This window comes from Phyllobates terribilis, unplaced genomic scaffold, assembly GCF_046119375.1.
Source record: "Phyllobates terribilis strain yellow unplaced genomic scaffold, ASM4611937v1 Scaffold_9__5_contigs__length_417890890, whole genome shotgun sequence".
Taxonomy (NCBI): Eukaryota; Metazoa; Chordata; class Amphibia; order Anura; family Dendrobatidae; genus Phyllobates; species Phyllobates terribilis.
Genome location: NW_027362769.1, coordinates 201930952 through 202219309, shown reverse-complemented (window position 1 = coordinate 202219309; position 288358 = coordinate 201930952). Strand labels below are relative to the sequence as shown.

The following is a 288358-nucleotide window of genomic DNA, read 5'->3' as shown; positions in this document are numbered from 1 at the left end:
AGGAGAAGTGGTATTGAAAAGGAAGCGGAGGAACCACAAGCTTGATGACCAGTGGGAGAGAGAACCCTACACTGTGTTGAATTCAAGGTTTAACAACAGGAAGACGTGTTTGATCAGCAAAGATGGAGGGAGAACCACTGCAACAGTATCTCGGGACCACCTGAAGTTGTGTCCGGATCTGCTCAAACCCCAAGAAGAAGTGCCTCTCATCATCCAGGAGGAACCTGAAGAAGCAGTAATTCATACTGACTTAGGCGACTTCCCGGCAGATTGGCCTCAAATAGAAGGAGCGGTAATCGTCCCAGTACTCCACTTCTTCCAACCACCAGAAAACTCCCCACAGCAAGTTGAACCTGCTAATACTGAAGAAGAGCCTGCTCAAGAAGGATCACCGGCGGGAGCAAAGCAGGAAGGCCCAGCAAACGGTACACTGGTCAGTCGGTTAGGGAGGTCAAAACACACCAGCAGTCCATCTATATCTAGTATTGACCACATGGGAAATAGTGCAAACACTAGTGTCTCACGCATCCCGTTCCTGCGCAGATCAACACGCACCACACAAGGTCAAACCCCTGCTAGATATAGAATCTAAAATAGAAGCAATGATTCATGTAGATAGTTACCCCTGAGGTATTATGTATTATACTGCATATTGTATTCATGTCTGTATTTAACTTATATTTCTTCCCTTTAATTGGACAATCTAAGTGAAATGGACACTTTAACCCTAACCTGCTTATTCCTCATATATGAACTCTGAGGCTGAGGACTTTGAGCAGCCCAAAGACTTTGTATTGTAAATATTTGCGCTCCCTGGAGTGCCCCTTTGAGCAACCTCTCCGGAAGAGACTTGGACTTTCTAGTTGCTCATTGCCAATTATTTATTGCATTATATATATGTATTCATTACTAACTTGTTATGCAATGTTCAAGTGTCCTAACCTCCCATAAAGGGAAGCTTGTTATTTTGTTATTCCAAAATGTGCTTCAGCCCGGGAGTGCTGAGTTCAACTAGGGGGGAATGTGACGCCCTGCTGTGCATGGAGTTACAGATCCAAGGGGGGTGCATTTCAGGTTTTCTCAACAAGAGGCCCTCAGAGCATGCACACACCTCCACCCTAACTCAGGAACACCAGAGGGAGCCCTACAGGGATATATAAATAGTGATGGTGGAGCTAGGCAGGAAGTGACTCAGCAGGTTTATGCAGAGAGAGAACAGTCTGGAGTCTGCTGCAGCCAGAGACAGTGAGACAGTGTGTCAGCAGGTTCTGCAAGCAGTCTAGCAGAGCGGAGAAGGAGACAGCTAGGAGCGTTGCCGACACTCTAGAGAGCGGCAGAAGAGGTAGCCAGCTAACTGCCAGTGTGCATAGCCTAGTGAGGGCCCAGAGTAGGCCGAAGGCTAGTGGAACAGTAGTATTGGGGACAGAGGAGCTTCATAAGCTCACCCCAGAAATATACCGGACACCGGCTCCGAGTCTGCAGAGCAGTATACCCTCTGTGAAAAACAGCCGGATCTTTCCTGGAAGACTTCAGGTCTCAGGATAGCCCAGGAGCTGACCTGTAGCAGGACCAGGAGGCATGGAGGCTCCGCCATACCAGGAGCGTGCTCTTCAGCAAAAGGCCCTAACACCAAGTCAGCCGGCGGATCACAAGGACTAAGTTAGGTCTAGTTTCAGATGGGGCGTAAACTACACGAAGCGGCAAGGATACAGGAGGCCCTATACCTGCTCACTGGAGAGAGACCTGCAGCGCACCCCTCACCCTACAGTGCTCCGGGCAGTACCGCAACTCCACCAGTAAAAAGGTACTGAAGCCAAACGTGAGTGTGTCTCCCATTTTTCCTTGGACCCGGCTGGGTCACCGCCATATCGTGCACCTTACCAAACACCGCTGCCCTGAGGCCTAGCTCCACCTGTGGGGAGCTACAGCATCATAGCTGCCGTAACATCGGCCTCAGTGGACTGCCGCAGCGCTGGTGGTCCTCACCAGATACCACAGGTGGCGTCACAAACTTAGACATTTTATTTTTCCTTTTTTTTAAGAGAGATCATAGGGTACGGGCCCGGAAGCCGACCACCGCGACATCCCCCAAGACCAGACATTAAGGCCCGGGCGCCGAGTAGTCCCCATCCCCTGGGCGCCACACTAAAACCGTGTTTATTTTGCATCATGATAATCGCTCCTACGGAATCAAAAATATGAAGGGATTTATCGGCGGGGATTACTTTTGTAAAAGATGCAATTCGTTGTTTCATCACTAATTTAATCATTCTTGTGAATATTTTTGTAAAGCTTGTCAAAGAGAGAATTGTGTGGAGAGCACTGACGCGCAACAACCACCTCGCTGCCCTATCTGCCGGGCGTTTTGTCGCTCGAGCGAGTGCTTAGAGCATCACACACAATTAGCTGCAGATAACGCAACATTCTGCAGAATTAAAATATTTTGTGATAAATGTCATCATTTTGTGCATGGAGATAGTGAGACAGAGCATAAATGTAAAGGGATGTGTTGTCCTGTTTGTTGCATACGCTTCTGACTTTGAATGTATGCAGGAGACAGGTACGCACGTACCAAATTACATTTACGTTACAATGCTGTATGGCAGTCCTTCCTGGGAGTTTGATGGTAAATCATGCACTCATGACTTTGTACAGTTCTTTACAAGCGGAAAATTTTCAGGTCATACATTTATGATGCATACTTTATCGTTAAGGAACTGATTTCTGAAAAACTCTGCATGAAATTGATATCCCGAGGTGGACGCCTCTTGTGTGTGACACTGCCTGATTTGGGGATAAGATTTATAGACTCTCTAAATTTCATACGCATGAAACTTAGTAAGCTACCGCAGGCAATGGGATTTTCAGGTTCAAAAGGTCATCTTCCCCACTTTTTTAACACCAAAGAAAATCAAAACTATGTGGGACCCCTACCCGCTGTAAAATATTATGGGGTGGAGTACATGTCCCCTAGGGAGAAAGGGGAATTCATGGACTGGTATGAGACTCAGGTAAATACTAGTGTTGAGCCACCCCCGTAGTGTTCGAGTTCGGTTCGGTTCATCGAACACCCGTGTGTTCGCCGAACTGTTCGTCGAACTGTTCGTCGAACACCTTCGAACACCGTTAAAACCAATGGCAGGCAAACAAAAACACATAGAAACACATAGAAAACACCTTCAAAGGTGTCCAAAAGCTGACAAACTGCTCAGAAGACATAACTAACACATGGAAAAGTGACAAGTACATATAGTCATGCGAAAATAAAAGAGGTGGAGGAGTAAAAGGAGGGGGAGACACAGATATAGGCATGTCATGCCCTTCTAAAATCCAAAAAGTGAGAAGCCGACACGGCCAGTCCGCTCCTGCCCGTGCCACCTCCGTTTCGCCGGGTTTGTGCCAGAGCCGCGGTGAACCCTGACGGCCAGCCCCCCTCTCCCAATACTGGTGCCTGTCCGCTGGTGGGTCGAGCGAGCCCCCCTGTGGTGGAGGCAGCTCTAAGCTTTTTAATTTAAATTGTCTCTCTAATTTGAATGAATACACTTTAAATCCATTTACAAGGATCTATTGGAGGGCAAGTCTCATGCCAGCAGCCGCGGTAATTCCAGCTCCAGTAGCGTCCACTAAAGCTGCTGCAGTTAAAAAGCTTTTATAAGGATCGAGCTCGGCTGTCCACCGCAAGGCATCCTACTGCCAGTCCCAGCCCCTATGCCTTGGGGTGCCTCCTGATGCTCTTCACTAAGTATCCCATGGTCCCAAAGCATTTCCTTTGAAAAAATTAAGTGTCTAAACTACAGGTGGTGCAGCTTGCTTAACAGCCGGGATAATCCGCTCACTAGCAGACACTGCTACTAGGCACAAAGTATTTCCTGGGCTAGATGCAGTTAAAAATTTGTAATTAGATACTCTCGTTGGATGCTGAGAAAGCATTCCATAGAGTCTCCTGGCACGCCATATATGATTCTCTTAAAAAGCTTGGGGTAGGGGTCTAGGGGACCCTTTTATAGCCAAAATCACGGCCCTGTATCGCAATACGTCACCTAGGCTGAAGATAAATGGAACTGTAGCACCCTGAGGGCTCGGTTGCTACAGACGTATTGCACCTCACCCAGAGGTGTGATATCTCACTCTCAGGTAAGGATGGAGTGTGGATCAGGACCCGACACCTGCATGCATTACACCACATTGCCGTGGGGCAGGGCGACCAATATGCCCCTGAGATGGGCACGACAGTCCCTGTCCCTGGCTGGAGTGGGGGGAGGGAACACTGAGGAAGGGGAACCCTGTAGTGCAGGAGCAGGGAGGAAGCAGTTCCTGGGTGCATTGAGAAGGGAGTATAAAAGGTGGGCACCATCTTAGTTCAGTGCAGAGAAGTCTGAGCAGAAGTGGCAGGGAGCAGGGGCTCTGCATGAGCTCTGCTCCGGAGGCGGGCCTAGTAACAGAGGCCCAGGCCTGGAAGAGGGAGAAGGAAGGAAGAGGAGCGGAGAAGGCTCCAGGAACGAGGAATGAAGGGATCCCAGGGGTGCGGACGGGCGAGTCGCCACCGCACGCCCGAATCCACCTGCGTGGAGGGGTCAGGCCAAAGGGGGAGACCGGTCCCCGAACTAGTGGAGGCAGGAAACGACCCTCAGCTAGAAACCGGAGGCTCTGACATTTTATGTGGCGCAGCCCCTCGCTACACCCGCTAGGAAGGCACCACATAGGGTCAGGGAAACTGGCGCCAAGTTTACCAAGAGGAGGCCCGAGGCAGCCGGACAGAAGTGTTGGTAAGAAAGGCCAGACAAAGGACACACAAAGGGGGTCCTGTGAAGTGCTCCAAAGTTATCTGGGAGTTGTCTGAGCCCCTCACCTGGTGAGCACAGTACGACGTGGGCAGCCGTTACCTGCAGACGTGGTCTGGATAATAAGAACTGTGAGTAAAGGCCCTGAACTGCATCACTGACTCCGTGTCGTTACTGCTGCTGCCCTGCACCATCACCCCCATCGTCCGCATACACTGCCCTGAGGCTATACTCCTCCCATGGGGAGTTATGCTACGCTCTGCTGCACCCACAACACCAGCCTCAGTGGTCTGCCCTGTAGCGGCGGTTCACTCTGACCGCAATCCACGGGTGGCGTAGTCGGACATTTAAACATCAAAACCACATAAATAGTTCCGCCACTGGTTTGACCGCCCTGAGCCACGGAACTGGGTCGCCGCCACGAAGACTACAACCACCAGCATCCACCAAAAAGGGTCCGGCTCCGGGTGTCCCAAGGCCCAGGGGGTGCGTCAGAACATTTTCATCACCTTTCACAATCACCAATGGGACAAGGCAGTGATGTCCTCTGTCCCCTCTCTTATACATCCTAGTGACGGAGCACCTGCTCTCATCAATTCGCCATAACCCCAATATTAGGTGGATTGAGGTGGGAGGCACCGAGTACAAGTGCTCTCTATTTGCTGATGATGTCCTAGTATATATCACTCAATCACATATATCCATCCATGCTGTTATGGCTGAAATAGATCACTTTGTTACATGGTAAAATTTTAAAATCAATGCAGCGAAGTCTGAGGCCCTCGATGTCTCCCTCCCCAAATCCATATAGGATTCCATTCAGTCCAACTTTCCCTTTGCCTGGCCCTCACAGGGTATCAAATACTTAGGAATTCCTATTCATAGAGACCTCTCCCATCTATGTTATCTTAATTTTGGGCCCTTTATTGAACAACTCCATACAGACCACGGTTGGCAAGTTAGAACTGTAAGATTCACTACGTGAACCACTGGTGTTTTGTGGAAAAGCACATGTACACTGCGTTCCAAATTATTATACAAAAAGTGTTTAGGAGTGATAAGGGAAGAATTTGTTTGTTTGTCAGTTAAACTCATTGATGGTGATGTGTGTCAGGGCTCTTTATATCACTGTAAGCAATTGCAGACACCTGTGCTAATTAGTTTGGCAGGTGTGTCCAATGAAAGGCAAGACTACTTAAGAAGGCTCTCTCACATTATTAAGCAGCCTACATTTTCTGCCAAAATGGGAAAGAAAAAGGATGTGTCGGCTGCTGAGAAGCAACAAATTGTGGAGTGTTTAGGTCAAGGCATGACTACAATCAACATTGTGCGATGATCAGGATGAAGTGTCTTGGCAATCAAGAAGTATGTAGCTGATTCACAGTACACACGTGTGCGTGCTGATAAGGGCAAATTGAGGACTCTTTCCTACAGGCAATTACGTCAGGTTGAAAGAGCAGCGGCAAAAAAGCCTTGTCATAGCAGCAGACAAGTTTTTGAAGCTGCTTGTGCCTCCAACGTCCCCCGAACAACAAGATGCAGGGTCCTTCAGAGGTTTGCAGCTGTGCATGCGCCATCCTGTCGACCTCCTCTATCCACTTCACACAAGCAGAAACGGCTCCAGTGGGCCAAACATTACATGAAGACTGATTTCAAAACTGTTTTGTTCACGGATGAGTGCCGTGCAGCGCTCGATGGTCCAGATGGATGGAGTGGAGGATGGCTGGTTGATGGACACCCCACGCAAACACGGCTACAGCGCCAACAAGGAGGAGGTGGAGTAATGTTTTGGGCTGGAATCATGGGGAGAGAGATTGTCGGCCCCTTTAGGATCCCTGAAGGCGCTAAAGATGAACTCCATAATGTATGTGGATTTTCTCAAACAGCACTTCCTGCCATGGTTCAAGAAGAAGAACCGTGTATTTCACAGCAAGATCATTTTTCTGCATGATAATGCACCATCTCATGCTGCACATAAAACATCTGCATCTCTGGCTGATATGGGCATAAAAGGGGACAAACTTATGGTGTGACCCCCATGCTCCCCTGACCTCTACCCCATTCAGAACCTTTGGAGCATCATTAAAAGGAGTGTCTATGATGGCGGCAGGCAGTTCACATCTAAGCAACAGCTCTGGGAGGGTATTCTGTCCTCATGCAAAACAATTGAAGCAGAAACCATCCAAAACCTGACAAATTCAATGGACGAGAGAGTTCAGAAGCTCCTTTCGAACAAGGGGTCCTATGTGAAAATGTAACATCACCTAGAATAAAGTTTTGAGTTGAAAACTGTTTGATTTCAGTTTCTAACAACCTGCTAATGCTTATAATTTCAAAAATGACCATTTTTTTGGTCTTTATTAAAATGAAAAGGTTGATCGAAAAGTTTGGGGGATCTAAGAGTGTGGCAACCCAGCAGTCATGATTACTTCGAATTCTGACAATATGAGGGTCATGCTGCAGGTAGTGCAGCAAGAAGGCACTTATGTGCCTTGCGCATCTCGGAGCCCCAAAATTATTTTCCGGGCTAGATGCAGCTAAAAATTATTTTTAATTTTAAATCTGGTGAAGCTTTAGTATAGATGGCCTAATAGGATCAGTGCTGCACACTGCTACAAAGCCCAAATTATTTTCCAGTCAAGATACAGATAAACATGATTAGTAATTTGAAAGCTTAAAACGGTTGGTAGGGTGATTTTAACCAATCATCAAGCTTTTACTCTCCCCAGGATGACACAGGGGTAGAAAAGTCGTTTCGGATCCATGATTTGTTCATCTTTATGAACGTGAGTCTGTCTACATTATCAGTGGAGAGCCGCGTGCGCTTATCTGTCAGCACACCACCAGCAGCGCTGAACACACGTTCAGACAGAACGCTGGCTGCGGGGCATGACAAGATCTCCAAGGCGTAAGTGGCTAGCTCCGGCCATTTATCCAGATTGGAAGCCCAAAAAGAGCAAGGGTCCAGTGACACAGTCGTGGCTTCAATGTTTACTTGGAGATACTCCTGTACCATCGTCTCTAGGCGTTGACTATGTGTCAGACTTCTTGTCTCCTGTGGCCTTGCAAAGGATGGGCTAAAAAAGTGGTGAAATGATTCCGCAAAATTGATGTTACCAGCAGATACTGTGGTTCTGTTACGGTTTGAGTGCTGAACACTTGACGGTCCCACGGTTGGCAAGTTGGAACTGTGAGATTCACTACGTGCACTACTGGTATTTTGTGGAAAAGCACATGTAAGATTCTGCAACAGTCTCTGCTGATACTCCTGCATGCGTGCATCCCTTTCTATGGCAGGAATAATTTCTGCAAATTTACTTTTGTACCGGGGATCTAACAGTGTGGCAACCCAGTAGTCAGGATTATTTCTAATTCTCACAATTCGAGGGTCATGTTGCAGGTAGTGCAGCAAGAAGGCACTCATGTGTGTTGCGCATCCAGGAGCACCAAGTCCCTGTTGTGTTGGTGGCGAGGTAACAATCATGCTTCCTTCCTCTGTCCTCTCCCCCCAACCTCGCACAACAGAAATGTGATCAAGGTCTCCCTCATCTGATGAGTCTTCCATCAGTTCGTCCTCCACTTCTTCCTGGGCTCCTGCACCTTCCTCACTAGTTTGGCTGCTACCATGCGCCCTGGTAAAACCATCTCCCCCACCCTCACATGCCTGCCGCCTTGGTGCTGCCGACCGTCTGGACCTTGCAGATGTTAGCCCTTCCGCATACAACTCCTCCTCCTCTACTTCCTCCACCTCCTCTTGTGCCACCACCTGACTCCGAATTCTGTTTAACATGTGCTCCAGCATGTAAATCACCGGAATAGTCATGCTGATAATGGCATCGTCAGCACTAAACATCTTCGTCGCCATTTCAAAACTGTGCAGAAGGGTGCATAGGTCCCTGATCTGAGACCACTCCTCCAGCGTGATTTGCCCCACCTCTGAATCTCGTTGGCCCAGGCTATACGTCAGAACGTATTGCACCAGGGCTTGTCGGTGCTGCCACAGTCGCTGCAACATGTGCAGAGTTGAATTCCACCGGGTAGGCACATCGCATTTTAGCCGGTGAAGTGGCAGGCCCAACGACTTCTGTAGAGATGTAAGTCGCTGAGCTGCGGGATGCGAACGGCGGAAGTGAGCACACAGCGACCGTGCCCTCTGCAGAAGGCCATCTAGTCTGGGATAGTGGGCTAAAAATTGCTGGACAACCAGGTTCAACACGTGAGCCATACAAGGCACGTGTGTGACATTGCCCCGGCGAAGGGCCGCACCCAGGTTTGCAGCATTGTCGCACACGGCCTTCCCTGGTTTCAGGTCCAGTGGAGACAACCATTCATGAAATTGGTTCTCCAGAGCTGACCACAACTCCTCAGCTGTGTGACTCACATTTCCCAGACATTTCAATGTAAAAACCGCCTGATGACATTGAGCCCTACTGCCAGCATAGTAAGGAGGTGTGCAGGATCCCTTCTGCGCAGTTAGAAAGTTGTGGCATGACCAGACAGGCTTTGGGTGCAGGTGGAAGACCGAGAGGAGGTTGAGGAGGCAGAAGCAGTGGAGGAACTTTGACATAAAGAGGATTGACGCACAACTCGTGGGGACGGCAAGACTTGGACAGCAGCCCCTTGTCCTGCTGTCACCATAGTTACCCAGTGCCCAGTCAGCGACATGTAACGCCCCTGTCCATGCCTACTCGTCCAAGTGTCTGTGGTGAAATGCACCCTGTCACACACAGAGTTTCTCAAAGAAGCGGTGATGTTGTGTGCGACATGCTGGTGGAGCGCAGGCACACCTTTCTTTGAGAAGTAGTGCCGACTGGGCATCTGGTACTGGGGCACTGCGACCGACATAAGGTCTCGAAAATCCTCTGTGTCCACCAGGCGGAAAGGCAGCATTTCTGTAGCCAAGAGCTTGCAGATGGTGAAATTCAACCTCTTAGCTTTCTCATGGCTAGGAGGAAATGGTCTTTTACTTGTCCACATCTGAGGGACCGAGGGCTGGCTATTGTGCTTAGACGGGGTTGATAAGGGTGTCCCCGGCAAACTGCCGGTCTGTGAGGAAGATGCAGGCGGACATGTTAGGTTGCCTTGATCCAAAGGTGGTGCTATCGATGTCGGACAGCGCTCAACACCAGCTGGTGTTACCACCTCCAAAGAAAATGATGACCTGCCAATCACGCTGGCTGTTGCGGGTAAAGAGGTGGCAGGTCTGCGCCCCAAAACAGGTGTGACTGCTGTCCCCCCAGTCACAGAGGATGAAGAGGCCGCGGATGCACAAGATATGGCAGACGGTGATTGGCCCGGCCGGCTAGGCCGCATTGTAGCACACTGAGCTTCCCACTGCAACTTATGCTTCATGTCCATGTGCCGGTTCATGCATGAAGTACTCAAACTATGTATTTTTTGGCCTCTACTTAGCTTTTGCTGACAAATGTTACAGATAACACGAGTTGGGTCATCTTTATCGATCTGAAAAAATGCCCAGGCTATGCAAGGCTTAGCACCCATGCGACCTGAAGAGCCACCACGACTTGTGGTGAGAGGCAGAGTTGTGTTTGAGGATGCAGTTGTTGACGTGCTTCCAGTACTACGTCTCTGTCCAGGAAGGCGCAACCTGACCTCGTCGTCACTAGCATCTTCCTCCACCTCCTCTGCTGACCTCATCTCTTGGCTGACTGTGGGTTGACAGTAAGTGGGATCTCCGACCTCATCATCATCACCCTGTGCGTTATCACACCCGTCGTCCTCAGAGCCAACCTGTTCCTGCCCTGACAAAAAACTAAAGTTGTCGCTCCAATCAGGTATTTGAGTCTTATCATCGTCTTCCTCATTGTCTCCACCAACAGGAGTTACAGTTTGGGAATGAGGGTCTACATTATGGTCAGAACCTTCTGCGTCTGGTCCTGGATCCGACTCATAAAGATTCTGGGCATCAGTGCAGATCATTTCCTCGTCTGGATTCACAGAAGCGCTGGAGTCGACCTCTGATTCCCAGGCTATAGTATGAGTAAACAGCTCTGCAGACTCAACCATCTGTTCTACCTCATACTCAGACGGGCAGCTGGAGATTTGGGAGCTGTGAGGAAGCAAGTGCGATTTGGGTGACACCTTTGAGGACTGGAGTATTTGTGATGTTGAAGTTGATGTGGAGGAGAGCCCACTTAAAGGAGCACTTGATATCCGTTGAAGCACCTGCTGTTTTTGTGCCTCATCTGGAATTTGTAGCGATTGGCGTGGCCGTAAGAAAGGGATCTTATCACATTGTCCGCTAAAAGAAGTAGACATTTTAGTTTGGCTGGAAGATGGTCTTTCTTCTGCAGATGTTACTGTTGCTTTAACACCTACCCCACGGACACAACCTTTTTTCCCCTTCCCAACACGCCTATTCCCCTTTCCACCAGCAGCAGGCCTTTTTCCACTCATTTTGGTGGTTAACTAATTCACAACTCTGGAGTTGTTTGCACAAAAAAACAATGGATGGTAACCGAGCAGAGCTGAGTGGCCAAACTGTGGTATTAGGCCAAAACTATTGGCTGGGTTAGATGCAGAAAAAAATTATTTTGAATTTGCAACCTGATGGAGGTCAGTATAGATGGACTAATACAAATAGTCCCACACACTGCTAGAAGCCCAAATATTTTTTCAGAGGTACTGTAGATGCAGATAAAAATTATTTTTAATTTGCAACCTGATGGAGGTCAGTATAGATGGACTAATAGACCAAGTCCCACACACTGCTAGAAGCCCAAATATTTTTTCAGAGCTAGATGCAGAAAAAAATTATTTTTAATTTGCAACCTGATGGAGGTCAGTATAGATGGACTAATAGACCAAGTCCCACACACCGCTAGAAGCCCAACTATTTTTTCAGAGCTAGATGCAGAAAAAAATTATATTCAATTTGCAACCTGCTGGAGGTCAGTATAGAAGGACTAATAGAACAAGTCCCACACACTGCTAGAAGCCCAAATATTTTTTCAGAGCTAAATGAAGAAAAAAAATATTTTTAATTTGCAACCTGATGGAGGTCAGTATAGATGGACTAATAGACCAAGTCCCACACACCGCTAGAAGCCCAAATATTTTTTCAGAGCTAGATGCAGAAAAAAATTATTTTTAATTTGCAACCTGATGGAGGTCAGTATAGATGGACTAATAGACCAAGTCCCACACACTGCTAGAAGCCCAAATATTTTTTCAGAGCTAGATGCAGAAAAAAAATATTTTTAATTTGCAACCTGATGGAGGTCAGTATAGATGGACTAATAGACCAAGTCCCACACACCGCTAGAAGCCCAAATATTTTTTCAGAGCTAGATGCAGAAAAAAATTATTTTTAATTTGCAACCTGATGGAGGTCAGTATAGATGGACTAATAGACCAAGTCCCACACACTGCTAGAAGCCCAAATATTTTTTCAGAGCTAGATGCAGAAAAAAATTATTTTTAATTTGCAACCTGATGGAGGTCAGTATAGATGGACTAATAGACCAAGTCCCACACACCGCTAGAAGCCCAACTATTTTTTCAGAGCTAGATGCAGAAAAAAATTATATTCAATTTGCAACCTGCTGGAGGTCAGTATAGAAGGACTAATAGAACAAGTCCCACACACTGCTAGAAGCCCAAATATTTTTTCAGAGCTAAATGAAGAAAAAAATTATTTTTAATTTGCAACCTGATGGAGGTCAGTATAGATGGACTAATAGAATGATGCTATGCCCAAAAGATTTTACTTCACTAGGTGCAGTAAAAAAATTGGTATTCTATACACAGGTGTTATATCTTGCAACACAGATAGGCTACTCCACTGACTAACACACTCTGCAATAGGCCAAAAAGGATTAGCTTTGCTAGATTCAGCCAAATGCTGTGAAAAAAACTTGCACAGCACTGGCACAGACCTGCCTGGCAAAAACTGATAGGAACTCATGTAACCTAGTCCTGAAAAGGACTCCAATTACAATTAGTCTTTACTCCCACAACCTATCTATTTAAGAGCACAGACCTCCCTGATAAAAGTTGTAGGAAATGCTGTAACCTAGTCCTTAAAAGGACTGCAATCACAACTATTCCCTACTCCCAAGCTATCTGTAGATTTGTGCCAAAATTGGCTTGAAATTAACAAGGTATAGCGCACACAGCAACAGCGGTGCCGTCTAACACGCAGCTGCAGCAGTGAGAAGATGGTGGCGACGGGGAAAATGGCTTGGTCTTATAGGGCAAGGACATGTGACATACACTGCCAATGACACATGCCCTTGCTTGTGTGAAAAAAAGCACTTCGCTCCGTGTGTGCGCTGCTGATAGGCTGACAGATTGCACCTCCCCACTGCAAATGCGGGAAAGAGAAAAAAAAATGGAGATCTTCATTGTTCCTGCAGAGATCCATCCCCTGCCCCTCCCCCCACCCCGCTGTACACTCAAACTGCGTATTAACATTAATTTTCATCATTACTGAGAAAAAATCCAGTTATGATTTTGGTGCACGAACAGTTATCGAACATAACCTCGAACAGCCGAATTTTTCTCAAATTGTTCGTGTTCGCCGAACGGCTCGAACACCGCCCAAAACAGCTCGAATTTGAGATTGGCGAACAGTTCGAGTAGAACAACGCTCATCTCTAGTAAATACAACTTTTGACTTTAAGTCTGAACTAAAATCTTATTGCAAACCAGATGTTGAGATTCTGAGACGCTCGTGTGAACTGTATAGGGAGCGTGTCATGGAAATGACGCAGAAAAGTGAAAAAAAAATTTACTGTAGGCAAGAAAAGAAAAAAATTGAAGTGACCAGATGCAATGATCCTTTTCAGCTAGTCACCCTGGCATCTGTATGTATGTCAATGTACAGGTTTAAATTTCTTCCAAAAAATACCATAGCCATTTTACCAGGTGATAATTATCACAAGACAAAAAAGTGCTACTCGTCATCCGCTATACAGTGGCTCATGTATGTAGCCCACATAGAGAACATAGTCATCCAACATGCTTTGAGAGGTGGTGAAAAACAAGTTGGGAAATAATTTTTAGACAGTTATGCCTATGTTAACAACAGACACATTGCCTTTGAATTTCAGGGTTGCTTTTACCACGGGTGACCTGTATGCTATAATGAAAATGACGCAAATAAGATCACAAATACATCCTATGGTCAGTTATATTAACCCTTTTTATCTAAAAAGCGTTACTTGCAGTGTTGCGGCTACACAGTGAGAGTCCTGTGGGAGCATGATTGAAGATTAGTGTCTTTTTCAACCATTTCATTCCAAATGTTGCTTCTCCAATTGGAATTCCCCACACCTTTAGATCCCCGTGATGCACTTTATGGGGGCCGTACTAATGTCATTAAACTTTATCACCAAGTGAAATCTGGGGAGACGCTACTGACGCGCCCCCTGGGCCATATTCTTTAGGGGGAATATCCGGAGCCGGATCAGATGGGAGTTGTAGTCTTCCGAGTGGCTGTGACCCGGTCCGTGCCCAGGGTGTCAAACTCAGTTGTATGTGGCAGTCCTACAGATGTTATTAAGTTCTTAATGTCGACTACGCCACCCGTTGTATTGCGGTCACTATGGCCGCCGCTGCAGCAGGGTCCGCTGAGGCTGATGGTGTTGGTGCAGCTATTGATGGTATAACCCCCAACGGGTGGGGTATAGCCTCAGGGGGTCAGGTGCAGAGGATGGGGGTTGTGGTGGTGCAGCATAGGTGTTAAATGAAGACAGAGTCGGGTTATGCAGTTTAGGGTATTTACTCACTGCTGATGTTCCGGTCACTCCAGCTTCAAGTGACCTCCCGAGCCGTGCTGCATCCACCAGGTCCTGGATCCAGCCAACCCCCAAGCGAGTCCGGAGCGTGACCCTGAGCTCTCCTTCTGTCCTTTCACTGGCCGTCCCCACTATTGATCCACCCAGGTCCAGCTCCCTCGGGCCTTCTGTTGGGAGACCCTTGGCCTTGGGTTCCCTGACCCTCCACGTGGTATGCCTTCGTGGTGGATGTGGTGGGTGGCCGTGGCAGACGCTGCCCACGGCCTCCGGTCTCTGGCTGGGGTGTGTTTTTGCCCCCACCAGCTTGGGTTCCGGTACCCTGATGCCAACTCTTCACCCGCTGATGGACTTTGGGTTCTCAGAGTTCCTTTTCTGTTTCCCCCTCTGGGTCTCTCTTGCTTTCTCCTCTCTCTCTCTGGGGCTGCTCTGCTCCTCTGCTTCTTACTCCTCTGCAAAGGCTGACGGACTGACTGACCGACTTGCCTGCAAAGACTGACTGACCCTGTTCTTAGTTGGTGCCCACCTTATATACACCCTCTATGTGTGAGCTCAGGTGACCAGCACCCAATGAGCTCCTATCTTTACCCAGGCTGCTCCCCCTATCTGCCCCTACACTACATGGGATGTACCACCCCCCTCCCACTCCAGCCAGGAACAGACTCGGTCGTACCTGCACATTTCTAAGTGGGAGTACCGTCGGTCTGCTCCTCGGAAATGGGATGTGTGTAGTGCATGCAGCCTACCAAGCTCAGTCCCACACTCCATCCTTACCCGGGAGTGGAATATCACACCTCTGGGTTGAGGTGCAATACCCCTGTAGCAGCCGAATCCTCAGGGTGCTACACTACATTATTATGATTTCACCAGTCTGTACCCCTTTGTAAACAAAACTAAAATATACCCTGCTGGTCATCCTCATATTATCTATGAGGAATTTGGTTTCATTAAAAATTACTTTGGTATTACCAAAGTCAAGGTCTACCCTCCGAGGGATTTATTTTTTCCTGTGCTTCCGGTAAAACTCAACAAAAAATTAATGTTCCCCTTTTGCTATACATGCGCTGTAAATTCACAAACTGAGGTCTGCACACATAGTGACAAAGAGCGTTCTCTGACAGGTACGTGGTGCACTATAGAACTTGAGATGGCCATAGAAAAAGGGTATAGGTTAGCCCACATGTACCCATACCTTGTATACCTTCGAAAATAACGAAGGCTTGATTTTTCTCGGAAAACCTGGTGATGTACTAAGGGAATATTTCGTAAAAGCTGGATATTATTTAAATATTTCAGAACTCATAAGAGCCATTAATGAACGTATTGACACCTTGAAGGTAGCCTCCGAAGGATTTAAACTTTGTTACGATGAAGTGAAGAGAAGTGTTACTCTATCAGATTCCCCCACGACACAGTTTGCTCCAGGACAAAAATTGTCTCACGTTTTAGGTTTACCACTGTATATTGAGACGTATGATAATATCGTATTGGATAAAAAGAATTCATATTCAGATATAAAAGCTGGATTTAATACATTATTTGTGTACACAGATATAATTCAACACCAACTTGTTGGAGATAGTTACGTTCAGCTTCTGAGAAACTCTCAAGTCACCGGAAAAAGCTCGGAAATTATCACCCTACAGTTCACACGACCAGATTATGTTCCTCTATGCAAACATCGCTTTGATTCTGTAACCATATCTATCTTATCAGATCAGGGGACCCCTGTTAAATTCAAGTACGGAAAAACTATTGTCCGATTACATTTTAGACCGCGGCGTGATTGACAAGATAAAATGGTGTCTCAACGGATTTACGGCGATCCGACCATTTATGCCCGCTAATATATTGCTCAGACGGGCCACGGCTTAGAGGGATTTCGCGGTGATGAGTACATGTATGGGGCTGGCCTTGCAGGAATTTTTAGAGGAATATTTAGAAGAGCGATTCCTCTATTCAGAAAAGGATTAGAAATCGTAAAACCGCACGTGAAAACTGCCATCAGAAATATCGCTAAGGATGCCGTTACATCTCTCTCGACATCGGTCATAAATAGATTAAACACACCTCCATAGGAAGGATCTGGTATTGTTTATGTAGCACCCTGAGGATTCGGCTGCTACAGGGGTATTGCACCTCAACCCAGAGGTGTGATATTCCACTCCCGGGTAAGGATGGAGTGTGGGACTGAGCTCGGTAGGCTGCATGCACTACATACATCCCATTTCCGGAGGGCAGACCAACGGTACTCCCACTTAGAAATGTGCAGGTACGACCGAGTCTGTCCTTGGCTGGAGTGGGAGGGGGTTGGAACATCCCATGTAGTGTAGGGGCAGATAGGGGGTGCAGTCTGGGTAGTGATAGGAGCTCATTGGGTGCTGGTCACCTGAGCTCACACATAGAGGGTGTATATAAGGTGGGCACCATCAAAGAACAGGGTCAGATGCAGAGAACAAGTCAGATGCAGAGAACAGGTCAGCAAGCAGAGGAGAAAAGAAAGACCCAGAGAGAGAGAGGAGAAGAGAAAGAGAGACCCAGAGGGGGAAACAGCAGAAAAGGACTCCAAGATCCCAACTTAAATCCCCGGGTGAAGAGTCGGCACAGGGTACCGGATCCCAAGCTGGTGGGGGCAGAAAACACACCCTAGCCAGAGACCGGAGACCGTGGGCAGCGTTTGCCACGGTCACCCATCACATCCACCCCGAAGGCACACCACATGAAGGGTCAGGGAACCCAAGGCCAAGGGTGTCCCAATAGAAGGCCCGAGGGAGCTGGACCTAGGTGGATCACTGGTGGGGACGGCCAGAGAACGGGACAGAAGGAGAGCTCAGGGCCACGCTCCGGACTTGTTTGGGGGTTGGCTGGATCCAGGACCTGGTGGACGCAGCACGGCTCGGGTGGTCACTCGCAGCTGGAGTGACCAGTACAACATCTGCAGTAAGTAAACACCCTTAACTGCACAACCCGACTCTGTCTTCATTGCCGTCTGCACTGCACCACCACAACCCCCATCCTCTGCACCTGTCCCCCCTGAGGCTATACCCCTCCCGTTGGGGGTTATCCCACCAAGCTGCGCACCCACCATCAGCCTCAGCGGACCCTGCTGCAGCGGCGGCCACAGTGACCGCATCACAACGGGTGGCGTAGTCGACACAAAAGAACTCTTAATAACATCTGTAGGACTGCCACATAACACTGAGCTTGACGCCCTGGGCACGGGCCGGGTCACAGCCGCTCGGAGACTACAACCCCCCATCTGATCCGGTGCCGGGTATTCCCCTCAAAAAGGAATATGTCCCAGGGGGCGCGTCAACTTTGGCGTAGTCGGCAGGATTACGTGCCCGCAACACCCGGGTACTGCGTGCCTGAAGAAAAGTGCAAGTTTACCTTAGAAAGAAGTCTCCTGCCGGTTCCGGAGGGTCCACGCCATCGGACTCCATCACCAGTCGTTTCCCGCCGATTGTCCGCCATTTCCAGCTTGTTCCCGCCATCTGCAGAGTTTCCCGCCACTGGGCGACGCTTCCCGCCAAATCCGCAGATTTCCCGCCTTGGAAGAGCAGCGGACGCCATTATGGGCGTGCCAAAGGAGGGCAAGAGGCCGCCTCCCATCGTGGGCCAGGACAGAAAATGGCGCCAAAAGTGGAAACCGCCCCCACCAATAGAGACTGTGATGCTGGAGGTGTCTGTCAGCGTGAAAGAACTACCCCTGGAGCTGACAGTCACCGAGTTGCCCCGGGACCGCCCTCGAAGTGGGAGGAGACGAAAGAAAAGAGCGAAGATGGGTGCCGCCTGGAGCAGTCTGGAGCGAGCGCACCCGGAGGCAAGAAGTCTAACAAGGAGTAGCGGAGGAGCTTACCCGGATATGGAGAGAAAGCAGAACAGCACCGGCCCGTTGGCCAGGAGTCTGCTAAAGACCGAGGAAGGAGAGCAGAGCAGCACCGGCCCGCTGGCCAGGAGCCTGCTGGACAAAGAGCAGAGCAGCACCGACCCGTTGGTCAGGAGCCTGCTAGACACCACGACCCCACTAGGCCTAGTGGAGGTCCTTGCACAGCTCCCCCGAGACCGGGAGTGTGCACAGACCGCTCTGGAGGGCCTCGCACGGAGGATGGCCCGGGTACAGCGCGAGATATTGGCGGAATGGAGCCGGGAGATGGCCCAGCAAGCTGAGACCAGTCAACGGAGCACGCTACCCTGGAAGAGGAAACAGACCGCCTCTGAGGATGGCGCGGGAGGACCAAAGGCCGGAGACGGCGCCGAGAAGGGAGCCGAACGCATGGAGGCAGGTAAAGGGGACGCCTATACCCCAAGCCGGGAAACCGCCCACCTGCCCCAGCTCCCCGTCGCAGAGCCCGAAAGTCCCCCTGCTGTGCCCGTAGCCGCCATGTCACCGCTATGGACTAGGCCCCGACCGGAAGCCGCCGCAGCGACCCCTGTGACGTCACGCGCCTCGACCCGGAGCGTGACAAAGCAGGAAATACCACCAGCCTGGTCGCAAGGCCTAGTACCCCCGGGCGCCGCATCACCAACAGCGCCCCCTACCTCCGCGGAGCCTCCGGCCTGGCCGCAAGGCCAGGTAGCCCAGGGCGCCGCCGTCCTAACGGTGCCCTTCACCTTCCAGGTGCCCCAGGCCTGGCCGCAAGGCCTGGGCAACCCGGGCGCCACAACCACCGCGCCCGCGCCCGTAAAACCAAGGGTGCCACACCTGGGGGAGGACTTGTTCAGCCAGCTCACATGGCCGGACGGGCGGCCCTTCATCTGGCCCGAAGGATACCATGAGCTGGAACGGCAGCAGAAACTAAGACCCCTGGATGAACCCCTGATTCCGGCTCCGAAGCCCGTGGCACGGATCTCGCCCCCGCTAGCGGAAGCACAGTTTGAGTGGGACCCCACCGGAGAAGATCTAATGGGGTTCACTCAGGAAACTAGGGCAGCTGCAGCAGAGCGCGCTGAGTGTTGCCGACAGCAGCTTGAAGAGTTCGCAAGGGAGCGGAGAGAGAGGCGGGTCCGGGAACAACAGGCCCAAATAAGGAGCGCCGAGCAGAAGAGCCGGACCAGGAGGGACCCCCGTGCAGCGCATTGTCCCCGCACCATCGGGACAGTGATCAAGTTCAACCAGCAGCATGGGTGGGGCTTCATCAGAGACAACAACACCCCCGGCGACGTCTTTGTCACGCGCAGAGACGTGGAGTCCCATCTGCCGGAGGGGCACAGAGGTCGTGACCTCTACATCGGAGATGAGGTCACCTTTACCCGGCACAAGTGTGCCAAAGGACCTTATGCCCTCCACGTACACCGCCTGACGGAGGAGGAGTTGCAGTGCGAGGAGGAGGAGCAAGAGGACCCGGACGGGTCTGAAGCTACAACCAGCTACAAACAAAGAGCAGGAGGAAGACGCCGTTGAGTGCGGCAGAGCAGGAGATGTAAATAGTTACCCGACCGGGTATCAAAGAAACTGTTGCTACATATATAGTCCCCGTTGGGACCAGCTGAGTGAACTGTTCACCCATTTACCCGTTATTCCGTATTCCATACCAGGCTGAGGACTGTGAGCAGCCATTCCCTTCTCTTTACCTGGCCGAGGACTGAGAGCGGCCAACTTCCCCTGTATATAGTTGCGCTTCCTAAAGCGCCCCCTACTGGTTTTATAGGAAAACCATGTTTTCTAGAAAGACTGTCGCACTGTACCCGGTCACACGTTGCACAGTGACCGGAGGAGGAGCCAGAGGCGACGAGAATGTTTTATTTGCTAATATATGTTGTTTTATATGTTTATGAAAAAAAAAAAAATGTATGTTTTTGGTGTTATTTATCTCTTACAGCCCGAGGACGTGCTGTGATTTACCAGGGGGGAATGTAGCACCCTGAGGATTCGGCTGCTACAGGGGTATTGCACCTCAACCCAGAGGTGTGATATTCCACTCCCGGGTAAGGATGGAGTGTGGGACTGAGCTCGGTAGGCTGCATGCACTACATACATCCCATTTCCGGAGGGCAGACCAACGGTACTCCCACTTAGAAATGTGCAGGTACGACCGAGTCTGTCCTTGGCTGGAGTGGGAGGGGGTTGGAACATCCCATGTAGTGTAGGGGCAGATAGGGGGTGCAGTCTGGGTAGTGATAGGAGCTCATTGGGTGCTGGTCACCTGAGCTCACACATAGAGGGTGTATATAAGGTGGGCACCATCAAAGAACAGGGTCAGATGCAGAGAACAAGTCAGATGCAGAGAACAGGTCAGCAAGCAGAGGAGAAAAGAAAGACCCAGAGAGAGAGAGGAGAAGAGAAAGAGAGACCCAGAGGGGGAAACAGCAGAAAAGGACTCCAAGATCCCAACTTAAATCCCCGGGTGAAGAGTCGGCACAGGGTACCGGATCCCAAGCTGGTGGGGGCAGAAAACACACCCTAGCCAGAGACCGGAGACCGTGGGCAGCGTTTGCCACGGTCACCCATCACATCCACCCCGAAGGCACACCACATGAAGGGTCAGGGAACCCAAGGCCAAGGGTGTCCCAATAGAAGGCCCGAGGGAGCTGGACCTAGGTGGATCACTGGTGGGGACGGCCAGAGAACGGGACAGAAGGAGAGCTCAGGGCCACGCTCCGGACTTGTTTGGGGGTTGGCTGGATCCAGGACCTGGTGGACGCAGCACGGCTCGGGTGGTCACTCGCAGCTGGAGTGACCAGTACAACATCTGCAGTAAGTAAACACCCTTAACTGCACAACCCGACTCTGTCTTCATTGCCGTCTGCACTGCACCACCACAACCCCCATCCTCTGCACCTGTCCCCCCTGAGGCTATACCCCTCCCGTTGGGGGTTATCCCACCAAGCTGCGCACCCACCATCAGCCTCAGCGGACCCTGCTGCAGCGGCGGCCACAGTGACCGCATCACAACGGGTGGCGTAGTCGACACAAAAGAACTCTTAATAACATCTGTAGGACTGCCACATAACACTGAGCTTGACGCCCTGGGCACGGGCCGGGTCACAGCCGCTCGGAGACTACAACCCCCCATCTGATCCGGTGCCGGGTATTCCCCTCAAAAAGGAATATGTCCCAGGGGGCGCGTCATTTATGTCACTAAAAAACAGAAAAAAAGAAAAAGGTGTACTCTGCCTTTTCTAATGAATAAAATTACTCCCGCAAGACGCAGTCGTCAGAAAAGAGTAAGAAGCTCTGTTAAGGACATCTTTTAAGCAATTACCATGGCTTTTGTACACAATGCTTCTGTAGAGTTCACAAAATCAGAGCTGGATAGTTTTGACAAGTATAGATAAATCGGTTTTTGCAGAAGTTAAACCTATTGCAGCTCTGGCGGACAATGCCCCACTGGAATTTTTCATATCGGGGAGTGGAGAATATTATTTTGATCTGAATAATACTTTGATCTTCATAAGTTGCTGGGTCGTAAAAACAGATAATTCAGCTATCGCCGATGGCTCTCGTGTAGCCCTCATAAACTATCTTCTAGCGACTCTCTTTAATCAGGTTGATATCACACTGGGAGATCGGCTCATCTCGCAGTCAGATAATCTCTACAGCTATAGAGCCTACATTGAAACGCTATTAAATTACAGTGCACAGACTTTATCTTCTCAATTTACATTGGGATTATTTTATAAAGATACTGCCGGTCATCACAATGTCCGAATCCTGGATGGAACAAATGCTGGATTCAACAAGAGAGCACTCGCAATCGCACACTCCAAACCTGTGGATTTATTGGGTCCAATTTTTGGTGATATATTTAATCAACCGAAGCTTATACTGAATGGACTTGACCTAAAGATCAAGCTGATGCGAAAAAAGGACTCTTTCTGTTTGAAGGAAAACAAAAGTGTGATTGCACTCTGTCGATTGATCGAGAAGAATTTATAGATGGATTCACATTCTTTGCAATTGATTTATCAGCCGATCAAGAACCTGGAGGACACTTCTCGCTCATTAAAACAGGTAACCTGCGGGCTGAAGTACGCTTTGCTCTACCTACGCCACACACCGTAAATATGATAGTGTATGCGCTGAACTCATCTATTCTAGAAATTAATAATCGACGTGAAGTGTTGTATGATTTCTACTGATGATTAGTGATGAGCTAATGCTCGGGTACTCGTTGCTCGGGTCGAGCAAATTAGAATACTCGGGTGCTCGACCCAAGCAATGAGCCAAATGTAAGTCTATGGGAAACTCGAGCATTTTTCAGGTGGCTCCCCCCGGCGGTCTGCAGAGGGCCTAAAAATTGCCCAAATCGATGGGAACAGTGCTCAAATGACATGGGAACAGCATGGGGAAGACCCCTGGAAGCATTTCTGACTCCCAGGTCACTGCTGTCAACAACGTGGTCAGAGTATTATGACACTTTTACGGACTCACAATAAAACATACAAAAACAAAACCAAAATGGATTTTCCTGGGAAATATGTTAAGGAACATCCTTTCCAGGGTAATGACTTGGATATAAGGCAAAATAAATAACCAAAAACTAAAATACTCTTCCACAATTTGGGCTATGTTCACACGTAGCGCTTTTAATGCGTTTTTGCACTTTTGCATTGCTTTCAACCAAGACAAATGCATTCACCAGGAAATGTCATTTTAACATTTTACAACCTTATCTGGCCATGTGGTGTGTGACACATCATCAGACACATGCATACAGTGCTGAAAAGACATGGGAACAGCATGGGGAAGACCTCTGGAAGCATCTCTTACTCCCAGGTCAATGCCTAAAAGTGTGCCCATCATAAGTGATCCTTGGCGCATGCGAAGATGCCTCCCACCATGCACCTGTTGTTGCAGACTTGCAACAATCACCGTCCACGTCCTTGTCCCACTGCAGCGTTCAGTTGTCCCTACCCCATTACTTGGCATGCAAGCGCAAGTATGCAGGCAGCCACCCACCCACCCACAGGCTGCAATACTATACTGCCAAATTTTTGACAGCTGCTTGCACTTGAAATGTGGCTTTTTAGGCTCATGGAGGTGGAAGCTTTTCACAGCTTCATGCTGGTGGCGGCCGGGTGTCCATACTCGGTCCCCAGCCGCCACTATATTTCCCGGTATCGCCTCCGCCTTCCACAAGCGCGGGTCCCACAACATTACCCGTGCCCTCCCCAGTGTACTTACTGGGAAGAACCACCTAACCACAAACACATGGACAGGTGAATGTGGCCAGGGACAGTATGGAGCCAGTCTACAACTTTTTTTGCTGACAGTTGTATTTAGCTCGGTGAAAGGACTGGCATAGAGGAAAACCCTATCTACCCTGCATGTCATTTCTCACAGGAAGTCCTGTAATGCAGCTTGTTGCAGAAGCAATGGCAGCCCGTCCAACATCAACTCACCCTTGTCGGTGGTGCTTTGACACACACACATCTTTCTTTGCACATTTAATTTCTTGAATACAGAGTTGGACAATGGTCTGATCTTTAATGCGCTTTGAGAAATAACATGAATAAGCATGGCTGCTCCACATTAAAAAAGCAGCCATAGAGTGTCCGGGAACCTTCCCCCACACTTTTCTTAGCCAGGGCTGCTTTTCAGCAGGGTTGGACGGGCCCACTAGAGAACCGGAGACTCCTACGGCGGGCCCTGGCTTCTGCTTCAGGAGAGTTCATAGTGCCGAGGTGAGGCCATGATGATGATAGAGGCCACCATCTGCTTAGTTTTCTGTCACTTGGAATGCAAGTGCAAGTATGCAGCCAGCCACCCACCCACCCACAGGCCGCAACACTAAAATGCCAGATTTCTGGGCAGCTCTTTGCACTTAAAATATGGCATTTTAAGCTCGTGGAGGCAGAAGCTTTTCACAACCTCATGCCGGCGGCGGCCGGGTGTCCATACTCGGTCCCCAGCCGCCACTATATTTCCCGGTATCGCCTCCGCCTTCCACAAGCACCGGTCCCACAACATTATCCGTGCCCTCCCCAGTGCACTTACTGGGAAGAACCGCCTAACCACAAACACGTGGACAGTTGAATGTGGCCAGGGACGGTACGGAGCCAGTCCACAACTTTTTTTTGCTGAGAGTTGTATTTAGCTCGGTGAAAGGACTGGCATAGAGGGAAACCGTATCTACCCTGCGTGCAGTGGCGTACCGCCAACGGCGGCAGACCACGCCACTGCTATGGGGCCCGTGGCCGGAGGGGGCCCGTGAGGAGGATAGGTGAGTAGGAGGTTGCGGCGGCAGAGGAGCGGGTTGCGCAGTGAAGGAGCAAACACACTAGGCAGCCGGCTGCTGCAGCCACCACGTGTCCCCGCTACTAAAGGGACGTGAATATTACCTCTTCTCCACTCCCATGGGCGTGGAGAAGACGGAATATTCTTTCTCTCTAGTAGCGGGCACGGAGGAGTGCTGAGCCCCGGCTCCTGCTGTCAGTGCAGAGGAGTGAATGTGCCGGCAGCCGCTCACCTCGGCTTCTGAGAGCGTGCGCTGCTCAGATGCCGACATGAGCTGCAGCAGACAGGACGCAGCGCTGGAGCAGAGGTGAGGAAGGAAGGTGACTATAAGTGTTTATTGTTTTATGTGCAGTGATTGGGGGGTTGAGGAGGCCACACATACCAGGATACTTGGATTGAGGAGGCCACACATACCAGCAATGGGGGATTGAGGAGGCCACACATACCAGGATACTTGGATTGAGGAGGCCACACATACCAGGAATGGGGGATTGAGGAGGCCACACATACCAGGAATGGGGGATTGAGGAGGCCACACATACCAGGAATGGGGGATTGAGGAGGCCACACTTACCAGGATTTGGGGATTGAGGAGGTCACACATACCAGGGATTAGGCGATTGAGGAGGCCACACATACCAGGATACATGGATTGAGGAGTCCACGCATACCAGGAATGGGGTATTGAGGAGGCCACACATACCAGGAATGGGGGATTGAGGAGGCCACACATACCAGGATTGGGGGGTTGAGGAGGCCACACATACCAGGATTGGGGGATTGAGGAGGCCACACATACCAGGATTGGGGGATTGAGGAGGCTACACATACCAGGAATGGGGGATTGAGGAGGCCACACATACCAGGAATGGGGGATTGAGGAGGCCACACATATCAGGATTTGGGAATTGAGGAGGCCACACATACCAGGAATGGGGGATTGAGGAGGCCACACATACCAGGATTTGGGGATTGAGGAGGCCACACATACCAGGAATGGGGGATTGAGGAGGCCACACATACCAGGATTGGGGGATTGAGGAGACCACACATACCAGGAATGGGGGATTGAGGAGGCCACACATACCAGGAATGGGGGATTGAGGAGGCCACACATACAAGGATTTTGGGATTGAGGAGGCCACACATACCAGGATTTGGGGATTGAGGAGGCCACACATACCAGGATTTGAGGATTGAGGAGGCCACACATACCAGGTTTGGGGGATTGAGGAGGCCACACATACCAGGAATGGGGGATTGAGGAGGCCACACATACCAGGAATGGGGGATTGAGGAGGCCACACATACCAGGATTTGGGGATTGAGGAGGCCACACATACCAGGATTTGGGGATTGAGGAGGCTACACATACTAGGGATTGTGGGGGCCACACATACCAGGGATTGTGGGGGCCACACATACCAGGGATTGTGGGGGCCACACATACCAGGAATTGTGGGGGCCACACATACCAGGGATTGTGGGATTGAGGGGGCCACACAAATTTACCAGTAGCTGCTGCATTTCCCACCCTAGGCTTATACTCAAGTCAATAGGTTTTCCCATTTTTATGTGGTAAAATTAGGGGCCTCGGCTTATATTCGGGTCGGCTTATTTAAAATATACGGTATTTTAAAATCAGTGAGTACGTGGTGCCCATAATATTGCAGGACTGTGGTGTGCATTATACTATATGGGGGCTGCATTTAACCTATGGGGTGTGCAATATACTGTATGGAGGACTATGGGCAGTGCATTTTATTCTATGGAGGACCATGGGAAGTTCATTATACTATATGGAGGATTATGGGGGGCGCATTATACTATATGGAGGTTTATGGGGGGCGCATTATACTATATGGAGGCTTATGGGGGGAGCATTATACTATATGGAGGATTATGGGGGCGCATTATACTATATGGAAGACTATTGGTGGTGCATTATACTATATGGAAGGCTATGTGGAGCCATTATAATATTTTGAGGGCTATGTGGGGGGGAATTATACTGTATGAAAGCAATTATACAGTGTGAATGTGTGTGTGGGGTCATTATACTGTTTGGAGGGCTGTGTGGGGGCCATTATACTGTTTGGAGGGCTGTGTGGGGCCATGAGAGTGTATGGAGGGCTCTGTGGGGTTCACAGTTGGGGGATTATACTGTGTTAGGGTCACCATACTTTGCCGTGGGAGTTGAAGTGGGGTACAATAGTGTCATTATACTGTGAATGTGGAGGAATGCACCATAGGGGTATCATACTGTTTGGGGGGCACTTTTGTTGGCATCATACTTTATGGAGGCAATGAAGGAGGAATCTACGACTTCAGAAGGAGGTAAATTACTATGTAAAGGCTGGAAAGTTATGAGATCTGCTCTTCTGTGACACTGACAAATATTTATTTTTTTGTAGGGAGGGGGGGCCCAAATAGAGCTTCTGCTATGGGGCCCCATGACTTCTATGTACGCCCCTGCCTGCGTGTCATTTCTCCCAGGAAGTCCTGTAATTGAGCTTGTTGCAGAAGCAATGGCAGCCTGTCCAGCATCAACTCGCCCTTGTTGGTGGTGCTTTGACACACACACACATCTTTCTTTGCGCATTTAATTTCTTTAATACAGAGTTGGACAATGGCCTGATCTGTAATGCGTTTTGAGAAATAACATGCATAAGCATGGCCGATCCACATTAAAAAAGCAGCCATAGAGTGTCTGGGAACCTTCCCCCACACTTTTCTTAGCCAGGGATGCTTTTCGGCAGGGTTGGACGGGCACAACAGAGAACCGGAGACTCCTCCGGCGGGCCCTGGCTTCTCCTTCAGGAGAGTTCATAGTGCCGAGGTGAGGCCATGATGATGAGAGAGGCCACCATCTGCTTAGTTTTCTGTTACTTGAAATGCAAGTGCAAGTATGCAGCCAGCCACCCACCCACCCACAGGCCGCAACACTAAACTGCCGGATTTCTGGGCAGCTCTTTGCACTTGAAATATGGCCTTTTAAGCTCTTGGAGGCGGAAGCTTTTTACAACCTCATGCCGGTGGCGGCTGGGTTTCCATACTCGGTCCCCAGCCGCCACTGTTTCTTCCGATGTCGCCTCCGCCTTCCACAAGCACGGGTCCCACAACATTACCCGTGCCCTCCCCAGCGCACTTACTAGGAAGGAACGCCTAATCACAAACACGTGGATAGGTGAATGTGGCCAGGGACGTTACGGAGCCAGTCCACAACTTTTTTTGCTGAGAGTTGTATTTAGCTCGGTGAAAGGACTGGCATAGAGGGAAAATGTATCTACACTGTGTGTCATTTCTCCCAGGAAGTCCTCTAAAGCTGCTTGCACTTGAAATGTGGCCTGAACATTACTGCTGGTACTTTTCTGTGGGAATTTGCTTGCCTCCTACCAGCCTGGAATATTTCCAGCGAACTATGGTACGACGCCATGGTAATAGCACTGCCTCCAGTACCAGTAGCAAAGCCATCCCCAATTTACTTCTCAGGAATTGTATTTGGTAGACTGAGTGGCTGCCCAAATACATTTTCTCACAAAGGAGCTGAATATAGAGTGGCAGTAGGTGTAAGTTTCTCCTGCCTGTTAGATATTAGAGGGTGAACGGCAGCACATTGGATCAGTGGTTAGCACTGAAGCCTTGCAGCGCTGGGATCCTGGGTTCAAATCCCAGCAAGGACAACATCTGCAAGGACTTTGTATGTTCTCCCCGTGTTTGAGTGTATTTACACCTCAGTAAAAATAGAGTGTCCGGGAACCTTCCCACACACTTTTCTTAGAAAGGACTGCTTCTCGGCAGGGTTGGACGGTCCCACCAGAGAATCCTCTGGTGTGCCTTGGCTTCTACCTCAGGGTAGTTCATGATAGCGCTAACTTTACAGCTGCTATGGGGCTCTTGAGCGGGTGAGAAAGGTTATCCCTCAGAATCAAATCCTCTGATGGGCACAATGTTTTTCAATCTGAAACAGCTTCTCAGTGGGAGTTGTATTTCACCACAGCCATATTCTTTAGCTCGGTGAAAGGACTGGCATAGAGGGAAATCGTATCTACCCCGGCTGTCATTTCTCCGTCACCAGGTTCCGTCCATTGTCACACACGACCATGCCTGGCTGTATGTTCAGCGGTGAGAGCCATAGGTCAGGCTGCTGTGTTACAGCTTTCAACAACTCTGCAGCGCTGGGCGGTTTGTCAATTAAGCATTAAGCATGTTATCTTCAGCACAGCCTGTTGCCGCTTGGCCAAGGCAGTGCTGCAGTGCTGTCAGCTTGTGACTGATGTAGTCATTTCAGAGATGGAGGAGGAGGTGAATGAGCTGAACAATGTGATTACATTGAGGTTAAATTGGTGATGCTGTTTTTTATACTAAAGAAAGATCCTATTGTTTTGTTGTTTTACGTTATTTTTTAAGATAAATGCATTCACCGAGAAATGTCATTTTAACATTTTACAACCTTATCTGGCAATGTTGTGTGTGACACATCATCAGACACATCCTGTTTTATTTATGATGGAGGGACTCTGAAAGTCATAAAGCCTATTTTTATAGAGCCATCAGACGGCCCTTACTATTCTTAAAAGGCCAGCAGTCAGCCCTGCTATTGTTAGTGAGCCATCAGCCGGCTATGCTTTGTTATTCTTATTATTAACAAGTGGGTCTCCTATACTGTTATTGCGTATCCAGTTACTGCAAGGGCTGCCAAAAATTAGGACGCAACCCCATACCCCTTTGAAGAGACACAGAGGAGGGTCTCAGTAAAAAAAATGTTCCCATTATAAAGGAGCGGGTCTCCTATAGTGGTAATGCACATACTGTGACTGCAAGGGCTGCCAAAATTTGGGAAAAACCCCACTAAGAATTTAAAGACACATAGAGCAGGGCCACAGTAATGACAAATTCCATTTAGAAAGGAGAGAGTCTGCTATACAGTTATAGGGTATGCAGTGAGTCCAACGTCTGACCAATTTTAGGAAAAACCCCACTAAGAATTTAAAGACACACAGAGCAGGGACACAGTAACAAGGTACAACATGTTCCCATTAGAAAGGAGAGGGTCTGCTATACAGTTATAGGGTATGCAGTGAGTTCAAAGTCTGACCAAATTTAGGAAAAACCCCACTAAGAATTTAAAGACACATAGAGCAGGGCCACAGTAACGACAAATTCCTATAAGAAAGGAGAGAGTCTGCTATACAGTTATAGGGTATAGCTTTTGCATTATTTTGATCAAAATTATGTTGACTAAATACCCTTTATTATTTATTATTATTTTTGCACTGTGCGATCTATCCATTTACTTCCAGTTATTTGGCTATTTTTCTTGTCTTTGGTTTTTCTCTGTCTTATGGCCTTGTGTGAACATGCATCTACATTTTGCATACACATCAATTTACGTTTCAGTTCAGACCTCCAGGTTTTTTCTTTGTAGTTCAGTGTGCTTTGGTGCATATAAAAGGGTGTGGCCGCCCTTTGTCTGAGCTGAAACGCTCATTCTGCCTCGGGTCTATGCTTATACTAGGGATACAGTTTCTCTGCCCTTGTCCATATGTATGTCACTTGACAAATGGTAAGGTTTTTAATATGAAAGTTAGGACTGTCCCATAAGGGTTGCCGTGACGTGGCGGGATAGCTTTTGCATTATTTTGATCAAAATTATGTTGACTAAATACCCTTTATTATTTATTATTATTTTTGCACTGTGCGATCTATCCATTTACTTCCAGTTGTTTGGGTATTTTTCTTGTCTTTCGTTTTTCACAGTTATAGGGTATGCAGTGAGTCCAACAGCTGACGAAGAGCAGGGCCACAGTAACAAGGTACGACATGTTCCCATTAGAAAGGAGAGGGTCTGCTATACAGTTATAGGGTATGCAGTGAGTTCAACGGCTGATCAAATTTAGGAAAAACCCCACTAAGAAATTAAAGACACATAGAGCAGGGCCACAGTAATGACAAATTCCCGTTAGAAAGGAGAGAGTCTGCTATACAGTTATAGGGTATGCAGTGAGTCAAACAGCTGACGAATTTTAGGAAAAACCCCACTAAGAATTTAAAGACACCTAGAGCAGGGCCACAGTAACAAGGTACGACATGTTCCCATTAGAAAGGAGCGGGCCTCCTATACTTGTAATGCCCATGCACCAAGTGTATGGGCTGACAAACATTTACCCCTGGGGGGTATACATGAACATACTGTATAAAAAAAACTTTTTATGGGCATCATAAACACCCTTTAAAATAATTATGTGGGTGTTGCATCACGGACCACGGTCAACCTGGTGATATGGTGGTGGAGGATGAGGAGAAGGAGGAGGACAAGAGCAAATAGCCAAAATCAGGAAGATTATACCCATGCTTGGGTGTGAAAAGGTGCATGAAAATACACCTCCCAAGAAAAGACACTGGATTTGAGTTTATGTTAAGCTGCTATCATTCGGTGGTGTTGAGAAGTCTGGTCCAATCCAGCCCTTGTTCATTTTTATAAGAGTCAGCCTGTCAGCATTTTCAGTTGACAGGCGGATGCGCTTATCAGTTATAATTCCACCAGCGGCACTAAAAACCCACTCTGATAAAACCCTGGCAGCAGGGCAGGCCAGGACCTCCAAGGCATAGAGAGCCAGTTCATTCCACGTATCCAGCTTGGATACCCAAAAATTATATGGCACAGCGGAATCATGGAGGACGTTGGTACGGTCGGCAAGGTACTCCCTCAGCATCTTCCCAAACTTTGCACTCCTTGTGAGAGTACCCCGCGCCTCAGGGCCTGTGCGATGGGAGGGGCTGAGAAAACTCTCCCAGAACTTTGACAGTGTTCCCCTGCCTCTGCTGGATTGAAGTTGTGTCTCTCTTGCCTGTACTCCTTGGTTGTTCAACGAAGTGTGCCCTCTGCCGCCATCGTTTTCAGATGGGAATTTTTTTAATAGTTCCGCAACAAGGGCCTTCTGGTACAGCCCCATTTTTGTAGACCTGTCCGCCTCAGGAATAAGAGATATAATGATCTCCTTGTAGCGTGGGTCTAGAAGTGTCACCAACCAGTAATGACTGTTACCCAAAATTTTGAGAATGCGAGTGTCATGGGAAAGGCAGCGTAACATAAACTCAGCCATGCGTCCCAGATTACTAACAGGCAAGACTTCCGTGTCCTCACCAAGAGGATGACTGACCATGCTCTCCTCCTCCTCCTCCTCTCTATCCTCTGGCCATCTACGTTGAAAAGATGTTATGACAGCTGCGCAGGTAGTACCGTCTATAGAGCATGAAACTAGGTCATGTACTTCCTCCTCCTCCTCATTGTCACCCAATCCACGTTGGGATGAGATGAGGCTTGGCTGTGTGTAATCACCCTGTATGGTTCCTTGCTCCATCTCATCGTGCTCCGTCTGCAATGCATCCTCTTTGATTGTGAGCAGAGAGTGTTTCAGAAGACAGAGAAGCGGGATGGTGATGCTAATTATGGCATCATCGCCGCTCACCATCTTGGTGGAGTCTTCAAAGTTTTGGAGGATGGTACATATGTCTGACATCCATGTCCACTCCTGAGGTCTTATGTGTGGAGTCTGAACTGAATACTGATGGCCTTGTTGATGCTGATACTCAACAACTGCCCTCTTCTACTCACAAATCCTTCCCAACATCTGCAGTGTAGAGTTCCAATGCATGGGGACATCACACACCAGTCTGTGAGCCGGAAGCTGCAAATGCTGCTGAAACACTGCAAGGGCGGCGGAAGCTGTAGCTGACTTTCTAAAATGGGCACACAGGCGATGAACTTTAACAAGCAGATCTGGCAGCTCCATTTAGGATTTGAGAAACCACTGAACCATGAGGTTAAGCCTCAAAGCCGCCACCAGGTTCCGGCCATTGTCACACACGACCATGCCTGGCTGGAGGTTCAGCGGGGTGAGCAACAGATCTGCCTGGTCTTTCAGAGCTGTCCACAACTTTTCAGCATTGTGCGGTTTTTCACCTAAGCATATTAGCTTCAGCACAGCCTGTTGCCGCTTGGCCGAGGCAGTGCTGCAGTACTTCCAGCTTGTGATTGATGTGGTCATTTAGGAGATGGAGGCTGAAGAGGAGGAAGAGGCTGAGGAGGATGAGGTGCAGGAGCTGTAGACAGTGGGGGCAACCCTGATTGACCTAGGGCTTGCAATCCTTGGCGTCAGGAGGACGTGTTCCTTCCCAAGGTCCGACTGGGTCCCGTCTTCCACTATGTTAACCCAGTGTGCCGTCAGCGAGATGTACCGTTCCTGCCCACAAGCACTTGTCCACGTGTCTGTGGTTAGGTGGACTTTACCAGTAACTGCGTTGTTGTGAGCATGGCTAATGTTTTGGAACACGTGCTTGTGTAATGCGGGGACGGCACACCGGGAGAAATAGTGGCGGCTGGGGACCGAGTAACGAGGGACGGCCGCCGCCTTCAGGTTGCGGAATGCTTCCATCTCCACCAGCCTAAAAGACAACATTTCGAGCGCAAGCAGTCGTGAAATGTGAGAATTTAGTAGTGTGGCATGTGGGGCATTGGCTGCATATTTGCGCTTTCGTTCCAAGGACTGTGGTATGGACAACTGAACGCTGCGCTGGTACAAGGACATGGATGTGCTTCCTGATGCTGCTACTTGAGAGTGTGCAACGACATGTGCAGGGCAGGAGGCATCTTCGCATGCACCTTGGACAGGGGATTGGCTTGCATGCACAACAGTGGAAGAAGAAATGTTGCCACCCACAGACACTGTTCCTGGACCGTGAGACTTGACCTTGTGGAAGACAGGGTGGTGGTGGTGGTGGCTAAGTGACTGGAAGCATTATCCGCTATCCAACCAACAACCTTTTGATACTGCTCTGGGTTCAAGAGTAGTGTGTAGCGGTCCCCTAGAAATTGGGACAGGAAGGTTAGGCGAGAAGATGTGGGTGTTTGTTGTGTCACAATTTCGACTTGCCCACGGCCTTGTCCTCGGCCTCTGCATGCACCATTACCATCACATCCAGTTCCACATCCCTTGCCACGTGCCTTGCCCATTTTAAATGGAGGACAGTATCTTCCACGCTCACTACAAATGACTGAGTTTGGCGCAAACTTATATGTGAACCGTGTGATGGAGAAAACAGAGTTTTAAATACCTGGCCTGTAGGTAAGTAGTTTGACCAGCAAACTGCTATGAATTGCTTCACTGACATACTGAAAGAAATTTTAAATGGAGGCCAGAAATGGCAGTATTTTCTGACAACGTATATGTGATCCGTTTGACGGAGAAAACACAGTTTTAAATGACTGGATTTCAAGCGCTGTAATATGGAACGGACCTGGCTGTATTCTGCAGTGCCAACAAGCAAATGGCACAGAAAAAATGGTGCACTCTGGATTGCTTTTTAAGCAAATAATGAGGATTAAGATCCAAATAAAAGTTTTCCTGGCCCCTGAGACCTGGGCCTTTGTATAGAAATATCTAACAGCAGCAGAAGGCAGAATTAGAATGGAGCCTCTTATGCTATATGCACTGCAGTCTGCTTTATACCCTGCCTGCCTATACACCTTGCCTGCCTGATATCTCTGCAGATGGATTAGTCCTCAGAAGGTCTGTTTGTTAAGATGGATATGTGTAATGTACGGTTTTTCTCCCTATACTACCTAATACACAATCAAATCGCTCCCTGACACAGCAGTAGCTCTCCCTACACTGTCTGATCTGGAGTGACTGTGACGAGCATGGCGGCGCCAGGTCTGATATAGACCTGATTATGCTGTGCGGCCAGCCAATCACTGTAATGCCCACAACCAACATGGCTACGGCATTACAGTGCATGGCAGGCAATCCCTGCATGTTCATTGGCTCTCTAAAGAACGCCAAACATGCAGGGAGGGGACCCGAGTTCCCGCCCGAGCAACCCCGAAATACTCGGCGAGCGCCAAGCATCTTGAGCAGTAATGATGGATTCCCAACAACTCACAAACCTTTTAAAGAACGCTCTCTATGCAGAACGCATATTTTCTGGGGTGTATCCGTGTGATTTGCTTCTGTCAATCAGAGTAACTCAGAGACCCGCTGCGTACATCGTGAACACAGATAAATCCAGTCAGAACAACAAGCATTGGATATTGATTTTACTATGTGATGATAATGTGGCGCCCTGCTGCGCACTGGTGCCACAGAACCCAGAAGGGTGCATGGATGAACTTCTCCACAAGAGGCCCTCACACATTCACACACCTCCACCTTCCACCTCATACTAGCAAAGGGAGCCCGTTAGGGACATATATATAGGGAAGGTGGAGCCAGGCAGCTCAGTTTAGTTGGTGAGTTCAGACAGAGAGGAAGTCTGAGAGCGTGCCGACGCTCAGAGAGTGGTGAAGAGGCAGCACGCTGGCTGCTGTGCTTAGGCGAGCCAAGGCCTACAACACGTGTGAAAGCCTAGTGAAGGCCCTGAGTGTGGCCGAAGGTGAGAGGAGAAGGAAGAAGCAGTAAGGGGGCAGAGGAGCATACCAGGCTCACCCCGAGATATATACCGGACACCGGGTCCGCGCCTACGGGGTTCCTTTATACCCAGTAGGGACCACCAGAATACCTGGAGGACTACAGGTCCCAGGTTTACCAAAAGCTGACTGCATTACCAGGGCTAGGAGTCACGGAGGCCCCAGCGACCAGGGAGAGTGATTTCAAGGAGAAGGCCCTATCACCAGGTCAGAAGGTGCAAATGAGAGACAGTAACCATGCTAGGCCTAGCTCCAGGCAGGTCAGAAGCTTAGGAACAAAGCCACGTAGTCACAGAGGCCCTATACCCGCTCACTGGGGAGAGTCAAAAAGTGTGCCCTTTGCCCAGAGTACCCTGGACCGTGCCTGCACCACCACCAGTAAAGGTACTGAAGATTAACCCCGTGTGAGTGTCCGTCTTTCCTCCGGGACCGTCCTGCTGTCTCTCGCCAGCATCCATCATATACCTCTACACTGCCCTGGAGCTTGCTCTACCTGTGGAAAGCCACACCATCCCTGCTGCCATAACACCAGCTCCAGAGGACTGCTCCACAGCGGCGGCTCCCTTTAACCGCAATCCACAGGTGGCGTCACGAACTTTCCAAATTCCCTATAAATAATCCCCCTTTTCACTGACCGCCCTGGGTCACAGACCGGGCCAGCCACCGTGAACTCCCCCATACCGGCATCCATAGGCCCAGCTGCCGAGTACCCCACGGCTCAGGGGGCGCGTCAACCTTGGCGTCACAAACAGGATTCCGTGCCCGTTGCCACTGGGTACTGTGCGCCTTAAAAGAACACTCACTGTGGTGAAGGTTTCCCGCCATTCCCGAAGTTTCCCGCCATTATCCGCCATTTTCCTGTCGCCGCGCGGGAAGAAGAGGGGCGTAAACACTGGAAGCGCGCGAAGCCTAGGACACGCCCCGCACCTGATGTCGAACCAGGAAGCGTCAGGTCCTGGACGGAGTCCAAAGGATGCTCTGACGTCAGACGTGAGCGACGCAAGGCCTTGGAAGAAGACCGTCGCCCGCGGAGCTGTGGCCTACCTGACAAGAAGTGAAAAGGGTAGGCTGCGGTTTACAGGGGGGGCGCAACCATGGCCGACGACCAGCAAGCCGTCAGAGCACCGGTTAATGCTCCTGATACCCAACCTGCGCCCGGCGCTGCACAGGCCGAAGCGGTCGCTCCACCAGCAGGGGTCGTGACCCCGTTGATACCCATGGCCCTGCCGTATATCCCTGGAGTGAAATGGCTTCCCCAGTATAATGGCAAACCAGACGCCCTGTCTGGATTCAAGAGAAAAATATGCGGCATACTGGACATGTATTCTATGACTGGCAAGCAGAGAGCCGCTGTTGTGTTAGGGCAATTAACTGGTGCCGCAGAGTGGGAAGTTGAAACCTGGCCAGTCGCAGACCAGAAATCAGTGGCCATCATCTTTAAGAGACTGCAAACTGTGTTTGAAAACCGCACTGAGACAGATCTCCGGATGAGGTTCTACCATTGTGTCCAGAAACCTGAGGACAGTATCCGGGACTACGCCTGGTGCTTACAGGAGGCCCTGCGGCCCCTGAAACAGGTTAGTCCAGCTAGCATACAAGATGAAAATAAAATGCTGATGGAACAGTTCATCCGGGGGTTGAGGACCCAGGAGGAGAGCAGAACTGTACGGTGGTGGGCCTTAGATCATCCAGATGCCACCTTTGATACCCTTAAGGACATGGCTATAAAGGGTCTGCAGCCTCTGGAAACAACAGATACTGCTATCCAACGTTACCAGGGTGGGGCCACCCCAGTGCCCGCAGCATCCGCTGCTCCTTCATTGACGGCTGAAACAAAGATGCAAACAGTGCCCCCTAGTGAGCTGGACAGCCTGCGCTCTGAAGTGCGTCAGCTAAGTAAAAGCCTGGCCACTGTCCTGAGCACCCTGCAGCTACAGGCGGAGCCCGAGCCGGAAGGAAGGATCCTACTCACCGACAGCCCTGAGGATGTCTCCTGGATGAGGAGAAGAAGGAGGACAATGCCACCCCGTAGGAGGACGATGCCACCCCGTGGGAGGACCAACGACCAACGTCGCCCTCCAGGAGACTTTATCTGCTACCGCTGCCACAAGGCAGGCCACACAGCGCAGACTTGCCCTTTAAACGAGAAAAACCTGGGGCCGAGGGCCGACACCCAGGAGTAGACCAACCAGGCCCATCAAACTGGTACCATCGGTTCGTGGGAGGAAGACCTTTTCTGTCCATTGTGCTGGATGGCATCGCGACACCTGCCCTGCTGGACACCGGATCTCAGGTAACCATCATGCCTGATGTCCTCTACAAAAGGTTCTGGTCCATAGACGAACTTCACCCGCCAGATCCAAACCTTTCCGTGTATGCCTCCAATGACCTTCTCCTTAACCTAGTCGGGGTTAAGGATGTGGCAGTAAAGGTGGGAAGAGTAGAACTGAAGGACCAGGGACTAATTGTAGTAGAGACTAATCCTGGTGATACAGACTTGTACATGGTACTTGGTACTAATGTTGTTGGTAACTGTTTGGGAGAAGTGTTATTCTTGCTCCAACAGATGGCTGACACTGCCAAGCCAGGGCAGAGAAGGGTGCTACAGAAGGAGATCCGGGCCCTTATGTACCAGCAACAGGTAAAGCTATCAGGCGGTGAAATTGGTAATGTACAGGTGACAGACCCAATAACCATTATGATCCCCCCGATGAGTGAAATGCTGATTTGGTGTAGAGCAGCAATAGGTCTAAGAGGACATAACTACCAGGCGGTAGAAGAGCCCATTAGCTCAGAGCACAGACCTACACTCTTAACTGCCAGAGGGGTAGTTGATGTATTCAATGGGAGGGTATCCGTCTGTCTCCTAAATTACGGGGAGGAAGAGGTTAAGCTGCCAAGATACGCCACTGTGGCCAGGTTATATACTGTGAATGATGATGCCATGCACACAGTGGAATCCTTGACCACACCAGATAGAGTGGAGGACAATGACTCTGAAACCCAGGTGGAGGATTGGTGTCAACAGCTCCATATTGGGACGGACACCACACCTGTCCATCAAAAACAAGGTGTACATAGGGTGGTCCAGGTATATGAACAGATATTCAGCAAACACCCACTTGATTTTGGGAGGATTAAAGGGGTACAACACCATATACCCACAGGTGACCATCCACCCATCAAAGAACGTTACAGGCCCATACAACCAGCACACTACCAGAAAGCGAAGGAAATGTTGCATGATATGAAGAGAGCAGGGGTAATAAGAGATAGCTGTAGCCCCTGGGCAGCTCCGCTGGTCCTGGTCAGGAAAAAGGATGAAAGCATGAGGATGTGTGTAGATTACAGACAGGTAAATCGCATAACACACAAGGATGCATACCCTTTGCCCCGCATAGAGGAATCCCTGGCTGCACTAAAGTCTGCAAATTACTTCTCTACCCTTGACCTCACTACTGGGTACTGGCAAGTAGAAGCTGCTGAAGAGGATCTGGACAAAACGGCCTTCACTACCCCGATGGGACTCTGCGAGTTCAACAGTATGCTGTTCGGACTCTGCAACGCCCCTGGAACGATCCAGAGATTGATGGAGTGCTGTTTGGGACACCGTAACTTCGAGACCATGCTGCTATACCTGGATGACGTCATAGTGTACTCCAAGACGTATGAGGACCATTTGAAGCACCTGGCGGAGGTATTTGAGTCCTTGTCCCGGTATGGGATGAAATTGAAACCTTCCAAGTGCCACCTGCTCAAACAGAAGGTTCCATACCTGGGACACATCGTCAGTCCAGAAGGAGTAGCACCAGACCCAGAGAAGGTCACTGCCATCCAGAAGTGGCCAGAACCAAAGAATCTGAAGGAGGTACGTCAGTTCCTGGGACTGGTCGGGTACTACCGGAGATTTGTAAAGGACTACACCAAGAAGGCAGCACCTTTGCAAGATCTCTTGGTAGGACAGTCCAACAGAGGCAACCCCCCCCCCGCTTCCAGTGGGGTAAAGAACAGGCTAAGTCCTTTGCAGTGATGAAAGAGATCCTGACTGGCGAAGAGATCCTGGCCTACCCTGACTACAGCCAACCTTTCCTGCTGTACATTGATGCCAGCAACGAGGGACTAGGAGCTGTGTTAAGCCAGAAGCAGTATGGCAAAGAGAAGGTGATCGCCTATGCCAGCAGCAAGCTTCGTCCTACCGAGAGGAATCCAGAAAACTATAGCTCCTTCAAGTTGGAGCTCCTGGCCTTGGTCTGGGCCATCACTGAATGATTCAAGCACTACCTAGCCTCCACTAAGTTCACAGCCTATACTGACAACAACCCCTTGACACATCTAGAGACAGCCAAGTTGGGAGCCATGGAGCAGCGTTGGATGGCCTGGCTGTCAAACTATCAGTTCACCATCAAGTACTGGGCAGGCCACAAGAACGCCAACGCCGATGCCCTATCCCGAATGCCTCACCAGTCAGACACGGAAGAAGAAGTGGATGACCTGGAGGAGATCGAGCTACCTGCCTTCCACAGAAAAGGGATGGTCCACGAGCAGTGCACCTCCAAGGGATATCGCGGTAAGACACTAAACCCGTCACCTCATCACAGTTGGAAGAAGACCCAGGACAGCGACCCGGTTGTCAGCCGTATCAAAGAACTGATAACCCAGGAAGATTCCTCCCTGGAGAAGGACGCTCCTCCACAAGCCAAGCAACTGTGGAATGAGAGAAGCCGGCTGTTCATTTATAGAGAGAAGCTGTGCCGGAGGTATGTCAACCCTAGGACCCATGAGATGGTATGGCAGATCGTAGTGCCCAGGACAGACATCTAGATGGTGTTGGAGGCCTACCACGATCAAGCAGGGCACTTTGGCTGGAAGAAACTGGAAACCCTCCTGAAGAATCGGTTTTACTGGGTTGGAATGCGGAGCTCCATAGAGAGGTGGTGTTGGGATTGTAGGCCCTGTAGCCTCAGAAGAAAAGACTACAGCATCCAGAAAGCACCCTTGCAGTCCATCAAGACAACCCAGCCCCTGGAGATCGTCGCTCTGGATCACCTACCAGGTCAGGCTACTCGTATGCCCTGACCATGATGGATCACTACTCCCGGCCCCATGGGTACCCAGAAAAGGTGCTGACGGATCAAGGCCCTGCCTTTGAAGCCGAGCTGTTCAGAGAGTTTTGCCATCTGTATGGGTGTAAGAAGATCCGGACTACACCGTACCACCCCCAAACCAATGGGTTATGTGAAAAGATGAATAACATAGTCATCGACCTGTTGAAGACCTTACCTCTAGAAGAAAGAAACCAGTGGCCAGACAGACTACCTGACCTGGTAGATCTGTACAATCACATACCTGTGAGTTCCACCAATTGTACTCCAGCGTAACTCATGAGAGCAAGACCCAGAAAGTTGCCCATGGACCTGGAGCTTTGAGTGGTAAAGCCAGAAGCAGATATGTCCACTGAAGACTGGGATATGACCCGACAGGAGCAGTACAAGAGAGTACAAGCCTGTGTCGAAGACAGTCTAAATAGAGTGAGAGAAAAGCAGGAAACGCAGTACAACAAGAGTGGACCAGCCGAACCCTTGACACCTGGAGAAGCTGTGCTGAAATGAAAGAGAAGAAGCCACAAGCTTGACGACCAGTGGGAAAGGAAACCTTACACTGTGTTGAACTCTAGATTCGACAATAGGAAAACCTGTCTAATTAGCAGAGACGGAGGAAGAACAACTGTAACGGTATCAAGAGACCATCTGAAGTTGTGTCCAGGTCCGCTGAAGCCCCAGGAGGAAGTGCCTCTCACCGTACCGGAGGAGCCTAAAGAAGAAATACTCCATACCGACTTAGGAGATTTCCCGGCAGATTGTCCTCAAGTGGATGGAGCGGTAATAATACCTATGCTACAAATCTACCAACAGCCAGAAGACTCTCCACTGCAAGTAAGACCTGTGAGTGCCCCAGAAGAGCCTGCTCAGGAAGAATCCCCGGAAGAAGGATCACCGGTGGAGGCTGAGCCAATAGGACCAGTAACCAGTGGACTTGCCAGTCCCATAGAGAGGTTAAGACAGTTCTACAATTTACCCACATGTAGATCTGACAGGGTAGCAGACAGTGCAAACACGGACATCAGCAACACCCCAGTACTACGTAGGTCAACACGCAGTACAAAAGGCCAGGTCCCTGCCAAGTAAAGGGAATAAATTAGGAATACCTGCAGTGTAAATAGTTACCCAGCTGGGTATTGTTTACTATTGTTTATTATATAAACTGAAATTTATATGTGCATTTAGTTACCCGTAAGGGTATAAAGACTTATAGGCTGAGGACTGTGAGCAGCCCAAAAACTGTCCTGTAAATAGTTGCACTCCCTGGAGTGCCCCTTAAGCGACCACAGAGCAAAAATCCGTTTGGCGTGGCCGAAGACGTGGTCCAGAACCAGGATCACCTATGCCCTGTAGCCACGCCCAGGGCCTATGTTGAGGGTTTTCAGGCGGGTTCCTCATGTTCTTCTACAGGTGAAATGGACACCAGGTTACGGGAATTACTGTAACTCTATTATTGTTGTTGTTGTAATTGTTATTTTTGTTGTTAACCTGTTTTTACAAAATGCTTCAGTCCAGGAGTACTGAGTTTTACTAGGGGGGAATGTGGCGCCCTGCTGCGCACTGGTGCCACAGAACCCAGAAGGGTGCATGGATGGACTTCTTCACAAGAGGCCCTCACACATTCACACACCTCCACCTTTCACCTCATACCAGCAGAGGGAGCCCATTAGGGACATATATATAGGGAAGGTGGAGCCAGGCAGCTCAGTTTAGTTGGTGAGTTCAGACAGAGAGGAAGTCTGAGAGCGTGCCGATGCTCAGAGAGTGGTGAAGAGGCAGCACGCTGTTTGCTGTGCTTAGGCGAGTCAAGGCCTACAGCACGTGTGAAAGCCTAGTGAGGGCCCTGAGTGTGGCCAAAGGCGAGAGGAGAAGGAAGAAGCAGTAAGGGGGCAGAGGAGCATACCAGGCTCACCCCGAGATATATACCGGACACCGGGTCCGCGCCTACGGGGTTCCTTTATACCCAGTAGGGACCACCGGAATACCTGGAGGACTACAGGTCCCAGGTTTACCAAACGCTGACTGCATTACCAGGGCTAGGAGTCACGGAGGCCCCAGCGACCAGGGAGAGTGATTTCAAGGAGAAGGCCCTATCACCAGGTCAGCAGGTGCAAATGAGAGACAATAACCACGCTAGGCCTAGATCCAGGCAGGTCAGAAGCTTAGGAACAAAGCTACGGAGTCACGGAGGCCCTATACCCGCTCACTGGGGAGAGTCCAAAAGTGCGCCCTTCGCCTGGAGTACCCTGGACCGTGCCTGCACCACCACCAGTAAAGGTACTGAAGATTAACCCCGTGTGAGTGTCCGTCTTTCCTCCGGGACCGTCCTGCTGTCTCTCGCCAGCATCCATCATATACCTCTACACTGCCCTGGAGCTTGCTCTACCTGTGGAGAGCCACACCATCCCTGCTGCCATAACACCAGCTCCAGAGGACTGCTCCGCAGCGGCAGCTCCCTTTAGCCACAATCCACAGGTGGCGTCACAAACTTTCCAAATCCCCTTTTTCACCCTTTTTCATTGACCGCCCTGGGTCACGGACCGGGCCAGCCACCGTGAACTCCCCCATACCGGCATCCATAAGCCTGGCTGCCGAGTACCCCATGGCTCAGGGGGCGCGTCAACCTAAAGGCCATATTTTTTGATAGCTAAGGTTTCTCACCAGACAACGTGCTTTTCCCTGATGATTTTGTAAAGTTCTTAAAGAGAAATAGTGAATTATACAGTTATCAAGATAAGCAACTCCAGTAATCATTTAGCAATGTTTGCGGTCAATATTGCTTGTTTATTCTTTGGCATTTAGCAAGAGGCCGACCATACAGTGAAATATTGCAATCTTTTAGTGACGATTTAAAAAAAAAAAATGATAATATAGTTTATAATTTTGTAACAAAAATTATATCTGATTCAAAATGTAAGAATTGCTCGAATCATTTTAATTATATTCAGAGATGCATGAACTTTTCTTCACTTCAACAACATCCATAAATGAATAGCTGCTGGGAAATGTGAATGGGACTCACAGTTCAGTAAAACATACTGTATCTTCCAACAGGTGAATACTCCAAAAATACCCATGACAAACACTGATGTTTTTTCAGTGAAGTGTAATATCTCTCATTGACAACTGACAAACACTGATGTTTTTTCAGCAATTGTTTACAACCCCTAATGTCTCTACAAGCTGTGTTTTCTACAAGATACCTGAAGCCTATGTCTCACTATTTAACAGCTGCTCAGATCAATTGTATTGCTTCACATTTATATGGATGAAACTTGTAATTGAATTGTTCAGTGACATTTGATTTTAATTGCTATGTATTGCGGTGTTTGTAATTGATTTTATTCAATAAATATTATAACTATTGTGTAACATCCCTTGCGGCGTGCTTGCATGGTGCACCACCACCCACCATGCAAGACCGGAATCTTACCTGTCAGTCCATGCTGCACTCTTTGCTCCAGTACCTGCTCTGTCCATGTCTCTTGTCTGATTGCTTAGGGCTTTCTGCTTGTTTCTTATAGCTACTGTGGGCACTCGAACTGTTCGCCAATCTCAAATTCGAGCTGTTTTGGGCGGTGTTCGAACCGTTTGGCGAACACGAACAATTTGAAAAAAATTTGGCTGTTCCAGGTTATGTTCGATAACTGTTCGTGCACCAAAATCATAACTGGATTTTTTCTCAGTAATGCTGAAAATTAATGTTAATACGCAGTTTGAGTATACAGCGTGGCGGGGGGAGGGGCAGGGGATGGATCTCTGCAGAAATAATGATGATCTCCATTTTTTTTTCTCTTTCCCGCATTTACAGTGGGGAGGTGCAATCTGTCAGCCTATCAGCAGCGCACACACGGAGCGAAGTGCTTTTTTTCACACAAGCAAGGGCATGTGTCATTGGCTGTGTATGTCACATATCCTTGCCCTATAAGACCCAGCCATTTTCCCCGTCGCCACCATTTTCTCACTGCTGCAGCTGCGTGTTGGACGTTTCCGCTGTTGCTGTGTACGCCATACTTTGTTAATTTCAAGCCAATTTTAGCACAAATCTACAGATAGCTTGGGAGTAGGGAATAGTTGTGATTGCAGTCCTTTAAAGGACTAGGTTACATCATTTCCTACGACTTTTATCAGGCAGGTCTGTGCTCTTAAATAGATAGGTTGGGAGTAAAGACTAATGGTAATTGCAGTTCTTTTGAGGGCTAGGTTACATCAGTTCCTATCACTTTTTGCCAGGCAGGTCTGTTTTAGTGCTGTGCAAGTTTTTTTCACAGCATTTGGCTAAATCTAGCAAAGCAAATCCTTTTTGGCCTCTTGCAGTGTGTGTTAGTCAGTGGAGAAGCCTATCTGTGTTGCAAGCTACACCACCTGTGTATAGAATACAATTTTTTTTACTGCACCTAGTGAAGTAAAACCTTTTCGGCATAGCATCACTCTATTAGTCCATCTATACTAACCTCCACCAGGTTGCAAATTCAAAATAATTTTTATCTGCATCTAGCTCTGAAAAAATATTTCGGCTTGTAGCAGTGTGTGGGACTTGTTCTATTAGTCCATCTATACTAACCTCCATCAGGTTGCAAATTCAATATAATTTTTTTCTGCATCTACCTCTGAAAAAATATTTCTGCTTGTAGCAGTGTGTGGGACTTGTTCTATTAGTCCATCTATGCTAACCTCCACCAGGTTGCAAATTCAATATAATTTTTTTCTGCATCTAGCTCTGAAAAAATATTTCGGCTTCTAGCAGTGTGTGGGACTTGTTTTATTAGTCCATCTATACTAACTGCCACCAGGTTGCAAAGTCAATATAATTTTTTTCTGTATCTAGCTCTGAAAAAATATTTCAGCTTGTAGCAGTGTGTGGGACTTGTTCTATTAGTCCATCTATACTAACCTCCACCAGGTTGCAAATTTAATATAATTTTTTTCTGCATCTAGCTCTGAAAAAATATTTCGGCTTGTAGCAGTGTGTGGGACTTGTTCTATTAGTCCATCTATACTAACCTCCACCAAGTTGCAAATTCAAAATAATTTTTATCTGCATCTAGCTCTGAAAAAATATTTGGGCTTCGGCTTGTAGAAGTGTGTGGGACTTGTTCTATTAGTCCATCTATACTAACCTCCACCAGGTTGCAAATTAATAATAATTTTTAGCTGCATCTTGCCTGTAAACTAATTTTGGGCATATTAGCAGTGTGTGGTACTCATTCTATTAGGCCATCTATACTAAGCTACACCAGCTTTGAAATTAATAATAATTTTTAGCTGCATCTAGCCCGAAAAATTTTTTTCCTTCCCAATAGTGGTAGCAATAGAAATATGGGGCGCACTCCGGGCTAACAAAAATATACGCTTAATAACAAAAAACACCAGCCTAGCACACTGCATTAATAAGATGGCATCATTGTCTCTCCCGTCTACGCCGGCTAGCATTCCTGTGCCTAAAACACAATGCATGGGTCCGCGCTAGCTATGATGCTGAGGGGTCTAAAGCTGCTGCTAATGCTTTATCACAATTCAATTGGCAGATTTTCACAGAGCTCCTCCCCAACGCCCACCCATCGGGCAACAGTTGCCCACCCTCCCTAAGGGATCTAGTGGCAAATAGTTGATGCCATTAATCAGAGCGTCAGTTGCCCCGTTGACGTGGCAAGCATACGGTAAGGCATTGGAAGAATGGACACGACTAGTAGCAGGCAGACGGGTTGACCAATGTGAACAAGCCAGATTACAAGTCACCATAGAATTTCTCCACCAGCTAATGATGAGGGGCATATCAGGGGCGTCAGCGCAGCGGTGTCTGACCGGAGTAGCATTTCACTTCCAACTACTGAATTGGGGAGATGAGACAAAGAGATTCATCATCAGACAATCCATAAAAGGGTGGAAAAGGGGTCAGCCAAGTCAGGAGTGTAGACGTCCAGTCCTGTGTCACAAAAACTGATTTCTCACATCATATCCCTAACACCATTAACATGACACTCACAATTTGAAGCAACACTACTGTCTACTGCATTTGTGATCGCCTTCTTCGGGGGCTATGCATAAGCGAATTAGTCCCTCAATCCAAAATTACCACCAGTGGAGGCTTATTAAACCAGGACGTAGTCATAACCAATAATGCAACACGTCTATGCATACGCCAATCAAAAACGGTTCCAGCGGGCAGGGGCACTTGGGTACTTCTACAACCCACAAACGGTACACTGAGTCGGGTAACAATAGTAAAAACATATATAACCGTCAGATCACAAAGTAATTTCTTCCTATCACACATTGATGGAACGCCATTATCAAGATACCAGTTCCAAGCTATATTTAATAAATGCATAACATCGGCAGGGAACCACCCCAAAGATTACGGGACACACTCATTCCGCATAGGCACGGCCACGGAAGCAGCAAGAGCAGGACTGTCAGAAACGGAAGTTCAGTGGATAGGGAGATGGCGATCCACGAGTTTGGCGAGATACATAAGACCGGACTTGTTATCCTAACGTGGTTTGTTTCTTTTACAGGTGACGCTAAGCCAACAGTGTGGGTGATAGGCCACTCGTATATATATTGGGCAGAAAAAAGGACGGAAGTCCGCCCAGGTGGGAGGAAATTAGAGTTTCATAACACATATTTCAACTGGAGAAGTATTAGAGGCCTGCTATGGCCACAGGTACTAATGGAGATAATCAAGGTAGCGAGAGACGCAAGAGGTCCGGTCATCTTAGTTATACAGGCCCGGGGAAACAACCTAGGTTATCACAAGAGCGCTTAACTAATGGCAATAATGAAACTAGACACTGAGCGCTTCAGAGAATTTTTCACAAAACTAACTATAGTATGGTCAGAGATTGAGCCGATAGTGGTATGGCAAGGTGCGCGAGACATCATGGCCATCGAACGGACAAGGCGGGTAATAAATATTCGGAAGGCAAAATTTAGAAGAGACAGAGGCAGTGTAGTGATACAACACCGACAACTGGAAGGAGATAAAGCAGGCCTCATACGGCCCGACGGTGTTGACTTAAAGGATATTGGACTGGACATATTCCTGTCAGGACTCCAGGACGGAATTGAACAAGCGTTAAGAGTGATGGATGGGGGTCAGAGTCCTGCATACAAGTAAGCTGGATCCTCCGTGGCCTGGAAATAGAAAGGACATGTTGGAGAGTTACACTTGTTGGCCAACTTGCCGGTGTGGAGACCCAGGGCATGCTGCAACAAGCTGAATTATTTTAGAAATAAAATGCCTTTCTAATGGAATGAGTATAAAGAGATAATAAAGCTGTGACCGATCCTCACCCATCCAGTTGTAAGAGTTACATTATTGTATTGTCAAGGAAAGGGGGGCGGTAGGGGGGCTGAGTGTCTGGGTTTGGTTGGGGGTCCCCACAGTCTGCCTAGGCTAGATGCATTTAAAAATTCTTATTAGATACACAGGCGGTGCAGCTTGCTTCGCAGCTGGGCTACTACGCCCAAAGTATTGCCTAGGCTAGATGCAGTTAAAAATTCTACGCTGACTAGCAGACACTGAAGCTTTGGAGCAGACCTCTGAGTAAACAACTCTTCAGACTCAACCATCTGTGTTACCCCAAGCCATAGTGTATGTAGTTTCTTACAGTTAAAAGGGGGGGAAGCGACCCAACCCACCTGGAATTGACGATGCCAACGTCATGTAAAACACAGCAAGGGGACTTCAAAAAGAGTCTCCATTTTTTCCAAAAATTGTGGCACAGACAGTGGCATCAATTGCCCCAGAGTTGCTTAAAACGGTTGGTGAGGTGATTTTACCAAATCCTCAAGCTTTTAGTCTTCCCAGGATGACACAGGAGTAGAAAAGTCCTTGCGGATCCATGATTTGTTCATCTTTATGAACGTGAGTCTGTCTACATTCTCAGTGGACAGCCGCGTGCGCTTATCTGTCAGCACACCACCAGCAGCGCTGAACACACGTTCAGAGAGAACACTGGCTGCAGGGCATGACAAGATCTCCAAGGCGTGAGTGGCGAGCTCTGGCCATTTTTCCAGATTGGAAGCCCAAAATGAGCAAGGGTCCAGTGACACAGTCATAGCTTCGATGTTCACTTAGAGATACTCCTGTACCATCCTCTCTAGGCGTTGACTATGTGTCAGACTTCTTGTCTGCTGTGGCCTTGCAATGGATGGTCTAAAAAAGTGGTGAAACAATTCCACAAAATTGCTGTTACCAGCAGATACTGTGTTACTGTTACGGTTTGAGTGATGAAGACTCGACAGTCCCACGGTTGGCAAGTTAGAACTGTGAGATTCACTACGTGCACCACTGGTGTTTTGTGGAAAAGCACATGTAAGATTCTGCAACAGCCTCTGCTGATACTCCTGCATGCGTGAATCCCCTTCTATGGCAGGAATTATTTCGGCAAATTTACTTTTGTACCGGGGATCTAAGAGTGTGGCAACCCAGTAGTCGGGATTACTACGAATTCTGACAATCCGAGGGTCACGTTGCAGGTAGTGCAGCAAGAAGGCACTCATGTGTCTTGCGCATCCAGGAGGACCAAGTCCTTGTTGTGTTGGTAGCGAGGTAACAATCATGCTTCCTTCCTCTGCCCTCTCCCCCCAACCTCGCACAACAGAAATGTGATCAAGGTCTCCCTCATCTGATGAGTCTTACAAGCCCATCGCCAGTTCGTCCTCCACTTCTTCCTCAACTCCTGCACCTTCCTCAACAGTTTGGCTGCTACCATGCGCCCTGGTTAATCCCTCTCCCCCACCCTCCCATGCCTGCCGCCTTGGTGCTGCCGACCGTCTGGACCTTGGAGATGTTATCCCTTCCGCATATGACTTCTCCTCTACTTCCTCCACCTCCTCTTGTCCCACCACCTGACTCTGAATTCAGTTTAATGTGTGCTCCAGCATGTAAATCACCAGAATAGTCATGCTGATAATGGCATCGTCGTCAGCACTAAACATATTCGTCGCCATTTCAAAACTGTGCAGAAGGGTGTGTGGCGCCCCTGAGGGTTCAGTCGCCACAGAGGTGCTGCATCTCACCCAGAGGTGTGGTATCTCACCCTCAGGTAAGGAAGGAGTATGGCTCGGGACCCTAACACCTGCATCCAACACATACCCGCAGTGGGGGTAGGGCGAGATTGCTCCTAAGGGAGAGCACAGTCCCAGGTCCCTAGCTGGTGGGAGGGTCTTATGTAGTGGGTGTGGGTGGAGAAAGCAGCTTACGGGAGCACATGACAGGGAGAGTATAAATAGGAAGCCATCTTAGAAAGAGCAAGCCAGTCAGAGGAGAAGTGACAGGAGCAGAGGCTCTGCATGAGCTCTGCTCCGGAGGTGGGCCTAGCCTGGGAGGCCCAGAACCGAAGGAGAGAGGAGAGGAGTGGGAGCAGGAAGGCTCCAGGAACCGAAAGGACCCTAGGGGTACGGCCCGTGCAAAAGGCCACCCGTACGCCCGCTGCTACCCGGAGGTAGAGGGGTCAGGCCAGATAAGGGGAACCGGTCCCTCAACTAGCGGAGAAACAGCAAGGTTCAACTAGAAACCGGAGGCTGCAGAATTTCATGTACTGCAGGACAAAGTCCACACCAGTCTCACTAAGAAGGTAGCCACATAGGACCCAGGGGACGGAACACACGTCGCCCGCCAAGGCCCGAGGATACCGGATAGAGGTGTCACTGGGTGTGAGGTGCAGGGAGAAGGCCAGAGAAAGGACACACAGAAGGGGGTCCTGCTAAGTACTCCGGAGCTATCTGGGGGTGTACTGAGCCCCTCACTGAGTACGCACAGCTCGACGGGGGAGATTGCTCTGGTACCTGTAATCTGGACTGCAACAACTGTGAGTAAAGATCTTGGGACTGCATCACACGGACTCTGTGTTCATTACTGACTCCCTTCACTACAACCACCATCATCCACCCGCACTGCCGTGAAGCTACACTCTTCCTGTGGGGAGTAAAAATACCATTGCTGCAAAACCACCAGCTTCAGAGAACTGTTCCGCAGCGGCGGCCCCTTTGGCCGCACTCCACAGGTGGCGTAGTCGGACATTATAAAACCCATATATACAAATTACCCTTGGATTGACCGCCCTGGGTCACGGACCGGGTCGCCGCCACAGTGACTACAACCCCCAGTGTCTACCGGCCCGGCTCCGGGTACCCCACGGCCCAGGGGGCGCGTCAACTTCATAGGTCCCTGATCTGAGACCACTCCTGCTGCGTGATTTGCCCCACCTCTGGATCTCGTTGGCCCAGGCTATACGTCAGAACGTATTGCACCAGGGCTTGTCGGTGCTGCCACAGTCGCTGCAACATGTGCAGAGTTGAATTCCACCGGGTAGGCACATCGCATTTTAGCCGGTGAAGTGGCAGGCCCAACGACTTCTGTAGAGATGTAAGTCGCTGAGCTGCGGGATGCGAACGGCGGAAGTGAGCACACAGCGACCGTGCCCTCTGCAGAAGGCCATCTAGTCTGGGATAGTGGGCTAAAAATTGCTGGACAACCAGGTTCAACACGTGAGCCATACAAGGCACGTGTGTGACATTGCCCTGGCGAAGGGCCGCACCCAGGTTTGCAGCATTGTTGCACACGGCCTTCCCTGGTTGCAGGTCCATTGGAGACAACCATTCATGAAACTGGGTCTCCAGAGCTGACCACAACTTCTCAGCTGTGTGACTCACATTTCCCAGACATTTCAAAGTAAACACCGCCTGATGCCATTGAGCCCTGCTGCCAGCATAGTAAGGAGGCGTGCAGGATTCCTTCTGCGCAGTTAGAAAGTGGGTGGCATTACCAGACAGGCTTTGGGTGCAGGTGGAGGACCGAGAGGAGGTTGAGGAGGCAGAAGCAGTGGAGGAACTTCTAGATAAAGATGATTGACGTACAACTCGTGGGGACGGCAAGACTTGGACAGCAGCCCCTTGTCCTGCTGTCACCATAGTTACCCAGTGCCCAGTCAGCGACATGTAACTCCCCTGTCCATGCCTACTCGCCCAAGTCTCTGTGGTGAAATGCACCCTGTCACACACAGAGTTTCTCAAAGAAGCGGTGATGTTGTGTGCAACATGCTGGTGGAGCGCAGGCACACCTTTCTTTGAGAAGTAGTGCCGAATGGGCATCTGGTACTGGGGCACTGCGACGGACATAAGGTCTCGAAAATCCTCTGTGTCCACCAGGCAGAAAGGCAGCATTTCTGTAGCCAACAGCTTGCAGATGGTGAAATTCAACCTCTTAGCTTTCTCATGGCTAGGAGGAAATGGTCTTTTACTTGTCCACATCTGAGGGATCGAGGGCTGGCTATTGTGCTTAGACGGGGTTGAGTACGGTGTCCCCGGCAAACTTGCCGGTCTGTGAGGAAGATGCAGGCGGAAAAGTTAGGTTGCCTTGATCCAAAGGTGGTGCTCTCGATGTCGGAGAGCGCTTAACACCAGCTGGTGTTTCCACTTCCAAATGAAATGATGACCTGCCAATCACACTGGCTGTTGCGGGTAAAGAGGTGGCAGGTCTGTGTCCAAAAACATGTGTGACTGCTGTCCCCCCAGTCACAGAGGATGAAGAGGCCGTGGATGCACAAGATGGGGCAGACGATGGTTGGCACGGCCCGCTAGGCCGCATTGTAGTACAGTGAGCTTCCCACTGCAACTTATGCTTCATATCCATGTGACGGTTCATGCATGAAGTACTCAAACTATGTATTTTTTGGCCTCTACTTAGCTTTTGGTGACAAATATTACAGATAACACGAGTTGGGTCATCCTTATCGATCTGAAAAATTACCCAGGCTATGCAAGGCTTAGAGCCCATGCGACCTGAAGAGCCACTATGGCTTGTGGTCAGAGGCAGAGTTGTGGTTGAGGATGCAGTTGTTGTCGTGCTTCCAGTACTCCGGCTCTGTCCAGTAAGACGCAACCTAACCTAGTCGTCAATAGCATCTGTGACACACAGCTGCGCTTGGTATCACAGATCCTAGAAGAGTGCATTGATGGAATCCTCCACAAGAGGCCCCCATAAACATTCACACATCTCCACCTTCCACCTCAGACCAGCAGAGGGAGCCCGTTAGGGATATAAATAGGGAAGGTGGAGCAAGGCAGTTCAGTTCCTCTGAAGAGTTCCTGCAGTAGAGAAGCCTAAGAGAGGTCAGTCTGCAGTGGAGCTCAGTCTAGTCTAGATAACTCAGTTAATAATTCAGCAGTGGAGCACGAGGCTCCTGTTAGCTAGATTCAGGGAGCCCAGTTAGAGCTTAAGGTGTGCCGGCGCCATAAGATCGGTGAAGCGCGGCAAGTTGCCGTTAGTGTGTATAGCCTAGTGAGGGCCCGAGTAGGCTGAAGGAGAGTTAGTACATAGGGGGCAGAGGAGCTTAACCATCTCACCCCGAAGCATTTACCGGACACCGGATCCGAGCTTACCGGGATCTCTATGACCCAGTAAGGCATAACCGGAATCCCTGGAGAACTACAAGTCCCAGGATTGCTAAGGTGCTGATACGTATCAGAGCCAGGAGACACTTAAGCCCCGCATACTGGGAGCGTGAACTCCAAGACAAGGCCCTACCACAAGGTCAGCCAGCGCAGGACAGAGACAAAGTTAGGCCTAGCTCCAGGCAGGTCAGAAACTTACTACGCAGAGGCAAGAAACAGGAGGCCCTACAACCGCTCATTGGGGAGGATCCTGGTATGCACCCTTCACCCTACAGTGCTCCTGGATGTGCCTGAATTTCCACCAGTAAAAGGTACTGAAATGACTACCGTGTCCGTTCCCGTTCTTTCTCTGACCCAGCTGGGTCTCGCCTGTCCTGCATTCCCCCTGCATACGTTGCCCTGAGGCCTAGCTCCACCTGTGGGGAGCTATACGAACTCACAAACTCTTATAAAATTAACAATTATCCACCCTTTTAAAGAGTGACCCCAGGGTACGGGCCCGGGAGCCGACCACAGCGACATCCCAAAGGCCAGGCAAAGGCCCGGGTACCGAGTCATCCCCATCCCCTGGGCTAGTCACATCCTCCTCCACCTCCTCTGCTGACCTCATCGACTGGCTGACTGTGGGTTGACAGTAAGTGGGATCTCCAACCTCGTCATCATCACCCTGTGTGTTCTCACACCCGTCGTTCTCAGAGCCAACCTCTTCCTGCCCTGACCGAAAAGTCAAGTTGTCGCTCCAATCAGGTATTTGAGTCTCATCATCATCTTCATCATTGTCTCCACCAACAGGAGTTACAGTTTGGGAACGAGAGTCTACATTATGCTCAAAACCTTCTTCATCTGGTCCTGGATCCGACTCATAAACATTCTGGGCATCAGTGCAGATCATTTCCTCGTCTGGAGTAACAGAAGCTCTGGAGCAGACCTCCGTTTCCCAGGCTATAGTATGAGTAAACAGCTGTGCAGACTCAACCATCTGTGTTATCCCATACTCAGACGGGCAGCTGGAGACTTGGGAGCTGTGAGGTAGCAAGTGCGATTGGGGTGACACCTCTGAGGACTGGAGTATTTGTGATGTTGAAGTTGAGGTGGAGGAGAGCCCACTTGAAGGAGCACTTGATATACGTTGAAGCACCTGCTGTTTTTGTGCCTCATCTGGAATTTGTAGCGATGGGCGTGTCCGTAAGAAAGGGATTGTATCACATTGTCCACGAAAAGAAGTAGACATCTTAGTTTGGCTGGAAGATGCTATTTCTTCTGTAGATGTGACTCCCCCCCACCGCGGGGGGGCTCAACCCACCAGCGGACAGGCACTAGTATTGAGAGAGGGGGGCTGGCCGTCAGGGTCCACCGCAGCACTGGCACAAACCCGGTGACATGGAGGTCGCACGGGCAGGAACGGACTGGCCGTGTCGGCTTTGCACTTTTTTGGTTTTAGAAGGGCATGACATGCCTATATCTGTGTCTCCCCCTCCTTTTACTCCTCCACCTCTTTTCTTTTCGCATGACTATATGTACTTGTCACTTTTCCATGTGTTAGTTGTGTCTTCTGAGCAGTTTGTCAGCTTTTGGACACCTTTGAAGCTGTTTTCTATGTGTTTCTATGTGTTTTTGTTTGTCTGCCATTGGTTTTAACGGTGTTCGACGGTGTTCGACGAACAGTTCGGAAAACATACGGGTGTTCGACGAACCGAACCGAACTCGAACAATACGGGGGTGGCTCAACACTAGTGCACAGTCCTAATGCGTCCCCAGCCTATTGCTGTGAGTCACTGGATACTTAAACCCTCTCCACCCAGTAGGAGGTGCCTGAGCAACTCCTTCACTCAGTTTGTCTTTACAACTGAATTGCCAGGTCCTGTCCTGTATCTAGTCTGTTTCTGCCACCCTGTGGGGCTGTATACCCAGGCCTGTTACCTGAACTTGTGACTTTAGTCAGTTTCCGCCAACCTTGGGGGCTGAGTTCCCAGGCTCGTTCCTGTATCTTGCTCCTGGTTCAGATCCTGTCTGAACAGTGTCCTAGTCTGTTACCTGTTTGTCTCTATGTCTGTACCTTTCCCTTTTCCTGCAGTGCCTGAACTGGCACCTGACTCCAACTCGTTGTCTCTGTACTTCTGTTTGTGAGTTTTGTGTCCACTCGCTACTTCATTGTAAGTACCTTGTGTGTATCTTGTTCTGCTCGTTCTGTTTCCTTGCCTCCGTATTTACCTCCTGTGTTCTAGCTATCTTCCTGTATCTTCCAGTCTGTTCCATGTGAACAGAGGCCTGTCCTGTCTGCCTTCACCTTCTGCTCTGTTCTGCTCTGCTTGTTTACCACACCTGCGGTTCCGCTCTGCTCTGCTTGTTTACCGCACTTGCGGTTCCGCTCTGCTCTGCTTGTTTACCGCACCCGTGGTTCCGCTCTGCTCTGCTTGTTTACAGCTCCGGCGGTTCCGCTCTGCTCCGCTTGTTTACCGCACCTGCGGTTCCGCTCTGCTCTGCTTATTCACCGCTCCGGCGGGTCCGCTCTGCTCTGCTTGTTTACCGCACCTGTGGTTCTGCTCTGCTCTGCTTGTATACCGCACCTGCGGTTCCGCTCTGCTCCGCTTGTTTACCGCACCTGCGGTTCCACTCTGCTTTGCTTGTTTACTGCACCTGCGGTTCTGCTCTGCTCTGCTTGTTTACCGCTCCGGCGGTTCCGCTCTGCTCCGCTTGTTTACCGCACCTGCGGTTCCGCTGTGCTCTGTTAGTCCACCGCACCTGCGGCTCTGTTTCTGTATCCCAGTCTGTACTGGTTCCTATCCAGCCTGCGTTCATACCTGCCATTTTCTGCCTGTCGGCATTCCAGCCATGCTTGTCTGCACCCACCTGCCTTCATACCAGCCATACCTGCTAGTACCCACCTGCCTTCATACCAGCCATGCCTGCCAGTGCCCGCCTTTCTGCATACCAGCTAAACTGCCTGTTCCTGCATTCCCCGGTGTGGGTCAACAGCTGTGACCGGGGTCTGACCTTGAGTAGCACCTGGTCCCTCTGCTCGGTTCCTCCCTGGTTCACGGAGTCGACTGAGCCACCGTGTGACCTTGGTCGGATCGGGTTGATACTTAGTTACGCCCCTCCAGGCACTCCTCGGTTCATGGTACAGTGGAATCACTAATCACGCTCACGTTAGTCTGCCCGGGCGTGTGCTTAACATATTGAATGAATAAGGTGTCTCATTTACAAAGGATATAAACTTTTATTTCTATCAATTGGTTTCAGCAAGGAAAATAATTATTGGAAGTATAAATAATACATAGATAAATAAGTCTGCTGACAATATCAAAATATGGGAAACGTGGCAGTAATCCATTTGCTATCAATGATACACTTTGCTGAAAGGGGGAAATTATTGGCCGTATAATTAATACTACCTCTGATGACAATATCAAAATACCTATAAAAGAGAATAATTATCGGGCAAATAAATAATAGGAACATGATTAAGGGAAACTTAACAACTAACAAATTAATATCAATTGGATATTCATTTTGATACACATTTGATTTTCATTTGATATACATTTTGATAGCCATTTGATATCAATTTGATTAAGGGGGCTTGTTTGATACACTTTGATAACCATTTGATATCAATTTGATTAAGGGGGTGTGTTTGATACACTTTGATAGGGGCGGGGCACCTGTTCGATTACTTTTGACGAGACATCCATACCCCTTACTACTAATGTTTCTTAAAAATTTTTCCATTTTACCTTGTTTTTTCTTTTGTTTTTTTTCAGTCTGTAAAAGTGGCGTAATATACTCTAACAACATTGTTCACAGATATGCCATTTGTCAGCGACCAACTGTGAATGGGTTTGAAACCACAACTCCAATACTTTAAATGGAGTAATATTTGACATGCTCACAAAAATTGCTGGATTATTACGGCAGTCATATGGGATCACCTCTGATCATTGAAAAGAGTTTCTCTGCTTCCACAATACAGTAATGTGAATAAAATAAAAAACAAATGGATGTATTCTGCAAACAAGCAAATGGAGCAGTAAAATGGTGTACAATGACACACTGATACAAACTGTAAATGGAGGACAATATTTTCCACATTCACTACCAATGGCTGGATTTGTGTAACAGCAGGATCAGACAGAATGTGCAATGGACCCTCTTGTGCTGTACACCCTGCCTACCTGCCTAACTCCTGCTATCACCACTGAATATATGCAGCTGAATTAGTCCTCAGAAGGACTGTTGGTTCAGATGGATATATAGACTAGATATGTTGTGGAACCTATACTATCTAATGAAGAAGCAAATTTCTCCCTTTCACAAAACAGCAGCTCTCCCTACTCTGCCTGATTTCCAGATTAGACTGTGACAAGCATAGCGGCACCGGGTCTTAAATAGACCCGATGATGCTATGCGACCAGCCAATCACTGTAATGCCACAATCAACATGGCTATGGCACTACAGTGGTGTGTGGCAAGCAATCCCTGCATGTTTATTGGCTCTCTAAAGAGCACCAAACATGCAGGGTGGGGACTTGAGCTCCCGCCCGAGCAACCCGGAAATACTCGCCGAGCTTGTCGAACAGGCGAGTACCAAGTAGTGCTAGCATGTTTGCTCATCACTAGACATTACAGAATAGTACAAAAAGTATTACAATCATATACAGCAAACTGCATATAAAAATATACATCATTACAATTCTTACAGGTGTTTTACAAGCTTGGCGAGTATTTCCGGGTTGCTCAGGCGGGTGCTCAGGTTGCCGCCCTGTATGTTTGGCGCTCTTTAAAGACCCAATGAATATGCAGGGATTGCTTTCCACGCACTTTAATGCCGTAGCCATGTTGGTTGTGGGCATTACAGCGATTTGCTGGATGCATAGCGTCATCGGGTCTATATAAGACCTGGTGCCGCTATGCTCATCACAATCTACCCCGGAAACAGGCAGAGTAGGGAGAGCTGCTGCTGATTCAGGGAGAGATTTGCTTGTTTATAGCTAGTATATGTATTCCAAAGCATATATATGACTCGCCCCCTGGGCTGTGGGGCAATAGGGAGACGATGGGGGTAGTAGTGGCGACCCGGTCCCGTGGCTCAGGGTGGTCAGACCAGTGGCAGTCTTTTAGATGTCTTAGATAATGTCCGACTACGCCACCCGTGGATTGCGGTTATTAGGAACCGCCGCTGCAGGGCAGACCGCTGGGGCCGATGATATATGCAGCTGGGATGGTGTGACTCCCCACGGGAAGAGTGCGGCCCCAGGGCAGTGTAGTGGATGGTGGGAGTGATGGTGGTGAGAGTCCCAGTACCAGTAATGCCGGAGGAGCGAAAAAGCACACAGACAACGTACTGCAGTCCAGGGTCTTTACTCACGGTTAATATCCAAGTGACTTCTGCAGGGAATGACTGCCCGAGCCGTGCTGCGTCCACCAGGTGAGGGGCTCGGTCAACTCCCAGGCAGCTCAGGAGTATGGCTCAGGACCCCCTTTAATCCTTCCTCTGGCCTGCCTCACCAGTGACAGCCTTTTGTCCAGCTACCGCGGACTGGTGCGGTTAAACGTGGGCCCTGTCCTCAGCTGTCCTATATGGTGCCTTCCTAGCAGGTTTGATGAGGTGTCGCACCAATAAATGATCACGACGTCCGGTCTTTGGCTGAGGGTAGTTTCTCCTCCACCAACTTGGGATCTGGCACCCTTAATCTGCCTGACCCTGCACCCTGGATTCTCGTGGGTTCTTAAGGTGCCTTCCACCTTCTTGTTCCTGAGCCCTTCTGTTTCTCTGTCTCTTCTTCTCCTTCTCTGTTCCTTTCTGTTCCTGTCTGTTCCTTTCTCGTGGAGCTGGGATGAGACTTAATCACAGCTCCCCTTCACCTCCTCCTCGGCCTCTCACTAGGCCCTTCTGGAGTAGAGCTCCTACAGAGCCTCTACTCCCTGTCTTCTCCTCTCTGGACAGGACTTCTCTCTGAGCTAAGATGGTGCCCACCTTTTATACCTCCCTCTAGCCATGAGCCCAGGTGACCAGCAACCAATGGGCTCCTACGTATGCTCAGGAACCAACTCCTATCTGCCCCTACAGCACTGGGTGTTCCACCCCCCTCCTCACTCCAGACAGGGACATAGTCGGTCGTGCCTGCACTTCTGTCTAGTGGGAGGACCGTTGAGCTGTCCCTCGGAAATGGGGTGTGTGTTCTGTATGCAGCTAACTGAGCCCTGGTCCACACTCCATCCTTACCCGGGAGTGGAATACCACACCTCTGACAGAGGTGCAATACCCCTGTAGCGGCCGAACAGACCAAAAGTTTGTACACACCTTCTCATGTAAAGATTTTTCTGTATTTTCATGACTATGAAAATTGTACATTCACACTGAAGGCATCAAAACTATGAATTAACACATGTGGAATTTTATACTTAACAAAAAAGTGTGAAACAACTGAAAATATGTCTTATATTCTAGGTTCTTCAAAGTAGCCACCTTTTGCTTTGATGACTGCTTTACACATTCTTGGCATTCTCTTGATGAGCTTCAAGAGGTAGTCACCGGAAATGGTATTCCAACAATCTTGAAGGAGTTCCCAGAGATGCTACAAGCCCGCTATTTAAAACTGTGGTTCTCCGTCAGACGTATCACTTATAACAGCAGTTCAAATCCAGCCATTTGTAGTGGCTGGAATTTATAGAGCATGGAAATATTGTCCTCCATTTAAAATGGGCAAGTTGCGTGGCAAGGGACGGAGAAGTCAATGTTGAAAGCAATGCAAAAGTGCAAAAACACATCAAAAACACTACGTGTGAACATAGCCCAAGGTGTGGAGGAGCATTTTTGTTCTTGTATATTTATTTTGCCTTATATACAAGACATTACGTAGTGTTTTTGATGCGTTTTTGTACTTTTGCATTGCTTTCAACCAAGACAAATGCATTCACTGGGAAATGTCATTTTAACATTTTACAACCTTATCTGGCCATGTGGTGTGTGACACATGCATACAGTGCTGAAAAGACATGGGAACAGCATTGGAAAGACCTCTGGGAGCATCTCTGACTCATAGGTCAATGCCTAAAAGTGTGCCCATCATAAGTGATCCTTGGCACATGTGAAAATGCCTCCCGCCATGCATCTGTCATTGCAGACTTGCAAAAATCACTGTCCACGTTCTTGTGCCAGTGCAGCGTTCAGTTGTCCCTACCCCATTCCTTGGAATGCAAGCACAAGTATGCAGCCAGCCACCCACCCAACCGCTGGCTGCAATACTATACTGCCAAATTTTTGACAGCTGCTTGCCCTTGAAATGTGGCCTTATGGCGGCAGCGATCGGGTAGCCATACTCTGTCCCCAGCCGCCACTCTTTGTCCAGGTGTCATCTCCGAATTCCACAAGCACGGGTCCCACAACATTACCCATGCCCTCCCCAGTGCACTCACTGGGAAGGACCGCCTAACCACAAACACCTGGTCAAGTGAATGTGGCCAGGGAAGGTACGGAGCCAATCCACAGCTTGTCGATGAGTTGTATTTCACCACAGCCATATTTTTTAGCTTGGTGAAAGGGCTGACTTTTGGTACACCGTATCTACTCCAGCTGTCATTTCTCCCAGGATGTCCTCAATAGCTGCTTGCACTTGAAATGTGGCCTTTTAGGCTCGTGGAGGCAGAAGCTTTTCACAATCTCAAGCCGGCGGTGGCTGGGTGTCCATACTCAGTCCCCAGCCGCCACTATTTCTCTCGGTATCGTCTCTGCCTTCCACAAGCACAGGTCCCACAACATTACCCGTGCCCTCCCTAATGGACTTACTGGGAAGGACTGCCTATCCAAAAGCATGTAGTCAAGTGAATGTGGCCAGGGATGGTACGGAGCCAGTCCACAGCTTGTCGGTGAGTTGTATTTCACCACAGCCATATTCTTTAGCTTGGTGAAAGGACTTGGGAAACCGTATCTACTCCAGCTGTCATTTCTCCCAGGATGTCTTCAATAGCTGCTTGCACTTGAAATGTGGCCTTTTAGGCTCGTGGAGGCAGAAGCTTTTCACAATCTCAAGCCGGCGGTGGCTGGGTGTCCATACTCAGTCCCCAGCCGCCACTATTTCTCCCGGTATCGTCTCTGCCTTCCACAAGCACAGGTCCCACAAATTTACCCGTGCCCTCCCTAATGGACTTACTGGGAAGGACTGCCTATCCAAAAGCATGTAGTCAAGTGAATGTGGCCAGGGATGGTACGGAGCCAGTCCACAGCTTGTCGGTGAGTTGTATTTCACCACAGCCATATTCTTTAGCTTGGTGAAAGGACTTGGGAAACCGTATCTACTCCAGCTGTCATTTCTCTCAGGAAGTCCTCTAAAGCTGCTTGCACTTAAAATATGGCCTTTTAGGCTCGTGGAAGTGGAAGCTGTCCACAACCTCATGCCGACGGCGGCCAGGTGTCCGTACTCGGTCCCCAGCCGCCACTATTTGTCCCGGTATCGTCTCCGCCTTCCACAAGCAAGGGTCCCTGAACATTACTGCTGGTACGTTTCTGTGGGAATCTGCTTGCCTCCTACTAGTCTGTAATATTTCCAGTGAACTATGGTACGACGCCATGGAATTAGCACTGCCTCGAGTACCAGTAGCAAAGCCATCTCCAATTTCTTTCTCAGGAATTCTATTTGGTAGACTGAGTGGCTGCCCAAATACATTAGTTTCTCACAAAGGAGCTGAAGATAGAGTGGCAGTAGTTTCTCCAGCCTGTTAGATATCACAGGGTGAATGGCAGCACATTGGCTCAGAGGTTAGCACTAAAGCCTTGCAGCGCTGGGATCCTGGGTTCAAATCCCAGCAAGGACAACATCTGCAAGGATTTTGTATGTTCTCCCCGTGTTTGCGTGGGTTTCCACCTCAGTAAAAAAGGAGCCATGGAGTGTCCGGGAACCTTCCTACACACTTTTCTTAGCCAGGACTGCTTCTCGGCAGGGTTGGACAGTCCCACCAGAGAGTCCTCGGGTGAGCCCTGGCTTCTCCATCAGGAGAGTTCATGATAGCGCAAACCTAGCAGCAGTTATGGGGCTCTTGAGCAGGAGAGAAAAGTGAACCTTCAGAATCAAATCTTCTGCTGGGCCCAATGTTTTGCAGTCTGAAACTGCTTCTCAGTGGGAGTTGTATTTCACCACAGCCATATTCTTTAGCTCGGTGAAAGGACTGGCATAGAGGGAAACCGTATGTATTCTGGATGTCATTTCTCCGTCACCAGTTTCCGCCCATTGTCACACACGACCATGTCTGGTTGTATGTTCAGCGGTGAGAGCCATAGATCAGGCTGCTGTGTTACACCTTTCAACAACTCTGGAGCGCTGGACGATTTGTGACCTAAGCATTAAGCATGTTATCTTCAGCACAGCCTGTTGCTGCTTGGCCAAGGTAGTGCTGCAGTGCTTTCAGCTTGTGACTGACTCATTTCAGAGATGGAAGAAGAGGTGCAGGAGCTGAACAATGTGATTACATTGAGGTTACATTGGCAGCTCTGTTTTTTATACTAAAGAAAGATGCTACTGTTTTTTTTTCTTTACATTGTTTTTTTAAGACAAATGCATTCACCGGGAAATGTTATTTTAACATTTTACAACCTTATCTGGCCATGTGGTGTGTGGCACATCATCAGACACATCCTGTTTCATTTATGATGGAGGAACTTTGAAAGTCACAAAGCCTATTTTTAGCCTTACTATTCTTAAAGGGCCAGCAGTCAGCCCTCGCTATTGTTAGAGAGCCATCAGCCGGCTATGCTTTGTTGTTCCCGTTATTAACGAGTGGGTCTCCTATACTGTTATTGCGTATGCAGTTACTGCAAGGGCTGCCAAAAATTCAGACCCAACCTAATACCCCTTTGAAGAGAATAGAGGAGGGTCTCAGTAAAAAAAATGTTCCCATTATTAAGGAGCGGGTCTCCTATAGTGGTAATGCCCATGCTGTGACTGCAAGGGCTGCCAAAATTTGGGAAAAACCCCACTAACAATTTAAAGACACATAGAGCAGGGCCACAGTAATTACGTTTCCATTACAAAGGAGCGGTTATGCTATACAGTTATAGGGTATGCAGTGAGTCCAACGGCTGACAAAATTTAGGAAAAACCCCACTAACAATTTAAAGACACATAGAGCAGGGCCACAGTAATGACAAATTCCCATTAGAAAGGAGAGGATCTCCCATACTGTTTGCCTATGCAGTGAAGCAACGGCTGCCAAAAATTTGGAGGAACTCCAATGCCTCTTGCAAGAGACGTAGAGGTCGGAAAGCCTCCTAAAAACAATGTTTCCATTATTTGGAAGTGGGTCTACCATAGTGTTTGCCTATGCAGTGAATGCATAAGCTGTCAAAAATTTTGAGGCACTCCAATTCCCCTTGGAAGAGATATAGAGGTCGGAGAACCTCCTAAAAACAATGTTCCCATTATTGGGAAGTGGGTCTCCCATAGTGTTGGCCTATACAGTAAATGCAAGAGCTGCCAAAAATTGGCACGCACTCCAATGACCCTTGAAAGAGAAGTGGAAAAGAGCGGGTCTCCGATACATGTAATGCCCATTCAATTAGTGTATGGGCCGACAAACATTTACCCATGGAGGTATACATGAACATAATGTATAAAAAAAAAAATTTCACGGGCATTATAAACACTCTTTAAAAAAATTATGTGGGTGTTGCATCACGGACCACGGTCACCCTGGTGATATGGCAGTGGAGGATGAGGATGAGGAAAAGGAGGAGGACAAAAGCAAATAGCCCAAATCAGGAAGCGTATACCCATGTGTGGGTGTGAAAAGGTGCATGGTAATATACCTCCCAAAAAAAGACACTGGATTTGAGTTTATGTTACGCTGCTGTCATTCGGTGGTGTTGAGAAGTCTGTCCCAATCCAGCCCTTGTTTATTTTTGTAAGAGTCAGCCTGTCAGCATTTTCAATGACATGCGAATGCGCTTAACACTTATAATTCCACCTGCGGTACTAAAAACCCACTCAGATAAAATGCTAGCAGCAAGGCAGGCCAGGACCTGCAAGGCATAGAGAGCCAGTTCATTCCACGTATCCAGCATGGATATCCAATAATTAAAAGGCACAGAGGAATCACGGAGGACGTTGGTACAGTCAGCAAGGTACTCCCTCAGCGTTTTCCCAAACTTTGCACTCCTTGTGAGAGTACCCTGCGCCTGAGGGCCTGTGCGATGGGAGGGGCTGAGAAAATTCTCCCAGAACTTTGACAGTGTTCCCCTGCCTCTGCTGGATTGGAGTTGCGTCTCTCTCGCCTATAGTCCTTGGTTGTCCAACGAACTGTGCCCTCTGCCGCCATCGTTTTCAGCTGGGAATTTTTTTAGTAGTTCCGCAACAAGGGCCTTCTGGTACTACCCCATTTTTGTAGACCTGTCCGCCTCAGGAATAAGAGATATAAAGTTCTCCATGTAGCGTGGGTCTAGAAGTGTCACCAACCAGTAATGACTGTCACCCAAAATTTTGAGAACGCGAGGATCATGGGAAAGGCAGCATAACATAAACTCAGCCATGCGCGCCAGACTACTAACAGGCAAGACTTCCGTGTCCTCACTGAGAGGATGACTGTCCATTCTCTCCTCCTCTCTGTCCTCAGGCCATCCCCACTGAACAGACGGTATGACAGTTGTGCAGGCAGTACTGTCTTTAGCGCATGAAACAAGCTCCTGTTCTTACTCCTCTTCCTCATTGTCACCCAATCCACGTTGAGATGAGATGAGGCTGGGCTGTGTGTAATCACCCTGCATGGTTCCTTGCTCCATCTCATCATTCTCTGCATGCAATGCATCTTCTTTGATTGTGAGCAGAGAGAGTTTCAGAAGACTGAGAAGCGGGATGGTGATGCTAATTATGGCATCATCGCCGCTCACCATCTTGCTGGAGTCCTCAAAGTTTTGGAGGATGATACAGATGTCTGACATCCATGTCCAGTCCTGAGGTCTTATGTGTGGAGTCTGAACTGAATACCGACGGCCTTGTTTATGCTGGTACTCAACTACTGCCCTCTTCTGCTTACAAATCCTTCGCAATATCTGCAGTGTAGAATTCCAATGCGTAGTTTCATCACACACCAGTCTGTGAGCCGGAAGCTGCAAAAGCTGCTGAAACACGGCAAGGGCGGCGGAAGCTGTAGGTGACTTTCTAAAATGGGCACAAAGGGCGACTTACTTTAACAAGCAGATCCAGCAGCTCCGGGTAGGATTTGAGAAACCGCTTAACCACAAGGTTAAGCACATGGGCCACGCATGGTACGTGTGTGATCTCACCTCTCCTTAGAGCAGCCACCAGGTTCCGGCCATTGTCACACGCAACCATGCCTATTGTGTGAGCCACAGATCTGCCTGTTCTTTCAGAGCTGTCCACAACTCTTCAGCATGGTGCGGTTTGTCCCCTAAGCATATTAGCTTCAGCACAGCCTGTTGCCGCTTGGCTGAAGCAGTGCTGCAGTGCTTCCAGCTTTTGACTGATGTGGTCATTTCAGAGATGGAGGCTGCAGAGGAGGAGGAGGCAGAGGAGGATGAGGTGCAGGAGCTGTAGACTGTGGGGGCAACCCTGATTGACCTAGGGCCCGCAATCCTTGGGGTCGGGAGGGCGTGTTCCATCCCAAGGTCCGACTGGGTCCCGGCTTCCACTATGTTAACCCAGTGTGCCATCAGCGAGATCTACCGTCCCAGCCCATAAGCACTTGTCCACGTGTCCGTGATAAGGTGGACTTTCCCGTTAACTGTGTTGTTGCGGGCATGGCTAATGTTTGGGACACGTGTTTATGTAATTCGGGATGGCACACCAGGAGAAATAGTGGCGGCTGGTGTACCGAATACCAAGGGATGGCCTCTCCCATCAGATTGCGGAATGCTTCCGTCTCCACGAGCATAAAACGCAACATTTCTAGTGCAAGCAGTCGCGAAATGTGGGAATTTAGTAGTGTGGCTTGTGGGGCGTTGGCTGTGTATTTGCGCTTGCGTCCTAAGGAATTGGGTATGGACTACTGAACGCTGCGCTGGGACAATGACGTGGACGTGCTTCCTGATGCTGCTACTTGAGAGTGTGCAACGACAGGTTCATGGCTGGAGGCATCTTCGCATGCACCATGGACAGGGGATTGGCCTGCATGCTCAACAGTGGAAGAAGCAGTGGATCCACCTGCAGACACTGTTACTGGGCCCTGGGGTTCAACACACTTAGTCGGGTACTTTGCTGCCATGTGCCTGGTCATGCTGGTGGTGGTCAGGCTGGTAGTTTTGCCAGCCCTGCTGATGCTGGCCTGGCAGGTAACCCTTTTGGGGTTATCGGCAGAGTCTTTAAAAAACAACCAGACTCGGGAAGACCTAACAGTTGTACTGGCAACTTCCTTCATATTGGTGTTACAGAGAATGGATGCCTGCCTTCTATCTGCGGCCACCACACTTGCTCTGCCTCCCTCCCCATGTGTGCTGCTGTCCTCGCTCTGCAAGTCCTACTGCCAGGTTGAGTCAGTTACTATATCATGCACCACCTCGTCTTCCACTTCCACACCCTGGTCCTCCTCCTGACTTTCTGGCAATTGTGTCTCATCATCGACCACCCCTTGTGACACTTTCCCGCCGTCGCCTTCATGTGACCGTGGCTGCTCAAATATTTGGGCATCCCTACATGCTATCTCCTCTTGCCCCGCTTCAAGTGGACCAGACGAGAGGCCCGAATCTATAAATGGAAAAGTGAACGGCTCTTCGGAGTGTCCAAGTGTGGAATCAGTAGTCTCTGGGCACTCGGCATGGTGGGAGGAAGGAGGTTCAGGGTGAGGAATATGCGGTCCAGACTCACGGCTACTGAGACTTGACAGTGTGTAAGACAGGGTGGTGGTGGCTAAGTGACTGTAAGCATTATCTGCTATCCAACCAATAACCTTTTCACACTGCTCTGTGTTCAATAGTGGTGATCTGCAATCCCCTATTAATAGGGACAGGAAGGTCGAGCGAGAAGATGTGGGTGTTTGTTGTGGCACAATTTCAGCTGGCCCACGGTCTCGGCCTTCTCCTCTGCTTGCACCATCATCACCATCATGTCCACTTCCCCGTCCCTTGCCACGCGCCTTGCCCATTTTAAATGGAGGACAATATTTTCTACGTTAACTACAAATGGCTGGATTTGAACAGCAGTGATATGTGATACGTGTGACTGAAAGCCACAGTTTTAAACAGCTGGCCTCTAGGTAACAGCAACCTCATGTCAATAACTTCGCTGACACACTGCAACAAAATTTCAATGGAGGCCAGAAATGGCAGAATTTTCAGCGCAATTACATGTGATCCGTGTGACGGACAAACGACAGTATTAAATAGTTGACCTGTAGGTAACTGTTTTTAACAGCGAACTCGTGTCAATAACTTCGCTGACGCACTGCAACAAAATTTCAATGGAGGCCAGAAATGGCAGAATTTTCAGCTCAATTATATGTGATCCGTATGACGGAGAAACCACAGTTTTAAATAAATGGATTTTTAGTGCTGTAATATGGAAAGGATCTGACTGTATTCTGCAGTGCCAACAAACAAATGGAGCAGAAAAATGGTGTTCTCTGGATTGCTTTTTAAGCAAATAATCAGGATTAAGATAAAAAAAAAAAATTATTCCTGACCGATACCTCGGGCTATTTCTAGAAATATCTGTAAAAGCACCAGCAGCAGACAGAACTGGAGCTCTTGCTATATGCACTGCAGTCTGCCACATACACTGCCTGCCTGCCTAGCACTGATACAGTTATTTTAAAAAGTTTGGGCACCCCCTATTAATCTTAAGCTTAATGTTTTATAAAAATTGGTGTTTTTGCAACAGCTATTTCAGTTTGATATATGTAATAACTGTTGGACACAGTAATGTTTCTGCCTTGAAATGAGGTTTATTGTACTAACAGAAAATGTGCAATCTGCATTCAAACAAAATTTGACAGGTGCATAAGTATGGGCACCTCACCAGAAAAGTGATATTAATATTTAGTAGATCCTCCTTTTGCAAAAATAACAGCCTCTAGTCGCTTCCTGTAGCTTTTAATGATTTCCTGGATCCTGGATGAAGGTATTTTTGACCATTCCTCTTTACAAACAATTCCAGTTCAGTTAAGTTTGATGGTCGCCGAGCATGGACAGCCCTCTTCGAATTATCCCACAGATGTTCAATGATATTCAGGTCTGGGGACTGGGATGGCCATTCCAGAACATTGTAATTGTTCCTCTGCATGAATGCCTGAGTAGATTTGGAGCGGTGTTTTGGATCATTATCTTGCTGAAAGATCCATCCCCTGCGTAACTTCAACTTTATCACTGATTCTTGAACATTATTGTCAAGAATCTGCTGATACTGAGTGGAATCCATGCGTCCCTCAACTTTAACAAGATTCCCGGTGCCGGCATTGGCCACACAGCCCCAAAGCATGATGGAACCTCCACCAAATTTTACTGTGGGTAGCAAGTGTTTTTCTTGGAATGCTGTGTTTTTTTGCCGCCATGCATAACGCCTTTTTGTATGACCAAACAACTCAATCTTGGTTTCATCGGTCCACAGGACCTTCTTCCGAAAAGAAATTGGCTTCTCCAAATGTGCTTTTGCATACCTCAGCCGACTCTGTTTGTGGCGTGCTTGCAGAAACGGCTTCTTTCGCATCACTTTCCCATACAGCTTCTCCTTGTGCAAAGTGCGTTGTATAGTTGACCGATGCACAGTGACACCATCTGCAGCAAGTTGATGCTGCAGCTCTCTGGAGGTTGTCTGAGGATTGTCCTTGACTGATCTCACCATTCTTCTTCTCTGAATTTCTGATGTTTTTCTTGGCCTGCCACTTCTGGCCTTACCAAGAACTGTCCCTGTGTTCTTCCATTTCCTTACTATGACCCTCACAGTGGAAACTGACAGGTTAAATCTCTGAGACAGCTTTTTGTATCCTTCCCCTGAACAACTATGTTGAATAATCTTTGTTTTCAGATCATTTGACAGTTGTTTTGAGGAGCCCATGATGCCACTCTTCAGAGGAGATTCAAACAGGAGAACAACTTGCAAGTGGCCACTTTAAGTAGCTTTTCTCATGATTGCATATACCTGGCTATGAAGTTCAAAGCTCAATGAGATTACAAAACCAAAAAAGGGCTTTAGTAAGTCAGTAAAAAGTAGGTAGGAGTATTTAAAACAAGAAAATGATAAGGGTGCCCATACTTATGCACCTGTCAAATTTTGTTTGAATGCAGATTGCACATTTTCTGTTAGTACAATAAATCTCATTTCAAGGCAGAAACATTACTGTGTCCAACAGTTATTACATATATCAAACTGAAATAGCTGTTGGAAAAACACCAATTTTTATAAAACATTAAGCTTAAGATTAATAGGGGTGCCCAAACTTTTTCATATAACTGTATCTATGCAGCAGGATTAGTCCTCAGAAGGACTGTTAGTTGAGATGGATACGTGTAGAATATGTCGTGGTATACCTACAATAACTAAGAAACAATCGAATCTCTCCCTTGCTCAGCAGCACGTCTCCCTACACTGCCTGATTCCGGAGTAGACTGTGACGAGCATGGCGGCGCCAGGTCTGATATAGACCTGATGATGCTGTGCGGCCAGCCAATCACTGTAATGCCACAACCAACATGGCTGCGACATTACAGTGTGTGGCAGACAATCCCTGTATGTTCATTGGCGCCAAACATGCATGGAGGGGACCCGAGCTCCTGCTTAGCAATCCCGGAAATACTCAGCGAGCGTCGAGCATCTCGAGCAGTGAGATGCTCGGGCGAGCACCGAGCAGTAGCTAGTATGCTCGCTCATCACTAGACATGACGTTGTTGGTTCACTAGTGCTTTCACTAGCATTACCACCTAACCCACGTTTACCTTTAACACCAAGCCTATTCCCTATTCCACCACGACCTCTCTTTTTCCCACTCATGTTGCTCAGATACTGTGGTAGGAGCACACTATTAGCAAAACAAAATTAGATTTTTTCCTCTGCAACAGCTCTGCACACACCTGAATTTCAGCGGCACTAAATGACAAGGTAAGATATGGCTTGCTGTATAACGTTACTAACAGAAGAAAGTATTGTTTTAGTGTGGATGAGGCCTGTATAACATAGGAAATATTCTTCAAACTATTTCAAACTGAGTTGTCCATGCTGTTTAACATTAGGAACTGAACAAAGTATTTTTTTAGCGTGGATGAGGCCTGTATAACATAGGAGATATTTTACAAACTATTTCAAACTCAGATTTAGCCTGCTGTATCACGTTAAGAACACCAAAAAATAGATTTTTTTACTCTACATAAGCTCTGTTTACAGCTGAATTTCACCACTACTAAAGGACTAGGTGGCTTATAGCTGAGTGTATCACGTTTGCGACAGAACAAAAATATTTTTTGGACTCTGCCTAGCAAAAAAAAAAATCTATTTTTTTACTCTGAAAACAGCTGAACTTTAACGCCACTAAAATTGTAGGTGGCTTTTAGTAGAGTGTATTATGTTTGCAATATAAAACAATCTTTGGTGGACTATGGCTAGCAAGAGAAAAAATATATATTTTTTACTGTGCATACAGCTGAATTTCACCAACCAAATAATGACAAAGTGGGCTGCTAAAGCATGTACTATCAAAGTGCTCTGCACTGAGAAGCTCTGCAGAGTCTGCATACAGTTCAATTTCAACCCCACACAATCAAAAGGTGGGCTGCCAGGGCTTGCTTGCTTGGTTTTCACATTAGCACATGAAAAAATAGATTTAAGGCATACTCATGCATAGTGCACAATACAACCGGTGCACAACACACTTCTATGGAACAGGCCCTGCTCGTTCTGTCAGAATCTCAGTAATTTCACAAGAAAAGAAAAAATGTGCTGCAACATCAATTTCACAGGTACACAGCATAGGACTTATCTACACTATCTGACTTCCACACAAGCGTTCATCTATCTAGCTAAAATCTCTCAGTACACAGGGCAGGACTATCTGGCAGCAGAGACATGCATAAAATGGGGCTGAGGGAACATGTGCACTCTTTATATAGAGAGGACATGTGATTTCAGCAGCCAATGGCAGACGCCCTTGTGTTTAGACAGTATGGATGCTTCCTGTGCTCTGATTGGCTAGCTGAGTTTTCCTGACATAAAGTTACAGCACACAGGAAGAAAAAAAAAGGATTACAAGCCCTCTTCTGATCTGACCTGTTCTGAGCTTTCCCCAGCCCCTCCAGGGTTGTGTTAGGGTTAGGATTAGGATTACATTTAGGATTATGTTTGGGGTTAGGGTTGTTGGGCTTGGGATTTTTTCCAAAGTAAAGAAAAAAAAATAATGACGACATGGCGAACTAGTGTTGATCGCAAGTGCTCGCTACTTGAGTTTGCATCAGGTGCTCGGGTATGCATCGAGTATCGTGGGTTCTCGAGTGACATGGCGCTCCTTCCCTTCTGAACCCTGCCATGCACCCAAACATTGGTTTTACCCCACATATGGGGTGTCGGTGTACTCAGGAGAAATTGCACAACAAATTTTGTGGCCCATTTTCTCTTGTTACCCTTGACAAAATTAGAAATTTGGAGTCTGAAGTAAAATTTGTGTGAAAAAAAGTTAAATGTTAATTTTTTCCCCAATGTGATGTGGTCACTAAAAAAATGATTTTGTAAATTTTGTTGGAAAAATGAGAAATTGCTGGTCAACTTTTAACCCTTATAACTTCCTATCAAAATAAGATTTTGGTTCCAAAATTGTGCTGATGTAAAGTAGACATGTGGGAAAATTTATTAACTATTTTGTGTGACATATCTCTCTGATTTAAGAGCATAAAAATTCAAAGTTTGAAAATTGCTAAATTTTCTAAAGTTGTCAAATTTCCATTTTTTTCACAGATAAACGCAAGTCATATCGAAGAAATTTTACCACTAACATGAAGTACAATATGTAATAAAAAAACAGTCTCAGAATCAGTGGGATCTGTTGAACCGTTCCAGAGTTATTACCTCATAAAGTGACATTGGCCAGAATTGTAAAATTTGGCTTGGTCATTAAGAAAGAAAATAAGCACCACCTTGAGGCCACAAATACTGCAAGTGCAGAAAAAATCACATAGAATGCATATGGGCAACTATGCAAACAAGCTACAATTATAAGGTGCAATTACACCTTATAATTGTAGCTTTTTTTGCACAGTTTTTATGCATTTTATGTGATTTTTTTCTTCACTTGCAGTATTTGTGGCTTCAAGGTGGTGCTTATTTTCGTTGCACTATTAATTTGCACTTTATTTAAATGGTAGCTGATTTGCACTATAGCTAATGGCACTCTATGTGATTTGATTTTGATACATTTCTCAATTCTTATAATTCCATATATTTAATCAACATACAGTAAATATAGTTCAGTGATTTTTGTGATTTAGAGCACTTGCTCTATATGGTGGATATATCATGTTATAACTGGCTTGTGTAGTTCTTTTCTGTTCTAGTTTCCTTCCCACTTTTTATGTATTTTATGTTGTATTTTAAATATATGTCAATAAAAACTCCATGTTTTATTATACTGGCGCTAATCTTCCAAGTCATTTATTGGTTACTAAAGAGTTAAAATGCCTTCTTCTCAATACGAGTTCTCTGATGTCTAACAAGTTGAGATTTACAGCCGAAAAAGAGAACTTTGTGCCAGGAACAAATTACAGCAAATATATTGATAAAAAATGCATTTTTATTTAATAGATTAAAGATTGTATAGACAATATATTTCAAACAATTTGCTAATCCAATAGTGCATGTATGCATGTACATGAAACCTTACATTCAAATAGTTTACCAGTGCAAAAAGATAGTAATAATTCCTCTTTTGGTATGTAATATAGATAATGATAAACAGTAGCTGAAAATAAGGGAAATGTTACAAGAATATACACAAAGAAAGTTCAGTCATGCATGGAAATGATGATCAGCTCACCCACCAATAGACTCGACACGTGTTTCACCATCGCTTCATTACCCTGATGTGGTGAACATGAAAATGGATTCTCTCCAGTGTGAATTTTATCATGACTAACAAGAGTTGATTTTAGAGTAAGACATTTCCCACATTCTTAATATGAAAATGGCTTCTCTTCTCTCCTGTGTGAATTCTCTCATGTCTAACAAGTTGTGATTTATATGTAAAACATTTCTCACATTCTGAACATGAAAATGGTTTCTGTCCTGTGTGAATTCTCTCATGTCTAAAAAGATGAGATTTCATAGTAAAACATTTCCCACATTCTGAACATGAAAATGGCTTCTCTCCTGTGTGAATTCTCTCATGTGTGAAAAGATTTGATTTAGTTTTAAAACATTTCCCACATTCTGAACATGAAAATGGCTTCTCTCCTGTGTGAATTCTCTCATGTCTAACAAGAGTTGATTTCTCTGTAAAACATTTTCCACATTCAGAACATGAAAATGGCTTCTCTCCTATGTGAATCCTCTCATGTGTAACAACAGTTGATTTGTCTGTAAAACATTTTCCACATTCTGAGCATGAAAATGGCTTCTCTCCTGTATGAAATCTCTCATGTATAACAAGATGAGATTTCTGAGTAAAACATTTTCCACATTCTGAACAAGAAAATGGCTCTTCTCCTGTGTGATGTTTCTCATGTGTAACAAGATTTGACGTAGATGTAAAACATTTCCCACATTCTGAACATGAAAATGGCTTCTCTCCTGTGTGAATTCTCTCATGTATAACAAGATGTGATTTGTCTGTAAAACATTTTCTACATTCTGAACATGAAAATGGCTTCTCTCCTGTGTGAATTCTCTCATGTATAACAAGATGAGATTTCATAGTAAAACATTTCCCACATTCAGAACATGAAAATGGCTTCTCTCCTGTGTGAATTCTCTCATGTGTAACAAGATTTGATTTAGTTTTAAAACATTTTCCACATTCTAAACATGAAAATGGCTTCTCTCCTGTGTGAATTCTCTCATGTCTAACAAGAGTTGATTTCTCTGTAAAACATTTCCCACATTCTGAACATGAAAATGGCTTCTCTCCTATGTGAATTCTCTCATGATTAACAAGAGTTGATTTCTCTGTAAAACATTTTCCACATTCAGAACATGAAAATGGCTTCTCTCCTGTGTGAATTCTCTCATGTTTAACAAGATGAGATTTCTGAGTAAAACATTTCCCACATTCTGAACAAGAAAATGGCTCCTCTCCTGTGTGATGTCTCTCATGTGCAACAAGATTTGACTTAGCTGTAAAACATTTTCCACATTCTGAACATGAAAATGGCTTCTTTCCTGTGTGATGTCTCTCATGTATAACAAGATGCGATTTGTCTGTAAAACATTTTCCACATTCTGAACATGAAAATGGCTTCTCTCCTGTGTGAATTCTCTCATGTATAACAAGAGATGATTTCTGTGTAAAACATTTCCCACATTCTGAACATGAAAATGGCTTCTCTCCTGTGTGAATTCTCTCATGTTTAACAAGATTTGATTTCTGTGTAAAACATTTCTCACATTCTAAACATGAAAATGTCTTCCTCCTTGTGGAAACTCCTTTATTTTTCACATTTCTTCTGTGACTTTTATTTTTCTTAACAATTTGTGATGAATTAGGACATTGTACTTTAAAAGGATCGATGTCTGAGATGTTGGCATGCTCTTTATATGGATCTTGTTCAATGCTACTACGATCTGCATTAAAATCAGAAAATATGAGATGTCTTTTGGAGCTTGTGGTACAAACACCTGCCAAGAAAAAAACTGATTTGATTTTTTAACAAAATATCCTTAATACTTATATTTGTTTAAATATAAAAAAATGAAGAAAAGCAAAAAGAAAAAAATGACATGCAAATTACAAGGTGTGTAGCAAAGTTCTATTAATAACTGACTAAAGTGTAATTTACATGATGTGATGATTGCACAAAGAATCATTTGTACTAATGTTCATTCCCAATCATTGGCCAGTGCAAACTGGGCTGGGGTCAGCAACCGGCGCAGCCGGGCAAGTGCTGGGGCCCTGAGGAAGCGGGGGGCCCACTCGCCGTTGGTGGACCCCAACACGCTATGGGCCAAATGAGTCAGGTGAGCGTGGTGCCAGCTCCTGCGAGTGGGCCACCCCCACTTTCCCAGGACCCTGGCATTTGCCATATATACCTCTCCTCGATCCTCTGCAGTTCCGGTGTCTTACGCATCTTCTGACACTGTGTGATGTCAGGGCAGAGGACGCGTTGACGTCACTACAGTGTGCCCTGTGCTTTGACAGTGCAGAGAGCCGGAAGACGCTGAGGAGTCCAGACCTGCGGCCAGCGAAGAGAGGTATTTGATTTTATATATATATATATATATATATATATATATACAGTGGTGGCCAAAAGTATTGGCACCCCTGCAATTCTGTCAGATAATACTCAGTTTCTTCCTGAAAATGATTGCAATCACAAATTCTTTGGTATTATTATCTTCATTTAATTTGTCTTCAATGAAAAAACACAAAAAGAATTGTCCTAAAGCCAAATTGGATATAATTCCACACCAAATCTAAAAAAGGGGGTGGACAAAAGTATTGGCACTGTTTGAAAAAATCATGTGATGCTTCTCTAATTCGTGTAATTAACAGCACCTGTAACTTACCTGTGGCACCTAACAGGTGTTGGCAATAACAAAATCACACTTGCAGCCAGTTAACATGGATTAAAGTTGACTCAACCTCTGTCCTGTGTCATTGTGTGTATCACATTGAGCATGGAGAAAAGAAAGAAGACCAAAGAACTGTCTGAGGACTTGAGAAACCAAATTGTGAGGAAGCATGAGCAATCTCAAGGCTACAAGTCTATCTCCAAAGACCTGAATGTTCCTGTGTCTTCCGTGCGCAGTGTCATCAAGAAGTTTAAAGCCCATGGCACTGTGGCTAACCTCCCTAGATGTGGACTGAAAGGAAAAATTGACGAGATATTTCAACGCAAGATTGTGCGGATGGTGGCTAAAGAACCTCGACTAACATCCAAACAAGTTCAATCTGCCCTGCAGTCCGAGGGTACAACAGTGTCAACCCGTACTATCCGTCGGCGTCTGAATGAAAAGGGACTATATGGTAGGATACCCAGGAAGACCCCACTTCTTACCCCGAGACATAAAAAAGCCAGGCTGGAGTTTGCCAAAACTTACCTGAGAAAGCCTAAAACGTTTTGGAAGAATGTTCTCTGGTCAGATGAGACAAAAGTAGAGCTTTTTGGCAAAAAGCATCAACATAGAGTGTACAGGAAAAAAAAAGAGGCATTCAAAGAAAAGAACACGGTCCCTACAGTCAAACATGGCGGAGGTTCCCTGATGTTTTGGGGTTGCTTTGCTGCCTCTGGCACTGGACTGCTTGACCGTGTGCATGGCATTATGAAGTCTGAAGACTACCAACAAATTTTGCACCATAATTTAGGGCCCAGTGTGAGAAAGCTGGGTCTCCCTCAGAGGTCATGGGTCTTCCAGCAGGACAATGACCCAAAACACACTTCCAAAAGCACTATAAAATGGTTTGAGAGAAAGCACTGGAGACTTCTAAGGTGGCCAGAAATGAGTCCAGACCTGAATCCCATAGAACACCTGTGGAGAGATCTCAAAATGGCAGTTTGGAGAAGGCACCCTTCAAATATCAGGGACCTGGAGCAGTTTGCCAAAGAAGAATGGTCTACAATTCCAGCAGAGCATTGTAAGAAACTCATTGACGGTTACCGGAAGCGGTTGTTCGCAGTTATTTTGGCTGAAGGTTGTGCAACCAAGTATTAGGCTGAGGGTGCCAATACTTTTGTCTGGCCCATTTTTGGAGTTTTGTGTGAAATGATCAATGATTTGATTTTTGCTTCATTCTCTTTTGTGTTTTTTCCTTGCAAGCAAATTAAATGAAGATAATAATACCAAAGAATTTGTGATTGCAATCATTTTCAGGAAGAAACTGAGTATTATCTGACAGAATTGCAGGGGTGCTAATACTTTTGGCCACCACTGTATATATATATATATATATATATATATATATATATACATAGAGAGAGAGAGAGCAATATACGCGGCCCATACTGAGTGAAGCAATATATGGAGACTATGCTGAATGGAGCAATATATGGTGACCATACTGAATGGAGCAACATATGGGGCCCATGCTGTATGGAGCAATATATGGGGCCCATACTGACTGGATCAATGTATGGGGCCAGTACTGAATGGAGCAATATATAGGGCCCATACTGAATGGAGCAATATATGCGGTCCATACTGAGTGAACCAATATATGGAGACTATGCTGAATGGAGCAATATATGGTGACCATACTGAATGAAGCAATATATTGGTTCCATGCTGTATGGAGCAATATATGGGGCCCATACTGACTGGATCAATGTATGGGGCCAGTACTGAATGGAGCAATATATAGGGCCCATACTGAATGGAGCAATATATGGGGCCATTCTGTATGGAGCAATATATGGTGTCCATTATTCTGTATGAAGCATTATATGGGGCCCATAATTCTGTATGCAGCATTATATGAGGTCTATTATACTGTATGGAGCAATATGTGGGGTCCATTATTCTGTATGGATCAATAGAAGGGGACCATTATTATGTATGGAGCATTATATGGGGTTCATTATTCTGTATGGATCAATATATGGGGACCATTATTTTGTATGGAGCATTATATGGCATCCATTTTTTGTAGGGAGCATTATATGGGGCTCATTATTCCGTATGTAGCAATATGTGGGGTCTATTATTCTGTATGGAGCATTATATAGGGTCAATTATTACGTATGGAGCATTATAGGGGGCCCATTATTCTGTACAGTGCATTATATGGGGTCCCTTATTGTGTATTGAGCATTATATGGGGCTCATTATAGTGCATATGGAGCAATATATGAGGTCAATTATTCTGTATGGAGCATGATATAGGGTCAATTATTCTGTATGGAGCATTATGTAGGGTCAATTATTCTGTATGGAGCATTATAGGGGGTCCATTATTCTGTATGGAGCATTATATGGGGTCCCTTATTCTGTATTAAGCATTAATCTCATTATAGTGTATATGGAGCAATATATGGGGTCAATTATTCTGTATGGAACAATATATGGGGTCCATTATACTGAATGGAGCAATATATGGAGTCCATTATTCTGTATGGTGCATTATATGGGTCCATTATTCTGTATGGAGCATTATATGGGGTCCATTATACTGTATGGAGCAATATATGGGGTCCATTATTCTGTATGGAGCAATATATGGGTACATTATTCTGTATGGAGCATTATATGGGGTACATTATTCCGTATGGAGCATTATATGGGGTCCATTATTCTGTATGGAGCATTTTATCGGGCCCATTATTCTGTATGGAGCAATATTTGAGGCTCATTATACTGTATGGAGGACTATGTGGTGCCCATAATACTGTATGGAGGACTATGTGGTGACCATAATACTGTATGGAGAACTATACTGTTCGGTCTAAAATGAAAACTTTTGAATCCCCCCAGGTCTGCACTGTGCGCTGCGAGGATTTGCCAGTTTCTGAGCTATTGTAGAATTTACAATACATATCACTCATGTAATGTTAGAAGTAAGTGAAATCTTCATCATGAATCGTAGTATGTGTTAAAGGGTCCCACTGAGACTCTTTCGCCCAGGGCCCACGAAAACCTGGAGTCGGCCCTGATTGCAAACATCAAATGTAAAAAAAAAATGATCATTGACGACAGCGTATCACCCCCATTGTGTAAATAGATGAGGATCTGCAATAATAAAAAAGGCATGAGATAAGGAAATAAATCATCATTACTACATCAAAAAGAAAGCTAATAAACTCCAATAACCTTCCTATATCATCAATCAGTGCTCACTGATGAGATGAAATTATATTCTCCTTGCAGCCGCTCGATTTCAGTCATCAGGGCTGTAGCAGTCACCTCTCTCCGTTAGAGGTCTATGCGCCACCACAATGACTGGAAGCAAGCAGCTGCAGGGAAAATATAACTTCAATTTCTCCCAGTAGCCGCTTTCCCAGTAAAACAGTCTAACATGCTTTAAATATTATTTGCCTGCAGATTACCACTATATCTGCTAGTGAATAGGGTTTTTGTAGCTGACAGGTTAATTTTAAAGGGGTATTCCCTTCATCAAGATCTTATCCCAAAATGTAGTAGTTGTATAAATAATAATATTAGCAAATATCTCCAATTAGAAATATAGTACAGTTCTTCTGACTTGCTATGTCTCTTTCCTAATGTGCAGGGTATTGCAGTAGCTTACATATGCATGGTTATGACTATTAACAACTAGTTAACTAACTGTCACTATATGAGTGGTCATAATGATGTATACTTAGGCTACTTCAATGCCTGTACATGAGAAAAGAGCAAATCCAAAGAACATTTCTAATTGGAGGTATTTGCTATTATTATTATTACACCTACTACATATTGATATGAGATATTGGAGATGGGAATATCCCTTTAAGGGTTCATTTACACAGGCAGATATTAGCCTGTAACAAGCACTGATTCATGATATGGGAGCAGCTTTCTTCTCTCCCCCCATAGAGAGCAGATGAATGATTGACCAAAACTTCATGTCTATTGCGGATTTCGGATAGAGAGCAGACTCAGGTATAAGTAATATCTATACTAACATCTCTAATTTTATGTCTATGTCTGAACTGTTGTTGAATAATAAGGAATAATTGGACTCCATATTGCATCCTCTGGTGTGTGCTGTGGAAATTCTGTCTATTTTTCAGTGAACACCTCAAATCGACCACTGGCACCCCATCTTCCCTGTGACAGAGTGCAGGACTTGCTCATATTGTGTCACTTGTGTGTAGAGCAGGGGTCCTCAAACTACGGCCCGTGGGCCACATGCGGCCCGCAGAGGACTTTCATCCGGCCAGCCGGGCTATGGGCGGAGGAGAGGGTAGCGGTGTCAGCGCCCGCCCTTCTCCGCCGCTTGCTCAGGTTCCCGGCAGGCAGATACTTACCTCTCCCCATGCCTCTGCAGATCCGCTGTCTTCCGTGCTCTGCGCTTCCTGTGATGTCTCAGGTCAGAGGGCGCGGTGACGTCTTTATACCGCGCCCTCCCGAGTGCTGTTGTGTCACCCTGGCCTGGATGCCACAAAATGTATTAAAGCTGTGTCTGAGAGCAAGGGGGAGGTTCTCTAGTCAGGGGAACATTAGCATGCAATGCCTCCTGTCTCAGGCCAGTAGGGGGAGCTGGCTGCCCCTATAAAAGCTGGTACTGGGGGCAGGGTTAGAGAGAACTTGATGGCCTGCCTCAGCACTGAGACTTGTCCCAGAGCAGAGCAGGGACAGACAGTTGCACTGCACCTAAGAGGAAGTGTGGCAGGAGGAGAGCCACAAGCCAGAGACAAGAGGCGAAGCAAGCCTGTCTTGGCAGATAAGAGACTGACTTTACCAGACTTTGGAGTCTGAGGCTGAGAGGATTCTACATCCTCCAGCAGATAACCAGTCCACAAGGGACTGTATATTCCTTGGCCTAAGAAGCCTGGAGGCCCTGCCACAACCGAAGGGACCAGTAAAGCCGTACAAGGCTGGGAGCAGAAAGGAACCCACGTCGCAGGCCATACAGGCGAGAATACACGGAAAGCTCGGAAACGTGGGCAGTTACCCTATAACGAGGAGATAGCCAGAAGGAGAGCAGAAAGCACGGTAGGCCTACACCCTCACCCTGACCAGGGCCAATTTCCCCGTTGCTCTCAGACATCCAGGTCCCCTCCTAGCCGGGACTGTTTATGCATCAGTTTACCTGTTTTAGTAAAGACCCTGGACTGCAACTTGTTGTCTGTGTGCTCCTTGCTCCTCCAGCACTATCGGCACCGGGACTCTCACTACCATCACTCCCACCATCCACCACACTGCCCTGGGGCCGCACTCTTCCCGTGGGGAGTCACACCATCCCAGCTGCATATATCATCAGCCCCAGCGGTCTGCCCTGCAGCGGCGGTTCCTAATGACCGCAAATCCACGGGTGGTGTAGTCGGACATAATCAATAGCACATAACAGACTACCACTGGCCTGACCACCCTGAGCCACGGAACCGGGTTGCCACTGCTACCCCCATCGTTCCCTATTGCCCGGATCCGAGTGCCCCACGGCCCAGGGGGCGAGTCAGCTTTGGCGTAGTCGGCAGGATTTCGTGCCCGCAACCACCGGGTACTGCGTGCCTGAAAAAGACTTTTGTAACTTACCTGTCGCGAAGTTTCCCGCCGTCCAGAGTCGTTTCCCGCCATCCGGAGCTGATTCCCGCCATCAGACGCCATCTTGGACCGTTTCCCGCCGTCTTCTGCCGTCTTCCCGCCATCCGCAGCTCTTTCCCGCCATCAGACGCCATCTTCAGGACGCCGCGCGAGAAGAAGAGGGGCGTGGACGTCAAAACGGCGCGAGACCCGAAGCTCCGCCCCACGCACCGACGCTGCGCAAGGTCCTGGAAGGGAGAGAGAGCGACGCTGACGTCATCAGGACGCCAGGTCCTCGTCCAGAGCAGCAGCAGCGGAGCCGCGGCCTACAGAAGAGGATCGTCGGAAGGTAGGCCACGCTTAACTAGGGGGGAGGAAGATGTCGGACACAGAGGCGCCCACTACCACCAACGCAGCTGCAGCAGCGGTGATGCCCTTTTCCCTGCCCTACATCCCTGGAGAGGCCTGGCTGCCCAAGTACTCAGGGGAGCCCCATGACCTAACTGACTTTAAGGAAAGGCTGTACAGTTTGTTCCAAGTCTACCCCCTGACAGAGGAACAGAAGGTTAGCATACTAACAGGGCAGTTAACTGGCGCAGCCCAAAGGGAGGAAAAATCATGGCCCACTGAGGAGAAAAGGACTGTGAAGGGTATTCTGGCCTGGCTGCGGGGTACCTTTGACACACGTACCTCTGCTGAGATTAAAATGAGGTTCTGTGGATGTAAGCAGCGGGCACAGGACAGCATCAGAGACTATGCCCTAAATTTGCAGGAAGCCTTGAGGGCTATCCAACAAACTGACCCTGGCAGTGTGCAGGAAACGGATAAACTGCTAACAGAACAATTCATAGAAGATCTGCTGTCCAGCGCCCACAGGGCCCAGCTGCGCCTCATGTTCTTTCAGAACCCCGACCTGACCTTTGCCCAATTTAAGGACAGGGCCATAAGGGTGCTCCGTGAATCAGCAACCAGTGGCGCTATAAACCCCCGGCGCCCTGCTCTCACCTACCACCAGGAGGCGGCGTCCTCATCTATGGACCCTGTGGGGGCTGATGCACAGGCCCTGAACCAAGCCCCGTCGAAAGACCTGCACCACCAAGTTCAGGAGCTGACCAGGAGCGTCGCGGCGTTGACCAGGACCGTCCAGGCGTTGCAAGTGGACCCGGCAAGACCCATCGAGCTGGCTTCAAGTCCGGAGAATGTCCCGTGGCGTCGACAGAGGAGGATCCCGTCATTCCGAGGGAGGCCCACAGACCGCTACGCAGAGGATGGACAGCCCATTTGCCGTCGATGCAACCAGCCCGGACACATTTCCAGGTACTGTAATTTAAACGGGTCCAACCTGGGGCAGAGGGCCAACCCCCAGGCATAAGATCACCAGGCCCTTACAATTGGCGTAATAAGTACGTTGAGGGGCGCCCGGTTTTACCCGTGGTGCTGGACGGTATCCTCATGAGCGCCTTGCTGGATACTGGGTCGCAAGTAACCACTATCCCTTATGTACTTTTTAAGCAGTATTGGACTGATGCTGATATCACACGGTATCCAGACAGTAACTTGAGCATCATCGCCAGTAATGGCTTACCCGTGCCGCAGATGGGGTTCAAGGAGATGACCATTAAAATTGGTAAAGTTGAACTGCCGGCACAGGGAGTAATTATTGTGGACATTGACCGTCGTGAAAGTCACCCTAAAATAACTGTGGGTACTAACGTAATTGAAAATTGTCTTTCAGAGGTAATTGTAATATTACAACAGGTGGCGGTGAATGCTAGTTCCAGCCAACAGAGACTCCTCAACAAGGAGATAAAAGCCCTGATGAGACGGCAGCAGGTAGAACTGTCTGGTGGTGAGATCGGTAGCGTAAGACTGAGTGACCCATTCCCCATTTCCATGACTCCCAAAAGTGAAATGATGATCTGGTGTCGGACTGCAATCGGGTTGAGAGGTAGAGACTACCAAGCCATGGTAGAACCCGTGTACTCAGACAGCAGGCCCACCATTTTGACAGCCCGGGGGGTGGTTGATGTCCGTCATGGGAGGGTGCCCGTCCACATCCTCAACATTGGGGAGAGGGAAGTACACTTACCCAGGTACGCTACACTCGCCAAGCTGTTTGTGGTCGAACACAAAGCTATCAGGGCCGTGGAACCCTTGCCCCCATCTCCACAGGCGGAGGGTAATGGCTCCCAGAAACAAAAGGAGGACTGGTGCCAGAAACTCCATGTGGGTGCTGACTCCACTCCCCTGCACCAAAAACAAGGAGTCTACCGGGTGGTACAGGAGTACGAGAGAGTCTTTAGTAAGCACCCGCTAGACTTCGGCAGAGTAAAAGGGATAGAACACCACATCCCCACAGGAAGCCACCCACCAATAAAAGAGAGGCACAGACCTGTACCCCCTGCACATTATCAGAACGCAAAGGGCATGCTAAGAGAGATGAAAGAAGCTGGGGTCATTAGAGATAGCTGTAGCCCCTGGGCAGCCCCCTTGGTTCTGGTGAAAAAGAAGGATGGCACCATGAGAATGTGCGTGGACTATAGACAAATCAACCGTATCACCCACAAAGACGCATATCCGCTGCCTAGAATAGAGGAGTCTTTAGCCGCACTAAAATCAGCTAACTTCTTTTCTACTTTGGACCTTACTAGCGGGTACTGGCAGGTTCCTGTGGCAGAGGCTGACAAGGAGAAGACCGCCTTCACCACCCCGATGGGACTGAGTGAGTTCAACTGTATGCCCTTCGGGCTCTGCAACGCACCAGGGACCTTCCAGAGGCTGATGGAATGCTGTCTAGGGCACCGAAACTTTGAGACGGTCCTCCTTTACCTGGACGACGTGATCGTCTATTCAAAAACCTACGAGGACCATCTAAAGCACCTGGCCAAGGTGTTCGAAGCCCTGGCAGGCTATGGCCTGAAGGTGAAACCATCGAAGTGTCACCTGCTGAAACCAAAGGTCCAGTACCTAGGGCACGTGGTAAGCACGGAAGGAGTAGTCCCCGACCCTGACAAGGTTTCGGCAATCAAGAGCTGGCCAAGCCCCTCGAACATCAAAGAGGTGAGACAGTTTCTCGGGTTGGTAGGCTACTACCGAAGGTTCATCCCCGGGTTCACTAAGATGGCAGCTCCTATGCAGGACCTCCTGATCGGACAATCTAAGTCCAGGAGTCAAAAGCCACCCTTCAAGTGGGATAAACCGGAAGAGGAGTCCTTCCGCCAGTTGAAGATGGCCCTCACGGGGGATGAGATCCTGGCCTACCCTGACTATGGCCAGCCTTTTATTCTCCACACAGACGCCAGTAATGTGGGACTGGGAGCCGTACTGTCCCAAAACCAACAGGGCAGAGAAAGGGTGATCACGTACGCCAGCCGGAAGCTGAGACCCACCGAGAGGAACCCGGAGAATTACAGCTCCTTCAAGCTAGAATTCTTGGCGGTGGTGTGGGCCATGACGGAACGCTTCAAGCATTACCTGGCCTCCGCAAAGTTCACGGTCTACACGGACAACAACCCGTTAACACACCTAGACAATGCAAGACTGGGTGCCCTAGAACAGCGGTGGATGGCCCGTCTCTCCAACTATGACTTCGTGATCAAGTACCGGGCCGGCAAAACCAATGCCAACGCTGACGCCCTATCGAGGATGCCTCACTTACCTGAAGGTGACGAAGACCCAGAAGAGCTGGAGGAGGTAGAACTCCCCGCGTTTCACCGGTATGGAGCCGCTCAATACTCCCACCGCGTGAAGGAGGAGGATCTAACCACCGTGATGATCAATCCTCTACCTCACCACAGCTGGGCCGAGACCCAAGATAGTGACCCTGCAGTCCGCCTGGTGAAAGATCTGCTGACCCGGGAAGACGCCCACTTAGATCCAGATGCCCCAGAGGAAGCCAAGCAGCTATGGAAGGAAAAGAGCAAGCTGTTCCTCTACGAAGGCAAGTTGTGCAGAAGTATTGTTAACCACCGGACGCACGAGCTGACCTGGCAAGTCGTGGTCCCAAGGCGGGATGCAGCTATGGTCCTGGGGGCTTACCATGACCGAGCGGGACACTTCGGTTGGAAAAAACTGGAGTTCCTGCTAAGAGGAAGGTTCTTTTGGGTCGCCATGAGAGGAGCTGTAGAAAAATGGTGCAGAGACTGTGGCCCTTGTCACCTGAGGAGGAAGGACCGTGCCAGCCAGAAGACACCCTTGAGGCCCATCGTCACCACGCAGCCTCTTGAGCTGGTAGCTCTGGACCATGTCAAATTGGCTCCCAGCCGGTCAGGATACATCTATGCCCTGACAATCGTGGACCACTATTCCCGTTTTCTAGTGGTGGTCCCAGTAAAGGACTTGACAGCCCAAACAGCGGCCAGAGCCTTCCAGCAATACTTCTGCCGTCCACACGGGTATCCGGAACAGGTCCTGACAGACCAGGGTCCAGCGTTCGAGGCTGAAATCTTCCAGGAGTTCTGCAACCTCTATGGCTGTAAGAAGATTCGGACAACGCCTTACCATCCACAAACCAACGGGATGTGTGAGAAGATGAACAATATAGTTATCGATCTCCTGAAGACGTTGCCCCTGGAGGAACGCAGCTTGTGGCCAGAAAAACTACCGGACCTGATAGACCTATACAACAATATCCCGGTGAATGCTACAAACTGCACCCGGCTTACCTGATGCGAGCTAGGCCAGGTAAGCTGCCCGTAGACCTGGAGATGGGAGTCCTAATACCTGAGGACACCTCCCCGGATGCGGACTGGGATACGGAAAGGCAACTGCAGTACAAGAAGGTACAGGAGAGTGTGGAGAAGAGCCTGGCCCAGGTGAGAGAGAGGCAAGAAAAACTCTTCAATCAACACGCCCCTGCTGGTCCCCTAGAACCTGGTGAGCAAGTCCTAAAGCGAAAAAGAAGGCTACATAAGTTGGACGACCAGTGGGAAAGGGAACCCTACACCGTACTGCAGTCTGACCACGACAACCCAAAGGTGTGCGTAATCACCAAGGACGGAGGAGAAACCACTAGTGTCGTCTCCAGAGACCACCTCAAAAGGTGCCCCGAGCAACTCCGTAGTGCAGAAGAGGATCAGAGTGACCTTGAACCCGCAGAGGACAAGGAAGAAATGATCAGCACCGTTCTTGGAGAGTTCCCTCAGTCCTGGACTCGCATAAATGATGCCATAGTGGTACCCGTCCTGCATTTCCTGCAACCGGCACAGCAACAACCAACACCAGAGCTGGAAGGTGAAGAGGAGCAAGCGGTCCCAGAGGCAGAAGAGCATGTACCAGCAGCCCAGGAGAGTCAACCCTCTGCTGACAGTGAGCCTGCCATGCCTGCGGTAAGCCAAAGAACCCGCAGACAGCTGCCTGCCCTACCTGTACACCCAGCTGGTAGCTGTACCCCTAACACTAGTGGGGAAAGCCAGGTTAGTCCACCACCAGACAGTGGGTTAAGGAGGTCAACCAGGAGCACAAAGGGACAGATACCCGCTCGCTGGAAAATATAGAGTGTACTAAAATTGTAAATAACCCTGTTACCAACTGTTGAAATGTTTGCCTAGTTACATGCTTGTTTGGTAATTCTGTGTTTCAGTTTCTTGCAGTTACCGTAAGGACTCATAGGTTATGGACTATTTATAACCGGGACCTTTTATGGACTGCGTTCGGAGCTTAACCAAGGAAGGAACTAAGACTGTAAAGGACTTGGGGTAGGACAGACCCCCACCTGGTTAAGGCTCCCCGTTGTGCTGGTGATATGGACACCCGGTCACAGGCCACACTGTGACCTTAAGAACTCAATCTGTGCGTCGTTTGTCTATTAATGTTTTATAGTTATGCATACTGTCTTTGTTTATTGTTTAGTCCCGGAGTACTAAATTTCACTAGAGGGGAATGTGTCACCCTGGCCTGGATGCCACAAAATGTATTAAAGCTGTGTCTGAGAGCAAGGGGGAGGTTCTCTAGTCAGGGGAACATTAGCATGCAATGCCTCCTGTCTCAGGCCAGTAGGGGGAGCTGGCTGCCCCTATAAAAGCTGGTACTGGGGCAGGGTTAGAGAGAACTTGATGGCCTGTCTCAGCACTGAGACTTGTCCCAGAGCAGAGCAGGGACAGACAGTTGCACTGCACCTAAGAGGAAGTGTGGCAGGAGGAGAGCCGCAAGCCAGAGACAAGAGGCGAAGCAAGCCTGTCTTGGCAGATAAGAGACTGACTTTACCAGACTTTGGTGTCTGAGGCTGAGAGGATTCTACATCCTCCAGCAGATAACCAGTCCGCAAGGGACTGTATATTCCTTGGCCTAAGAAGCCTGGAGGCCCTGCCACAACCGAAGGGACCAGTAAAGCCGTACAAGGCTGGGAGCAGAAAGGAACCCACGTCGCAGGCCATACAGGCGAGAATACACGGAAAGCTCGGAAACGTGGGCTGTTACCCTATAATGAGGAGATAGCCAGAAGGAGCGCAGAAAGCACGGTAGGCCTACACCCTCACCCTGACCAGGGCCAATTTCCCCGTTGCTCTCAGACATCCAGGTCCCCTCCTAGCCGGGACTGTTTATGGGTCAGTTTACCTGTTTTAGTAAAGACCCTGGACTGCAACTTGTTGTCTGTGTGCTCCTTGCTCCTCCAGCACTATCGGCACCGGGACTCTCACTACCATCACTCCCACCATCCACCACACTGCCCTGGGGCCGCACTCTTCCCGTGGGGAGTCACACCATCCCAGCTGCATATATCATCAGCCCCAGCCGCCTGCCCTGCAGCGGCGGTTCCTAATGACCGCAAATCCACGGGTGGCGTAGTCGGACATAATCAATAGCACATAACGGACTAACACTGGCCTGACCACCCTGAGCCACGGAACCGGGTTGCCACTACTACCCCCATCGTTCCCTATTGCCCGGATCCGAGTGCCCCACGGCACAGGCAGCGCAGAGCGGGACAATGCCGCCGCGACGCTGGAGTCCAGACCAGAGCAGCGGCAGCGGCAGCAAGTGAGAAGAGAAGTGAGGTGAGTATTGGATTTTTTTTTTTTTATGTATGGAGACATAGGTCATTATATGGGGGGTGACATCCTGCAAGGGGTATAATATGGTGGTGTGACATCCTGCATGGGGTATAATGTGGGGGGGGGTGACATCCTGCATGGGGCATGACATGGGTGGAAAGGGACATCCTGCATGGGGCATAATATGGGGGGGGGTGACATGCTGCATGGGGCATAATATGGGGGGGTGACATGCTGCATGGGGCATTATATGGGAGGGGGTGACATGCTGCATGGGGCATTATATGGGGGTTGACATGCTGCATGGGGCATTATATGGGGGGTGACATGCTGCATGGGGCATTATATGGGGGTTGACATGCTGCATGGGGCATTATATGGGGGGGTGACATCCTGCATGGGGCATTGTATGGGGGGTGACATTGGGGATATTTACCTGCCTATTGGGGACATTTACCTGCCTATTGGGGATATTTACCTGCCTATTGGGGACCTATGCTGCCTATTGGGTACATTTACCTGCCTATTGGGGACCTATGCTGCCTATTGGGGACCTTTGCTGCCTATTGGGGATATTTACCTGCCTATTGGGGACATTTACCTGCCTATTGGGGATATTTACCTGCCTATTGGGGACCTATGCTGCCTATTGGGTACATTTACCTGCCTATTGGGGACCTATGCTGCCTATTGGGTACAGTTACCTACCTATTGAAATACCGGGTGATTTAACTTTACTTGTTCTTCATTTTAAATATTGTATTTGTTCCTGTATTGTTTTTTTACTTCAAAATAAGATATGTGCAGTGTGCATAGGAATTTGTTCATAGTTTTTTTTAAAAACTATATTCCGGCCCTCCAATGGTCTGAGGGACCGTGAACTGGCCCCCTGTTTAAAAAGTTTGAGGATCCCTGGTGTAGAGAAATGCTCAGGCGTCAGTACTACTAGGTGGTGTCCGTCTCACACAATCACTGACCGCTACATGCAAAACAGAGGAGCCGTATGGTCGTGTATTAGGAAGTCATGGCCATGGAGCAAATATAACGATGGATAAGCCCAGGCAATTCTCTGCTTTCTCTTATAATCTACTCCTGGCTGTGACTATGAGACTTGTCGTAAAACAGTTTTTTTCAGCTTCAGCTAGTTAAGTATATGAAATAGATTACTTATCTATATATATAATTGTCTTATCCCGTCTGTCTATCTGTCTGTCTGTCTTTCTGTCTGTCTTTCTGTCTGTCTGTCTGTCTGTCCAGGAAATCCCGCATCGCTCATTGGTCCGGCAGCGGCCAATCAGCGCCGCTGGATTTCTGAAAAAAGATGGCGGCCGTTAGCGGCTCATCTGCCGGACGGAGGTCAGCGGCGATGCAGCTAGGAGATGAGCGGCGCTAGCAGCACAACTACCCCGACCGGCGCCGCTGACCTCCATGCGGCTAACGTCGGAAGATCAGTAGCTTGGCCCGCTGATCTCCCGACAGCAAGTGTGAACGGAGGACCGGGGAGCGGCGCCGCCGGTCGGGATGCTTCTGCTGCGAGTAGCCGCTCATCTCCCGGCTTCTCGCAGCAGAAGGAGCCGCACAGGCAGCGCCGCTCCCCGGTCCTCGCTAATACGGAGCCGTACAAGCAGCGCCGCTCCCTGGCCCACACTAATACGACGCTGATTGGTCGCGGTGGCCGGCCGCGACCAATCAGCGAGATGGGCGGAAAATTTAAACGCCGCTCTGCTGATTGGTCGCGGTGGTCGGCCGCGACCAATCAGCGAGATGGGCGGAAAATTTAAACGCCGCTGTGCTGATTGGTCGCGGTGGCCGACCGCGACCAATCAGCGAGAAGGGCGGCAAATTTAAACGCCACTGTGCTGATTGGTCGCGGTGGCCGGCCGTGACCAATCAGCGAGATGGGCGGCAAATTTAAACGCTGCTCTGCTGATTGGTCGCGGTGGCCGGCCGACCGCGACCAATCAGCGAGATGGGCGGCAAATTTAAATGCCGCTCTGCTGATTAATCGCGGCCGGCCACCGCGAGCAATGAGCGAGATGGGTGGCAAATTTAAACGCCGCTCTGCTGATTGGTCGCGGTGGCCGGCCGACTGCCACCAATCAGCGAGATGGGCAGCAAATTTAAACACCGCTCTGCTGATTGGTCGCGGTGGCCGGCCGCGACCAATCGGCGAGATGGGCGGCAAATTTAAACGCCGCTGTGCTGATTGGTCGCGGTGGCCGGCCGTGACCAATCAGCGAGATGGGCGGCAAATTTAAACGCCGCAGTGCTGATTGGTCGCGGTGGTCGGCCGTGACCAATCAGCGAGATGGGCGGCAAATTTAAACGCCGCTCTGCTGATTAATCGCGGCCGGCCACCGCGACCAATGAGCGAGATGGGTGGCAAATTTAAACGCCGCTCTGCTGATTGGTCGCGGTGGCCGGCCGACTGCCACCAATCAGCGAGATGGGCAGCAAATTTAAACACCGCTCTGCTGATTGGTCGCGGTGGCCGGCCGCGACCAATCGGCGAGATGGGCGGCAAATTTAAACGCCGCTGTGCTGATTGGTCGCGGTGGCCGGCCGTGACCAATCAGCGAGATGGGCGGCAAATTTAAACGCCGCAGTGCTGATTGGTCGCGGTGGTCGGCCGTGACCAATCAGCGAGATGGGCGGCAAATTTAAACGCCGCTCTGCTGATTAATCGCGGCCGGCCACCGCGACTAATCAGCGAGATGGGCGGAAAATTTAAACGCCGCTCTGCTGATTAATCGCGGCCGGCCACCGCGACCAATGAGCGAGATGTGTGGCAAATTTAAACGCCGCTCTGCTGATTGGTCGCGGTGGCCGGCCGACTACCGCAAATCAGCGAGATGGGCGGCAAATTTAAACACCGCTCTGCTGATTGGTCGCGGTGGCCGGCCGCAACCAATCAGCGAGATGGGCGGCAAATTTAAACGCCGCTCTGCTGATTAATCGCGGCCGGCCACTGCGACCAACCAGCGAGATGGGCGGCAAATTTAAACGCCGCTCTGCTGATTAATCGCGGCCGGCCACTGCGACCAACCAGCGAGATGGGCGGCAAATTTAAACGCCGCTCTGCTGATTGGTCGCGGCCGACCACCGCGACCAATCAGCGACATGTCCGGCAAATTTAAACGCCGCTCTGCTGATTAATCGCGGCTGGCCACCGCGACCAATGAGCGAGATGGGCGGCAAATTTAAACGCCGCTCTGCTGATTGGTCGCGGTGGCCGGCCGTGACCAATCAGCGAGATGGGTGGCAAATTTAAACGCCGCAGTGCTGATTGGTCGCGGTGGATGGCCGTGACCAATCAGCGAGATGGGCGGCAAATTTAAACGCCGCTTTGCTGATTAGTCGCGGTGGCCGACCGCGACCAATCAGCGAGATGGGCGGCAAATTTAAACGCCGCAGTGCTGATTTGTCGCGGTGGCCGGCCGTGACCAATCAGCGAGATGGGCGGCAAATTTAAACGCCGCTCTGCTGATTAATCGCGGCCGGCCACCGCGACTAATCAGCGAGATGGGCGGAAAATTTTAACGCCGCTCTGCTGATTAATCGCGGCCGGCCACCGCGACCAATGAGCGAGATGTGTGGCAAATTTAAACGCCGCTCTGCTGATTGGTCGCGGTGGCCGGCCGACTACCGCAAATCAGCGAGATGGGCGGCAAATTTAAACACCGCTCTGCTGATTGGTCGCGGTGGCCGGCCGCAACCAATCAGCGAGATGGGCGGCAAATTTAAACGTCGCTGTGCTGATTGGTCGCGGTGGCCGGCCGTGACCAATCAGCGAGATGGGCGGCAAATTTAAACGCCGCAGTGCTGATTGGTCGCGGTGGTCGGCCGTGACCAATCAGCGAGATGGGCGGCAAATTTAAACGCCGCTCTGTTGATTAATCGCGGCCGGCTACTGCGACCAACCAGCGAGATGGGCGGCAAATTTAAACGCCGCTCTGCTGATTGGTCGCGGTGGCCGGCCGCGACCAGTCAGCGAGATGGGCGGCAAATTTAAACGCCGCTCTGCTGATTGGTCGCGGCCGGCCACCGCGACCAATCAGCGACATGTCCGGCAAATTTAAACGCCGCTCTGCTGATTAATCGCGGCTGGCCACCGCGACCAATGAGCGAGATGGGCGGCAAATTTAAACGCCGCTCTGCTGATTGGTCGCGGTGGCCGGCCGTGACCAATCAGCGAGATAGGCAGCAAATTTAAACGCCGCTCTGCTGATTGGTCGCGGTGGCCAGCCGTGACCAATCAGCGAGATGGGCGGCAAATTTAAACGCCGCAGTGCTGATTGGTCGCGGTGGCCGGCCGTGACCAATCAGCGAGATGGGCGGCAAATTTAAACGCCGCTCTGCTGATTAGTCGCGGTGGCCGACCGCGACCAATCAGCGAGATGGGCGGCAAATTTAAACGCCGCAGTGCTGATTTGTCGCGGTGGCCGGCCGTGACCAATCAGCGAGATGGGCGGCAAATTTAAACGCCGCTCTGCTGATTAATCGCGGCCGGCCACCGCGACTAATCAGCGAGATGGGTGGCAAATTTAAACGCCGCTCTGCTGATCGGTCGCGGTGGCCGGCCGCGACCAATCAGTGAGATGGGCGGCAAATTTAAACGCCGCTCTGCTGATTGGTCGCGGCCGGCCACCGCGACCAATGAGCGAGATGTCCGGCAAATTTAAACGCCGCTCTGCTGATTGGTCGCGGCCGGCCACCGCGACCAATGAGCGAGATGTCCGGCAAATTTAAACGCCGCTCTGCTGATTAATCGTGGCCGGCCACCGTGACCAACCAGCGAGATGGGCGGCAAATTTAAACGCCGCTCTGCTGATTGGTCGCGGCCGACCACCGCGACCAATCAGCGACATGTCCGGCAAATTTAAACGCCGCTCTGCTGATTAATCGCGGCTGGCCACCGCGACCAATGAGCGAGATGGGCGGCAAATTTAAACGCCGCTCTGCTGATTGGTCGCGGTGGCCGGCCGTGACCAATCAGCGAGATGGGTGGCAAATTTAAACGCCGCAGTGCTGATTGGTCGCGGTGGATGGCCGTGACCAATCAGCGAGATGGGCGGCAAATTTAAACGCCGCTTTGCTGATTAGTCGCGGTGGCCGACCGCGACCAATCAGCGAGATGGGCGGCAAATTTAAACGCCGCAGTGCTGATTTGTCGCGGTGGCCGGCCGTGACCAATCAGCGAGATGGGCGGCAAATTTAAACGCCGCTCTGCTGATTAATCGCGGCCGGCCACCGCGACTAATCAGCGAGATGGGCGGAAAATTTTAACGCCGCTCTGCTGATTAATCGCGGCCGGCCACCGCGACCAATGAGCGAGATGTGTGGCAAATTTAAACGCCGCTCTGCTGATTGGTCGCGGTGGCCGGCCGACTACCGCAAATCAGCGAGATGGGCGGCAAATTTAAACACCGCTCTGCTGATTGGTCGCGGTGGCCGGCCGCAACCAATCAGCGAGATGGGCGGCAAATTTAAACGTCGCTGTGCTGATTGGTCGCGGTGGCCGGCCGTGACCAATCAGCGAGATGGGCGGCAAATTTAAACGCCGCAGTGCTGATTGGTCGCGGTGGTCGGCCGTGACCAATCAGCGAGATGGGCGGCAAATTTAAACGCCGCTCTGTTGATTAATCGCGGCCGGCCACTGCGACCAACCAGCGAGATGGGCGGCAAATTTAAACGCCGCTCTGCTGATTGGTCGCGGTGGCCGGCCGCGACCAGTCAGCGAGATGGGCGGCAAATTTAAACGCCGCTCTGCTGATTGGTCGCGGCCGGCCACCGCGACCAATCAGCGACATGTCCGGCAAATTTAAACGCCGCTCTGCTGATTAATCGCGGCTGGCCACCGCGACCAATGAGCGAGATGGGCGGCAAATTTAAACGCCGCTCTGCTGATTGGTCGCGGTGGCCGGCCGTGACCAATCAGCGAGATAGGCGGCAAATTTAAACGCCGCTCTGCTGATTGGTCGCGGTGGCCAGCCGTGACCAATCAGCGAGATGGGCGGCAAATTTAAACGCCGCAGTGCTGATTGGTCGCGGTGGCCGGCCGTGACCAATCAGCGAGATGGGCGGCAAATTTAAACGCCGCTCTGCTGATTAGTCGCGGTGGCCGACCGCGACCAATCAGCGAGATGGGCGGCAAATTTAAACGCCGCAGTGCTGATTTGTCGCGGTGGCCGGCCGTGACCAATCAGCGAGATTGGCGGCAAATTTAAACGCCGCTCTGCTGATTAATCGCGGCCGGCCACCGCGACTAATCAGCGAGATGGGTGGCAAATTTAAACGCCGCTCTGCTGATCGGTCGCGGTGGCCGGCCGCGACCAATCAGTGAGATGGGCGGCAAATTTAAACGCCGCTCTGCTGATTGGTCGCGGCCGGCCACCGCGACCAATGAGCGAGATGTCCGGCAAATTTAAACGCCGCTCTGCTGATTAATCGTGGCCGGCCACTGCGACTAATCAGCGATATCGGCGGAAAATTTAAACGCCGCTCTGCTGATTGGTCGCTGTCGCCGGCCGCGAACAATCAGCAATATAGGCTGCAAATTTAATTGCCGCTCTGCTGATTGGTCGCGGCGGCCGACCGCGACCAATCAGCGAGATGGCCGGCAAATTTAAACACCGCTCTGCTCATTGGTCGCGGTGGCCGGCCGCGACCAATCAGCGAGATTGGCGCTAAATTTAAACACCGCTGTGCTGATTGGTCGCGGCCGTCGGCGACCGCTACCAATCAGCAAGATTGGCGCCAAATTTAAACAACGCTCTGTTGATTGCTCGCGGACGGCAGACGCGACCAATCAGCGAGATTGGCGCCAAATTTAAACAACGCTCTGTTGATTGGTTGCGGTCGCCGGCCGCGACCAATGAGCAGTATTGGCGCCAAATTTAAACCCCGCTCTGCTGATTGGTCGCGATCGCCGGCCGCGACCAATCAGCGATTTTGGTGCCAAATTTAAACAACACTCTGCTGATTGCTCGCGGTCGCCGACTGCGACCAATCAGCAGTATTGGCGTTAAATTTAAACACCGCTCTGCTGATTGGTCGCGGTCGCCGGCCGCGACCAATCAGCAGTATTGGCGTCAAATTTAAACCTCGCTCTGCTGATTAGTCGCAACCACCGGCCGTGACCAATCAGCGATATTGGCGCCAAATTTAAACACCGCTTCGCTGATTGGTCGTGGTGGCCGGCCGCGACCAATTAGAGATATTGGCGCCATATTTAAACACCGCTCTGCTCATTGGTCGCGGTTACCGGTCACGAATAACCAGCATTATTGGCAACAAATTTAAACACCGCTCTGCTGATTAGTCGCGGCCGTGACCAATCACCATTATTGGCGCCAAATTTAAATAACGCTCTGCTGATTGGTCGCGACCGCCGGCCGCAAACCATCAGCATTATTGCCGCCAAATTTAAACCCCGCTCTGCTGATTGGTCGCGTTCGCTGGCCGCGACCAATCAGCATTATTGGCGCCACATTTAAACCCCGCTCTGCTGATTAGTCGCGACCGCCGGCCGTGACCAATCTGCGATATAGGCGCCAAATTTTAACACCGCTTTGCTAATTGGTCGCGGTTGCCGGCCTCGACCAATCAGCGATTTTGGCGCCAAATTTAAATATCGCTCTGCTGATTGCGCCCGGTCGGCCGCATACATATTCTAGAATACCCGATGCGTTAGAATCGGGCCACCATCTAGTGTTATTTATTAATCCTGGAACCCAAGCCTTGTTGGATATGATTTAAAACACTAAATTAGATACTTTGCCCATGAAGTTTGTTACTTGTCTTTGATGATTTATTATCCCAGTCTATTCTTAAATCCATATTACAGATACACAACCGGTCTTATTACATATTACGCTATTACATTGTCAGCGATATAAGATCTGTATTTTAGCTGAATAGGGGAATCTATTGCCAAAAAACCTGAGAAAACACATAACATAAAACTTCAAGCCTAAAATTGTCCGGTGAATGAGGAGAATGTGACTCTTCTCTGCTTTATTTAGTGGTGACTCCTCACTGGGGCAGTTACCTGTAGGAACGTCCTCTTTGCACCCCTCATCATCCCACACATTGCTTTCTTCTTTCTCCATTATGGCTTCAGAATTGATATTCTTCAGGTATTTGCCTGGATGTCAAAGCTGTGAAAGTAATAATGTAAAAGTCACAGACAGAAGGAAAACTCACGTGGAATATACTAGATGGAGGCTTTTCTTACAAGCTCATGTGACTGTTGAGCCACCTAAAGATGCTGACTTGTGATGAGCGAGCACTAAAATGCCTGAGTTCTTGTTGTTCGGGTCGAGCAAATTGGAATGCTCGAGTCCTCGACCCGAGCAACGAGCCAAATGTAAGTCTATGGGAAACTCGAGCATTTTTCCGGTGGCCCCCCAAGAGGTCTGCAGGGGGCCTAAAAATTGGCCAAATTGATGGGACAGTGCTCAAATGACATGGGAACAGCATGGAGAAGACCCCTGGAAGCATTTCAGACTCCCAGGTCACTGCTGTGAGCAATGTTATCAGAGTATTTACGCCACTTTTATGGGCTCACAATAAAACATACAAAAACGAAACCAAAATGGATTTTCCAAGGAAAAATGTTAAGGAACATCCTTTCCAGGGTAATGACTTGTATATAAGGAAAAATAAATAACCCTCCCAAAAAATGCTCCTCCACACCTGGGGCTATGTTCACATGTAGCGTTTTTGATGCGTTTTTGCACTTTTACATTGCTTTCAACGATGAAATATACATTCACCCAAAAATGTCATTTTAACATTTTACTACCTTATCTGGCCATGTAGTGTGTGAGACATGATCAGACACATCCACACAGTGCTGAAAAGACATGGGAGCAGCATGGGAAAGACCACTGAAAGCATTTCTGACTCCCTGGTCACTGCCTAAAACCGTGGTCATCAGACATGATCCTATATTACTGCAGTAATATTACAGACAATTTTGGCAACAAGACAAATTTTAAACTCCATTTAAAATGGGCAAGGCTCGTGGCAAGAGACGGGGAAGCGGACGTAATGGTGATGGTACAAGCAGAGGCAGATCACTGCTCGAGATGCTCGGCGCTCCGCGAGTATTTCCTAGTTGCTCGGGCGGGAGCTCTGGTCCCCTCACTGCTTGTTTGACGCTCTTTAGAGAGCCAATGAACATGCAGGGATTGCCTACCACACACTGTAATGCCGTAGCCATGATGGTTGTGGCATTAGGCTGCGTGCCCACTATGCGTTCTTCAAGAGTTTTGGCCACGGAATTTCCTCAGCGAAAACACTTAAAAAACGCTTGGTAATACGTGCCCCATGGTCCCCAATGATAATCCGCATGTGCTGTCCACATGCGGCGGAAATTTCCGCTGCGAATTATCATTGTGGAAAAATACGCAGCATGTCCATTAATTTTGCGGACACGCAGCGTTATTGCCGCCACTGACTTGCATTGAATCGCTTAATATCCGCATGACTACATTAAGCGATTCAATGTGCGGATGGTACCCGGGTCTGGAGAAGAGGAGACTGTCCTCCAGACCCAGGTACCATAGTACCTGTAGAAAAAAGAATTTAAAATTAAAAAAAACATTATACTCACCTCCTGATGGCCCCCGGTCTCCATAGCGATGCGTCCTGGCACCCCGGCAGCTCGCGATGGTCTAAAGGACCTTCCATGACATCATTTAGTCATGTAGACGTCGGCAGTCGCGTGACCTGTCACATGACTAAATGACATCATGGAAGGTCCTTTTAGATCATCGCGAGCCGCCGGGGTGAGCAGAGAAGGAGACCGAGGGCCATCAGATAGTAAGCATAATGTTTTTTTTTTCTTTTTTAGCATTTTTATTCTTTTTTTTTAACTAACTTGGTCACACTATATAAAATCCATGCCGGTTGCATGGATTTATATAGTGTGACCCAGTTGTCAAGCACTTTTCCAAGTGATGCTAAAATTGCTTGGAAAAGTGCTTGATAACCCACATGCAGAAATGCATGCAAAAACGCTTGACAAATGCTTCAACCTGGCAGGAAAAACGCATGTAAAATCCGCATGCATTTTTCCTGCCAGGGAGATGCGTAAAAAATCTGCAGCATTTCTGCATTGTGGGCACTTAGCCTTAGAGTGATTGGCTGGCCGCACAGCATCATCAGGTGTATGTAAGACCAGGCGCCGCCAGGCTTGTCACATTCTACCACGGAATCAGGCAGACTAAGGAGAGGTGCTGCTGCGTCAGAGAGAGATTTGCTTGTTTAGAGTTAGTATAGGTTTTCCACAACATCTACTATATAATTGTCTTATCCCGTCTGTCTGTCTGTCTGTCTGTCTGTCTATCTGTCTGTCTGTCTGTCTGTCCAGGAAATCCCACGTCGCTCATTGGTCCGGCAGCAGGCAATCAGCGCCGCGGGATTTCAGAAAAAAGATGGCGGCCGTTAGCGGCTCATCTGCGGGACGGAGCTCAGCGGCGTTGCAGCCGGGAGATGAGCGCCGCGAGGCGCTCATCTCCCGGCCGGTACCAGCAGAAGGACCCCGACCGCCGGACCCATCTGCGGGACCGAGATGCAGATGGGAGATGAGCGGCGCGAGGCGCTCATGTCCTGGCCGGTAGCAGCGGAAGGACCGCCGGCATCGCTGACATCCATGCGGAAGGGAGGACCGGGGAGCGGCACTGCGGGTCAGGATACTTCTGCTGCGAGCGCCCGCTCATGTCCCGGGTTCTCGCAGCGGAAGTAGCCGCACAGGCAGCGCCGCTCCCTGGTCCTCACCAAGACGATTCGATGATTGGTCGCGGTCTTTGGACCCGACCAATCACTGATCTTAGCGCAAAAGTTAAATACCGCTGTGCTGATTGGTCGCGGACGCTGCCCGCGACCAATCACCGATTTGGCCGCCAAATTTAAATATCGGCTGCGACCAATCAGCACAGTAGTGGTTAACTTTAGCCGCAAGATCAGTGATTGGTCGCGGGCCAAAACCGCAACCAATCACCGATTTGTGCGGCACATTTAAATAGAGGCCGCGACCAATTGGATGTCAGCGCCGCTCCCCGGTCCTCCCTTCACACCCTTGCCGCATGGATGTCAGAGGCGCTGTCTGTGCGGATACTTCCACTGCGAGAACCCGGGACATGAGCGGGCGCTCGCAGCAGCACAGCGGTGTTTAAACGCTGGGCGCGACCAATCACCGATTTTGGCGCCACATTTAAATAGCGTCCGCGACCAATCAGCACAGCGGTGTTTAAATGTGGAGCCAAGATCGGTGATTGGTCGCAGCCGATATTTAAATTTGGCGCCCAAATCGCTGATTGGTCGCGGCCGATATTTAAATTTGGCGCCCAAATCGGTAATTGGTCGTGGGCAGCGCCAGCGACCAATCAGCGATTTTTAACACAAATGTCCTGACTAGTGTTAAGCCACCCCCGTAGTGTTCGAGTTCGGTTCGTCGAACACCCTTGTGTTCGTCGAACTGTTCGTCGAACACCTTCGAACACCGTTAAAACCAATGGCAGGCAAACAAAAACACATAGAAACACAGAGAAAACACCTTTGGTGTCCAAAAGCTGACAAACTGCTCAGAAGACATAACTAACACATGGAAAAGTGACAAGTACATATGGTCATGCGAAAAGAAAAGAGGTGGAGGAGTAAAAGGAGGGGGAGACACAGATATAGGCATGTCATGCCCTTCTAAAATCCAAAAAGTGAGAAGCCGACACGGCCAGTCCGTTCCTGCCCATGCCACCTCCGTTTGTGCCAGAGCCGCGGTGGACCCTGACGGCCAGCACCCCTCTCCCAATACTGGTGCCTGTCCGCTGGTGGGTCGAGCGAGCCCCCCTGTGGTGGAGGCAGCTCTAAGCTTTTTAATTTAAATTGTCTCTCTAATTTGAATGAATACACTTTAAATCCATTTACAAGGATCTATTGGAGGGCAAGTCTCATGCCAGCAGCCGCGTAATTCCAGCTCCAGTAGCGTCCACTAAAGCTGCTGCAGTTAAAAAGCTTTTATAAGGATCGAGCTCGGCTGTCCACCGCAAGGCGTCCTACCGCCAGTCCCAGCCCCTATGCCTTGGGGTGCCTCCTGATGCTCTTCACTGAGTATCCCGTGGTTCCGAAGCATTTCCTTTGAAAAAATTAAGTGTCCAAACTACAGGTGGTGTAGCTTGCTTAACAGCCGGGATAATCCGCTGACTAGCAGACACTGCTACTAGGCACAAAGTATTTCCTGGGCTAGATGCAGTTAAAAATTTGTAATTAGATACTCTCGTTGGATGCTGAGAAAGCATTCCATAGAGTCTCCTGGCACGCCATATATTATTCTCTTAAAAAGCTTGGGGTAGGGGTCTAGGGGACCCTTTTATAGCCAAAATCACGGCCCTGTATCGCAATGCGTCACCTAGGCTGAAGATAAATGGAACTGTAGCACCCCGAGGGCTCGGTTGCTGCAGAGGTATTGCACCTCACCCAGAGGTGTGATATATCACTCTCAGGTAAGGATGGAGTGTGGATCAGGACCCCGACACCTGCATGCATTACACCACATTGCCGTGGGGCAGGGCGACCAATATGCCCCTGAGATGGGCATTACAGTCCCTGTCCCCGGCTGGAGTGGGGGGAGGGAACACTGAGGAAGGGGAACCCTGTAGTGCAGGAGCAGGGAGGAAGCAGTTCCAGGGTGTATTGAGAAGGGAGTATAAAAGGTGGGCACCATCTTAGTTCAGTGCAGAGAAGTCTGAGCAGAAGTGACAGGGAGCAGGGGCTCTGCATGAGCTCTGCTCAAGAGGCGGGCCTAGTAACAGAGGCCCAGGCCTGGAAGAGGGAGAAGGAAGGAAGAGGAGCGGAGAAGGCTCCAGGAACGAGGAACGAAGGGATCCCAGGGGTGTGGACGGGCGAGTCGCCACCGCACACCCGAATCCACCTGCGTGGAGGGGTCAGGCCAAAGGGGGAGACCGGTCCCCGAAACTAGTGGAGGCGGGAAACGACCCTCAGCTAGAAACCGGAGGCTGTGACATTTTATGTGGCGCAGCCCCTCGCTACACCCGCTAGGAGGGCAGCACATAGGGTCAGGCAAACTGGCACCAAGTTTACCAAGAGGAGGCCCGAGGCAGCCGGACAGAAGGGTTGGTAAGAAAGGCCAGACAAAGGACACACAAAGGGGGTCCTGTGAAGCGCTCCAAAGTTATCTGGGAGTTGTCTGAGCCCCTCACCTGGTGAGCACAGTACGACGTGGGCAGCCGTTACCTGCAGAAGTGGTCTGGATAATAAGAACTGTGAGTAAAGGCCCTGGACTGCATCACTGACTCCGTGTCGTTACTGCTGCTGCCCTGCACCATCACCCCCATCCTCCGCATACACTGCCCTGAGGCTATACTCCTCCCGTGGGGAGTTATGCTACGCTCTGCAGCACCCACAACACCAGCCTCAGCGGTCTGCCCTGCAGCGGCGGTTCACTCTGACCGCAATCCACGGGTGGCGTAGTCAGACATTTAAACATCAAAACCACATAAATAGTTCCTCCACTGCTTTGACCGCCCTGAGCCACGGAACCGGGTCGCCGTCACGGAGACTACAACCACCAGCATCCACCAAAAAGGGTCCGGCTCCGGATGTCCCAAGGCCCAGGGGGCGCGTCAGAACATTTTCATCACCTTTCATAATCACCAATGGGACAAGGCAGGGATGTCCTCTGTCCCCTCTCTTATACATCCTAGTGATGGAGCACCTGCTCTCATCAATTCGCCATAACCCCAATATTAGGTGGATTGAGGTGGGAGGCACCGAGTACAAGTGCTCTGCATTTGCTGATGATGTCAATCACATATATCCATCAGCAGGCTGTTATGGCTGAAATAGATCACTTTGTTACATGGTCAAATTTTAAAATCAATACAGCGAAGTGTGAGGCCCTCGATGTCTCCCTCCCCAAATCCATACAGGATTCCATCCAGTCCAACTTTCCCTTTGCCTGGCCCTCACAGGGTATCAAATTCTTAGGAATTCCTATTCATAGAGACCTCTCCCGTCTATGTTATCTTAATTTTGGGCCCTTTATTGAACAACTCCATACAGACCACGGTTGGCATGTTAGAACTGTAAGATTCACTACGTGAACCACTGGTGTTTTGTGGAAAAGCACATGTACACTGTGTTGCAAATTATTATGCAAAAAGTGTTTAGGAGTGATAAGGGAAGAATTTGTTTGTTTGTCAGTTAAACTCATTGATGGTGATGTGTGTCAGGGCTCTTTATATCACTGTAAGCAATTGCAGACACCTGTGCTAATTAGTTTGGCAGGTGTGTCCAATGAAAGGCAAGACTACTTAAGAAGGCTGTCCCACATTATTAAGCAGCCTACATTTTCTGCCAAAATGGGAAAGAAAAAGGATGTGTCGGCTGCTGAGAAGCAACAAATTGTGGAGTGTTTAGGTCAAGGCATGACTACAATCTGTTAGAACCTTGCTGTTAGGTTTTTTTTCCTTTGCTGGTCACATGACCTTGTTGGCCTATTTAATCCTGCTCCGCCCTTCTGGCTTTGCTGGACTTCATTGTATATCTACTTTCTAGCTAGCCTGTGCTCTGTATCTAGCTCTGTTAGTTTGCTTGGTCTACGGACCTCTATGTTCTATCTATTTTGTTTGTTCGTCTGTCTGCTACTATTTCTGTTAGGAGGTGTCCCATATTCCTCCCAGTCCTTAGTACTTGTAGGGATTCCCTCCCCACATCTATAGGTCTCCGTACAGACTAGATTAGGACTTTAGCAGGTCTGATCGCAGGATCAGGTTCCCTGTTACATTGTAGGGATTCAGCTGAGTCCTATAGTAGGGACAGATCTCCTCTCTTTCCTTAGCTTTGGTAGCAGAGCATAACAGTAAGTCCAGCCTGCAAATTCTCTAAGGAAAGATTTTTTTTTTTTTTTTGTTCCATCATGGTGTCGGTTCAGGATTTGGCTAAACACCTGCAGGGACTCTCTCTGGAAGTGGCCGAGCTCCGTCAGCACGTGAGTAACTGTCCTGGAGCATATTTCTTGGAGCCTAAGGTATGTTTGCCGGATTTATTTTTTGGTGAACATCGAGAATTTTTTTCATTTAAAAATGCTTGCTTATTGTATTTTCGTTTGAGACCCAAGTCCTCTGGGGATGAATCCCAGCGCGTAGGGTTCATAATGTCACTTTTGCGCAAAGAGCCTCAGGAGTGGGCCTTTTCTTTGCAACCTAGTGATACATGCTTCAGATCAGTGGATAGTTTTTTTTCTGCTTTAGGATTATTATATGATGATCCTGACCGTGTGGCATCAGCTGAGACTGAGTTGAGACGTTTAAAACAAGGATCAGGTAATGTGGAAAAATATTGTACTCATTTTCGTCGTTGGTCCACTCAAACAGGGTGGAACGATTCTGCTCTGAAAAGTCTATTTCTTGCTGGGCTCAGTGAAAGGGTTAAAGACCTGCTAATTGCTTATCCTACACCTGAGGATTTGCAACAGGCTATGCAATTAGCTATACGGGTGGATAGAAGACTGCGTACTAGGGTTAATGAGAGCAAATCCTCTGCTATGTCAGTTTCTGGTTATGATAATGTGTGTACTAACAGTGGTGAACCGATGGAGATTGGATCGGTGGCACCTCGCTCTCAAGAAAAAGACCGTCGTTTTTCGGAAGGCTTGTGTTTCTATTGCGGAAAATCTGGTCATTTGATTAAAGGCTGTGAGCTTCGTATGAAGAAAGAAAAAAAAATGGTCAGTCACGCCCGTATTGCCTGTTTAAATTCCAAGGGTATATTTTTAGCTGCTTCCACGATTGCTCAGGAAAAATTAATGGAATTTCGGGTGTTTGTTGATTGCGGGTCTACACTGAATGTAATTGATGGGGGATTCGTGGAAAAACTCAATTTAAAACCTGAACCTTTATCATCCCCCATTGCTGTGGTTTCTGTGGATGGCTCCCCTTTGAAGAATATTACTCTCAAGGTCAGTGAATTTCCTCTCACTATTAATGGTGTTCACCATGAGAAATTGGATTTGGTAGTGTTGAATAACTTGCCTTCTCCAGTAATATTGGGTTTGCCCTGGTTAAAATTTCACAATCCTGTACTGGATTGGTCTACCAGTGAAATTAAATCCTGGAGCCATAAATGTTATGACAAGTGTTGTAACGGGCGTATTGCAGCTTTGGATAGGGGAGAATTGCCTGTTCCTATTCAGGATTTTTGGAGAGTTTTTTCTGAGAAAGAATCGCAGGTTTTGCCTCCCCATAGAGACTATGATTGTTCTATTGAATTTGTCCCTGGAGCGATTCTTCCTAAAAGTCGTTTATTTAACCTTACTATTCCTGAGAGGAAGGCTTTGGAGGAATACATACAGACAAGCTTGGCCGCCGGTCACATTAGGCCCTCTAAGTCTCCTGTGGCGGTTGGATTTTTTTTTGTAAAAAAAAAGGACGGCGGTTTACGTCCTTGTCTGGATTTTCGTGAGATTAACAAAATTACGGTACGCAATCCTTACCCACTGCCATTGATTCCTGAACTGTTTAACCAGTTATTGGGGGCCAAGTGGTTCTCTAAAATTGACCTTAAGGGGGCATACAATCTGTTGCGCATGAAGGAGGGTGATGAATGGAAGACTGCTTTTAACACTCCTGTGGGTCATTTTGAGAATCTGGTTATGCCTTTTGGTCTTACTAATGCTCCTGCATTTTTTCAGAATCTGATTAATGACATCCTTAGACCTTTGATCGGTAAAAATGTGGTTGTGTATTTGGATGACATTTTGATTTATTCGCCAGATCTGGAGTCTCATTGGCGGAGCGTGCGTGAGGTATTACAGTTATTAATGGACAATTCGCTTTTTGCTAAGCTGGAGAAATGTGAGTTCGCTGTACAGAGAATTAGTTTTTTGGGCTACATTATCTCCAGCAAAGGTTTTGAGATGGATCCGGTTAAGGTTCAGGCTGTGCAGGAATGGCCTAGGCCTATTGGTTTGAAATCGATACAGAGGTTTTTGGGTTTCGCCAATTACTATAGAAAATTCATAAAAAAATTTTCTAGTATTGTCAAACCTCTGACTGATCTCACCAGGAAAGGTGCTGATGCGGTTCAGTGGTCTTCTGAGGCCATTGAAGCTTTTGTGTATCTCAAGGAGAGGTTCACCTCTGCTCCCATCCTTATGCAGCCTGATGTTACTAGGCCGTTTTTGGTTGAGGTTGATGCTTCCTCTGTGGGGGTTGGCGCAGTATTGTCTCAGGATAACGGGGATGGATTACATCCCTGTGCCTTTTTTTCAAAAAAATTTTCGGAGACTGAATTGAATTACGATATTGGTAATCGGGAATTATTGGCTATTAAACTCGCATTTGAACACTGGCGCCACTTCTTGGAAGGTGCGGAATTTCCCGTTCAGGTTCTTACGGATCATAAAAATCTGATATATCTTGATGCTGCCAAGCGCCTGAATGCCCGTCAGGCTAGGTGGGCACTGTTTTTCTCGCGGTTTAATTTCTCCGTTACTTACATCCCTGGTACTAAGAATGTTAAGGCGGATGCCTTGTCTCGCAGTTTTTCTCCCATAGTCGGTGCTGAGAAAGAGGAAAACATTTTACAAGAAGGTGTTGTGATAGCTGCTTTAGACTCCGTTTTGGAAGATGAGATTCTTAAAGCTCAGGAGAATGCCCCATCTAACACTCCTCATGGGAGGTTGTTTGTGCCTGGGACCTTTAGGAGAGATTTGTTTGTTGAGTGTCACGAATCTCGGTTGGCAGGTCATCCCGGAATCTCTGAGACCAAGAGACTGGTGGGTCGCAGTTTTTGGTGGCCTGGATGGCAGAATGAAGTCATTAAGTGGGTGCGCCAATGTACTATATGTGCTAGATCTAAGTCCTCACATACTCCTGCTGCGGGGTTACTTTGTCCTTTGGAGGTCCCCAGTGCTCCTTGGACACATTTGGCTATGGACTTTATAACTGACCTTCCCCCCTCTGAGGGTTTTACTGTCATCTGGGTGGTCGTGGACCGTTTTAGCAAGATGTGTCACTTGGTTCCCTTCGTCAAACTGCCCTGCGCTAAAACTCTCGCTAAGGCCTTTGTCAAGGAAATTGTCAGACTTCATGGCGTTCCTACTGACATTGTTTCTGATAGGGGTCCTCAGTTCGTGGCTCGTTTTTGGCGTGCCTTTTGTGACAGGTTGGGAATTCATTTGTCGTTTTCGTCCGGATATCATCCTGAATCTAATGGCCAGACAGAAAGGAAAAACCAGGATGTTGAGCAGTTCTTGCGTTGTTTTGTGGCAGACAATCAAGAGGGGTGGTCTGAGTTTCTGCCACTTGCCGAATTTGCTCTGAACAATCATACATCTTCTTCTGCTGGTTGTTTGCCTTTTTTTTGTTGTTCTGGAAGACATCCGTCGTTTGGGTCGTTCTCCAAGTTGGGATCTGCCGTGCCTGAGGAGGAGAATTTTTCCGGTGATTTGGAAAGAGTTTGGACGGATGTGCGTGGTAATCTTCAGGAGGCCAACAGAAAATCTAAAGACTACTTTGATAGGAAACGACAGGAGGTTTTGTTCGCTGTTGGTGACATGGTTTGGTTGTCCTCTAGGAATCTGCGGTTGAGGATTCCTTCTAAGAAATTGGGTCCCAAGTTTGTAGGGCCCTTTAAGGTGCTTCAGGTTGTCAACCAATCTGCTGTTAGGTTGGAGGTTCCTACCTCCTGGAGAATTAATCCGGTCTTTCATGTCTCTCTGTTAAAAAAAGCTGTTGTGTCGGATGGTGACGCCTCTGCCTCTGTTCCTCCGGTGGTGGAGGACGGGGAATATGAAATTTCTCGCATCCTTGACTCTAGACGGTATAGAGGTAGTTTGCAGTATCTTGTGGCCTGGAAAGGTTTCGGACCCGAGGATAACTCTTGGGTGAGGTCAGATGATGTTTCCGCGTCCAGACTTATCAGAGCGTTTCACAGGAGATTTCCTGATAAGCCTGGTCCTAGGGGATCCGGAGGATCCTCTTAGAAGGGGGGGTACTGTTAGAACCTTGCTGTTAGGTTTTTTTTCCTTTGCTGGTCACATGACCTTGTTGGCCTATTTAATCCTGCTCCGCCCTTCTGGCTTTGCTGGACTTCATTGTATATCTACTTTCTAGCTAGCCTGTGCTCTGTATCTAGCTCTGTTAGTTTGCTTGGTCTACGGACCTCTATGTTCTATCTATTTTGTTTGTTCGTCTGTCTGCTACTATTTCTGTTAGGAGGTGTCCCATATTCCTCCCAGTCCTTAGTACTTGTAGGGATTCCCTCCCCACATCTATAGGTCTCCGTACAGACTAGATTAGGACTTTAGCAGGTCTGATCGCAGGATCAGGTTCCCTGTTACATCGTAGGGATTCAGCTGAGTCCTATAGTAGGGACAGATCTCCTCTCTTTCCTTAGCTTTGGTAGCAGAGCATAACACAATCAACATTGTGCGATGATCAGGATGAAGTGTCTTGGCAATCAAGAAGTATGTAGCTGATTTACAGTACACACGTGTGCGTGCTGATAAGGGCAAATTGAGGACTCTTTCCTACAGGCAATTACGTCAGGTTAAAAGAGCAGCGGCAAAAAAGCCTTGTCATAGCAGCAGACAAGTTTTTGAAGCTGCTGGTGCCTCCAACGTCCCCCGAACAACAAGATGCAGGGTCCTTCAGAGGTTTGCAGCTGTGCGAACGCCATCCTGTCGACCTCCTCTATCCACTGCACACAAGCAGAAACGGCTCCAGTGGGCCAAACATTACATGAAGACTGATTTCAAAACTGTTTTGTTCACGAATGAGTCCCGTGCAACGCTCGATGGTCCAGATGGATGGAGTGGAGGATGGCTGGTTGATGGACACCCCACGCAAACACGGCTACAGCGCCAACAAGGAGGAGGTGGAGTAATGTTTTGGGCTGGAATCATGGGGAGAGAGATTGTCAGCCCCTTTAGGATCCCTGAAGGGGTAAAGATTAGAGATGAGTAGTGTTCGACTAGAACTGTTCGCCAATCTCAAATTCGAGCTGTTTTGGGCGGTGTTCGAGTTGTTCGACGAACCCGAACGATTTGCAAAAAATTCGGCTGTTCGAGGTTATGTTCGATAACTGTTCGTGCACCAAAAGCGTGTCCTGCATGTCTGGCGCTATTTAGAGCACCAATCATGCAGGGATTGTCTGCCACTCACTGTAATGCCACAGCCATGGTGGTTGTGGCATTAGAGTGATTGCCCAAATCGATGGGAACTGTGCTCACAGTGAAACATGAAAAGCCGTCAATTCAGCAGCGGCATACACCGGTACCCGACAATTTAGAACCGAAAGAATAGAGCTTCACACATACATTAGATAGATAGAAACATGTCAGTCACATATATAAGAAGTACAGTGACAGTGTTGATTACTGTACTTGTCATTTAGTGTAAAGGATTTATTAAAAAAAAATATGAGTGTTTTCATGCACCGTCTTTTTAAAAAAGCCGGCCGGCAATTCAGCAGCGGTACCCGACAATTTAGAATAGAAGGAATAGAGAATCACACATAGATTAGATAGATAGAAACATGTCAGTCACATGTATAAGAAGTACAGTGACAGTGTTGATTACTGTACTTGCCATTTAGTGTAAAGGATTTATTAAAAAAAATATTAGTGTTTTCATGCACCGTCTCTTTAAAAAAGCTGGCCGGCAAATCAGCAGCGGTACCCGACAATTTAGAATGGAAGGAATAGAGCATCACACATAGATTAGATAGATAGAAACATGTCAGTCACATATATATGAAGTACAGTGACAGTGTTGATTACTGTACTTGTCATTTAGTGTTAAAATAAAGGATTTATTTAAAAAAAAATTGGCATGGGGTTCCCCATAATTTTAGGCTCTAGCGGAGGTTAAGCAGACAGCTGGGGCAGATGTTTGAAGCCTGGGAAGGGGTAATACCCACGGAGCTTCCCAGGCTACTAATATCAGCCCCCAGCTGAATGCCTAGCCTTTACTAGCTATTAAAATGGGGGACCCCCCAAAAAATTGACGTGGGGTCCCCCCTATTTTATTAGCTAGCAAAGGCTAGGCAGACAGCTGGGGGCTGATATTAATAGCCCAGGAAGGGTGCCATGAATATTGGCCCCCTCCCAGGCTAGAAACACCAGCCATCAGCCGCCCCAGAAATGGCGCATCCGTAGGATGCGCCAATTCTGGCACTTAGCCTCGCTCTTCCCACTGCCCTGTAGCGGTGGCAGTGGGGTAATAGGGCTGGGGTTGATGTCAGCTTATAATGCCAGCTGACATCAAGCCCAGGTTAGTAATGGAGAGGCGTCTATAAGACACCCCCAATACTAACCCCATAGTCAAAGTTAAAAAAAAACACAAACACCCAGAATAAAGTCCTTTAATTGAAATAAAGACACAATTCTTTATTGTTCTAAATTAAACCATACTTACAATCACGCCCATTCCAGCTGAAGCCAACGATCCCCTGCAATAAAAGAATAAATAATAAAGCAACATAATCCTTACCTTTCCATGGTTCCCACGACAGCTTCAGCTCTGCTACATCGAGATGACAGGCTGGACCGCAGCAGAAAGCTGCCATCCAGCCTGTCATCCCGCAGACACTGAGAAGCGCAGGCTTGCTTGCGCTCCTCAGCGTCTCTCTGTGACGGCATCCAGATGAGCCGAGTTCATGTCCAATGAACTCGGCTCACCTCATGCACAATGAACTCGGCTCACCTCATGCACGTCACTGACAGCGTGGGAAAATTCTCCTGCACTCAGCGCTTCAGCGTGAGAATTCTCCCACGCTGTAAGAGACGTGCATGAGGTGAGCTGAGATCATTGGACATGAACTCACCTCATGCAAGTCACTACAGCGTGGGAAAATTCTCACGCTGAAGCGCTGAGTGCAGGAGAATTTTCCCACGCTGTCAGTGACGTGCATGAGGTGAGCTGAGTTCATTGGACATGAGCTCACCTCATGCATGTCACTGACAGCGTGGGAGAATTCTCCTGCACTCAGCGCTTCAGAGTGAGAATTTTCCCACGCTGTCAGTGATGTGCATGAGGTGAGTTCATGTCCAATGATCTCATCTCACCTCATGCACGTCACCTCATGCACGTCATTCTCCCACGCTGAAGCGCTGAGTGCAGGAGAATTTTCCCACGCTGTCAGTGACGTGCATGAGGTGAGCCGAGTTCATTGGACATGAACTCGGCTCATCTGGATGCCGTCACAGCGAGACACTGAGGAGCGCAAGCAAGCCTGCTCTTCTCAGTGTCTGCGGGTTGACAGGCTGGATGGCAGCGTTCTGCTGCGGTCCAGCCTGTCATCTCGATGTAGCAGAGCTGGAGCTGTCCTGGGAACCATCGAAAGGTAAGGATGATGTTGGTTTATTATTTAAATTTTATTGCAGGAGATCGTTGGCTTCAGCTGGAATGGGCGTGACGGTAAGTATGGTTTAATTTAGAACAATAAAGAATTGTGTGTTTATTTCAATTAAAGGACTTTATTCTGGGTGTTTGTGTTTTTTTTAACTTTCACTATGGGGTTAGTAATGGGGGTGTCTTATAGACGCCTCTCCATTACTAACCTGGGCTTGATGTCAGCTGGAATTATAAGCTGACATCAACCCCAGCCCTATTACCCCACTGCCACCGCTACAGGGCAGTGGGAAGAGCGAGGCTAAGTGCCAGAATTGGCGCATCCTATGGATGCGCCATTTCTGGGGCGGCTGACGGCTGGTGCTTCTAGCCTGGGAGGGGGCCAATATTCATGGCACCCTTCCTGAGCTATTAATATCAGCCCCCAGCTGTCTGCCTAGCCTTTGCTAGCTATTAAAATAGGGGGACCCCACGTCATTTTTTTGGGGGGGTCCCCCATTTTAATAGCTAGTAAAGGCTAGGTATTCAGCTGGGGGCTGATATTAGTAGCCTGGGAAGCTCCATGGGTATTACCCCCTTCCCAGGCTTCAAATATCTGCCCCAGCCGTCTGCTTAACCTCCGCTAGAGACTAAAATTACGGGGAACCCCACGCTAATTTTTTTTTTAATAAATCCTTTATTTTAACACTAAATGACAAGTACAGTAACCAACACTATTACTGTACTTATTATATATCTGACTGACATGTTTCTATCTATCTAATCTATGTGTGATGCTCTATCTTTCTGTTCTAAATTGTCGGGTACAGATTAGTGTTGAGCCACCCCCGTAGTGTTCGAGTTCGGTTCGGTTCGTCGAACACCCGTGTGTTCGCCGAACTGTTCGTCGAACTGTTCGTCGAACACCTTCGAACACCGTTAAAACCAATGGCAGGCAAACAAAAACACATAGAAACACATAGAAAACACCTTCAAAGGTGTCCAAAAGCTGACAAACTGCTCAGAAGACATAACTAACACATGGAAAAGTGACAAGTAGTGTTGAGCCACCCCCGTAGTGTTCGAGTTCGGTTCGGTTCGTCGAACACCCGTGTGTTCGCCGAACTGTTCGTCGAACTGTTCGTCGAACACCTTCGAACACCGTTAAAACCAATGGCAGGCAAACAAAAACACATAGAAACACATAGAAAACACCTTCAAAGGTGTCCAAAAGCTGACAAACTGCTCAGAAGACATAACTAACACATGGAAAAGTGACAAGTACATATAGTCATGCGAAAATAAAAGAGGTGGAGGAGTAAAAGGAGGGGGAGACACAGATATAGGCATGTCATGCCCTTCTAAAATCCAAAAAGTGAGAAGCCGACACGGCCAGTCCACTCCTGCCCGTGCCACCTCCGTGTCGCCGGGTTTGTGCCAGAGCCGCGGTGAACCCTGACGGCCAGCCCCCCTCTCCCAATACTGGTGCCTGTCCGCTGGTGGGTCGAGCGAGCCCCCCTGTGGTGGAAGGAGCTCTAAGCTTTTTAATTTAAATTGTCTCTCTAATTTGAATGAATACACTTTAAATCCATTTACAAGGATCTATTGGAGGGCAAGTCTCATGCCAGCAGCCGCGGTAATTCCAGCTCCAGTAGCGTCCACTAAAGCTGCTGCAGTTAAAAAGCTTTTATAAGGATCGAGCTCGGCTGTCCACCGCAAGGCATCCTACTGCCAGTCCCAGCCCCTATGCCTTGGGGTGCCCCCTGATGCTCTTCACTAAGTATCCCATGGTCCCGAAGCATTTCCTTTGAAAAAATTAAGTGTCTAAACTACAGGTGGTGTAGCTTGCTTAACAGCCGGGATAATCCGCTGACTAGCAGACACTGCTACTAGGCACAAAGTATTTCCTGGGCTAGATGCAGTTAAAAATTTGTAATTAGATACTCTCGTTGGATGCTGAGAAAGCATTCCATAGAGTCTCCTGGCACGCCATATATGATTCTCTTAAAAAGCTTGGGGTAGGGGTCTAGGGGACCCTTTTATAGCCAAAATCACGGCCCTGTATCGCAATACGTCACCTAGGCTGAAGATAAATGGAACTGTAGCACCCTGAGGGCTTGGTTGCTACAGACGTATTGCACCTCACCCAGAGGTGTGATATCTCACTCTCAGGTAAGGATGGAGTGTGGATCAGGACCCGACACCTGCATGCATTACACCACATTGCCGTGGGGCAGGGCGACCAATATGCCCCTGAGATGGGCACGACAGTCCCTGTCCCTGGCTGGAGTGGGGGGAGGGAACACTGAGGAAGGGGAGCCCTGTAGTGCAGGAGCAGGGAGGAAGCAGTTCCTGGGTGCATTGAGAAGGGAGTATAAAAGGTGGGCACCATCTTAGATCAGTGCAGAGAAATCTGAGCAGAAGTGGCAGGGAGCAGGGGCTCTGCATGAGCTCTGCTCCGGAGGCGGGCCTAGTAACAGAGGCCCAGGCCTGGAAGAGGTAGAAGGAAGGAAGAGGAGCGGAGAAGGCTCCAGGAACGAGGAATGAAGGGATCCCAGGGGTGCGGACGGGCGAGTCGCCACCGCACGCCCGAATCCACCTGCGTGGAGGGGTCAGGCCAAAGGGGGAGACCGGTCCCCGAACTAGTGGAGGCAGGAAACGACCCTCAGCTAGAAACCGGAGGCTCTGACATTTTATGTGGCGCAGCCCCTCGCTACACCCGCTAGGAAGGCACCACATAGGGTCAGGGAAACTGGCGCCAAGTTTACCAAGAGGAGGCCCGAGGCAGCCGGACAGAAGTGTTGGTAAGAAAGGCCAGACAAAGGACACACAAAGGGGGTCCTGTGAAGTGCTCCAAAGTTATCTGGGAGTTGTCTGAGCCCCTCACCTGGTGAGCACAGTACGACGTGGGCAGCCGTTACCTGCAGATGTGGTCTGGATAATAAGAACTGTGAGTAAAGGCCCTGGACTGCATCACTGACTCCGTGTCGTTACTGCTGCTGCCCTGCACCATCACCCCCATCCTCCGCATACACTGCCCTGAGGCTATACTCCTCCCGTGGGGAGTTATGCTACGCTCTGCTGCACCCACAACACCAGCCTCAGCGGTCTGCCCTGTAGCGGCGGTTCACTCTGACCGCAATCCACGGGTGGCGTAGTCGGACATTTAAACATCAAAACCACATAAATAGTTCCGCCACTGGTTTGACCGCCCTGAGCCACGGAACCGGGTCGCCGCCACGAAGACTACAACCACCAGCATCCACCAAAAAGGGTCCGGCTCCGGGAGTCCCAAGGCCCAGGGGGTGCGTCAGAACATTTTCATCACCTTTCACAATCACCAATGGGACAAGGCAGGGATGTCCTCTGTCCCCTCTCTTATACATCCTAGTGACGGAGCACCTGCTCTCATCAATTCGCCATAACCCCAATATTAGGTGGATTGAGGTGGGAGGCACCGAGTACAAGTGCTCTCTATTTGCTGATGATGTCCTAGTATATATCACTCAATCACATATATCCATCCCTGCTGTTATGGCTGAAATAGATCACTTTGTTACATGGTCAAATTTTAAAATCAATGCAGCGAAGTCTGAGGCCCTCAATGTCTCCCTCCCCAAATCCATACAGGATTCCATCCAGTCCAACTTTCCCTTTGCCTGGCCCTCACAGGGTATCAAATACTTAGGAATTCCTATTCATAGAGACCTCTCCCATCTATGTTATCTTAATTTTGGGCCCTTTATTGAACAATTCCATACAGACCACGGTTGGCAAGTTAGAACTGTAAGATTCACTACGTGAACCACTGGTGTTTTGTGGAAAAGCACATGTACACTGCGTTCCAAATTATTATGCAAAAAGTGTTTAGGAGTGATAAGGGAAGAATTTGTTTGTTTGTCAGTTAAACTCATTGATGGTGATGAGTGTCAGGGCTCTTTATATCACTGTAAGCAATTGCAGACACCTGTGCTAATTAGTTTGGCAGGTGTGTCCAATGAAAGGCAAGACTACTTAAGAAGGCTCTCTCACATTATTAAGCAGCCTACATTTTCTGCCAAAATGGGAAAGAAAAAGGATGTGTCGGCTGCTGAGAAGCAACAAATTGTGGAGTGTTCAGGTCAAGGCATGACTTCAATCAACATTGTGCGATGATCAGGATGAAGTGTCTTGGCAATCAAGAAGTATGTAGCTGATTCACAGTACACACGTGTGCGTGCTGATAAGGGCAAATTGAGGACTCTTTCCTACAGGCAATTACGTCAGGTTAAAAGAGCAGCGGCAAGAAAGCCTTGTCATAGCAGCAGACAAGTTTTTGAAGCTGCTGGTGCCTCCAACGTCCCCCGAACAACAAGATGCAGGGTCCTTCAGAGGTTTGCAGCTGTGCATACGCCATCCTGTCGACCTCCTCTATCCACTTCACACAAGCAGAAACGGCTCCAGTGGGCCAAACATTACATGAAGACTGATTTCAAAACTGTTTTGTTCACGGATGAGTGCCGTGCAGCGCTCGATGGTCCAGATGGATGGAGTGGAGGATGGCTGGTTGATGGACACCCCACGCAAACACGGCTACAGCGCCAACAAGGAGGAGGTGGAGTAATGTTTTGGGCTGGAATCATGGGGAGAGAGATTGTCGGCCCCTTTAGGATCCCTGAAGGCGCTAAAGATGAACTCCATAATGTATGTGGATTTTCTCAAACAGCACTTCCTGCCATGGTTCAAGAAGAAGAACCGTGTATTTCACAGCAAGATCATTTTTCTGCATGATAATGCACCATCTCATGCTGCACATAAAACATCTGCATCTCTGGCTGATATGGGCATAAAAGGGGACAAACTTATGGTGTGACCCCCATGCTCCCCTGACCTCTACCCCATTCAGAACCTTTGGAGCATCATTAAAAGGAGTGTCTATGATGGCGGGAGGCAGTTCACATCTAAGCAACAGCTCTGGGAGGGTATTCTGTCCTCATGCAAAACAATTGAAGCAGAAACCATCCAAAACCTGACAAATTCAATGGACGAGAGAGTTCAGAAGCTCCTTTCGAACAAGGGGTCCTATGTGAAAATGTAACATCACCTACAATAAAGTTTTGAGTTGAAAACTGTTTGATTTCAGTTTCTAACAACCTGCTAATGCTTATAATTTCAAAAATGACCATTTTTTTGGTCTTTATTAAAATGAAAAGGTTGATCGAAAAGTTTGGGGGACCTAAGATTGTGGCAACCCAGTAGTCATGATTACTTCGAATTCTGACAATATGAGGGTCATGCTGCAGGTAGTGCAGCAAGAAGGCACTTATGTGTCTTGCGCATCTCGGAGCCTCAAAATTATTTTCCGGGCTAGATGCAGCTAAAAATTATTTTTAATTTTAAATCTGGTGGAGCTTATTATAGATGGCCTAATAGGATCAGTGCTGCACACTGCTACAAAGGCCAAATTATTTTCCAGTCAAGATACAGATAAAAATGATTAGTAATTTGAAAGCTTAAAACGGTTGGTAGGGTGATTTTAACCAATCATCAAGCTTTTACTCTCCCCAGGATGACACAGGGGTAGAAAAGTCGTTTCGGATCCATGATTTGTTCATCTTTATGAACGTGAGTCTGTCTACATTATCAGTGGAGAGCCGCGTGCGCTTATCTGTCAGCACACCACCAGCAGCGCTGAACACACGTTCAGACAGAACGCTGGCTGCGGGGCATGACAAGATCTCCAAGGCGTAAGTGGCTAGCTCCGGCCATTTATCCAGATTGGAAGCCCAAAAAGAGCAAGGGTCCAGTGACACAGTCGTGGCTTCAATGTTTACTTGGAGATACTCCTGTACCATCGTCTCTAGGCGTTGACTATGTGTCAGACTTCTTGTCTCCTGTGGCCTTGCAAAGGATGGGCTAAAAAAGTGGTGAAATGATTCCGCAAAATTGATGTTACCAGCAGATACTGTGGTTCTGTTACGGTTTGAGTGCTGAACACTTGACGGTCCCACGGTTGGCAAGTTGGAACTGCGAGATTCACTACGTGCACCACTGGTATTTTGTGGAAAAGCACATGTAAGATTCTGCAACAGTCTCTGCTGATACTCCTGCATGCGTGCATCCCTTTCTATGGCAGGAATAATTTCTGCAAATTTACTTTTGTACCGGGGATCTAACAGTGTGGCAACCCAGTAGTCAGGATTATTTCTAATTCTCACAATTCGAGGGTCATGTTGCAGGTAGTGCAGCAAGAAGGCACTCATGTGTGTTGCGCATCCAGGAGCACCAAGTCCCTGTTGTGTTGGTGGCGAGGTAACAATCATGCTTCCTTCCTCTGTCCTCTCCCCCCAACCTCGCACAACAGAAATGTGATCAAGGTCTCCCTCATCTGATGAGTCTTCCATCAGTTCGTCCTCCACTTCTTCCTGGGCTCCTGCACCTTCCTCACTAGTTTGGCTGCTACCATGCGCCCTGGTAAAATCATCTTCCCCACCCTCACATGCCTGCCGCCTTGGTGCTGCCGACCGTCTGGACCTTGCAGATGTTAGCCCTTCCGCATACAACTCCTCCTCCTCTACTTCCTCCACCTCCTCTTGTGCCACTACCTGACTCCGAATTCTGTTTAACATGTGCTCCAGCATGTAAATCACCGGAATAGTCATGCTGATAATGGCATCGTCAGCACTAAACATCTTCGTCGCCATTTCAAAACTGTGCAGAAGGGTGCATAGGTCCCTGATCTGAGACCACTCCTCCAGCGTGATTTGCCCCACCTCTGAATCTCGTTGGCCCAGGCTATACGTCAGAACGTATTGCACCAGGGCTTGTCGGTGCTGCCACAGTCGCTGCAACATGTGCAGAGTTGAATTCCACCGGGTAGGCACATCGCATTTTAGCCGGTGAAGTGGCAGGCCCAACGACTTCTGTAGAGATGTAAGTCGCTGAGCTGCGGGATGCGAACGGCGGAAGTGAGCACACAGCGACCGTGCCCTCTGCAGAAGGCCATCTAGTCTGGGATAGTGGGCTTAAAATTGCTGGACAACCAGGTTCAACACGTGAGCCATACAAGGCACGTGTGTGACATTGCCCCGGCGAAGGGCCCAACCCAGGTTTGCAGCATTGTCGCACACGGCCTTCCCTGGTTTCAGGTCCAGTGGAGACAACCATTCATGAAATTGGTTCTCCAGAGCTGACCACAACTCCTCAGCTGTGTGACTCACATTTCCCAGACATTTCAAAGTAAAAACCGCCTGATGACGTTGAGCCCTACTGCCAGCATAGTAAGGAGGTGTGCAGGATCCCTTCTGCGCAGTTAGAAAGCTTGTGGCATGACCAGACAGGCTTTGGGTGCAGGTGGAAGACCGAGAGGAGGTTGAGGAGGCAGAAGCAGTGGAGGAACTTTGACATAAAGAGGATTGACGCACAACTCGTGGGGACGGCAAGACTTGGACAGCAGCCCCTTGTCCTGCTGTCACCATAGTTACCCAGTGCCCAGTCAGCGACATGTAACGCCCCTGTCCATGCCTACTCGTCCAAGTGTCTGTGGTGAAATGCACCCTGTCACACACAGAGTTTCTCAAAGAAGCGGTGATGTTGTGTGCGACATGCTGGTGGAGCGCAGGCACACCTTTCTTTGAGAAGTAGTGCCGACTGGGCATCTGGTACTGGGGCACTGCGACGGACATAAGGTCTCGAAAATCCTCTGTGTCCACCAGGCGGAAAGGCAGCATTTCTGTAGCCAAGAGCTTGCAGATGGTGAAATTCAACCTCTTAGCTTTCTCATGGCTAGGAGGAAATGGTCTTTTACTTGTCCACATCTGAGGGACCGAGGGCTGGCTATTGTGCTTAGACGGGGTTGATAAGGGTGTCCCCGGCAAACTGCCGGTCTGTGAGGAAGATGCAGGCGGACATGTTAGGTTGCCTTGATCCAAAGGTGGTGCTATCGATGTCGGACAGCGCTCAACACCAGCTGGTGTTACCACCTCCAAAGAAAATGATGACCTGCCAATCACGCTGGCTGTTGCGGGTAAAGAGGTGGCAGGTCTGCGCCCCAAAACAGGTGTGACTGCTGTCCCCCCAGTCACAGAGGATGAAGAGGCCGCGAATGCACAAGATATGGCAGACGGTGGTTGGCCCGGCCGGCTAGGCCGCATTGTAGCACACTGAGCTTCCCACTGCAACTTATGCTTCATGTCCATGTGCCGGTTCAGGCATGAAGTACTCAAACTATGTATTTTTTGGCCTCTACTTAGCTTTTGCTGACAAATGTTACAGATAACACGAGTTGGGTCATCTTTATCGATCTGAAAAAATGCCCAGGCTATGCAAGGCTTAGCACCCATGCGACCTGAAGAGCCACCACGACTTGTGGTGAGAGGCAGAGTTGTGTTTGAGGATGCAGTTGTTGACGTGCTTCCAGTACTACGTCTCTGTCCAGGAAGGCGCAACCTGACCTCGTCGTCACTAGCATCTTCCTCCACCTCCTCTGCTGACCTCATCTCTTGGCTGACTGTGGGCTGACAGTAAGTGGGATCTCCAACCTCATCATCATCACCCTGTGTGTTATCACACCCGTCGTCCTCAGAGCCAACCTGTTCCTGCCCTGACAAAAAACTAAAGTTGTCGCTCCAATCAGGTATTTGAGTCTTATCATCGTCTTCTTCATTGTCTCCACCAACAGGAGTTACAGTTTGGGAATGAGGGTCTACATTATGGTCAGAACCTTCTGCGTCTGGTCCTGGATCCGACTCATAAAGATTCTGGGCATCAGTGCAGATCATTTCCTCGTCTGGATTCACAGAAGCGCTGGAGTCGACCTCTGATTCCCAGGCTATAGTATGAGTAAACAGCTCTGCAGACTCAACCATCTGTTCTACCTCATACTCAGACGGGCAGCTGGAGATTTGGGAGCTGTGAGGAAGCAAGTGCGATTTGGGTGACACCTTTGAGGACTGGAGTATTTGTGATGTTGAAGTTGATGTGAAGGAGAGCCCACTTAAAGGAGCACTTGATATCCGTTGAAGCACCTGCTGTTTTTGTGCCTCATCTGGAATTTGTAGCGATTGGCGTGGCCGTAAGAAAGGGATCTTATCACATTGTCCGCTAAAAGAAGTAGACATTTTAGTTTGGCTGGAAGATGGTCTTTCTTCTGCAGATGTTACTGTTGCTTTAACACCTACCCCACGGACACAACCTTTTTTCCCCTTCCCAACACGCCTATTCCCCTTTCCACCAGCAGCAGGCCTTTTTCCACTCATTTTGGTGGTTAACTAATTCACAACTCTGGAGTTGTTTGCACAAAAAAACAATGGATGGTAACCGAGCAGAGCTGAGTGGCCAAACTGTGGTATTAGGCCAAAACTATTGGCTGGGTTAGATGCAGAAAAAAATGATATTCAATTTGCAACCTGATGGAGGTCAGTATAGATGGACTAATACAACAAGTCCCACACACAGCTAGAAGCCAAATATTTTTTCAGAGGTAGATGCAGAAAAAAATATATTCAGTTTGCAATCTGATGGAGGTCAGTATAGATGGACTAATACAACAAGTCCCACACACAGCTAGAAGCCCAATATTTTTTCAGAGGTAGATGCAGAAAAAAATATATTCAGTTTGCAACCTGATGGAGGTCAGTATAGATGGACTAATACAACAAGTCCCACACACAGCTAGAAGCCCAATATTTTTTCAGAGGTAGATGCAGAAAAAAATATATTCAGTTTGCAACCTGATGGAGGTCAGTATAGATGGACTAATACAACAAGTCCCACACACAGCTAGAAGCCCAATATTTTTTCAGAGGTAGATGCAGAAAAAAATATATTCAGTTTGCAACCTGATGGAGGTCAGTATAGATGGACTAATACAACAAGTCCCACACACAGCTAGAAGCCCAATATTTTTTCAGAGGTAGATGCAGAAAAAAATATATTCAGTTTGCAACCTGATGGAGGTCAGTATAGATGGACTAATACAACAAGTCCCACACACAGCTAGAAGCCCAATATTTTTTCAGAGGTAGATGCAGAAAAAAATATATTCAGTTTGAAACCTGATGGAGGTCAGTATAGATGGACTAATACAACAAGTCCCACACACAGCTAGAAGCCCAATATTTTTTCAGAGGTAGATGCAGAAAAAAATATATTCAGTTTGCAACCTGATGGAGGTCAGTATAGATGGACTAATACAACAAGTCCCACACACAGCTAGAAGCCCAAATATTTTTTCAGAGGTACTGTAGATGCAGATAAAAATTATTTTGAATTTGCAACCTGATGGAGGTCAGTATAGATGGACTAATAGAGAAAGTCCGACACACTGCTAGAAGGCCAAATATTTTTTCAGAGCTAGATGCAGAAAAAAATTAGATTTAATTTGCAACCTGATGGAGGTCAGTATAGATGGACTAATAGAATGATGCTATGCCCTAAAGATTTTACTTCACTAGGTGCAGTAAAAAAATTGGTATTCTATACACAGGTGGTATATCTTGCAACACAGATAGGCTACTCCACTGACTAACACACTCTGCAATAGGCCAAAAAGGATTAGCTTTGCTAGATTCAGCCAAATGCTGTGAAAAAAACTTGCACAGCACTGGCACAGACCTGCCTGGCAAAAACTGATAGGAACTGATGTAACCTAGTCCTGAAAAGGACTCCAATTACAATTAGTCTTTACTCCCACAACCTATCTATTTAAGAGCACAGACCTGCCTGATAAAAGTCGTAGGAAATGCTGTAACCTAGTCCTTAAAAGGACTGCAATCACAACTATTCCCTACTCCCAAGCTATCTGTAGATTTGTGCGAAAATTGGCTTGAAATTAACAAGGTATAGCGCACACAGCAACAGCGGTGCCGTCTAACACGCAGCTGCAGCAGTGAGAAAATGGTGGCGACGGGGAAAATGGCTTGGTCTTATAGGGCAAGGACATGTGACATACACTGCCAATGACACATGCCCTTGCTTGTGTGAAAAAAAGCACTTCGCTCCGTGTGTGCGCTGCTGATAGGCTGACAGATTGCACCTCCCCACTGTAAATGCGGGAAAGAGAAAAAAAAATGGAGATCTTCATTGTTCCTGCAGAGATCCATCCCCTGCCCCTCCCCCCACCCCGCTGTACACTCAAACTGCGTATTAACATTAATTTTCATCATTACTGAGAAAAAATCCAGTTATGATTTTGGTGCACGAACAGTTATCGAACATAACCTCGAACAGCCGAATTTTTCTCAAATTGTTCGTGTTCGCCGAACGGCTCGAACACCGCCCAAAACAGCTCGAATTTGAGATTGGCGAACAGTTCGAGTAGAACAACGCTCATCTCTAGTACAGATGCTGAATTGCCGGCCGGCTTTTTTAAAGAGACGGTGCATGAAAACACTTATTTTTTTAAATAAATCCTTTACACTAAATGACAAGTACAGTAAGCAACACTGTCACTGTAGTTCTTATATATGTGACTGACATGTTTCTATCTATCTAATCTATGTGTGAAGCTCTATTCTTTCTGTTCTAAATTGTCGGGTACCGCTGCTGAATTGCCGGCCGGCTTTTTTAATGAGACGGTGCATGAAAACACTAATATTTTTTTTAACAAATCCTTTACACTAAATGACAAGTGCAGTAACCAACACTGTCACTGTGCTTCTTATATGTGTGACTGACATGTTTCTATCTATCTAATCTATGTGTGATGCTCTATTCCTTCTTGTCTAAATTGTCGGGTACCGGTGTATGCCGCTGCTGAATTTGCCGGCCGGCTTTTTTAAAGAGAGTGTCTTCTGAGCAGTTTGTCAGCTTTTGGACACCTTTGAAGGTGTTTTCTATGTGTTTCTATGTGTTTTTGTTTGCCTGCCATTGGTTTTAACGGTGTTCGACGGTGTTCTAAGGTGTTCGACGAACTGTTCGACGAACCGTACCGAACCCGAACACTACGGGGGTGGCTCAGCACTAGTAAAGATGAACTCCATAATGTATGTGGAGTTTCTCAAACAGCATTTCCTGCCATCGTTCAAGAAGAAGAACCGTGTATTCAACAGCAAGATCATTTTCATGCATGATAATGCACCGTCTCATGCTGCACATAACACATCTGCATCTCTGGCTGATATGGGCATAAAAGGGGACAAACTTATGGTGTGACCCCCATGCTCCCCTGACCTCTACCCCATTCAGAACCTCTGGAGCATCATCAAAAGGAGTGTCTATGTTGGCGGGAGGCAGTTCACATCTAAGCAACAGCTCTGGGAGGGTATTCTGTCCTCATGCAAAACAATTGAACAGAAACCATCCAAAACCTGACAAATTCAATGGACGAGAGAGTTCAGAAGCTCCTTTCGAACAAGGGGTCCTATGTGCAAATGTAACATCACCTAGAATAAAGTTTTGAGTTGAAAACTGTTTGATTTCAGTTTCTAACAACCTGCTAATGCTTATAATTTCAAAAATGACCATTTTATTGGTCTTTATTAAAATGAAACGGTTGATCGAAGAGTGTGGGGGATCTAAGAGTGTGGCAACCCAGTAGTCAGGATTACTTCGAATTCTGACAATCTGAGGGTCATGTTGCAGGTAGTGCAGCAAGAAGGCACTTATGTGTCTTGCGCATCTCGGAGCCCCAAAATTATTTTCCGGGCTAGATGCAGCTAAAAATTATTATTGATTTTAAATCTGGTGGAGCTTAGTATAGATGGCCTAATAGAATCAGTACTGCACACTGGTACAAAGCCCAAATTATTTTCCAGCCAAGATACAGATAAACATGATTGGTAATTTTAAATCTGATGGAGCTTAGTATAGATGGCCTAATAGAATCATTACTGCACACTGCTACAAAGGCCAAATAATTTTCCAGCCAAGATACAGATAAACATGATTAGTAATTTTAAATCTGGTGGAGCTTAGTATAGATGGCCTAATAGAATCATTACTGCACACTGCTACAAAGCCCAAATAATTTTCCAGCCAAGATACAGATAAACATGATTAGTAATTTGAAAGCTTAAAACGGTTGGTGAGGTGATTTTAACCAATCATCAAGCTTTTACTCTCCCCAGGATGACACAGGGGTAGAAAAGTCGTTTTGGATCCATGATTTGATCATCTTTATGAACGTGAGTCTGTCTACATTATCAGTGGAGAGCACCGTGCGCTTAGCTGTCAGCACACCACCAGCAGCGCTGAACACACGTTCAGACCGAACGCTGGCTGCGGGGCATGACAAGATCTCCAAGGTGTAAGTGGCGAGCTCCGGCCATTTATCCAGATTGGAAGCCCAAAAAGAGCAAGGGTCCAGTGACACAGTCATGGCTTCAATGTTTACTTGGAGATACTCCTGTACCATCGTCTCTAGGCGTTGACTATGTGTCAGACTTCTTGTCTCCTGTGGCCTTGCAAAGGATGAGCTAAAAAAGTGGTGAAATGATTCCGCAAAATTGATGTTACCAGCAGATACTGTGTTTCTGTTACGGTTTGAGTGTTGAACACTCGACGCTCCCACGGTTGGCAAGTTGGAACTGTGAGATTCACTACGTGCACCACTGGTGTTTTGTGGAAAAGCACATGAAAGATTCTGCAACAGTCTCTGCTGATACTCCTGCATGCATGCATCCCTTTCTATGGCAGGAATTATTTCTGCAAATTTACTTTTGTACCGGGGATCTAACAGTGTGGCAACCCAGTAGTCAGGATTATTTCTAATTCTCCCAATTCGAGGGTCATGTTGCAGGTAGTGCAGCAAGAAGGCACTCATGTGTCTTGCGAATCCAGGAGCACCAAGTCCCTGTTGTGTTGGTGGCGAGGTAACAATCATGCTTTCTTCCTCTGTCCTCTCCCCCCAACCTCGCACAACAGAAATGTGATCAAGGTCTCCCTCATCTGATGAGTCTTCCATCAGTTCGTCCTCCACTTTTTCCTGGGCTCCTGCACCTTCCTCACTAGTTTGGCTGCTACCATGCGCCCTGGTAAAACCATCTCCCCCACCCTCACATGCCTGCTGCCTTGGTGCTGCCGACCGTCTGGACCTTGCAGATGTTAGCCCTTCCGCATACAACTCCTCCTCCTCTACTTCCTCCACCTCCTCTTGTGCCACCACCTGACTCCGAATTCTGTTTAACATGTGCTCCAGCATGTAAATCACCGGAATAGTCATGCTGATAATGGCATCGTCAGCACTAAACATCTTCGTCGCCATTTCAAAACTGTGCAGAAGGGTGCATAGGTCCTTGATCTGAGACCACTCTTCCAGCGTGATTTGCCCCACCTCTGAATCTCGTTGGCCCAGGCTATACGTCAGAACGTATTGCACCAGGGCTTGTCGATGCTGCCACAGTCGCTGCAACATGTGCAGAGTTGAATTCCACCGGGTAGGCACATCGCATTTTAGCCGGTGAAGTGGCAGGCCCAACGACTTCTGTAGAGATGTAAGTCGCTGAGCTGCGGGATGCGAATGGCGGAAGTGAGCACACAGCGACCGTGCCCTCTGCAGAAGGCCATCTAGTCCGGGATAGTGGGCTAAAAATTGCTGGACAACCAGGTTCAACACGTGAACCATACAAGCCACGTGTGTGACATTGCCCCGGCGAAGGGCCGCACCCAGGTTTGCAGCATTGACGCACACGGCCTTCCCTGGTTTCAGGTCCAGTGGAGACAACCATTCATGAAATTGGTTCTCCAGAGCTGACCACAACTCCTCAGCTGTGTGACTCACATTTCCCAGACATTTCAAAGTAAAAACCGCCTGACGACGTTGAGCCCTACTGCCAGCATAGTAAGGAGGTGTGCAGGATCCCTTCTGCGCAGTTAGAAAGCTTGTGGCATGACCAGACAGGCTTTGGGTGCAGGTGGAGAACCGAGAGGAGGTTGAGGAGGCAGAAGCAGTGGAGGAACTTTGACATAAAGAGGATTGACGCACAACTCGTGGGGAAGGCAAGTCTTGGACAGTAGCCCCTTGTCCTGCTGTCACCATAGTTACCCAGTGACCAGTCACTAATAGAACAAGTCCCACACACAGCTAGAAGGCCAAATATTTATTCAGAGCTAGATTCAGAAAAAAATTATATTCAATTTGCAACCTGATGGAGTTCAGTATAGATGGACTAATAGAACAAGTCCCACACACTGCTAGAAGGCCAAATATTTTTTCAGAGCTAGATGCAGAAAAAAATTATATTCAATTTGCAACCTGATGGAGGTCAGTATAGATGGACTAATAGAACAAGTCCCACACACTGCTAGAAGCCCAAATATTTTTTCAGAGCTAGATGCAGAAAAATATTATATTCAGTTTGCAATCTGATGGAGGTCAGTATAGATGGACTAATAGAACAAGTCCCACACACTGCTAGAAGGCCAAATATTTTTTCAGAGCTAGATGCAGAAAAATATTATATTCAATTTGCAACCTGATGGAGGTCAGTATAGATGGACTAATAGAACAAATCCCACACACTGCTAGAAGGCCAATATTTTTTCAGAGCTAGATGCAGAAAAAAATTATATTCAATTTGCAACCTGATGGAGGTCAGTATAAATGGACTAATAGAACAAGTCCCACACACTGCTAGAAGCCCAAATATTTTTTCAGAGGTAGATGCAGAAATAAATTATATTCAGTTTGCAACCTGATGGAGGTCAGTATAGATGGACTAATAGAACAAGTCCCACACACTGCTAGAAGGCCAAATATTTTTTCAGAGCTAGATGCAGAAAAATATTATATTCAATTTGGAACCTGATGGAGGTCAGTATAGATGGACTAATAGAACAAGTCCCACACACTGCTAGAAGCCAAATATTTTTTCAGAGCTAGATGCAAAAAAAAATTATATTCAATTTGCAACCTGATGGAGGTCAGTATAGATGGACTAATAGAACAAGTCCCACACACTGCTAGAAGCCAAATATTTTTTCAGAGGTAGATGCAGAAAAAAATTATATTCAGTTTGCAACCTGATGGAGGTCAGTATAGATGGACTAATAGAACAAGTCCCACACACTGCTAGAAGCCAAATATTTTTTCAGAGGTAGATGCAGAAAAAAATTATATTCAGTTTGCAACCTGATGGAGGTCAGTATAGATGGACTAATAGAACAAGTCCCACACACTGCTAGAAGGCCAAATATTTTTTCAGAGCTAAATGCAGAAAAATATTATATTCAATTTGCAACCTGATGGAGGTCAGTATAACTGGACCAATAGAACAAGTCCCACACACAGCTAGAAGACCAAATATTTTTTCAGAGGTAGATGCGGAAAAAAATTATTTTCAGTTTGCAACCTGATGGAGGTCAGTATAGATGGACTAATAGAACAAGTCCCACACACTGCTAGAAGGCCAAAAATTTTTTCAGAGCTAGATGCAGAAAAATATTATATTCAATTTGCAACCTGATGGAAGTCAGTATAGAAGGACTAATAGAACAAGTCTCACACACAGCTAGAAGCCCAAATATTTTTTCAGAGGTAGATGCAGAAAAATATTATATTCAGTTTGCAACCTGTGGAGGTCAGTATAGATGGACTAATAGAACAAGTCCCACACACTGCAAGAAGGCCAAATATTTTTTCATAGCTAGATGCAGAAAAAAATTATATTAAATTTGCAACCTGATGGAGGTCAGTATAGATGGACTAATAGAACAAGTCCCACACACTGCTAGAAGGCCAAATATTTTTTCAGAGCTAGATGCAGAAATAAATTATATTCAGTTTGCAACCTGATGGAGGTCAGTTTAGATGGACTAATAGAACAAGTCCCACACACTGCTAGAAGGCTAAATATTTTTTCAGAGCTAGATGCAGAAAAATATTATATTCAATTTGCATCCTGATGGAGGTCAGTATAGATGGACTAATAGAACAAGTCCCACACACTGCTAGAAGGCCAAATATTTTTTCAGAGCTATATGCAAAAAAATATTATATTCAATTTGCAACCTGATGGAGGTCAGTATAGATGCACTAATAGAACAAGTCCCACACACAGCTAGAAGCCCAAATATTTTTTCAGAGGTAGATGCAGAAAAAAATTATATTCAGTTTGCAACCTGATGGAGGTCAGTATAGATGGACTAATAGAACAAGTCCCACACACTGCTACAAGGCCAAATATTTTTTCAGAGCTAGATGCAGAAAAATTTTATATTCAATTTGCAACCTGATGGAGGTCATTATAGATGGACTAATAGAACAAGTCCCAAACACAGCTAGAAGCCCAAATATTTTTTCAGAGGTAGATGCAGAAAAAAATTATATTCAGTTTGCAACCTGATGGAGGTCAGTATAGATGGACTAATAGAACAAGTCCCACACACTGCTAGAAGGCAAATATTTTTTCAGAGCTAGATGCAGAAAAAATTATATTCAATTTGCAACCTGATGGAGGTCAGTATAGATGGACTAATAGAACAAGTCCCACACACTGCTAGAAGGCCAAATATTTTTTCAGAGCTAGATGCAGATAAAAATTATATTCAATTTGCAACCTGATGGAGGTCAGTATAGATGGACTAATAGAACAAGTCCCACACACTGCTAGAAGGCCAAATATTTTTTCAGAGCTAGATGCAGAAAAAAATTATATTCAATTTGCAACGCGATGGAGGTCAGTATAGATGGACTAATAGAACAAGTCCCACACACAGCTAGAAGGCCAAATATTTTTTCAGAGCTAGATGCAGAAAAAAATTATATTCAATTTGCAACCTTATGGAGGTCAGTATAGATGGACTAGTAGAATGATGCTATGCCCAAAAGGTTTCACTTCACTAGGTGCAGTAAAAAAATTGGTATTCTATACACAGGTGGTGTAGCTTGCAACACAGATAGGCTACTCCACTCACTAACACACTCTGCAATAGGCCAAAAAGGATTAGCTTTGCTAGATTTAGCCAAATGCTGTGAAAAAAACTTGCACAGCACTGGCACAGACCTGCCTGGCAAAAACTGATAGGAACTGATGTAACTTAGTCCTGAAAAGGACTGCAATTACAATTAGTCTTTACTCCCACAACCTATCTATTTAAGAGCACAGACCTGCCTGATAAAAGTCGTAGGAAATGCTGTAACCTAGTCCTTAAAAGGACTGCAATCACAACTATTCCCTACTCCCAAGCTATCTGTAGATTTGTGCGCAAATTGGCTTGAAATTAACAAGGTATCGCTCACACAGCAACAGCGGTGCCGTCTAACACGCAGCTGCAGCAGTGAGAAAATGGTGGCGACGGGGAAAATGGCTGGGTCTTATAGGGCAAGGACATGTGACATACACTGCCAATGACACATGCCCTTGCTTGTGTGAAAAAAAGCACTTCGCTCCGTGTGTGCGCTGCTGATAGGCTGACAGATTGCACCTCCCCACTGTAAATGCGGGAAAGAGAAAAAAAAATGGAGATCTTCATTATTCCTGCAGAGATCCATCCCCTGCCCCTCCCCCCGCCCCGCTGTACACTCAAACTGCGTATTAACATTAATTTTCATCATTACTGAGAAAAAATCCAGTTATGATTTTGGTGCATGAACAGTTATCGAACATAACCTCGAACAGCCGAATTTTTTTCAAATCGTTCGTGTTCGCCGAACGGCTCGAACACCGCCCAAAACAGCTCGAATTTGAGATTGGCGAACAGTTCGAGTCGAACAACGCTCATCTCTTGTCCTGACCTTTGTTACACCATGCGGATACTGTGGGGAGATCAGCGGCTAGGGTGTGAAGGGAAGACCGGGGAGCGGCGCTGCGGGTCGGGATACTTCTGCTGCGAGCAGTCGCTCATGTCCCGGGTTCTCGCAGCGGAAGTAGCCGCACAGGCAGCGGCGCTCCCCGGTCCTCACTAACACGATTCCGCTCCCCGCTCCTCACCAATACGATACTCTGATTGGTTGCGCTCTCCGCACGCGACCAATCAGTAATCTTGGCGCTAAAGTTAAACACCGCTCTGCTGATTGGTCGCGGCCGCTGCCCGCGTCCAATCACCGATTTGGGCGCCACATTTAAATAGCGGCCGCGACCAATCACCGATCTTGCCGCCACATTTAAACACTGCTGTGCTAATTGGTCGCGGACGCCAGCCGCGACCAATCAGCGAGCTTGGCGCCAAATTTAAACAACGCTCTGCTGATTGGTCGCGGACGCCAGACGCGTCCAATCAGCGAGATTGGCGCCAAATTTAAACAACGCTCTGCTGATTGATCGCAGTCGCTGGCCGAGATCAATCAGCAGTACTGGCGCAAAATTTAAACAACGCTTTGCTGATTGGTCGCGGCCGTCAGCCGCGACTAATCAGCGATTTTGGCGCCAAATTTAAACACCGCTCTGCTGATTGGTCGCGGTCGGCGACCAATCAGCCATTTTGGCGCCAAATTTAAACCCCGGTCTACATCGCTCTGCTGATTGGTCGCGGTCGCCGGCCGCGACCAATCAGCAGTATTGTCGCCAAATTTAAACACCTCTTTGCTAATTGGTCGCGGTCGCGACTAATCAGCAATTTTGGTGCCAAATTTAAACACGCTCTCCATTCCTCACTAACACGGTTCGCTGATTGGTCGCGGCCGCCGCCCGCGACCGATCAGCGATTTTGGCGCCAAATTTAAACGCCGCTCTGCTAATTGCGCCCCGTCGGCCGCATACCTATTCTAGAATACCCGATGCGTTCGAATCGGGCCACCATCTAGTATATCTATAATATCCATCTGACCTAACAGTCCTTCTGAGGACTAATCCAGTTGCATATAATCAGTGGTGATAGGAGGAGTTAGGCAGGCAGGCAGTGTATGTGGCCGACTGCACTGCATATAGCAAGAGGGTCCATTGAATGTCCTGTTAGTCTAGGTATTCCACAAGATATATATATATATATATATATGTATATATATATATATATACACGTATATATATATATATGTATACATACATACATATATACACACACATATATATATATGTACAGTACAGACCAAAAGTTTGGACACACCTTCTCATTTAAAGACTTTCCTGTATTGTCATGACTATGAAAATTGTACATTCACATTGAAGGCATCAATACTATGAATTAACACATGTGGAATTATATACTTAACAAAAAAGTGTGAAACAACTGAAAATATGTCTTATATTCTAGGTTCTTCAAAGTAGCCACCTTTTGCTTAGATGACTGCTTTGCACACTCTTGGCATTCTCTTGATGAGCTTCAAGAGGTAGTCACCGGAAATGGTTTTCACTTCACAGGTGTGCCCTGTCAGGTTTAATAAGTGGGATTTCTTGCCTTATAAATGGGGTTGGGACCATCAGTTGTGTTGTGTTGAAGCCTGGTGGATACAAAGCTGATAGTCCTACTGAATAGACTGTTAGAATTTGTATTATGGCAAGAAAAAAGCAGCTAAATAAGGAAAAACGAGAGGCCATCATTACTTTAAGAAATGAAGGTCAGTCAGTGCGAAAAATTGGGAAAACTTTGAAAGTGTCCCCAAGTGCAGTTGCAAATACCATCAAGCTCTACAAAGAAACTGGCTCACATGAGGACCGCCCCAGGAAAGGAAGACCAAGAGTCACCTCTGCTTCTGAGGATAAGTTTATCCCAGTCACCAGCCTCAGAAATCTCAGGTTAACAGCAGCTCAGATTAGAGACCAGGTCAATGCCACACAGAGTTCTAGCAGCAGACACATCTCTACAATAACTATTAAGAGGAGACTTTGTGCAGCAGGCCTTCATGGTAAAATAGCTGCTAGGAAACCACTGCTAAGGACAGGCAACAAGCAGAAGAGACTTGTTTGGGCAAAAGAACACAAGGAATGGACATTAGACCAGTGGAAATCTGTGCTTTGGTCTGATGAGTCCAAATTTGAGATCTTTGGTTCCAACCACCGTGTCTTTGTGCGACGCAGAAAAGGTGAACGGATGGACTCTACTTGCCTGGTTCCCACCGTGAAGCATGGAGGAGCAGGTGTGATGGTGTTGGAGTGCTTTGCTGGTGACACTGTTGGGGATTTATTCAAAATTGAAGGCATACTGAACCAGCATCGCTACCACAGCATTTAGCAGCGGCATGCTATTCCATCCGGTTTGCGTTTAGTTGGACCATCATTTATTTTTTAACAGGACAATGACCCCAAACACTCCTCCAGGCTGTGTAAGAGCTATTTGACCAAGAAAGAGAGTGATGGGGTGCTACGCCAGATGACCTGGCCTCCACAGTCACCAGACCTGAACCCAAACGAGATGGTTTGGGGTGAGCTGGACCGCAGAGTGAAGGCAAAAGGGCCAACAAGTGCTAAGCATCTCTGGGAACTCCTTCAAGATTGTTGGAAGACCATTTCTGGTGACTACCTCTTGAAGCTCATCAAGAGAATGCCAAGAGTGTGCAAAGCAGTCATCAAAGCAAAAGGTGGCTACTTTGAAGAACCTAGAATATAAGACATATTTTCAGTTGTTTCACACTTTTTTGTTAAGTATATAATTCCACATGTGTTAATTCATAGTTTTGATGCTTTCAATGTGAATGTACAATTTTCATTGTCATGAAAATACAGAAAAATCTTTAAATGAGAAGGTGTGTCCAAACTTTTGGTCTGTACTGTATATGTACAGTACAGACCAAAAGTTTGGACACACCTTCTCATTTAAAGATTTTTCTGTATTTTCATGACTATTAAAATTGTACATTCACACTGAAGGCATCAAAACTATATATTAACATATGTGGAATTATATACTTAACAAAAAAGTGTGAAACAACTGTAAATATGTCTTATATTCTTGGTTCTTCAAAGTAGTCACCTTTTGCTTTGATGACTGCTGTAGCATCGGCGTCTCTGCCTCCTGCCCGGCAGAGACGCCATCCTCCTTACCGCCGCGGTCCTGCTCCGGCGTCCTCTGACCTCCCTGCAGCTGCTGCTGGTGCTTGCAGCTTCTCGGGCCCTGTGCTTAGGGCGCGCGCGCGCTTCCTCCCTCTTAAAGGGGCCGCGCGCGCTGTCCTAAAAAGTCCCCGGCCAATGGCTGGGGGACTTCCCCTATAAAAGGCACCTCCTCCAATATGGAGCTGCCCGTGCAAGGTTGTTGCTCTGTATGCTAAACTCTGCTTCAGCCCACAGGTCCTGCTGCCTGTCTGACTACCAGTCCAGTTCATCTGACTATCAGTCCAGTCTGCCAGCCTGATTACCAGTCCAGCCCGACAGTCTGCTTACAGCCCAGTCCGCTAGTCTGTCTTTGGGCTTGGCCAGTCCGCTTATCCGGAGCCTTCACCTGCTACCTGTCTCCGCCTGCCAAGGACACTCTCCAGCCCGACGGTCTGCCTACGGTCTAACTCTCCAGTCTGCACCATCCGGATAACAACAAACAGTTCTTTCTGGAGGTTGATGCCTCCTCTTCCGGTGCCGGAGCGGTGCTCACCCAGAAATCTTCATCCGGGAGAATGGTAACCTGCGGCTTCTTCACCAAGCTCTTCTCCTTGTCTGAGCGCAACTACTCCATAGGAGACTGAGAACTGCTAGCCATCAAATTGGCGCTGGAGGAGTGGCGTTACCTGCTCGAGTGCACTCTGCACCCGGTGGTCATCTATACTGACCACAAAAACCTGGCATATCTACAGAATGCCCAAAGACTCAATCCGCGTCAGGCCCGGTGGTCTTGTTCGCCCGCTTTAACTTTACCCTACATTACCGCCCGGCGGACAAGAACGTTAAAGCAGATGCCTAGTCCCGATCCTTCCTGTCTTCCGATCAAGAGGAGGAGCCTATGCATATCATCGATCCCTCCAAAGTGATGAATGTGGCCCCCTTGGATCTGTCTCGTCTCCCACCAGGTAAGACATTTGTAGCGGTTCCGGATCGTAAAAAGGTTCTTCTCTGGGGTCATTCATCCAAACTAGCCGGCCATGCTGGCCAGAAGAAGACCTTCCTGCTCATTACGCGGCATTACTGGTGGCCTACCCTGCGCCAGGATGTGGTAGACTTCGTCACGGCCTGTTCGTCCTGTGCCCGCAACAAAGTTCCCAGACATCTTCCTGCCGGTCGCCTCCTGCCTCTTCCCGTACCTGCTGCCCCGTGGCAACACATTGCTATGGATTTTATTAATGATCTCCCTGTTTCTGCCGGTTATACGGTCATTTGAGTGGTCGCTGACCGCTTTTCTAAAATGGCCCACTTCATCCTTTTGCCTGGTCTCCCGTCTGCATCTGTGCTGGCTAAGGACTTCATCCATCACATCTTTCGCCTCCACGGCCTACCCCTCCACATTGTGTCTGATCGAGGGGTCCAGTTCACTTTGCGCTTCTGGAGAGCTACGTGCAAGCTGCTGGATGTCACCCTGGATTTCTCCTCTGCTTACCATCTGCAGTCCAATGGCCAAGTGGAGCGTATCAACCAGATCCTTACTAGCTACCTCCGGCACTTCGTCAATGCTCACCATACCGATTGGGTGGAGCTCCTACCATGGGCCGAGTTCTCCTACAACAACCATGAGAGCGAATCTTCTTCCAAGTCCCCATTCTTTGTGGTCTACGGTAAACATCCCCGGATTCCGTTTCCCATTTCTACTTCAGTGGACAGCCCGGCCGCAGAGTCTCTGGTCAGCTAATTTTCCACTATTTGGGAGGACACGAGATCCGCACATCTTCAATCCTCCAAGCGGATGAAGAAACATGCTGATAAGAGACGTCTGCATCCACCTCTATTCCATCCGGGAGACAAGGTTTGGCTCTCCTCCAAACATGTTCGTCTCAAGATACCCTCCTATAAGTTGGGCCCACGGTTCATCGTTCCATTTGAAGTCCTCAAGCAATTCAATCCAGTGGCCTACAAGTTAAAACTCCCGGTCACCTTACGGATTCTCAACTCCTTCCACGTATCTCTCCTCAAACCTGTTGTGCTTAATTCTTTTTCCGACAATCCAGGTACCTCCCCAGCTCCGGTCTCCGCTGAGGACGTCTATGAGGTAGAGAACATTCTGGCCACCAAGAGGGTAAGAGGAAAAACCTTTTTTCTTGTGGATTGGAAGGGGTTTGGCCCGGAGGAGAGAACTTGGGAACCCAGGGAGAACATCCACGCCCCGCTTCTCCTTAAAAAATTTCTTGGTGGCCTGAAAAAGAGGGGGCATAATGGAGGGGGTAATGTAGCATTGGTGTCTCTGCCTCCTGCTCAGCAGAGATGCCGTCCTCCTTACCGCCGCGGTCCTGCTCCAGCGTCCTCTGGCCTCCCAGCAGCTGCTGCTGGTGCTCGCAGCTTCTCTGGCCTTGTGCTTAGGGCACGCGCTCGCGCTTCCTCCCTCTTAAAGGGGCCGCGCTCGCTGTCCTAAAAAGTCCCCGGCCAATGGCTGGAGGACTTCCCCTATAAAAGGCACCTCCTCCAATATGGAGGTGCCCGTGCAAGGTTGTTGCTCTGTATGCTAAATTCTGCTTCAGCCCACAGGTCCTGCTGCCTGTCTGACTACCAGTCCAGTTCGTCTGACTATCAGTCCAGTCTGCCAGCTTGATTACCAGTCCAGCCCGACAATCTGCTTACAGCCCAGTCCGCTAGTCTGTCTATGGGCTTGGCCAGTCCGCTTATCCGGAGCCTTCACCTGCTACCTGTCTCCGCCTGCCAAGGACACTCTCCAGCCCGACGGTCTGCCTACGGTCTAACCCGCCAGTCTGTCTATGGGCTAGGCTAGCCTGCCTACCTGGAGAACTTGTCTGCTTCCTGGAGGCTCCTGCCTCCACCTGCCGTGTATACCTGACAGCCTACCTAGAGGCTCCCGCCTGTCACTTGTCGTGACCACCTGACAGCCTACCTAGAGGCTCTTGCTTGTCACTTGCCGTGACCACCGGACAGCCTACCTAGAAGCTCCTGCCAGTCACTTGCCGTGACCACCTGACAGCCTACCTAGAGGCTCTTGCCCGTTACCTGCCTTGCCTGCCTGACAGCCTACCTAGAGGCTCCCGCCTGTTACCTGCCGTGTCTACCTGTCAGCCTACCTGGAGGTTCCTGCTTGTTCCTGCCATGTCTGCCAGTCGGTCTGTCCGGAGCACCCGTCAGCCTGCTTGCCGTGCTCATCTGCTGTACCGGTCAGTCCTTGCCATCTGACCCGTGGGAGTCACCTGCTCTCTTACAAAGTCGTCCCCAGAGTAGCACCTGGTCCCTCTGCTCGGTCCCTCCCTGGTCACAGAGTCGATAGCCGCCGTACGACCTTGGTCGGTCCGAGTTGATACTTAGTTACGCCCCTCTGGGTCCCTCCTTGCACCACAGCACAGAGGTTCCACCACCCGGATCCGTAACAACTGCTTTGCACACTCTTGGCATTCTCTTGATGAGCTTCAAGAGGTAGTCACCGAAAATGGTCTTCCAACAATCTTGAAGGAGTTCCCAAAGATGCTTAGCACTTGTTGGCCCTTTTGCCTTCACTCTGCGGTCCAGCTCACCCCAAACCATCTCGATTGGGTTCAGGTCTGGTGACTGCGGAGGCCAGGTCATCTGGCGTAGCACCCCATCACTCTCCCTCTTGGTCAAATAGCCCTTACCCAGCCTGGAGGTGTGTTTGGGGTCATTGTCCTGTTGAAAAATAAATGATGGTCCAACTAAACGCAAACCAGATAGAATAGCATGCCGCTGCAAGATGCTGTGGTAGCCATGCTGGTTCAGTATGCCTTCAATTTTGAATAAATCCCCAACAGTGTCACCAGCAAAGCACCCCCACACCATCACACCTCCTCCTCCATGCTTCACGGTGGGAACCAGGCATGTAGAGTCCATCCTTTCACCTTTTCTGCATCGCTCAAAGACACGGTGGTTGGAACCAAAGATCTCAAATTTGGACTCATCAGACCAGATTTCCACTTGTCTAATGTCCATTCCTTGTGTTCTATAGACCAAACAAGTCTCTTCTGCTTGTTGCCTGTCCTTAGCAGTGGTTTCCTAGCAGCTATTTTACCATGAAGGCCTGCTGCACAAAGTCTCCTCTTAATAGTTGTTGTAGAGATGTGTCTGCTGCTAGTACTCTGTGTGGCATTGACCTGGTCTCTAATCTGAGCTGCTGTTAACCTGTGATTTCTGAGGCTGGTGACTTGGATAAACTTATCCTCAGAAGCAGAGGTGACTCTCGGTCTTCATTTCCTGGGGCAGTCCTCATGTGAGCCAGTTTCTTTGTAGCGCTTGATGGTTTTTGCAACTGCACTTGGGGACACTTTCAAAGTTTGCCCAATTTTTCAGACTGACTGACCTTCATTTCTTAAAGTAATGATGGCAACTCGTTTTTCTTTACTTAGCAGCTTTTTTCTTGCCATAATACAAATTCTAACAGTCTATTCATTAGGACTATAAGCTGTGTATGCACCAGACTTCTGCACAACATAACTGATGGTCCCAACCCCATTTATAAGGTGAGAAATCCCTCTTATTAAACCAGACAGGGCACACATGTGAAGTGAAAACCATTTCCGGTGACTACCTCTTGAAGGTCATCAAGAGAATGCCAAGAGTGTGCAAAGCAGTCATCAAAGCAAAAGGTGGCTACTAGTGTTGAGCGAGCACTAAAATGCTCGTGTGCTTGAAGCTCGGGCCGATCTCACCGTGATACTCGGGTGCTCGACCCGAGCTACGAGCCCAATGTTAGTCTATGGGAGACATGCTCACTTGCTATGAGCGCTGACCACTAGGTGGCGCTCATAGCAATTGAGACATGACAACCACAGGCGTCTGCTGCAGACCCTGGGTTGCATTGCCCACCCATTGGTGACCCACGATCAAGTGACGGGGTCACCGATGGGCGGGGCTTAGGACTCGCTTCCCGGAAGCGCGAGTTAAATGCCGCTGTCAGAGATTGACAGCGGCATTTAACATGTTAATAGCCGCGGGTGGATCGCGATTCCACTCGCGGCTGTTGCGGGCACATATCAGCTGTAATAATCAGCTGACATGTGCTCAGTTCAGTGCGGGCTCACCGCCGGAGCCCCCGCTGAACCGGCCTTGCCGACCTAGTGCGTACTATTACTGACCAGGTCGGAAAGGGATTAAGGAACATCCTTTCAAGGGTAAAGACTTGTGTATAAGGTAAAATAAATAACCAAAAACAAAAATACTCCTCCACACCTTGGGCTATGTTCACAAGTAGCATTTTTTATGCATTTTTGCACTTTTGTATTGCTTTCCACCGTGACAAATGCATTCATCGGAAACGTCATTTTAACATTTTACAACCTTATCTGGCCATGTGCTGTGTGATACACTGCTGAAAAGACATGGGAACAGCATGGGGAAGACGCCTGGAAGCATCTCTGACACCCAGGTCACTGCCTAAAATTGTGCCCATCAGAAGTGATTCTTGCCGCATCAGAAGATGGAGACTTGCAACTATCCCCGCGCAAGTCCTTGTCCCAGGGCATTGTTCAATTGTACCTCCCCCATTCCTTGCAATGTAAGCGCAAATATGCAGCCAACCATCCACCCACCCACAGGCTGCAATACTATACTGCTAGCTTGCACTTGAAATGGGGCCTTTTAGTTTGGAGGAGGCCGAAGCTGGCCACTACCTCATGGCTGCTTCAGTAGCGAGGACTCCATACTCAGTCCCCAGCTGCCACTATTTGTCCTGGGAACCTTCCCCACTCTTTTCTCAGCCTGGCCTGCTTTAGGGCAGCATTGGATGAGCCCACCAGACAACCAGACTCCTCCGGTGGGCCCTGGCTTCTCCATCAGGGGAGTTGAGAGTGCCAAGGTGAGGAGCGTGATGATGATGATAGAAATTAGAATCTGCTTTGTTTTCTTGGAATGCAAGCGTAAGTGTGCAGTCTGCCACCCACCCAACCCCAGGCTGCCATACCATACTGCTAGATTGCTTGCACTTGAAATGAGGCCTTTTAGGCTTGTGGAGGCAGACGCCGGCCACCATCTCATGGCTGCGTCGGCGGCCTGGTATCCATACTCAGTCCCCAGCCGCCGGGTGTCCACACTCGGTCCCCAGCCGTCAGGGGGCAGCCGAGTGTCCACACTCGGTTCCCAGCCGCCCCTATTTGTCCCGGTGCACCTTATACACAATCGCGCATACCAAAACATTACCTGTGCCCTCCCCAGTGCATTTAGTGGGAAGGACAGCCTATTCCACTGTAGTGTGTGCACGCCAACCCCCTGTTCATGGCACATGCGAAGATTCCTCCCGCCTTGCACCTGTCGTTGCAGACTTTCAACTATCCACGTTCAAGTCCTTGTCCCAAGGCAGTGTTCAATTGTACCTCCCCCATTCCTTGCAATGCAAGCGCCAGTATGCAGCCTGCCACCCACCAACCCCCAGGCTGCAATAACATACTGCTTGCTTGCACTTGAAATTAGGCCTTTTAGGCATGTGGAGGTGGAATCTGGCCACCACGTCACGGCTGCGGCGGCGGCCTGGTATCCATACTCAGTCCCCAGCCGCCCGGCGGCCGGGTGTCGACGCTTGGTCCCCGCCGCCTAGGGGCGTCCGGGTGTCCATAAACGGTCCCCAGCTGCCGCTAATTGTCCCGGTGCGCCTTATACACAAGCGCTCATACAAAAACATTACCTGTGCCCTCCCCAGTGCATTTAGTGGGAAGGACAGCCTAACAACAAACACGTGGACAAGTGAATGCGGCCAGGGATGGTCCATCTCACTGACGCCTTCACACTGGGTTAATATTGTGGAAGCCAGGACACAGTTGGGCACTGGGATGCAACACGTCCTCCAGACATAGAGGATTGCGGGTCCTGGGTCAATCAGGCTTCAACACAAAGTTCAGAAGGTAGACAGCAGCAGTGGTCGGCCTCCTACACAACGAGTAAATTATTCATGATCATGAGGCCATCCATCTCCTTAGCTTTCTGTTCCTTGGAAAGCAAGCGCATGTACAGTACAGACCAAAAGTTTGGACACATCTTCTCATTTAAAGATTTTTCTGTATTTTCATGAATATGAAAATTGTACATTCACACTGAAGGCATCAAAACTATGGATTAACACATGTGGAATTATATATTTAACAAAAAAGTGTGAAACAACTGAAAATATGTCTTATATTCTAGGTTCTTCAAAGTAGCCACCTTTTGCTTTGATGACTGCTTTGCACACGCTTGGCATTCTCTTGATGAGCTTCAAGAGGTAGTCACCGGAAATGGTCTTCCAACAATCTTGATGGAGTTCCCAGAGATGCTTTGCACTTGTTGGCCCTTTTGCCTTCACTCTGCGGTCCAGCTCACCCCAAACCATCTCGATTGGGTTCAGGTCTGGTGACTGTGGAGACCAGGTCATCTGGCGTAGCACCCCATCACTCTCCTTCTTGGTCAAATAGCCCTTACACAGCCTGGAGGTGTGTTTGGGGTCATTGTCCTATTAAAAAATAAATGATGGTCCAACTAAACACAAACCGGATGGAATAGCATGCCGCTGCAAGATGCTGTGGTAGCCATGCTGGTTCAGTATGCCTTCAATTTTGAATAAATCCCCAACAGTGTAACCAGCAAAGCACCCCCACACCATCACACCTCCTCCTCCATGCATCACGGTGGGAACCAAGCATGTAGAGTCCATCCGTTCACCTTTTCTGTGTCGCACAAAGACACGGTGGTTGGAACCAAAGATCTCAAATTTGGACTCATCAGACCAAAGCACAGATTTCCACTGCTCGAATGTCCATTCCTTGTGTTCTTTAGCCCAAACAAGTCTCTTCTGCTCGTTGCCTGTCCTTAGTAGTGGTTTCCTTGCAGCTATTTTACCATGAAGGCCTGCTGCACAAAGTCTCCTTTTAACAGTTGTTGTAGAAATGTGTCTGCTGCTAGAATTCTGTGTGGCATTAACCTGGTCTCTAATCTGAGCTGCTATTAACCTGCGATTTCTGAGGCTGGTGATTCGGATAAACTTATCCTCAGAAGCAGAGGTGACTCTTGGTCTTCCTTTCCTGGGGTGGTCCTCATGTGAGCCAGTTTCTTTGTAGCGCTTGATGGTTTTTGCAACTGCATTTGGGGACACTTTCAAAGTTTGCCCAATTTTCGGACTGACTGACCTTCATTTCTTAAAGTAATGATGGCCACTCGTTTTTCTTTACTTAGCTGATTTTTTCTTGTCATAATACAAATTCTAACAGTCTATTCATTAGGACTATCAGCTGTGTATCCACCTGACTTCTGCACAACACAACTGATGTTCCCAACCCTATTTATAAGGCAAGAAATCCCACTTATTAAACCTGACAGGGCACACCTGTGAAGTGAAAACCATTTCCGGTGACTACCTCTTGAAGCTCATCAAGGGAATGCCAAGAGTGTGCAAAGCAGTCATCAAAGCAAAAGGTGGCTACTTTGAAGAACCTAGAATATAAGACATATTTTCAGTTGTTTCACACTTTTTTGTTAATTATATAATTCCTCATGTGTTTAATCATAGTTTTGATGCCTTCAGTGTGAATGTTCAATTTTCATAGTTATGAAAATACCGAAAAATCTTTAAATCAGAAGGTGTGTCCAAACTTTTGGTCTGTACTGTATGTAGTAGTGGCTAGGCCTGAGGTGGTCAGCGTTTTGGCGCATATCCTACCTCCTCCGAGGATTGCTGGAAGTTTTCCTGCTACTATCCCAGTTCTATGATTCCCGTTAAAGCAAAGCTTCAGGTGATGAATGATTGATGAGGTGGTGGCAAAGGAGAAAGAGCAGGAGGAACAGGGCCCATTCACATCAATATCAGGCCAGTCAACCACACATGTCTTGTAGGATATGTTTCTGTACCAAAAGGAGCGGTTCGGCTACACAGTTATAGGGCATACAGTGAGTGCAATGCCTACCAAAAATTTCGAGGCACTCCAATGCCCCTAGGAAGTGACATGGAGGTCAGAGGGCCTTAACTAAACCGTTTTTTCCATTTATAGCAACTGGGTCTCCTGTACACTGTTGGCCTAAGCAGTGAATGGAAGGCTTTCCAAAAATTATGAGGAACTGCAATGCCCCTTGAAACAGACGTGGATTGCAGCGTACTAAATACCTTCTACCCATTATTGGGGAGTGGGTCTCCCTTAGTGTTCACCTATGCATTGAAAAGCAAAAGCTGACTAAAATTATGAGGAAATGCAATGCCCCTTGGATGAGACGTGGAGTTCAGAGTGGTTTAACAAGATGGTTTTAATGCCCCTTGGAAGAGACGTGGAGGTCACAGTAGCTTAACAAGACAGTTTTAATGCCCCTCGGAAGAGACGTGGAGGTCACAGTAGCTTAACAAGACGGTTTTAATGCCCCTTGGAAAAGTGGTGGAGGTCACAGTAGCTTAACAAGATGGTTTTAATGCCCCTCAAAAGAGACGTGGAGGTCACAGTAGCTTAACAAGATGGTTTTAATGCCCCTCGGTAGAGACGTGGAGGTCACAGTAGCTTAACAAGACAGTTTTAATGCCCCTCGGTAGAGACGTGGAAGTCCCAGTAGCTTAACAAGACGGTTTTAATGCCCCTTGGAGAAGTGGTGGAGGACGCAGTAGCTTAACAATACGGTTTTAGTGCCCCTTGGAAAAGTGGTGGAGGTCACAGTAGCTTAACAAGATGGTTTTAATGCCGCTCGAAAATGACGTGGAGGTCACAGTAGCTTAACAAGACAGTTTTAATGCCCCTCGGAAGAGACGTGGAGGTCACAGTAGCTTAACAAGACGTTTCTAATGCCCCTCGGAAGAGACGTGGAGGTCCCAGTAGCTTAACAAGATGGTTTTAATGCCCCTTGGAAAAGTGATGGAGGTCGCAGTAGCTTAACAAGACAGTTTTAATGCCCCTTACACATGCCATACAGTACAGCATGTTAAAAATATTATTCCCATTATTGGGGAGTGGGTCTCCCACAGTCTTTGCTTATGCCTTCCAAGCAAAAGCTGACAAAAATAAGGACGGAGGAACTTTCAATAATGGCAACACGGACCATGGTCACCCTGGTGGCATAGTGGTGGTGGAGGCTGAGGATAAGAACATAAAACAGCCGAAATGAGGAAGCGTATACCCATGTGTGGGTGTGAAGCGATGCATTGGAATACACCTCCCGAAATAACACAGTGGATTTGACTTTATGTTACTCTGCTGTCATTTGGTGGTGATGAGAAGTCTGGCCCAATCCAGCCCTTGTTCATTTTGATAAGGGTCAGCTTGTCAGCATTGTCAGTTGACAGGCGAGTGCGCTTATCAGTTATAATTCCCCCAGCGGCACTAAAAACACGCTCCGATAACACGCTAGCGGCACGGTAGACCAGGACCTCCAAGGCGTACAGAGCGAGTTTATTCCAAGTGTCCAGCTTGGATACCAAATAATTAAAAGGCACTGAGGAATCACGGAGGACACTGGTACGGTCGGCAAGGTACTTCCTCACCATCTTTTGAAACTTTCCACTCCTTGTGAGAGTACCCCGCGCCTCAGGGTCTGTCCGAAGGGAGGGTCTGAGAAAACTGTCCCAGAACGTTGACAGTGTTCCCCTGCCTCTGCTGGATTTGAGTTGCGTCTCTCTCGCATGTACGCCTTGGTTGGGCAACGAACTGTGACCTCTGCCATTAGCGTGTTCAGATGGGAATTTTTTTAACAGTTCGGCAGCAAGGGCCTTCTGGTACTGCCCCATTTTTGTAGACCTCTCCACCTCAGGAATAAGAGAGTGAAAGTTCTCCTTGTAGCGGGGGTTTAAAAGTGTCACCAACCAGTAATGACTGTCACCCAACATTTTGACAACGCGAGGGTCACAGTTAAGGCAGCGTAACATAAAGTCAGCTATGCGTACCAGACTGGTAACGGGCAAGACTTCCGTGTCCTCACCAAGATGACGACTGACCATGCTCTCCTCCTCCTCCTCCCCCCTGTCCTCAGGCCACCCATGCTGAACCGACGGTATGACAGTTGTACAGGTACTACCGTCTACAGCGCATGATACAAGCTCCTGTTCTTCCTCCTCCTCCTCCTCTACCTCATTGTCCCCTAATGAACGTTGGGATGAGATGAGGCTGGGCTCTGTGTAATCGACCGCTACGGCTTCTTGATCCATCTCATCATACTCTGGCTGCAATGCCTCCTCTTTAATTCTCTGCAGAGAGCATTGCAAAAGACAGACAAGTGGAATGCTGGCGCTAATGATGGCATCATCGCCACTCACCATCTTGGTGGACTCCTCAAAGTTTGTCAGGATGGTACATATGTCAGACATCCAGGTCCACTCCTGAGGTCTTATGTGTGGAGTCTGACCTGAATATCGATGGCCTTGTTGCAGCTGGTACTCCACAACTGCTCTCTTCTGCTCACAAATCTTTTGCAACATGTGGAGGGTAGAGTTCCAACGTGTGGGGACATCACACACCAGTCGATGTGATGGAAGCTGCAAACGCTGCTGCAATACAGCAAGGGTGGCGGAAGCTGTAGCCGACTTGCGAAAATGAGCTGACAGGCAGCGTACTTTGACGAGCAGATCTGGCAACTCGGGGTACGATTTAAGAAACCGCTGAACCACGAGGTTAAGCACATGAGCCAGGCATGGTAGGTGTGTGATCTCGCCTCCCCTCAGAGCGGCCACCAAGTTACGGCCATTGTCACACACGACCATGCCTGGATGGAGGTTCAGCGGTCTCAGCCACAGATCTGCCTGCTCTTTCACAGCTGTCCACAACTCACAAGCAGTGTGAGGTTTCTCACCTAAGCTTAGGAGTTTCAGCACAGCCTGTAGCCGCTTGGCGGAGGCAGTACTGCAGTGCTTCCAGCTTGTAACTGATTTGGTGATATCTGAGATGGAGGCTGAACATGAGGAGGAGGAGGAGGATGATGCGCAGGAGCTGTATACTGTGGGGGCAACTCTGACTGACATAGAGCCCGCAATCCTTGGTGTGGGGAGGATGTGCTCCGTCCCAAGGTCTGACTGGGTCCCGGCTTCCACTATGTTTACCCAGTGTGCCGTCAGGGAGATGTACCGTCCATGGCCACAAGCACTTGTCCACGTGTCCGTTGTCAGGTGGACTCTCCCAGTAACTGCATTGTTGAGGGCACGGCAGATGTTTTGGGACACGAGCTTGTGTAGTGCGGGGATGGCACACCGGGCAAAATAGTGTCGGCTGGGGTCCGAGTACCCAGGGACGGCCACCGCCATAAGGTTGCGGAAGGATTCCGTCTCCACCAGCCTAAAAGGCAGCATTTCCAACGCAAGCAGTTGTGAAATGTGCGAATTTAGGATTGTGGCCTGTGGGGCGTTAGCTGCGAATTTCCGCTTTCGTTCAAAGGTCTGGCATATGGACAATTGAACGCTGCGGTGGGACGTGGACGTAGACGTTGATGCTGTTTCTTGAGAAACTGCCATAACAAGTGAAGAATGAGAGGAGGGGGCATCTTTGCTTGCAGTATGGACAGGGGATTGCCTTGCACTCACAAAAGGGGGTTCTATTGCACGCACAACAGCGGAAGAAGCAGTGGTGACACCCGCTGACACTGGTCGTGGACCCTGGGGTTCGCCCCACAAAGTCGGGTGCTTTGCTGCCATATGCCTGATCATGCTGGTGGTGGTCAGGCTGGTAGTTTTGTCACCCCTGCTGATGCTGGCATGGCAGGTGGTACAAGTGGCTTTTTTGGGGTTATCAGCAGAGTCTTTAAAAAATTTCCAGACTCTGGAAGACCTACCGGTTGTACTGGCAACGTCCCTCATGTTGGTGTTACGGGGAACTGTTGCCTGCCTTCTGTGTGCGGCCACCACATTGCTTCTTCCTGCCTGTTGGGGTACTCTGCCTCCCTCACCCTGTGTGCTGCTGGCCTCGCTCTGCATGTCCTCCTGTCATGTTGGGTCAGTTACTAGATCATCCACCACCTCCTCCTCTTCCACTTGCGCACCACAATCGTCCTCCTCACTTCCTGGCAATTGTGTCTCGTCATCGTCCACCTCTTGTGACAAATTGCCAGCGTCGACTTCCTGTGGCCATGGCTGTTGAAATATTTGGGCATCGCTACATGGGATCTCCTCTTCCACCACTTCAAGCGGAGCAGGCGAGGGGCACAAATCTGGAAATGGACCAGTGAACAGCCCTTCTGAGTGTCCAAGTGTGAGATCAGTTGCTGTCTGACGACACTCGGCATGGTGGGAGGAAGGAGCATCAGGGTGAGGAGGAGTATGCGGTCGAGACTCACGGCTACTAAGAGTTGACCGTGTGGAAGACAGACTGGAGGTGGTGATGCCCAGGTGACTGGAAGTATTATCTGCTATCCAATTAATAACCTGTTCACACTGATCAGTTCGCAGTACTGGTGTTGTTCTGTGCTTCCCTAGTAATTCGGTCAAGAAGTGGGAGCGAGAAGATGTGGCTGTTGGTTGTGGCACATTTTCACCTTGGCCACGGCCCCGTCCTCTGCATGCACCATCACCAGAACGTCCAGTTCCACGTCCCTTGCGATGCGCGTTGCCCATTGTAAAGGAAGTAAAATATCTCACACTCGCACTATCAATGGAAAAAGGGTAATAGAAAGTAGATTAGAACCATGGAAGAGGAAAACCACAGTTCTATTTTTCTGGCCTACACCCAACTCTTTTAAGCAATCTGAACAATCATGGAGAAACTATTACTGTTTTTCTTTACGGAAAAAATATCAAAAGCTGAATAATAGAGATTTTTTACCGTGGAATGGCAAAACCACAGATATTGTTTACTGGGGTATACCAGACAATTTTAAATAGATATGTTTGCGGCTGAACAGTGAGCGACACACTCAAACTATTTTTTTTTTTGGTAAAAATGGCTCAAAAGTGGATAATACAGAGGTTTGACCTGTGGAACTGCAAAATCACACTTCTATTTCTCGGGCCTACACCAGACTATTTTCAACAGATATATTTGTGTCTGAACAATCAGGAGACACTACTGTTTTTCTTTATGGCAAAAAATGCCAAAAGCAGGATAATACAGAGATTTGACCCGTGGAACTGCAAAACCACACTTCTATTTCTCGGGCCTACACCAGACTATTTTCAACAGATATATTTTTGTCTGAACAATCAGGAGACACTACTGTTTTTCTTTACGGCAAAAAATGGCAAAAGCAGGATAATACAAAGATTTGACCCGTGGAAATGCAAAACCACACTTCTATTTCTCGGGCCTACACCAGACAATTTTCAACAGATATATTTGTGTCTGAACAATCAGGACACACTACTGGTTTTATTTACGGCAAAAAATGGCAAAAGCAGGATAATACAGAGATTTGACCCGTGGAACTGCAAAACCACACTTTTATTTCTCGGGCCTACACCAGACTATTTTCAACAGATATATTTGTGTCTGAACAATCAGGAGACACTACTGGTTTTCTTCACTGCAAAAAATGCCAGAAGCAGGATAATACAGAGATTTGACCCGTGGAACTGCAAAACCACACTTCTATTTCTCGGGCCTACACCAGACTATTTTCAACAGATATATTTGTGTCTGAACAATCAGGAGACACTACTGGTTTTCTTTACGGCAAAAAATGCCAAAAGCCGGATAATACAGAGATTTGACCCGTGGAACTGCAAAACCACACTTTTATTTCTTGGGCCTACACCAGACTATTTTCAACAGATATATTTGTGTCTGAAAAATCAGGGAGACACTATTAGTTTTTTTTTTACAGCAAAAAATGCCAAAAGCAGGATAATAGAGATTTTTTACCGTGGAACAGCAAAACCACAGTTATAATTTACTGGTGTATACCAGACTTTTTTAAATATATATATTTGCGACTGAACAGTGAGCGACAGACTCAAACTGTTTTTTTTGGATACAAATGGCCCAAAAGTGGATAATACAGAGGTTTGAACCGTGGAACTGCAAAACCACACTTCTGTTTCTCTGGCCTACACCAGACTATTTTCAACAGATATATTTGTGTCTGAACAATCAGGAGAAACTACTGGTTTTCTTTACGGCAAAAAATGGCAAAAGCAGGATAATACAGAGATTTGACCCGTGGAACTGCAAAACCACACTTCTATTTCTCGGGCCTACACCAGACTATTTTCAACAGATATTTTTGTGTCTGAAAAATCAGGGAGACACTATTAGTTTTTTTTTAACGGCAAAAAATGCCAAAAGCAGGATAATAGAGCTTTTTTATCGTGGAACAGCAAAACCACAGTTATAATTTACTGGTGTATACCAGACTTTTTTAAATATATATATTTGCGGCTGAACAGTGAGCGACGCATTCAAGCAGTTTTTTTTAGATACAAATGGCCCAAAAGTGGATAATACAGAGGTTTGAACCATGGAACTGCAAAACCACACTTCTGTTTCTCTGGCCTACACCAGACTATTTTCAACAAACATATTTGTGTCTGAAAAATCAGGGAGACACTATTAGTTTTTTTTTTTACGGCAAAAAATGCCAAAAGCAGAATAATAGAGCTTTTTCATCGTGGAACAGCAAAACCACAGTTATAATTTACTGGTGTATACCAGACTTTTTTAAATATATATATTTGCGGCTGAACAGTGAGCGACACACTCAAACTGTTTTTTTTAGATACAAATGGCCCATAAGTGGATAATACAGAGGTTTGAACCGTGGAACTGCAAAACCACACTTCTGTTTCTCTGGCCTACACCATTTTCAACAGATATATTTGTGTCTGAAAAATCAGAGATACACTTTTTTTTGGGGGGGGGGATACCAAAAGGTTAATAAGACGGGTATTTGTACTTGTGTATTTGTATTTGTGAAGCTCTGTAAGGGGTGCACGCGTGCTGGGGTGTGAACGCGTCTTCTTGTGCAAAGTGGCTTCGGAGATAAGTGGCAGTTATTTCAGAGGCAATGGACTGGCATCCCTCTTCTTCTTCTCTCTTCACAGGTACATGCTCTGCATAATTTCTCTGCTTGCTGTGTCTGCTGTAATCTAATGCTCTGCTTTGCATTATTCACCTCACTGGTACATGCTCTGCATAATTTCTCTGCTTGCTGTGTCTGCAGTAATCTAATGCTCTGCTTTGCTGTTTCACCTCACTGGTACATGCTCTGCATAATTTCTCTGCTTGCTGTGTCTGCTGTAATCTAATGCTCTGCTTTGCTGATTCACCTCACTGGTACATGCTCTGCATAATTTCTCTGCTTGCTGTGTCTGCTGTAATCTAATGTTCTGCTTTGCTGATTCACCTCACTGGTACATGCTCTGCATAATTTCTCTGCTTGCTGTGTCTGCTGTAATCTAATGCTCTGCTTTGCTGATTCACCTCAATGGTACATGCTCTGCATAATTTCTCTGCTTGCTGTGTCTGCTGTAATCTAATGCTCTGCTTTGCTGATTCACCTCACTGGTACATGCTCTGCCTAATTTCTCTGCTTGCTGTGTCTGCTGCAATCTAATCCTCTGCTTTGCTGATTCACCTAACTGGTACATGCTCTGCATAATTTCGCTGCTTGCTGTGTCTGCTGTAATCTAATGCTCTGCTTTGCTGATTCACCTCACTGGTACATGCTCTGCATAATTTCTCTGCTTGCTGTGTCTGCTGTAATCTAATGCTCTGCTTTGCTGATTCACCTCACTGGTACATGCTCTGCATAATTTCTCTGCTTGCTGTGTCTGCTGTAATCTAATGTTCTGCTTTGCTGATTCACCTCACTGGTACATGCTCTGCATAATTTCTCTGCTTGCTGTGTCTGCTGTAATCTAATGTTCTGCTTTGCTGATTCACCTCACTGGTACATGCTCTGCATAATTTCTCTGCTTGCTGTGTCTGCTGTAATCTAATGCTCTGCTTTGCTGATTCACCTCACTTGTACATGCTCTGCATAATTTCTCAGCTTTATCTGTCCCACTCCATTCATTGCCCACATATCTGTCCCTTCCCCACTATAGATCTTATCTGATTTTTAGAGGTGCTAATCTGCAGAGACTAGAGTCCTAGCTCTGTGTTTGATCACCCAGCCATCTCCTGGTGAGATGACCAGCTGCTAATTTAGCCGTATGCTGCTCCCACAATGCCCTTCACCTGATAGTTTAATGTGCCCTATATATTTAGAAGCTCTGTAAGGGGTGCACGCGTGCTGGGGTGTGCACGCGTCTTCTTGTGCAAAGTGGCTTCGGAGATAAGTGGCAGTTATTTCAGAGGCAATGGACAAACATCCCTCTTCTTCTTCTCTCTTCACAGGTACATGCTCTGCATAATTTCTCTGCTTGCTGTGTCTGCTGTAATCTAATGCTCTGCTTCGCTGATTCACCTCACTGGTATATGCTCTGCATAATCTCTCTGCTTGCTGTGTCTGCTGAAATCTAATGCTCTGCTTTGCTGATTCACCTCACTGGTACATGCTCTGCATAAAATCTCTGCTTGCTGTGTCTGCTGTAATCTAATGCTCTGCTTTGCTGATTCACCTCACTGGTACATGCTCTGCATAATTTCTCTGCTTGCTGTGTCTGCTGTAATCTAATGCTCTGCTTTGCTGATTCACCTCACTGGTACATGCTCTGCCTAATTTCTCTGCTTGCTGTGTCGGCTGTAATCTAATGCTCTGCTTTACTGATTCACCTTACTGGTACATGCTCTGCATAATTTCGCTGCTTGCTGTGTCAGCTGTAATCTAATGCTCTGCTTTGCTGATTCACCGCACTGGTACATGCTCTGCATAATTTCTCTGCTTGCTGTGTCTGCTGTAATCTAATGCTCTGCTTTGCTGATTCACCTCACTGGTACATGCTCTGCATAATTTCTCTGCTTGCTGTGTCTGCTGTAATCTAATGCTCTGCTTTGCTGATTCACCTCACTGGTACATGCTCTGCATAATTTCTCTGCTTGCTGTGTCTGCTGTAATCTAATGCTCTGCTTTGCTGATTCACCTCACTGGTACATGCTCTGCATAATTTCTCTGCTTGCTGTGTCTGCTGTAATCTAATGCTCTGCTTTGCTGATTCACCTCACTGGTACATGCTCTGCATAATTTCTTTGCTTGCTGTGTCTGCTGTAATCTAATGCTCTGCTTTGCTGATTCACCTCACTTGTACATGCTCTGCATAATTTCTCTGCTTTATCTGTCCCACTCCATTCATTACCCACATATCTGTCCCTTCCCCACTATAGATCTTATCTGATTTTTAGAGGTGCTAAACTGCAGAGACTAGAGTCCTAGCTCTGTGTTTGATCACCCAGCCATCTCCTGGTGAGACGACCAGCTGCTAATTTAGCCGTATGCAGCTCCCACAATGCCCTTCACCTGATAGTTTAATGTGCCCTATATATTTAGAAGCTCTGTAAGGGGTGCACGCGTGCTAGGGTGTGCACGAGTCTTTTTGTGCAAAGTGGCTTCGGAGATAAGTGGCAGTTATTTCAGAGGCAATGGACTAACATCCCTCTTCTTCTTCTCTCTTCACAGGTACATGCTCTGCATAATTTCTCTGCTTGCTGTGTCTGCTGTAATCTAATGCTCTGCTTTGCTGATTCACCTCACTGGTACATGCTCTGCATAATTTCTCTGCTTGCTGTGTCTGCTGTAATCTAATGCTCTGCTTTGCTGATTCACCTCACTGGTACATGCTCTGCATAATTTCTCTGCTTGCTGTGTCTGCTGTAATCTAATGCTCTGCTTTGCTGATTCACCTCACTGGTACATGCTCTGCATAATTTCTCTGCTTGCTGTGTCTGCTGTAATCTAATGCTCTGTTTTGCTGATTCACCTCACTGGTACATGCTCTGCATAATTTCTCTGCTTGCTGTGTCTGCTGTAATCAAATGCTCTGCTTTGCTGATTCACCTTACTGGTACATGCTCTGCATAATTTCTCTGCTTGCTGTGTCTGCTGTAATCTAATGCTCTGCTTTGCTGATTCACCTCACTGGTACATGCTCTGCATAATTTCTCTGCTTTATCTGTCCCACTCCATTCAATACCCACATATGTCTGTCCCTTCCCCTCTGTAGATCTTATCTGATTTTTAGAGGTGCTAAACTGCAGAGACTAGAGTCCTAGCTCTGTGTTTGATCACCCTGCCATCTCCTGGTGAGACGACCAGCTGCTAATTTAGCCGTATGCAGCTCCCACAATGCCCTTCACCTGATAGTTTAATGTGCCCTATATATTTAGAAGCTCTCTAAGGGGTGCACGCGTGCTGGGGTGTGCACGCGTCTTCTTGTGCAAAGTGGCTTCGGAGATAAGTGGCAGTTATTTCAGAGGCCATTAGTCAGGGCAGGAGTCAGATAACAAACACTTTGACCACTCACTCTCTTTTAACTATGTTTCTGTTAGCTCTCACTTTTTCCTCTATAGTCCTCCACTTTCTAATAACCCCTCAAATCCCTACACCTAGTAAGAAACTCTTCATCTCTCCCTCCATCCTCCCCATTCATCTCACCTCCTCCTCCGAATTATTCCTAAACATTCAATCCTGGATCTCCAAACACAGACAGCCACCTCATGCTCTCTCTTGCTCCCACCTGCTAACACTTTCTCAGCTCCTCCTCACTGCTGGAGAGATCTCTCCAAATCCTGGTCCTCCTCGCCATATCCCCACAGTTACCTCTTCCTCCTATCCACGACCTTCCACAAACTGTCGCAACCCTTCTAACCTCATACCCATCCAACCAATCCCCACTCCCTTAGTTGCTCTAACAGGAGCCCTATGGAACGCTCGCTCTGTCTGCAACAAACTTTCCTTCATCAACAATCTTTTCATTACAAACTTTCCTTCCTCGCCATCACTGAAACTTGGCTCACCCCCTCTGACTCAGCCTCATGAGCTGCACTTTCATATGGCGGATTCCACCTTTCCCACACCCCCCGCCCCAACGGCAAACATGGCGGAGGTGTAGGTTTTCTCCTATCAGAACACTGCGCTTTCACCCAAATCCCAATGCCACCCTCCGTTACACTCCCCTCTTTTGAGGTGCACTGTGTGCGCATCTATTCCCCCTCCAACCTCCAACTGGCCGTCGTTTACCGACCCCCAGGGCAAGCCACCACCTTCTCAGACCACTTCACCACCTGGCTGCTTCACTTCCTCTCCACTGACATCCCCACTATCATAATGGGTGACTTCAACATCCCCATTAACACTTCCCACTCGTCTGTCTCTAAGTTCCTATCTCTCACTTCCTCCTTCGGACTCACTCAATGGTCTTCCACACCCACCCACAAAGATGGCCACACACTGGACCTCATCTTCACCCGCCTCTGTTCCCTATCTAACCTCTCTAACTCACCTCTCCCTCTCTCTGATCACAGCCTACTTACATTCTCTTCTCTTTCCTCCCCGGGGCAACAATCCCCACTCTACAAACTTGCATACCCTCGCAGAAATCTCAAACACCTTGACCTACACTCACTCTCTGAATCCCTCCTCCCTCTTACAGACATAAATTCCTTACACGATGCAGACGTTGCTGCTGCTTCATATAACACCACAATAGCTGCAGCTCTAGACTCGATTGCCCCTCTCACACACACCACATCTCGCACATTCAACAGGCAACCCTGGCACACTAAACTTACTAAAGAACTGCGCCGGGCCTCCAGGGTTGCGGAGCGGAGATGGAAAAGGTCTCACGCCATCGAGCACTTCATGGCATTCAAGCAATCCCTCACTAATTTCAAGTCCGCACTCACTACAGCAAAACAAACCTACTACTCATCTCTCATATCCTCCCTATCTCACAACCCTAAACAGCTATTTAACACTTTCATCTCTCTCCTTCGTCCCCCAGCACCTCCTCCCTCTTCTCTCATCTCAGCCGATGACTTTGCCTCATTCTTCAAACAAGATTGACACCATCAGACAAAACTTTTGCCTAAAGTCCACACAACCCCTCCTCATATCTATTCAACCCTCCTCCTCCAAACCCCACTTCTCCAACATTACAGAAGGTCAAGTCTCCTCTTTACTCTCCAAATCACACCTCACCACCTGCAAACTTGACCAAATCCCATCCCACCTCATCACTAACCTTATCACAGTCTTCATCCCAACCCTAACCCACCTCTTCAATCTGTCACTAACAACCGATGTCTTCCCCTCATGTTTCAAACATGCCGCAATCACACCCATCCTCAAAAAGCCCTCCCTTGACCCTTCCTCTCTGACTAGCTACCGCCCCATATCACTCCTCCCCTTTGCCTCAAAACTACTAGAACAACATGTGCACCTTGAACTGTCCTCCCACCTCTCCTCCTGCTCCCTCTTCGACCGCCTGCAATCTGGCTTCCGACCGCATCACTCGACTGAAACTGCCCTGACCAAAGTCACCAACGACCTACTAAATGCCAAATCCAAGCGACACTACTCCATCCTCCTCCTTCTGGACCTGTCATCTGCCTTTGACACAGTGGACCATTCCCTCTTACTCCAGATTCTCTCATCTCTTGGCATCACGGACTTGGCTCTATCTTGGATCTCCTCATACTTAACAGACAGGACATTCAGCGTCTCACACTCACGCACCACCTCCTCATCTCGCCCCCTATCTGTCGGTGTCCCCCAAGGTTCAGTTCTAGGACCTCTGCTCTTCTCCATCTACACCTTTGGCCTGGGACAGCTCATAGAGTCTCACGGTTTTCAGTATCACCTCTATGCTGACGACACACAAATCTACCTCTCTGGACCCGATATCTCCTCCCTACTAACCAAAATCCCACAATGTCTGTCTGCCATCTCATCCTTCGTCTTTGACAGATTTCTAAAACTCAACATGGATAAAACAGAGTTCATCATCTTTCCACCCTCTCATTCATATCCCCCATCTGACCTAGCCATCAATGTCAATGGCTGTTCAATCTCCCCAGTCCCACAAGCTCGCTGCCTTGGAGTAACCCTGGACTCTGACCTCTCCTTCAAGCCACATATCCAAGCCCTCTCCACTTCTTGCCGACTCCAACTCAAAAACATCTCCCGGATCCGTGCATTCCTCGGCAAAGACTCTGCAAAAACACTAGTGCATGCCCTCATCATATCCCGCCTCGACTACTGCAACCTCCTGCTCCGTGGCCTCCCTTCCAACACTCTTGCGCCTCTCCAATCTATCCTAAACTCTGCTGCTCAACTAATCCACCTGTCCCCCCGCTATTCCCCGGCCTCTCCTCTCTGTCAATCTCTTCACTGGCTCCCCATTGCCCAGAGAATCCAGTTCAAAACTCTAACCATGGCATACAAAGCCATCCACAACCTGTCTCCCCCATACATCTGTGACCTAGTCTCCCGGTACTTACCTGCACGCAACCTCCGATCCTCACAAGATCTCCTTCTCTACTCCCCTCTTATCTCCTCCTCCCACAATCGTATACAATATTTCTCCCGTGCATCCCCCCTACTCTGGAACTCTCTACCCCAACACATCAGACTCTCGCCGACCGTGGAAACCTTCAAAAGAAACCTGAAGACCTACCTCTTCCGACAAGCCTACAACCTGCAGTAACCACCGCTGCACAACCAGCTTTACCCTCACCTAATGTATCCTCACCCATCCCTTCTAGAATGTGAGCACTCATGGGCAGGGTGTCCTCGCTCCTCCTGTACCAGTCGCTGACTCGTTTTGTTAAGATTATGTAAATGCTTTTGTTATGTATATCCCTATCACATGTAAAGCGCCATGGAATAAATGGCGGTATAATAATAAATAATAATAATAATAATAGTGTGAAGGAGAAAAAAAAAAGAGGACTTCGATGAAAAAAAAAGGATTTCTCCTGGCCCCCGAGACCTGGAGCTAAGTCCAGCAATTTCAGCAACAGCAGCACACAGGACTGTAATGCAGCGTTTGCTGGTATAACCACTGCGTCTCCTATAAAGCCTGCCAGCCTGCCTGATATCTGGGATGGATAATAGTTCTGAGAAGTACTGTTTGTTTGATCTGGCAGCCTTTACAGACCCTACACTAACTATTTTGCAGTATATATCTCTCCCTAAATCAGCAGCGCTGTCCCTACACTGTCTGATCCCAGCCATCTGTGTCCAAGATGGCAGCGCCCGGTTTTAAATACTCAAGGTGACGCTGTGCGGCCAGCTAATCAATGTAATGCCCACAACCAACATGGCTGCGGCATTACAGTGACTGGCTGGCAATCCCTGCATGTTCATTGACTCTGTAAAGAGCGCCAAACATGCAGGGCGGAGACCCGAGCTCCCGCCCGAGTAACCCGGAAATGCTCGGTGCTCGCCGAACATCCCGAGTAGCGTGATGCTCGGGCGAGTACCGAGCAGTGTCGAGCATGTTCGCTCAACATTAGTGGCTACTTTAAAGAACCTAGAATATAAGACATATTTTCAGTTGTTTCACACTTTTTTGTTAAGTATATAATTCCATATGTGTTAATTCATAGTTTTGATGCCTTCAGTGTGAATAGTCAGGAAAATACAGAAAAATCTTTAAATGAGAAGGTGTGTCCAAACTTTTAGTCTGTACTGTATATATATATATATATATATATATATATATATATATATATATATCAGAGCTAGGCAGGCAGGCAATGTATGTGGCAGACTGCAGTGTATAATTGTGACGCCCAGCTGCGCTTGGTATCACAGATCCTCGAAGAGTGCATTGATGGATTCCTCCACAAGAGGCCCCAACACTCATTCACACATCTCCACCTTCCACCTCAGACCAGCAGAGGGAGCCCGTTAGGGAGATTAGGGAGATAAATAGGGAAGGTGGAGCCAGCAGTTCCTCTGAAGAGTTCAGCAAGTACAGGTCTGAATGCAGAGTTGAGCTCAGGTCAGTTGTAGCTCAGAATAGTGAGCTTTAGGTGTGCCGGCGCCATAAGATCGGTGAAGCACGGCAAGCTGCCGTTAGTGTGAGCAGCCTAGTGAGGGCCCGAGTAGGCCGAAGGCGAGTGGAGAGTTAGTACATAGAGGGCAGAGGAGCTTAACTAGCTCAACCCGAAGAATTTACCGGACACTGGGTCCGAAGCTTACCGGGATCTCTATGACCCAGTAAGGCATAAAAGGAATCCCTGGAGAACTACAAGTCCCAGGATCGCTAAAGTGCTGATACGTAACAAAGCCAGGAGACACATAGGCCCTCAAGCTGAGGTGCGTGTACTCCAAGAAAAGGCCCTACCACAAGATCAGCCAGCGCAGGACAGAGACAAAGTTAGGCCTAGCTCCAGGCAGGTCAAAAACTTACTACGCAGAGGCAAGAAACAGGAGGCCCTAAACCCGCTCATTGGGGAGGATCCTGACATGCACCCTTCACCCTACAGTGCTCCGGGACGTGCCTGAATTTCCATCACTAAAAGGTACTAAAGTGACTATCGTGTCTGTCTCTGTTCTTGCTCTGACCCGGCTGGGTCTTGCCTGTCCTGCATCCCCCTTTCCGTATGCTGCTCTGAGGCCTAGCTGAGTCATCCCCATCCCCTGGGCTAGTCATCTGCTTCCTGGCGTCACGAACAGGATCGCGTGCCCGCTGCAACAACGGAGTGTTATGCCCGTTGCCACCGGGTACTTGCACCTTTATTCTGAACTGAGTGTTTTGACTGTGGTGCAGGTTGCCGACATTGTTGGGCGCCGAGCGAAAAGAAGGGCGTAACCGCGGGAAAATTAGGGGCATACCTGCAAAAGAGCGCAAAGCCCCGGACACGCCCCACACCTCTATGTCAAACCAAGAAGCGCCAGGTCCTGTAAGGAGCGTCGCTGAACGCTCTGACGTAGGATGCAAGCGACGCAATGTCCTGAAGACGACCGTTACCTGCGGAACTGCGGCCTACCGGAAGAAAAATTAGAAGGTAGGACACGGTTAACTAGGGGGGCGCCAGAATGTCCGACGAACAGCAGAACGCCGACATGCCGGTCAACGTTCCTGAGGTTCAACCCACGCCCGATGATGAGCAGGCCGAGGCCGCCGCTCCACCAGCAGCACCTGTAACACCTGTCATTTCTATGACTTTACCGTACATTCCTGGAGCAAAGTGACTCCCCCAGTACAACAGCAAACGAGATACCCCGTCTGGATTCAAACGGAAGATATGTGGTATCTTGGATATGTACTACATGACAGGTAAACAAAGAGCCGCTGTCGTATTAGGACAACTGACCAGTGCTGCGGAACGGGAAGTGGAAACATGGTCGGCCGCAGACCAGGAGTCAGTGTCCACAATATTCCAAAAACTACAGACTGTCTTTGAGGACCTAACTGAGGCGGACCTCCGGATGAGGTTCTATAACTGTTCCCAACAACTGGAGGACAATGTTCGGGACTACGCCTGGCGTCTACAGGGGGCCCTGGGGCTCTTAACCCCTTAAGCCCCGCGGGTGGTTTGCACGTTAATGACCGGGCCAATTTTTACAATTCTGACCACTGTCACTTTATGAGGTAATTACTCTGGAACGCTTCAAGGGATCCCCCTGATTCTGAGACGGTTTTTTCGTGACATATTGTACTTCATGATTGTGGAAAAATTTCTTCGATATCACTTGCGTTTATTTGTGAAAAAAATGGAAATTTGGCGAAAATTTAGAAAATTTTGCAATTTTCAAAATTTGAATTTTTAAGCCCTGAAATCAGAGTGATATGTCACACAAAAGAGTTAATAAATAACATTTCCCACGTGTCTACTTTACATCAGCACAATTTTGGAACCAAAATTTTTTTTTGTTAGGGAGCTATAAGGGTTAAAAGTTGACCAGCGATTTCTCATTTTTCCAACAAAATTTACAAAACCATTTTTTTAGGGACCACATCACATTTGATGTCACTTTGAGAGGTCTTTATGACAGAAAATACCCAAAAGTGACATCATTCTAAAAACTGCACCCCTCATGGTGCTCAAAACCACATTCAAGAACTTTATTAACCCTTCAGGTGCTTCACAGGAATTTTTTGAATGTGGAAGAAAAAAATGAACATTTAACTTTTTTCACAAAAATGTTACTTTAGACCCAATTTTTTTTATTTTCACAGGGGTAACAAGAAAAAATGGACCCCAAAATTTGTTGTGCAATTTCCCCTGGGCACGCAGATACCCAATATTTGGGGAAAAAATACTGTTTGGGCGCACGGCAGGGCTCGGAAGGGAAGGAGCGCCATTTGACTTTTTGATTGTAAAATTTGCTTGAATAATTAGCGGACGCCATGTTGTGTTTGGAGAGCCCATGTGTGCCCAAACTTTGGAGCTCCCCCACAAGTGACCCCATTTTGGAAACTAGACCCCCCAAGGCACCTTTCTAGATGCATAGTGAGCACTTGGAACCCCCAGGTGCTTCACAAATTGATTCGTAACAATGAAAAAGTGGAAAAAAAAAACACTTTTTCATTTTTATGAATCAATTTGTGAAGCACCTGAGGGTTCCAAGTGCTCACAATGCATCTAGATAGGTGCCTTGGGGGGTCTAGTTTCCAAAATGGGGTCACTTGTGGGGGAGCTCCAATGTTTGGGCACACAGCGGCTCTCCAAACGCAACATGGTGTCGCTAACAATTTGAGCCGATTTTCCGTTAAATTTGTTAGAGGACACCATGTTGCATTTAGAGAGTCCCTGTGTGCCCAAACATTGGAGCTCCCCCACAAGTGACCACATTTTGGAAACTAGACCCCCCAAGGCACCTATCTAGATGCATAGTGAGCACTTGGAACCCCCAGGTGCTTCACAAATTGATTCGTAACAATGAAAAAGTGAAAAAAAAAACACTTTTTCATTTGTATGAATCAATTTGTGAAGCACCTGAGGGTTCCAAGTGCTCACTATGCATCTAGATAGGTGCCTTGGGGGGTCTAGTTTCCAAAATGGGGTCACTTGTGGGGGAGCTCCAATATTTGGGCACACAGCGGCTCTCTAAATGCAACATGGTGTCCGCTAACAAATTTAACGCAAAATTGTCTCAAATTGTTAGCGACACCATGTTGCGTTTGGAGAGCTGCTGTGTGCCCAAACATTAGAGCTCCCCCACAAGTGACCCCATTTTGGAAACTAGACCCCCCAAGGCACCTATCTAGATGCATAGTGAGCACCTGGAACCCCCAGGTGCTTCACAAATTGATTCGTAACAATGAAAAAGTGAAAAAAAAACACTTTTTCATTTTTATGAATCAATTTGTGAAGCACCTGGGGTTCCAAGTGCTCACTATGCATCTAGATAGGTGCCTTGGGGGGTCTAGTTTCCAAAATGGGGTCACTTGTGGGGGAGCTCCAAAGTTTGGGCACACAGGGACTCTCCAAATGCAACATGATATCCGCTAACAATTTGAGCCGACAATTTGTTAGCGGATATCATGTTGCATTTGGAGAGTCCCTGTGTGCCCAAACATTGGAGCTCCCCCACAAGTGACCCCATTTTGGAAACTAGACCCCCCAAGGCACCTATCTAGATTCATAGTGAGCACTTGGAACCCCAGGTGCTTCACAAATTGATTCATAAAAATGAAAAAGTGTTTTTTTTTTCACTTTTTCATTTTTACGAATCAATTTGTGAAGCACCTGGGGGTTCCAAGTGCTCACTATGCATCTAGAAAGGTGCCTTGGGGGGTCTAGTTTCCAAAATGGGGTCACTTGTGGGGGAGCTCCAAAGTTTGGGCACAGAGGGGCTCTCCAAACGCAATGTGGTGTCCGCTAACAATTTGAGCCGATTTTCCATTCAATTTGTTAGCGGATACCATGTTGCATTTAGAGAGTCCCTGTGTGCCCAAACATTGGAGCTCCCCCACAAGTGACCCCATTTTGGAAACTAGACCCCCCAAGGCACCTATCTAGATTCATAGTGAGCACTTGGAACCCCAGGTGCTTCACAAATTGATTCATAAAAATGAAAAAGTGTTTTATTTTCACTTTTTCATTTTTACGAATCAATTTGTGAAGCACCTGGGGGTTCTAAGTGCTCACTATGCATCTAGATAGGTGCCTTGGGGGGTCTAGTTTCCAAAATGGGGTCACTTGTGGGGGAGCTCCAATGTTTGGGCACACAGGGGCTCTCCAAACGCAACATGGCGTCCGCTAACAATTTGAGCCGATTTTCCATTCAATTTGTTAGCGGACACCATGTCGCATTTGGAGAGCCCGTGATGTGCCTAAACAGTGGAGCTCCCCCACAAGTGTCCCCATTTTGGAAACTATACCCCTCAAGGATTTTATTAAGGTGTATAGTGAACATTTTGAACCCAGAGGTACGGCACATTATTTGTTTACATTAGGTCATCATATTGAATAAGTTGTCATTATTCTTGAGCGCAAGTGCTCGCTACTTGAGTTTGCATCGGGTACTCAGGTATGCACCATGTACAGCGTGTGCTCGAGTGACATGCTCGAGTCCCTGCTCCGCATGTTTCACGGTTATTAGACACCCAAAAAAAACCATGCGGGGATCGCTCGTGCATGGCAGGCAATCCCCGTAAAGTTTTTTGGCCGCGAAGCATATGGGGCAGAGACTCGAGCATGTCACTCAAATACCCACGATACTCAATGCATACCAGAGCACCCGATGCAAACTCAAGTAGCGAGCACTTGCTCACAACACTAGTCGCCATATCGTCATCTTTTTTTCTTACTTTTGAAAAAAATCCCAACCCTAGCCCCAGCACAACCCTAGCCCCAGCACAACCCTAGCCCTAGCACAACCCTAGCCCCAAACCCAGCCCTAACCCTAGCCCAATCCTAACCCAAGAGTTTATTTTTGACGCCGTTCCTTGTGCGGTATAAGTGATTAGACAACTTTATTCTTCGGGTCGGTGTGATTACAGCAATGCCAGAATCATATGGGGTTTTTATGACTGACAGCTGTCACACACTAAAAGACGCATTTTTTGTAAAATCTAGTTTTTGCATCGCCATATTTTGAGAGCTATAATTTTTCCAGATTTTGGCAGACAGTCATGTGACGGCTCGTTTTTTGCGGGATGACTTGACGTTGTTATTGGTGCCATTTTCAGGCACGTGACATTTTTTGATCGCTTTCTATTCCGATTTTTGGGAGGCAGAATAAACAAAAACCAACAATTCAGGAATTGTTTTTTTTTTTTTTTTTTATTCTGTTCCGCGTGTGGTAAAATTGATGAGGCAGCTTTACTCTTCGGGTCAGTATGTTTACAGCGGTACCACATTTGTATCATTTTTCTATGTTTTGGCGCTTATAGACAATAAAAGCTATTTTATAGAAAAAAATATTTTTTAGTATCGCTTTATTCTGAGAGCTATAACTTTTTTATTTTTCGGCTGATGGAGCTATATGGCGGCTTGTTTTTTGCGGGACGAGATGACGTTTTCAGCGGTATCATTTTTATTTATATGCGTCTTTTTGATCGCGTGCTATTCCACTTTTTGTTTGGCGGTATGGTGATAAAGCATTGTTTTTTGCTTGTTTTTTTTTTTTTTTTTTTTTTTACCGTGTTCACTGAAGGGGTTAACTAGTGGGACAGTTTTATAGGTCAGGTTGTTCCGGACGCGGCGATACCAAATATGTGTACTTTTATTGGTTTTTTTTTATTTTTTTTATAATAATATTTATTGATGGGTACATTATATTTTTATTTTTGGTGTATTATTTTTTTTATTTTTTTATAATATTTTTGCACATTTTTTTTTTTTTTTTTTCCACTTTCACACAGTTTATCCACTTTATTACTTTGTCCCACTCTGGGACTTTCACTTTTTTTTTCTGATCGCCTGCATGTCACAGGAATGGAGCACCATCCCTATGCCATGAAGGCTGTCAGAAGTGCACAGTGTGAAGATTGCTTGGAGATGCACTGCGCATGTCCAAGCAATCTTCCTGCTCTCTGGTGACCCGGATGTTGTCATGACGACATCGGGTCGTCATGGCAACACCCGGGAAGCCTTTGCAGACTGCGCTGGAAGCCGGAAGAGGAGGTGAGTATCGCCGATCACCTCCCCTTGCCCCCGCAATGCCGCGATCGACTTCGATCGACTTCGATCGCAGCATCGCGGGGGTTAATGTGCTGGGAGCGGTGCGTGACCGCTCCCTGCACATAGTACCGGGTGTCAGCTGTGACAATCAGCTGACACCCGGCGGCGATCCCGCCCGCACAGCCTGTGTGCGCGCGCGATCGCGATGACGTACTAATACGGGTCTGGCTCTTAAGTCCCAGAGCACAGACGCGTATTAGTACGTCAGATGTTATTAAGGGGTTAAACAGGTCAGTCCAACCTGCATTGAAAATGAGAACAAAATGCTAAAGGACCAGTTTGTCCGGGAACTGAGGTCTCCAGAGGAGAGCAGGACTGTGCGTTGGTGGTCCCTGGATCATCCAGATGCCACCTTTGATAATCTGAAGGACATGGCTATAAAAGGACTGCAGCCCCTGGAAACAAATGCCATCCAACGTTACCAGGGTGGGGCTACCCCAGTGCCTGCTACACCTACTTTGTCCCCAGTGGCTGCTGAAGCTAAGGTTCCAGCAACGTCCCCTAGAGATCTGGACAGTCTGCGCTCTGAGGTGCGTCAGTTGAGTAAAACCATGACCACTGTGCTGAGTGCTCTGCAGCTGCGGACGGAGCCCGAGGAAGGAGGGAAAATCCTGTTAGCCGATAGCCCTGAGGATGTCCCCTGGATGCGAAGGAGGAGGAGGCCAACATCACCCTCTTCGAGGACCAGTGACCAGCCCCGTCCACCGAAGGACCCTACCTGCTACCGCTGCCGCAAGACCGGACACATCGCCCAGAATTGTCCTTTAAACGAGAAAACCCTGGGTCTGAGGGCCGACACCCAGGAGTAAACTCACCAGGCCCATCAGACTGGTACAACAGGTTCGTCAGAGGAAGACCTTTCCTGTCCATTGTACTGGACGGGATCCGGACGCACGCCCTGCTGGACACAGGATCTCAGGTAACCATCATGCCTGACGTCCTCTACAAGAGGTTCTGGTCCATGGACGACCTACGACCTCCAGCTCCAAATCTTTCTGTATATGCCTCAAACGGACTCCCCCTTAACCTACTCGGGGTTAAGAATGTGACTGTAAAGGTGGGGAGAGTGGAGCTGAAGGACCAGGGGCTAATTGTAGTAGAGACTAATCCTGATGACACCAATCCGTATATGGTATTAGGCACTAACATTGTTGGTAACTGTTTGGGAGAAGTTGTGTTCTTGCTCCAACAGATAGCCGACACTGCCAGACCAAGACTGAGGAGGGCACTGCAAAGGGAGATCCGAGTCCTGATGTATCAACAGCAAGTAAGGTTAACAGACGGTGAAATCGGTAACGTGCGGGTAACAGACCCCATACCCATTGTCGTCCCTCCGATGAGTGAAATGCTCATCTGGTGTAGAGCTGCTATAGGTCTTAGAGGACAGAGCTACCAGGCGGTAGTAGAACCCCTTTGCTCCGAGCATAGACCCACGCTCTTAACTGCCAGGGGAGTGGTAGATGTACGTAATGGGAGGGTGCCCGTCCGTCTTCTCAATTTAGGGGAAGATGAGGTCAGACTGCCACATTATGCCACTGTTGCCAAATTACATGCCGTAAATAACAACTGCATTCACGAGGCGGAGTCCTTAACCTCACCAGATGAAGTGGAGGATAATGACCCTGCAACCCAGGTGGAGGATCGGTGTCAACAGCTCCATGTTGGGACCGACACCACTCCAGCCCATCAAAAACAGGGTGGTTCAAGAATACTCGCAGATGTTCAGTAAACATCCACTTGACTTTGGGAGGATTAAGGGGGTTCAACATCATATCCCCATAGGCGACCATCCCCCAATCAAAGAACGTTACAGGCCTATACCACCAGCACACTACCAGAAGGCAAAGGAAATGTTGCATGACATGAGGAAGGCGGGAGTAATAAGGGATAGTTGTAGTCCCTGGGCAGCTCCCCTAGTGCTAGTTAGGAAAAAGGACGGGAGCATGAGAATGTGTGTAGATTACCGTCAAGTAAATCGCATTACGCATAAGGATGCATACCCTTTACCATGCAGAGAGGAGTCCCTAGCTGCCTTAAAGTCTGCAAATTACTTTTCCACCCTTGACCTCACTAGTGGGTACTGGCAAGTAGCTGTGGCTGAGGAGGATCGGGAGAAGACGGCCTTCACTACCCCGATGGGACTCTGCGAGTTCAACAGTATGCCGTTTGGACTCTGCAATGCCCCCGGAACGTTCCAGAGATTGATGGAGTGCTGCCTGGGACACCGCAACTTTGAGACTGTGTTACTTTACCTGGACGATGTAATAGTGTATTCCAGAATGTACGAAGACCACTTGAAACACTTGGCAGAGGTATTTGAGTCACTGTCCCGGTACGGGATGAACTTGAAGCCCTCAAAGTGTCACCTGCTCAAGAGAATGGTACAGTACCTGGGGCACATTGTCAGTCCGGAAGGGGTAGCACCAGACCCGGAGAAGGTCACAGCCTTCCAGAAGTGGCCGGAGCTGAAGAACCTCAAGGAGGTGCGTAAGTTCTTGGGACTAGTAGGATACTAACAGAGGTTTGTAAAAGATTACACCAAGAAAGCAGCTCCTCTGCAAGACCTCCTGGTAGGGCAGTCCCCCAAAAGCTAAAACTCCCCATTCCACTGGGGTAAGGAGCAAGCCGAGTCGTTTCAGGAGATGAAGGAGATCCTGACAGGCGATGAGATCCTAGCCTACCCTGACTACAGCCAACCGTTCCTGCTGTATACAGATACCAGCATCGAAGGATTGGGAGCTGTCTTAAGTCAGAAGCAGAATGGCCAAGAGAAGGTAATCACATACGCAAGCAGGAAGCTCCGCCCGACCCAGAGAAACCCAGAGAACTATAGTAGCTTCAAGTTGGAGTTCCTGGCCCTGGTCTGGGCCATCACTGAAAGATTTAAGCACTACCTGGCTTCCAGTAAGTTCACTGCCTTCACTCATAACAACCCCTTGACTCATCTTGAAACAGCCAAGTTAGGGGCACTGGAACAACGATGGATGGCTCGGCTGTCAAATTACCAATTTACAATTAAATACCTGGCGGGCCGCAAGAACGCCAACGCCGATGCCCTGTCCAGGATGCCTCACCAGTCAGACACAGAAGAAGAAGTGGATGACTTGGAAGAGATTGAGCTACCTGCCTTTCACCGGAATGGGATGATCCACAAGCAATGAGCCTCCAGGAAGCAGCGTGGAAAGACGTTAAATCCCCTGCCTCACCATAGCTGGAAAGAGACCCAGGACAGTGACCCGGTTGTCAGCCGCATCAAGGAGCTGATAACCCAAGAAGGTTCCTCCCTGGAAAAAGAAGCATCTCTGCAAGCAAAGCAGCTGTGGAACGAGAGAAGCCAGCTGTTTATCTACCGTGAGAAGCTGTGCCAGAGGTACGTTAATCTGAAAACTCATGAGATGGTATGGCAGATAGTGGTCCCCAAGACAGACATCCAAATGGTGTTGGATGCCTACCACGATCAGGCGGGGCACTTTGGCTGGAAAAAGCTAGAGACCCTGCTGAAGTGTCGATTCTACTGGGTAGGAATGCGCAGCTCCATTGAACGGTGGTGCTGAGACTGTGGCCTTAGAAGAAAAGACTACAGCAGCCAGAAGGCACCCCTGCAACCCATCAAAAATACTCGGCCCCTGGAGATCGTGGCCCTGGACCATGTCAAGCTGTCCCCCAGCAGGTCAGGGTACTCATATGCTCTGACCATGGTGGATCACTACTCACGTTTCCTGGTGGTCGCCCCCGTCAAAGACCTGACGGCAGAGACAGCAGCAAAGACGTTCCAAGCGTATTTATGTAGACCCCATGGTTACCCTGAGCAGGTGCTGACGGACCAAGGCCCGGCCTTTGAGGCTGAGTTTTTTAAGGAGTTCTGCCATCTCTACGGGTGTAAGAAGATAAGAACTACACCGCACCACCCACAAACCAACGGTCTCTGTGAAAAGATGAACAACATCATCATCGACCTGCTAAAGACCATACCACTTGAGGAGAGAAACCAGTGGCCAGACCTACTACCTGACCTAGTGGATCTGTACAATCATATACCAGTAAGTTCCACCAATTGCACTCTGGCATACCTCATGCGGGTAAGGCCAGGAAAGCTGCCCATGGATCTGGAGCTTGGTGTTGTTGAGCCTGAAGCTGATATGACCACTGAGGACTGGGACACGACCAGACAAGAGCAGTACAGAAGAGTACAAGCCTGTGTCGAGGACAGTCTCACTCGGGTGAGAGAAAAGCAGGAGGCTCAATGCAACAAAAACGCACCAGCAGAACCTTTCACACCTGGTGATACAGTATTGAAAAGGAAAAGACGCAACCACAAACTTGATGACCAGTGGGAAAAAGAACCCTATACTGTGTTACCATCAAGATTTGATAACAAGAAGACCTGCATAATCAGTCGAGATGGAGGAAGGACGTCTACAACAGTGTCCAGGGACCACCTAAAGTTGTGTCCAGACTTACTGAAACTCAAAGATGAAGTACCTCTCACAATCCCGGAAGAACCTGAAGAAGCAGTGATACACACTGACCTAGGAGACTTCCTGGCTGATTGGCCTCAAATAGGAGGTGCAATAATCATCCCAGTACTCCAATTCTATGAACAGCCAGAAAACCCTCCACAGCAAGTTGAACCTGTAAGTGCTGCAGAAGAGCCAGCTCAAGAAGTATCCCCGGATGAAGGATCCCCGGTAGGAGCAGAGCAAGAGGGCCCAGCCAATGGTGAACTTGCCAGTCCAAGAGAGAGGTTAAGGCAGTTTTACAACATGGTCACAGGTAGAACTGGTAGGGTAACTGACAATGCAGACTCTGATACCCCACAGACCACCGCACTACGCAGATCAACACGTTGCACGAGAGGCAAACCCCCTGTTAGGTACACTCAGTAAGTAGTCAAATTTTTGGATTGTAGATAGTTACCCCTGGGGTATTAAAATTGTAATGTACTGTATTACTGTGTGTTTTCATGCATATGTATATTAATTTGTGCTTTACCTCATTAATTTCTTTATTATTTACCTAAGAACTTCGTAGCTGAGGACTGTGTGCAGCACAAAAACTGCTTTTGTACATAATTGCGCTCCCTGTAGTGCCCCCTTTAGGTGACCTCAGAAGCAAAACCTGTCGGGAGTGGCTCTATTGGAGGTCCAACTCGGGATCTTCATGCCCTGCAGCCACCCCAGGGCCTACGTTGAGGGTTTGGGACAGGTCCCTCAAAAACTACCAAGTACTCTACCCTGTGAGATGGACATCCTTCTTGGGAACATCACCATAATAGACTTGAGTTCTGAGGACAATTTGTATTTGATATTGTTATGCAACGGTTAAGATTGGTGCCTCCCATAAAGGGAAGATTGTTCTTATTGTTATTGCATTGTTCATGTTTCCTGTTGTTATAAAATGTACTTCAGCCTGGCAGTGCTGAGCTTAACTAGGGGGGAATCTGACGACCAGCTGCGCTTGGTATCACAGATCCTGGAAGAGTGCATTAATGGATTCCTCCACAAGAGGCCCCCACACTCATTCCCACATCTCCACCTTCCACCTCAGACCAGCAGAGGGAGCCCGTTAGGGAGATAAATAGGGAAGGTGGAGCCAGGCAGTTCAGTTCCTGCAGAGTGAGACACAGAAACAGGTCAGTCTGCAGTGGAGCTCAGTGATTCAGCAGTTCCTCTGAAGAGTTCAGCAAGTACAGGTCTGAATGCAGAGTTGAGCTCAGGTCAGTTGTAGCTCAGAATAGTGAGCTTTAGGTGTGCCGGCTCTATAAGATCGGTGAAGCACGGCAAGCTGCCGTTAGTGTGAGTAGCCTAGTGAGGGCCCGAGTAGGCCGAAGGCGAGTGGAGAGTTAGTACATAGGGGGCAGAGGAGCTTAACTAGCTCATCCCGAAGAATTTACCGGACACCGGGTCCGAAGCTTACCGGGATCTCTATGACCCAGTAAGGCATAAAAGGAATCCCTGGAGAACTGCAAGTCCCAGGATCGCTAAAGTGCTGATACGTAACAGAGCCGGGAGACACATAGGCCCCGCAAGCTGAGGTGCTTGTACTCCAAGAAAAGGCCCTACCACAAGGTCAGCCAGCGCAGGACAGAGACAAAGTTAGGCCTAGCTCCAGGCAGGTCAGAAACTTACTACGCAGAGGCAAGAAACAGGAGGCCCTAAACCCGCTCATTGGGGAGGATCCTGACATGCACCCTTCACCCTACAGTGCTCCGGGACGTGCCTGAATTTCCATCACTGAAAGGTACTAAAGTGACTATCGTGTCTGTCCCTGTTCTTGCTCTGACCCGGCTGGGTCTCGCCTGTCCTGCATCCCCCTTTCCGTACGCTGCCCTGAGGCCTAGCTCCACCTGTGGGAAGCTATACCATCCAGCTGCCATATCATCGGCCTCAGTGGACTGCGCAGCGCTGGTGGTTCTCACCAGAAGCCACAGGTGGCGTCATGAACTTTCATAAAACTAAACTTAACAAATCAAACCACCTCTTTTAAAGAGAGACACCAGGGTACAGGCCCGGGAGCCGACCACCGCAACATCCCCAAGGCAAAGGCCCGGGTACCGAGTCATCCCCATCCCCTCGGCTAGTCATAATACATCACAAGAGGCTCCATTCCAGTTCTGTCTGATGCTTCTGTTACAGATATTTCTACAAAAAGCCCCAGGTATCAGGGGCCAGGGATAATTATTTTTTTGATCTTAATCCTGATTATTTGGTTAAAAAGCAATCCAGAGAACACAGCTTTTCTGCTCCATTTGCTTATTGCCACAGCAGAATATAGCCAGATTCTTTCCATATTACAGCGATAAAAATCCAAAAATTTGTAGTGAACGTGGAAAATATTGGCATCCATTTCAGTTTTGTTGCAGTGTGTCAGTGAAGTTATTGACACGAGGTCCCTGTGAAAAATAGTAACCTACAGGCCAGCTATTTAAAACTGTGGTTTTCAGTCACACGTATCACATATAAGTGTGCTCCAAATTCAGGCATTTCAATCCTCCATTTCAGTTTTGTTGCAGTGTGCTAGTGAAGTTTTTGACACAAGGTCACTGTGAAAAATAGTAACCTACAGGCCAGCTATTTAACCCCTTTACCCCCGAGGGTGGTTTGCACATTAATGACCGGGCCAATTTTTACAAATCTGACCACTGTCATTTTATGAGGTAATACCTCTGGAACGCTTCAACAGATCCTGCTGATTCTGAGATTGTTTTTTGTGACATATTGTACCTCATGATAGTGGTAAAATTTCTTTGATATCACTTATTTGTGAAAAAATCGGAAATTTGTCAAAAATTTTGAAAATTTCGCAATTTTCAAAATTTGAATTTTTATGCCCTTAAATCAGAGAGCAATATTACACAAAGTAGTTAATAAATAACATTTCTCACATGTGTACTTTACATTAGCACAATTTTGGAACCAAAATTTTTTTTATTAGGGAGCTATAAGGGTAAAAGTTGACCAGCGATTTCTCATTTTTACAACAAAATTTGCAAAAACATTTTTTTAGGGACCACATCACATTTGAAGTGACTTTGAGGGGCCTTTATGACCGAAAATAACCAAAAGTGACACCATTCTAAAAACTGCACCCCTCAAGATGCTCAAAACCACATTTAAGAAGTTTATTAACCCTTCAGTTGCTTCACAGAAATTTTTGGAACGGGGAAGAAAAAAATGAACATTTAACTTTTTTCACAAAAATGTTACTTTAGACACAATTTTTTTATTTTTGCAGGGGTAACAGGAAAAAATGGACCCCAAAATTTGTTGTGCCATTTCCCCTGAGCACGCAGATACTCTGTTTGGGCACACAGCAGGGCTCAGAAGGGAATGCCATGTTGCGTTTATAGAGCCCCTGATGTGCCTAAACAGTGGAAACCCCCCACAAGTGATACCATTTTGGAAACTAAACACCTCAGGGAACTTAAGTAGATGTGTGGTGAGCAACCCCCAGGTGCTTCACAGAAATTTATAACACTGAGCCTTGAAAATACAATTTTCACATTTTTCCCACAAAAATGTTTTTCAGCCCCCAGTTTTGTATTTTCATAAAGGTAACAGGAGAAATTGCACCATTCATCTTGTTGTGCAATCTCTCCTGAGTAAGCCGATACCCCATATGGGGGGGGGACCACTACTTGGGTGCACGGCAGGGTTCGGAAGGGAAGGAGCGCCATTTGACTTTTTGAATGTAAAATTTGCTTGAATAATTAGCGGATGTGCCCCTGCTGTGCCTAAACAGTGGAAAACCCCCCCACATGTGACACCATTTTGGGAGCTAGGCCCCCCAGGGTGACTGGTCTGCAATCCATGTCCTATGAGGAACGGTTGCAGGATTTGGGAATGTTTAGCTTGCAAAAAAGAAGACTGAGAGGAGACTTAATAGCTGTCTACAAATATGTCAAGGGCTGTCACATTGTAGAAGGATCATCTTTATTCTCATTTGCACAAGGAAAGACTAGAAGCAATGGGATGAAACTAAATGGGAGGAGACACAGATTAGATATTAGAAAAAACTTTTTGACAGTTAGGGTGATTAATGAGTGGAACAGGCTGCCACGAGAGGTGGTGAGTTCCCCTTCAATGGACGTCTTCAAACAGAGGCTGGACAGACATCTGTCTGAGATGATTTAGTGAATCCTGCTTTGAGCAGGGGGTTGGACCAGATGACCCAGGAGGTCCATTCCAACTCTACCATTCTATGATTCTATGATTCTATGAACTTATCTAGATGCGTGGTGAGCACCCTTAACTTCACAGAAGTTTATAACATGGAGCCGAGAAAATAAAAAAATCTAACTTTTTCCACAAAAGTGATCTTTGAGCCCCACATTTTTTTATTTTCACAAGGGTAAGAGGAGAAAATGGAACCTAAAAACTGTTGTGCAATTTCTCCTGAGTACTCCAATACCCCATATGTGGGGAAAATACAATGTTTGGGCGCACGTCAGGGTTCAGAAGCGAAGGATCACTGAGCACTGAGAGATTTATACTGCAAAATAGTTAGTGTAGGGTCTCTAAAGTCTGCCAAATCAAACAAACTGTCCTTCTCAGGACTAATATCCATCCCAGATATCAGGCAGGCTGTACAGGAGACGCAGTGGTTATACCAACAAACACTGCATTACAGTCCTGTGTGCTCCTGCTGGTAAAATTGCTAGACGTATCCCCAGGTCTCAGGGGCCAGAAAAAATCATTTTTTATTCATCTAAATCCTCTTTTTTTTTTTCCTCAGTCAGACTGTAAAAATACCCGTCTTATTAACCTATTAACCTTTTGGTATTTCCCCCCCCCCCAAAAAAAAAAATTGAGTGTCTCGCTGACTGTTCAGACACCAATATATCTGTTTAAAAGAGTCTGGTGTAGGCCAGAGAACTAGAACTGTGCTTTTCCTCTTCCACGGTTCAAATCTGGGTGTTATCAACCTGCTTGCCTTTTTTCCATAAAAAAAAACAGTTTGAGTGTGTCGCTGACTGTTCAGACACAAATATATCTATTTTAACAAGTCTGGTATACACCAGGAAATTATAACTGTGGTTTTGCAGTTCCACGGTTCAAATCTCTGTATTGTCCACTTTCTTGTTTTTTTGCATAAAAAAAAACATTATCAGTGTCTCGCTGACTGTTCAGACACCAATATATCTGTTTAATAGAGTCTGGTGTAGGCCAGATAACTATAACTGTAGTTTTGCAGTTCCACGGTTCAAATCTCTGTATAATCCACTTTTTTGCCTTTTTTCAATAAAAAAAAACATTTTGAGTGTCTCGCTGACTGTTCAGATACAAATATATCTGTTTAAAAGATTCTGATGTAGGCCAGATAACTAGACCTGTGGTTTTCCTCTCCCATGGTTCAAATCTGGGTGTAATCTGCCTTTTTGCATAAAAAAAACATTTTGAGTGTACTCGCTGACTGTTCAGACTCAAATATATCTGTTTAAAAGAGTCTGGTGTAGGCCAGATAGCTAAAACTGTGGTTTTCCTCTTCCACGATTCAAATCGCCTTTTTATTACCCTTTTGCGAGTGTAAGCTATTTTACTTCATTTACAATGGGCAAGGCACGTGGCAAGGGACGTGGAAATGGACAATCTGGTGATAGTGCGTGCAGAGGACGGGGCCATGGCCAAGGTGAAAATGTGCCACAACCAACAGCCACATCTTCTCGCTCCCAGTTCTTGACCAAATTACTAGGGAAGCACACAACAGCACCACTATTGCGAACTCATCAGTGTGAACAGGTTATTAATTGGATAGCAGATAATACTTCCAGTCACCTGGGCACCACCACCTCCGGTCTGTCTTCAACACGGTCAAGTGTTAGTAGCCGTGAGTCTCGACTGCATACTCCTCCTCACCCTGATGCTCCTTCCTCCCACCATGCTGAGTGTTGTTAGACAGCAACTGATCCCACAGTTGGACACTCTGAAGAGCTGTTAGCTGGTCTATTTCCATATTTGGGCCCCTCGCCTGCTCCGCTTGAAGCGGTGGAAGAGGAGATCCCATGTAGCGATGGCCAAATATTTGAACAGCCACGGCCATAGGAACGCGACGCTGGCAATTTGTCACAAGAGGTGGACGATGACGAGACACAATTGCCACGAAGTGAGGAGGAGGACCGTGGTGCGCAAGTGGAAGAGGAGGAGATGGTGGATGATCTAGTAACTAACCCAACGTGGCAGGAGGACACGGAGAGCGAGGCCAGCAGCACACAGGGGGAGGGAGGCAGAGTACCCCAACAGGCAGGAAGAAGAAGTGTGCTGGCCGCAGACAGAAGGCGAGCAACCGTTCCCCGTAACACTAACACGAGGGACGTTGCCAGTACAACCGGTAGGTCTTCCAGAGTCTGGAATTTTTTTAAAGACTCTGCTGATAACCCCAAATAGGCCATTTGTACCACCTGCCAGGCCAGCATCAGCAGGGGTGACAAAACTACCAGCCTGACCACCACCAGCATGATCAGGCACATGTCAGCAAAGCACCCGACTTTGTCGGGCGAATCCCAGGGTTCACGACCAGTGTCAGCGGGTGTCACCACTGCTTCTTCCGCTGTTGTGCATGTAAGTGAAAACCCTGTTGTGCGTGCAAGGCAATCCCCTGTCTATACTGCATGCAAAGATGCCCCCTCCTCTCAGTCTTCACTTGTTATGGCAGTTTCTCTAGAAACAGCATCAACGTCCATGTCCACGTCCCACCGCAGCGTTCAATTGTCCATATCCAAGAGCTTTGAATGAAAGCGCAAATTCGCAGCCAACACCCCACAGGCCACAGTCCTAAATTTGCATATTTCACGACTGCTTGCATTGGAAATGCTGCCTTTTAGGCTGGTGGAGACTGAATCCTTCCGCAACCTTATGGCGGTGGCTGTCCCTCGGTACTCGGTCCACAGCCGACACTATTTTGCCCGGTGTGCCATCCCCGCTCTACACAAGCACGTGTCCCAACACATCTGCCGTGCCCTCAACAACGCAGTTACTGGGAGAGTCCACCTGACAACGGACACGTGGACAAGTGCTTGTGGCCAGGGATGGTACATCTCCCTGATGGCACACTGGGTAAACATACTGGATGCCGGGACCGAGTCGGACCTTGGGACGGAACACATCCTCCCCACATCGAGGATTGCGGGCCATATGTCAGTCAGAGTTGCCCCCACAGTGTACAGCTCCTGCTCATCAACCTCCTCCTCATGTTCAGCCTCCATCTCAGATATCACCACATAGGTTACAAGCTGGAAGCACTGCAGTACTGCCTCCGCCAAGCGGCAACAGGCTGTGCTGAAACACATAAGCTTAGGTGATAAACCTCACACTGTTTGTGAGTTGTGGACAGCTGTGAAAGAGCAGGCAGATCTGTGGATGAGACCGCTGAACCTACATCCAGGCATGGTCGTGTGTGACAATGGCTGTAACCTGGTGGCGGCTCTGAGGCGATGCGAGATCACACACCTACCATGCCTGGCTCATGTGCTTAACCTCGTGGTTCAGCGGTTTCTTAAATCGTACCCCGAGTTGCCAGATCTGCTCGTCAAAGTACGCCGCCTGTCAGCTCATTTTCGCAAGTCGTCTACAGCTTCCGCCACCCTTGCTGTGTTGCAGCAGCGTTTGCAGCTTCCGGCACACCGACTGGTGTGTGATGTCCCCACACATTGGAACTCTACCCTCCACATGTTGCAAAGGATTTGTGAGCAGAAGAGAGCAGTTGTGGAGTACCAGCTGCAACAAGGCCGTCGATATTCAGGTCAGACTCCACACATAAGACCTCAGGAGTGGACCTGAATGTCTGACATATGTACCATTCTGACAAACTTTGAGTCCACCAAGATGGTGAGTGGCGATGACGCAGTCAATAGCGTCAGCATCCCACTTGTCTGTCTTATTCAACGCTCTCTCCAGAGAATTAAAGAGGAGGTATTGCAGCCAGAGTATGATGAGATGGTGTCACGGGTGTGTTGCCACGAAGATCGTCACGAGTACACAGCCTGACTTCTCGCAGCTGACTTGTTGGTGCTTTGTGTTTTCTCGGCAGTGAAGGAGTTAATTCTCTCTCTCTCTGGGCTAGCTGAGGTCCAGCCTCGCCCAGCTGCAATCAATGCTTCGTTAGTGAGACTCCTTTATATTCCTGCAGGTCTGTTTGTGAGGTGTCGGTGAAAGCTTTTCATTCAGACTTACAGAGCGGATCGTGGTGTTTGGAGTTGCTGAGATAAGTGTATTTGAAAGTGTTATTTCCCTTTCCTCGCTTTATCATTTATCTCCTTTCCCGTTGGTGTTCCCTCTGTTGTAGTTTTGTTGAAGTTGTATGCAAGGTGGTTTTGGTTTTTCCCTTGTACTGTCTCGTTCGTCTAAATACTGTGTGTGGGCATATTATTGCTGGTTCCCTATTGTTGTGATCGGGGTCCTTCTCAGGACTAGATTACTGTGGTGCAGGGATCCTCAGGAGGTAGGGGTTACGCTGGCGGCCTGGACCTCTGTACCTTTAACAGTACCTCCAGGATGAGGGATTAGTCAGGGCCCCAGCTTAGGGTCAGCTTAGGCCCCCTACCTCCAGTATTCTGTGACAGTGTGACATTTTCACCGACCATCTTAGTTTTTCTCCAGCTACCATGGATCCAGTAGCCGGTCTAGCTCAGCAGTTGCAGAGTTTGTCCATGGGGCTGGCGGACGTTAGGTCCAAGGTTTTGCATCCTCTGGAGCAAGCCGGACCAGAACCTAAAGTAGCTCTCCCTGACAGGTTCACTGGGGGGCGGGACAAGTTTTTTGTTTTCCGGGAGGCATGCAAATTGTACTTTCGGCTGTGGCCTCGGTCATCGGGCAGTGAAGAACAAAGGGTGGGAATTGTCATCTCGCTCCTACAAGGGGACCCACAATCTTGGGCGTTCTCTCTTCCCCCTAGCTCCCCAGTTCTCCAGTCAGTGGATAGGTTTTTCGCTGCTTTGGGACTCGTGTATGATGACCCAGATCGGATCTCCCTTGCTGAGTCTAAGTTACGTAGGATTCAGCAGGGAGATCGTCCGGCGGAGGAATTCTGTTCGGAGTTCCGTAGGTGGGCCACGGACACCCAGTGGAATGACCCGGCTCTTAGGAGCCAGTTTTGTCATGGTTTATCCGACAAATTACAGGATGTGTTGGCACAGTATGACTCTCCCGCGTCACTGGAAGCCGCTATGGCCCTTGCTATTCGCGTTGACAGACGGCTTCGGGAGAGGTGCGGGATAACTCTACCCCCTGTAATGTCTCCACCTCTTACAAGGTCCCCTCATATGGTGGTTCCCCTGGTCAGTCCGGAGGAGCCTATGCAATTAGGAGGGACATCATTTCGGGGAAGGGGACCGGTGGTGCGCCATAAGACAGGAAGGTGTTTCCTCTGCGGGAAAAAGGGACATTTTATTGGGGGGTGTCCATCCCGCCCCTTGCTGAGTAAAGAGTCGTCGAAAAAACTGTTGATCCCAGGTTGTGTGGTGGACGGCAATCTGGGAGTAGGTATTTCGTCCCTAGGTTCGTCTCAGTTTCTCGTACCGGCGGAGGTGGTGGTGGGTACGAGAACTGAGAGGATATCTGTTCTTCTGGATAGTGGGGCCGGGGCTAATCTGGTTGATGCTCGGTTTGCCCGGGTTCAAGGTATGCGATTGAGTGAGTTGGCTAAACCCATCCCCATATTCTCGATCGATGCCAGGCCTCTCGGTCAGGGAAGTTTTTTGCAAGCTGTGCATGGCGTAAAACTTCAAGTGGGGGCAATACATAAAGAACTGTTGTCTTGCTACGTGTTGGAGGGTCTTCCCACTCCTATAGTGTTGGGCCTTCCTTGGTTAGCTAAGCATAACCCTGTTATTAATTGGCAAACCAGAGAGATAAGCCAATGGAGTAAATTCTGTAATAAAAACTGCATGAACACGGTCATCGGTGCGGTTACTCCTTGGGTCTTACCTCCATTTCTGGCAGACTTTGAGGATGTATTCTCGGAGAATGGGTGTCAGGAACTACCTCCTCATCGCGAGTATGACTGTTCTGTAAAACTGCTCCCTGAGGCCAAGTTACCTAAAGCTAGGTTGTATAACCTTTCTGGTCCTGAGAGGCAGGCCATGAAGGATTATATTTCTGAAAGTCTGGCTAAGGGGCATATTAGACCTTCATCTTCACCGGTGGCCGCGGGGTTCTTCTTTGTTAAGAAGAAAGATGGAGGCCTACGCCCTTGCCTGGATTTCCGTGAACTTAATCGGATTACGGTCCGAGATCCGTATCCGCTCCCACTTATTCCCGATCTCTTTAATCAGATCGTGGGCGCCAAATGGTTCTCTAAGTTGGATCTCAGGGGGGCGTACAATTTGATTAGGATGAAGGAGGGGGATGAGTGGAAGACGGCTTTTAACACTCCGGAGGGGCATTATGAGAACCTTGTCATGCCATTCGGTCTGACTAATGCCCCGGCGGTGTTTCAACACTTTGTTAATGATATTTTTCGCCACCTGGTGGGACAGTTTGTTGTCATATATCTGGATGATATCTTAATTTACTCGCCGGATCTGGTGTCTCATCAGGAGCACGTTAGACAGGTGTTACAGATCTTGCGGGATAATAAACTGTATGCCAAGTGGGAAAAGTGTGTGTTCGCCGTACAGGAACTCCAGTTTTTAGGCTTCCTGGTTTCTGCGTCCGGTTTTCGTATGGACCCTGGGAAAGTGCGGGCAGTTCTTGAGTGGGATCGGCCGGAGAATCTTAAGGCACTACAACGTTTCCTGGGGTTTGCTAACTATTACCGGAAGTTCAATCGTAATTTCTCGTCCGTGGTTAAGCCTCTCACAGACATGACTAAAAAGGGGACGGATTTTTCTAGGTGGTCTGACAAGGCTTGTCAAGCATTCTCCTCCTTGAAAAAATGTTTTGCCTCGGCACCCATACTCATTCAACCTGATGCGTCTCAGCCATTCTTTGTAGAGGTAGACGCTTCCGAGGTAGGGGTGGGAGCAGTATTGTCACAGGGTTCGTCCCCTGGTAAGTGGCATCCGTGCGCCTTTTTCTCTAAAAAATTGTCGTCCGCTGAGAGGAATTACGATGTCGGCAATAGGGAACTCCTGGCCATTAAGTTAGCTTTTGAGGAGTGGCGCCATTTTTTGGAGGGGGCAGTTCATCCGGTCACCGTCATCACCGATCACAAGAACCTGCTATATCTGGAGTCCGCTAAACGTCTGAATCCCAGACAAGCTAGGTGGTCATTGTTTTTTACCAGGTTTAATTTCGTCGTTACATATCGTCCTGGGTCTAAAAATGTAAAGGCGGATGCCTTATCTCGTAGTTTCCCTGGGGCCGGGAATACGGACGACCCGATTCCTGTTCTTCAGGAGGGGGTGGTGGTTTCGGCAGTATGCTCTGAGCTGGAGGAGGAGATATTGGAGGCTCAGGGGGACGCCCCTGTTGGACCTCCGGGGAGACTGTTCGTTCCAGATCAGTTGCGACAAAAGGTGATCGAGGCACACCATAACTCAGTTTTTGCAGGACACCCGGGGAGTAAAGCAACTGTGGATCTCCTCTCGCGTCGGTTTTGGTGGCCTAACTTACATAAAGAGGTGGTAACTTTTGTCGCGTCCTGTGGGGTTTGTGCGCGCTCTAAGACCTCACATACCCGTCCGTCTGGGGCCCTCTTACCTTTGAAGATCCCGGAGCGTCCTTGGACTCATCTGTCTATGGACTTTATTACGGACCTCCCTCCGTCTTCGGGTAAAACGGTCATACTCGTTGTAGTGGACAGGTTCAGCAAGATGGCACATTTTATCGCTCTTCCGGCTCTCCCTAATGCTAAAACTCTTGCGCAGGTGTTCATTGGGGAGATTGTGAGGCTTCACGGGGTACCCTCCGAGGTGGTGTCTGATCGGGGGTCTCAGTTTGTGTCCAAGTTCTGGAAGGCGTTTTGTGCACGGCGGGGGATGCATTTGTCATTCTCGTCGGCTTTTCATCCTCAGACCAATGGTCAGACGGAACGTATGAACCAGAGCTTGGAGACATATCTTCGGTGTTTTGTGTCAGAGAACCAGGAGGACTGGGCTTCTTTCCTACCTCTGGCAGAGTTTGCTCTCAATAATAGGCGAAGCGAGTCCACTGGTAAGTCCCCGTTTTTTGGGGCATATGGTTTTCACCCCCAGTTTTGTACTTTCAGTAGGGGGGGCTCTTCGGGGGTTCCGGAGGAGGAACGATTTTCCTCATCTCTCGCTTCAGTATGGAGAGGGGTGCTGAAGAATCTGAATACTATGGGGAACCGATACAAACGTATGGCTGATAGGAGGAGAGTGTCTGGTCCGGACCTAAGTGTGAACGATCAGGTATGGTTGTCTACCAGGAATATTAAACTTAAGGTTCCCTCCTGGAAACTGGGTCCCAGGTTCATCGGGCCGTACAGAATCAGTTCTGTTATTAATCCGGTGGCATTCCGTCTTGACCTCCCCCCTACGTTTAAAATTCACAACGTGTTTCACAGATCATTGCTTAAGAGGTATGTGGCGCCGGTGGTACCGTCACCTTTACCTCCCCCTCCTGTGGTTGTCAATGGTAACTTGGAGTTCCAGGTATCGAGGGTCATTGATTCACGCTTTAATCGCCGGTCCCTTCAGTACTTGGTTCATTGGAAGGGGTATGGTCCTGAGGAGAGGATGTGGGTTCCTGCGTCGGATATTAACGCAGACCGATTAGTTCGGGCCTTCCACACGACTCACCCGGATAAACCTGGCCCTGAGGGTCCGGAGGCCCCTCGTAGAAGGGGGGGTACTGTCACGGGTGTGTTGCCACGAAGATTGTCACGAGTACACAGCCTGACTTCTCGCAGCTGACTTGTTGGTGCTTTGTGTTTTCTCGGCAGTGAAGGAGTTAATTCTCTCTCTCTCTGGGCTAGCTGAGGTCCAGCCTCGCCCAGCTGCAATCAATGCTTCGTTAGTGAGACTCCTTTATATTCCTGCAGGTCTGTTTGTGAGGTGTCGGTGAAAGCTTTTCATTCAGACTTACAGAGCGGATCGTGGTGTTTGGAGTTGCTGAGATAAGTGTATTTGAAAGTGTTATTTCCCTTTCCTCGCTTTATCATTTATCTCCTTTCCCGTTGGTGTTCCCTCTGTTGTAGTTTTGTTGAAGTTGTATGCAAGGTGGTTTTGGTTTTTCCCTTGTACTGTCTCGTTCGTCTAAATACTGTGTGTGGGCATATTATTGCTGGTTCCCTATTGTTGTGATCGGGGTCCTTCTCAGGACTAGATTACTGTGGTGCAGGGATCCTCAGGAGGTAGGGGTTACGCTGGCGGCCTGGACCTCTGTACCTTTAACAGTACCTCCAGGATGAGGGATTAGTCAGGGCCCCAGCTTAGGGTCAGCTTAGGCCCCCTACCTCCAGTATTCTGTGACAGTGTGACAGATGGATCAAGAAGCCGTAGCGGGCGATTACACACAGCCCAGCCTCATCTCATCCCAATGTGCATTGGGGGACAATGAGGGAGAGGAGGAGGAAGAACAGGAGCTGGTATCATGCGCTGTAGACGGTAGTACCTGTACAACTGTCGTACCGTCGGTTCAGCGTGGGTGGACTGAGGACAGGGGGGAGGAGGAGGAGGAGGAGAGCATGGTCAGTCGTCATCTTGGTGAGGACACGGAAGTCTTGCCTGTTACCAGTCTGGCACGCATGGCTGACTTTATGTTACGCTGCCTTAACCGTTACCTTCGCGTTGTCAAAATGTTGGGTGACAGTCATTACTGGCTGGTGACACTTTTAGACCCCCGCTACAAGGAGAACTTTCACTCTCTTATTACTGAGGTGGAGAGGTCTACAAAAATGGGGCAGTACCAGAAGGCCCTTGCTGCAGAACTATTAAAAAAATTTGCATCTGAACACGCTAGCGGCAGATGTCACAGTTCGTTGACCAACCAAGGCGTACAGGCGAGAGACGCAACTCCAATCCAGCAGATGCAGGGGAACACTGTCAACATTCTGGGACAGTTTTCTGAGACCCGCCCAGCTTACAGGCCCTGAGGCGTGGCGTACTTTCACAAGGAGTGGAAAGTTTCAAAAGATGGTGAGGGAGTGCCTTGCCGACCGTGCCAGCGTCCTCCCTGATTCCTCTGTTCCTTTTAATTATTGGGAATCCAAGCTGGACACTTGGAATGAACTCGCTCTGTACGCCTTGGAGGTCCTGGCCTGCCCTGCCGCTAGCGTGTTACCGGAGCTGTTTTTAGTGCTGCTGGGGGAATTATAACTGATAAGCCGTACTCGCCTGTCAACTGACAATGCTGACAAGCTGACCCTTATCAAAATGAACAAGGGCAGGATTGGGCCAGACTTCTCATCACCACCAAATGACAGCAGAGTAACATAAAGTCAAATCCACTGTGTTGTTTCGGGAGGTGTATTCCCATGCACCACTTCATACCCACACATGGGTATACGCTTCCTCATTTCGACTGTTTTTTGCTGTTCTCCTTATCCTCAGCCTTGACCACCACTATACCACCAGGGTGACCGTGGTCCGTGTTGGCAGCTTTTGCTTGGAAGGCATAGGCAAAGACTATGGTAGACCCACTTCCCAATAATGTAAATAATGTTTTTAATATTCTGTACTGCATGGCTCTTGTAAGGGGCTTTAAAATCGTCCTTGTTAAGCTACTGTGACCTCCACGTCTCTTCCACGGGGCATTGATAATTTCATTTTATTCCACTGCGACCACTGCGACCTCCACCACTCTTCCAAGGTGCATTGATATTCATAGAATCATAGAATCATAGAATGGTAGAGTTGGAAGGGACCTCCTGGGTCATCTGGTCCAACCCCCTGCTCAAAGCAGGATTCACTATATCATCTCAGATCCTTCGCTTCTGAACCCTGACGTGCGCCCAAACATTGTATTTTCCCTACATATGGGGTATTGGAGTACTCAGGAGAAATTGCACAACAGTTTTTAGGTTCCATTTTCTCCTCTTACCCTTGTGAAAATAAAAAAATGTGGGGCTCAAAGATCACTTTTGTGGAAAAAGTTAGATTTTTTTATTTTCTCGGCTCCATGTTATAAACTTCTGTGAAGTTAAGGGTGCTCACCACGCATCTAGATAAGTTCATAGAATCATAGAATCATAGAATGGTAGAGTTGGAATGGACCTCCTGGGTCATCTGGTCCAACCCCCTGCTCAAAGCAGGATTCACTAAATCATCTCAGACAGATGTCTGTCCAGCCTCTGTTTGAAGACGTCCATTGAAGGGGAACTCACCACCTCTCGTGGCAGCCTGTTCCACTCATTAATCACCCTAACTGTCAAAAAGTTTTTTCTAATATCTAATCTGTGTCTCCTCCCATTTAGTTTCATCCCATTGCTTCTAGTCTTTCCTTGTGCAAATGAGAATAAAGATGATCCTTCTACAATGTGACAGCCCTTGACATATTTGTAGACAGCTATTAAGTCTCCTCTCAGTCTTCTTTTTTGCAAGCTAAATATTCCCAAATCCTGCAACCATTCCTCATAGGACATGGTTTGCAGACCAGTCACCATTCTGGTCGCTCTTCTCTGAACTTGCTCCAGTTTGTCTATGTCTTTTTTAAAATGTGGTGCCCAAAACTGTACACAGTATTCCAGATGAGGTCTGACCAAAGAGGAGTAAAGACCGATAATGACTTCACGTGATCTAGACTGTATGCTTCTGTTAATACATCCCAGAATTGTATTTGCCTTTTTTGCTGCTGCATCACACTGTTGACTCATGTTCAGTCTATGATCTATTAGTATACCTAAGTCTTTTTCACATGTACTGTTGCTTAGCTCTATTCCTCCCATTCTGTATATGCTTTTTTCATTTTTATTGCCCAGATGTAGTACTTTGCATTTTTCCCTGTTAAAAACCATTCTGTTGGTTGCTGCCCACTGCTCCAGTTTATTTAGGTCTTTTTGAATCCTCTCTCTCTCTTCTCTAGTATTAGCTATCCCTCCTATCTTTGTGTCATCAGCAAATTTAATCAGTTTACCCTCAATTCCTTCATCTAAATCATTGATAAAGATGTTGAACAATACAGGTCCCAGGACGGAGCCCTGTGGTACCCCACTTGAGACATTCATCCAGCTGGATGTGAAGCCATTTACAACCACCCTTTGAGTTCGATCACTAAGCCAGTTATGAATCCACCTAACAGTTGCCTGGTCCATTGCATACTTGGTCATTTTTTCAATAAGGATGGTGTGAGATACTTTGTCAAATGCTTTGCTGAAGTCAAGATATACTATATCTACAGCATTTCCCTGATCCACCCAGTCAGTGATTCTGTCATAGAAGGAAATTAAGTTAGTCTGACATGACTTGTTAGTTACAAACCCATGCTGACTCTGGTTAATCACTTCATTCTTATCCATGTACTTACATACATGTTGTTTAATAATTTGTTCAAAGATCTTTCCTGGTATAGAAGTCAGACTCACCGGCCTATAGTTCCCTGGGTCCACCTTCTTCCCCTTTTTGAAGATAGGAACAACATTTGCTCTTCTCCAGTCTTCTGGGACTTCTCCTGTTCTCCAAGAATTTTCAAAGATTATGGAGAGTGGTTCTAAAATTTCTTCTACGATCTCCTTCAGTACTCTGGGGTGTAATTCATCTGGACCTGGAGACTTGAACTCATTTATGTTAGCTAAATATTCCCTCACAATCTTTCTGTTTACAGATAACTTGGATTCCTCTATTCCTTTAAAAGGACAGTGAAGATCAGTTGATGTTACATTTTCTTTCTGAGAGAAAACAGATGCAAAATAGGAATTAAAAAGTTCGGCCTTCTCAACATCCTCTCTTACCATTTCTCCATTTTCATCCTGTAAAAATCCTATAGCATCTTTGACTTTTCTTTTACTTTTGACATACCCCCAAAATCCTTTTTTATTGCTTTTGACATCTCTTGCAAGCCTTAATTCATTGTCAGCTTTAGCTAACCTGATACGTGCCCTGCAGGATCTGCAGACTGCATTATAATCTTCTTTAGATATGCCTCCCTCTTTCCATTTAATAAACATTTCTTTCTTTCTTTTTAGCATGTGTTTAAGTTCTGTGTTCGTCCATCCTGGTTTCCTTAAATGCTTCCCATTCTTCCTACTTTTCGGGATTGTTAACGATTGTGCTTTGAGAATTTCATTTTTAAAAATTTCCCATCCTTCCTGGACATTTTTGTCCTTAAGGACATCCAGCCATTGGATCTCTCCTATTCTCTTTCTGAGTCTCTTAAAATCTGCCTTTCTAAAATCTAACCTTGAAGTTTGAGTCTTCACATGTCTTCCTCCTCTAGTTATCCAAAATTCTATAATAGCATGATCGCTGCCTCCTAGGGTCCCAGCCACCTTTACCTCCTCAACCATTTCCTCCCTGTTTATAAGGATTAGATCCAAAGTAGCAGATCCCCTTGTTTTCTCCCCTACCTTTTGGAAGATAAAGTTGTCAGCAAGAGAGGATAAGAATTTGCTTGACCTGTTAGTTTTACTTGAGAGAGATTCCCAACAAATGACTGGATAGTTGAAATCTCCCATGACCACTACATCATATTTTTTGGAGAACTTGGTCATTTGATACATAAAGAGTTCATCCATATCTTCAGCTTGCCCAGGTGGCCTGTAGTAAATGCCTACAATGGTGTCCTTTCCGTTGTTCTCTCCTTGTATTCTTACCCAAACAGTTTCCACAGAACTCCCAGTCTCTGAAGCTTCAATCTCTGTGCAGATATACGCTTTTCTAACATACAATGCAACACCTCCTCCTCGTTTATCAAGTCTGTTTCTTGCAAATAAGTTGTATCCTTTTAGCCTTTTATTCCAATCATGTGTATCGTCCCACCAAGTTTCAGTGATTCCAATGACATCATATTCCTTTTCCTGCATTAGTAGTTCCAATTCTCCTTGTTTGTTGCCCATGCTTTGTGCATTTGTATAAAAACATTTTAGTTTGTGATTGGTTTCTCTTCCTCCCATATTTTTATTATTTAAATTGTTTTGTCTTTGTTCTTCCTTTCCACTTCCAGTAGCAGAGATCTCAATAGTATTTGTCAGCTGTATGGCTTTTTCTGGCCTTTTGCTTCCCTTCCCCATTGTTCTAGTTTAAAGCTCTTCTGATGAGTGTAGCAAGGCGACTTCCAAATACATGTTTTCCAGTCTTCGTAAGGTGCACCCCATCTCTAGCAAGTAGTCCATCGTATAGGTAATTCATTCCGTGATCCAGAAATCCAAATCCTTGTTGACGGCACCATCGACGTAGCCAGTTGTTCACCTGTAGAATCTTATTGTTATTATTGTTCCATGGCCATCCACTGGGAGGATGGATGAGAAGACCACCTGCGCTCCCAATTCTTTCACTTTCTTGCCTAAGTCTTCAAAGTCACTGCAGATGGTTACCAGGTCCTTTCTTGCGGTGTCATTTGTCCCCACATGTATTAGCAGGAATGGGTAGTGATCTGTAGGTCTGAAGAGTCTTGATATCCTGTCAGACACATCTTTAATTTTTGCTCCTGGAAGACAGCACATTTCTCTTGAGGTTATGTCTGGTCTGCAGATAGCGGCCTCTGTTCCTCTTAACAGGGAATCCACCATGACCACCACTCTCCGTTTTTTATTCACAACATTCTTCTTTCTCCATCCAGGAGGATTCTGAGGGCTTACAAGGTTATTCATTGCTGGCAAAGTCTTATTTTGCTGTATTTCTTCATGGTTCTCCTGTGTGAGCGCCTGGTACTGGTTCCTGAGCAGTATGGGTGCTGACTGCCTCTCGATCCTCCAGCTTCTGTGGGTCACATGCTTCCATTCCTCTGTTTCATCAGGTGCAGTTCGAATTTCTTCTCTTTCTGAATCATGAAGAGATAATTCTGCTCTGTCTAAGAACTCTTCACCTTCCTTAATGATTTTCAAGGTAGTTAACCTCTCTTCTAGATTTCGCGATTTGTCTTTTTATTCCACTGCGACCTACACCACTCTTTCAAGGGGCATTGATATTGTCTTTTTATTCCACTGCGACCTCCACCACTCTTCCAAGGGGCAGTAAAATCGTATTGTTAAGCTACTGCGACCACCACCACCCTTCCAAGGGGCATTGATATTGAATTTTTATTCCACTGTGACCTCCACCACTCTTCCAAGGGGCATTGATACTGTCTTTTTATTCCACTGCGACCACCACCACTGTTCCAAGGGGCATTGATATTGTCTTGTTATTCCACTGTAACCTCCAAGACTCTTCCAAGCGGCATTAAAATCATCTTTTTAAGCTACTGTGACCTCCACGTCTCTTCCAAGGGGCATCGAAAAAGTTTTGTTAAGCTACTGCGACCTCCACCACTCTTCCAAGGGGCATTGATATTGTCTTTTTATTCCACTGCGACCTCCACCACTCTTCCAAGGGGCATTGATATTGTCTTTTTATTCCACTGTAACCTCCATGTCTCTTCCAAGGGGCATAAAAAACATCTTGATAAGATACTGTGAGCTCCATGTCTCTTCCACGGTGCATTGATATTGTCTTTTTATTCCACTGCGACCTCCACCACTCTTCCAAGGGGCATTGATATTGTCTTTTTATTCCACTGTAACCTCCACCACTCTTCCAAGGGGCATTAAAACCATCTTGTTAAGCTACTGTGACCTCCACATCTCTTCCAAGGGGCATTAAAACCATCTTGCTAAGCTACTCCAACCTCCACCACTCTTCCAAGGGGCATTGATATTGTCTTTTTATTCCACTGCGACCTCCACCACTCTTCCAATGGGCATTAAAACCGTCTTTTTAAGTTACTGCAAACTCCACCACTCTTCCAAGGGGCATTAATATTGTCTTTTTATTCCAATGCGACCGCCACCACTCTTCCAAGAGGCATTAAAAGTTTCTTGTTAAGCTACTGTGACCTCCACTTCTCTTCCAAGGGGCATTAAAACAGTCTTGTTAAGCTACTGTGACCTCCACGTGTCTACCACGGGGCATTGATATTGTCTTTTTATTCCACTGCGAACTCCACCACTTTTCCAAGGGGCATTAAAACCGTCTTGTTAAGCTACTGTGACCTCCACGTCTCTTCCAAGGGGCATTAAAACCGTGTTTTTAAGCTTCTGCGACCTCCACCACTCTTCCAAGGGGCATTAAAACCGTCATGTTAAGCTACTGCGACCTCCACCACTCTTCCACGGGGCATTGATATTGTCTTTTTATTCCACTGTAACCTCCAATACTCTTCCAAGGGGCATTACAACCGTCTTGTTAAGCTGCTGTGACCTCCACGTCTCTTCCAAGGGGCATTAAACCGTCTTGTTTAGCTACTGTGACCTCCACGTCTCTTCCAAGGGGCATAAAAACCATCTTGTTAAGCTACTGTGACCTCCTCGTCTCTTCCAAGGGGCATTAAAACCGTATTGTTAACTACTGTGACCTCCACGTCACTTCAAAGAGGCATTAAAACCGTCTTGTTAAGCTACTGTGACCTCCACGTCTCTTCCAAGGGGCATTAAAACCGTCTTGTCAAGCTACTGCGACCTCCACCACTCTTCGAAGGGGCATTAAAACCGTCTTGTTAAGCAACTGCGACCTCCACCACTTTTCCAAGGGGCATTGATATTGTCTTTTTATTCCACTGCGACCTCCAATACTCTTCCACGGGGCATTAAAACCGTCTTGTTAAGCTACTGTGACCTCCACGTCTCTTCCAAGGGGCATTAAAACTGTCTTGTTAAGCTACTCTGACCTCCACGTCTCTTCCACGGGGCATTGATATTGTATTTTTATTCCCCTGTGATCTCCACCATTCTTCCAAGGGGCATTGATATTGTCTTTTTATTCAACTGTAACCTCCACCACTCTACCAAGGGGCATTAAAACTGTCTTGTTAAGCTACTGTGACCTCCACGTCTATTCCAAGGGGCATTAAACCGTCTTGTTAAGCTACTGCGACCTCCACCACTCTTCCAAGTGGTATTGATATTGTCTTTTTATTCCACTGTGACCTCCACCACTCTTCCAAGGGGCATTAAAACCGTCTTATTAAGCCACTGCGACCTCCACCACTCTTAAAAGGGGCATTGATATTGTCTTTTTATTCCACTGCGTCCTCCAATACTCTTCCAAGGGGCATTAAAAACGTCTTGTTAAGCTACTGTGACCTCCTCGTCTTTTCCAAGGGGCATTAAAACCGTATTGTTAAGCTACTGTGACCTCCACGTCACTTCCAAGAGGCATTAAAACAGTCTTGTTAAGCTACTGTGACCTCCACGACTCTTCTACAGGGCATTTATATTGTCCTTTTATACCACTGCGACCTCCACTACTCTTCCAAGGGGCATTAAAACCGTCTTAAGCTACTACGACCTACACCACTCTTCCACGGGGCATTGATATTGTCTTTTTATTCCACTGTAACCTCCACCACTCTTCCAAGGGGCATTAAAACCATCTTGTGAAGCTACTGTGACCTCCACGTCTCTACCAAGGGGCATTAAAACCGTCTTGTTAAGCTACTGTGACCTCCACCACTCTTCCAAAGGGCATTAAAACTGTCTTGTTAAGCTACTGCGACCTCCACCACTCTTCCAAGGGGTATTCATATTGTCTTTTTATTCCGCTGCGACCTCCACCACTCTTCCATGGGGCATTGATATTGTCTTTTTATTCCACTGTAACCTCCATGTCTCATCCAAGGGGTAATGATATTGTCTTTTTATTCCACTGTAACCTCCACCACTCTTCCAAGGGGCATTAAAACCGTATTGTTAAGCTACTGTGACCTCCACATCTCTTCCAAGGGGCATTAAAACCAACTTGTTAAGCTACTCCGACCTCCACCATTCTTCCAAGGGGCATTGATATTGTCTTTTTATTCCACTGCGACCTCCACTACTCTTCCAAGGGGCATCAAAACCGTCTTTTTAAGCTATTGCAAGCTCCACCACTCTTCCAAGGGGCATTGATATTGTCTTTTTATTCCAATGCGACAGCCACCACTCTTCCAAGAGGCATTAAAACCAACTTGTTAAGCTACTGTGACCTCCACGTCTCTTCCAAGGGGCATTAAAACCATCTTGTTAAGCTACTGTGACCTCCACCACTCTTCCAAGGGGCATTAAAGCCTTCTTGTCAAGATACTGCGACCTCCACCACTCTTCCACGGGGCATTGATATTGTCTTTTTATTCCACTCTAACCTCCACCACTCATCCAAAGGGCATTAAAACTATCTTGTTAAGCTTCTGTGACCTCCACGTCTCTTCCAAGGGGCATTAAAACCATCTTGTTAAGCTACTGTGACCTCCACGTCTCTTCCACGGGGCATTGATATCGTCTTTTTATTCCACTGTGACCTCCACCACTCTTCCAAAGGGCATTAAACCCGTCTTGTTAAGCTACTGCGACCTTCACCACTCTTCCACGGGGCATTGATATTGTCTTTATATTCCACTGCAACCTCCACCACTCTTCCAAGGGGCATTAAAACCGTCTTGTTAAGCTACTGTGACCTCCACGTCTCTTCCAAGGGGCATTAAACCGTCTTGTTTAGCTACTGTGACCTCCACGTCTCTTCCAAGGGGCATTAAAACCATCTTGTTAAGCTACTGTGACCTCCTCGTCTCTTCCAAGGGGCATTGAAATCGTATTGCTAAGCTACTGTGACCTCCACATCACTTCCAAGAGGCATTAAAACAGTCTTGTTAAGCTACTGTGACCTCCACTTCTCTTCCAAGGGGCATTAAAAAAGTCTTTTTAACCTACTGTGACCTCCACGTCTCGTCCACGGGGCATTGATATTGTCTTTTTATTCCATTGCGACCTCCACCACTCTACCAAGGGTCATTGATATTGGCTTTTTATTCCACTGTAACCTCCACCACTCTTCCAAAAGGCATTAAAACCGTCTTGTTAAGCTACTGTGACCTCCACGTCTCTTCCAAGGGACATTAAAACCGTCTTGTTAAGCTACTGCGACCACCACCACTCTTCCAAGGGGTATTGATATTGTCTTTTTAATCCACTCTGACCTCCACCACTCTTCCAAGGGGCATTAAAACCGTCTTGTTAAGCTTCTGTGACCTCCACCACTTTTCTAAGGGGCATTGATATTGACTTTTTATTCCACTGCGACCTCCAATACTCTTTCAAGGGGTATTAAAACCATCTTGTTAAGCTACTGTGACCTCAACGTCTCTTCCAAGGGGCATTAAAATGGTCTTGTTAAGGTACTGTGACCTCCACGACTCTTCCACGGGGCATTGATATTGTCTTTTTTTTCCACTGTAACCTCCACCACTCTTCCAAGGGGCATTAAAACCAACTTATTAAGCTACTGTGACCTCCACGTCTCTTCCAAGGGGCATTAAAACCGTCTTGTTAAGCTACTGTGACCTCCACCACTCTTCCAAGGGCCACTAAAGCCTTCTTGTCAAGATACTGCGACCTCCACCACTCTTCCACGGGGCATTGATATTGTCTTTTTATTCCACTGTAACCTCCACCACTCATCCAAGGGGCATTAAAACCATCTTGTTAAGCTACTGTGACCTCCACGTCTCTTCCAAGGGGCATTAAAACCATCTTGTTAAGCTACTGTGACCTCCATGTCTCTTCCACGGGGCATTGATATCGTCTTTTTATTCCACTGTGACCTCCACCACTCTTCCAAGGGGCATTAAAACCATCTTAAGCTACTACGACCTCCACCACTCTTCCACGGGGCATTGATATTGTCTTTTTATTCCACTGTAACCTCCACCACTCTTCCAAGGGGCATTAAAACCATCTTGTTAAGCTACTGTGACCTTCACGTCTCTACCAAGGGGCATTAAAACCGTCTTATTAAGCTACTGTGACCTCCACCACTCTTCCAAAGGGCATTAAAACTGTCTTTTTAAGCTACTGCGACCTCCACCACTCTTCCAAGGGGCATTGATATTGTCTTTTTATTCCGCTGCGACCTCCACCACTCTTCCATGGGGCATTGATATTGTCTTTTTATTCCACTGTAACCTCCATGTCTCATCCAAGGGGCAATGATATTGTCTTTTTATTCCACTGTAAGCTCCACCACTCTTCCAAGGGGCATTAAAACCAACGTGTTAAGCTACTCCGACCTCCACAACTCTTCCAAGGTTCATTGATATTGTCTTTTTATTAAACTGCGACCTCCACTACTCTTCCAAGGGGCATCAAAACCGTCTTTTTAAGCTATTGCAACCTCCACCACTCTTCCAAGGGGCATTGATATTGTCTTTTTATTCCAATGCGACCGCCACCACTCTTCCAAGAGGCATTAAAACCAACTTGTTAAGCTACTGTGACCTCCACGTCTCTTCCAAGGGGCATTAAAACCATCTTGTTAAGCTACTGTGACCTCCACCACTCTTCCAAGGGGCATTAAAGCCTTCTTGTCAAGATACTGCGACCTCCACCACTCTTCCACGGGGCATTGATATTGTCTTTTTATTCCACTGTAACCTCCACCTCTCATCCAAGGGGCATTAAAACTATCTTGTTAAGCTACTGTGACCTCCACGTCTCTTCCACGGGGCATTGATATCGTCTTTTTATTCCACTGTGACCTCCAGCCCTCTTCCAAGGGGCATTAAAACCGTGTTGTTAAGCTACTGCGACCTCCACCACTCTTCCAAGGGGCATTGATATTGTCTTTTTATTCCACTGCGACCGTCACCACTCTTCCAAGTGACCTCCTCGTCTCTTCCAAGGAGCATTAAAACCGTCTTGTAAAGCTGCTGTGAACTCCACGTCTCTTCCAAGAGGCATTAAAACTGTCTTGTTAAGCTACTGTGACCTCCACGTCTCTTCCAAGGGGTATTAAAACCGTCTTGTTAATCTACTGTGACCTCCACGTCTCTTCCACGGGGCATTGATATTGTCTTTTTATTCCACTGCGGCCTCCACCACTCTTCCAAGGGGCATTGACATTGTCTTTTTATTCCACTGTAACCTCCACCACTCTTCCAAGGGGCATTAAAACTGTCTTGTTAAGCTACTGTGACCTCCACGTCTCTTCCAAGGGGCATTAAAACCATCTTGTTAAGCTACTGCGACCTCCACGTCTCTTCCAAGGGGTATTGATATTGTCTTTTTATTCCACTGTGACCTCCATCACTCTTCCAAGGGGCATTAAAACCGTCTTGTTAAGATACTGCGACCTCCACGACTCTTCCAAGGGGCATTGATATTGTCTTTTTATTGCACTGCGACCTCCAATACTCTTTCAAGGGGCATTAAAACCATCTTGTTAAGCTACTGTGACCTCCACGTCTCTTCCAAGGGGCATTAAAACCATCTTGTTAAGCTCCTGTGACCTCTACGACTCTTCCACGGGGCATTGATATTGTCTTTTTATTCCACTGCGACCTCCACCACTATACCAAGGGGCATTAAAACCGTCTTGTTAAGCTACTACGACCTCCACCATTCTTCCACGGGGCATTGATATTGTCTTTTTATTCCAGTGTAACCTCCACCACTCTTCCAAGGGGCATTAAAACCAACTTGTTAAGCTACTGTGACCTGCACGTCTCTTCCAAGGGGCATTAAAACCATCTTGTTAAGCTACTGTGACCTCCACCACTCTTCCAAGGGGCATTAAAGCCTTCTTGTTAAGATACTGCGACCTCCACCACTCTTCCACGGGGCATTGATATTGTCTTTTTATTCCACTGCGATCTCCACCACTCTTCCAAGGGGCATTAAACCATCTTGTTTAGCTACTGTGACCTCCAAGTCTCTTCCAAGGGGCATTAAAACCGTCTTGTTAAGCTACTGTGACCTCCACATCTCTTCCAAGGGGCATTGAAACCGTCTTGTTAATCTACTGTGACCTCCACGTCTCTTCCACGGGGCATTGATATTGTCTTTTTATTCCACTGCGACCTCCACCACTCTTCCAAGGGGCATTGATATTGTCTTTTTATTCCGCTGTTACCTCCACCACTCTTCCAAGGGGCATTGAAACCGTCTTGTTAAGCTACTGTGACCTCCACGTCTCTTCCAAGCGGCATTAATACAGTCTTGTTAAGCTACTGCGACCTCCACCACTCTTCCAAGGGGTATTGATATTGTCTTTTTATTGCAGTGCGACCTCCAATACTCTTCCAAATTGCATTTAAACCGTCTTGTTAAGCTACTGCGACCTCCACGTCTCTTCCAGGGGGCATTAAAACCATTTTATTAAGCTACTGTGACCTCCACGACTCTTCCACGGGGCATTGATATTGTCTTTTTATTCCACTGTGACCTCCACCACTCTTCCAAGGGGCATTAAATCCCTCTTGTTAAGCTACTACGACCTCCACCACTCTTCCACGGGGCATTGATATTATCTTTTTATTCCACTGTAACCTCCACCACTCTTCCAAGAGGCATTAAAAATAACTTGTTAAGCTTCTATGACGTCCACGTCTCATCCAAGGGGCATTAAAACCGTCTTGTTAAGCTACTGTGACCTCCACATCTTCTCCAAGCGACATTAAAACCGTCTTGTTAAGCTACTGCGACCTCCACCACTCTTCCACGGGGCATTGATATTGTCTTTTTATTCCACTTTAACCTTCACCAGTTTTCCAAGGGGCATTAAAACCGTCTTGTTAAGCTACTGTGACTTCCATGTCTCTTCCAAGGGGCATTAAAAGTGTCTTATTAAGCTACTGTGACCTCCACGTCTCTTCCAAGGGGCCTTAAAACCGTCTTGTTAAGCTACTGCGACCTCCATGTCTCTTCCAATGGGCATTAAAACCGTCTTGTTAAGCTTCTGTGGCCTCCTCGTCTCTTCAAAGGGGAATTTAAACCGTCTTGTTAAGCTACTGTGACCTCCACGTCTCTTCCAAGGGGCATTAAAACTGTCTTATTAAGCTACTGTGACCTCCACGTCTCTTCCAAGGGGCATTAAATCCGTCTTTTTAAGCTACTGTGACCTCCACGTCTCTTCCACGGGGCATTGATATTGTCTTTTTATTCCACTGTAACCTCCTCCACTCTTCCAAGGGGCATTAAAACCGTCTTGTTAAGCTACTTTGACCTCCACTTCTCTTCCAAGGGGCATTAAAACCATCTTGTTAAACCACTCTGACCTTCACATCTCTTCCAAGGGGCTTTAAAACCGTCTTGTTAAACCACTCTGAACTCCACAGCCCTTCCAAGGGGCATTGAAATGAATGTTGTTTTTAATTAACTCTAACCTCCACGACTCTTCCACCGGGCATTGCATTTCCTCCTAATTTTAGTCAGCTTTTGCTTTTCAGTGCATAGGCAAACACTAAGGAAGACCCACTCCCACTCCCCAATAATGGGTAAAAGGTTTTTAGTACGCTGTAATCCACGTCTGTTTCAAGGGGCATTGCAGTTCCTCATCATTTTTGGAAAGCCTTCCATTCACTGCTTAGGCCAACAGTGTACAGGAGACCCAGTTGCTATAAATGGAAAAAACGGTTTAGTTAAGGCCCTCTGACCTCCATGTCACTTCCAAGGGGCATTGGAGTGCCTCAAAATTTTTGGTAGGCATTGCACTCACTGTATGCCCTATAACTGTGTAGCCGAACCGCTCCTTTTGGTACAGAAACATATCCTACAAGAAATGTGTGGTTGACTGGCCTGATATTGATGTGAATGGTCCCTGTTCCTCCTGCTCTTTCTCCTTTGCCACCACCTCATCCATCATTCATCACCTGAAGCTTTTGTGTCACCCTGGCCTGGATGCCACAAATATAATAAAGCTGTGTCTGAGAGCAAGGGGGAGGTTCTCTGGTCAGGGGAACATTAGCATGCAATACCTCCTGTCTCAGGCCAGTAGGGGGAGCAGGCTGCCCCTATAAAAGCTGGAACTGGGGGCAGGGTTAGGGAGAACTGTACGACCTGTCTCTGGATTGAGAGGTGTCCCAGAGCAGTGAGGGACAGTTGTATTGCACCCTAAGAGGCCGTGTGGCGGTAGAAGAGCCACAAGCCAGGGACAAGAGGTGAAGTGCGCCTGTCCTGGCAGACAAAGAACCCAATTTACCAGACTTTGGCGTCTGAGGCTGTGAGGATTTCACGTCCTACAGCAGATAACCAGTCCGCAGGGGACTGTACGTTCCTTGGCCTAAGAAGCCCGGAGGCTCCGCCACAGCAGAAGGGACCAGCAAAGCCGTACCAGGCCGGGAGTAGAAAGGAACCCACGTTGCAAACCATACGGCCGAGAGTACGCGGTGAGCTCGGGACCGTGGGCTGTTACCCTACCAGGAGGAGATCGTCAGAAGGAGCGCAGAGAGCACGGTAGGCCTACACCCTCACCCTGACCAGGGCCAATTTCCCGTTTGCTCTCAGACGTCCAGGCCCCCTCCTAGCTGAGCCTGTTTGTGGGTCAGTTCACCTGTTCTAGTAAAGACCCTGGACTGCAACCTGGTGTCTGTGTGCTCCTTACTCCTCCAGCACTAACGGTACTGGGACGTCCTGCACCATAACCCCCATCTTCCATTATACTGCCCTGGGGCCGCACTCTTCCCGAAGGGAGTCACACTATCCCAGCAGCATACATCATCAGCCCCAGCGGTCTACCTGGCAGCGGCGGTCCGCACTGACCGCAATCCACGGGTGGCGCAGTCGGACACATAAACAGCGCGTCACAGACTACCAATGGTCTGACCACCCTGAGCCACGGAACCGGGTTGCCACTACAACCCCCATCGTTTCCCGATTGCCCGGATCCGAGTGTCCCACGGCCCAGGGGGCGAGTCAGCTTTGGCGTAGTCGGCAGGATAGTAACCAACCCGCCAAAAACGGGTATTGCGTGCCTGAAAAAGACTATACACGTACCTGAAGAAGAGGTTTTCCGCCATCCAGAGCCGTTTCCCGCCATTTTTAGCCGTCTCCCGCCATCTTCCGTCGGTTCCCGCCATTTTCAGCCTTTTTCCCGCCATCGGACGCCATCTTCAGGACGCCGCGTAGGAAGAAGAGGGGCGTGGACGTCCAAACCGCGCGAGACCCGAAGCTCCGCCCCACGCACTGACGCTGCGCAAGGTCCTGGAAGGGAGAGAGAGCGAGACTCTGACGTCACCAGGACGCGACGCAAGGTCCTCGTCCGGAGCAGCACCAGCGGAGCCACGGCCTACAGAAGAGGATCGTCGGAAGGTAGGCCACGCTTAACTAGGGGGGAGGAAGATGTCGGACACGGAGGCGCCCACTACCATCAGCGCAGCTGCAGCAGCGGTGATGCCATTTTCCCTGCCCTACATCCCTGGAGCGGCCTGGCTGCCTAAGTATTCGGGGGAGCCCCATGCCCTAACTGACTTTAAGGAAAGGCTGTACAGTTTGTTCCAGGTTTACCCCCTGACAGAGGAACAGAAGGTTAGCATACTGACAGGGCAGTTAACTGGCGCAGCCCAGCGGGAGGTAAAGTCATGGCCTGCTGAGGAGAAAAGAACTGTGAAGGGTATTCTGGCCCGGCTGCGGGGTACTTTTGACACACGTACCTCCGCTGAAATTAAAATGAGGTTCTATGGATGTAAGCAGCGGGCACAGGACAGCATCAGAGACTATGCCCTAAATTTGCAGGAAGCCTTGAGGGCCATCAAACAAGCTGACCCTGGCAGCATGCAGGATACAGATAAGCTACTAATAGAACAGTTCAAAGAAGGTCTGCTGTCTACCGCCCACAGGACCCAGCTGCGCCTCATGTTCTTTCAGAACCCTGATCTGACCTTTGCCCAATTTAAAGACAGGGCCATAAGGGTGCTCCGTGAACCCGCAACCAGTGGCGCAATAAACCCCCGGCACCCTGCTCTCACCTACCACCGGGAGGCAGCGCCCTCCTCTATGGACTCCGTGTGGGCTGATGCACAGGCCCTGAACCAAGCCCCGTCGAAAGATCTGCATCACCAAGTCCAGGAGCTGACCAGGAGCGTCGCGGCATTGACCAGGACCGTCCAGGCATTACAAGTGGACCCGGCAAGACCCATCGAGCTGGCTTCAAGTCCGGAGGATGTCCCGTGGCGTCGACAGACGAGGATCCCGTCGTTCCGAGGGAGGCCCACAGACCGCTACGCAGAGGATGGACAGCCCATTTGCCGTCGATGCAACCAGCCCAGACACATTTCCAGGTACTGTAATTTAAACGGGTCCAACCTGGGGCAGAGGGCCAACCCCCAGGCATAAGATCACCAGGCCCTTACAATTGGCATAATAAGTACGTTGGGGGACGCCCGGTTTTACCGGTGATGCTGGACGGTATCCCCATGAGCGCCTTGCTGGATACCGGGTCGCAAGTAACCGCTGTCCCTTATGTACTTTTTAAGCAGTATTGGACTGATGCTGGTATAACACGGTATCCAGAGGGTGACTTGAGCATCATCGCCAGTAATGGCTTGCCTGTGCCACAGATGGGGTTCAAAGAGATGACCATTAAGATTGGTAAAGTTGAACTGTCGGCACAGGGAGTGATTATTGTGGAGATTGACCGTCGTGAAAGTCACCCTAAAATAACTGTGGGTACTAACGTGATTGAAAATTGTCTTTCTGAGGTAATTGTAATTCTACAACAGGTGGCGGTGAATGCTAGTTCCAGCCAACAGAGAGTCCTCAACAAATCGATAAAAGCCCTGATGAGACGGCAGCAGGTAGAACTGTCTGGTGGTGATATTGGTAGCGTAAGAATGAGTGACCCATTCCCCATTTCCATGCCTCCCAAAAGTGAAATGATGATCTGGTGTCGGACTGCAATCGGGTTGAGAGGTAGAGACTACCAAGCCATGGTAGAACCCGTGTACTCAGACAGCAGGCCCACCATTTTGACAGCCTGGGGGGTGGTTGATGTCCGTCATGGGAGGGTGCCCGTTCGCATTCTCAACATTGTGGAAAGGGAGGTACATTTACCCAGGTACGCTACAATTGCCAAACTGTTTGCTGTTGAGCACAAAGCTATCAGGGCCGTGGAACCCTTGCCTCCATCTCCACAGGCGGAGGGTAATGGCTCCCAGAAACAAAAGGAGGACTGGTGCCAGAAACTCCATGTGGGTGCTGACTCCACTCCCCTGCACCAAAAACAAGGAGTCTACCGGGTGGTCCAGGAGTACGAGAGAATTTTTAGTAAGCACCTGCTAGACTTCGGCAGAGTAAAAGGGATAGAACACCACATCCCCACAGGGAGCCACCCACCAATAAAAGAGAGACACAGACCTGTATCCCCTGCACATTATCAGAACGCAAAGGGGATGCTAAGAGAAATGAAAGACGCTGGGGTCATTAGAGATAGCTGTAGCCCCTGGGCAGCCCCCCTGGTTCAGGTAAAAAAGAAAGACGGCACCATGAGAATGTGCGTGGACTATAGACAAATCAACCGTATCACCCACAAAGACGCATATCCGCTGCCTAGAATAGAGGAGTCTTTAGCCGCACTAAAATCAGCTAACTTTTTTTCTACTTTGGACCTTACTAGCGGGTACTGGCAGGTTCCTGTGGCAGAGGCTGACAAGGAGAAGACCGCCTTCACCACCCCGATGGGACTGAGCGAGTTCAGGAGGATCCGGAGGATCCTCTTAGAAGAGGGGGTACTGTTAGAACTCTCCTGTTAGGTTTTTTCTAGTTTGCTGGTCACTTGACCTTTTTTGCCTATTTAATCCTGCTCCGCCCTCCTGGCCTTGCTGGACTTCATTGTAATTTCTACTCTTGAGCTAGCTTGGTGCTCTGTTACCTTTCTCAGTCAGTTTTGCTAGGTCTTCGGACCTCTATGTTCTATGTTGTTTGTTTGTCTTATTTCTGCTACAATTTCTGCTAGGAGGTGTTCATCTTTCTCCCAGTCCCTAGTTCTTGTAGGGATCCCTTCCTCACATCTATAGGTCTTCGTTCAGACTAGCCGAGGACTTTAGCGGGTCTGATCGCAGGATCAGGATCCCCGTTACATCGTAGGGATCCAGCTTAGTTCTATTGTAGGAACAGATCTCCTGTCTTTCCTTAGTGCTTGTAGCAAATCATAACAGTAAGTCCAGCCCAAAAAATTTCTCTAAGGAAAGACCTCCAGTTTCCATCATGGTCTCGGTTCAGGATTTGGCTCAGCGCTTGCAGGGACTCTCTCTGGAGGTGGCCAAGCTCCAACAACACATGAGTAGCTGTTCTGGAGCGCATTTTGTGGAGCCAAAAGTACGTCTGCCTGATCTATTTTTTGGTGAACAACAAGATTTTTTTTCCTTTAAAAATGCTTGTTTGCTGTATTTTCGTTTGAGGCCCAGATCCTCTGGTGATGAATCACAGCGCATAGGGTTCATAATGTCACTTTTGCGCAAAGAACCTCAGGGATGGGCCTTTTCTCTCCAACCTAGTGATCCGTGCTTTAGATCAGTGGATAGTTTCTTTTCTGCTTTGGGGTTGTTGTATGATGATCCTGATCGTGTCTCATCTGCTGAGTCTGAATTAAGACGTTTGAGGCAGGGATCAAGTAATGTGGAAAATTATTGTACTCACTTCCGTCGGTGGTCTGCTCAGGTGGGGTGGAACGATTCAGCTTTGAAAAGTTTGTTTCTTGCGGGGCTAGGTGAAAGGGTTAAGGATCTGCTGATTGCTTATCCTTCACCTGGAAACTTGCAGGAGGCAATGCAATTAGCTATACGGGTGGACATGAGACTGCGTTCAAGGGTTAATGAGAGTAAATCCTCTGCCATGTCAGCTCCGAGTCTTGAGAGGGTCTGTACTGACATTGGGGCGATGTCACCTCGCTCTCAGGAAAAAGACCGCAGATTTTCTGAAGGTTTGTGCTTTTATTGCGGTGGATCTGACCATTTCATTAAGAACTGTGTGCTTCGTATGAACAAAGAATAAAAAAAGGTCAGTTATGCCCGTATAGCCTGTTTAAATACTAAGGGTGTATTTCTTTCTGCTACTACCACTGCTCAGGAAGAATTAATTGAATTTCGGGTATTTGTGGATTGTGGTTCTACTCTGAATGTGATTGATGGGGGATTCTTGGAAAAACTTAAATTAAAACCCAAACCTTTGTCATCCCCTATTGCAGTGGTTTCTGTCGATGGCTCTCCCTTAAAGAGTGTTACTCACAAGGTCTGTGAATTTCCCCTCACTATTAATGGTATTCACCAAGAGAATTCAGATTTGGTAGTATTAAATAATTTGCCATCTCCAGTAGTGTTGGGGTTACCCTGGTTAAAATTGCACAATCCTGTACTGGATTGGTCTACCAATGAAATTAAGTCCTGGAGCGCTAAGTGTTATGACAAGTGTTGTAACGGGCGCATTGCTGCTGTGGATAAAGGGGAATTACCTGTACCTATTCAGGATTTTTGGAATTTTTTTTCTGAGAAGGAATCGCAAATTTTGCCTCCCCATAGAGACTATGATTGTACCATTGAATTTGTCCCTGGAGCGACTCTTCCTAAAAGTCGTTTATTTAATCTTACTATTCCTGAGAGAAAGGCTTTGGAGGAATACATACAGACAAGCTTGGCCGCCGGTCACATTAGGCCTTCCAAGTCTCCTGTGGCTGTTGGATTTTTTTTTGTTAAAAAAAAGGACGGCGGTTTACGTCCTTGTCTGGACTTTCGTGAGATTAATAAAATTACTGTACGCAATCCTTACCCACTGCCATTGATTCCTGATTTGTTTAACCAGTTAGTGGGGGCCAAGTGGTTCTCTAAAATTGATCTCTGGGGGGCATACAATTTGTTGCGCATGAAGGAGGGTGATGAATGGAAGACTGCTTTTAACACTCCTGTGGGTCATTTTGAGAATCTGGTTATGCGTTTTGGTCTTACCAATGCTCCAGCATTTTTTCAGAATCTTATTAATGACATCCTTAGACCTTTGATCGGCAAAAATGTGGTTGTGTATTTGGATGACATTTTGATTTATTCGCCGGATCTGGAGTCTCATTGGCGGAGCGTACGTGAGGTATTGCAGTTATTGACTGACAATTTGCTTTTTGCTAAGCTGGAGAAATGTGAGTTCGCTGTTCAGAGAATTAGTTTTTTGGGCTACATTATCTCCAGCGAGGGCTTTGAGATGGACCCGGTGAAAGTTCAAGCTGTGCAGGAATGGCCTAGGCCTATTGGTTTGAAATCGATACAGAGGTTTTTGGGTTTCGCCAATTATTACAGAAAATTCATAAAAAAAATTTCTATTATTGTCAAACCACTGACCGATCTCACCAGGAAAGGTGCTAATACGGTTCAGTGGACTTCTGAGGCCATTGAAGCTTTTGTGTTTCTAAAGGAGAGGTTCACCTCTGCTCCCATCCTTATGCAGCCTGATGTGACTAAGCCGTTTTTGGTTGAGGTTGATGCTTCTTCTGTGGGGGTCGGTGCAGTGTTGTCTCAGGAAAACAAGGATGGAGTACATCCCTGTGCCTTTTTTAAAAAAAATTTTCTGAGACTGAACTTAATTACGATATTGGTAATCGGGAATTGCTGGCTATTAAACTCGCATTTGAACACTGGCGTCATCTCTTGGAAGGTGCTGAATTTCCCATTCAGGTTTTCACTGATCATAAAAATCTGATCTATCTTGATGCTGCCATCAGGCTAGGTGGGCACTTCTTTTCTCGCGGTTTAATTTTTCCGTTACTTACATCCCGGGTACCAAGAATGTTAAAGCTGATGCTTTGTCTCGCAGCTTTTCTCCCATGGTCAGTGCTGAGGAGGAGGAGAGCATTTTACAAGAAGGTGTTGTGATTGCTGCTTTGGACTCCATTTTGGAGGATGAGATTCTTAAAGCGCAGGAGAATGCCCCATCTAACACTCCCCATGGGAGGTTGTTTGTGCCTAGGACCTTTAGGAGAGATTTGTTTGTTGAGTGTCATGAGTCTCGGTTTGCAGGTCATCCAGGAATTTCTGAGACCAAGAGACTTGTGGCTCACAGTTTTTGGTGGCCTGGATGGCAGAAGGAAGTCATTAAGTGGGTGCGTCAATGTACTGTGTGTGCTAGATCTAAGTCTTTGCATGCTCCTGCTGCGGGGTTGCTTTGCCCTCTGGAGGTTCCCAGTGCACCTTGGACACATCTGGCTATGGACTTTATTACTGACCTTCCCCCCTCTGAGGGTTTCACGGTCATCTGGGTGGTCGTGGACCGTTTTAGCAAGATGTGTCACTTGGTTCCCTTCATCAAACTGCCCTGCGCTAAGACACTCGCTAAGGCCTTTGTCAAGGAAATTGTCAGACTACATGGCGTTCCTACTGACATTGTTTCTGATAGGGGACCTCAGTTCGTGGCTCGTTTTTGGCGTGCTTTTGTGACAGGTTGGGAGTTCATTTGTTGTTTTCATCCGGATATCATCCTGAGTCTAATGGCCAGACAGAAAGAAAGAACCAGGATGTTGAGCAGTTCTTGCATTGTTTTGTGGCAGACAATCAAGAGGGTGGTCTGAGTTTTTGCCACTTGCTGAATTTGCTCTTAACAACCATACATCCTCTTCTGCTGGGTGTTCGCCTTTTTTTTGTTGTTCTGGGAGACATCCGTCTTTTGGGTCATTCTCCAAATTGGTATCGGCTGTGCCTGAGGAGGTGAGTTTTTCCGGTGATTTGGAGAGAGTTTGGACTGATGTGCATGGTAATCTTCAGGAGGCTAACAAAAAATCTAACAGGTACTTTGATAGGAAGCGGCAAGAGGTTTTGTTTGCTATTGGTGACAAGGTTTGGTTGTCCTCTAAGAATCTGCGATTGAGGATTCCTTCTAAAAAATTGGGTCCCAAGGTGCTTCAGATAGTTAACCAATCTGCTGTTAGGTTGGAGGTTCCTACCACCTGGAAGATTAATCCGGTGTTTCATGTTTCTCTGTTGAAAAGAGCTGATGTGTCGGATGGTGACGCCTCTGCCACTGTTCCTCCGGTGGTGGAGGACGGGGAATATGAAATTTCCCGCATCCTAAATTCTAGATGGTATAGAGGGAGTTTGCAGTATCTCGTCGCTTGGAAGGGTTTCGGACCCGAGGATAACTCATGGGTGAGGGCGGATGATGTTTCTGCTTCCAGACTTGTCAGAGCGTTTCACAGGAGGTTTCCTGATAAGCCCGGGCCTAGGGGATCCAGAGGATCCTCTTAGAAGAGGGGGTACTGTTAGAACTCTCCTGTTAGGTTTTTTCTAGTTTGCTGGTCACTTGACCTTTTTTGCCTATTTAATCCTGCTCCGCCCTCCTGGCCTTGCTGGACTTCATTGTAATTTCTACTCTTGAGCTAGCTTGGTGCTCTGTTACCTTTCTCAGTCAGTTTTGCTAGGTCTTCGGACCTCTATGTTCTATGTTGTTTGTTTGTCTTATTTCTGCTACAATTTCTGCTAGGAGGTGTCCATCTTTCTCCCAGTTCCTAGTTCTTGTAGGGATCCCTTCCTCACATCTATAGGTCTTCGTTCAGACTAGCCGAGGACTTTAGCGGGTCTGATCGCAGGATCAGGTTCCCCGTTACATCATAGAGATCCAGCTTAGTTCTATTGTATGGACAGATCTCCTGTCTTTCCTTAGTGCTTGTAGCAGATCATAACACGAAGACCCAGAAGAGCTGGAGGAGGTAGAACTCCCAGCGTTTCACCGGTATGGAGCCGCTCAATACTCCCACCGCGTGGGAGGAGGAAGATTTAACAACCGTTATGATCAATCCCCTTTCTTACAACAGCTGGGCCGAGACCCAAGATACTGACCCTGCCATCCGCCTGGTGAAAGATCTGCTGACCCGGGAAGACTCCCGCTTAGATCCGGATGCCCCAGAGGAAGCCAAGCAGCTATGGAAAGAGAAGAGCAAGCTGTTCCTCTATGAAGGCAAGCTGTGCAGAAGGCTTGTCAACCACCGGACACACGAGCTGACCTGGCAAGGCGGGATGCAGCTATGGTCCTGGGGGCTTACCATGACAGAGCGGGGCACTTTGGCTGGAAGAAACTGGAGTTCCTGCTAAGAGGACGGTTCTTTTGGGTCGGCATGAGAGGGGCTGCAGAGAAGTGGTGCAGGGACTGTGGCCCTTCTAACTTAAGGAGGAAGGATCGTGCCAGCCAGAAGACACCCTTGAGGCCCATCGTCACCACACAGCCTCTTGAGCTGGTAGCTCTGGACCACGTCAAATTGGCTCCAAGCCGGTCAGGATACATCTATGCCCTGACAATCGTGGACCACTATTCCCGTTTTCTAGTGGTGGTCCCGGTAAAAGACTTGACAGCCCAAACAGCGGCCAGAGCCTTCCAGCAATACTTCTGCTGTCCACACGGGTATCCGGAACAGGTCCTGACAGACCAGGGTCCAGCATTCGAGGCTGAAGTCTTCCAAGAGTTCTGCAACCTCTATGGCTGTAAGAAGATTCGGACAACGCCTTACCACCCACAAACCAACGGGATGTGTGAGAAAATGAACAATATAGTCATTGATCTCCTGAAGACGTTGCCCCTGGAGGAACGCAGCCTGTGGCCAGAAAAACTGCCGGATCTAATAGACTTATACAACCATATCCCGGTGAATGCTACAAACTGCACCCGGCTTACCTGATGCGAGTTAGACCAGGTAAGCTGCCCGTAGACCTGGAGATGGGAGTCCTAACACCTGAGGACACCTCCCCGGATGCGGACTGGGATACGGAAAGGCAACTGCAGTACAAGAAGGTACAGGAGAGTGTGGAGAAGAGCCTGGCCCAGGTGAGAGAGAGGCAAGAAAAACTCTTCAACCAACACGCCCCTGCTGGTCCCCTAGAACCTGGTGAGCAGGTCCTGAAGCGAAAGAGAAGGCTTCACAAGTTGGACGACCAGTGGGAAAGGGAACCCTACACCATACTGCAGTCTGACCACGACAACCCGAAGGTGTGCGTGATCACCAAGGACGGAGGAGAAACCACTAGTACCAGAGACCACCTCAAAAGATGCCCCGAGCAACTCCGTAGTGCAGAAGAGGATCAAAATGACCTTGAACCCGCAGAGGACAAGGAAGAAATAATCAGCACCGTTCTCGGAGAGTTCCCTCAGTCCTGGACTCGAATAAAAGATGCCATAGTGGTACCCGTCCTGCATTTCCTGCAACCGGCTCAGCAACACCCTACACCAGAGCTGGAAGGCGAAGAAGAGCAAGCAGTTCCAGAGGCGGAAGAGCCTGAAATAGCAGCCCAGGAGAATCAACCCTCTGCTGACAGTGAGCCTGCCATGCCTGCGGTAAACCAAAGGACCCGCAGACAGCTGCCTGCCCTACCTGTAAGTCCAGCTGGTAGCTGTACCGCTAACGCTAGTGGGGAAAGCCAGGTTGGTCCACAACCAGACAGTGGGTTACGCAGGTCAACCAGGAGCACAAAGGGGCAGATACCCGCTCGCTGGAGAATATAGGGTGCACTAAAATTGTAAATAACCCTGTTGCCAAGTGTTGAAATGTTTGCAAAGTTACATGCATGATTGGTAATTCTGTGTTTCAGTTTCTTTCAGTTACCGTACGGACTCAAAGGTTATGGACTTTTAATAACCGGGACTTTGTATGGACTGCGTTCGAAGCCTCACCAAGGAATGAACTAAGACTGGAAAGGACTTGGGGCTAGGACAGACCCCCACCTGGTTAAGACTCCCCGTTGTGTTGGTGAGATGGACACCCGGTCACAGACCACACTGTGACCTTAAGAACTCAATCTGTGCGTCGTTTGTCTACTAATGTTTTATAGTATATTATGTTTTATGTATATTATCTTTGTTTACTGTTTAGTCCCGGAGTACTAAATTCTACTAGGGGGGAATGCGTCACCCTGGCCTGGATGCCACAAATATAATAAAGCTGTGTCTGAGAGCAAGGGGGAGGTTCTCTGGTCAGGGGAACATTAGCATGCAATACCTCCTGTCTCAGGCCAGTAGGGAGAGCAGGCTGCCCCTATAAAAGCTGGAACTGGGGGCAGGGTTAGGGAGAACTGGACGACCTGTCTCTGGATTGAGAGGTGTCCCAGAGCAGTGAGGGACAGTTGCATTGCACCCTAAGAGGACGTGTGGCGGTAGGAGAGCCACAAGCCAGGGACAAGAGGTGAAGGTCGCCTGTCCTGGCAGACAAAGAACCCAATTTACCAGACTTTGGCGTCTGAGGCTGTGAGGATTCCACGTCCTACAGCAGATAACCAGTCCGCAGGGGACTGTACGTTCCTTGGCCTGAGAAGCCCGGAGGCTCCGCCACAGCAGAAGGGACCAGCAAAGCCGTACCAGGCCGGGAGTAGAAAGGAACCCACGTTGCAAACCATACGGGCGAGAGGACACGGTGAGCTCGGGACCGTGAGCTGTTACCCTACCAGGAGGAGATCGCCAGAAGGAGCGCAGAGAGCACGGTAGGCCTACACCCTCATCCTGACCAGGGCCAATTTCCCGTTTGCTCTCAGACGTCCAGGCCCCCTCCTAGCCGGGCCTGTTTGTGGGTCAGTTCACCTGTTCTAGTAAAGACCCTGGAATGCAACCTGTTGTCTGTGTGCTCCTTGCTCCTCCAGCACTAACGGTACTGGGACGTCCTGCACCAACACCCCCATCTTCCATTATACTGCCCTGGGGCCGCACTCTTCCCGTGGGGAGTCACACTATCCCAGCTGCATACATCATCAGCCCCAGCGGTCTACCTGGCAGCGGCGGTCCGCACTGACCACAATCCACGGGTGGCATAGTCGGACACATCAACAGCGCGTCGCAGACTACCATTGGTCTGACCACCCGGAACCACGGAACCGGGTTGCCACTACTACCCCCATCGTTTCCCGATTGCCCGGCTCCGAGTGCCCCACGGCCCAGGGGGCGAGTCACTTTGTTTTAACGGGAGTCATAGAACTGGGATAGTAGCAGGAAAACATCCAGCAATCCTCGGAGGAGGTAGGATATGCGCCAAAACGCTGACCACCTCAGGCCTAGCCGCTACTACATACATGCGCTTGCATTCCAAGGAACAGAAAGCTAAGGAGATGGATGGCCTCATGATCATGAATAATTTACTCGTTGTGTAGGAGGCCGACCACTGCTGCTGTCTTCCTTCTGAACTTTGTGTTGAAGCCTGATTGACCCAGGACCCGCAATCCTCTATGTCTGGAGGACGTGTTGCATCCCAGTGTCTAACTGTGTCCTGGCTTCCACAATATTAACCCAGTGTGAAGGCGTCAGTGAGATGGACCATCCCTGGCCATATTCACTTTTCCACGTGTTTGTGGTTAGGCTGTCCTTCCCACTAAATGCACTGGGGAGGGCACAGGTAATGTTTTGGTATGCGCACTTGTGTACAAGGCGCACCGAAACAAATAGGGACGGCTGGGGACCGTTTATGGACACCCGGCCGCCCCCAGGCGGCTGGAGACAGCGTGTGGGCACCCGGCCGCGGGGTGGCTTGGGACCGAGTATGGACACTCGGCCACCCACTGGCGGCTAGGGACCAAGTGTGGACACCCGGCCGCGGGGCGGATGGGGACTGAGTATGGATACCAGGCCACCGACGCAGCCATGACGTGGTGGCCTGATTCCGCCTTCACATGCCTAAAAGGCCCAATTTCAAGTGCAAGCAAGCAAGCAGTATGGTATTGCAGCCTGGGGGTGGGTGGGTGGCAGGTTGCATACTTACTCTTGCATTGCAAGGAATGGGGGAGGTACAATTGAACACTGCCCTGGGACTAGGACTTGCACGGGGATAGTTGCAAGTCTGCATCTTCTGATGCAGCAAGGATCACTTCTGATGGACACACTTTTAGGCAGGGACCTGGGTGTCAGAGATGCTTCCTGGGGTCTTTCCCATGCTGTTCCCATGTCTTTTCAGCACTGTATGCATGTGTCACACAGCACATGGCCAAATAAGGTTGTAAAATGTTAAAATGACAGTTCCCGGTGAATGCATTTGTCACTGTTGAAAGCAATACAAAAGTTCAAAAACGCATAAAAAATGCTACTTGTGAACTAAGCCCAAGGTGTGGAGGAGTATTTTTGTTTTTGGGTATTTATTTTACCTTATACACAAGTCTTTACCCTGGAAAGGATGTTCCTTAACATATTTCACAGGAAAACCGTTTCAGTTTCGTTTTTGAACATTTTATTGTGAGCCCGTAAAAGTGGCTTATAACTCTGACCACATTATTGACAGCAGTGACCTGGGGGTCAGAAATGCTTCCTGGGGCGATCCTCATTCTATCCCCATGTCATTTGAGCACTGTCACTATCGTTTTGGACACTTTTTAGGCTTTCTACAGACCGCCGGGGGTGCCACCGCAAAAATGCTCGGGTCTCCCATAGACTAACATTGGGCTCGTTGCTCGGGTCGAGCACCCGAGTATCACGGTGAGCTCGGCCCGAGCATTTTAGTGCTCGCTCAACACTAGTAGTGAGCACTTGTGCTCAACACTGGTCACCATATCGTCATCATTTTTTTCCTTTACTTTTGAAAAAATCCCAACCCTAACCCCAACCCTAATACAACCCCAACCCTAGCCCAACCCTAACCCTAGCCTAACCCTAACCCTAGCCCAAACTTAACCCTAACTCCAACCCTAACTCTAGCCCAACCCTAACCCTAGTCCAACCCTAACCCTAGCGTTTATTTTTTTACACCGTTCCTCGTGTGGTATAAGTGATTACACTGTGTTCCAAATTATTATGCAAATAATATTTTCTCAGATTTTCCCAAATTACCTATGTCAATTACCTATGCTGCACATAACACATCTGCATCTCTGGCTGCTATGGGCATAAAAGGGGACAAACTTATGGTGTGGCACCCATGCTCCCCTGACCTCAACCCCATTGAGAACCTCTGGAGCATCATCAAAAGGAGTGTCTATGATGGCGGGAGGCAGTTCACATCTAAGCAACAGGTCTGGGAGGGTATTCTGTCCTCATGCAAAACAATTAAAGCAGAAATCATCCAAAACCTGACAAATTCAATGGACGAGAGAGTTCAGAAGCTCCTTTCGAACAAGGGGTCCTATGTGCAAATGTAACATCACCTACAATAAAGATTTGAGTTGAATACTGTTTGATTTCAGTTTGTAATAACCTGCTAATGCTTATAATTTCAAAAATGACCATTTTTTTGTTCTTTATTAAAATGAAAAGGTTGAAAACTCTGCTGTGCATAATAATTTGGAACATGCATTTTGAGTGCAGTTTGAGTTTTTTATTTTTTTAAAAATATACTGTTATCATAGGCAGTTTGTACAAAAACCTTTCAATTGTACTCTAATAGTTATTTGACTGGAAAATTACAATGACTACAATTCATATAGGTAATTTGGGAAAATCTGAGAAAATATTATTTGCATAATAATTTGGAACACAGTGTAGATGATTTATTCTTTGGGTCAGTGCGATTACAGCGATGCCAGATTCATATCGGGTTTTTATGATTAACTGCTGTCACACACTAAAAGACACTTTTTTTTGCAAAGACTAGTTTTTGCATCGTCATATTTTGAGAGTTATAATTTTTCCATATTTTGGCCGACAGAGTCATGTCACAGCTTTTTTTTTGTGGGACAAGTTGACGTTTTTATTGGTGCCATTTTCTGGCATGTGACATTTTTTGATTGCTTTCTATTCCGATTTTTGGGAGGCAGAATAAACAAAAAACAGCAATTCCGGAATTGTTTTTATGGTGGGTTTTTTATGCCGCTCCGCGTGTGGTAAAATTGATAAGGCAGATTAATTGTTCAGGTCAGTATGTTTACAGCGGTACCACATTTATATGTTTCTTTTTATGTTTTGGCGCTTTTACACAATAAAAACTTTTCTAGAAAAAATATTTTTTTGTATCGCTTTATTCTGAGAGCTATAACTTTTTTATTTTTCGGATGATGTAGCGCTATAGCAGCTTCTTTTTTGCGGGACAACATGACGTTTTCAGTGGTACCATTTTTATTTACATTCATCTTTTTGATCGCGTGTTATTCAGTTTTTTGTTTGGGGGTATGATGATAAAGCATTGTTTTTAGCTTAGTTTTTTATTTATTTATTTTATTGTGTTCACTAAAGGGGTTAATTAGTTGGACAGTTTTATAGGTCAGGTCGTTCCGGACGCGGCGATACCAAATATGTGTACTTTTATTGTTGATTTTTTTTCATAATAAATAAATATCATGGGTTCAATATATTTTTATTTTTGGGGATTGTATTTTTCATTTTTTTTTAAATATTTTTACAATTTTTATTTTTTTTTCACTTTACTAGGTTTTTTTTTACTTTTACACATTGTCCCACTATGGGACTTTCACTTTTTGCAGCTTGATCGGCTGTATAGCATAGAGAGCAGCAGCTCCCTATGCGATGCAGCCTGTCAGCGGGACCACTCCCTGCACATAGCACCGGGTTTCAGCTGTGACAATCAGCGGACACCCGGCGGCGATCGACCCGCACCGCTTGTGTGCGGGCACGATCGCATTATGCGTAATAGTACGCAGTTGGTCCATAAGTCCCAGGGCACAGCTACGTACTACTACTGACGTAGTTGGAAAGGGGTTAAAACTGTGGCTTTCTGTCACACAGATTACATATCACTGCGGTTCAAATCCAGCCATTTGTAGTGATCATGGAAAATATTGTCCTTCATTTAAAACAGGCAAGGCGCATGGCAAGGTACGGGGAACTGGACGTGATTGTGATGATGGTGCATGCAAAGGACGAGGCCGAGGCCGTGGGCAAGCTGAAATTGTGCCAACAACACACACCCACATCTTCTCGCTCGACCTTCCTGTCCCAATTAATAGGGGACCGCAGAACACCACTATTGAACACATAGCAGTGTGAAAAGGTTATTGGTTGGATAGCAGATAATGCTTTCAGTTACTTAGCCACCTCCACCACCCTGTCTTCCACACGGTCAAGTCTCAGTAGCCGTGAGTCTGGACTGCAAATTCCTCACCCTGATCATCGTTCCTCCCACCATGCCGAGTGCCCAGAGACAACTTATCCCACACTTGGACACTCCAAAGAGCTATTCACTTTTCCATTTATAGATTAGGGCCTCTCACCCGGTCCACTTGAAGTGGGGCAAGAGGAGATCGCACGTAGCGATGCCCAAATATTTGAGCAGCCACGAAGGCGACGGTGGGAAACTGTCACAATAGGTGGATGATGATGAGACACAATTGCCAGAAAGTCAGGAGGAGGACCAGGGTGTAGAAGTGGAAGCTGAGGTGGAGGACGATGAAGTCACTGACCCAACCTGGCAAGGAGACATGTAGAGCGATGACAGCAGTACACAGGGGGAGGGAGGCATAGCAACACAACAGGCAAGAACAAGCAGTGTGGTGGCAACAGACAGAAGGCGGGCAACCGTTCCCCGTAACATCAACACGAAGGAAGTTGCCAGTGCAACTGTTAGGTCTTCCCAAGTCTGGTCGTTTTTTAAAGACTCTGCTGATAGCCCCAAAAAGGCCATTTGTACCCCCTGCCAGGCCAGCATCAGCAGGGGTAGCAAAACTAGCAGCCTGACCACCATCAGCATGATCAGGCACATGGCAGCAAAGCACCCAACTAAGTGGGCCGAACCACAGGGTCCAGCAACAGTGTCTATGGGTGACACCACTTCTTGTTCCGCTGTTGTGCGTGCACGCCAATCCCCTGTCCATGGCGCATGCCGAGATGCCACCCGCCCTGCACCTGTTGTTGAACACTCTCAACTGGCACCATCAGCAAGCACGTCCTTGTCCCATCGCAGCGTTCAGTTTTCCCTACCCCAGTCCTTGGAACGCAAGCGCAAATACGCAGCTAAGGCCCCACAGGCCACACTACTAAATTCACACATTTCGCAAATGCTTGCACTCGAAAAGTTTCCTTTTAGGCTCGTGGGGACGGAAACTTTCCGCAACCTCATGGCGGCGGCCGTCCCTCAGTACTCAGTCCCCAGCCGCCACGATTTCTCCTGGTGTGCAGTCCCTGCATTACACAAGCACATGTCCCACAACATTAGTCGTGCCCTCAACAACGCAGTTACTAGGAAAGTCCACCTAACCACGGAAACGTGGACAAGTGCTTGTGGGAAGAGATGGTACATCGCGCTGACAGCACACTGGGTTAACATAGTGGAAGCTGGGACCCAGTCGGGCCTTGGGACAAAACACGTCATCCCGATGCTGAGGATTGCGGGCCCTGGGTCAATCAGGGTTGCCCCCACAGTCTATAGCTTCTGCACCTCCTCCTCTTCAGCATCCATCTCCGAAATGACCACATCAGTCACAAGCTGGAAGCACTGCAGCACTGCCTCAACCAAGCAGCAACAGGCTGTGCTGAAGCTAATATGCTTAGGTGACAAATCACACAACATTGAAGAGTTGTGGACAGCTCTGAAAGAGCAGGCAGATCTGTGGCTGACACCACTGAACCTACAGCCAGTCATGGTCATGTGTGGCAATGGCCGGAACCTGGTGGCGGCTCTGAGGTGCGGCAAGCTCACACACATACCATACCTGGCCCATGTGCTTAATAATGGGAACATTGTTTTTAGGAGGCTCTCTGACCCCTACGTCTCTTGCAAAGTGCATTGCAGTTCCTCCAAATTTTTGGCAGCCATTGCTTCACTGCATAGGCAAACACTATAGGTGACCCACTTCCTAATAATGGGAACATTGTTTTTAGGAGGCTCTCTGACCTCTACGTGTCTTGTAAGGGGCATTTGAGTGCCTCCAAATTTTTGGCAGCTGTGGTTTCAGTGCATAGTCAAACACTCTGGGAGACCCAATTCCTAATAATGGGAACATTTTAATTAGGAGGCTCTCTGACCTCTACGTTTCTTGCTAAGGGCATAGGAGTTCCTCCAAATTATTGGCAGCCATTGCTTCACTGCATGGGCAAACACTATGGGAGATCCACTTCCTAATAATGGGAACATTGTGTTTAGGAGGCTCTCTGACCTCTACGTCTCTTGCAAGGGGCATTGGAGTGCCTCCAAATTTTTGGCAGCCATTGCTTCACTGCACAGACAAACACAATGGGAGACCCACTTCCTAATAATAGGAACATTGTTTTTAGGAGTCTCTCTGACCTCTATGTCTCTTACAAGGGGCATTAGCGTGCCTCCAAATATTTTGCAGCCCTTGCAGTCACTGCATATGCAATAACAGTAAGTATAGGATACCCATCGTTAATAATGGGAACAGCAAAGCATAGCCGGCTGATGGCTCTCTAACAATAGCGGGGGCCGACTGCTAGCCCTTTTAGAATAGTAAGGGCTGCCTGATGGCCCTTTAAAAATAGGTTTGTGACTTTCAGAGTCCCTCCATCATAAATGAAACAGGATGTGTTTGATGATGTTTCACACAGCACATGGCCACATAAGGTTGTAAAATGTTAAAATGACATTTCCCAGTGAATGCATTTGTCTTAAAAAATAACATAAAAAAAAAACACAGTAGGATCTTTGTTTAGCATAAAAACCAGAGTCGCCATGGTAACCTCAATGTAATCACATTGTTCAGCTCCTGCACCTCCTCCTCCAGTTCGGCATCCATCTCTGAAAGACCACATCAGTCACAAGTAGTGTTGAGCATTCCGATACTGAAATATCGGGTATCGGCCGATATTCGCGGTATCGGAATTCCGATACTTAATTCCGATACTTTTGCAATATCGTATACCGGAATCGGAAGTTCCCATAATGCAATGAGACATTTTCATTTTATTCAGCCAATGAGGATCCTAAGAAGTGTGGGCACATCCTGTTAGGCATGTAGGCATCTTAACTAATGGCATGGCTGTGATTGGCTGCTGAAATGATGTCATGATGCACTATAAAAGCCACCGCCGCCATTTTGAGCTCACTCTGCTGTGAATTCAGTTAGGGATAGGACGCTGTTGTTCTGAGGGACAGTTTTAGCTACCTATTTGCTCTATACTGCTTTACCCAAGCTACTTTCTAAATCACTGTGCCTTGCAGTGCTAGTGCACAGTTCCCTGTGCTGTTCACCGCTGTCTGCAAGGTCTGTGTGTGTGAGTGCAGCTCACCCTGTAGTGTGTGCTTCAGCCAAGTCTGGTTGTAGTGCACTCAGTGTGTGTCACTGCCTCATACATTGTCCTTTTTTGCCAATTCATAATTTTTCCTGATATCTCCTATTAGTGTGGTGGTTCCATCTGTATTCAGCTAAATTGGTTCCAAACACACTATATAGGAGTAGATAGAGACATTTTTTTCCGTCTTGCAGCACTAGTGCACAGTGCTCTGCATCTGTACTGTTCACCGCTGTCTGCAAGGTCTGGTGTGTGAGTGCAGCTCACCCTGTAGTGTGTGCTTCAACCCTGTCTGGTTGTAGTGCACTCAGTGTGTGTCACTGCCTCATACATTGTCCTTTTTTGCCAATTCATAATTTTTCCTGATATCTCCTATTAGTGTGGTGGTTCCATCCATATTCAGCTAAATTGGTTCCAAACACACTATATAGGAGTAGATAGAGAAATTTTTTTGGTCTTGCAGCGCTAGTGCACAGTGCTCTGCATCTGTACTGTTCACCGCTGTCTGCAAGGTCTGGTGTGTGAGTGCAGCTCACCCTGTAGTGTGTGCTTCAACCCCGTCTGGTTGTAGTGCACTCAGTGTGTGTCACTGCCTCATACATTGTCGTTTTTTGCCAATTCATAATTTTTCCTGATATCTCCTATTAGTGTGGTGGTTCCATCTGTATTCAGCTAAATTGGTTCCAAACACACTATATAGGAGTAGATAGAGAAATTTTTTTCCGTCTTGCAGCGCTAGTGCACAGTGCTCTGCATCTGTACTGTTCACCGCTGTCTGCAAGGTCTGGTGTGTGAGTGCAGCTCACCCTGTAGTGTGTGCTTCAACCCCGTCTGGTTGTAGTGCACTCAGTGTGTGTCACTGCCTCATACATTGTCCTTTTTTGCCAATTCATAATTTTTCCTGATATCTCCTATTAGTGTGGTGGTTCCATCCGTATTCCGCTAAATTGGTTCCAAACACACTATATAGGAGTAGATAGAGAAATTTTTTTGGTCTTGCAGCGCTAGTGCACAGTGCTCTGCATCTGTACTGTTCACCGCTGTCTGCAAGGTCTGGTGTGTGAGTGCAGTTCACCCTGTAGTGTGTGCTTCAACCCCGTCTGATTGTAGTGCACTCAGTGTGTGTCACTGCCTCATACATTGTCCTTTATTGCCAATTCATAATTTTTCCTGATATCTCCTATTAGTGTGGTGGTTCCATCCGTATTCAGCTAAATTGATTCCAAACACACTATATAGGAGTAGATAGAGGAGCCTTTCTGCAGCCTTGGGCCCTGCAGCCCCAGCCAGATTAGTATTAGCCTATTTTTTGCAACCTCATCTATTGCATTGTAGGTTACCTTCCTACATTGTAATAGCTACAAAAAGTTTGTGATACTATCGTTATTACATCTTTAGGCACATCCAGTGTCTTTTTGTGACAAAAAAAAACCTAAATAAAGTTCACCAAACACTCCACTTTACAGTTGTGTAGGCCACATTAGCTCATATTAAAGTCTAGTCCACACTTTATAAAATTAGTGTTTCTTATACCTGTTAGCAGCTGTTCAGGAATAAGCACACTAAGCCCTTAGTACTTTTCTGCCTATCTTTATCAGTCTACCAAGATGAAGAAGGCAGGGAGTAAGGCATGTGGTCGTGGGCGTGGGCGTGGGCGTGGAGTTTCTGCAGGGAGAGGACGTGAGGATTCTGTGCCTGCAGGGAGAGGACGTGGGGATTCTGTGCCTGCTGCGGGCAACAGTGACTCAGCATCCCCCAGTTTTACCAGGGAACAGTCCTTTATGCACAGCTTTGTAGGAGCTAGCCGTACCCCACTGCTGCGCGAGGACCAAATTGAAGCCGTTGTCGGATTAATGGCAGCTAACGCATCGACTTCAATTAGTTCCAGATCCTCTCAGGTCCTGAGCACTGAAGAGCACCCATCTGTCTCTTCACCACCTGCCAAATTGCCCAGGCAGTCAGAGAGCCCTGGACAGGAGCCATCTCTACTTCTGTTCTCTGAATCTCTTGGCTTGGAAAGAGGGGGCCAGCCAAGCAGAATTCGAGAATTTGAAGAAGAGGTAGTATGCAGTGATGCGCAACCGTTTTGTCTCTCTGAATCTGAAGAGGCGGGTGGGCCAGTGCCTATGGTCAGCAGCACACCTCAGTACGCATCTGATGATGAGACTCAGGTGCCACTTTCTGGTGCGTACTGTGCTGTCGAGACTACCCAGGAGAAGCAGTTGTTTGAAGAGGGTGGTGTAGATGATGAGATCCTTGACCCATCATGGCGTGAGGGACAGGAAGGTGGTGGGAGCAGCTCTGAGGAAGAGATTCCCCGAACGGCCCAAAAAGGAGGGAGAGGGAGGGGGCAGACTTGGTTGCCTGTAGCCTCCACTTCGGCACCCATTAGGAGCATGGCTCTTCCAAAATCCAAAGCGGGCGCTCCCAAGACTTGCAGTGCCTGGTCCTTTTTTGACACAGTTGCAGATGACATTTGCTTTGTCAAATGCAAGCTGTGTAATCAGAAGGTGAAAAGAGGGAAAAGTGTCAGCAACCTCAATACCACAAATATGTGGAAACATGTGCGGACCAAGCACGTGGTGGAGTTACACAAACACACTGAAGACCTAGGCCAACCTACAGCGCCACCTACCACCTCTTCAGCTCGTGTTGTAGCCTCTTCCTCCAGCTCACACACAGCTGGTTCGGCTTCCTCACAGGATCGCCATGGAAGAATCTCTGGCACTGTTGTACAGAGACACAGTGTAATTCCACCCACAGCACCACTTTCCCAGTCATCCTCACACTCCCAGGCCAGTCTACAGCCATCGTTAGCACAGGCATGGGAGAAAAGGCGCCCATACTCGGCAAACCACCCCCGAGCACAGGCTCTGAATGCTGGCATTGCTAAACTACTGGCCCTTGAAATGCTATCATTCAGGCTGGTGGAGACTGACACATTCCGTAACTTTATGGCATTGGCAGTCCCACAATACAACGTGCCCAGCCGCTTTTATTTCAGCAGGCAAGCCGTCCCTGCCCTGCAACATCATGTGGAGGGAAAAATTAAACATGCGCTACAAAACGCCGTCAGTAGCAAGGTCCACCTGACCACTGATGCGTGGACCAGTAAGCATGGACAGGGACGATACCTTTACCTCACTGCCCATTGGGTAAATGTTGTGGAGCCGGGTACAGATCTTGAGAGTGGCGCTGTACGTGTTCTGCCAACTCCAAGGATTGCAGGAATCCAGTCTGTACACATTGACTCCTCCTCATACTCCAGTTCCTCTGAATCAGCGCTGCAGGAGCCGTCACGGTCTACCTCCACATCGACCCGTGAACGGTTACCTGTTATGATGACCGATATGAGCACAGCCGTGGCCAAACGTCAACAGGCCGTATTAAAATTAATTTCTTTGGGGAATCGAAGCCACACAGCGCAGGAGCTCTGGAATGCCATCAAGCAGCAGAGTGACGTGTGGTTTGTGCCAGCGAATCTCCAGCCAGGCATGGTAGTGTGTGACAATGGCCGAAATCTGGTGGCAGCTCTGGGCCTAGGCAACCTCACTCACATCCCATGTCTGGCACATGTGCTCAACTTGGTCGTGCAGAGTTTTTTGAGGGACTATCCGGATCTTGATGCACTGCTTCACAAGGTCCGCATAGAGTGCGTTCACTTGCGGCGTTCCAGCAATGCAAGATCACGCATTGCAGCTCTGCAGCGCCGATTATGTCTTCCGGAACATCGCATCATATGTGACCTACCCACCAGGTGGAATTCAACGTTACATATGTTGGAGAGGTTGTGTGAGCAGCAGGCAGCAGTAATGGAGTACCAGCTGCAGCAGGCGCAAACAAGTCGCAGTGCGCGCCGTTCACACTTCACCACCACTGAGTGGGCCTCTATGAAGGACATTTGCCACGTTTTGCGTGCCTTCGATTATTCCACGCGGATGGCGAGTGCAGATGATGCACTAGTCAGCATGACTATCCCCCTTATCTGCCTGCTTGAAAAAACACTGCAAGCACTAAGGGACGAGGTTTTGGAAGAGGTGGAGGATAGGAGTCACAAATGCCATCTGCTTCTCTACAGTCTGCGCAACGTGGTTCCTCACAAAGGCCTAGGCAGGGGACACTTTGTGAGGAGGATGAGGAGGAGTCAATGGATGAGGAAGACATCTGTCCAGAGGAGGGTGGTACACAATGCTCTAGTAGTCAGTATCTAGAGCGAGGGTGGGGTGATGCAGAGCAGGCAGAGATCACGCCTCAAGCAGGGGACAGCGTTTCTTGGCCAGTTGGCAGTCTGCAGCACATGGTTGATTTCATGCTGCAGTGCCTGAGAAACGACCGCCGCATCGCCCACATTCTCAACACGGCTGATTATTGGGTGTCCACCCTCCTAGATCCTCGCTACCGGGACAACTTACAAAGCCTCATAACACCGTTGAACCGGGAGCGTAAAATGCGGGAGTACCAAGACGCACTGGTGCATTCCATCATGTTCTCCATTCCAACCGAGAGCAGTGCTGCTAGTGCTTTACAAAGCAGCTCAGTGCGTCGAGGCAGTGGAGGAAGCTCTGCACAAAGAGGGAGCAGAAGCAGCGCCTCAGCACAAGGCAAGACCAGTATGGCCGAAATGTGGCAAAGTTTTGTGTCCCCGCCGCCACAAATGTCTACACCATCACAGACGGCTCCAGTCAGCAGGAGGCAACGTTTCCATCAGATGGTGACAGACTACATGTCTTGCCCTCTTAGTGTACTCCCAGACGGCTCTTCTCCCGTCAAGTTTTGGGTCTGTAAGCTGGATACATGGCCAGAGCTTAGTCAGTATGCACTGGAGGTGCTAGCTTGCCCTGCTGCTAGTGTATTATCGGAACGCGTCTTTAGTGCCGCAGGTGGTGTACTAACAGACCGTCGCATGCGACTATCCTCCGATAACGTTGACCGGCTTACTTTTCTCAAAATGAACAAGGCCTCGATCTCTCATGAATTTGCCAGTCCTCTTCCAGAATAAATAATTGGTTGGCAACAGTATCCAGGTCTCCTGTTCTGTTCATGTTTCTACCACCTGAACTGTAATCCCTGAGCTTCAACACCGCCAGTTGGCGCTCGGAAGTGCCGTCTGCACAGTCAACACTTGCTGCCGTGTTATTGGGGTTCAGTAACGTCAGCTGTTCCCCTGCTGTGCGGACGGCAATTTCTCCTGCTGTGTCCACATCCACTGTACTACTGATTTAAAACCTCCTCCAAATACACCTCTAGCTCCTCTGTTTTCAGTATTATCCCTGAGCTCCAACACCGCCATTTGGCGCTCGGAAGTGCCGTCTGCACAGTCAACACTTGCTACCATGTTATTGGGGTTCAGTAACGTCAGCTGTTCCCCTGCTGTGCGGACGGCAATTTCTCCTGCTCTGTCCACATTCTCACTACTACAGATTTTAAAGTTGCTCCAATTACACCTCTGGCTCCTCTGTTTTCAGTATTATCCCTGAGCTCCAACACCGCCAGTTGGCGCACGGAAGTGCCATCTGCACAGTCAACACTTGCTGCCGTGTTATTGGGGTTCAGTAACGTCAGCTGTTCCCCTGCTGTGCGGACGGCAATTTCTCCTGCTTTGTCCACATCCACTGTACTACACATTTTAAAGTTGCTCCAATTACACCTCTGGCTCCTCTGTTTTCATTCTTATCCCTGGGCTCCAACACCGCCAGTTGGCGCTCGGAAGTGCCGTCTGCACAGTCAACACTTGCTGCGGTGTTATTGGGGTTCGGTAACGTCAGCTGTTCCCCTGCTGTGTTCACGGCAATTTCTCCTGCTCTGTCCATATTCACTGTGCTACTTATTTAAAACTTGCTCCAATTACACCTCTGGCTCCTCTCTATTTTTATTCTTATCCCTGGGCTCCAGCACCGCCAGTTGGCGCTCGGAAGTGCTGTCTGCACAGTCAACACTTGCTGCGGTGTTATTGGGGTTCGGTAACGTCAGCTGTTCCCCTGCTGTGTTCACGGCAATTTCTCCTGCTCTGTCCATATTCACTGTGCTACTTATTTAAAACTTGCTCCAATTACACCTCTGGCTCCTCTCTATTTTTATTCTTATCCCTGGGCTCCAGCACCGCCAGTTGGCGCTCGGAAGTGCTGTCTGCACAGTCAACACTTGCTGCCGTGTTATTGGGGTTCGGTAACGTCAGCTGTTCCCCTGCTGTACGGACGGCAATTTCTCCTGCTTTGTCCACATCCACTGTACTACACATTTTAAAGTTGCTCCAATTACACCTCTGGCTCCTCTGTTTTCATTCTTATCCCTGGGCTCCAGCACCGCCAGTTGGCGCTCGGAAGTGCCGTCTGCACAGTCAACACTTGCTGCGGTGTTATTGGGGTTCGGTAACGTCAGCTGTTCCCCTGCTGTGTTCACGGCAATTTCTCCTGCTCTGTCCATATTCACTGTGCTACTTATTTAAAACTTGCTCCAATTACACCTCTGGCTCCTCCGTTTTTAGTATTTACCCTGGGCTCCAATACCGCTAGTTGCTGCTCAGAAGTGCCGTCTGCACAGTCAACACTTGCTCCAGTGTTATTGGGGTTCAGTAACGTCAGCTGATCCCCAGCTGTGTGTCCGGCAAATTCTCCTGCTTTGTCCACATCCACTGTACTACGGATTTAAAACCTCCTCCAAATACACCTCTGGCTCCTCTGTTTTTAGCATTTACCCTGGGCTCCAGCACCGCCAGCTGGTTCTCGGCAGTTCCATTGGCTCTTGTACCTTCTGCTACCCATCCGGGTTCCAGTACCGTCAGCTGGTCCTCGGTAGTTCCATTTGCTCTTGTATCTTCTGCTACCCATCCGGGTTCCAGTACCGTCAGCTGGTTCTCGGCAGTGTCTTTGGCACGGGTACTCCCTCCTGCCCAGCCTGGTTCCAGCACGCCAGCTGTTTCCGGGTAGTGTCAACGTCACTTTGCCTCCAATGCGTTGTCCTGTCGTGTTGCGGTCGGGTTAGCCGACTCTATGGTGCCTGCAGTTTAGGTGACTCCTATGTGGGCTGCGGGATCTGGCAATGAAGGCTGGTTCCATAGTGCCAATAGAACAAGCACCCCCTGTAGGACTGTGGGTTTTGGTAACTGCGGCCGGCTCGCGGCCTTGAACTTTTTTTTACATGGGTACCTTCTGCTACCCATCCGGGTTCCAGTACCGTCAGCTGGTTCTCAGCAGTGCCTTTGGATTAGGTGCCTCCTTCTCGGTATCCAAGTTCCACCAACGTCTGCTGGTCCTTGGTAGTGCTTTCTGGCACAGGTACCTCCTGCTTAGTAACCGAGTTCCAGTAACATCAGCTGGTCCTCGGTAGTTCCATTGGCTCTTGTACCTTCTGCTACCCATCCGGGTTCCAGTACCGTCAGCTGGTCCTCGGTAGTTCCTCAGCTTTCTTGTACCTTCTGCTACATTTCCAAGTTCAAGCTTTTTGAAATGGTTCTTGGTAATCACTCTGGATCTCCCTGACGAGGACCCTGAAGACGAGGACCCTGAAGACCAACCCTAAGAAGACGAGGACCCCGAAGACAATGACCCTGAAGACGAGGACCCTGAAGACCACCCCGAAGAAGACGAGGACCCTGAAGACCACCCTGAAGAAGACGAGGACCCTGAAGACCACCCCGAAGAAGACGAGGACCCCGAAGACGAGGACCCAGAAGACCAACCCGAAGAAGACGAGGACCCCGAAGACGAGGACCCCCGACGACGACGACCCTGAAGACCACCCCGAAAAAGACCAAGAAGATGACCCTGAAGAAGTTGACCAAGAAGACAAAGAAGAGAAGACAAGCACCAAGATACAGAAGAACAAGAGACAGAAAACCAAGAAGCAGAAATACAAGAAGCTGCAGAACAAAAAGCGGAAGAACATTAAGCATAAGACTAAAAATCAGAGCAAAAGATAATATCTAAATTATAAGCAGAAGATGACTAAGCAGTGTATGGGGGTGAGTCCGTTCCTCCTCGTGGTGCCCCTGGAAAAGACCTGCTGCTGCAGGCCAAACTGAACGCGGACAAATCCTGTTGTAAATCTTTTGTGACGGGCAGAACGAAAGGTGTAATGTCCAACCTTTTATAGATAACAACTACAGGAATGCCTGTCACAAATAAGAATATGATGAAGAAGAAGAATATGAAGAAGATGAAGAAGTAGAATATGAAGAATGTAAAAAAAAGAATAATACGAAGAAGGTGAAGAAGAAGAAGGTGAAGAAGAAGTGGATGAAAAAGATGCTGAGGATGATGAAGGAGAAAGTGTGGGAGAAGTAAAAAAGAAGGTGAAGAGCATGGAAGTAGTGAAACATAAATATCTGACAAAATAAAAAAATACTTAACATAGTTAATATTTCCGTAACTCAGAACATAATAAAAAAATAGTAATTCCTGCTATTCCATTTGACTGGGCTAAACCTCTATGCCTTTATTGTCTCCCCCACCTCCCCCAATACATTCTACATTATTCTTAGTTGTTTTCCTTCATGTAGAAATAACCTACAAGGAAAGAAAGGGTTTATTTTAATTCCGATATTTATGTCCCATTGACTTGCATTGGTTTCCGGTATCGGAATCGGCGATATCCGATACTTTTTCGGTATCGGTCCGATCCAATCCGATCCGATATTTCCCGATATCGGAAGGTATCGCTCAACACTAGTCACAAGCTGAAAGCACTGCAGCACTGCCTTGGCCAAGCGGCAACAGGCTGTGCTGAAGATAACATGCTTAATGCTTAGGTGACAAACTGCCCACTGGTGCAGAGTTGTTGAAAGCTGTAACACAGCAGCCTTATCTGTGGCTTGCACCGCTGAACATACAGCCAGGCATGTTCGTGTGTGACAATGGGCGGAACCTGGTGACGGAGAAATGAAGGCCAGAGTAGATACGGTTTCCCAAATGTCAGTCCTTTCACCGAGCTAAAAAATACAGCTGTGGTGAAATACAACTCACCAACAAGCTGTGGACTGGCTCTGTACCGTCACTGGCCACATTCACTTGACCATGTGTTTGTGGTTAGGTGATCTTTCCCAGTAAGTGCACTGGGGAGGGCATGGGTAATGTTGTGGGACCCGCACTTGTGGAAGGTGGAGACGACATCGGGAGAAATAGTGGCTTCTGGGGACCGAGAATGGACACCTGGCCGCCACCACCATGAGGTTGTGGACAGCTTCTGCCTCCACGAGCCTAAAAGGCCACATTTCAAATGCAAGCAGCTGTCAAAAATTTGGCAGTATAGTATTGCAGGCTGTGGGTAGGTGGGTGGCTGGCTGCATACTTGCGCTTGCATTCCAAGGAATGGGGTAGGGACAATTGAATACTGCGCTGAGACAAGGACATGTATGGTGATTGTTGCAAGTCTGCAACGACAGGTGCATGGCTGGAGGCACCTTCGCATGCGCCAAGGATCACTTATGATGGGCACACTTAGGCAGTGACCTGGGAGTCAGAGACACTTCCGGGGGTCTTCCCTATGCTGCTACCATGTCTTTTCAGCACTGTATGCATGTGTCTGTTGATGTGTCTCACACCACATGACCAGATAAGATTGTAAAATGTTAAAATGTCATTTCCCGGTGAATCCATTTGTCTTGGTTGAAAGCAATGCAAAAGTGCAAAAACGCATCAAAAACGATACGTGTGAATATAGCCAAAGGTGTAGAGGATCATTTTTGTTTTTGGTTGTTTATTTTGCCTTATATACAATTCATTACCCTGGAAAGGATGTCCTTTACCATATTTCCCAGGAAAATCCATTTTGGTTTCGTTTGCATGTTTTATTGTGAGTCCGTAAAAGTGGCATAATACCTCTGACAACGTTGTTGACAGCAGTGACCTGGGAGTCAGAAATGCTTCCAAGGGTCTTCCCCATGCTGTTCCTATGTCATTTGAGCATTGTTCCCGTCGATTTGGGCAATTTTCAGGCCCTCTGCAGACTGCCGGGGGGAGCCGCCAGAAAAATGCTCGCGTTCCCATAGACTTACATTGGGTTCGTTACTCAGACCCAGCACTCGACCATTCCAATTTGCTCGACCCGAGCAACGAGTACCCAAGCATTTTAGTGCACGCTCTTCACTAGTCTCCAACCCTCCAGGAATATTTGCAGTGAATTATGGCACGCCAAGGTTTTAGCAGTGCACCTAGTACCAGAAGCAAAGCCGTCGACAATTTCCTTCTCAGGAATTTTATTTGGTAGACTGAGTGGCTGCCCAAATACATTAGTTTCTCACAAAGGAGCTGAAGATACTGAGTGGCAGTAGATGCAAGTTTCTCCAGCATGTTAGCCTGGAGATTATGTAAGGGAAGATATAGGGAGATTAGTTCAGAGTTGTACAGAGGAGAAAGGTTATGGATGACTTTGAAGGTCAGTGTTAGTAGTCTGAACTGGATACGCTGGGCAATTTGGAGCCAGCGAAGGAATCTTATAGATTGCAATATTGTAGATTGCTTGAGCCAGTCCACAGTAAAAAAAAAGCAGCCATAGAGTGTCCGGGAACCTTCACACAGATTTTTCTTAGCCAGAGCTGTTTCTCGGCAGGGTTGGACGGGCCCACCAGAGAAACGGAGAATCCTCCGGTGAGCCCTAGCTTCTCCTTCAGGAGAGTTCATAGCACAAACCTAGCAGCTGCTATGGGGCTCTTGAGCAGGGGAGAAAGGTGGGCCCTCCGAATCAAATCCTCTGGTTGACCAAATGTTATTCTGTCTGACACTGCTTCTCAGTGATAATTTTATTTCACCACAGCCATATTCTTTAGCTCGGTGAAAGGACTGGCATAGAGGGAAACCATGTCTACTCCAGCTATCATTTCTCCACCACCAGGTTCAGGACATTGTTACACATGACCATGCTTGGCTGTATGTTTAGCAGTGAGCGCCACAGATCTGCCTGCTGTGTTACAGATTTCAACAACTCTGCAGTGGTGTGCGATTGGTCACCTAAGCATATTATCTTCAGCACAGCCTGTTGCCGCTTGGCCAAGGCAGTGCTGCAGTGCTTCCAGCTTGTGACTGATGGAGGTCAAAGAGGAGGAGGTGCAGGAGCTGTACATTATAATTACATTGAAGTTACATTGGTGAGTCTGTTTTTTATACTAAAGATCCTACTGTGTTTTTGCATATTTGTTTGTTTTTTATGTCTCTTCAAATGCGTATTGGAGTGCGTCCTAATTTTTGCCAGCCCTTCTAATTGCTGCATATATGGAATAACAGTATAGTAGACCCACTCTTTAACAATGGGAAGGACAATTCAAATAGATTCTATATTCTAGAATATTACCTGTCTTATCTGAAATTTGTTTACGGGTGAGGTATGGCAGTATAGATAGCGCAGTACACCGATTCAGCCAGCTGTATACTGCGTGCTGCTGGTGCTGCCGAAAAAAAAAAAAAACATCTATTTGATTCCCTATTGATAACGCTGTTAGATGCATTTACAATAGAGACAGGTGCTAGGTGATATCATCAACTCAAGATGAGTGTTCATTCTGGTCGCATAAATCTCTTCCACAGTCCAAAACTTTTTTTTTATTATTATTTTTTATATATAAGTCATTACCCTGAAAAGAATCTTTCTCGACATTTTTTTCAGTAAAATCCATTTTAGCTTGTTTTTTGTATTTTTTATTTTCAGTCTGTAAAAGTGGCGCAATACTCTGACAACATTGTTCACAGATATGCTATTTGCAGCGACCAACTGTGAATAGGTTTGAACACACAACTGCTATACTTTAAATGAAGTGTAACACATTCCCAAAAAATTCTGTTTTGTTACGGCAATAAAATGGCATCAAGTCTGATGGCTACAGTTTCAGACAGTCACCTAATAGTATGGTATTTGTCAGAGACCAAGTGTCAATAGTTTGGAACATACACCTGGCAGACTTTAAATGCAGTGTAATATGTGACACATTTCCAAAAATTTCTGTATTATTACGGCAGTAATATGGGATCATGTCTGATGGCCATGGTTTCAGGCAGTCGCCTAATAGTATGGTATTTGTCAGCAACCAAGTGTGAATAGGTTCAACAAAACACAGCTGACTGATTTTAAAAGGAGAGTAATATTTGGCATGCTCCACAAAATGTCTGTATTGTTATGGCAGTAATATGGGATCACGGCTGTTCATGGAAAAGTATCTCTGCTTCTACAATACAGTAATGCGAATATAATCAAAAACATCTGTCTGTATTCTGCTAACAAGCAAATGGAGCAGTAAAATAGTATACTCTGGATTGCTTTTTAAGCAAATTATCAGGATTAAGAGCAAAAAAAAAAAAATTAGCCCGGATATGTAGGGCTATATGGATATCTGTAACAGCAGCATCAGACAGAACATGCAATGGACCCTATTGTGCTGTATACACTGCCACAAACCCTGCCTGCCTACTTGCCTAACTCCTGCCATCAGGATTAATATGTGCAGCAGGATTAGTCCTCAGAAGGACTGTTAGTTGTAGGTTTTATACACCAAGATATATATCTATCTGAACTAACTATTTCACCTCCAATTCTCTCCCTAGCTCAGCAGTATCTCTCCCTAATCTGCCTGTTTCTGGGTTAGTCTGTGACGAGCATAGGGCCACAAGGTCTTATATAGACCCGATGACGCTATGCGACCTGTCAATCACTGTAATGCCACAACCAACATGGCTACAGCATTACAGTGCATGGCAAGCAATCTCTGTATGTTAATTGGCTCACTAAAGAGGGCCAAACATGCAGGGCGGGGACCCAAGCTCCCACCCGAGCATCCCGGAAATACTGGCCGAGCATGTCGACCAGTGAGCTGCTCGGGCGAGTACCAAGCAGTGACGAGCATGCTTGCTCATCAGTCATCACTAATGCTGACATCTCCGCCTCCAATATCATTGGTGCTGCCCTCAATCAGTACGGTGGCGTGTAGTGATAGAAGGCATCACTGGAGCAGGGTCCAGTAAGTATACTACATTACGGCAAAAATTATTTCCTTCATTATTTTTTCTTCTCACTTCGGATTCGCTAACGTTTTCCTTTTTCCATCATTTAAGTAATGTTTTGTCTGGAAATGTTGTATTTTTGAGGTACATGCTATTTTTTTTAGTGGGGTTGGAAGCAACTTAGCAGTTTTTTTGTGGCATTCACTTTTGATATCAATGTCATATTAGAGGAGTCATCCACCCTTTTTTAATATTAACATGTAGCCCAGTATAGTCTAAACTAAAGAAATGGAGCATGCTCATCTACCGATTTCCCAGTTTTGCTCTCTAATATTCAAGTTTATTGTCACACCCACACATCACACCAGCTCCTGCGAGGGTGGTCATGACTTAGGGTATCCACTACAAGACCGCCTTGTCTGTCTAAAATGATTGCAACCCTCTAATGTACATCTCAAACTCATTAATAATCACTAGGGAATATCGGTGATACTCTGACATCACTCGAATATCTGAGTGTTCAGATGTGCTCGGCACTCGACAAGCATTATCTAGTGCTTGGGATGTAATGCTTGAATCTCCGCTCCACATGTTTGGCGCCTTTTACGCAGCCAATAAACATGCCAGAATTGCCTGCCAGTCACTCTATTCCCGTAGCCATCTTGGTAGTGGCATTACTGTGATTGGCTGGCCGCATTATCTCATCAGAGGTTATAAAAGGAAAGGCACCAACTCGATCAGCAACACTGACACCAATCCACAGCTCAGGAACACTTTGTATTGGAAGGAGAGAGTGTTTGTCCAGGCCTGTGTGCGCACACTTGAACGTATCATAGTCCTCTAGCATTGATACTGGCGCTGATTCTGAACTATCATACTAACAGTCCTTCTAAGGGATAATCCAGTGTGCATTTAGCCTAGGGACAGTCGCAGGGAAAGTGGTAGAATAAAGGCTGTAGGCAGGGCTGATGGCTTCACAGTCAGTTGCAAAACATACTGCAGCTGCACGTGGCCGGATTTTTTTTGGGGGGCGGGGTAAAAAATATTACTCTGTTGCAGCACGGTGGCTCAGTGGTTAGCACTGAAGCCTTGCAGCGCTGGGGTCCTAGGTTTAAATCCCACTAAGGACAACATCTTCAAGGAGTTTGTATGTTCTCCCCTTGTTTGCGTGGGTTTCCTCCGGGTTCTCCGGTTTCCTCCCACATTCTAAAGACATACTGATAGGAAATTTAGATTGTGAGCCCTAATGGGGACAGTGCCGATAATGTCTGTAAAGCGCTGTGGAATTAATGGCGCTATATAAGTGAGTAAAAAAAATAATTATTGTCACCCATACAGTATTACATGATTGGTTGTACATTTCTGTGTTATATTATACTCGAAAAAAGCATAGAAATATTTGTCTGGATTCAATTACTCATCTATAGAGTATTATGTGCTTTCTGTTACATTTCGGTGGTATATAAAATGCAAAAACCTTCAAAAAATTTTTATGAATTCAATGATTCATCTATACACTGTAACACAGTTCTTGTTACATTACGGTGCTATATAAAACTTGAAAAAATCCTTCCAAAATGTATATGGATTCAGTGATTCATCCATGCACTAACACAGCTCTTGTTACATCACGATGGTAAAACAGTTTTTATGGATGCAATGATGCTTGAAAAATTAATTTGGATTCAATTACTCATCCATACAGTGTTATGTCCTCTTTGGTATATTTTGGTGGTAAACAACCCTGTATCGGTATTATATTGCTCATCCATAGAGAATTACATGTTTTGGGGTACATTTCAGTGGTATATAATCCTCAAAACAAGTTTTCATTTTTTTTTTTTATATATTGCCCATACATACAGTATTACATGTTCTGGGGTACATTTCGGTGGTATATAACCATCCAAAAAAAGGGTTGAAATTTTTTTCTTGATTCATTTAGTCACCCATAGAGTATTACATGCTTTCTGTTACATTTCAGTGGTATATAACAGTCAAAAAAAGCATTGAAAATGTTTTCTGTATTCAATTATTCATCCATAAAGTATTATGTCCTTTGTGGTACATTTCGTGGTAAATAACTCTCCTAAAAAGGGTTCAAAAATGTATCTGGATTCAATTACTCGTCCATGGAGTATTACGTGCCTTCTGTTACATTTCATTGGTATATAACACCCCAAAAGAGCGTTCAAAATTTTTTTCTGTGTTCAATTACGCAGCCATAGAGCATTACGTGCTTTGTAGTACATTTCAGTGGTATATAACACTCCAAAAAAATGCATTCAAGTTTCTGGATTGAATTAGTAAACCATACAGTGTAAAGTGCTTAGTGGGCGACAAGGTAACAAAGGTGGCATAATCCTGCGAGACTCCCGAGGGAGTGACCAGAGGAATATCAGAGTCAGACCAAGCTAGCATGACAGTGGAGGTCGCAATAGCCTGTGGTCCTGAACCAGCTGCTTTCCCAGATTTACAAAGGCGCAAACCCAGGCCAAAGCCTTTAACACTGGGGTTCTTGCGGACAGCAGATAGGAGAGCCAGGAGCCAGCAACTAGTGAGCGGACTGCAGGGCCTAGCCTGTTGGAAGAGAGAAGGAGGCGAGCCAAGACCAGGACAGGAAAAATGCTAGTGGGCCGCTAGCCGCAAGGTACCGACCGTTGGCATGCCGGGGGGGTGTTACATACAACCCACAGTAGAGAAAGTGGTCGATCAAAGAGTTTGGAACCCATCATGACATCTCTTCCAGCCAGTGGCACTGCCCCGAAGTGTTACACGAGGTGTGGGAAAGACTAGTGCAACACAGAGGGAAAAGGGAAAGGGAGCACAAACACTAGGGAAAGGGGGAAGTGGAGACCTCCTAGTCTGTTCTAGCGTCACCCTGTCTCAACTACCGTCCCTATATTGCCTCCTCAGCAATCGCCAACGCGTGCCTCACCCTACTCTCCCTGATGTAAGTGTGGCGCCCCTGTGGGTCCAGTAGCCACAGAGGTACTGCATCTCACCCAGAGGTGTGGTACCCCACTCTCAGGTAAGGATGAAGTACTACCTGGGACCCACACACACACAACCAATACACTTCACTTCAGTAGGGAAGGGCGAGATTGCTCCTTAGGGAGAGCAAAGTCCCTGGTCCCTATCTGGAGGGTGGAACTAGGTAAAGGAGGTGGGTGGAGGAAGTAGATCAGGGGAGCACAGACAGAAAGGGTATAAGAAGTAGTGTTGAGCCACCCCCGTAGTGTTCGGGTTTGGTTCGTCGAACTGTTCGTGGAACACCTTAGAACACTGTCGAACACCGTCGAACACCGTTAAAACCAATGGCAGGCAAATAAAAATATATAGAAAACACCTTCAAAGGTGTCAAATGAATGAATTTCATGAAATAATTAAAAAAAAATTGATGTGGGGCTTCGCCCTATTTTTGTGTCCAGCCAGGTACAGCAGGCAGGAACGGGCTGCCCCCAACCACCAGCTGCCTATTTGTACCTGGCCGGACACAACAATATACGGAAGCCCTTTTTTTTTAAAATTATTTCATGAATTTCATGAAATAATTTAAAAAAAAAATACGTCGGGCTTCGCCCTATTTTTGTGTCCAGCCAGGTACAACTAGGCAGCTGGGTGCTGGAATCCGCAGCGCAAGGAGGCCCAAGCTTTCGTGCCCCCCACGCCCCCGCTGCAAATTGCAGTCTGCAGCCACCCCAGAAAATGGCGCGTTCATAGAAGCGCCATCTTCTGGCGCTGTACCCAACTCATCCAGGGCCCTGGTGCGGTGGCTCACTGGGTAATAAAGGGGTTAGGGCCAGCTTGGTATTATCAGCTGGTCTTAAGCCCGAAATTCATGGGGTCACACCAATATTAGACATGACCACCATGAATTTATAGTAAAGTATTTAAAAAAAACACAAACACCCAGAATAAAGTCCTTTAATTGAAATAAACACACAATTTTTTAATGTTCTAAATTAAACCATACTTACCATCACGCCCATTCCAGCTGAAGCCAACGATCTCCTGCAATAATAGTAAAATAATAAACCAACATCATCCTTACCTTTCCATGGTTCTCAGGACGGCTCCAGCTCTGCTACATTCACATGACAGGCTGGATCGCAGCCGAAAGCTGCCATCCAGCTTGCCATGCCACAGACACTGAGATGCGCAGGCATGCTTGCGCTCCTCAGTGTCTGGCTGTGAAGGCATCCAGATGAGCCGAGTTCATGTCCAATGAACTCAACTCACCTCATGCACGTCACTAACAGCGTGGGAGAATTCTCCTGTGCTCAGCGCTTGAGCAGGAGAATTCTCCCATGCTGGGATGGCTTTGAGATGACAGGCTGGATCGCAGCTGAGCGCTGCCATCCAGCATGCCATCCTTCATAGACACTGCAGAGCGCAGGCATGCTTGCGCTCTTCAGTGTCTCTGAAGGATGACAAGCTGGATGGCAGCGCTCAGCTGCGATCCAGCCTGTCTTCAGAATGCCATCCCAGTGTGGGAGAATTCTCCTGCTCAAGCGCTGAGCGCAGGAGAATTCTCCCACGCTGTCAATGACGTGCATGAGGTGAGCTGAGTTCATTGGACATGAACTCGGCTCATCTGGATGCCGTCACATCCAGACACTGAGGAGCGCAAGCATGCCTGCACTTCTCAGTGTATGTGGCATGGCAAGCTGGATGGCAGTTTTTGGCTGCGATCCAGCCTGTCATGTGAATGTAGCAGAGCTGGAGCCATCCTGGGAACCATGGAAAGGTAAGGATGAGGTTGGTTTATTATTTTACTTTTATTGCAGAAGACATTGGCTTCAGCTGGAATGGGCGTGACGGTAAGTATGGTTTAATTTAGAACATTAAAGAATTGTGTGTTTATTTCAATTAATGAACTTTATTCTGGGTGTTTGTGGTTTTTTTTACTTAGACTATGGGGTTAGTAATGAGGGTGTCTTATAGACGCCTCTCCATTACTAACCTGGGCTTGATGTCAGCTGGCATTATAAGCTGACATCAACCCCAGCCCTATTACCCCACTGCCACTGCTACAGGGCAGTGGGAAGAGCGAAGCTAAGTGCCAGAATTGGCGCATCCTATGGATGCGCCATTTCTGGGGCGGCTGACGGCTGGTGTTTCTAGCCTGGGAGGGGGCCAATATTCATGGTACCCTTCCTGGGCTATTAATATCAGCCCCCAGCTGTCTGCCTAGCCTTTGCTAGCTATTAAAATAGGGGGGACCCCACATCATTTTTTTGGGGGGTCCCCCATTTTAATAGCTAGTAAAGGCTAGGTATTCAGCTAGGGGCTGATATTAGTAGCCTGGGAAGCTCCGTGGGTATTACCCCCTTCCCAGGCTTCAAACATCTGCCCCAGCCATCTGCTTAACCTCCGCTAGAGATTAAAATTACAGGGAACCCCACGCCAATTTTTTTTTAATAAATCCTTTATTTTAACACTAAATGACAAGTACAGTAATCAACACTATCACTGTACTTATTATATATGTGACTGACATGTTTCTATCTATCTAATCTATGTGTGATGCTCTATTCTTTCTGTTCTAAATTGTCGGGTACCGATGCTGAATTGCCGGCCGGCTTTTTTAAAGAGACGGTGCATGAAAACACTATTATTTTTTTTAATAAATCCTTTAACAATAAATGACAAGTACAGTAAACAACACTGTCACTGTACTTCTTATATATGTGACTGACATGTTTCTATCTATCTAATCTATGTGTGATGCTCTATTCTTTCTGTTCTAAATTGTCGGGTACCGGTGTATGCCGCTGCTGAATTGCCGGCTTTTCATGTTTCACTGTGAGCACTGTTCCCATCAATTTGGGCAACCACTGTAATGCCACAACCACCATGGCTGTGACATTACAATGAGTGGCAGACAATCCCTGCATTATGTGAAAAAATCCAGTTACGCTTTTGGTGCACGAACAGCTATCGAACATAACCTCGAACAGCCGAATTTTTTGCAAATCGTTCGTGTTCATCGAACAACTAGAACACCGCCCAAAACAGCTCAAATTTGAGATTGGCGAACAGTTCTAGTCGAACACCGCTCTTCTATAATAAGAAGGAGGGGAACCATCTAGAAGGAGTTGAGTCAGTCAGTCCAGTACAGAGAGGAGACAGTTGGGAGTGGGAGCTCAGGAGGAGCTCCGCTCAGGAGAGGAGGAGAGCCGGGCCTAGTGCGAGAGGCCCAGGAGGAGAGACTGAGAGAGGAAGGGAGCAGAGGGAAGGCTCCAGAGACAGAGTGGATCCTAGGGGTGCAGTTAGTGCAGGAAGCCATCTGTGTGCCCGAATCCACACGGATGTGGAGGGATCAGGCCTCAGAAGGGGACCGGCCCCAAACTAGTGGAGAACAACAAGGGTCAGCTAGCCAACTGGAGGCCGCAGAACTTTCAAGGTGTTGCAGCCAAAACACACAATTATATCGCTGAAAAGGTGGCCACATAGGGTTCAGAGGATTGCAAGTTGCCCGACAAGGCCCGAGGCCTCTTGCTTGGGACACTGATTGTGAGGCGCAGGGCAGGAGGGCGAGAGCCAGTGCAGAGAGACGACCAGGAAAGGTACATAGAACGGGGTCCCGTTTAAGTGCTCCTGAGGTACCTGAGAGATTGCTGGATCCTTACCCCGGAGGACACAGGACGACATGGGTGGTCATTTCCGGTTGCAGCGGTGACTTGGAACTGCTTTGAACTGTGAGTAAAGCCTGAAGACTGCACCCCACTGTGTCCTCGACTCATTATCAACACCATCACCTGCACTACACCGCACCACCAATATCTACCTCATAGCATCACTATATCCTGCCCTGGAGCTTAGCTCTACCTGTGGAGAGCTGATCCAACTCTGCTGCATCACCATCAACTCCAGAGGATCTGCACCGCAGTGGCGGCCCCATATAGCTGCATACCACAGGTGGCGTCACGAACATTATCTTTAAAAACTTTATTCCCCTTTTACTTTTCTCCTTTCATTGACCGCCCGGGGCCACGGACCGGGTCACTCCCACCGTAACATCCCCAGCACTGACCGGCCCGGCTACCAAGTACCCCACGGCCCCAGGGGGCGCGTCATAAGGCTACGGCTAGGGATGGAAGGAGATGAACACTAGTCAACCTCTACTAAACTCTATAGACAACAAGGGTAGACAACACAGGGGAAAATAGCTTAGCTTTAGATGAACTCCAAATATGCACACGGCCTCAAGCTTCTGAGAGGACGAAATACAGCTCCTGCTAGGCTTCACAAGTAGAAAAGAATACAGCTGGCAACTACCTCTCAGACACACCAGGTACAGTATATATACACCCAGGCTTGAGAGCTAATTAGCAGAGGGAGGTAGCCGCTAGGTCCTAAAGATAGCCTCTCAACTTAGAAGCTGTTTGCAATGCCAAACCTAGAGATCTCCTGCAACCAACGGCAGGGAGACTGTCTGTCACTTCTGACACACCTGTGACACGAAGACTGCAAGAGCTGACGGCTGGAACCAGGGTCACATTCCTCAAAATGGAGGGTCAACATCGCTGGTATGTGGTGGGTGTGATACCAGGAGGAAGGGTGCAGGCTGAACCCTTCTTGAGGAATGAATGGGTCTGGGAGAGACATCTCAAGGCGGCTCAAGATGGGACCACGATCCCTGAAAGATCGCACTGTCCTTGGAGTACCCTACCTCCTATGCGGGAGCAGGTGATGGTGCAGGTGACACAGTAAGCTGTTGCCCATTTTTACATGTCAGGGGCTGTGGCACTACCTGAAACTGGGTCATTTACAGCCCAGGCACCTGGGAATCGAGTTCCATGAAGCAGGTGGAGGCAGTCACACCAGCCTCCCGAGGAAGGAGAACAAGAAGCGAACACCTGAAGAAGATTACTGTATTACCCTCCTTTATAATTTTTTTCCTGGCTTAGCACTTTCTGCAAAGCATTTATGAATGTAGGAGCACATGAAGCACAATTTAAAAATATTTACATTAAAAAAATTCAAAACATTTTTCTGGATTCAATTAGTCATCCATGCAGTTTAACACGGTTATTATTACATTACGGTGGTATCTAAAACTCCCCAAAAAGTTCAAAACTTTGTTCTGGATTCATTTAGTCATCCATACAGTTTAATGTGCACTGTGTAAAATTACTGTGGGTTAAAAATTTTAAAAACCGCTTGGCCTGGTACAGTTCACAAAACATTTTTGTTCCAAAAATTGACTTTTGTCATATATACTGTAGAACCTGGCTTTTGTGAAATTTCGTTGGTTTGAAATAAAAGCAAAAAATGACCTGCTACATACAGGTGTAGAAATTTGGTAGTTCAATAATTGACTATTACCATCAAGGTGTTTTTATTATAATATATTTTTTAACAACAAATACATTTTGTCACACAGTTTTCTTTTAGTTGACAATCTTTTCATTAAAATATGTTTCATTTCTTGAAAACTGTACAGTTTAAAAAAATTAAAATAATGGAGAAAAAAAGAGGGTTACTTGTCATACATACTGTAGAACTTGGTTTGTGTGAAATTTGACAAAAAAATCAAAAATTGGCCTGCTACCGGTGTACAAATTTGGTTCCTTCGTACTTGGTCCCCAGCCACCACTATTTCTCCCATTGTGGCGTCACTGCCTTGTACCAGAACGTGTCCAGGAATATCACCCTTGTTCTTACCAATTCGGTTACCGGGATTGTCCACTTAATGACTGACAAGTGCACAAGTACTTGTGGCCAGGGACGCTACATTTCCCTGACGGCACACTGGGTGAACATTGTGGAAGCCGGGGCCGAGTCCCATCCTGTCATGGCACATATGTTACTGACGCAGAGAATTGCTGGCCCTACTTCTACCAGGGTTTCCTCCATCGCCTACACGAGTTCCTGCACCCCTCCTGCTCATCCTCTCTCTCCGATTTGCTTCTCAGAGCACATCTTCCAAATCAGTCAGAAGCTAAAAGCTCTACAGCACTGCCTCAGCGAAGTGGCATCAGGCTCTGCTGAAGCTAATTTGTCTAGGAGACAAATCCTACACCATGGCAGAATTATTGAAAGGAATAACAGAACAGACAGATCTGTGGCTATCGCTGCTGAACCTCCAACTAGGCATGGTCGTGTGTGATAATGGCCATAACCTAGTCGCAGCTGTGAACCTTGGCAAGCTCATACATGTACCATGCTTGGCCCATGTGTTCAACTTGGTAGTTCATCAGTTTCTGCAAACCTTAACCTACCCAGATTTGCCAGAGCTTCAGGTCAAGGTACATCAGTTCAGCGCCCATTTACACAAGTCAACTACAGCTGCCGCCGCTCTGTCAGTGCTGTAGCAGCACTTGCAAGTAGTGCCAGATCACTGACTGATGTCTGACGTGACCACGTGCTGGAAGGCCACACTGCACGTACTGGCAATGCTTTGTGAGCAGCAGAGGCCAGTTGTGGAATACCAGCTCCAACATGCCAGTCGGTATTCTTATCAGCCTCCACACATAACAACTGAAGAGTGCACATGAATGTCTGACATTTGTACAGTACTCCAAGACTTTGAGGACTCCACAAAGATGGTGAGAGGCAATGATGCCATCATCAGCGCAACAATCCCGCTTCTGTGCCTACTAAAACAGTCGCTGCTGACAATGAAACATGAAGCTTGGCATGGGGACCAGGTGGAGCCAGAGGAAGACACAATACATGGAGATAGTACGCAGCCCACCCTCATCTCATGTGCTTGGCACGGATTTGGTTCCAATGAGGAGGTGGAGGATTATGAAGAGGATGAGGAACAGGAGCTGGCTGTGCAAAAGAGGCTAGTACCCACGAAAGTTTAGTACCCTCTCTCCTACGTGGATGGGCTGAGAAGGGGAATGAGGAGGAAGAGATGGAGGAGGAGATGGAGAGTAGTCATCATGGTGGAGACATGGAAGACTTTATGTATCTATGCCTTTCCCATGACCAATGCTTTACATTGATTTTGTACAAAAAAAAGAATACTGGTTGTTCAGCATGCTAGTCCAATGCTAGAAGGAGAATTTTGCATCTCTTCTTCCTGATGGGAAACAATTTTCTAAAATGGTGCTATAACAGTAAGCCATTGTGAAAAATTTGTTGAACAAAAATTTCTCATCAGTCAACGCTAGCGGCAGGGGGTAATCTTTCTTGCCCAGCCAAGGAAGAGAGGCGAGAAACACACACAGCAGAGGCAGGGGTACACTGTCAAAGGCCTGGGGCAATTCCATGACACCCTCCCAGCATCCATGCCCTGATGACCCGGTATTTTTAACTTAAGAGTTGGTCAAGCAATACCTGGCTGACCAGACCAGCATACGCCCCAATTCCTCTGCGACCTTCAGTTATTGGGTCTCATAGCTGGAAACCTGGCATGAGCAGTCCCTCTATGCCTTGGAGATGTTGTGCTGTCCTGATGATAGCGTCTTTTCTGAGCAGGTTTTTAGTGCCGCCGAGGGCAGTCATATAAGACAGTCGCTTTTGCCTGTCAACAGAAAGTGCCAACAGGCTCACTCTGAAAACAATGAAAAAAACCTGGATTAGCCCTGACTTTTCCACACCACCCGATGACAGCAGCACATAAAGTGTTTTTCATTTTTAATATTTAATTGGTTGTTATCTTCTAGGTCTATGGATGACTGGGTGACCCTACTCATAATTTTTTCCTGGCTTTGCACTTTGTACCAAGCCTTTTTGAGTGTAGAAGTACCACAAGTACACTTTCCTAATTTGTTTATGAGGCACTACAGTTGGTGCCTGCAAGGGTGTATGGATGATCCTGCTTATATTTGTTGGCTGGCTTTGCAGTGTGTGCAGATTTTATGAGTGTAGGAGTACCACAAATACACTTTGTTCACAATATTTGATTGAAGGATTACAGGTGGTACCTTCAAGGATGTATGCATGACCCTGCTTGTAAATTTGGGAAGGATTTGCACTCAGTGCATAGCCTTTATGAGTCTAGGAGTACACTACATGACAATTTGAGCAGAATGTGTATGAGGCCCTCCTTTATGTCTAACACAGGGTGCATCTGAGTCCCTAATTTTTGGTACTTCTTGCTTCCTTCATAAATTACACTGAAATTTTAAATTTTTTAATAAAAAAAAATAAATTTTGGTTTACTTAAATTATATTTTTTAATCCTTTTTAAATGTAGTCTTATATACAAGTCATTATACAGGAAAGAATGTTTCTTAACATTTTTTTCCCTGTAAACTTCAATTTTTCGCCGTTTTTGATTTTTTTTCATTGTCAGTCCTTACAGTAGAGTAAAAGTATGACACCATTGTTCTCAGCAGCGATCTGGGAGTCTGATATGCTTCCAAGGGTCTTCCCCCTGCCATTCTCCTTCCATTCAGCACTTTTTCCATCCATTTCAACATTTTCACTGTCCCCCCAAGACCTCTTTGTATTGTCTGCTGGAAAAATGCTTGGATTTCTCATTGACTATGTTCGTTACTCGAAATGAGCACTCGAGCATTACAAATTGCTTGGTTCGGGTAACAAACATTCGAGCATTTTAGTGCTCGCTTATCTCTAATAATCACTCAAAACTGCCATCACTAAGTTTTAGTTCAACAGATGCCACTATTTAGGAAGGATTAACCCCTTAACAACATTTGACGTACTAATACGCGTCTGTGCCCTGGGACTTAAGAGCCAGACCCGTATTAGTACGTCATGGCGATCGCGCACGCACACAGGCTGTGCGGGCGCGATCGCCGCCGGGTGTCAGCTGATTGTCACAGCTGACACCCGATACTATGTGCAGGGAGCGGTCCTGCACCGCTCCCAGCACATTAACCCCCGCGATGCTGCGATCGAAGTCGATCGCAGCATTGCGGGGGCTATCTGCAAAGGCTTCCCGGGCGTTGCCATGACGACCCGATGTCGTCATGACAACATCCGGGTCACCAGACAACAGGAAGATTGTTTGGACATGCGCAGTGCATCTCCAAACAATCTTCTCCCTGTCCAACGCTGACAGCCTGCATAGCACAGGGATGGTGCTGCATTCCTGTGCCATGCAGGCGATCAGAGAAAAAAAAGTGAAAGTCCCAGAGTGGGACAAAGTAATAAAGTATATAAACTTTCAGAAAGTGAGAAAAAAAATTGCAAAAATATAAAAAAAAAAATAAAAAAAATAATCCACCAAAAATAAAAATATAATGTACCCATCAATAAATATTATTATAAAAAAACAAAAAAAAAAACAATAAAAGTACACATATTTGGTATCGCCGCGTCCGGAACAACCTGACCTATAAAACTGTCCCACTAGTTAACCCCTTCAGTGAACACGGTAAAAAAAAAAAAAAAAAAAACGAAGCAAAAAACAATGCTTTATCACCATACCACGAAACAAAAAATGGAATAACACGCGATCAAAAAGACAAATATAAATAAAAATGGTACCACTGAAAATGTCATCTCGTCCCGCAAAAAAACAAGCTGCCATACAGCTCCATCAGCCGAAAAATAAAAAAGTTATAGCTCTCAGAATAAAGCTATGCTAAAAAATAATTTTTTCTATAAAATTGCTTTTATATGTAAAAGTGCAAAAAACGATAGAAAAACGATATAAATGTGGTACCGCTGTAAACGTACTGACCCGAAGAATAAAGCTACCTTATCAATTTTACCACACGTGGAACAGAATAAAAAAAAAACAAAAAAAAAACAATTCCTGAATTGTTGGTTTTTGTTTATTCTGCCTCCCAAAAATCGGAATAGAAAGCGATCAAAAAATGTCACGTGCCTGAAAATGGCACCAATAGAAACGTCAACTCATCCCGCAAAAAACAAGCTGTCACATGACTGTCTGCCAAAATCTGGACAAATTATAGCTCTCAAAATATGGCGATGCAAAAACTAGATTTTACAAAAAATGCATCTTTTAGTGTGTGACAGCTGTCAGTCATAAAAACCCCATATGATTCTGGTATTGCTGTAATCACACCGACCCGAAGAATAAAGTCGTCTAATCACTTATACCGCACGAGGAACGGCGTCAAAAATAAACTCTTGGGTTAGGATTGGGCTAGGGTTAGGGCTGGGTTTGGGGTTAGGGTTGTGCTAGGGTTAGGGTTGTGCTAGGGTTAGGGTTGTGCTACGGTTAGGGTTGTGCTAGGGTTAGGGCTGGGGTTAGGGTTAGGGTTGGGGTTAGGGTTGTGATGGGGTTGGGATTTTTTCAAAAGTAAGAAAAAAAGATGACGATATGGCGACTAGTGTTGAGCGCAAGTGCTCGCTACTTGAGTTTGCATCGAGTGCTCTGGTATGCATTGAGTATCGTGGGTATTTGAGTGACATGCTCGAGTCTCTGCCCCATATGCTTCGCGGCCAAAAAAACTTTACGGGGATTGCCTGCCATGCATGAGCGATCCCCGCATGTTTTTTTTTGGGTGTATAATTACCGTGAAACATGCGGAGCAGGGACTCGAGCATGTCACTCGAGCACACGCTGTACATGGTGCATACCTGAGTACCCGATGCAAACTCAAGTAGCGAGCACTTGCGCTCAAGACTAATGACAACTTATTCAATATGATGACCTAATGTAAACAAATTCTGTGTCGTACCTCTGGGTTCAAAATGTTCACTATACACCTTAATAAAATCCTTGAGGGGTATAGTTTCCAAAATGGAGTCACTTGTGGGGGACCTCCACTGTTTAGGCACATTACGGGCTCTCCAAACATGACATGGTGTCCGCTAACAAATTGAATGGAAAATCGGCTCAAATTGTTAGCGGACGCCATGTTGCGTTTGGAGAGCCCCTGCGTGCCCAAACATTTGAGCTCCCCCACAAGTGACCCCATTTTGGAAACTAGACCCCCCAAGGCACCTATCTAGATGCATAGTGAGCACTTGGAACCCCCACTATGCATCTAGATAGGTGCCTTTGGGGGTCTAGTTTCCAAAATGGGGTCACTTGTGGGGGAGCTCCAATGTTTGGGCACACAGGGGCTCTCCAAACACAACATGGCGTCCGCTAATTATTCAAGCAAATTTTACAATCAAAAAGTCAAATGGCGCTCCTTCCCTTCCGAGCCCTGCCATGCGCCCAAACAGTATTTTTTCCCCACATATTGGGTATCTGCGTGCCCATAGGAAATTGCACAACAAATTTTGGGGTCCATTTTTCTTGTTACCCCTGTGAAAATAAAAAAAATTGGGTCTAAAGTAACATTTTTGCGAAAAAAGTTAAATGTTAATTTTTTTCTTCCACATTCCAAAAATTCCTGTGAAGCACCTGAAGGGTTAATAAAGTTCTTGAATGTGGTTTTGAGCACCTTGAGCGGTGCAGTTTTTAGAATGGTGTCACTTTTGGGTATTTTCTATTATAAAGACCTCTCAAAGTGTCTTCAAATGTGATGTGGTCCCTAAAAAAATGGTTTTGTAAATTTTGTTGGAAAAATGAGAAATCGCTGGTCAACTTTTAACCCTTATAGCTCCCTAACGAAAAAAAAATTTTGGTTCCAAAATTGTGCTGATGTAAAGTAGACATGTGGGAAATGTTATTTATTAACTCTTTTGTGTGACATATCTCTCTGATTTAAGGGCATAAAATTTCAAATTTTGAAAATTGCAAAATTTTCAAAATTTTCGCCAAATTTCCGTTTTTTTCACAAATAAACGCAAGTGATATCGAAGAAATTTTACCACTATCATGAAGTACAATATGTCACGAAAAAACATTCTCAGAATCAGGGGAATCCATTGAAGCGTTCCAGAGTAATTACCTCATAAAGTGACAGTGGTCAGAATTGTAAAAATTGGCCTGGTCATTAACGTGCAAACCACCCTCGGGGCTTAAGGGGTTAAAGGGGTTTTCCATGAATAAAAGTTCATTTTAATCAATAGATCTTGGAATAATAATAATTTCCACAATTGGATGTGTTTAAATAAGATGTTCTTGTGCTGTGATAATCTCATAAATGCGTCCTCGTTATACACTATGTAATGTCTGTGTCTGACTGAGCAGGAACATGGTCTGATCATACCACATCTCCTGGGCAGGGGGGAATAGCAAAAGAGTATACAGACATTACAGCATGGGATCACAGCAGTGTTTTAATACAAAGAAAGAATAATTTGTTATCCCTTGCTGTAATATCTGTATACACTTTTGCGTCCTCCCTGGCCAGGAAATGTGGTATGATTAGACCATGTTCCTGCACGGTCAGACACAGTCATTACACAGTACACAGCAGGGGCACATTTATAAGCTATATCGATGTATAGATAGATAATAGCTATATGGATAGATAGATAGATATATGGATAGGAAATAGATATATGGATAGATAGATAGATAGATAGATAGATAGATAGATAGATAGAAAGATAGATAGATAGATAGATAGATAATAGATATATGGATAGCTAGATATATACACTGTGTTCCAAATTATTATGCAAATAATATTTTCTCAGATTTTCCCAAATTACTTATATGAATTGCAGTCATTGTAATTTTCCAGTCAAATAACTATTAGAGTACAATTGAAAGGTTTTTGTACAAACTGCCTATGATAACAGTATATTTTTAGAAAAATAAAACACTCAAACTGCACTCAAAATGCATGTTCCAAATTATTATGCACAGCAGAGTTTTCAACCTTTTCATTTTAATAAAGAACAAAAAAATGGTCATTTTTGAAATTATAAGCATTAGCAGGTTATTACAAACTGAAATCAAACAGTTTTCAACTCAAAACTTTATTCTAGGTGATGTAACATTTGCACATAGGACCGCTTGTTTGAAAGGAGCTTCTGAACTCTCTCGTCCATTGAATTTGTCAGGTTTCGGATGGTTTCTGCTTCAATTGTTTTGCATGAGGACAGAATACCCTCCCAGAGCTGTTGCTTAGATGTGAACTGCCTCCCGCCATGATAGACACTCCTTTTGATGATGCTCCAGAGGTTCTCAATGGGGTTGAGGTCAGGGGAGCATGGGGGCCACACCATAAGTTTGTCCCCTTTTATGCCCACAGCAGCCAGAGATGCAGATGTGTTATGTGCAGCATGAGACGTGGCATTAGAAACAGCCAGCTCACCCCTGCTATATGACTGCGATCCTCAGCATGGAGGAAGCCTCTCCTTCTAGACCTCACGCTGTATAGATCCAACAGGAAAAAATTCCTCCAGCCAAAAAATCCAGGTAAAAAATAGAACTTTATTCCTGTGCGGTTAAAAAGTAAAAGACATCTTCAATTACATCCAGCAATATAGTATGCATTTCCTACGCACTTCCGACTATAAACCAAGTCCTTAATCATGGATAATAGTATTGAGTGAACGTGTACGGATAATATGTTAGGCAATCCCCGCATGTGTTGCATCTGTCTACCACCACAAAACATGCAGCCGCAGGGAGTCAGACATATTAGCCGTGGACGCTGAAAATACCCGTATAAGACCGAGTATGCTCGGATAACACATTATCCAAGCACGTTTGCTCAACACTAATGGATAACAAAAATTAAAGGCAAACTCTGTTTGAATATGAAGTTCTGAAACCATTTCATGGGTGGAGTATCCATGAAATAATTTGTGCTCACATGAGACAGAGAGAAACTCCAGAAACATCTCCAAAAATATGGTGCCGTACTAGCCCTAAACACTTTGTAATAATATGCAATAGCGGTTTGCAAACTTACAAGAAACAAAGAATTTACATATAAACCAGAAAAAAAAGATTAAAATAAAGTACAAAAATAAAAAAAATACAGAATGATTGGAACAAGTAATATGAATGAAAACGTATGAAAACTATGTGTTATGGACTAATTAAATCAAAACCGCCATTCAAAAGAACTATATAGTGACAAAATATCCAGGAAGAAACATATATGGGTTCAACATAAACCGTATTTTGCGGATCAGAAGACTCACCGGATATAAGACGCACCTCAAATTTTGGGGTGCAAAATAGGAAAAAATGTTTTTTTAAATCTAAAATGGTGCGCCTTATAATCCTTTTTACCTGGGGGGGCGGTGGTGGAGCGGGGTCACACATACCGGAGACTGGTGGCGGAGACGGCTGCGGCAGGAGTCAGGTGATGCTGCGGGCCCTGTCCTCATAAGTGGCGCTGATTCAAGGCGGCGGTGGTGGCGGCGGTGGCGGGGCGATGCTGCGGCCCCGGCGGTGGCCAGGCAATGCTGCGGCTCTGGAGGTGGCAGGGAGATGCTGAGGCCCCGTCCTCCAGAAGTCGGCGGTGAGAGCAGGAGAGGTTCTGCATCCCGTAAATAGCCCTGTGCTGTGCTTCAGTAAAATGGCCATCGGAGCATGCGTAGATCCAGATCTCGAGAGATGAGATCTCGCCTCCCGAGATCTCAAACTACGTATGTTTTGGTGTCCATTTTGCTAAAGCACAGCGCAGGGCTATGTACAAGATGGGGACTCTTGGCTGCTCTCACCCCCGACTTCTGAGGACGGGGCCACAGCATCGCCCCGCTACTGCCGCCACCACCACCTCCCTGAATCAGCAACACATCTTGTAAGGATGGGGCCCGCAGCATCACCCCGCTACTGCCGCCACCACCACCGCCCTGAATCAACAACACATCTTTTGAGGATGGGGCCCGCAGCATCGCCCCGCTACCGCTGCAGCCGCCACCAACCTCCTACATCTGGGATCCCGATCCGACGCCGCCCCCAGGTAAAATACTGTAAGTTCGCATTATAAGACGCACACCCTTTTTCCTCCCAAATTAGGGAGAAAACAAATGCGTCTCATAATCCAAAAAATACGGTATATGAAAAATCTGAAAATCCAGAGTAATGACATCTCTCCTTCATACAGTATATGTAGAAATGTCAAACTGACACAGGCTACATGTAGATCTAAAATGAAAGGTTATAAAATGCTATAACGATAAACTAAACAAAATTAATTTAAATAAAAAAATAATAGTCTTATCAATACATGACAATAGGTAACTAACTATATGTAATGCTATTCCCTGGCCACTTCCAGGATAAACCTGGTAGGTAAAAGAAAGGGAGTTGTTAGTGGAGATTATCAACGTAGATGAAACCCTGTATGAATGTGAAGCATGCACAAAATGGAATAAAACCACAAGAACCTAATAATGGAACAGAACATCCATCTTTAAATTTAATCCATACGGGAATCTAGGTCTCACAAGTGAAGAAACCCTTATTATTAAACGATAAATACTTTTACTTGTACCCATATGAAGCATCTATTGCCACATAATGAGACTACTGCCTTTTGTGTCTTATAGACTATCATGTCTGTGTTTCTTTTGGTAGAATCTGTGCTCTAAGGGTAAATCACCTATCTAGGGTCGTCATAGGGGCTCTCAGGGCTAGAGGAGGAGGCGCAGGGGCACCTTCACTTGTGTTGCCTATTGAGGTGTCAACCTCTATGGGTGGGTAGGTAGGGCTCATGATTTAGGGCCTTACAGGGATATTGCAGTGGTTATTTTGCCACATTCACCAATACCTGGTGCTGAAGGTCTTTTCTGTCAGTCTGAAGAAAGAAGTGGAAGATCAGTGCTATGCTGGATCCTTAGTAAAGGAGATATTGGAGAAGATTGGATTAGGCGATGCCTGGAGGAACCTCAGCTGCAGATGTCACCCACAGATGAAGGACGGGTTACCCCAAGAGACGTGACTCCAGTACCTGAGCACACCTCGGGAGCTGGAGCAGAGTGAGGGAGTGGTGAGATTATCTTCTCCCCCCACCCTTGTTCCCCGGCCCCTTGCAAGCCCCTAACACTGACACCAGAGCCCTGTTGGCTGATTTCATTGAGCTTCTAACAGGATCAATGCTGAAGACTCAGCTGTCTGTGAGCTCTCCAGCAGCTGTGTGGGGGGATTCTATCCCCCTGCACAGCACAGTCCATTGGTTAACCCTTAGTTAGCTGGATGTAGCAGTGTGTAGTGTCAGCAGCTGCTCATGTCATACAGGCTGGTTGGTGTTCAGCCTCCTGTGAGGTCACCTGCCATGTCATTTGGGGCAATGAGTTTGTGGATTTATTTTCATTATTACCTTCCCAAAAAGAGCAGATTATTAGGATTGACAAGAAAAATCATAAAAGTGAGGAAGAAAATAGGGTAGTGTTTCTAAATCATTTAATAATTGGGTCCAAGCATTTTGTATCTATAGTGCTGTATTAGGGGAGAAATTCCCTGAGAAATCTAGCAGACTTTTTCAGCACCTGGATATAATTTTGGAAGCATACCGCAATTTTGGTGGTTTGCTTGGCTGAATTATGATGAATTATTAAGAAACAATCTCACCATACATCCATCTCTAAAATGGGATTCAAAGGATGTAGACCTTTAGCTAAATCTGATGTTCCCTCCAGGACATATGCCACCTAAACTGAGCAGAGTACAGGGTAATATGAGAAAAGGCATCTGCTTCGCTTTTAATGAAAGCCAGTGTAAATGGCTTACCAATTGTAAATATAGACATGAATGCTCCTTTTGTGGTGGATCCCATCCTAGGTGTAGCCAGGTACCAAGGAATATCCGGCCAAGAGCATGGACACCAGTGAGGTTAACAAACATGTTGTCATGGCTAAGCAAGTATTGCGACCAGGAGAAGGCATTACTAATTCATAATGGTTTCAATGATGGTTTCTTTGTGCCAGAATTCAATGTTGCTGGTCTTGCAATCTTAAGTCTGTTATTTGGTTTAAAGAGGTAGTTAAAGAAAAATTGACAATTGAGCTGGTAGTGGATAGCATAGCGGGGCCTTTTGTTAACCCACGTAATTTTAGAGTCTCGCCCCTTGGAGTGGTTCCTAAAAAAGAAGTTAATTCTTTCAGACTGATTCACCATTTGTCTTTTCGTCCCAAAATGATCAAGTGGACAAGTCTGAGGCGTCGGTTTTTTTATGCATCATTTGACCAGACATTAGTTATTCTTAGTAAGTTTGGTCAGAATGCTTTGCTAGCTAAAGCAGATGTAAAATCGACCTTTAGACTGCTAACAGTTCATCTGTCTGCTTTTAACTCCCTGGGTTTTTATTTTGATGGTCAATTTTACTTTGATAAGTGCCTTCCCATGGGATTTTACTTGTCATGTTTTTACTTCCGAGGCATTTTCAACTTTTATACATTGAGTTGTTCAGATTGATTTCAGAGGGTGGTATTATCCATTATCTGGATGATTTTCTTTTTGTCTATGATTCTGTCTCGGGTTTGTGCAATGGTTTATTATTATTTAAATATATAATTATTGAAATTTTTTTGATATTGCTGAAAGATTTGGGCTTCCATTGGCTGCAGAGAATCTTCCCGTGAAAGTCTTCCCGTGAAATGAAATTTTGTCTACCGGAAGATAAATTGATCAAAGTTAGGAATTTATTAACAATTATGCTTTCTAGCAATAAAGTTACACTTTACTGGGTTTGTTAAATTTAGCAGCTAGGGTAGTGTGACGCTTCAGTATGTCCGGTATAAGCCCTTTTAATTCACCCTGGGTGTTGGGGGACTCGGTGTCGGGTCCTTTGATGGAGAGATGGGACGCAGACATGGCCCGGACCCGACCCGTGCTCAGGGCCGTCACATTAAAAAAAGGAGATGGTGAGGGCTTACCCGGGATGAGTGGTTGGTTAACGACTACGCCACCCGTGGTGCCTGGTGAAGGGCCACCAGCGCCGCTGCAGTCCGCTGAGGCATGATGTTACTGTGGCCAAAGTTCTTACTACTCCCCACAGGCGGAGCAAGGCCTCAGGGCAGAGGGACAGGATGAAGGAGGTAGTAGATAAGGAAAAGGGATCCCACGTCCCGCGGTGTGATGCAGAAATAACAATCCGGAGGCCATAGGGGTGAACTTCCAAGGCTTTACTCACTTAGATGGCAAAGGAAGGCGACTTCCTGCTCCCCGCGGAGTCCTGCACTCACCAGAGACGGGGGTCCGACAACCTCCGAGTAAGTCCAGCATTCAGTCGGAACCCCACAGCAGAGTGTTCCTGAACTACAGACCAATTCCTTTCCTGTCTGTGTGTGTGCAAATAGACCGGGTCTCCCTCTGAACTCCTCTCAGAACAAGAGCACGGGGACAGCTCCGCTCCGTCCGATGCCCGGTGGGATCATCTGGTCCTAACCGGGCTTTCCTGTCCAGGACGTAGAGTAGCAAGGTCGGGTGTCGGGAGCCGGGACCCCTTTTGCAGCCGGAGTCCCTCTGAATATATCAGGTTGGCAAGGACAGGTGGCGTACACCGCTCCGTCTGCATCCTGCCTGGGATCCATTTGCTATGGAGCCACACTCTTAGGCTCCGGGCCTTCTTGATCATGGTCCTTGGCCGGGTTGAGACATTCCTTGTCTACAACCTACCTCTCGTCCCAAGGCCAGGGTACGAGGGCTATGTCCCTTGCCGGTGCAGGCCCACACAGGATCTGCGCTCCCGGAGGGAGGTCACATTACACACAGTAGTTGACAGCAACCAAGACAGCACAAGAACTTGACTAACCAAAGACCAAGATCAAAGATGGCTTTCTATTAAATATGAAATCTAAAGTGTAACTAACTTGTAAGTCCTCCACCCTCACCCACTAACTTGTTCCCCTCTCTTGGTTCCCAGTCTCCCTGTAATCAGGGGAGCAGCACCTAGTGCAAAATAGCTCCCTCTGGTGGAGAAGTGTGGTGTTGGATGTAGGGGCTGGGTCACGACTATCACACTGGCCTTACCTCAGAGGAGGACCACTACACTCCATTAAAGAAGTGCATCATCCCTGTGGCGGTCAAACCCTCAGGGGCGCCACATTAGGAATGTCAAACTTAAACTCACAGAGGGCCAAAATGTAAAACTTTTTTTATTTATATAGCGCCAACATATTCTGCAGTGCTTTACAATTCAGACAATTTACAGACATTATGGGCACTGTCCCCTTTGGGGGCTCACAATCTACATTCCCTATCAGTATGTCTTTGGAGTGTGGAAGGAAACAGAGAACCCGGAGGAAACCCACACAAACACGGGCAGAACATACAGTACAGACCAAAAGTTTGGACACACCTCATTTAAAGATTTTTCTGTATTTTCATGACTATGAAAATTGTACATTCACAGTGAAGGCATCAAAACTATGAATTAACACATGTGGAATTATACACTTAACAAAAAAGTGTGAAACAACTGAAAATATGTCTTATATTCTAGGTTCTTCAAAGTAGCCACCTTTTGCTTTGATGACTGCTTTGCACACTCTTGGCATTCTCTTGATGAGCTTCAACTGGTAGTCACCGGAAATGGTCTTCCAACAATCTTGAAGGAGTTCCCAGAGATGCTTAGCACTTGTTGGCCCTTTTGCCTTCACTCTGCGGTCCAGCTCACCCCAAACCATCTCTTTTGGGTTCAGGTCTGGTGATTGTGGAGGCCAGGTCATCTGGCGTAGCACCCCATCACTCTCCTACTTGGTCAAATAGCCCTTACACAGCCTGGAGGTGTGTTTGGGGTCATTGTACTGTTGAAAAATAAATGATGGTCCAACTAAACGTAAACCGGATGGAATAGCATGCTGCTGCAAGATTCTGTGGTAGCCATGCTGGATCAGTATGCCTTCAATTTTGAATAAATCCCCAACAGTGTCACCAGCAAAGCACCCCCACACTACTACACCTCCTCCTCCATGCTTCACGGTGGGAACCAGGCATGTAGAGTCCATCCGTTCACCTTTTCTGCATTGCACAAAGACACGGTGGTTGGAACCAAAGATCTCAAATTTGGACTCATCAGACCAAAGCACAGATTTCCACTGGTCTAATGTCCATTCCTTGTGTTCTTTAGCCCAAACAAGTCTCTTCTGCTTGTTGCCTGTCCTTAGCAGTGGTTTCCTAGCAGCTATTTTACCATGAAGGCCTGCTGCACAAAGTCTCCTCTTAACAGTTGTTGAAGAGATGTGTCTGCTGCTAGAACTCTGTGTGGCATTGACCTGGTCTCTAATCTGAGCTGCTGTTAACCTGTGATTTCTGAGGCTGGTGACTCGGATAAACTTATCCTCAGAAGCAGAGGTGACTCTTGGTCTTCCTTTCCTGGGGTGGTCCTTATGTGAGCCAGTTTCTTTGTAGCGCTTGATGGTTTTTGAAACTGCACTTGGGGACACTTTCAAAGTTTTTCCAATTTTTCGGACTGACTGACCTTCATTTCTTAAAGTAATGATGGCCACTCATTTTTCTTTACTTAGCTGCTTTTTTCTTGCCATAATACAAATTCTAACAGTCTATTCAGTAGGACTATCAGCTGTGTATCCACCAGACTTCTGCACAACACAACTGATGGTCCCAACCCCATTTATAAGGCAAGAAATCCCACTTATTAAACCTGACAGGGCACACCTGTGAAGTGAAAAACATTTCCGGTGACTTCCTCTTGAAGCTCATCAAGAGAATGCCAAGAGTGTGCAAAGCAGTCATCAAAGCAAAGGTGGCTACTTTGAAGAACCTAGAATATAAGACATATTTTCAGTTTTTTCACACTTTTTTGTTAAGTATATAATTCCACTTGTGTTAATTCATAGTTTTGATGCCTTCAGTGTGAATGTACAATTTTCATAGTCATGAAAATACAGAAAAATCTTTAAATGAGAAGGTGTGTCCAAACTTTTGGTCTGTACTGTTTATAGTGTGACCAAGTTGTCAAGCACTTTTCCAAGTGACGCTAAAATCGCTTGGAAAGCGCTTGATAACCCGCATGCAGAAATGCATTAAAAAACGCTTGACAAACGCTTCTACCTGGCAGGAAAAATGCATGTAAAATCCGCATGCATTTTTCCTGCCAGGGAGAAGCGGAAAAAATATGCAGCATTTCTTCATCGTGGGCACTTAGCCTTAAAGGAATCGTTGGAATTTTTGGGTAAGTTTAATGGGAATAGTTATTGGCAATGGAAGTTTATTGAAGTTGATTCATGGTATTTATGGATGCATCTGGTGGTGTTGGCTAGGAGTAGTGTAGCTTACATATTACTCATCAAATATAATCTGACAGGTGCCACTCCCTATGAAAGTGTATCAAAAAGTGTATGTTCACTCCTTCCTCTCCTCCATCTGCACACACTGCCCCTTCCCTATCAGACTGTCTGTCATTTTGTGTGTGTCCTTTCCCTGTATTTTATATAAGTTTGATATCCCCAACTCATTTATTTGTCATATCATTCTTATTTTGATAGCGTGATTCTCATTGATTGGGCATACTATTTATATGGCCAATAATGCTATTATCCACGATTCTCATTGATTTTGATTGGGCATATTAGTTACAGTGGTGGCCAAAAGTATTGACACCCCTGCAATTCTGTCAGATAATACTCAGTTTCTTCCTGAAAATGATTGCAATTACAAATTCTTTGGTATTATTATCTTCATTTAATTTGCTTGCAAGGAAAAAACACAAAAGAGAATGAAGCAAAAATCAAATCATTGATCATTTCACACAAAACTCCAAAAATGGGCCAGACAAAAGTATTGGCACCCTCAGCCTAATATTTGGTTGCACAACCTTTAGCCAAAATAACTGCGAACAACCGCTTCCGGTAACCATCAATGAGTTTCTTACAATGCTCTGCTGGAATTGTAGACCATTCTTCTTTGGCAAACCGCTCCAGGTCCCTGATATTTGAAGGGTGCCTTCTCCAAACTGCCATTTTGAGATCTCTCCACAGGTGTTCTATGGGATTCAGGTCTGGACTCATTGCTGGCCACCTTAGAAGTCTCCAGTGCTTTCTCTCAAACCATTTTATAGTGCTTTTGGAAGTGTGTTTTGGGTCATTGTCCTGCTGGAAGACCCATGACCTCTGAGGGAGACCCAGCTTTCTCACACTGGGCCCTATATTATGCTGCAAAATTTGTTGGTAGTCTTCAGACTTCATAATGCCATGCACACGGTCAAGCAGTCCAGTGCCAGAGGCAGCAAAGCAACCCCAAAACATCAGGGAACCTCCGCCATGTTTGACTGTAGGGACCGTGTTCTTTTCTTTGAATCCCTCTTTTTTTTTCCTGTACACTCTATGTTGATGCTTTTTCCCCAAAAGCTCTACTTTTATCTCATCTGACCAGAGAACATTCTTCCAAAACGTTTTAGGCTTTCTCAGGTAAGTTTTGGCAAACTCCAGCCTGACTTTTTTATGTCGGGGGGTAAGAAGTGGGGTCTTCCTGGGTATCCTACCATACAGTCCCTTTTCATTCAGACGCCGACGAATAGTACGGGTTGACACTGTTGTACCCTCGGACTGCAGGGCAGCTTGAACTTGTTTGGATGTTAGTCGAGGTTCTTTATCCACCATCCGCACAATCTTGCGTTGAAATCTCTCGTCAATTTTTCTTTTCCGTCCACATCTAGGGAGGTTAGCCACAGTGCCATGGGCTTTAAACTTCTTGATGACACTGCGCACGGAAGACACAGGAACATTCAGGTCTTTGGAGATGGACTTGTAGCCTTGAGATTGCTCATGCTTCCTCACAATTTGGTTTCTCAAGTCCTCAGACAGTTCTTTGGTCTTCTTTCTTTTCTCCATGCTCAATGTCGTACACACAAGGACACAGGACAGAGGTTGAGTCAACTTTAATCCATGTTAACTGGCTGCAAGTGTGATTTCGTTATTGCCAACACCTGTTAGGTGCCACAGGTAAGTTACAGGTGCTGTTAATTACACGAATTAGAGAAGCATCACATGATTTTTCAAACAGTGCCAATACTTTTGTCCACCCCATTTTTTAGGTTTGGTGTGGAATTTTATCCAATTTGGCTTTAGGACAATTCTTTTTGTGTTTTTTCATTGAAGACAAATTAAATGAAGATAATAATACCAAAAAATTTGTGATTGCAATCATTTTCAGGAAGAAACTGAATATTATCTGACAGAATTGCAGGGGTGCCAATACTTTTGGCCACCACTGTATATGGCCAAAAAGGCTATTATTCACCTGTCACAACACCCCTTCCCAAGTATAGAGTATGTGTTTTATGTGTAAAAAAGCAAAGACACAATATTGTAAAAGTTTTAAAAGATTTTATTGTTCTAAAAAGAATTACATCTCAGAATGATTCAGTCACAGATTATATGTAGACACATGATTTTTCAGTAGTAGCTGTGAGTGGCACAAACAGCTGAGACAATATACAGTATAGCACTCATGTTTAGTCATTACAGACAATTTACTAGACAGATGCGCTAAGGTTGTAAAAATGAAAGACACAATATTGTAAAAGTTAGCAGACACACAGCCAATTCAGATAATCACATCTCAGAATGATTCACTCACAGATTTGATCCAACAAGACATTACTCTAGAAAATAGGAATGGCAAGACACTAGATTTAGTAAACAGCTGTTGATTGCAAGTCATTCAGGCCACGAAAGTACATTTAGCAAACAGCTGAGACAATGATAGTACTCACATACAGCGCTGCTTATAAAGACAACTTGTGGTGTAGATTGAGTGTTCAGAAAAAATAGAGGTTACAAATTCAGAAAAGATATTATCAATTCTTTGTAAATCAGTACTAAAGGATTGTAACACCTTATTGAAGGGCAACCTGGGTACAAAATGATACAAAACATAAGTACAATAATGCCCCCACACACATCAATCCAGATGATTACATCTCAGAATAATTCAGTCACAGAACAAGAATTTGTTCCAACAAGATATTACAGAATAATATAAAAAGTATTACAATCATATACAGCAAACTGCATATAAAAATATTCATCATTACAATTCTTACAGAATAATATAAAAAATATTTCAAGAATATTCAGCAAATTGCATATAAAATATACATTATTACACTTCTTACAGTATAATACAAAAAGTATTACAATCATGTACAGCAAATAGCATATAAAAATATACTTCATTACAATTCTTACAGAATAATCTAAAAAGTATTACAATCATATACAACAAATAGCATATAAAAATATACTTCATTACAATTCTTACAGAATAATATAAAAAGTATTCTGCCGATGTATGTGGTTGAGATGTGTCTGACGGATGTGGGCACAGATCTCTATACAACCAATGGCAGGTAGTGTTACTCGCTAACTAGTGATGAGCGAATATGTTCAAAATCCAATCTCAAATGTAAAATTCGACACGAATATGGCACATTCGGATTTGTGATTTTTTCTTAAAATCTGCAAAAATCAGTAACATTCATTGAAAAACTTTTTTTAAGACTTTGCCTAGCATACTGCTTGTGAATGATGAGCGGGGGGACATGTTTGATGAGGGGGGGGGGGAGAGCAGACAGAAGCTGAGAGCTGAGCTAATTTTTTTTCTCTAACTTTATATGTGCAAATCTTGGCTAGCCAATCAGAGTGCAGGACGCATCCACACTGTTCAAACACAAGGGCTTTTGCCATTGGCTGCTGAAATCACATGTATTCTATATATAAACAGCGGATATGTTCTCTGAGTGCCATTTTATGCATGTAACTATTCAGACACTGCTGCTGGACCCTGCTCCTGAGAGATTTTATCTAGATAGATAGGCCAGTGCTTGAAAGTCAGATAGTTTAGATAACTAGTGTCCTGTGCGTCTGTTAAATCGACCTTCCAGCGGAGAGGAGAGGCCGGGAAATAGCGGGGGGACATGTCGATTAGTCAGGCAACAGAGTTTAGGATCGATTGGAGGGGTGCAAGAGTGTTAGAAGGGAGGCCACAAAGCAGGAGGTTGCAGTAGTGGAGGCGGGAGATGATGAGGGCGTACACTAGTGTTTCTGCAGATTTGTGGTTGAGGAATGTGCGGATCCGTGAGATTTTTTTTACTTGGAGTCAGCATATTCTTTACCCTGATCTTCCTTCCTTCTACCATTCCGAGTGCCCTGAGACAACTAATCCCACACTTGGACACTCCAAAGAGCTGTTTTGTTCATCTTTCCATTTATAGATTATGGGTTCTCCCTCGGTCAGCTTCAACCGGGGCAACAGGAGATCGCATGTAGTGATGCCCAAATATTTCAGCAGCTATGGTCACACAAAGGTGATGCTGGGAAAGTGCAATTAATGTAGCAAAGGGTGGATGATGATGAGACACAATGGACAGAAAATCAGGAGGAGGACCAGGGTGCGGAAGTGGAAGACAAGGTGATGGACGATGAAGTCACTGACCCAACCTGGCAAGGGGACATGCAGAGCAAGGACAGCGGCACACAGGGGAAGGGAGGCGTAGCACATCAACAGGCAGGAACAAGCAGTGTGGTGGCCACAGACACAAGGCGGGTAACTGTTCCCCGAAACACCATCACAACAGAAGTTGCCAGTACAACCGTTAGGTTTTCCTGAGTCTGGTTCTGTTTTAAAGACTGTCCAGACAACCCCAAAAAGACCATTTGCAACATCTGCCAGGCCAGCATCAGCAAGAGTAGTAAAACTACCAGCCTGACCACCACCAGCATGCTCAGGCACATGACAACAAAGCACCCGAGTACTTGGGCCAAATGGCAGGGTTCAGAAACAGTGTCTGCGGGTGACACCACTGCCTCTTCCCCTGTTGCACGCCTCCGTCCATGATGCAGACGAAAATGCCTCCCACCCTGCACCTACCATTGCACATTTGCAACCATCACAATCAGCAACCCTGTCCACGTCCTTGTCCCAGCGCAGCGTTCAGTGTTCCGTACCCCAGTCCTTTGAACGCAAGCGCAAATATGCAGCCACCCATCCACAGGCCACAATAGCATACTGCCACATTTCTCGACTGCTTGCACTAGAAATTTTGCCTTTTAGGCTTGTGAGGGAAGAAGCTTTCCGAAACCTCATGGCGGCAGCTATCCCTTGGTACTCGGTCCCCAGCCGCCACTATTTCTCCCGGTGCCGCTGACGCGCCCCCTGGGCCGAGTGTGGACGTGTGTGGGTTATCCGGAGCCGGGTCTCTGGGGGTTGTAGTCTCCGTGGCGGCAACCCGGTCCCGTGGCTCAGGGTGGTCAAACCAGTGGCAGTCTTTTATGGGTTTTAGGTTAATTGTCCGACTACGCCACCCGTGGATTGCGGTCAGGGTGTACCGCCGCTGCGAGGCAGTCCGCTGAGGCTGGTGTGGTGTGCTTACCAAAAGATGGGATAACTCCCCACGGGAAGAGTATGGCCTCAGGGCAGGGAATGTGGATGATGGGAGTGATGATGCGCGGGCGTCCCAGTACTAGTAGTGCTGTATGCGTTGAGAAAGCAGGAACGACTCAGAGTCTTTGCAGTGCAGTTCAGGGTCTTTACTGATGATATTAAGGCAGACCCTCCCGGGAGTACTGGCTAGCATAAGGGGCCTGGTCAGTCTGTGAGCAAACAGGAGTTCCCCTGGCCAGGTGGAGTTGTAGGCCTCCCCGTCTATCTGCACTCTTCCTGGCTACCTTGCTGTAAGCGAGTGGAAGTAGCCCACGTCCCTGAGTATACCGTGTGGTGCTCACCCGTATGGCTGGTGACTTGGGGCCTTCTGATAGCCTCCACTCCTCGATGGCGGTGCTGGTCCCTTCCTTGTGACTGAGCCTCCGGGCTTCTATGGCCAGAGGACCTGGGATCCCCTGCCGGCTGGTTTCTGCTGCTGGGTGAATATACATCCCCACAGCCTCGGACTCCGGTGTCCGGTACTTGGATTCTTCTGCCAGGGCGAGCTCTGCTCAGCTCCAGCCCCTGGCCATCAGCTCCTGCTCCTACAGAGCTCCTAGCTGTAACTCTCCCTGTGTCTGGAACTGTCTCCAGGCTCTGACTGACTAATCCCGCCCCAGACCCAGTTTATAAGGGCAGATTCCTCCCCTCCCAGGTCTTGGCAGGAAGTGTTGCATGCTTAATTAGTAACCAGGTAACAAAAACATAAACCTTTTTCAACATTGGCAATTTACAAGCAAATTCACATTATATTTTAGATTCTCCAGCGAGCGGGCATCTGTCCTCTAGTGCTCCTGGTGGACCTACGTAACCCACTATCTGGTTCTGCACTACAGGATGTAGGAGGTGTTACGGGTAGGTCTGGCAGCTTTCTGCGTACTCTTTGGCTTACTAGGGGCACGGCAGGCTCACTACTAGCAGAGGGTTGATTCTCCTGGGCTGCTGGTATGGATTCTTCTGCCTCCTGGGCCAGCTGCTCTTCTGACACTACCTGTTCTTCTGTAGGCCCTTGAAGGGCTGGCTGGAGAAAGGTGAGGACGGGTACCACGACTGCTTTGTTGATTTGAGTCCAGGACCGGGGAAAGTCTCCGAGTGCGGTACTGATCATTTCTTCCCTTTCCTCGGCGGGTTGAGGGTTCTCTTGATCTTCGTCAGGGCTTTGCAGCTGCTCGGGACACTTTTTCAGGTGGTCTCTGGAGACAATGGCTGTGGTTTCTCCTCCATCCTTACTGATTATACAGACTTTTGGATTGTCATGGCTTGAGGGCAGTACGGTGTACAGGTCCTTCTCCCACTGGTCGTCCAACTTGTGGAGCCGCCTCTTTCTCTTCAAGAGCTGCTCTCCAGGTACCAGGGGAACAGCGGGAGCATACTGGTTATAAGTCTTCTCTTGCCTTTCTCTTGCTTGAGACAGACTCCGCTCGACGCTCTCCTGTACTTTCCGATACTGCTGCTGCCGTTCTGTATCCCAGTCTGCCTCTGGCGAGGTGTCCTCAGGTGTCAGGACTCCCATATCCAGGTCAATAGGCAGCTTACCAGGTCTTGCTCTCATTAGGTAAGCCGGGGTACAGTTGGTGGAACCTACATGGATGTGATTATATAAGTCCACCAGATCAGGCAGTTTTTCAGGCCAGAGACTGCGTTCTTCCAGGGGCAATGTTTTTAGCAAGTCCATCACCACCTGGTTCATTTTCTCACATAGTCCGTTGGTCTGAGGGTGATAGGGCGTTGTTCTTATCTTCCTGCAGCCATACAGATTGCAGAACTCTTGGAAGACCTCCGCTTCGAAGGTGTTCTAGAGTTGACCATTCTCCGGCACAGCTTCTCCTTGTAAAGAAACAGTCTACTTTTCTCCTTCCACAGTTGCTTGGTCTCCTCCGGAGCGTCTGGGTCAAGACGGGCATCAGCCTGTGTCAGCATTTCCTTCACCAGACGGACTGCGGGATCACTGTCTTGTGTCTCCGCCCAGCTGTAGTGGGGTAAGGGATTGAACGTAGCAGAGCGCCTGACCCTTACACCAGAGGTCCCCAACCGCCGGTCCGCGGACCAGGACCGGGCCGTTGGGGTTTTTCAGCCGGTCCGCGGGGAGAGGGGGCCCCTCCAGCCTCCAGCAGGGCCGCCATCAGGGCATGACTGCCCTGACTCCAGTATGGGGCCCGGCCGGTAGGAGCCCCCTCGGAGCCCCCCTCTTGTGCGTCTCTCTCCTCATGGGGCCCCCGGCCGCATGCTAAGCGCCGGGTCCGGGACATCTTAGCGCTGCGCTGCTGCGGCAGCACCTTCATGATTCCCCTGACTTCCGGTCATGTGACGGCGCCGTCACATGGCCGGAAGTCAGGAGAACCTGGTGTCAGCGATTTGGATGAGCGCCAGGATTCTGCAGGGATCGCATGGGGGTAAGTATAACAAGTTTTATTTTTTTTTAAATACAATTAGCTAGGAGTGGGGGGAATGGGAGATGCACATGGGGGGAGGGGAGAGATGAGAGATGCACATGGGGGAGGGGAGAGATGAGAGATCCACATGGGGGGGAGGGGAGAGATGAGAGATGCACATGGGGGAGGGGAGAGATGAGAGATCCACATGGGGGGAGGGGAGAGATGAGAGATGCACATGGGGGAGGGGAGAGATGAGAGATCCACATGGGGGGAGGGGAGAGATGAGAGATGCACATGGGGGGAGGGGAGAGATGAGAGATGCACATGGGGGGAGGGGAGAGTTGAGAGATGCACATGGTAGGGAGGGGAGAGATGAGAGATGCACGGGGGGGTGAGAGATGCACGGGGGGGATGAGAGATGCACGGGGGGTGGATGAGAGATGCACGGGGGGTGAGAGATGCACGGGGGGGATGAGAGATGCACGGGGTGTGGATGAGAGATGCACGGGGGGGTGAGAGATGCACGGGGGGGATGAGAGATGTACGGAGGGGATGAGAGATGCACGGGGGGTGGATGAGAGATGCACGGAGGGGGATGAGAGATGCACGGAGGGGGATGAGAGATGGGGGGGTGAGAGATGCACATGGGGGGGTTATGTTTACATAACTTTGTTGCCTTATGAAGGGCGGGGGGGGCCCCCAAAAATTTCTTGCACAGGGGCCCACTACAGTCTGTGTCCGCCCCTGGGATGAAGTAAATGCAGCTGAACAGCAGCTGTCAGGACAGCTGCCCTGTCCTGCTGCAGGGCGTGATGGGGCCTCAGTGATGCGGCTCCTGGCACAGCACATTATGTGGGGCTCCTGGCATAGCTCCTGGTGGGGACCTGGTCTACACTATATGATAAGCATGCACTAAACTCCAAATCCCTCCATTACCCCGCCCCCATATGACCAAAGCCCCGCCCACCCCACCCCCTCCTTGCTGGGCCATGGAAAAATGATCTTGCTTCAAGCCGGTCCCTGGTGCAAAAAAGGTTGGGGACCACTGCCTTACACGATGGGAATACAGGGTAATCCCATGACGGTGGAAAGCTGGGAGTTCAACTTCTTCCAGTTCTTCTGGATCTTCCCCTACGTCCGGTAAGTTTGGCATTCTGGACAGGGCATCCGCATTGGCATTTGAGCGTCCCGCCCGGTATTTGATGGTGAATTCATAGTTGGACAGGCGGGCCATCCATCTCTGCTCCAGGGCACCAAGTCTTGCAGTGTCCAGGTGTGTCAACGGGTTGTTATCCGTATACACGGTGAACTTGGAAGAGGCAAGGTAATGCTTGAAACGTTCGGTCACTGCCCACACCACTGCCAGGAACTCTAGCTTGAATGAGCTATAATTCTCAGGGTTTCTCTCTGTGGGCCCTAGTTTTCGGCTGGTGTAAGCGATTACCCGTTCTTTCCCCTGCTGAATCTGGGACAGTACGGCTCCTAGCCCGATGTTGCTCGCGTCCGTGTGGAGGATAAAGGGCTGGCTGTAGTCAGGGTACGCCCGGATTTCATCCCCCGTGAGGGCCTTCTTCAGCTGGCGGAAGGACTCCTCTTCCAGCTTTTCCCACCTGAAGGGCGGCTTCTGGTTTTTGGCCTTCCTGGATTGACCTTTCAGGAGGTCCTGCATAGGAGCTGCCATTTTGGTGAAACCAGGAATGAATCTTCGGTAGTAGCCTACCAACCCGAGGAACTGCCGCACTTCCTTTATGCTGGAGGGTCTTGGCCAGTCTTTAATCACGGTGATCTTATCGGGGTCGGGAGCCACTCCGTCAGCACTCACCACGTGTCCCAGGTACTGTACCTTTGGTTTCAGCAGGTGACACTTGGAGGGTTTCACCTTTAGGCCGTAGCTTGCCAGGGCGTCAAACACTTCTGCCAGGTGTTTCAGATGGTCCTCGTAGGTTTTGGAATAAACGATGATATCGTCCAGGTATAACAGGACCGTCTCGAAATTCCGGTGTCCCAGACAGCATTCCATCAACCGCTGGAAGGTTCCTGGTGCGTTGCAGAGCCCGAACGGCATACAGTTGAATTCGCTGAGACCCATCGGGGTGGTGAATGCAGTCTTCTCCTTGTCTGCCTCTGCTACAGGAACCTGCCAGTACCCGCTAGTAAGATCCAAAGTGGAGAAGAAGTTAGCAGATTTTAATGCAGCTAAAGATTCTTCTATTCTAAGTAACGGGTACGCATCTTTGTGTGTGATACGGTTGACCTTTCTGTAGTCCACACACATTCTCATTGTGTTGTCCTTTTTCACTAGAACTAGTGGAGCTGCCCAGGGGCTACGGTTGTCCCTGATTACCCCAGCCTCCTTCATGTCCCGCAACATCCCTTTTGCATGCTGATAGTGTGCAGAGGGTACAGGTCAGTATCTTTCCTTTATGGGTGGATGGTCTCCTGTGGGGATGTGATGTTCTACCCCCTTTACTCGCCCGAAGTCTAGCGGGTGTTTACTAAAGACTCTTTCATACTCCTGAACCACCCGGTAGACTCCCTGTTTTTGGTGTGAGGGAGTGGAGTCAGTACCCAAATGCAGTTGGTGACACCAGTCCTCCATTTGTTTCTTAGAGCCGTTACCTTCCTCTGGTTGAGATGGAGGCAAGGGTTCTACAGCCTTTACAGAATTTTGGTTTATGGTGAACAATTTGGCTAGCGTGGCATACCGGGGCAGGTGTACTTCTCTCTCCCCGATATTTACGATGCGGACAGGTACCCTCCCATGGCGTACATTGACCACTCCCCGTGCTGTCAAAATGGTGGGCCTACTGTCTGAGTAGACGGGCTCTACCATTGCTTGGTAGTCTCTACCTCTTAGACCAATAGCTGCCCGGCACCATCATCATCTCACTTTTCGGGGGCATGGCAATAGGGAACGGGTCACACATTCTCACGCTACCAATCTCACCACCAGATAATTCCACCTGTTGCCGTTTCATCAGTGCCCAGATTTCTTTTTGGAGGAGACGCTGCTGGCTGGAACTGGCATTCTTGGCAACCTGCTCTAAAATGAGAATCACCTCTGCAAGACAATTTTCAATCACGTTAGTTCCCAAGGTTATTCTAGGGTGACTCTCATGACGGTCAATGTCCACAATAATCAGTCCTTGTGCCGCCAGTTCGACTTTACCGATTTTAATGGCCACCTCTTTGAATCCCACCTTGCTGGCGATGATACTCAGGTCGTCATCTGGGTAGCGGGTTATGTCTGAGTCATTCCAGTACCGCTTAAAGAGCACGTACGGGATGGTAGTCACCTGTGACCCAGTGTTTAGTAGGGCACTCATAGGAATGCCATCCAGTACCACAGGCAAGACCGGACATCCCCCTACGTATTTATCACGCCAGATCAATGGGCCTGATGATCTTATGCCTGGGGGTTTAAATGACAATACCTTGCCATATGTCCGGGGTGATTGAAGCGGCGGCAGATGGGTTGTCCGTCCTTGTTGTATCTGTCGCTGGGTCTTCCTCTGGACGATGGGATCCTCCTCTGTCGGAGTCACGGGACATCCTCTGGACTGGTGGCCAGCTTGATCCTTCCTGGAGGAGAGACCTGTAAAGACTGTACAGTTCGGGTTAGCGCGGCTACGCTTTTAGTTGGCTCTTGGACCTGATGGTGCAGGTCTGTAGCCCGGTTGTTGTCCAAAGCCTGTGCACCAGCTCCTATAGGCTCTGCAGACAAGGGCGCCGCCTCCTGGTGATAGGTAATAGCAGAGCGCCGGTGGGTTACAGTGCTACCCGGTGCCGGTTCTCGGAGCACCCGGATGGCCCTGTCTTTGAACTTTGCAAAGTCTAAACCAGGGTTCTGCAAGGCCATTGCACATAACTGGGTTCGGTGGGCGCTGGACAGCAGACCCTCAATGAATTGCTCAGTTAATAGTTCATCTGCATTCCGCACACTGTCAGGATCTGCCTGTTTAATGGCCTCTTGCAAACTCAAAGCATAGTCTCTTATACTGTCTTGGGCCCGCTGCTTGCACCCATAAAATCTCATTTTGATCTCGACTGAGGTGCGGGTAACAAAAGTGTCCTTCAGACGGGCCAAGATCTCCTTTACGGTCTCCTTGTCCCGGACTGACCAGGACTTTACTTCACGTTGGGCTGCGCCGGTTAGCTGGCCTACCAATATGCTCACTTTTTGTCCCTCCGTCATGAGGTATACTTTAAACTGGCTGTACAGTCTCTCTTTAAAGTCGCTTAGGGTATGCGACTCCCCTGAGTATTGGGGCAGCCAGGCCGCTCCGGGGATGTAAGGCATTGTAAATGGCATTACTGCGGCGGTGGCCGCGCTGGTGGTAGAGGGTCCCTCCGTGTCCATCATCTTCCTCCCCCCTAGTTAAGTGTGGCCTACCTTCCGACGATCCTCTTCTGTAGGCCGCGGCTCCGCTGGTGCTGCTCCGGAAGAGGACCTTGCGTTGCGTCCTGGTGACGTCAGCGTCGCTCTCTCTCCCTTCCAGGACCTTGCGCAGCGTCGGTGCTTGGGGCGGAGCTTCGGGTCTCGTGCGCTTTCGGCGTCCACGCCCCTCTTCTTCCCACGCGGCGTCCCGAAGATGGCGTCCGATGGCGGGAAAACGACTGCGGATGGCGGGAAAACAGCTGCGGATGGCGGGAAACTTCTGAAGATGGCGGGAAACGGCTCCGGATGGCGGGAACCTTCACCACGGCAGCTATGACAGTCTTTTGAAGGCACGCAGTACCCGGTGGTTGCGGGCACGAAATCCTGCCGACTACGCCAAAGTTGACGCGCCCCCTGGGCCGAGTGTGGACGTGTGTGGGATACCCGGAGCTGGGTCTCTGGGGGTTGTAGTCTCCGTGGCGGCGACCCGGTCCCGTGGCTCAGGGTGGTCAAACCAGTGGCAGTCTTTTATGGGTTTTAGGTTAATTGTCCGACTACGCCACCCATGGACTGCGAGGCAGTCCACTGAGGCTGGTGTGGTGTGCGCAGCAAAAGATGGGATAACTCCCCACGGGAAGAGTATGGCCTCAGGGCAGGGAATGTGGATGATGGGAGTGATGATGCGCGGGCGTCCCAGTACTAGTAGTGCTGTATGCGTTGAGAAAGCAGGAACGACTCAGAGTCTTTGCAGTGCAGTTCAGGGTCTTTACTGATGATATTAAGGCAGACCCTCCCGGGAGTACTGGCTAGCATAAGGGGCCTGGTCAGTCTGCGAGCAAACAGGAGTTCCCCTGGCCAGGTGGAGTTGTAGGCCTCCCTGTCTATCTGCACTCTTCATGGCTACCTTGCTGGAAGCGAGTGGAAGTTGCCCACGTCCCTGAGTATACTGTGTGGTGCTCACCCGTATGGCTGGTGACTTGGGGCCTTCTGATAGCCTCCGCTCCTCGAAGGCGGTGCTGGTCCCTTCCTTGTGACTGAGCCTCCGGGCTTCTATGGCCAGAGGACCTGGAATCCCCTGCTGGCTGGTTTCTGCTGCTGGGTGAATATACGTCCCCACAGCCTCGGACTCCGGTGTCCGGTACTTGGATTCTTCTGCCAGGGCGAGCTCTGCTCAGCTCCAGCCCCTGGTCTTCAGCTCCTGCTCCTACAGAGCTCCTAGCTGTAACTCTCCCTGTGTCTGGAACTGTTTCCAGGCTCTGACTGACTAATCCCGCCCCAGACCCAGTTTATAAGGGCAGATTCCTCCCTTCCCAGGTCTGGGTAGGAAGTGTTGCATGCTTAAGGGCTCCTGACCAGAGAAACCTCCCACTTGCTCTCAGACGTAATATTTCTATTACTGTGGTAACCATACCCCTGGGGTGCCACACCGCCCCCGCCTTATACAAGCACAGGTCCCAAAACATTACCTGTACCCTCACCAGCGCAGTTAGTGGGAAGGATCGCCTAACCACAGACACGTGGACAAGTGCTTTTGTCAGGCACAGTACATCTCACTGACACATCACTGGGTTAATATTGTGGAAGCTGGGACCCAGGCGGACCCTGGGATGGAACACATCTTCTCGACACATTGTGGGCCCTGGGTCAATCAAGCTTCAACACAATGTTCACAAGGTAGACAGCAGCAGAGTCGGTCTCCTAGACAACGAGCAAATTATTCATGATGATAGAGGCCACTATCTCCTTAGCTTTCTGTTACTTTTCTGTGAGAATGAGCTTGTCTCTAACCAGCCAGGAAGATTTCCGGTGAATTATGTCATGCCATGGTATTAGCAGTGCACCCAGTACCAGAAGCAAAGCTATACACAACTTCCTTCTCAGGAATTTTATTTGGTAAACTTGCTGCCCAAACATTAGTTTCTCACAAAGGAGCTGAAGATACTGAGTGACAGTAGGTGAAAGTTTCTCCAGCATGTTAGATATCAGAGGAAGAACAGAGAGGGCAGCACAGTGGCTCAGTGGATAGCACTGCAGACTTGCAGCACTGGGGTTCTGGGTTCAAATCCCACCAATGACAACATCTGCAAGGATTTGGTATGTTCTTCCTGTGTTTGCATGATTTTTCCCCTCAGTAAAAAAGCAGCCATAGTGTGTTCGGGACCCTTCACACAGACCTTTCTTAGCCAGTGCTGCTTCTCAGCAGGGCTGGATGAGCCCAGAGAACTGGAGAATCCTTTGATGGGCCCTGGCTTCTCATTTTGGAGAGTTCATAGCGCAAACCTTGCAGCTGGTATGGGGTTCTTGGGTGGGGAAGAAAGGTGGGCCCTCAGAATCAAATCCTCTGGTGGGCCCAATGTTCTTCAGTCTGACACTGCTTCTCCGTGACAGTTGTATTTCATCACAGCCATATTCTTTAGCTCGGTGAAAAGACTGGCATATATTGAAACCGTATCCACTCCAGCTGTCATTTCTCCACCACCAGTTTCCAGACATTGTCACACACGACCATGCCTGGCTGTATGTTCAGTGGTGAGAGCCACAGAGCTGCCTGCTTTTGTTACAGCTTTCAACAACTCTGCAGCAGTGTGCGATTTGTGACCTAAGCATAAGAATATTATCTTCAGCACAGCCTGTTGCCGCTTGGCCGAGGCAGTGCTGCAGTGCTTGTGACTGATGTGGTCATTTCGGAGATGGAGGCTAGTGAAGAGCGAGTACCGTAATATTCGTAATCGCTATACTCGTAACGAGGTCTTTGTAATAATCGCGTATTCTTTCCGAATAGCGAGTACAATGTAAGTCAAAGGGAAATACAAGTAATTTTCTGCTGGACCCTACAAAGGTGTCTGGGGGCCTGAGGAAAAGTCAGAAATGGATGGGAAAGTGATGAAACAGAATGAGAAGAGCCTGGAGAATATGCCTGCATGCATTTCTAACTCACATATGGTTTCTGGGAATAAGTTTGTCGCAGTTTTATGCCACTTTTACAGACACACAAGAACAACTACCAAATCTAACCTAAATTGCATTTAACAGGCCATAAAAGTTAAGAAACAGTTTTACCTGCATAATCACTTGTATATAAGGCTAAATAAAGCAGACAAACCAAAAAAATATCCCTTTTAGCGTTTGTTCACACATACTGTTGTGTTTTTTTTTTAGCCTCTTACAATTGGGAGGGCCCTGACTTATACATTTTGGAGGTCCCTCTGTCATACATCATTTTTAGTTCGCTATTACCCAGCACTTTACAAGCAAAGTTAGAACGTACCAGTAGGTATGTTGATCTTTGACCTGAGAGGCCTCAAGTGGCTCTGTAACATGAGTTTTGGAAGGACAGCTGTTACTTAGATATTTGGGCGGTCCCTCCATCATTGACACTCAGATAGTGGAATACATATTCCATAGCAGTTTACAATTTGCCCATTGTAGCATTGGGATTGACCCTCCTCCTCCTCCTCCTCCACCTACTCCACCTCCTCCACCAACATATGATACTGTGGCACTAAATTCAAATGTTCAGAGGGCCTGCAGTAGGCAGGAAAGCTGAGTTTTCTGAGAGCCTCGTGTGGCCCTGTAACATACATTTTGAAGTGCCCTCCTCTAGAAATCTTGGAGGTCCCTCTTGTGTACATTTGAGAGTGCCCTCACTTATTCATATTGTAGGGCCCTCACTCTATTATTTAACTCATTTAAGGGCAGAGATTACAGAGAAAAAGGCCAAGAGACATGAAGTACTAGAAGGTAGCAGTGAGCGCAGCCTGCGATCCTCAGATATGGCTGAATTTTGTGAACCGGAAAATTAAAGCTGCACTAGTCAACTGGATGACGAGTAGTGTTGAGCCACCCCTGTAGTGTTCGAGTTCGGTTCGGTTCGTCGAACACCCGTGTGTTCGCCGAACTGTTCGTCGAACACCTTCGAACACCGTTAAAACCAATGGCAGGCAAACAAAAACACATAGAAACACATAGAAAACACCTTCAAAGGTGTCCAAAAGCTGACAAACTGCTCAGAAGACACAACTAACACATGGAAAAGTGACAAGTACATATAGTCATGCGAAAAGAAAAGAGGTGGAGGAGTAAAAGGAGGGGGAGACACAGATATAGGCATGTCATGCCCTTCTAAAATCCAAAAAGTGAGAAGCCGACACGTTCAGTCCGCTCCTGCCTGTGCCACCTCCGCGTCGCCGGGTTTGTGCCAGAGCCGCGGTGAACCCTGACGGCCAGCCCCCCTCTCCCAATACTGGTGCCTGTCCGCTGGTGGGTCGAGCGAGCCCCCCTGTGGTGGAGGCAGCTCTAAGCTTTTTAATTTAAATTGTCTCTCTAATTTGAATGAATACACTTTAAATCCATTTACAATGATCTATTGGAGAGCAAGTCTCATGCCAGCAGCCGCATAATTCCAGCTCCAGTAGCGTCCACTAAAGCTGCTGCAGTTAAAAAGCTTTTATAAGGATTGAGCTCGGCTGTCCACCGCAAGGCATCCTACTGCCAGTCCCAGCCCCTATGCCTTGGGGTGCCTCCTGATGCTCTTCACTGAGTATCCCGTGGTCCCGAAGCATTTCCTTTGAAAAAATTAAGTGTCCAAACTACAGGTGGTGTAGCTTGCTTAACAGCCGGGATAATCCGCTGACTAGCAGACACTGCTACTAGGCACAAAGTATTTCCTGGGCTAGATGCAGTTAAAAATTTGTAATTAGATACTCTCGTTGGATGCTGAGAAAGCATTCCATAGAGTCTCCTGGCACGCCATATATGATTCTCTTAAAAAGCTTGGGGTAGGGATCTAGGGGACCCTTTTATAGCCAAAATCACGGCCCTGTATCGCAATACGTCACCTAGGCTGAAGATAAATGGAACTGTAGCACCCTGAGGGCTCGGTTGCTACAGAGGTATTGCACCTCACCCAGAGGTGTGATATCTCACTCTCAGGTAAGGATGTAGTGTGGATAAGGACCCGACACCTGCATGTATTACACCACATTGCCGTGGGGCAGGGCGACCAATATGCCCCTGAGATGGGCACGACAGTCCCTGTCCCTGGCTGGAGTGGGGGGAGGGAACACGAGGAAGGGGAACCCTGTAGTGCAGGATCAGGGAGGAAGCAGTTCCTGGGTGCATTGGGAAGGGAGTATAAAAGGTGGGCACCATCTTAGTTCAGTGCAGAGAAGTCTGAGCAGAAGTGGCAGGGAGCAGGGGCTCTGCATGAGCTCTGCTCCGGAGGCGGGCCTAGTAACAGAGGCCCAGGCCTGGAAGAGGGAGAAGGAAGGAAGAGGAGCGGAGAAGGCTCCAGGAACGAGGAACGAAGGGATCCCAGGGGTGCGGATGGGCGAGTCGCCACCGCACGCCCGAATCCACCTGCATGGAGGGGTCAGGCCAAAGGGGGAGACCAGTCCCCGAAACTAGTGGAGGCAGGAAACGACCCTCAGCTAGAAACAGGAGGCTGTGACATTTTATGTGGCGCAGCCCCTCGCTACACCCGCTAGGAAGGCACCACATAGGGTCAGGGAAACTGGCGCCAAGTTTACCAAGAGGAGGCCCGAGGCAGCCGGACAGAAGGGTTGGTAAGAAAGGCCAGACAAAGGACACACAAAGGGGGTCCTGTGAAGCGCTCCAAAGTTATCTGGGAGTTGTCTGAGCCCCTCACCTGGTGAGCACAGTACGACGTGGGCAGCCGTTACCTGCAGACGTGGTCTGGATAATAAGAACTGTGAGTAAAGGCCCTGGACTGCATCACTGACTCCGTGTCGTTACTGCTGCTGCCCTGCACCATCACCCCCATCCTCCGCATACACTGCCCTGAGGCTATACTCCTCCCGTGGGGCGTTATGCTACGCTCTGCTGCACCCACAACACCAGCCTCAGCGGTCTGCCCTGGAGCGGCGGTTCACTCTGACCGCAATCCACGGGTGGCGTAGTCGGACATTTAAACATCAAAACCACATAAATAGTTCCGCCACTGGTTTGACCGCCCTGAGCCACGGAACCGGGTCGCCGCCACGGAGACTACAACCACCAGCATCCACCAAAAAGGGTCCGGCTCCGGGCGTCCCAAGGCCCAGGGGGCGCGTCAGAACATTTTCATCACCTTTCACAATCACCAATGGGACAAGGCAGGGATGTTCTCTGTCCCCTCTCTTATACATCCTAGTGACGGAGCACCTGCTCTCATCAATTCGCCATAACCCCAATATTAGGTGGATTGAGGTGGGAGGCACCGAGTACAAGTGCTCTCTATTTGCTGATGATGTCCTAGTATATATCACTCAATCATGTATATCCATCCATGCTGTTATGGCTGAAATAGATCACTTTGTTACATGGTCAAATTTAAAATCAATGCAGCGAAGTCTGAGGCCCTCGATGTCTCCCTCCCCAAATCCATATAGGATTCCATCCAGTCCAACTTTCCCTTTGCCTGGCCCTCACAGGGTATCAAATACTTAGGAATTCCTATTCATAGAGACCTCTCCCATCTATGTTATCTTAATTTTGGGCCCTTTATTGAACAACTCCATACAGACCACGGTTGGCAAGTTAGAACTGTAAGATTCACTACGTGAACCACTGGTGTTTTGTGGAAAAGCACATGTACACTGTGTTCCAAATTATTATGCAAAAAGTGTTTAGGAGTGATAAGGGAAGAATTTGTTTGTTTGTCAGTTAAACTCATTGATGGTGATGTGTGTCAGGGTTCTTTATATCACTGTAAGCAATTGCAGACACCTGTGCTAATTAGTTTGGCAGGTGTGTCCAATGAAAGGCAAGACTACTTAAGAAGGCTGTCTCACATTATTAAGCAGCCTACATTTTCTGCCAAAATGGGAAAGAAAAAGGATGTGTTGGCTGCTGAGAAGCAACAAATTGTGGAGTGTTTAGGTCAAGGCATGACTACAATCAACATTGTGCGATGATCAGGATGAAGTGTCTTGGCAATCAAGAAGTATGTAGCTGATTCACAGTACACACGTGTGCGTGCTGATAAGGGCAAATTGAGGACTCTTTCCTACAGGCAATTACGTCAGGTTGAAAGAGCAGCGGCAAGAAAGCCTTGTCATAGCAGCAGACAAGTTTTTGAAGCTGCTGGTGCCTCCAACGTCCCCCGAACAACAAGATGCAGGGTCCTTCAGAGGTTTGCAGCTGTGCATACGCCATCCTGTCGACCTCCTCTATCCACTTCACACAAGCAGAAACGGCTCCAGTGGGCCAAACATTACATGAAGACTGATTTCAAAACTGTTTTGTTTACGGATGAGTGCAGTGCAGCGCTCGATGGTCCAGATGGATGGAGTGGAGGATGGCTGGTTGATGGACACCCCACGCAAACACGGCTACAGCGCCAACAAGGAGGAGGTGGAGTAATGTTTTGGGCTGGAATCATGGGGAGAGAGATTGTCGGCCCCTTTAGGATCCCTGAAGGCGCTAAAGATGAACTCCATAATGTATGTGGATTTTCTCAAACAGCACTTCCTGCCATGGTTCAAGAAGAAGAACCGTGTATTTCACAGCAAGATCATTTTTTTGCATGATAATGCACCATCTCATGCTGCACATAAAACATCTGCATCTCTGGCTGATATGGGCATAAAAGGGGACAAACTTATGGTGTGACCCCCATGCTCCCCTGACCTCTACCCCATTCAGAACCTTTGGAGCATCATTAAAAGGAGTGTCTATGATGGCGGGAGGCAGTTCACATCTAAGCAACAGCTCTGGGAGGGTATTCTGTCCTCATGCAAAACAATTGAAGCAGAAACCATCCAAAACCTGACAAATTCAATGGACGAGAGAGTTCAGAAGCTCCTTTCGAACAAGGGGTCCTATGTGAAAATGTAACATCACCTAGAATAAAGTTTTGAGTTGAAAACTGTTTGATTTCAGTTTCTAACAACCTGCTAATGCTTATAATTTCAAAAATGACCATTTTTTTGGTCTTTATTAAAATGAAAAGGTTGATCGAAAAGTTTGGGGGATCTAAGAGTGTGGCAACCCAGTAGTCATGATTACTTCGAATTCTGACAATATGAGGGTCATGCTGCAGGTAGTGCAGCAAGAAGGCACTTATGTGTCTTGCGCATCTCGGAGCCCCAAAATTATTTTCCGGGCTAGATGCAGCTAAAAATTATTATTAATTTTAAATCTGGTGAAGCTTTAGTATAGATGGCCTAATAGGATCAGTGCTGCACACTGCTACAAAGCCCAAATTATTTTCCAGTCAAGATACAGATAAACATGATTAGTAATTTTAAATCTGGTGGAGCTTATTATAGATGACCTAATAGAATCAGTGCTGCACACTGCTACAAAGCCCAAATTATTTTCCAGCCAAGATACAGATAAACATGATTAGTAATTTGAAAGCTTAAAACGGTTGGTAGGGTGATTTTAACCAATCATCAAGCTTTTACTCTCCCCAGGATGACACAGGGGTAGAAAAGTCATTTCGGATCCATGATTTGTTCATCTTTATGAACGTGAGTCTGTCTACATTATCAGTGGAGAGCCGCGTGCGCTTATCTGTCAGCACACCACCAGCAGCGCTGAACACACGTTCAGACAGAACGCTGGCTGCGGGGCATGACAAGATCTCCAAGGCGTAAGTGGCTAGCTCCGGCCATTTATCCAGATTGGAAGCCCAAAAAGAGCAAGGGTCCAGTGACACAGTCATGGCTTCAATGTTTACTTGGAGATACTCCTGTACCATCGTCTCTAGGCGTTGACTATGTGTCAGACTTCTTGTCTCCTGTGGCCTTGCAAAGGATGGGCTAAAAAAGTGGTGAAATGATTCCGCAAAATTGATGTTACCAGCAGATACTGTGGTTCTGTTACGGTTTGAGTGCTGAACACTTGACGGTCCCACGGTTGGCAAGTTGGAACTGTGAGATTCACTACGTGCACCACTGGTATTTTGTGGAAAAGCACATGTAAGATTCTGCAACAGTCTCTGCTGATACTCCTGCATGCGTGCATCCCTTTCTATGGCAGGAATAATTTCTGCAAATTTACTTTTGTACCGGGGATCTAACAGTGTGGCAACCCAGTAGTCAGGATTATTTCTAATTTTCACAATTCGAGGGTCATGTTGCAGGTAGTGCAGCAAGAAGGCACTCATGTGTGTTGCGCATCCAGGAGCACCAAGTCCCTGTTGTGTTGGTGGCGAGGTAACAATCATGCTTCCTTCCTCTGTCCTCTCCCCCCAACCTCGCACAACAGAAATGTGATCAAGGTCTCCCTCATCTGATGAGTCTTCCATCAGTTCGTCCTCCACTTCTTCCTGGGCTCCTGCACCTTCCTCACTAGTTTGGCTGCTACCATGCGCCCTGGTAAAACCATCTCCCCCACCCTCACATGCCTGCCGCCTTGGTGCTGCCGACCGTCTGGACCTTGCAGATGTTAGCCCTTCCGCATACAACTCCTCCTCCTCTACTTCCTCCACCTCCTCTTGTGCCACCACCTGACTCCGAATTCTGTTTAACATGTGCTCCAGCATGTAAATCACCGGAATAGTCATGCTGATAATGGCATCGTCAGCACTAAACATCTTCGTCGCCATTTCAAAACTGTGCAGAAGGGTGCATAGGTCCCTGATCTGAGACCACTCCTCCAGCGTGATTTGCCCCACCTCTGGATCTCGTTGGCCCAGGCTATACGTCAGAACGTATTGCACCAGAGCTTGTCGGTGCTGCCACAGTCAACGCAACATGTGCAGAGTTGAATTCCACCGGGTAGGCACATCGCATTTTAGCCGGTGAAGTGGCAGGCCCAACGACTTCTGTAGAGATGTAAGTCGCTGAGCTGCGGGATGCGAACGGCGGAAGTGAGCACACTGCGACCGTGCCCTCTGCAGAAGGCCATCTAGTCTGGGATAGTGGGCTAAAAATTGCTGGACAACCAGGTTCAACACGTGAGCCATACAAGGCACGTGTGTGACATTGCCCCGGCGAAGGGCCGCACCCAGGTTTGCAGCATTGTCGCACACGGCCTTCCCTGGTTTCAGGTCCAGTGGAGACAACCATTCATGAAATTGGTTCTCCAGAGCTGACCACAACTCCTCAGCTGTGTGACTCACATTTCCCAGACATTTCAATGTTAAAACCGCCTGATGACGTTGAGCCCTACTGCCAGCATAGTAAGGAGGTGTGCAGGATCCCTTCTGCGCAGTTAGAAAGCTTGTGGCATGACCAGACAGGCTTTGGGTGCAGGTGGAAGACCGAGAGGCGGTTGAGGAGGCAGAAGCAGTGGAGGAACTTTGACATAAAGAGGATTGACGCACAACTCGTGGGGACGGCAAGACTTGGACAGCAGCCCCTTGTCCTGCTGTCACCATAGTTACCCAGTGCCCAGTCAGCGACATGTAACGCCCCTGTCCATGCCTACTCGTCCAAGTGTCTGTGGTGAAATGCACCCTGTCACACACAGAGTTTCTCAAAGAAGCGGTGATGTTGTGTGCGACATGCTGGTGGAGCGCAGGCACACCTTTCTTTGAGAAGTAGTGCCGACTGGGCATCTGGTACTGGGGCACTGCGACGGACATAAGGTCTCGAAAATCCTCTGTGTCCACCAGGCGGAAAGGCAGCATTTCTGTAGCCAAGAGCTTGCAGATGGTGAAATTCAACCTCTTAGCTTTCTCATGGCTAGGAGGAAATGGTCTTTTACTTGTCCACATCTGAGGGACCGAGGGCTGGCTATTGTACTTAGACGGGGTTGATAAGGGTGTCCCCGGCAAACTGCCTGTCTGTGAGGAAGATGCAGGCGGACATGTTAGGTTGCCTTGATCCAAAGGTGGTGCTATCGATGTCGGACAGCGCTCAACACCAGCTGGTGTTACCACCTCCAAAGAAAATGATGACCTGCCAATCACGCTGGCTGTTGCGGGTAAAGAGGTGGCAGGTCTGCGCCCCAAAACAGGTGTGACTGCTGTCCCCCCAGTCACAGAGGATGAAGAGGCTGCGGATGCACAAGATATGGCAGACGGTGGTTGGCCCGGCCGGCTAGGCCGCATTGTAGCACACTGAGCTTCCCACTGCAACTTATGCTTCATGTCCATGTGCCGGTTCATGCATGAAGTACTCAAACTATGTATTTTTTGGCCTCTACTTAGCTTTTGCTGACAAATGTTACAGATAACACGAGTTGGGTCATCTTTATCGATCTGAAAAAATGCCCAGGCTATGCAAGGCTTAGCACCCATGCGACCTGAAGAGCCACCACGACTTGTGGTGAGAAGCAGAGTTGTGTTTGAGGATGCAGTTGTTGACGTGCTTCCAGTACTACGTCTCTGTCCAGGAAGGCGCAACCTGACCTCGTCGTCACTAGCATCTTCCTCCACCTCCTCTGCTGACCTCATCTCTTGGCTGACTGTGGGTTGACAGTAAGTGGGATCTCCAACCTCATCATCATCACCCTGTGCGTTATCACACCCGTCGTCCTCAGAGCCAACCTGTTCCTGCCCTGACAAAAAACTAAAGTTGTCGCTCCAATCAGGTATTTGAGTCTTATCATCGTCTTCCTCATTGTCTCCACCAACAGGAGTTACAGTTTGGGAATGAGGGTCTACATTATGGTCAGAACCTTCTGCGTCTGGTCCTGGATCCGACTCATAAAGATTCTGGGCATCAGTGCAGATCATTTCCTCGTCTGGATTCACAGAAGCGCTGGAGTCGACCTCTGATTCCCAGGCTATAGTATGAGTAAACAGCTCTGCAGACTCAACCATCTGTTCTACCTCATACTCAGACGGGCAGCTGGAGATTTGGGAGCTGTGAGGAAGCAAGTGCGATTGGGGTGACACCTTTGAGGACTGGAGTATTTGTGATGTTGAAGTTGATGTGGAGGAGAGCCCACTTAAAGGAGCACTTGATATCCGTTGAAGCACCTGCTGTTTTTGTGCCTCATCTGGAATTTGTAGCGATTGGCGTGGCCGTAAGAAAGGGATCTTATCACATTGTCCGCTAAAAGAAGTAGACATTTTAGTTTGGCTGGAAGATGGTCTTTCTTCTGCAGATGTTACTGTTGCTTTAACACCTACCCCACGGACACAACTTTTTTTCCCCTTCCCAACACGCCTATTCCCCTTTCCACCAGCAGCAGGCCTTTTTCCACTCATTTTGGTGGTTAACTAATTCACAACTCTGGAGTTGTTTGCACAAAAAAACAATGGATGGGAACCGAGCAGAGCTGAGTGGCCAAACTGTGGTATTAGGCCAAAACTATTGGCTGGATTAGATGCAGAAAAAAATTATATTCAATTTGCAACCTGATGGAGGTCAGTATAGATGGACTAATAGAACAAGTCCCACACACAGCTAGAAGCCCAAATATTTTTTCAGAGGTAGATGCAGAAAATTTTTTTATTCAGTTTGCAACCTGATGGAGGTCTGTATAGATGGATTAATAGAACAAGTCCCACACACAGCTACAAGCCCAATATTTTTTCAGAGGTAGATGCAGAAAAAAAATATATTCAGTTTGCAACCTGATGGAGGTCAGTATAGATGGACTAATAGAGAAAGTCCCACACACTGCTAGAAGGCCAAATATTTTTTCAGAGCTAGATGCAGACAAAAAATTAATTTGAATTTGCAACCTGATGGAGGTCGGTATAGGTGGACTAATAGAACAAGTCCCACACACTGCTAGAAGGCCAAATATTTTTTCAGAGCTAGATGCAGATAAAAATTATTTTTAATTTGCAACCTGATGGAGGTCAGTATAGATGGACTAATAGAGAAAGTCCCACACACTGCTAGAAGGCCAAATATTTTTTCAGAGCTAGATGCAGATAAAAATTATATTCAATTTGCAACCTGATGGAGGTCAGTATAGATGGACTAATAGAACAAGTCCCACACACAGCTAGAAGCCCAAATATTTTTTCAGAGGTACTGTAGATGCAGAAAAAAATTATTTTTAATTTGCAACCTGATGGAGGTCAGTATAGATGGACTAATACAACAAGTCCCACACACAGCTAGAAGCCCAATATTTTTTCAGAGGTAGATGCAGAAAAAAATATATTCAGTTTGCAACCTGATGGAGGTCAGTATAGATGGAGTAATAGAACAAGTCCCACACACAGCTAGAAGCCCAAATATTTTTTCAGAGGTAGATGCAGATAAAAATTATTTTTAATTTGCAACCTGATGGAGGTCAGTATAGATGGACTAATAGAGAAAGTCCCACACACTGCTAGAAGGCCAAATATTTTTTCAGAGCTAGATGCAGATAAAAATTATATTCAATTTGTAACCTGATGGAGGTCAGTATAGATGGACTAATAGAGAAAGTCCCACACACTGCTAGAAGGCCAAATATTTTTTCAGAGCTAGATGCAGATAAAAATTATATTCAATTTGCAACCTGATGGAGGTCAGTATAGATGGACTAATAGAACAAGTCCCACACACAGCTAGAAGCCCAAATATTTTTTCAGAGGTACTGTAGATGCAGATAAAAATTATTTTTAATTTGCAACCTGATGGAGGTCAGTATAGATGGACTAATAGAGAAAGTCCCACACACTGCTAGAAGGCCAAATATTTTTTCAGAGCTAGATGCAGATAAAAATTATTTTTAATTTGCAACCTGATGGAGGTCAGTATAGATGAACTAATAGAGAAAGTCCCACACACTGCTAGAAGGCCAAATATTTTTTCAGAGCTAGATGCAGATAAAAATTATATTCAATTTGCAACCTGATGGAGGTCAGTATAGATGGACTAATAGAACAAGTCCCACACACAGCTAGAAGCCCAAATATTTTTTCAGAGGTACTGTAGATGCAGATAAAAATTATTTTTAATTTGCAACCTGATGGAGGTCAGTATAGATGGACTAATACAACAAGTCCCACACACAGCTAGAAGCCCAATATTTTTTCAGAGGTAGATGCAGAAAAAAATATATTCAGTTTGCAACCTGATGGAGGTCAGTATAAATGGACTAATAGAACAAGTCCCACACACAGCTAGAAGCCCAAATATTTTTTCAGAGGTAGATGGAGATAAAAATTATTTTTAATTTGCAACCTGATGGAGGTCAGTATAGATGGACTAATAGAGAAAGTCCCACACACTGCTAGAAGGCCAAATATTTTTTCAGAGCTAGATGCAGATAAAAATTATATTTAATTTGCAACCTGATGGAGGTCAGTATAGATGGACTAATAGATAAAGTCCCACACACTGCTCGAAGGCCAAATATTTTTTCAGAGCTAGATGCAGATAAAAATTATATTCAATTTACAACCTGATGGAGGTCAGTATAGATGGACTAATAGAACAAGTCCCACACACAGCTAGAAGCCCAAATATTTTTTCAGAGGTACTGTAGATGCAGATAAAAATTATTTTTAATTTGCAACCTGATGGAGGTCAGTATAGATGGACTAATAGAGAAAGTCCCACACACTGCTAGAAGGCCAAATATTTTTTCAGAGCTAGATGCAGAAAAAAATTATATTCAGTTTGCAACCTGATGGAGGTCAGTATAGATGGACTAATAGAGAAAGTCCCACACACTGCTAGAAGGCCACATATTTTTTCAGAGGTAGATGCAGAAAAAAATATATTCAGTTTGCAACCTGATGGAGGTCTGTATAGATGGATTAATAGAACAAGTCCCACACACAGCTAGAAGCCCAATATTTTTTCAGAGGTAGATGCAGAAAAAAATATATTCAGTTTGCAACCTGATGGAGGTCAGTATAGATGGACTAATACAACAAGTCCCACACACAGCTAGAAGCCCAATATTTTTTCAGAGGTAGATGTAGAAAAAAATATATTCAGTTTGCAACCTGATGGAGGTCTGTATAGATGGATTAATAGAACAAGTCGCACACACAGCTAGAAGCCCAATATTTTTTCAGAGGTAGATGCAGAAAAAAATATATTCAGTTTGCAACCTGATGGAGGTCAGTATAGATGGACTAATACAACAAGTCCCACACACAGCTAGAAGCCCAATATTTTTTCAGAGGTAGATGCAGAAAAAAATATATTCAGTTTGCAACCTGATGGAGGTCTGTATAGATGGATTAATAGAACAAGTCCCACACACAGCTAGAAGCCCAATATTTTTTCAGAGGTAGATGCAGAAAAAAATATATTCAGTTTGCAACCTGATGGAGGTCAGTATAGATGGACTAATACAACAAGTCCCACACACAGCTAGAAGCCCAATATTTTTTCAGAGCTAGATGCAGAAAAAAATTATATTCAATTTGCAACCTGATGGAGGTCAGTATAGATGAACTAATAGAATGATGCTATGCCCAAAAGATTTTACTTCACTAGGTGCAGTAAAAAAATTGGTATTCTATACACAGGTGGTATATCTTGCAACACAGATAGGCTACTCCACTGACTAACACACTCTGCAATAGGCCAAAAAGGATTAGCTTTGCTAGATTCAGCCAAATGCTGTGAAAAAAACTTGCACAGCACTGGCACAGACCTGCCTGGCAAAAACTGATAGGAACTGATGTAACCTAGTCCTGAAAAGGACTCCAATTACAATTAGTCTTTACTCCCACAATCTATCTATTTAAGAGCACAGACCTGCCTGATAAAAGTCGTAGGAAATGCTGTAACCTAGTCCTTAAAAGGACTGCAATCACAACTATTCCCTACTCCCAAGCTATCTGTAGATTTGTGCGAAAATTGGCTTGAAATTAACAAGGTATAGCGCACACAGCAACAGCGGTGCCGTCTAACACTCAGCTGCAGCAGTGAGAAAATGGTGGCGACGGGGAAAATGGCTTGGTCTTATAGGGCAAGGACATGTGACATACACTGCCAATGACACATGCCCTTGCTTGTGTGAAAAAACGCACTTCGCTCCGTGTGTGCGCTGCTGATAGGCTGACAGATTGCACCTCCCCACTGTAAATGCGGGAAAGAGAAAAAAAAAATGGAGATCTTCATTGTTCCTGCAGAGATCCATCCCCTGCCCCTCCCCCCACCCCGCTGTACACTCAAATTGCGTATTAACATTAATTTTCATCATTACTGAGAAAAAATCCAGTTATGATTTTGGTGCACGAACAGTTATCGAACATAACCTCGAACAGCCGAATTTTTCTCAAATTGTTCGTGTTCGCCGAACGGCTCGAACACCGCCCAAAACAGCTCGAATTTGAGATTGGCGAACAGTTCGAGTAGAACAACGCTCATCTCTAATGACGAGCTCAGATATATCACTTGTGCAAGTCAATGGACAAAGGATATACGGCGCCCCCTCTCCAGGATGGGTTGGAGAAGCTTCTCCCAATGGCTTAGAGATTTTGATTGTCAATATTCCCCAGATTATATAGGAAGTGAAGACTTCTTGATACTGTACTACTTGGTCCAGTGCAGAATGTGCATCGTATTTCCAAAAATTACTCCTGGGGGCCGTGTCATAGGTGCAGGAAGATTTCATGACAAGGGCCTCCCTTGACAAACATTATCTATGATGGAGTACTGTAGTAGTTGTGGCCCTCAATTCAAGTTTTCAGAGGTCCATCAGTCGGTCATCAACAGTCAGTGTAAATTTCTATTGAATATGTATCCTCTATCTCAGTCACAATGTGGCACAAGCCAGGTGTGTTTTTTTGCCAAATAGGGTGACTGACAATACATTTCTATTGAGTATTTATCCCCTATCTCAGTCACAATGCGGCACAATCTGTGACAAGGGCCTCAGATGACAAATATTAGTTTGGTAGGACCACTGTACATTCCAGATTAGGCCACTGCACAATGTGCATAGAGTTTGTAAAAATGAGCCCTATAGGCTGAGTCATGGTTGCCGAAGGAAGGAAACGGGTTTTTATGGGAAGGGGGTGACGTTAACAGCAGTAGCATGAATCTGCATTTTTAGTGAATTTAGGTTGGCTTGCTGTCATCTGGAGGGATTACGAACTGTGGAGATATCAAGTCCTTGTTGAATTTAATCAGAGTAAGTCAGTCTGCATTTCCCGTGGAGAGGCGTGTGCGCCTATCAGTGATGATTGCCCCAGCGGAACTGAAAACACGCTCTGACATCACACTAGAAGCCGGGCAGGCCAGCACCTCCAAGGCATCTAAGGAGAGGTTGGGCTAAGTGTTCAGCTTAGACACTCAATAATTAAAGGGAACTGAAGCGTCAGAAAGGACGCAGGTATGCTCACTTAAGTACCCCTTGACCATGTTCTGCAACTTATCCTTCCTTGGCATTGTTACAGGCACAGATAGCCCTTGCTGTAGTGCTGGTTTATTGAAAATTGCTCAATTTGTGCACATTTTTCCTCCACCTCTGTTGGAGCTGGTGTTCGTGTTTCTCCCCATTATCCCTTGGTGTTGAAAAGAGCTGGTACCTCTGCCACAAGCATTGTCTGAGGGTGATGTTTTCAGCAACTGATCTACAACGGCCCTCTTGAATGATTCCATTGTAAAACTCTTTGGTGACTCCAAAAGGAGAGAAGGAAATTTCTCCTTGTACCGTGGATCGAGAAAGGTGGCCATATTGTATAGGTTGTTGGATAAAATGTGTATCACACTAGGGTCTTGCCACAGACACTTACACATGAACAGTGCCATGTGGGCCAAGCTGCAAAAAGGGAAATGTTCTGTGTCCTCAACAGTAGAAACAGTACCCATCCTCTCCTCACGCTGATTTGCCTCCTTCTCCTCCTCCACCTCCTCCTCTCTATCCCATCCAGGCTGGACAGACATGAAGCTTGGGTTGAGTGTCCCCTCTGTAGCACAGAAAAACAAGTCCTCTCCCTCCTCATCCTCCTCATCTTCCTCCTCATCACCCAATGTTGCCTCAGAATTTTGGCTGGGCTGGGTAGTATCACCCATTGGGAAATCTGGCTCCATACCAACATGCTGGGCACTCAAAGCTTCCTCTTTGAGATTATGCAGTGATTGTTTCAAGAGACACAGCAGCGGGATGGTTACGCTGATAATAGCCTGATCACCGTTTACGGGGTTGGTGCAGTGCTCAAAGTTCTCAAGAACCTCACAAATGTCAGCGATCCACACTCACTCGACAGTTGTTGTGTGTGGTGGCTGACTCCCAGTCTGATGGGCATGTTGAAGCTGGTATTCAGCTACTGCCCTCTGCTGTTCACTAATCCTCACCAACATATGATAGGTTGAGTTGCACCGCGTGGGCATGTCGCAAATGAGTCGGTGACTTTGCAAATTTAAGCGCTTTTGCAGCGCTGTAAGAGCAGCAAAAGTGGTAGAGGAATGAGAGAAATAGGCGTTAATACGGCGCACCTTCTCAAGTAGGTATGGCAAGTACGTTTTCAGAAATTTCTGAACAACTAGGTTCAGCACATGAGCCATGCATGGCACATGACCCAGCTTGCCGACCTTTAATGCCTCCACCAGGTTACGCCCATTATGGCAGACGACCAGACCCGGGTTGGAGGTGCAGCGGGGAGAGCCACTGATCAGTCTGTTGTTTTAAAGCTTGCCACAGCTCTGCTGCAGTGTGTGCTTTCTGACCTAAACAGATCCGCTTAAGCAGAGCGTGTTGCCACTTTGCTGCAGCGCTGCTGCACAGGTCCCAGCTTGGTTGTGATGGGGAGGGTAATTCAGTAGAGGATGAGGAGCAGGAGCAGGGGCAAGAGGAAGTGGAATATGAAGAGGCGGAAACTCTGACAGAATTGGGGCCCGCTATTTTTGGTGTGGGAAGGATGTGTGATGTTCCAATTTGCGCCTTTGTCCCACCCTCCACCAGGTTCACCCAGTGTGCCGTGACAGAAATGTATTGTCCCTGTCCACAACAACTTGTCCAGGTTTCTGTTGTTAGGTGGACCTTCCTGGTTACGGCGTTGGTGAGAGCACGATTCAGATTGTTTAACACGTGCTTGTGTAATGCAGGGACGGCACACCGGGCAAAATAGTGGCGGTTGGGAACACTGTATCGTGGGGCAGCCACAGCCAAGAGATCATGGAAAGATTGTGTTCCCTCAAGCCTAAACGGCAACATCTCCATAGCTAGCAATTTGGCAATATGCGAATTTAGTATTTGTGCCTGTGGTTGTGTGGCTGGGTATTTACGTTTTCTTTCCAAGCTCTCAGGCACGGACAATTGGACGCTTCGCTGGGACAAGGAAGTGGATATGTTTGATGTTTGTTGTGTGTGAGCAACCGCAGCTTGTGGGCAGGAGGTATGAGCGCCTGCTTCCTGAACAGCAGATTCTGAAGGACATAGTTCAGGTGACATGGCATTGGTTTGACCCGCAGATGCAGATTTGGTACCCTGGTGTTCCGCCCACCTACTGGGGTGCTTGGCTGCCTTGTGGTTTTGCATACTGGTGGTGATCAGGTTGCATTTGCCCTGGCCTCTGCTCAACTTGGCATGGCCGATGCTACAGACTACAATGTTTTTCTCTGAAGGACTTTCAGAAAAAAAATTCCACACAGAAGCTGAACGCCCCCTTGCCCTGACTTGGCGCACAGCAGGGGTACTCTTGGGAACAGTTGACCCAGTTCTCACTCTGGGCAAACCATGACCCCTTGGTGCCTGTGTTGGTGCTACATATCCATCTTCCTCTGTGTTGCTGTCATGGCTATGCATGCCAATGGTCCAGGTTGGATCAGTGGACTCATCATCGACCACCTCGTCTTCCATCTCATCCTTCTTTCCAGTTGACATCGTAGGCTGACCTGATGTCAACTGTGTCTCATCATGATCAGCCTCCACCTTTGGAGACAGTCCCTCTTCAATGCTGCACGGTGATAGGCCAGAGACAACCAAAGTATACGTGCCAAAAAGATCCTTGGAGTGGCCAAGCTTGGGGTCATATGTTTCCTGTGACTGATAATGTCGGGAGGAAGTAGAACCAGCTTCAGGATTGGATGGGCCAGCCTTCTGTGTATTGACAGTAGACTGTGTGTTCATGGAAGATTTGTTGCTGCTTGGCAAATGCGTAGAGGCCTTGTCTGCTATCCAACACAGAATCTGCTCTCGCTCTTCTGGCTTCCACACATGTTTACGTTCCAGACCGGGAAATTTTTCCAGGAACATAGTGGATGCATCAAGCTTCTTCTGACCTGACACAGACTGAGTGCCTTCTCGTGCACCACTGACAACACCACGTCCCTTAACAACAGATTTTTTTGGCATTTTGGGTTTTGTTGACAGATTTTCAGATGTTGATAGCACAAGCCAAGCTAGCTGTCACAGCCAAAATAGTGGGTAAAATGGCCTGGTGCATGCTTGGCAGCAGGCAGTAGGAAGTGTTTGGACTACTGCTTTGCGTAGTGCACTAACCGCCTTTTTAAGTGGACTAATATGGACAGAAGACAGGCTCTCACTCCAAAAACAGTGGGGAAAATGGCCTGGTGCGTGCTTGGTAGCAAGCAGTAGGAAATGTTTGGACTACTGCTTTGCGTAGTGCACTAAACGCCTTTTTAAGTGAACTAATATGGACAAAAGGCAGACTGTCACCCCATAAACAGCGGGGAAAATGGGCTGGTGCGTGCTTGGTAGCAGGCAGTAGGAAATATTTGGACTACTGCTTTGCATAGGGTACTAAACGCCTTTTTAAGTGGACTAATGTGGACAGAAGGCAGGCTGTCACCCCAAAAACAGCGGGGAAAATGGCCTGGTGCATGCTTGGTAGCAGGCAGTAGGAAATGTTTGGACTACTGCTTTGCCTAGGGCAGTAAAAGCCTTATTAAGTGGACTAATGTGGACAGAAGGCAGGCTCTCACCCCCAAAACAGCGGGGAAAATGGCCTGGTGCGTGCCTGGTTGCAGGCTGTAGGAAATGTTTGGACTACTGCTTTGCGTAGGGCACTAAACGCCTTTTTAAGTGGACTAATGTGGACATAAGGCAGGCTGTCACCCTAAAAACAACGGGGAAAATGGGCTGGTGCGTTCTTTGTAGCAAGCAGTAGGAAATGTTTGGACTACCGCTTTGCATAGTGCACTGAACACCTTTTTAAGTGGACTAATGTGGACAGAAGGCAGGTTGTCATTCCAAAAACAGCGGGGAAAATGGTCTGGTGCATGCTTGGTAGCAGGCAGTAGGAAATGTTTGGACTACTGCTTTTTTTAGTGCATTAACGCATTTTTAAGTGGACTAATGTGAACAGAAGGCAGGCTGTCACCCCAAAAACAGCGGGGAAAATGGCCTGGTGTATGCTTGGTAGCAGGCAGTAGGAAATGTTTGGACTACTGTTTTGCGTAGTGCACTAAACGCCTCTTTAAGTGGACTAATGTGGACTGAAGGCAGGCTGTCACCCCAAACACTGCGGGGAAAATGGCCTGGTGCGTGATTGGTAGCAGGCAGTAGGAAATGTTTGGACTACTGCTTTGTGTAGCACAGTAAACGCCTATTTAAGTGGACTAATGTGGACAGAAGGCAGGCTGTCACCCCAAAAACAGCGGGAAAAATGGGCTGGTGCGTGCTTTGTAGCAAGCAGTAGGAAATGTTTGGACTACTGCATTGGGTTGGGCACTAACCGCCTTTTTAAGTGGACTAATGTGGACAGCAAAAGCCAGTATCTGACCCCTAAAACAGTGGGGAAAATAGACCGGTGCTTTAACCCCTTTACCTCCGAGGGTGATTTGCACGTTAATGACCGGGCCAATTTTTTTCAAATCTGACCACTGTCACTTTATGAGGCAATAGCTCTGGAATGCTTCAAGGGATTCTGCTGGTTCTGAGATTGTTTTTTCGTGACATATTTTACTTCATGATAGTCGTAAAATTTCTTTGATATCACTTCCGTTTATTTGTGAAAAAATTGAAAATTTGGCGAAAATGTTGAAAATTTCGCAATTTTCAAAATTTGAATTTTTATGCCCTCAAATCAGAGAGATATATCACACAAAATAGTTAATAAATAACATTTCCCACATGTCTACTTTACATCAGCACAATTTTGGAACCAACATTTCTTTTTATTAGGGAGCTATAAGGGTTAAAAATTGACCAGTGATTTCTCATTTTTACAACAAAATTTGCAAAACCATTTTTTAGGGTCCACATCACATTTGAAGTGACTTTGAGGGGCCTTTATGACAGAAATTACCCAAAAGTGACACCATTCTAAAAATTGCACCCCTCAAGGTGCTCAAAACCACATTCAATACGTTTATTAACCATTCAAGTGCTTCACAGGAATTTTTGGAATGGGGAAGAAAAAAATGAACTTTTAACTTTTTTCACAAAAATGTTACTTTAGACCCCAATTTTTTTATTTTTGCATGGTTAACAGGAAAAAACAGACCCCAAAAGTTGTTGTGCAATTTCCCCTGAGCACGTAGCTGACTCCCAGATCACTGCTGTCAACAGCGTTGTCAGACTATTACGCCACTTTTACGGACATTTTAACATTTTACAACCTTATCTGGCCTTGTGGTGTGTGACACATCATCAGACACATGCATACAGTGCTGAAAAGACATGGGAACAGCATGGGGAAGACCTCTGGAAGCATCTCTGACTCCCAGGTCACTACCTAAAAGTGCGCCCATCATAAGTGATCCTTGGCATATGCGAAGATGCCTCCCGCCATGCACCTGTCATTGCAGACTTGCAACAATCAACGTCCATGTCCTTGTCCCAGTGCAGCGTTCAGTTGTCCCTACCCCATTCTTTGGAATGCAAGCGCAAGTATGCAGACAGCCACCCACCAACCCACAGGCTGCAATACTATACTGCTAAATTTTTGAAAGCTGCTTGAACTTGAAATGTGGCCTTTTAGGTTCGTGGAGGAGGAAGCTTTTCATAACCTCATGCCGGTGGCGGCTGGGTGTCCATACTCGGTCCCCAGCCGCCACTGATTCTCCCGGTGTCGTCTCCGCCTTCCACAAGCACAGGTCCCACAACATTACCCGTGCCTTCCCCAGTGCACTTATTGGGAAGGACCGCTTAACCACAAACACATGAACATGTGAATGTGGCCAGGGACGGTACGGAGCCAGTCCACAGCTTTTTTGCTGAGTTGTATTTCACCACAGCCATATTCTTTAGCTTGGTGAAAGGACTTGGGAAACCATATCTACCCAGCTGTCATTTTTCACAGAAAGTCCTCTAAAGCTGCTTTCACTTGAAATGTGGCCTTTTAGGCTCATGGAGGCAGAAGCTTTTAATAACCTCATGCCGGTGATGGCCGGGTGTCCATACTTGGTCCCCAGCCGCCACTCTTTTTCCCGGTGTCGTCTCCACCTTCCACAAGCACGGGTCCCACAGCATTACCCATGCCCTCCCCAATGCACTTACTGGGAAGGACCGCCTAACCACAAACACGTGGACAGGTGAATGTGGCCAGGGACTGTACCGAGCCAGTCCACAGCTTTTTTTGCTGAGTTGTATTTCACCACAGCCATATTCTTTAGCTTGGTGAAAGGACTTGAGAAACCAAATCTACCCAGCTGTCATTCCTCCCAGGAAGTCTTCTAAAGCTGCTTTCACTTGAAATGTGGCCTTTAGGGCTCGTGGAGGCGGAAGCTTTTCATAACCTCATGCCGGCGGCGGCCGGGTGTCCATATTCGGTCCCTAGCCGCCACTGTTTTTCCCGGTGTCGTCTCCACCTTCCACAAGCAAGGGTCCCACTGTTAGAACCCTCCTGTTAGTTTTTTTCTATTTTGTGGTCGCGTGACCTGCTGCCTATTTATTCCAGCTCCGCCCTTCTGGCTTTGCTGGACTTCAGTGTTACTTTGACTCTTAATCTAGCCAGGTGCTTTGTACCTATCTCTATAGTTTGCTTGGTCCTTGGACCTCTAAGTATTTTTCTCTGTTTGTCTTTTTGCTCCGCTACAACTTCTGCTAGGAGGTGTCCAATTTTGTCCCAGTCCTTAGTACTTTTAGGGACCCCTCCCTTATATCTATAGGTCTGCGTTCAGACTAGTTGAGGATGAAGGCGGGTCTGATCACAAGCAATAGGTTGCCCGCTGCATCGTAGGGAATCAGCTTAGTCCTAATGTAGGGACAGTTTTCCTATTTATCCTTAGTTCTTGTAGCAGATTATAACACCCACAACATTACCCGTGCCCTCCCCAGTGCATTTTCTGGGAAGGACCGCCTAACAGCAAACTCGTGGACAGGTGAATGTGGCCAGGGACAGGACAGAGCCAGTTCACAGCTTTTTTGCTGAGTTGTATTTCACCACAGCCATATTCGTTAGCTTGGTGAAAGAACTTGGGAAACCATATCTACCCAGCTGTCATTTCTCCCAGGAAGTCTTTTAAAGCTGTTTTCACTTGAAATGTGGCCTTTTAGACTCGTGGAGGCGGAAACTTTTCATAACCTCATGCCAGAGGCGGCCGGGTGTCCATACTCGGTCCCCACTGCCACTGTTTCTCCCGGTGTCGTCTCCGCCTTCCAAAAGAACGGGTCCCACAACATTACCCGTGCCCTCCCCAGTGCACTTACTGGGAAGGACCGCATAACCACAAACACGTGGACAGGTGAATGTGGCCAGGGATGGTACGGAGCCAGTCCACAGCTTTTTTGTTGAGTTGAATTTCACCACAGCCATATTTATTAGCTTGGTGAAAGGATTTGGTAAACCACATCTACCCAGCTGTAATTTCTCCCAGGAAGTCTTCTAAAGCTGCTTTCACTTGAAATGTGGCCTTTTGGGCTCGTGGAGGCGGAAGATTTTCATAACCTCATGCCGGCGGTGGCCGGGTGTCCATATTCGGTCACCAGCCGCCACTGTTTCTCCCGGTGTCGTCTCCGCCTTCCAAAAGCACGGGTCCCACAACATTATCCGTGCCCTCCCCAGTGCACTTACTGGGAAGGACCGCCTAACCACAAGCACGTGAACAGGTGAATGTGGCCAGGGACGGTACGGAGTCAGTCCACAGCTTTTTTGCTGAGTTGAATCTCACCACAGCCATATTTTTTAGCTTGGTGAAAGGACTTGGGAAACCATATCTACCCAGCTGTCATTTCTCCCAGGAAGTCTTCTAAAGCTGTTTTCACTTGAAATGTGGCCTTTTAGGCTCGTGGAGTTGGAAACTTTTCATAACCTCATGCCAGAGGCAGCCGGGTTTCTATACTCGGTCCCCACCTGCCACTGTTTCTCCCGGTGTCGTCTCCGCCTTCCAAAAGCATGGGTCCCACAACATTACCCGTGCCCTCCCCAGTGCACTTACTAGGAAGGACCGCCTAATCACAAACACATGGACAGGTGAATGTGGCCAGGGACGGTACGGAGCCAGTCCACAGCTTTTTTGCTGAGTTGAATTTCACCACAGCCATATTTTTTAGCTTGGTGAAAGGATTTGGGAAACCATATCTACTCAGCTGTCATTTCTCCCAGGAAGTCCTCTAAAGCTGTTTTCACTTGAAATGTGACCTTTCAGGCTCGTGGTGGTGGAAGCTCTACATAACCTCATGCCGGCGGCGGCCAGGTGTCCATACTCAGTCCCCAGCCGCCACTGTTTCTCCCGGTGTCGTCTCCGCCTTCCACAAGCACGGGTCTCACAACATTACCCGTGCCCTCCCCAGTGCACTTACTGGGAAGGACCGCCTAACCACAAACACGTGGACAGGTGAATGTGGCCAGGGACGGTACGGAGCCAGTCCACAGCTTTTTTTGCTGAGTTGTATTTCACCACAGCCATATTCTTTAGCTTGGTGAAAGTGTGGCGTCCCTGCGGGTTCAGTCGCCACAGAGGTACTGCATCTCACCCAGAGGTATGGTATCCCACTCTCAGGTAAGGAGGGAGTGCTGCCTGGGACCCACACACCTGCATCCAACACACTCCACTTCAGTAGGGGCAGGGCGAGATTGCTCCGAAGGGATAGCACAGTCCCTGGTCCCTAGCTGGAGGGTGGAACCATGTAGTGGGTGTGGGTGGAGGAATAACAGGGGAGCAGTACAGTAGGAGTATAAAAAGGGGAGCCATCTTGGAAGAGTGTGTTCAGTCTGAGGAGAGAGTCAGAGGGGAGAGAGCTGGAGCAGGAGATCAGAAGGAGCTCTGCTCAGGAGGAGAGGAGGAAGGAGCGGGCCTAGTGAGAGAGGCCCAGGAAAGACTGAGAGGAGAGGACGGTAGAAGAGGGAAGGCTCCAGGAACAGAGGGGATCCCAGGGGCACGGCGAGTGCAGAGCGCCACCCATGCGCCCGAATCTACAGGAACGTGGAGGGATCAGGCCGCAAAGGGGACCGGCCCCTAACTAGTGGAGAACTACAAGGCTCAGCTAGAAACTGGAGGCTTCTGCACTTTCAGGGTGTAGTTGCTCTCAGCCGCAACTAATTGCCGAAAAGGTAGCCACAAAGGAT

The 288358-nt window shown here is 47.6% G+C and overlaps 1 protein-coding gene across 1 annotated transcript; it reads right to left on the bottom strand.

Annotated features, from left to right (window-relative positions):
- Window positions 1-72538: 72538 nt before the first annotated feature.
- On the bottom strand, window positions 72539-245084 carry LOC141161980 (uncharacterized). Its single transcript, XM_073647573.1, has 3 exons — window positions 244769-245084; window positions 95981-96089; window positions 72539-74437 (listed from the first exon to the last, which is right to left on the bottom strand). The coding sequence occupies exons 2-3, from the start codon at window positions 96039-96041 to the stop codon at window positions 72753-72755; spliced, it is 1746 nt and encodes a 581-aa protein (XP_073503674.1). The 5' UTR covers window positions 96042-96089; window positions 244769-245084; the 3' UTR covers window positions 72539-72752.
- Window positions 245085-288358: the final 43274 nt, after the last annotated feature.

Excerpts from the sequence above, each read along its gene's own strand:
- LOC141161980 (XM_073647573.1), bottom strand. The coding sequence starts at position 96,041 with ATGGAGAAAGAAGAAAGCAATGTGTGGGATGATGAGGGGTGCAAAGAG. Across the intron at positions 74,438-95,980 it reads CAAAGAGGACGTTCCTACAG|GTGTTTGTACCACAAGCTCC; the intron begins GTAACTGCCCCA and ends TTTTCTTGGCAG.